Raw genomic sequence first — 288,358 nt, forward strand, 5'->3', positions numbered from 1 at the left:
CTGACAATGTATATTTAAAAAATGCATCTTAAAAACCAATAAAAGGTGATCGGGACTTAAGTGGGTTAAATCGTCCTTAAGATAAATTTAAAAATGTTTTTATTAAACAGCTTAAGATAGTTTTCCAGAATAATCGGTAGCTAGATTGCGCAAATTGCCCATACCTACACTATATTCAGAATATTAATTTTGAGCTTACTGAAAACTGACTGTAATCGATAAAGAGCACGCTGCGATTATTAATATATTTAATATCTACACAATACACACACGGTCGTCTGTTCCTAAAGTAAGTAACTTAATGCTTGTGTTATAGGTAATAGCCGGCTGGTATAGCTACATTTTTTTTCATAAACGTACTTATAAATAATAAATATATAAATAAATATTTATATTACACCCAAACTCGGGATGGGAATCGAACCCACAACCCTCGGAGCAGAAAGCAGGGTCACTACAAACTGCGCCAACGGGCTAGTCAATATATTATATTTATACATTTTGAATTGGCAAATATTTATTATACAGGCACGTATTACTAAGCTTACGTCAAGAAAAAAAGTCAAACTTTTATTTTTGAGAATAAATACATTTTCTATGTATTTAATGATGTGACATGTCAGACACAATAAATAGTTTTAATCAGTAGGGAATATGATAATTAATCTAATCATTAGCTATATTTAGAACAATTTTTTGAGAGATCAACACTTGATCCGAGCGGACTTAACTATATTATGTCATCGATCGCTGTTAAAAAACTTTTCACGCTAGCCGCTTGCGGTCGGCGCCCGCGTTACGTTACTCAATAAGTAAATTATTCATTAACAAAGTCTTTGTCACCTCTAACCTCGTGAGAAATAACTGTTACATGGCTACGAGAAAGGTATCAGTGGAACACTCACGGACCTTCTTTTGTCTATAACCCAGATATAAATATTGGGCAACGGGGCTATCAAATTATTACAGCACAGCCAGCTGAACAGGAAACAACTCAACATGAAAACAGCAATCAGCTTGTTATGTGTGGTGGTGTGTGCCTCGGCCGTCCAGGTCGGGTACGTGGCCCCGGCCTCCAGCTATATCTACAGAAGCGACAACGATGGACCAGCCAGCCTCATCCAGGTGGGAGCGCACAATTACCAGCAACCCCCAGCATTTGCGGCTTCCTTGCCTCTTCTACAGCCTTTGAAAGCTGCCGAGGCTTACGACTTGGCCCCGATACCTTTACCCTACGTAGCCGCGAAACCTATCATTGTAGAAGATGCTGAAGAAGATGATGAGGGCTCTGACGAATCCGAAGAAAGTGAGGAGGGAGGATTAGTAGAACATGGTGTCGCACACGATGTAGGCGGCGGTAGTGCTTATGATGAGGAGCATCATGCCGCTCATGGTGAAAAGGGTTCCAAGGGGTACCATAGTCAGGACCATCATGCCAAGGGTGCCGCTGGCCAATACGGTAAGACACACAAGGAAGGATACTTCCATGGCGCTAAGGGAGAAAAAGGTGAACATCACGACGAAGCCGACGCTCACGGAAAACATTACGAAGCCGGCAAAGGCTACAAGGGTGGTGACCACGGCCACAAGAAGCACTTCAGCAAGGGTGAGGAAGTGACCGGGTACCATAAGGTGTTCCACAAGGACGAGTTCAAGAAGGACCACGATTTCTATGACGTCGCTGACAAGAGAGGTAACTTCAAGAAGCACGGATCTCAAGAAGCTCACCACGCTTCCGAAGCTGGCGCACACAAGAAGGGTGGTCACAGCGATTCAGGCTACAACAAGGGTGGTTTCGGAAAATCTGGATACCATGCAAAAGGGGTAGTGGACGAATCCGATGAGGGTCACTCTGCTGAAGAGGGAGCCGACAGCCACTATAAGCAACATGAAGACTATGGTAAGAAGGGAGCCAGCAGCCAGGAGAAGGAGTACGCCTATGGTGATGCTGATGGCGAATACTATGTAGACGAGGATTGAAATTCAAAAAAATTTAGATAAATGTTGATTAATTTAATATTTGATTATTTTGTTATGTTTGATACTCGACGAAGCTGTAAATATTTTTGTATCGCGGTAAATGTAAATAAAAAAATAAAAAAAAAACTGAATAAACATAGCTTATTTTATTTTCTACTAAATATTTAGTTTTAAAATGATATATTAGTACCTAAAAGATATTTTGAATTTAATAAATAACATTAAGTTTAAAATGTAAACCATTTCTTTTATGACAATGAAGACGAATAATAAAATAGTGAAATTTGAATGATAATAATATTTGAAAAAAAAAATCTTTAAAAAAAGACATCAATTCATTTAATTTATGCTTTTTTTCGAACAAAAAAGTAAATACTTTTTATAAAACTAATACAAGTAATTATTTGAAAAAAAAAATGGTAAATATTGACATTTTTTTTTTTTTTTTTTTTTTTGTAAAAATAATTCTTTCCCATGTAGCAAGCTTCTTTGAGTTTTGTGATTTAAGCATCGAAATAAAATTAATCTTCTTTAGAAGTAAAAAGAAATTATGATATGACATTAAAAAAAATTAGAGTAGATACTTGAAGGTATTCACCACTAGTCTACGAAACTGTGTTTTTATTACACGTTTTATAGACGTTTACTCGTGGCGAGAAACATATTTTGAAAACCGTATTTATCTAAAATTACTAGTATTTATACAATAAAGTCTCACTAATTAATTTTTACACTTCAAGTGGCAATGCTTAGAGTCGGCCTTGACATTGAAAATCGATTAACACTCTTATGAGTTCATTAAAATAAATTAATTTAATATCAAATATTATATCTAATTTTAATTTAGTTTAATGACTACTAGTACGTAATAAAGCTTTTTTAATTACAAGTTAATTCAAGAAGGTGTCTAATTACTTTTTGAGCTAACGCAATTGATTAAATCGGAATGTTTTAGAAGTGTAATAAAATTAGTATATAAGGCTAAGATTTTTTACCTAAGAATTTAAAATTATGTCAACAGAAAAAAATAAGTAATAAAACTACTAGTTTTTATTTGATTTTTACTATTTTTTAACCGACTTCCAAAAAAGGAGGAGGTTCTCAATTCGACTGTATTTTTTTTTTTTTTTTTTATGTATGTTACATCAGAACTTTTGACCGGGTAAACCGATTTCGACAAATTTTGTTTTAATCGAAAGGTGGTGTGTGCCAATTGGTCCCATTTAAATTTATTTGAGATCTAACAACTACTTTTCGAGTTATATCTAATAATGCGTTTTTACATGACGCTTTTTTCGTCGACCTACGTTGTATTATACTGCATAACTTTCTACTGGATGTACCGATTTTGATAATTCTTTTTTTGTTGGAAAGGGGATATCCCTAGTTTAGTACCATGATAAGAAAACCAGGATCTGATGATGGAATCCCAAAGAAATCGAGAGAAATTCTTGAAAATCCGCAATAACTTTTTACTGGGTGTACCGATTTTGATAATCCTTTTTTTGTTGGAAAGAAGATATCTTAGTTTAGTACTATGATAAGGAAACCAGGATCTGATGATGGGATCCCAGAGAAATCGAGGGAAACTCTCGAAAATCCGCAATAACTTTTTACTGGGTATATCGATTTTGATAATTTTTAATTTAATCAAAAGCTGATGTTTATCATTTGGTCACATACAAATTTTATCGAGATCTGATAACTACTTTTTGAGTAATCTTTGATAACGCGTAATTGCTTGACTATTTTTTCGTCGATCTACGTTGTATTACTTGTCGATGTAATTGAAGTCGGTTTTTTTTTTCGTTTGCGAGCAAACACAATTATTTAGCACTAAATTTACTCATTTTGATCCAAATTTTTAACCGACTTCCAAAAAAGGAGGAGGTTCTCAATTCGACTGTATTTTTTTTAATTTTTTTTTTTATGTATGTTACTTCAGAACTTTTGACTGGGTGGACCGACATCGACAATTTTTTTTTTAAATCGAAAGTTGGTGTATGTCATTTGGTCCCACTTAAATTTATTTGAGATCTAACAACTGCTTTTCGAGCTACATACAATAATACGTTTTTACTTGACTATTTTTTCGTCGACCTATGTTGTATTATACCGCATAACTTTTTCTGGGTGTACCGATTTTGATGATTTTTAATTGAATCGAAAGCTGATGTTTATCATGTGGTCACATTTAAATTTCATTGAGATCTGATAAGAACTTTTTAAGTAATCTTTGATAACGCGTATTTACTTGACTATTTTTTCGTCTACCTACGTTGTATTACTTGTCGATATAATTGAAGTCGGTTTTTTTCGTTTGCGAGCAAATACAATTATTATTAAAGTTTATTATTTTAAAAGTCCTAGCCATGTATAGAAATATATTAAAAAGACGCATTTTTCCAGATGTTATCTTGTATTTTTTTTTCTCTATTCGAAAATGAAACTACCAAATCTTAATAATTACTATGCTACAATCACATGATACTTACATAAATTCTCGTTCTAACTGCAATAAGTAGAACTCGTTCCAACTCTCGATGAAGAGATTCCAAGCCACTATACCTATAATAGGGCTTAATAGCCTTTTATTCTACAAATATATTAGTTAAGATTTTAAAAAGAAAACATTTTAATTTCAAGCAGTCATTATTTGTTTTATAGTCATACATATTCTGTGAATATTTTAAGATCATATGTATGTAATAGATATGTTATTACATAATACATTAGTTAAAAATCAAAATCGATGTTTTTATCTTCAAGGAGGCTCAAAAGCACCATTTAATAATATTTTTTATAATACCCTAGCTGACCCGGCGAACTTCGTATCGCCTAACACAAACTTTATCGTATGGTATTAAAGTTCAAATTGACTTTTAAGTATTATCACAAATCTTTTGTATGGGAGTATAGAAAAGTGTTGTTTATAGACTTTTTCAGGAAATTTAATTTTTTTTTTTTTTTTTAGAATTTTTCTCTCCGTAAGAACCATCCTCGTACTTCAAGGAATATTTTAAAAAAAGAATTAGCGAAATCGGTCCAACCGTTCTCGAGTTTTGCGCTTAGCAACACATTCAGCGACTCATTTTTATATTATAGATAGATGTAACACTTTACTTAATAGTTACTATAGTTGATATGAAATTACCACTGTTCCAGTAAATACATCCTGCTGAGAAGAATCGGCAGGAAACTCAGAGGCTTAGAGTATACATTACACGGTAATTGTATACCATTTGTATACTTTAAGCTCAGAGGTTATTTTTTGAAAATCAGAGGTGTTCAGTATAAAGTAGTAGGGATTTAGTAGTAGGTGATTTTGAACGTTTTGTCACCTCTGAATACAAATACCCAAAATACAAAAAAAAAAGAAACAGTACTTACAGGTGTTAAATAAAACAATGAATACTTAACTGGGTAAGTAAATAATAAATAAATAAACGCAACACACTCAACGGCCCCCAGTAGGATTTTCTCCTGAGTCGGCCAATACAAATATCTGTCGTGAGCGGGGATCGAACCCGCGACCGCCAGCGCAACAGTCAGTACAGTGACCGCTGCGCCAACGCGTCGTCTAACCAATAAGCATATAATATAATAATAATATAATATGTATAATATAATATGCATGATATAATATGTATAATATAATATGTATAATATAATATGCATGATATAATATGTATAATATATATATTGTAGGTATAGCTATTTCATTAGTGGTACAAAAAATTGTCGCAAATCGTAATTATTACAGATCAGCACAGAGATATCGTAGATATTTATTTAATAATAATATCTATTACCCGCTGTCTAGCCGGTATAGCCTTGGCAGATCCATGCCCGAGAATAAGTCATGTCAAATAAGACGCAACCGCGTGGAACAAGAGATGAAGATTTTTTCACGAAAAACCTTATCCTTGTCCACTAATTAGCAACAAAGGCTATATAAAGTAAACTGATCTCATGTATGTCAGTGTCGTAACCTCATTCGATTGCGTACGATCTGAGAAAAAAATTAGAACATGACAATAAATCGATTATTATTAGTACTGTCTTTGACATCGTTTTTATGCTGGACTGAATCGTTACCGGCCGATTATTCGCTGGGCTTCGATAATCTCGATACGGATTTATCAGACCTCAAGTACGAGTCCGAAGGTACTTTGGACGACTTCTTTAAAACTGATCATAAAGGAGAACAGAGTGGAGCAAAATCCAAAGCTTCAGTTACGGGAACTAAGAAGAAGACTTCAAACAAAAAAGGATTGAATATCAAATATGATATTCAAGATCTGAAGAAGTTTCTTAAGTTTCTTGGGTTACGTGATGCTGAATCTTACGATGACGCTGGTATTTATGCTGTAGCAAAAGGCGTAGCTGCGTCCGGTGTAGGGGTCACTGGTAATGAGGAGAGAAAGTACAAAAAGGGTGCAAAATCGAAAGGATTCCATAGAATTTCACACAAAGATGAATATAATGATGATAAGGAATATTACGCTGATGATGAAATTAGTGGTGTGATAAAGAAAATTGGAGCGAAGGGTTTGGGATTTGAGTCTGGTGCAGGAGCAGGCTTTCAAAAGGGGCATTATCATCACGATCATGACAAAGCTCTATTTGGAAAAGAAGGTTTTTCTGATAATGGAAAACTGAATAAAGAATCTGAAGGATTTACGGATAATCAAGGATTTGATGCGTATTTCAAAGTAAACAATAAATAATGAGATTCATAATAATTGCCCATTTTAGGGTAGTTTCGTACATATTTTTTTTCGATTTGATAGCTTAGCAATGTGTTGCAAAAAATATTAAATAGTTAGTTACCTTTTTTGATGTTTTATTCATCCTCACCAGGGTAGATAAGAAACTGAATGTATAGGTACTTTTTAATTGAAATAATAGACAGTTGCCAACGTGAAAATATAAAAAAAAATTAATCATCGTAATAAACAACTCAAAGCTGAACGGCGTTAATAATTTAATGCGATACACTTTAATCTTAACATCCGTGTTAAAGTCCTCCTCAGAAAATAATGTATTTAAAGAAATCAGTGCAGTTTAAGTAGGTTTCTGTTCACTAACTTGAACTTTTAAACAAAAATAAAATTATGAATCTTTTTACTAATATTATATATTGTAATGGTAAGTTAATATTTAAGTATTGCCTTAAATATATTAAATATTTTAAAATTTATAAAAAATATATTAAAATTTTATTGCGAATACTTACGATTTTTTTCAGCGTTACCAGTACTACTAATTATAAACAATATGAATTGTTTCAATTTATTACCTTTCAATTTAAGTCCTTTTGCAGACTTTTTGCCTAGTAATATTCCATATAATTCATTTACAATAACCCCAGAAGTTGATCCTTATACAAATGGACAGAAAATTTTCGGTTCGATGCCTCCGCCTTTTTTTAATGTAGATGACACGAAGATTGAAGCAATCAAAGCTTACAGTTGCTCATTAATGCCATGTTATGATAATGATAAAATAGTCGTTTGCGCCTGTAATTTTAGGACAGGCAATGTTGTCACTTTTAAAAATAAATGTGATGTCCTTAAACATAATTGCAGGTTTGATACAGGTAAGAACAAATATGGTTCTATAGAAAAATAGTAACTAAAATTGCTAGTCAGATTCCACTCAGATTTTTCCCTTTATTTAATACGCTCTTGAAATTTCAAAAAAAAAGCTGTCTTGTCTTCGACTGCTTTGTAAAGATATGGTAATTTTCAATTCCTGCTTTGAAATTACCCTGCTGAAAATTACAAATAAAAAACAATGATTGGTATGGGAAGTTATTGAGATAGATCTATCTGGATCCAGATAGCCTAGATAAAAACAGATAAAAATTGTATTAAAATTTTATGAAAATTTTGGAATCCCTGTTTCAAACACACAATAGCTTACAATAAATTTTCCATACAAATCATCGTTTTTTATTTGGAATTTTCAGCACGATATAATCTCCTTAGGTATATCTTGTCAAATGTTCAATTCTTGATAAAATATTTTAATTTCCTCAATTTGAAAGACATTTTTTATATTTATTGGCGCGCAGGCCATTGATTTTATATTTATGACTAAACGAAAACCTGTGTGTTGCGTTTCGACACTAGATGGCGCAAATAAAAATCGAATAATCAAGTTTAATTAGTTTTCGTTTACCTAATTAGGTTTGGTTTAATTGGTTTAATCATTATTTTTTTTTTTTTAATTATTATATGGGGGAAACTAGATATAGTATTCTATAGTATTGAACAAACTTTTATTTGAATAATATTTGGCACTAAATTACTTTGCATTATCATGTAAACTTATTTTTTTCTTTTCAGAGTTTCGGATAATTTTAAATGAAATATGCCCTTGGGAGTTCCAATCTCGACGTACTAATAAAGAACTTAAAATCGATTACAGTGATCCTAAGTACTACAACTGATAATTTAAATTATTATTTAAGTGATTAATAAATGAATTGAAAAAAGGGTTTGTTTTTTTATTGCGTTGGCGTGAACTCATGTGTGTTGCCCATAGTCACGACGCTGGGCTGGTGACCGCAAGGCTGACTTTGTCGCACCGAAGACGTTACTGCCCGTCTTTGGCCTGTGTATTTCAAAGCCAGCAGTAGAATGGTTATCCCGAGATCGGTCGGTCTTATAAGCTCCAAGGTGGTAGTGGAACTGTGTTATCTCTTAGTCACCCCTTACGACACCCATGGAAAGAGAGGGGACGCTACATTCTTTAATGCCGTAGCCACACAGCTAAATTATAATAATTATAAAGATATCAAACAAATGTTATAATATTACATAAAGGCATTGTCATTTGTGGTACATAAATTTATGTAAATATGTATATTTATATGATTATTTATAACTATATAAATAAAAAATTGAATTGTAAATATGCATAATGTTTAATAAAAAAAAAAAAAATGAATGTTGCTTAGCGCATAACTCGAGAATAATTCGACCAATTCGGCTAATATATTCTTTGTATGTTCCTTTTAAGGCTCACGGAAGATTTTATTACAATTAAAATTAAAAACAAAAAAAAACTTTTTTGATTAACTTTTGACAGAACAAAGTCTGTCCAGGCAGTTAGTATTTAATTAAAAAAATGCTAGTTCTATTCTTATTTTTATAAATATTTACTAATAGTTTATACCCAAGTAGTTAATTAACTAAAAATTTAAGTACAACTTGCCTTGTATAATGTACAACGGAATACACAGTGGTATCTCTAAAAATGTTTATAGTCTATGCTTTTGAATTTGATCAAGTTTGTCACTTCTGTCAATACTTGCAGTCTATAGTCTTTGTCCGTCTCGATGAAATGAAGTGTTTGTGTTAATGATTGTGAAACAAAGATTATTACAATACGAAATAGATGAGGCTCGGTAGAGATCAACTTTTTAACATTACTCATGAGTACGGAAGAGACTCTGTTGAATCTCGATTTCGACAAACCGAACACAGGTATTACGCCTCCCGATGACGGCGTGCTATCTCTGTCCAGTAGTACCGAAGACATTTGTTTAGTGCCAGAGGTCGGATTCGAAGGAAACGTGGATTCCCTTGGCGCGAACAGGGAGTCGCAGCCGCTGCTAGGCGGCCGCGGCGACCTGGATGTATCCTTTAATCATTTTCCAGGTAAAATATTATTTTGACTGTAACTTATCTCTTCCCGACTAATCTAATTTGTAGACACTTTTTTTACTGTTCCTACGTTCATCAACAATTTTCGTCGGTACGGTATCACATTTGAAACGCAGTTGTTTGACTTCTCTCCAACAGATATGGCTTCTTGGAACACATGAGTATGACAATACCAAATTGTTACAAAGAAATAAAAAAAAAATATAATATACATACAAAATTCAACATCTTTACCTTGAGACAAGTAATATTTTAATTATTTGTTATTGTTTGAGATCAAAATTTGCATCTTTTGTTACCAAACTTCATGCTAGTTGAAAAAAAAAATGTTTTTTTCTAAGTATCTTGAGTGAATGTAGGTGCAAATGTTATTTTCATGTCAGTTTTCAGTGAAGCGTAACAGTTGTAGTTTTCAGGCAACTGTTTCAGTGATTCATTTGTGATGGAGTTTCCATTCCTATGTAGTGAGTTATTTATTTCAATCATTACACATACAGTTATTACATTGTGTTAAAATTAATGTTAAAAAAAATGTTAAGTCATGCCAAAATAGTGTCCATATGGTGATACTCAATGTAGAAAAACATTGATATAGTTAAACAGTATAAAAATGATATATTTATGCTGTAATTGTTAAATGTAATGAAGTAAGCCTATATTTACTTAATAAACTCCCTTATTATACCTTTTTTGCTATTGAAAAGAGAATTTTTTTGATTTAAGGAAATAAAAAGGGACAGTTTTAATAAAACTAGTAAAATATCTACTATATTTATCTTATACTTATAAAGAAGTAAATTATGAATCTAAACGCTAGAAGAATTGTGTATATATATATATATTAACTATAATATATGTTATTATGGTTAAAAGAATCTCAATTATATACGGCAAAAACTGTTTGCAAATAATTGATCTACAATGTAATACAATACCAATATTCCAAATTTAAAAAATCTTATTTGAATTAAAATCGTCTTGACATGAATCTATAAACTATCCATCTAAGGAACTAGAGATGTATTTAAATTAACTAATGGTCGCACAGTGGTCAAAATTCGACTATAATTTAATCACAGACCTTAACAATAAACAATAGAGTAGTATATATGCGGGTGTGTGTCAAATAATATGGTAGTGTGTGTAATGTATTTTTTGTGCATTATTTTAAAAAAATATTAGCATTTTGCGCTCCTCTATATAAACTATAAGTGTGCGAAATTTCATAATACTCCATCTGCGCAATTTTCGTAAAAATGGGTACAATTTTTTTGCTTCACTATTAATATATTAATTTAATTATTAAATAAAATAATATAAAATTAAAGAATATAGCCACCCCCTCCCTTCCCGTGGGTGTCGTAAAAGGCGACTAAAGGATAGCGCAGTTCCACTACCACCTTGGAACTTAAAAAGCCAAACAATGGCGTGATAATCATCTGACCGCTGGCTTTGAAATACACAGGCCGAAGACGGGCAGTGGTGCGACAAAGCCAGCCCTGCGGTCACCAACCCGCCTGCCCAGCATGGTGACTATGGGTAGCACATATGAGCTCACGCCATTTTTAGCCCGAACTTGTGGTGGCCTATGTCCAACAGTGGACTGCAATAAGCTGAAGTGATGATGATGATGATGACGAAATCATGAAAAAATTTTGATTTGTACATCATAGCAATATTAACAACAAAAAGAAGAGACAAACAAGACCCCTCACATCTTTTGTGGAAACTGTGGCAAAAAAATTGTTCAGGGGTTAAATATGCAAGTACAGAAATGTAACAGAATAAGATGTAATTTTAAAGAAAGCAAACCAGCAAATTTTACCTTTAAACTACTGGCTCTTTTTCACACATGGATACTATGTAATATATCTATCTCTTTCCATCTTTACCTGCTATGATGTGATTATAGGTAGAAATGCCAAACTATACTTGCTATAGTTTGAATATTGGTAGAAAGATTTTTTTTTTTTTTTTTTTTTTTATGTGATAACAATAAGAGATCTATTTGTATCAGAAATAAAACATGACAGTGAATTGTGCAAAAATGTTTACATTACTGACCCTATTTTAAATTCACAAATTGAATAATAGAATGAACTTTTTCATCAAATTACCTTTTTTTTACCAAGTTTCTGATTTTAGACTTTCTAGTATTTTAAGTGAGGCTATTTTAAAGACAATTCACTATTTTCAAAGTGAAGCAAAATGAAATTTAAAAAAAAAAGCAATTTGTTAAAAAACGCTTTAACGACCGCTCCGGCGTAATGGTGCGTGTGCCGTGTCGGCGGCGCCTAAACACCGACGGTCGCGTGTTCGATTCCCGCTTGGAGTGGATATTTATTTTATACAAATATTTTTATTTCCGGTGTGGTTGCTAGTCCGTGTGGGTCTCCCCACCGTGCCTCGGAGAGCACGTCAAACTGTCGATCCCGGTTGTTATCATGTACACTCATAGTAGGGAATATTTACGCGGACGCGTATTGGAGCAGCGGCTCTGATCCTTCTCCTACTTGGGGACAGAGGTCTATGCTCAGCAGAGGGATATTACAGACTGAAGCGATTTGGTAAAAAAAATAGTCTTCTTTCATTTTATATTAATAAATATCTTATAACAAACACACGGTCGTCTGTACCACGCTAAGTAACTTATTGCTTGTGTTGTAGATAATAGCCGTTTGTTAAAGCTGAATTTCTTTTTGATAAATTTACATAGAAATAATACGTATATAAATACACATTAATCCCAGACTCGACGGGACTCGAACCCGCAACCCGCGGAACAGAAAGCAGGGCACTACAAACTGCGCCAACGGGCTAGTCAAATAAGAAATATTTCTTACTATATTTCTTTTTTCGTGTTTTGATTGATTTTTTTTATTTTTATTGACATTTTCTTGTGTAGTGTTTTAATTTTTAATTTTATCAAGATTTATTATATCACTAGCTGACCCGACAAACGTTGTTTTGCCATATATATTATTAACCCCCTCTTATAGCTTAGGGGTACGAAAAATAGATGTTGGCCCATTATCAGACCTACCCAATATGCACACAAAATTTCATAAAAATCGATCAAGCCGTTTCGGAGGATTATGCTAACTGAAATTGTGACACGAGAATTTTATATATAAGATATTGTTATGCTTCATACGTATTACATACTATGCAACTCAATACGTATACATTTAGTTGAACATTGATCGCATTTCAATCAGGCCGTCAATTCTCACATCTGCATCTGTTTCATTACTTTTGAGTATTAAATAGCTAAACTAGTAATTATATATAAAAACGCACGGCAATGATAAAACAAACATTTTGTGCAGTAGTTAATATAAGTAAAAAAAAATCTTATCAGTAAACTTAACTAAGGTAGGGCACAGCAGGAAATTTCTTGCTCAAAATATGGAGCAGCCCGACTGGAGTAGCTCGATCTAACAGAAGATCACAGCTAAAGAATACTGCTTTCAAGCTGTGTTGCGTTTCTGTTGGTAAGGTGACCAGCAGGCCTAGCATGCGCGCCACGACAAAATTTTGTCTACCCCTTTTCTCGTATTATCTCTCTATGTCTGTAGCTAACATGCGTGCACGCGATACTCTTCTCGTTACGTCAAGAAGAGATAATCATTAAATTTTAGTGATCTGTGATATTTATGTCTACGGAAGCTAACATGACATCGTCATTTTGTCGAATTTTGTCGTTTTAGGAAGAGAAACTTCTCGTCTTCAATATTATCGACGAGAAAGACGATAAATAAAAAATAAATAAAACCGGGTGCCTATTTTTTGTATACCATGGCGTTTCCCTATTATAATTATATAATTTCGGTATACGAAGAGCGGGAAATGCGAAAAGTCGAGTGAAGTGTGCCATATAATGACACAAAAAACGTATTTGCGCCCTGTTGCTTCTTATTCTAAATAATAATAATACTTTATTTCAGACCAAAGTATAAGTCCATATTGGGTTAGTACAACAAGACAAGACAACATTCAGAATAAAAAACAAAACAAAATGATATTAAATAATTGTGTTTGCTCGCAAACGAAAAAAAAACCGACTTCAATTACATCGACAAGTAATATAACGTAGATCGACGAAAAAATAGTCAAGCAACTACGCGTTATCGAAGATTACTCAAAAAGTAGTTATCAGATCTCAGTAAAATTTATATGTGACCACATGATAAACATCAGCTTTCGATTAAATTAAAAATTATCAAAATCGGTACACCCAGTAAAAAGTTATTACGGATTTTCGAGAGTTTCCCTCGATTTCTCTGGGATCCTATCATCAGATCCTGGTTTCCTTATCATGGTACCAAGCTAGGGATATCCCCTTTCTAACAAAAAAAGAATTATCAAAATCGGTACGTCCAATAGAAAGTTATGCGGTATAATACAACGTAGGTCAACGAAAAAAGCGTCAAGTAAAAACGCATTATTAGATATAACTCGAAAAGTGGTTGTTAGACCTCAAATAAATTTAAATGGGACCAATTGGCACACACCACCTTTCGATTAAAACTAAATTTGTCGAAATCGGTCTACCCGGTCAAAAGTTCTGATGTAACATACATAAAAAAAAAAAAAAAAAATACAGTCGAATTGAGAACCTCCTCCTTTTTTGGAAGTCGGTTAAAAAATCAATAAGTAAAAATAAAATTAAATAGAATAAAAGTAAAATCAATAATCAAAAAAAAAAATTCAAAAATTCAAAAAAATTAAAAAAAAAAAAAAAAAAAAAAAACAATGCGTGATAGAATTACAATTATCTAATGTGCGACAAGATATAAAGCACAACACGAGCATATTGTTTTACATATATAATTAAATTCATTTACTTACGCCGTTTTATTTTCCATATTAGATTTTTTAAATTAGATATACACTTTTTATCTTAGCCAAAAGGCCGAGAACATTGTTAAATAAAACATGTGTCACTCGTTTGAAATTATACAAACTTTGGCTCATCCCGGTTTGGCACGATTGGTCAATAACCTTGTAAATTCAACTTTACGACATAAGAAATAAGAATGATATTCAGTTGTGATTATGGTTGATAATGTTTCTCTACTCGACAAGGCGAAGTCTTCGGAAGAGAATTTTGTCTCTCGTAGTGCGCATGTTAGGGTAATCGAGAAAATACTCGATGTAGACATTATCTCTCTCTCTCGTCAAGAGATATCTCGTTGTATGCATGCTAGGCCGGCAGAGCTCCCGGGGGGAATTGAGGATAGGGTCGCCAACGCGCATGCGATGCTTCTGGTATAGCTGGCGTATATACGCTACCATCAGGTGATCCGTATACATGTTTGCCGACCTAGTTATGTTTAAAAAAAACTAAAATATTTATTATTATTTATTGTATCATATTCAATGACAGTACATTTTGATTATAATCACAGAGAAAATATCATACAAATAAAAAGATTTTACATCATAAAGCTTAATTATTCATATATTTTAATGTATCCAAAAAACCATTGATTAATATACATATCATTCTCGTTTTTGGCCTTGCGGCTTTGACCGCGTGGATTACACGTTTTCGGCTGCTCCATTCACTCTTATAAAATATAGTACCATGCACGAGATTTTAAATTATTTTAATATGCCTTACTAACTTTAATGTTTGTGTTGTTCTAGGCGAAGAGATATTTTATTTTATACTAACTACTGCTATTTCCTATATACTTTTAAATAAATTAACGAAGCTTGTAATCTCGACCGCACCGATCAATCTCCTCCGTGTATTCTCCATTCTACGTGACATTGGCGAAATCATCTGTGCTCATTTGGCACTATCGAAAGCCATTTTAACCCGAAGAAGAGGAATAGATTTTAAAATTGATTCAGTAGTTTTAAATAAATATAAAAAATAATTAAACTTTTTCTTGGACAATGGATCCTTAAAAGATGTTTTAAAAAAAAAAACTTATATCTAGGAAAATATGATGTAGGTATACCTATATTTCGTCAGAAAATACACATCTTTCTTCTTTCTCATCTATCATTAGGTTTTATTTCTGTTATAAGTTATATTCTAACAAAATATTGTTCAAAGTTAAATCTAAAATATATCGTTAGGAACAAGTTAAATTAAATCTATCAATAAATTAGGTAGGTTAGTATTGTAAACTTACGAAATACATCGTAACCAAAAATTAACAATTGATAATATTTAGGGGCAGCTGTCTTAAAGGAATACAGGTGGTATGTGTATCGGGTTTGAGACTTTGTGTGTTTAGTGAAAGCCGACATCTGTTTCTTGATGATGACTTGCAATTTGTCGGGTAACGGAAACATCTGTACACTGTGTATGTTTTTTAAACAAAAGTTTGGGAAATCTTCCAAATACCGCTAAGTGTAGTGAAGATATAATTAATTTAGGTTTTTTTTTTCTTAATACACCTAGCCGACACCGCGTTGGCGCAACGGTAACAGCCAATTGTACCTGTTGCGCTTGCGGTTGCGGGTTCGATTTGTATTGGCCATACAGGTGTTTGCTGTGGTCTGGGTGCTTGTGCAGTCCTTGTGGGTCTTCCCACCGTGCCTCGGGGAGCACGTTAAGCCGTCGGTCCCGGTTGTTATCATGTACACCTGATAGCGATCGTTATTCATAGTACGGAATATATCCGCCAACCCGCATTGGAGCAGCGTGGTGGATTAAGCTCTGATTCTTCTCCTACATGGGGAAAGAGGCCTATGCCCACTTGTGGGACATTACAGGCTGAAGCGTAATACACCGAGGTCGTCAAACAAGCGTACGGCTTACCTGATCGTAAGCGATTACCGTAGCCTATAGACGCCTGCAACCCAAATTACCCCAGGAGCTCTGGTCACTTTAACTACCACAGGAATGCAACACTGTTTGAAAGCTTGCTGCTCATAAAGTCATGGATACCGAGTTATGATAGGCAATAAGATTATGATAATTTGGTCTGCATTTGTCTACGTTTTTATGAGGTTATATTTGTAAATACATCACAATAATTCTGGTCATGTCGCCTTTACAAAATATGTAAAATTGAACTTTATGTCCTAACTTATACTAATAGATACTAAATTTGCAAATCAGTAGCTATTCATAGTCTATCTATACAAATAACGTTTTGAGTCATTCATATTAATGTAAATATATTTATCATTATTTCTTGTAGATAACAAGTCTTCGGTTTGAAACATCGATGGATACTTTATTTAATTATAAAGATTATTCATGTGTTTTATTTTTGCCTAAAATTTGTTATTCTCTATATACTGCCACATTTCATCTGTAGACAACGTCTGTTATCGTAATTTCTAAATGTCTATCGTAAATTCTAATTTTTTATAAATATCGATAAACTCATTAGTTCTTATCAATAGCGTAAATAAATATTTTTCATATTTAATTATAACATAACCTCTCATTAACGATGACAATTAAGCGACACGAAGAAATGGTTTTGTACAAATATTTCATTCTGGTTTGTCTGATTTGACTTATCCTTCAATTTCATGCCTCCGACTGCATATTGTGTACTGTACTTACAGGACAATTTAAGATGAACTACCCTCAGTTGGTATACGCATTCCATCGGTATATCTTCTATTTATTTTATTTTAATACTTTGTTGTATAGCGTATTTAATTGCACAAAATTCAGTTTTAATTTTGCAAGCATTCTCTACTAGCTAACCTTAGTTTAAAGGAACCTGCGGAAGGGGAAATTGTACAAAGATTAAATTATTTTCAAAGGCAAAAATAAACAATAAAATAGTTAATAATCATTATGATAAATACACAAGCCATATATTATACATATATGTACGTATTAAATTCTTATAATGAATTCAACTAGACATATAACTATACATATCCTTTCTGTCCTACTAATATTATAAATGCCAAAGTTTGTGAGGGTGGGTGTTTATATGGATGTATTGTATGTTTGTTAGTTACTCTTTCACACAAAAACTACTGGACCGATTTTAATGAAATTATTACACAGATAGTTGGCGATCTAGAATAATACATAGGCAACTTTTTATCCCGATATTCCCAAGGGATCGGAAATTACGCAGGTGAAACCGTGTCGCGTAGCTAATACTACATACATAAATTACAAACCTCTAAACTCTTAAATTCAGATAGTTAAACGTACACACTATGTTGTCCGCTGCATCTCCAATTTTAGGTCCATTAAATGGTCATAATGAGGTAATAATTATGCAATTTACGTCAATTATGACGAAAAAATTGCGCCTCTGATACCTAAAGCATTACCAAATATCAAGAAATTTGAATTATAAAACCTACTTGTAAACCTGATCTATGGTTATGGCAAAGAATTCTTGTTTTATTATTGAATTATTTATAACGATTGTTTTATAAAAACCTGCTTTCCGCTCGCAGATTCGCCGGTTTGGATTGGCACGATTTGGTTCGTCTTGGTATTCTTCTGATGACCAAATTTTCTAAATAGATCCAGTAGTTTTAAAGTTAATCCCGAATTGGTATAAATGTTATCATGTCACGCGGTAACATGCCACAGATATCTGGAAAGTATTTTAACAGCAAGGTGTCAACTTTAACTAACCGAGTGATAGTGCTTCAGAAACTATACAGCTCGAAGATTAAACTTGCTCCGTTATTTCTAAACAGTAAACCAATTTCTGTGCTAATCTTCATCCAGACCTGTTTAGTCATTCTCTTGTGACTAAGTAATAAACACGCAATTCGAATTTCTAATAGTCGTAGGATTAAGACCCTGTTTAACCTGCTGATATAGTCTCTGATAGACTATCTAAGTCACTATCCGATAAAACTGGCCCTATAATATTGATTAAAGTATTGGAAAAAAAAACGCTTAAATTATAATTTGACTATAACGATTCAATTCAATCTAGTTTTGCTGGCCCCTATCAATATAATCATTCTTGCATCCCAATATTAATATTACGAAGACTGCCCGTGACCCCGTTACATTATAATTACATGTAGGTATTGATTATATTGCCGGGTAAATAAACTCGAACTGTGACGTCATAGCCACATATATATGTGATACATATGTTCAACATATAGACTTAAACAATCTTGTGTAATATGGCTATCTTTACGCACATGTACAAATGGGTGGGAACTTCAAAGTGTTTGCAATCGAAACAAAGATGAAACACTGACTAACCGACTTAAAAATAAGATATTTTGTTATTCATTCAATTCTTAAATAAAATCATTACTTAAAAGTTAAGCGCAATTTTCTTACAAATGAAAGGGAAAATGATCAAGGTGAGTCATCTTTGCCATTTTATTCTGAATTTTTCCTCGAATGTCTCTTATTTTGAAGCTTCTATAACACTTTCATTTAAACGGGATTTTCCACGATTATTATTTTGAGATTCCCGATATTTTAAAAACAATGTGACAAACGCCATGGTCACGGGACTCTGTATCATACTAAGCCTATGTAATCATAACAAAGATATTATACCGTAATGAAAATAGGTCAAGAACAGACTGACAGAAATACACCAATATTCGCAATATATATTGAAAGCAAGTAGTTTTGATCTTTGAATATGTACCAAAATTTAAGAAAAACTGTGAAAAGGATCAATTTTATTAAAATCTAAATGTATAAAAGGATGAGTTATCTTGACTATTAATCGTTTTCCAAATTTACATGCAGAGACAAGGTGGTTTTATTAACTTCTTCTACTAAACTACTATATAAATTAAACGTAGCTAAAACGTGCCAAGGACACCGTCGCCGAAGGTCCGTGGAGATACAATTTCATATTAGTAATAAGAAACGTACGAAATCTCAAATTTATTTTGATTACTACTTATGATTATTTATCTGAATGGAACCTTCGAGTGAGTTTTGAATTATAAAGTAAATATGTTCTTTAACATAAATTTCTACATAAGTTGTAGAGAAGAAAGATTCGTTTTTCGTAAATTGATATATGTATATATAAATATAAACTGTCATATTAGATTAGATTATCAAGTTATTCAGACGTAACATACGTTAAACGCGCCGCCGCGTGACGCCGCGTTGGCGCAACGGTTACAGCCATGGATTGTACCTGTTGCGCTGGCGGTGGCGGGTTCGATCCCCGCACATGACAAACATTTGTATTGGCCATACAGGTGTTTGCCGTGGTCTGGGTGTTTGTGCAGTCCTTTTGGGTCTCCCCACCGTGCCTAGGAGAGCATGTTAAGCCGTCGGTCACGGTTGTTATCATGTACACCTGATAGCGATCATCACTCATAGTAGGGAATATATCTGCCAACCCGCATTGGAGCAGCGTGGTGGATTAAGCTCTGATCCTTCGCCTACATGGGGAAAGAGGCCTATGCCCAGTAGTGGGATAATACAGGCTGAAGCGAATACGTTAAACATCAAGCTCAATTAAACTGGTGACAAAAAGGGTTAAATCGTGTTGTATTGATAGTTTTTTTTATGTCATGGTGTTCTTTTCAGATGACCCACAGTTCACGGAACTCGTGTGGCAGGCTGAGGTGGCCATCGACAATGGTATATTCCCAGAGCGGATATACCAGGGATCCAGCGGATCATATTTCGTCAAGAATCCCGGAGGGGTGAGCAATTCACTTTTTATTATTTTCGAAATAAACTGTTGAACCTTGTCTTTATTATTGTAGACAGATAGAGGAGGTTATGACACATTCTGCAAAAAGATGCCTCTATCAAAAAAAACGTTAATATCAAAGGCAAAAGTACCAGATCAATATAATACTGGAAACTTGAAGATTGGCTAATTATAAGTAAAAGTTAATCGGGGAATACTAATAATTGGAGTAGGATTTTCAATTTTGAAGCTAATAACAAGTCGTCGTGATTTGGACGTCTGAACTTTATATTAAAATTTTTGTGAGTGCTTTATCGTTAAGTGCCTCGTAAATATGTTTCATTTAAACGTAATCTCTTGGGAACATTTTCACCAACCAAATAATATCATTATGTAAGCAATAAGGCTATAGTTTGGATAGCTATTTATTTCATAAAAATACACTACGTTTTCTAAATTCTTTGTAATATTTACATACAAAAATACATACATAAACAGACCAACAAAAGTTTTTATATGTTTCCAATATAGCTCCTAAAATTCAATTTAAACTGCTGTCTAGTCTTCAACAGTTTAAAAAGTGATACAAACATCACTGGAGCAAGATAAAAAACATCCTTTGCGGGGTTAAGGGAACCATGAGATTGGTTTTCTTATTTGGTGTAAAGGAGACATTTTACTTGTGATTACTTAGAACTTAGATTTCATAAGTTTTAAAATTTAAATACAAAAAAATTAAGGTCGTGCTAGATTAAAAATAATGCCATTAATTACGCATGGAAAAAAGCCTCTCATATCGAGGCTTTTGTTAAGATTAAATTCTTTTCAAAGGCTTTCTCGAGACATGCTGATTTCTTCTCGATGTTTTCCATCGATGTTATACACGGTATATCGGATCATTTAAAAACCAAAAAAAATTATTTATCAATAAACTAAACTCGTAAAATTTAAACCCATAATTATTGGACACAACTCACAAGTGTCTGAGCCATAATTGGAAAATTCCAGAAAATAATCGGCGTGTTCAAGCCGAAGGATGAGGAACCTTACGGGCGACTGAACCCCAAGTGGACGAAATGGATGCACAAGCTGTGCTGCCCGTGTTGTTTCGGTCGCTCTTGCCTCATCCCCAACCAAGGCTACCTGTCGGAGGCGGGTGCTAGCCTTGTCGACGCCAAGATCGGCCTCCGGGTTGTTCCTAAGACTAGGGTGAGTTCACTATTTCTAGTAGATAGGATTTTTTTCTAGCTGTGTCGGTGGCTTCACCTTTGGATGTGTATAAAAACAAATACATTATGGTTTCTCTACATTTTGATTTATACGTCATTGGGGGTATCCGCCAACCCGCAGTGGAGCAGCGAGTTGGATTACGCTCCAATCCTTCTCCTTAATGGAGAAAAAGACCTATACCCAGCAGTGGGACGTTACAGGCTGAATCGTGATATTATGGGGATTAACCATATCTGTAGTGGTAAGTTCAGGTTAAGGTTCAGCCTGTAATATCCCACTACTGGACATAGGCCTCTTCCCCGTGTAGGAGAAAGATCAGAGCTTAATCCTACACGCTGCTCCAATGCGGGTAGGCGGATTCATGGCAATTCAGCCTATAACGTCCCATTTATATATTATATTTGAGGAAGTCCCCAGATGGGCTCGCTCAGATAAGAACAGGCTATCCCCTGCTATGCCGCAACAGTCAACAGCCAGCCGTGCGCAGGTGGTGAAGCTGGTGTCGGAGACGTTCAACTACCTGCGCATCGACCGCGAGCGCTCGCGCCTCAAGCGCGCCATCACCGAGCAGTTCCCCAACCTGCGCTTCAACCGCATGGGCCTGCCGCCCAAGGTGCGTCCACGTCGCTGTCATAGCATATTATCGAATCGTTCATGTAATATACGCGAAGACCTATCATTAGCCAAATGTTGTTTAGTTCAAATGCTATGTGTTCAAACACACACACACAGACACACACACAGACACACACACACACACACAGACACACACACACACACACACACACACGCACACAGACACACACACACACACGCACACAGACACACACACACACGCACACACACACAGATACAGACACACAAAGACACACACGGACAGACACACACGGACAGACACACACAGACAGACACACACACACACAGACACACACACACACAGACACACACACACACACATTTTTTGCTTTTGGGGGGGGGGGGAATAAAGAAAATAATACTATTATTATTTGGCTTGAGATTCTAGGTCAAGTGTAGATCGCTGTCTGATCTTAGCAGATCTTAAGAACGAGATATTAAATTTAAAATGATAACGTAGATTCTGCTAAAAGAAACTTCGTGTTTAATATTTTAATTAGTTCAATACTTCATTTTCGAATTTAGATTACATAAATGTACAAACCAAGTTCAAAAATGGTAGGCGACAATCAACGGCTTCGACTAAATTAATACGACAGCCACTGTACTGTCCTCCAAACAGACAAACGCGTGTATTTAAAATATTCTTTAAAATTAACAAATGTTTCAATTTACTGTCCAATTTTTCCAACTTTTCATTATACCCTAACACAAGAACCTTTAACACAGTATTAAAAACTTCAGAAAATAATTGTGTTTGCTCGCAAACGAAAAAAAAACCGACTTCAATTACATCGAAGAGTAATACAACGTAGATCGACGAAAAAATAGTAATACTTTGTTCGTATTCCATATAACGCGACATTCTAAAATTGTAGAATTATATAATGTTCTACTGTTACTTCTAACATTTTGTTAGCGATTGTAGGCAGAAATTTCATAAAAGGCCCGTCGTCGATTCGCGCGAAGCGCTGACATCGCTTATTACGGCGGGTTTTTTAGTTGAAGCGGATTTATATTGAATTACGGTTTATGTCTTTTTTATTAAAAATATGTAATGTTCATGTTTTCACACAGCTCCGATGCACGACTGGAGTTTACCCCTTCAGATCAACTGTCTAAATAGGCACAAAAAGGCTTACTAGTCTAAGAAATATATTATTACTATATCAAATTGTAAATAAATGAATGCAATAACGCCATCTATCGGAACCTAATTGCGTTAATAGAAAACGTCTGAACGCCATCTCTAACAAGGTCATTCGTTCAGTAGATTTTACTGTTCAATTTTTTCATTCCGGGGCCTTAAATGAAAATCGATTCTTAAGGAGAAAACTCCAAAAACAGTCAAGTAAATACGCCATATCAGATATAGCTCAAAAAGTTCGACTCAAATCTCAATTATATTTAAATGGGACCACATGACAAGCACCACCTATCGATTAAAAAAAGAATCATCGATATCGGTCCACCCAGTAAAATAGTAATGAGGTTAATATAACGCTGGTCGACGTAAAATAGCCAAGTAAATACCCAGTATTAGCGATAACTCAAAAATTAAAAGCTCAAATATATTTATAACGAATAAACTGCTACTCTCTACTCTAGTGGAATATTGTAATTTGATCGATAGTGAACGAAGTAATTTCATTACATTTTGATAGATGGCGTTGTGGCAAAGTATTGAACATGACCACAGTCGTCTTAACATCGTCATGTAAATACGTGTCATCAAAGATTACTCAAAAATTGCTCATTATATCTCAATCATATTTAAAACGGACGACATGACAAGTATTAGCTTTTGATTTATACAAAAAAGATCAAAATCAGTGCACCCAGTAAAAAGATATAACGTATAATACAACGTAGGGTGACGAAAAAACCGTCAAGTAAATACGCAATATTAGATATAACTCACAAATTACTAATCAAATCTCAATTAAATTTGAATGGGACCACGTGACGAATAGTAGCTTTTAATTTATATAAGAAACGTCAAAATCGGTGCACCCAGTAAAAAGTTATGAGGTATAATACAACGTAAGGTGACGAAAATAATGTCAAGTAAATACGCATTATCAAAGATTAATCAAAAAGTAGTTATCAGATCTCGATAAAATTTATATGTGACCACATGATAAACATCAGCTTTCGATTAAAGTAAAAATTATCAAAATCGATACACCCAGTAAAAAGTTATTGCGGATTTTCAAGAGTTTCTCTCGATTTCTCTGGGATCCCATCATCAGATCCTGGTTTCCTTATCATGGTACCAAACTAGGGATATCCCCTTTCCAACAAAAAAAGAATTATCAAAATCGGTACACCCAGTAGAAAGTTATGTGGTATAATACAACGTAGGTCGACGAAAAAAGCGTCAAGTAAAAACGCATTATTAGATATAATTCGAAAAGTAGTTGTTAGATCTCAAATAAATTTAAATGGGACCAATCGGCACACACCACCTTTCGATTAAAACAAAATTTGTCGAAATCGGTCTACCTGGTCAAAAGTTCTGATGTAACATACATAAAAAAAAAAAAAAAAAAAAAAAAAAAAAAAAAAAAAAAATACAGTCGAATTGAGAACCTCCTCCTTTTTTGGAAGTCGGTTAAAAAAACTAGCTAGAATTGGTCCAATAGTTATCGAATACAACGCTTAGCAAAACACTTAGCGATATATTTTATTTATATAATAATACTAGCTGACTCGGCAAACGTTTATTGCCACTAAACGCTATTTAAAAATAGAGGGTGGTGGTAGAAGTGTGAAATTTTAGCTGTATGTATTTTTCAACGCCAAATCATAATAAAATAAAAAATAAATAATTTATCTTAAAATAAAAAATAAATTTAGGGGTGGACTACCCTTAACATTTAGGGGGATGAATAATACATGTTGTTCGATTCTCAGACCTACCCAATATGCACACAAAATTTCATGAGAATCGGTCAAGCTGTTTCGGAGGAGTTTAACTACAAACACTGCGACACGAGAATTTTATATATTAGATACCTGTCGCAAATTTGATCGCGATTGATTTCCATTTCATTCAGCCTCTAAGTTAAAATATGTTCGTCCAATTAATATGAGCCGTACCTTCAAAAGAGTCGGTGCATTTCGCGTTTCGAACTAAGTTAGTTAAGGACCTAATACCGAAAGCTATAATACCCGTTTCGTATCAGTACATTTAGAGGACCAATGTACTAACAAAATATAGAAAACTAGCTACTGTTCGCGACTTCGTCCGCATTGAATAGTACCTTAAAAAAATCCCGATTTTGAAACATTCTTCATTAGTGCTCTGCTCCTATTGATCCTAGCGTGATGATATATAGCCTATAGTCTTCCTCGATAAATGGTCTAACGCTGAAAGAATTTTTCAAATCGGACCAGTAGTTCCTGAGATTAGCGCGTTCAACCAAACAAACAAACTCTATCTCTATAGTATAGATATATAAATCTCGTGTCACAATGTTTGTCCTCAATGGACTCCTAAACCACTTAACCGATTTTAATAAAATTCGCACACCATGTGCAGTTCGATCCAACTTGAAAGATAGGCTATATTTTATTTTGATATATTAATTATTATATTTAAGAAAAAAATAAAGAAGGCGGTACAAAGTTCGCCAGGTCAGCTAGTTAATATAGATTAATGAAATGCGTTAATTAGCTACATTTTTTTCTGCCTAGGGAACAGTCAACTCTGTTATACTCGTAAAAAGTATATTATGTATTTATACTCAAACCGTGCCCCGTTTTATTTACCACTCATTACACACATACCCAGTATTTCATAGCGTCTGTTATGTATATGAAAGTTTGTTACGGCTTGCTGTGTGGTTACGGCAGAAAAGAATATACCACCCCCTCTCTTCTCGTACGTGTCATAAGAGGCGACTAAGGGATAACACAGTTCCACTACCACCTCAGTTCCACTATCACCTTGGAGCTTAAAAAGCCGATAGATGGCGGGATAACCATCCAACTTCTGGCTTTGAAATACACAGGCCGAAGACGGGCAGCAGCGTCTTCGGTGCGACAAAGCCAGTCCTACGCTCACCAACCCGCCTGCCCAGCGTGGTGACTATGGGCAACACACATGAGTTCACGTCATTTTCGACGCGAACTTGTGGAGGCCTATGTCCAGTAGTGGACTGTATTAGGCTGAAGTGAGTGAGTGATATGAAAGTTTGACACAAACAGCACAGTTCGCCAAGATAACTTTAAAAAAAAAAAGGTTTTATTAGATAAATCTCTTGTCTCTTGCCGTATTAAGCTGTTTTTCATGCAAGACCTAACTAAGTGTATAATAAAAAGAGTAACTGCGAAGTTCACTACGGATTCTTCTCAGCAGATTCTACATTTCGAAGCAGTGATAGCCTCATATCAAAAATAATTAATCTTTTGAAGATTAATTGAATTATATGATTGTGAAGTGACGATTGAAAAGTGCTTTCCAAGCTTACATAAATAAAGAGGTTATTGATTTTGCTAATTATAAGTGCGGGTGCAGATGGGGTCGTTCCAGGTATTCGTCGAGGGCTACAAGGACGCGGACTACTGGCTGAGGCGTTTCGAGCAGGATCCACCGCCGGAGAGAATCATGGACAAGTGAGTGGACCGATTGATTTAGCCTATAACTCCCTACTGCTAAGACGGGCAGCAGCGTCTTCGGTGCGACAAAGCCAGCCCTGCGGTCACCGACCCGCCTGCCCAGCGTGGTGACTATGGGCAAAACACATGAGTTCACGTTAATTTTGGCGTAAACTTGTGGAGGCCTATGTCCAACAGTGGACTGTATAGGCTGTAATGATGATGATAATGATGACCCTACTGCTGGGCAAAGGCCTCCATGTAGGAGAAAAATTCGAGCTTAATCCACTACGCTGCTCCATGGTTTGGCGAATATATTTCTTTCTATGAGTTGTGATCACTATCAGGTGTAAATCTAGCAACTTAAAGCAATTTAAAGTTTTTATTTAAAAAAAAAATTAAAAGATAAGACTTATTATTCGGTGCAGGATTACATAGTTGATAAAGATGTGTGGACTTAGTGACGCTGTTTTTTATGCAACATGTTACTAATTTTGTACTAAAACACAGTTTATATATTATTTTCCAAAAGAGTAACTGCGAAGTTTCTTGCGGATTCTTCTCTGCAGAATCTACATTCCGAATCGGTGGTAGCTTTACTTTTACAAAAGTAATAATAATTTTTAAAGTTTTAATTTGAATTCAATTGAGGCCGATTTGTAATAAAGCAGTTTTTTTTTTTGATTTAGTATAGATGAAAGCGGTCCTAATATGGATCCTTGGGAAACGCAAAATGTTATATTTTTAAGGTTGCTTTGAGCATTTCCGATTGCTTAACGCTTATTGAGATACGATTAAACATTTTGATATGTTATTCCTGTTATACAAGTTAATAAAACAATTTATCTTAACTTGCTGTGTCAAAAGCTTTTTATAAGTCAAGGTGAGGTATTTTCATTTTTTTGGGATTTTAATTTTGGGCTCAATTATTAAGGTCGGCAAACAAGCGTACGGCTCACCTGATGGTAAGCGATTACCGTAGCTTATAGACACCTGCAACACCAGAAGCATCGCAAGCGCGTTGCCGACCCAATCCCCAATCCCCCAGGAGCTCTGGTCACCTTACTCACCAACAGGAAAACAATACTGCTTGAAAACAGTATTATTTTGCTGTGATCTATTAGTATAAAGTATATAGTTATAAAGTAGTTAATATTCAGATTCGCATAAAACAGAATACACCGAGTATAAGAGACGTGTTTGTTAAGGTTCCAGCTGCAGTTCGAGCGGCTGGTGGTACTGGACTACATCATCCGCAACACGGACCGCGGGAACGACAACTGGCTCATTAAATACGACGCTCCTTCGAGAGCCATGAGCGACCCCTCCGTGAGTACACACACATTATGTTTACTGTCATGCGAGGTGGGGCGGCAGGGAATGTCGTATTCGATGTCTAAAGCAGGCCAGCCGGGGACAGAGATAACCTTACGGAAGATTACAGCCCAATAAAGCTTAGCAAGGAAGTTAGAATGTTAAAATAAGGCAATTCAATAAAATACTTTAATTTTCTCTGATTTATTCCAGCAACAGTTCCATTGTGACCAATTTTTCATCCATCTTTTTTGAAATGAAATCAATAAAGCAATTATTCGTGTATCAGGAGTGGTCGGGCGAGTCGGAGGTGCGCATCGCGGCCATCGACAACGGGCTCGCCTTCCCGTTCAAGCACCCGGACTCGTGGCGCGCCTACCCCTACCACTGGGCCTGGCTGCCGCAGGCCAAGAAGCCCTTCAGTCAAGAGACCAAGTGAGTGTTCGCCCCCCACAACATGTCCCTTTAGAAAGTGAGTAAACTCCCCTTTCCTCCGCTCCCAATCCACAAACAACCACTTGACTTCACTTCTTGTTAACCCAAAAGACATTGTCGATATTTAAATAATACCATATTTTTAAATAACTAAACCAGCAGTTTTAAATGAGTACGGTACATTGTATCTAGAAGAACCTTTTTTTTTAAACCCTTCACGCCTTCAACACAGACTATGCAGGTGTAATATGTAATTTTGGTTTCCAGGGAGCTGGTGCTGCCGCTGTTATCCGATATGAACTTCGTACAGGAGTTGTGTGATGAGCTACACGTGTTATTCAAGGTGAGCCCCCTCCATCTGACACCACCCACGTCTTCAATGCTAGACTAGCCTGTTGGTGCAGTGACCCCGCTTTCTGCTCTGGGGGTTGTGGGTTCGATTCCCGAGATTCCTTGAGTCTAGTTGTGATATATGTATTTATTTATATATGGATTTATCAAAAATATATATATATATATAACTATATCAGTCGGTTGTTGCCTATAAAACAGGTATTAAGTTTCATACAAAGAATTTCATCAAAGATATTATGATCACGATTACGATTCAGCTCCTTCCTCCTTTTTCTCCATGTTGGAGAAGGATCAGAGCTTAAGCCACGCCGCTCCGCTGCGGGTTTGCGGGTAGATAATAAGAGGTAGCAGGGAAATTAAAGATATTTAATGATGATGTCCGCATCGTTCTCTGTTGCAGCAAGACAAAGGCTTCGATCGAAGTCTATTCGAAAGGCAGATGTCCGTGATGCGCGGCCAGCTGTTGAACCTCACGCAGGCGCTGAAGGACGGCAAGAGCCCCGTGCAGCTGGTGCAGATGCCGGCCGTCGTGGTGGAGAGGTGACGGCACACACACCGCACACACAGACAGACACATACACACATACTACACACAGACAGACACATACACACATACTACACACAGACACAACCTCACGCAGGCGCTGAAGGACGGCAAGAGCCCCGTGCAGCTGGTGCAGATGCCGGCCGTCGTGGTGGAGAGGTGACGGCACACAGCACACACAGACAGACACATACACATACACACATACTACACACAGACACAACCTCACGCAGGCGCTGAAGGACGGCAAGAGCCCCGTGCAGCTGGTGCAGATGCCGGCCGTCGTGGTGGAGAGGTGACGGCACACACACCGCACACACAGACAGACACATACACACATACTACACACAGACAGACACATACACACATACTACACACAGACACAACCTCACGCAGGCGCTGAAGGACGGCAAGAGCCCCGTGCAGCTGGTGCAGATGCCGGCCGTCGTGGTGGAGAGGTGACGGCACACAGCACACACAGACAGACACATACACATACACACATACTACACACAGACACAACCTCACGCAGGCGCTGAAGGACGGCAAGAGCCCCGTGCAGCTGGTGCAGATGCCGGCCGTCGTGGTGGAGAGGTGACGGCACACACACCGCACACACAGACAGACACATACACACATACTACACACAGACAGACACATACACACATACTACACACAGACACAACCTCACGCAGGCGCTGAAGGACGGCAAGAGCCCCGTGCAGCTGGTGCAGATGCCGGCCGTCGTGGTGGAGAGGTGACGGCACACACACCGCACACACAGACAGACACATACACACATACTACACACAGACAGACACATACACACATACTACACACAGACACAACCTCACGCAGGCGCTGAAGGACGGCAAGAGCCCCGTGCAGCTGGTGCAGATGCCGGCCGTCGTGGTGGAGAGGTGACGGCACACACACCGCACACACAGACAGACACATACACACATACTACACACAGACAGACACATACACACATACTACACACAGACAGACACATACACACATACTACACACAGACACAACCTCACGCAGGCGCTGAAGGACGGCAAGAGCCCCGTGCAGCTGGTGCAGATGCCGGCCGTCGTGGTGGAGAGGTGACGGCACACACACCGCACACACAGACAGACACATACACACATACTACACACAGACAGACACATACACACATACTACACACAGACACAACCTCACGCAGGCGCTGAAGGACGGCAAGAGCCCCGTGCAGCTGGTGCAGATGCCGGCCGTCGTGGTGGAGAGGTGACGGCACACACACCGCACACACAGACAGACACATACACACATACTACACACAGACAGACACATACACACACATACACACATACTACACACAGACACAACCTCACGCAGGCGCTGAAGGACGGCAAGAGCCCCGTGCAGCTGGTGCAGATGCCGGCCGTCGTGGTGGAGAGGTGACGGCACACACACCGCACACACAGACAGACACATACACACAGACACAACCTCACGCAGGCGCTGAAGGACGGCAAGAGCCCCGTGCAGCTGGTGCAGATGCCGGCCGTCGTGGTGGAGAGGTGACGGCACACACACCGCACACACAGACAGACACATACACACATACTACACACAGACACAACCTCACGCAGGCGCTGAAGGACGGCAAGAGCCCCGTGCAGCTGGTGCAGATGCCGGCCGTCGTGGTGGAGAGGTGACGGCACACACACCGCACACACAGACAGACACATACACACATACTACACACAGACAGACACATACACACATACTACACACAGACACAACCTCACGCAGGCGCTGAAGGACGGCAAGAGCCCCGTGCAGCTGGTGCAGATGCCGGCCGTCGTGGTGGAGAGGTGACGGCACACACACCGCACACACAGACAGACACATACACACATACTACACACAGACAGACACATACACACATACTACACACAGACACAACCTCACGCAGGCGCTGAAGGACGGCAAGAGCCCCGTGCAGCTGGTGCAGATGCCGGCCGTCGTGGTGGAGAGGTGACGGCACACACACCGCACACACAGACAGACACATACACACATACTACACACAGACACAACCTCACGCAGGCGCTGAAGGACGGCAAGAGCCCCGTGCAGCTGGTGCAGATGCCGGCCGTCGTGGTGGAGAGGTGACGGCACACAGCACACACAGACAGACACATACACACATACTACACACAGACAGACACATACACACATACTACACACAGACACAACCTCACGCAGGCGCTGAAGGACGGCAAGAGCCCCGTGCAGCTGGTGCAGATGCCGGCCGTCGTGGTGGAGAGGTGACGGCACACACACCGCACACACAGACAGACACATACACACATACTACACACAGACACAACCTCACGCAGGCGCTGAAGGACGGCAAGAGCCCCGTGCAGCTGGTGCAGATGCCGGCCGTCGTGGTGGAGAGGTGACGGCACACACACCGCACACACAGACAGACACATACACACATACTACACACAGACAGACACATACACACATACTACACACAGACACAACCTCACGCAGGCGCTGAAGGACGGCAAGAGCCCCGTGCAGCTGGTGCAGATGCCGGCCGTCGTGGTGGAGAGGTGACGGCACACAGCACACACAGACAGACACATACACATACACACATACTACACACAGACACAACCTCACGCAGGCGCTGAAGGACGGCAAGAGCCCCGTGCAGCTGGTGCAGATGCCGGCCGTCGTGGTGGAGAGGTGACGGCACACACACCGCACACACAGACAGACACATACACACATACTACACACAGACACAACCAAACACAGACACACACGCACACACACACACACACCACACACAGACACACAGACACGGCTCCCACGCGTCCTGGCGTAATAGCTTCAGGAATAGATCAAGCAATTCAAAAAACATGCCGGGAGCCCGTACCCGTGCTCCTTAGCCTGTTTAAAACACCTACACGCAACCCCATACACACGTATGCACTGATACGCTTTTATCACGATACACGCCGGCTGTACAGTGTACATACATATACACGTTCATCCACTCTCATACAACATACAAACAACAAGTTTAACTTTTTCTACCAATGTACTTTAGTCTAAGTAGATGACACAACACGTGTTATGCACTATATTCATATAACCGAGAAGTAAACCGGTTTGTCCGCAGGTCGAAGGGCAGCGGCGCGACGCGTTTCTTCGACTCGTTCCAGCAGCGCTTCCAGCACAAGTCGCCCTTCTTCTCCTGGTGGTGACGGTGAGTGGCGACCAGGGGTTGGACAGTCTGCGGCCCGATTGGTGGGATCCGGACACCGCAGCCTACGCCTGCAATACTAAAGGCATCGCAAGCGTGTTCCCGACTACCCCCATCCCCCTTAGGAGCTCTGCTCACGTCACTCACTACAGGAACACAGCGCTGCTTGAGACCGGTATTATTATTAGCTGTGAGCTTCTGTAACATGGAACTACTTCCCCAGACGGCCTGCCCCAGATTATGAGCAGGTTATTTCTTGCTGTTCCCTACCTCGGTAAAAATTGATTATTATTTTTGCTGCCTACGCTATATTATAATGATGTTTTTACATCGAAGTCGGCTTTTTTTTTTTTCGTTTTCGCTGCGTTGGAGAGACGAATTTCACCCATCTGCTTAATGGATGAAAATAATTTTATATTTAATTTGGTATATTAGAAAAATAATTGCAAAAGGACTGCCCAAAAAATTCCTGACCTGACTTTATATAATTCAAATTTGAAAAATTTATTTTTATTTTAAATGCACAAAAAAAATGTCCCCTAAATGTCAAATTTCATACATTTGTTAATCCTTTTCAGAAACCAACGAAACACGGGAACGGTGCGGCTGTTATATATAGATAACCACTTGTATGTATGTACGTAGCGCATTAACTATTTGTATGAACCGTTGCAGTTGAGGCGACCTCCAGAACGCATCGCTCGGCATTCCATTTGTACATAGTTTTAAGTAACTAAATGATTTTAATAGTGAAACAAAACTTATATGTGATATATTTATTCCGTGGAGTGTGAAAACTGGAATGGACTAATTATTATTTATCATTAAATTAAAAAAAAAAAACTATTATTGTGATCGCTTCCTTATTTATGTGAAAATTACCATTTTTCGTAGTGCTAATGACTAACCAGTGGTTCACCATAGAATGTCATTGTGGGTTGGCATTTTGTTGTAAATAGTGAAAAAGCTTGATGAGTTTTCGAAATACCCTCATAAATAAATGTTTTGGTTGAGATTAAAAATTAATTCGTCCTCTCCGGTTTTCACTTCATACATTTAGTTTATTGAAAAATCGTTTTCAACTTCAGCAAGGAAGGTCGCGGACCGCTAGTCGAACGCTTCTCTCAGATGTTAAACTATTTATTTAATATAAGTTGTATCGAAAACAGACGAGCTTAGTTGGGACGGAACATGCGGACAGCATTCCTTTATTACTGGTGGGAGTCGACGCCGTGTGACGGCTCGAGTGAGAGAAATTAATTAAAAAATCCAAACAAGGATCATTAATGCAATTTTTCATAAGTTTTTGTATGTTATTGCGCAGTAAATCCAGTTATGTTGTATCTACTAATAGGAACTCAAACATCAGGCGACAGGAATGAAGCTATCTGGATTGGTTGAATTTTTCCCGCTAAATATTATGTAAGCGAAAGTTAAAAGCGACAAATTTCACATTAAAATATGGAGTCTTATATAAATAAGCGATTTGTGTTCTGTGCATGAAGAAAAATTTTAAGTCATCATCTTTCTGTGCGCTATTTTTCATTAATCAAAACTTCAAGCACTGAGGTTTACGTATAGAAATGTCAAAAAAATTAACTAAATATGTCAAAAAGGTTCCCTATACCATAGACACACATTTATGGCAATTTTTTATGAACTATCTATTACATATACCATAGATATGTATGTCATAAACTATATAAAAATATCAAAATATCGTTGAAAAAAACTAAGGGTTATTCAAAATGGCCGTAAAGATCAGTCATTCTAAAAAATGCGGTTCACTTATTACTTATAGTTTGTATAAGAAGAAAAAAAGCTTATTATTAGTACAATTATTTTAATGTCGCTAACTTTAATACAAGAAAAAACCATAGTCACGCGTTTGCAACACTTGTTTATTTTTAAGATCTGTGGTAAAATGGCTGTCGTTTATTTGGTAATTTCTAAAAATCATAATTATCTTTTTTGTATAGTCAAGTAAAAAAAATTCTACAGTAAACTCGTATGAGTGTAAATATATACTTGCCGCTTTTATTTTAGGATTCCATTTTAGAATGTTATAATAAATAAGTTTATGTTAGCAAGGGCAAAAATTGTAAAATATAATTTTATAATAATTGGTTTTGTAATTAAATCATATAAATAATAAAATTATCATTTCACCCGAACAGACAGAAAGACAAATTAATTATGATAGACATTATTCAATATATAAAAAAAAACTTGATATCTAAATATTTGTAACCAAAATGACCATAAAATAATTTAAAAAAAGTTTTCATAAGCACGTTGCATGCATAATGTGGTTTTGATAAATAAAAAAATAGAAATATTGAAATTTAGAAGTCAAACTTAAGGTCTGAAGTTACTATATTCTATTTTTCATTTTTCTTGGTTATTCTTCTCTGGGGCAGTTCGAATGACAATAGGGTTATTTAAATAAAAAAAGTATAGTTGTACTTCGTCCAAGTTGTGTTTGAACGAATTATTTTATTTATTTCATTTATATATCCGTTTCGTTGATAGTAATAAAGCATTTAATCAATTCAGAGAAAGTACAATTTTTTTACAAAAATCTAAGTCTATTGCTTTGCGGAATTTCTAAATCGATCTTATAAATTTCACCATCGATGCTTTAGTGATATTAAAATGATTATAGCTTAAAAATCGTTTGAAACAAAAAGAAAATTATAATAGGAAATAGAATTAATCATCGTGTCTGTACAGAGTTGTAGAGATAGACAAAATGTGTTTATTTTGAAATATTTATGGACTTTAATTTGAAATGTGAAGATTCCACTTCGAATCTGTATCATTTTCGTACAATATTTCAAATATTCTTTATATTAATTGTCAAAGCGATAGGCACGTTGAAAAAGATGAAATAATTTAGTAATTGTTGAACTAATTCGTCTGAAAATCATAATGTACCAAAATTATATACATTTCAGTGATTTTTTTTCCATATACTTTAAAAAAAATCAATTGCTACAATTATAATTTAGTCTGTTCGCAGAATAAAATACTTTAATTAATATTTTAATTTGTAAAACTTTGCTGTGAGTGAAATTACCCAAATTATCGATATCGATAAAACTAGACGTATTAAATAATGAGATACTATAAGTTACTCAAAATATTAAAAATAACAATGTTATAATAGTTTCCAAGATATATTGGATTTTAAATAATTTTATTTGTAGGGAATTTGTAAAAAAAAAAAAATCTGTAATATCTATATGTATCGTATCGTATGTATCGTATGTTGTATTTAATATTTAACCATTAATTAATTTGTATATCTTAGATCAGAATGAATAGAGAATTTTTATTTACAATTATTCAAATCTAGATAGTAAGACTTAGGTAACGAATACTTTTTTTATATATTTTTTTAACAATACAATTCCAAGTTTTCATGTTTTAAATTGTTACTGTTCGAGAAATCTTGTTGACAAAATAAAACGACTGAAGCGAAGGCTGTAAGATGCGGTTTGAGAATCTTTAGTAGTGTCGTCTCTAGGTGTATCAAGTGCCTAACGCTGTCATAGTTCTCTACAAGCTCGATATAGTACAACCTACTTGTTTTCAATTCGTATTCATCAGAATCATAGTCGTCTGTGAGGATAACTAATAGTATGTTTCGAGAAATAACTGATTTTCGAATGGAAAGTAAATATCGTCATTTGTATAGTTAGTATTTAATCTCTGATCTTCATTTATAATATACTACTAACATTAACAAAAATAACTTTTCTTATTGTCTGTTTAGATTACGATAGTCGATAGAATATCGATAGTTTTCCTTGCTCAACAACACTATGATTTTATTTTTTATTCATAGTTATTCAACATTGACTGCGATGCTTTTTTCTGAATGTCAGTTTTTTCTCGTAACTTGTATAAATAATTCAACGTTTGTAAATAGTTTTAAACTGTTCTGTTTGTTGGTAACTAATTCATGTTTATATATGCATTATTTAATTTTTTGAGAAAAATATAATCCACCATTGCATTTTTCACTCGTTTTATTTTATTTTCCAAACCTCATTTTTTATTGTCTTATGCAACGCAGCACTGCCCGTGCAGGAGCCGGCGAAACCTTATTATTGTTTGAGTTCAATCATTTTTTAAGTTTAAGGACGCTATCACATTTTTCACTCGCTCAAGTTTAGGTATTTAAATCGCAACACAATAACATTACGCGTACGCACACATTGATACCGCTATCTGCTCGATTTTGTACCGACGTAACTAATCTTGGTACTTGAAAGTATTAATTTTTAATTTTACTGGTATTGATTAGTAAATTTAGTTGTAAGTTTAAAGTCGAACTTGGTAACTGTTACTAAGTACCTACTATTCACGGAACCTCTCCCCTACTCTGTTTATGACGATGTCTTAAGGCGTCAGGGTATCTACTACTCGTTCGTCGTACTATACAATAAAATATAATAGATAATAATACGCTTATTTTTATAATTCAAAATCACATACAATTTTAAGTTATATTATTATAGTTTTAACATTATAATAATATAAACATAACATATTTTACGTAAACAATCTATACAAATAAATAAAATTGGAGTGTCCTTTAGTTATATTAAAATACTGCTTTTTACTAAATGCGTACGGATGTATACACGGTCCATATACCAAAATAACATTTTTCCAATTTTTGTCTGTCTGTCTGTCGGTATATTCCGGCTAATCTCTGAAACGGGTGGACCGATTTTGACGGTACTTTCACTGGGATATATATCCCAGTGAAAGTACCGTCAAAATCGGTCTACTCCTACCGTTAAAAGTACTGGGAGGATACTGGAAGTAACATAGGCTGCTTCTATTTTAGAAATTTATTTATTTTATAACTCTGCAAACGGAACAATGATGATGATGATGAATGTAAATTTAAAATAAAATAATTTTTAACAAAAAAAACCGACTTCAAACAGGAAACTTCTTCAATATTATAAAATATTTATTTAATCATTTCTGATTAACTAAATCAAAATACGAATTACTTTGTACTAAGTAAGTTTATTTTTCACTTTTTAGTTTCCTGTTAGAAGTCGGTTTTTTTTTTTGTTAAAAATTATTTTATTTTACAATTTTTAGTGATGGGTAGACCTAACAAGGATGCTTTTTCTCTTGTGTCGGGGGTCCGGAAACATACACAATACACAAGCACAAACACCCAGATCATGACAAACATCTTATATGGCCAATACAAATGTCTGTCCTGCGCGGAGATTGAACCCACTAACGCCAGCGCAACAGCCAGTGCTGTGACCGCTGCGCTAACGCGTCGACATACTATGAGTAAAGTTCGCTATCAGGTGCACGTAATAACAACCGGGACTGACAGCCTAGCGTGTTCTCCGAGGCTAGGTTGGGAGAACCACAAGGATTAACAACTAAACTGAAAATAAATATTTGTATAAACATAAATATCCACTCCAAGCGGGAATTGAACCCGCGACCGTCAGTGTTTAGGCGCCGCCGACGCGGCACATGCACCATTATATCAAAGCGGTCGTCAAACAGCAAAAGGTCAACTCCTGTAAATTGTTGAGAAATTCCCTCGAGTGTTTATGGGCTCCATCATCAAACCTGGTCCTGTGACACAGATGACCACACAGCAGGTAATTCCTCGAATATCTTTCGTCTCCATCATTAGACTGTAATGGCACTTGTAACTCATATAGGTGCAAAGTTCTCATCGATAGAAACGAATTAAGTTCAAACAGCAGATAATTGCTATAAATCGTTAAAGAGTTCCCTCGACTATCTTTTGTCTCCATTATCAGACTGTAATGGCACTTATAACTAATACAGGTGCAAAGTCCTCATCAATAGAAACGAATTAAGATCAAAAAGCAGGTAATTGCTATAAATTGTTGAAGAGTTCCCTCGACTATCTTTCTTCTCCATCATCAATCAGATCGACTCCAGACCTTTATTAAATAGTAGTGCTTTATAGTACTTAATGAAAACATGATTAAATTCACTAGTCACCCGTACGATTTTTGAAAGTTTTCCTCGATTTCTCTGGGATCCCATCATCAGATCCTAGTTTCCTTATCATAGTACCAAACTAGGGATATCTCCTTTCCAACAAAAAAAGAATTATCAAAATCAGTTCATAAACGAAAAAGTTATCTCCGAACATACATTAAAAAAAAATATATATATATATATATATATATACGGTCGAATTGAGTAACCTCCTCCTTTTTTTGAAGTCGGTTGAAAAGAAGACAAATTGTAAAGATTACTTATTATTATTGATTATTATATATAAACCAGATGCATAGCAAAGACAATCGATTGTGAAGTATCAATTTCGTCCAAGCACAGTACACACAAAAAACTCATTTTTTACGTAATTATTACTTGCGCTGAAGCGATACAGCCGTGCTTCCATGAGCGCGTTTCGGCGCGGAATAACGAACGACGATGGTTCATTTGTAAAAAATGTATGAAAAAATTTGAGAGCGTTTCTTATTTTTCTCATAAATGGAAATATTATTTATTTTTTTATATAAAATATCTAGCGCTACGCATAGAGGACTAAATAAGCAACAATTTCTTAGTGTATTTATTTTTCTTAGTGCAGTGTATTTAGGCTATAATGGTTCCAATTCAGACCCATCTTTTTTTAATTTTTTGCGATTTCTGTGATGGTTAAACTGTATTTGTGTGAAAAGTTTGTATGGGGCTATAGAATTTTTATGGTCTCACTCGGAGATGAATATATTATCTTTCATTTGAAACCAAGATATCCTCTCAGGGTGACTCCTAATTAATTAAAATGGTACGTGAAAAACACTGATATTTGTAGAAAAATGTGATAGCGTCCTTAATAGAGCATCATAAAAAAAAATCTACGTAATGTTATTTTGATGTGATATCAAGATAATATTAATATTGTTATAATGTAATATTAGTTTAATGAATTTCAAGATATTAAACTTTCACCCATAAATAAATATTATTTAAATTTATCTTTTATACATACAGTTTAAGAGTAACTATTAAAATGACAGATAATAAATTGTGTCTACCAGTCAAAAAAATTATAGACTATTAATAACTTGGAATAATATATAAATAAAAACACAATTTAATTTAATAATTTTATTCAACAAAGTCATACGATGCCGTTGTGCGAGAGTACACAGGTCGGTGCGCCGAGCGGAACCACGCGGCAATGTATCGAGGAATGTTAACATTCGACTAGATCGCTACTGGGTGCTACATTTGTATTTATTTAAAAGCAATATTTGTGTTAATAAATAATCATCACAACATGCATTTCATAACAAAATAAAAGCCATAATTTTAAATTTTTAAAAAGAATTCCATTTTTTGCAGCCAGTGCTTATATTTTTTTTCACAAAATAAAATATAATAATAATTAACGTACTTTTTATTCAATATTTTTCTGTTAATTATATCGACAATTTTAAATATTAATTTTGGTAATATCATACTATTAAGAATCACATACTCGTAATTAGGACTAAAAAATAATATTCGAAATATTTAAAAGTTCATCATTATTAAAATTAAATTCGTCAAAATTAAAACGTTGAGTGACTAATAGCGACCATTTTGGACAACTCATGTTGTCATAAATAAATACTTTTGCGATTTACTTCGTTACTAACTTCACCTTTTGGGAAGTTCGGAAGGTGATAGATAGAAGAGTGCGAAACAATTTTATGAAAAAGATTCTACTTTTCTTCTCTTCTCAATCAATACACAAATTTAGCGCAAAACTGTTACCTGATTCGAGTTTTGAACAACACGATAATACGTTAACTTAATCAAAATATCTAAAGCATATATTTATGTATTTTGCACCATTTTATATATTATCTATATTCTATACTAATCAAATAAATAGCAATTCATTTGGTACGATCGACTGGGCACATACTATGTAACAAATGCAATTTTTGAATCTTATTACCTTAAAGAGTTAACGACTTTAAAAATAAGCTAATAATATCCTAAATACATAATTGTAATCGATAGCAGCCATAAGTACTAATTGTCTTGACTAAATTTTTTGACTTGAAAATATAATTTCTAATTGAATGAAAATAATTTTTAAAATAGTCTTATTAAGGTCGCTAACTCTTAGATTCGATTACATTTTAGGTCATCCAAAATCGCATAACTTTAATTTATTGAAAGGAAATTCTTTAATATTGCATATAATTTTCCAGCTGCTAAGGCTAAAGTTATGGCTTTACACAGTATAACTTGGGAGGAGTTGTTTAACTTGGGTAATTTGATTTAATTCAACCGGTAACACCCCACAGCTGGGCATAGGCATTTTTTAATTGTGTCTATATAAAAATCCATTTTAATCTCAGGACACTGGCATTTTTTTTTTTTTTGTTAGAGATTAACAGGAAAAGCAGATCATAGTATTTTTAAACGTCATCCAGCGCTATTGACCATTTGTTATATTTTCTAGGCGTTGTGGGGTGGTTTATTGGGACATCTGTAGCTGGTGTTGATGTTTAACGAAAGCGATGGCGGCGAGCTCCTTACAAAATTCTTCCAACACGATCAGGCTCTCAACTAACTGGTTATGAGATCCGCTGGAAAACAGAACAACGGTCATTTAAAAGATTTTTTTTTTGCCATAATTTGGGACATGTATTGGATACATTTAGACCATTTAGCGAAGTTTATAGCTTTTGCAAGACGAAAAGAGAGGAAGAAAAAAATCTATTGACATGACGACATTTTTATTCTACTGTTTAAACTTCAAGTGAAACAGTTTTTACTACATCATTTCTAGAACGCTGATTTCGTCTAGAACGATTTCTGGAACTCTCTCCTATTAAACTTGAAATGATGGATTTTTATAACTTTTTTCCCTCTCTAATTGAAGTCGCAAACACAATAATTATCTCTGACAGCAAATGACACTTACATTTCATCATAGCTGGGGTCCTCACTCATCAACTGTTGCCTCGTAGTTTCTATAACCTTCTTGTAGTTCTTGATCCTGGGCACCTCCATAGTGAGTCTCCGAGCGAGCTCCTGGAGCGTCTTGAACAGCGTGGGGGTGTTCCTGGAGGTCGGCAGGTCGGGGTTCAGGAGATACTCGTGGAGGTATGGATGGGGTAACAGCGCCAACTTGGAGATAATGGATGTTAGATGAAGATTAACTTGGTAGGGCTGGTCTGGCATTGAAGACAAAAGCTTAAAGATCATCCTCAAGAATGGACCCTCGTCGAAGTCCTCCTCAGATCCCGCCGGGGCGTCCCCGTTCCGGAGGACTAGAGTCTGACTAAATGGGCACTTTTCTGACTTTCCAGTATTATCATTTTTCTTGCAGTTAGGGAATGTCGGTGTCTTGTCTGATTTTCTATAATCGTAAATGGTTCCAAAGGCCTCATCTAAATGTAGATCGGCCTCGGGCCGGCTGTCGTAGCTGTGGGTGGAGCTGGCCCCGACGTCGCCCGACAGTTCGGTCGGCCAGTTGTACGTCGACGTTATGTCGAGCCACAGCTGAAATGTAGCGACGGGGTGAAAATGCGTATATGCTGAAAATCAGCACATTAAAAACCTTTGTGAAAAAGTGAAAACAAATATTTGGTTTGAAACATTTGAAAAATTCTGACAGTATTTTCACGTTACCTGGTAGTATCTCAGCGCGGACGACCACTCGGGTGTAATGGTGCGCGTGCCGTGTCGGCGGCGTCTAAACACAGACGATCGCGTGTTCGATTCCCGCTCGGATTGGATGTTTGTGTGTATACAAATATTTATTTCTGGTCTGGTTGTTAGTCCTTAAGCGGCTCCCTACCGTGCCTCGGAGCGTTAAGCTGTCGGCCCAGGTTGTTATCATGTACACCTGATAGCGATCGTTACTCATAGTAGGAAATATATCCGCCAACCAGCGTACCAATGCTGGTTGGCGGATAAGCATGGTGGATTAAGCTCTGATTAGCCTACATGGAGAAAGTGGTCTATCCCACCAATGGGATGTTACAGAAGCGTCTCAGCTCGTGTAGTGCACGTCATCTGGTAGTGTCTCAGCGCGAGTAGTGCACGTTACCTGGTAGTGTCTAAGCACGGGTAGTGCACAGTACCTGGTAGTCTCTCAGCGTGGGTAGTGCACAGTACCTGGTAGCGTCTCAGCTCGTGTAGCGCACGTCATTTGGTAGTGTCTCAGCGCGAGTAGTGCACGTTACCTGGTAGTGTCTCAGCACGGGTAGTGCACAGTACCTGGTAGTCTCTCAGCGTGGGTAGTACACAGTACCTGGTAGTGTCTCAGCGCGGGTAGCGCACAGTACCTGGTAGTGTCACAGCGCGGGTAGTGCACAGTACCTGGTAGTGTCTCAGCACGGGTAGCGCACAGTACCTGGTAGTGTCTCAGCGCGGGTAGCGCACAGTACCTGGTAGTGTCTCAGCGCGGGTAGTGCACAGTACCTGGTAGTGTCTCAGCACGGGTAGCGCACAGTACCTGGTAGTGTCTCAGCGCGGGTAGCGCACAGTACCTGGTAGTGTCACAGCGCGGGTAGTGCACAGTACCTGGTAGTGTCTCAGCACGGGTAGCGCACAGTACCTGGTAGTGTCTCAGCGCGGGTAGCGCACAGTACCTGGTAGTGTCTCTGCGCGTCGAGTACGTAGTGTTCGCAGTCCGCGAGCGGCTGCGACTGGATGCCTCGGGGCAGGAGCAACAGGAAACTGTCGGGCGAAATGAAACACGTGATTTAAATTTTAAATCTTTAATTGCACAATCTTACTTTAAGATATTACAAACAATCTAAATATTAAATTATTGTATAAAATTCTAAAATATGTACTTAACAATACACTTCAACAATTTACAAAACATCAGCAATCACGAAATATATAAAGCCAAAATTATAGTTTTCATAACTGTACATGATGATATAATTAGAATGGCTTAACATGCTTGGCTAGGATTTTAATTTTAAACATAAATACTACTATTTACATATTATTACATCTTTACTTAATACGTTATATTAAATTATCTAATTACACTAATTATGCTTTGTACAGAAATGGCTGAGCAATTTACTCATTTAAACATTTTTATTAACAATTTTTATCAAGGCTTTATACATTGTATTACTTAATTGCTATTAAAACGCTATTTTTAATATAATTTATGCCCTGTGCTGGATATTTACAGCTGATAATTTAAGAGTAAAACATGATAAAACAATTAAATATGTGAGATGTCGAATGCGAATTTACATTTTGACACAATAATAGTTCATCAACAATATACACAGTCCAAAGGTGCCCAGGTTTGGTTTCTTGTAAATTTATTTTGCGTCAGTTACAATTAATGCTCAATTAAAGGCTTACATATCTTTATTATTAGGCTTTTAATCATAAGTTTAAGTAAATGTGATAATTATAAAGTCCTACAAGTGGTATCAGGTAATTTGTAACAGAAAAAAAAATTGGGGCAGTTCGTGAAAACTCAATAATGAAATAGCCCCATGCTTGAGGGATTTATAATAATTATCGAGCCGTTAAATGTGAGTCGTTTATTCCTTTATTTATTAATTATGTAATAATGAAACATTAAATGTAACCTGGGGCAACTTGTGCTAAATATAATTGCTCAATTAATAAAATTATTTGAGACATAAAATAGTATCCAAATATAGTGTACAGGATCCTATATCGAAATTTGCGTCAAAATAAATATACATTTTATGTTAATAATAACAAATATAATCAATATAAGATCATTTTTATTAAAAATTCTTTTATACTAAACTATGTACAAAAATAATAATCTTCAAATATGACAGATCAAAAAATATAAAACATTCGTTTTCGTATTAGATCGAAACATTTTATTTACAAGATTGCATTTTGTCCCTATTAAAAATACAAAAATAAATTTATATCTCGCTAAGCCATTGTTATTAAAAAGCAGCACTATGTTAACCATTAGGAACATTACGTTTACTGTTACAAGTTAATATAATATGATATGTATATATAAAATGCTAAGGAAACTTAATCTAGTTAGTATTTATTTTCGGTTATGAATTTTCAGTCGCCATTATTTCCTCGATACGCTCTTTGAGCCGCTCTAAACGCCTAGAAGTTTAAGTAAGCCTGATAAAGCTGATATTTGAAATTCATGAATATTATTATTTCAGAATAAATTGTATAACTATTATATCTCAAATGCGGCACGTAATTATTTCATATTAACGTGTTTTAAAATAAATGATTTTTTTTAAAGGTAACTGTCGTAAATAAGAGTGAACTCATTATTTATTCACCTTTTTGTCACTTGTAATGTAAGTCAAATATAGATTGGAGTGTAATCTATAAAGTGTAAAACAGTTTAGCTTTTACGTGGTATACGAAAGAGGATTCCTTTTAAAAATTCAGGAATATTAGTAGATAATAGTGCTTGGGAACGACCGTATTTACGGTTTTTTTAAAAAAACGCTGTCACATTTAGTTTAAAACCAAGACAAATTATAGCAAAAAAAAAAAAGTTATACTCGTTATTCTGAAATATTTGTATAAAAGATTTTAATAATGGATGTTAAAATGAAAAATGATTAACAAATACCTAATATAATGTTGGGGCATGATGTGTCTTGAATAGTTTTTTTTTTTTTTTTTTTCTTATTTCATATTGGTACATATATTTAATTTAGATTAACATTTAAAACAGTTTGTTTGATGTAACCCGAAATTTGTTATTCATAATTATTTTTTCTCTTTTTATTTTATTTTTTTGTTTCTCAGATTTTCGAACACACTATGGGGCAGATAGTATTCAACCATTTTTAGTATAAAATTAAAAATGGTTTTATATACAACTTAAGATGAAAGCAGAAAAAAATTATAAACAAAGATTCAGGAGGGCTGCAATTAGGTAAGCGTGGTGATGGGGTACTTTGAAACACAAAATGAGTAACAGACCTGTTAACAACGCGATGTATGTTGTCGTCGGCGTGCGCCAGAAGGCCCCCCGCTCGGTCGTCTGAGGTGTGCGACTCCCTACAAGGGTTTTGATGAAACATATTTGAAATCATCTCATAAAAGGTCCTAACATTTATTAATTAAATAAATAAATAACTAATGCAACTATTTTTATGTGAAATAAAGTTATTTTATTTTTATTATAACATTAAAAGATGTAAAACGGTAGTCATGTTTTAAGGTATCCCTCCATTCATTACGATAGTCTTGCGGGTAACTCTTTAGATTAATAGGCATCGAATTATGGGATTTTGGGGGGACGGGGTGAGAGAGAAGGTACCACTGTCACCCTTCGGAACCCCATAGTTATGGAGATATCCATGGTTAAAGTTTTGAGATTAGAAGAAGAATTTCGCAGCTTTCACACGTTATTATAACATTTTGAACGTTATTTTCACATTTCACACGTTATTTTCGAACAGGGGTACTTAAAAACGATTTCGACTGCAAGATCAACGTAAAATAACGTGTGAAATGTGAAAATAACGTGTGAAAGTTACGGAACAGACCATGGGTAACGTAAGTTGTATCGTTTGTTGATCTTGCAGTCGATATCGTTTTTACGCACTCCTGTTAGAAAATAACTTGTTAAAGCTGCGGAACAGAGCATGAGTGGCACTTCCCGCAGCACCGTAGCTAAGGTGGAGTCAGACGCGGAGTTCGAAGGGATTATAATAGCTTTAAAGTCTTCTTTTAATCTTAAAACTTTAACCATGGATATCTCCATTTCCGAAGGGCGGCAGTGTTACCTAGTGTAGCTTCTCCTCCACCCTCCGCCCTCTACCCCCAAAACCCCATAATTCGATGGTTCTTAATCTAAAGCCTAGCCGTCTTGTGTCCTTGTATTCATACAACCATATAATAATCACATATTACCGGATTTTATATTTACTAGACCCCTTAACTACTCAGTTTTTCCACTTCGTTTCTTACTTTAGGTCTCTATGTTACCACTCGCTACTCCCCAACCACTGCCCCCTCAATGAGAGCACGCCCCACCTGGCCCGCTCCCGCTCGCGCTCGTGGCTCAGGTCGTTGAGGCGGTCGCGCTCGTCCTGCAGCGCGGCGCGCGGCGGGTCGCCGGGCAGGCGGTAGGCGCGGCCCGACACGCGCGACAGCACCAGCCGGTCGATACTGTGCTCCGTGCCCTTCTCTATGACGGCCTGCACGGACGTACAGGAGGATTTGTGAACACTGAGGCTTCAATTATTTTATTATATAGTGATTCAATGTGTACAAAATATCGACAGGCGATGTCTCGCCATGCTTCTGGTATTGCAGGCATCTATGATCTACCTAGCCATATTTAGGAGACGGACTGAAACTTAATCCACCACGCTGCACCATTCCAGAATGGCAGATATAATCCTTACTATGAGTAACGATCGCTACCAAGTATTTACGGTAACAACCGGGAACGACTGCTTAACTAGATATATAAAAGAAATACGAAAATAAGCAGAGGGGACCTCAAAGAAGCGCAGCGTCTCTAGCGTGAGGTCGTGGTCGCCCTCCAGACAGCGCGCCGCCAGCGCCCGCAGCGGCGCCCACTCCGCCTCGCCCGCGCCCTCGCCCGCGCCCTCGCCCGCCAGCCACTCCGAGAACTCTGGGGCGAACAAGATAGGGCTAAAGTTTTATTATGGCCTTTCTCGTGTTTGTGGACAACGCTTTGGAGGGTGGCAGTATCCAGCAGATAAAATAAAATCAATTATTCTTTTCACCATCAAATTTTACCATGTTTGTGAGATATTTCTATTTGCAAATGTAAATCTAAAAGTTTTAGTTTATTGATTGAGGAGAAACGGGACCTACGTCTATTGTAATTTATGTGCACGATAAAATTAATCCACGATCGGTAAAACTGATCCTTAATGATTTCATTAAAATTACCGTAGCGACAGTATTATAATTCAAGGCTCAATATTAATCACTCAAGCAGTTGGTAAAAAATGAATAGTTCGTAATTCCAAGCACCTATCGTTACTTTATAAGACCGACATGTACAAGCGGTAGACACTTGGCCAGCACGGCGGTGGCGACCTCCCTCAAGGTATGAGTGTTGTCGCTCACCGTGCACAAGGTGGTGCGAGTCCAGAGCGCGGAGACACTTGGCCAGCACGGCGGTGGCCCGCAGCGCGGCGGCCGGCGACAGCAGCGCGTCGGCGGCGGCCTCCAGGAACTGCGTGCGGAAGGCGCGCGAAAGGTGCGCCGCGATCAGCGGGTGGCACTCCTTGAGATAAAGCACAATTTAAAGTTAAACTTTTACTCCATAGCCCCAAAACCTTTCGTTCGTCTATCGCATGTTGCACCGTGTCGCGTTACAGCTGACCGCGGAGTGGAGATAAAATGAAAGGCGAATGGCAGAGCAGCCAAGGCTAATATGGCGGCGCACATTAGCTCGCATCAGCTGATCATGTAGCATTTACTTAACTTATTCTATTTATACAGGGTTACTTGTAAAACACCAGCATCCTTGCAGGACAAGATAGCTAACATCATAAGTAACAACATTTGTTCTACGACTTTTGATAATTTGTTAGATTTTATTTTCATACAAAAAAAAAAATATTAATTAAATTTTCCGTTTGAATGTTATAAACAGTAAATAAATAAAAATAAAATATATTTAAGTAAAAAACATAACATGAAATAAGGCTGTATGGTCGGGAACCAACGACGGAGTGTCATCACTGCGACGTCGGCGCCGAGGACACGGCGGAGCACACGCGCGCGGACTGTCCAGCGTGGAGTAAAGAGCGTGCCGCCTTATCGGCAGTTGTTGGGCTGGATCTCTCGCTGTCGGCTTTAATCAGGGCTATGGTCGACAGTGAGGAAAAATGGATAGCAGTTTCCTCCTTCTGCAATTCCATTATGCTGCAGAAGGAAGCGGCAGAACGGGAGCGAGAACAAGATCCAAACTCGCTCCTGATTCGTCGCGGAAGGCGCGGTCGGCGACGCCGGGCCTACTTGGCCAATCTGCCGCCGTAACGCCGGACCAGTGGGCGATAGATCGGGGTATATATCGTCCTCATTGCACGGTCCTGAGGAGGGAGGCGACCTTAGTGTTCGAGGGAGCCTCTCAGGAGTTACGAATCGCGTCGAGCTTGAAAGGCAACCGCTAGCGGTATCGCGGAAGTGCAACTGTGTCCCTGTGATTCCGTCCAGGCGTGTCGAAGGAACACCCCAGAGGTTTTAGTCCGTGCGACTCGGACATACCCTCCAGCTCCCCCGGGCTGTAGGCATCCGTTAGGGATTTCCTCTGGGTAAAAAAAAAAAAAAAAAAAGGCTGTATGGTCTTAGACCTTTGCCTTTGCAGTTATTTAAACAAAAACAATGAATTTATGCTTACATTGCTTTGGAGCGAAACGATAAGTGGCTCGTCATTTTTTATTAAAACATCTATCTCTCAGTTGTTAAAAATCAGTTGTATCGTTTGTTAAAAAACCGTGTGAAAACGTTAAATTAACGTGTGAAATGTTAAAATCATGTGCGAAATGTGAAAATAATATGTGAAAACTACGGAACGGAGCATGAGTAACGTAAGTTGTATCGATTGTTGATCTTGGAGTCGAGATCGTTTTTACGCACTCCTGTTTGAAAATAACTTACGAAACGTGAAAATAATGTGTGAAATGTGAAAATAGCGTGTGATATGTGAAAAAAACGCTTGTGAAATGTGAAAATAACGTGTGAAAGCTGCGAAATTCTTCTTCTAACCTCAAAACTTTAACCATGGATATCTCCATAACCATAGGGTTTCGAAGTGTGACAGTGGTACCACGGGTAGCTTCCCCCTCTTCCCCCCACGATCCCGAAATTCAGTTTTTCCTAATTTAAAGCTTTACCATTGTAAATACGCTGATTCCACTTTTTAAATACGCCTGCATTAAACAATGAAAAGTGAATAATACCTAGCTACCAATATTTGATATTAAATTGGTTTAATTAAACTTCAGTAAACTTTACAGAATAATAATTAGCTACGTTAATAATTTTCACATATTTTGGATGTTCAGAATTCAGATAGCTAATCTACATACACATTTACTCAAGTCACTGCGACATACATACTATAATACTGCCTACAAACCCACCAAGCAATTTATATTATTAACTAGAATTATCGGGCAGAGAAAGTGTTATTTATTATTATTATTAGCAGTGCAAGCGCGCGCGAGCGTCGCTTCGTCCTTTCGATAATGAATGAAACATAGACTTACAAATGTCAGGACAGTACAATAAAAGCTCAAAAAATCATTTTTAATTAATATATTGAGTTATGTCAAAAGTTGTAGAAAAAGTGTTGTTACTTATGATGTTAGCTATCTTGTCCTGGAAGGATGCTGGTGTTTTACAAGTAATCCTGTATATCTGTGTATTAATGTAAATTTTTTTATTCTTTAAAGTTTCACTTGCATTACGGTTTCATTAAACCACACAATTCTTTTTTTTTTTTACAGTATCTGCGGATTTTCTTGCTTATTCTTCATCTGACCCGAATATTCAGACTGTGTGACCGGATCAGTGTTTGAATGCAAACAACCGGTCAAAATTCCCGTGTATATTGACTGAATAATGTCTACTACTGTAAGCCACTAAAAAACAAATGAAGAACTCAATGTTGGCAGCTATTTGATGGCGACTTAGACTGTACGAGTATATCACTCGATCGATATTCCTATCATATAGAAATCGCAAATATTATAATTTCGTCTATGAATACTATACTAGTGGTATGACCATGTAAGGTTTTCCTAATGTTTATAAGTAAACGTTAGAAATTCATTTATATGATGGCTTTAAAATAAAACTTTATGCGTATCTAAATTTCAATTTGAAAGGTTTTATTTTGTTTATGTTTGATAAAGATAATTTGTTTTGAAAAATATTAACAATTTTTGCTACACGACATAAAAATTCTTCAAATGGATTTAAATAACAAAATCGAAAAGACATAAAATTTGTAAACGAAACATTATTTCCACCCACAATTAAACAGTCAGATAAGAAGTATTAACCGAAGTATTTTCTGCTTATCGGTATTTAGATAAAAGAGCTACATAAACACAGTTTATACTTTCATAGTTTTTTTTTTAATAAAAATTTACTTTTCAGACATACATTTTGAAATTTAAATAATAGGTATTAACTATAGAACTAGTAACAGTTAGTTGCCATTTTTAGGGTTCTGTAGCCAAATGGCAAAAAACGGAACCCTTATGGATTCGTCATGTCTGTCTGTCTGTCCGTCCGTATGTCACAGCCACTTTTAATTAATTGAATTACGCTTGTGTATAGACATAATTTACCGAACAAAAAAATTTGAAATCTTTTAACTAACTAAATCGGCTTTAAATTTTTGCTCTACTATTTCCATATCCTGGACAAGTTCAACGCCTCCAAGACCCAGGCGTGTCTCTTTTCGGCAAAGCGGAGTCCTTTCCATCTGATTCCCTTTTTTCTTCTTGGCATTAGTTTGTCATCCAAATTTAATTTTGCTCATACATAGTGGCAAAAGCTCAAACAGCTGTCAAAAAACTGGGTGTCCTCTCAAAGGTTAGACAGTACTCCACTTCGGAACAGCTTCTAAATTTATATCAAGCGCAAGTTCGATCATGCATAGAGTACTGCTCTCATCTTTGGGATGGCTCAGCCAAATACCAGCTGGAGCTTCTTGAGTCAATTAAGAGACGAGCCAGGAGGCTAAGCGGTGATGATGCACTGGTCACCGCAAAGCTGCGAAGCTTGCATCATCGGCGTAGGGTGGCCGGCCTGTCGGTTTTTTATCGGATACACTTCGGAGAGTGTGTGCAGGAACTCCATGACCTGTTTCCCCCCTACCCCTTCCATCATCGTACAACCAGACGTTCTGCGTTACGTCACCCTTATATGGTTGACATTCCCCCTATACACACGATTCGCTAGTACATTCTTGATCCGTACGGAAATGAATGGAATGGAGGAATGGAACTCTCTCACAGCTCTGTATTTCCGGAAAACTATAACCTGGGGATCTTTAAGTCGTGAGTGAATAGATTACTTCAAGGTAAGAGTGCTCCATCTTAGACCGCATTTTCACTTATCATCAGGTGAATTAGTGGTCAAACGCAAGCCTATCATTGAAAAAATATATATATAAAAACACACACAAATTAACTAAATAAGTGTCATTAAACATTAGTGTTACCTTCATAAGCGTATCGATATAGTCCAGCCATGAGAAAAACGCGGTCAACTCCCGATAGCCATAAAAGTTGTTGTAGTTCTTGTCACCGAAATCTTGAGCCACGTAACTGAAACAAGCATTTTTATCTTGTACGATTCTATAAATGATATACAGACAAACATTCATTTATATACATATATATGTACATATAGGTGCGAATCTGCGATTGCGAGTTTTAAATATTTCTTAAAGCAAAATCTTTTAGCTGATTATATTAAATCACATCCAAATTTAGAAAGATTGATGGGTGTATTTTCGACGGAAAATAAAGAACTTTTCTGATGAAAATTTAATTTCTAGTGATGTAGGGTCTTGTTTTGTAATGTATTAGAATCGAATCGTATATGGTAATTATGAATGGAAGTGGTCTCTAGCAGTGTGTTGTGGCAGTGTTTGGAATGTGTCGGTAAGAGATTATGTGTGAAGGTGTTCTTTTTTTCGGAATATCCTGACCTGCCTTGACAGCGTCACCAGGTGTGGTGGCCGGGTACTGATACCCAGTAGTGAAAGAAAAAGGGGAGCCCTTTAGGAAGGCTCGGAATGTCTGTTCGTCCTAAGGGTGTCACCTAGCGAGATCGCACCTCAGCTTAGAACGAAGTCGGTGTGCAGAGCGCTGTGTCGGGCCACGGGGAAGTGTTTGTCAGTGTATAGCGGAATATGACAGTGTGTAGCGGAATATGACAGTGTGTAGCAGAATATGACAGTGTGTGATGAAGTTTGGATGTGTGGGTCACTCACGCCCAGGTGATGCTGAGAGTGTCGACGGCGGCGGGGTCGAGGTCTGGCGGTAGCGCGCGGTACAGCCCTAGAAGGCGGGCCGCGAGTCGCTCACAAGCAGGGCTCGCACCCGTCAGTAGCGCCGCTATGTCATCTTCAGCTAGCGACGATACGATAAGAATACCTTCACACGCTCGCAGGACCACCTGGTTATCCTGTGCGACAATGATCTCTCATGCAATACCGCATCATCGAAACGTATCAGGGAAATAAGATCCTCGCAAAAACGAACAGTATCACTAGCGACTTGCGCCTAATATTATTTGATGCTTGTATTTAATTGAAACACAAATGAACAGAAATAAAATACGAAATTACATATTATTACAACAGGTAAACACTTCCAGTTTTTGACAGAAAATCATTCACAGCGATAAAGTGTTAGTCACTAAGACTAAATAATACAGAATTTACCACCAGTCTCAGGCTAAACATGATATTTTAGCCTATTTTCTGCCTCGTTGAAAAAAGAGATTGCCATAATGTCGTTATAATTTCTGTGCCCCATATGTAATGGGGCATTTTGTGTTAAAAGAAATTATTTATACAAGAATAATTCCAAAGTAATCATAAATGAATAAACCCATTCAATGTTTTTTTAACGTCTTGCATATCAGTATTAACATTTTGCAATGCAATTTCCTGATAGCAACAAAATAACATGAAATCAAGATCTGAACTATATGGATAGCCCATTAAGATAAAAATTTACTACTTTTACAAAATTTTATTTAAAATAACTTGATTTGATTGTAATCAAAAGCATAATTAAAGTAAAATAAATATAATAATGACACATCTATACAAATATTACGAAGGGAATCAAATTTATTTCTTTGTTATAAGGGGCCAAGCATAAATCACGTTACATGAATTTCACGATTTTTGGACCCCTCCCTCCCCTAGAGCGACGTCACATATTTTGCAAATTTTCACAAATAAATTCTTATTTATTAACTGAAAACATGATTTTTTACAGTAATTTAACTAAACAATTAAAAATATATTTTGGATAATGATGTCACAAAAGTTTGGACCCCTGCCCACCCCTTGTCACACAATGTCACACTTCATCGACCCCGACACCCCTTAACGTGTCACATAATTTATGGATGGCCACTAAACAAACTCTATAATTACTGAAATGGTTAATAGAAACTGTAGAAGTAACACTGGCTATAAAACAATAAGCTATGGCTCAAAATACCTAAACAGTAACCAAGAATGGGAGACCTGTTACCAAGGACAATCTGTTACCAAGACTGTTACCAAGAAGATCTACAACCAGGATAAGTATACACTTACCGCACTCTCCAAGTAAGACAGCAACAAATCAATCAACAGAAACTTATCGTTATCATCATACACAGTTTTATGACTTTTGGATGAAGCGTTGTCATCCACAGAGCTGCCAGTTTGTATGCAATTTTCATCCTTATTGACTCTTACAATAGAGACTGTTTTCAAAGGATTTGGTACCATATCTACTTCGAATAGTGGATTCTTTTTAGGGGTTTGCGCTTTACTCTTAATCGGTATTAATGTTTGGATATCTTCTGGTATTTTTAGGAGGCTGTTGGTGTCTTCTAAGAATGGTGTGGTAAATATATTTGCTAAGCACGGTTCTTTTCGTACTAAACCACATAGAGTTAGAAGGAGTTCAACCTCTTCTTTTTCCGTCGGTGAGGCAGGACTTTCATTGCATATTACTAGCATACGCTGGAAAAATATTATTGAACTATTTACTATATTACAAGTTACTCTACATTTATCTTACATTTTTGAAAAAGTTAAAATATTTCATTAGTGTTTGTAATTAACAATTACAGTCTAGACGTTATAGATTTTTTTTTATTTTTTTAGACTCTATACTGTCTGAAACATCTTGCCACGACAGACATACTGAGGTAGGGCACAGCAGGAAATTTCCTGCTCAGAATACGGAGTAGCAATAAAAATAACACCGTTTTCAAGCAGTGTTGTGTTCCTCTTGGTGAGTAAGGTGACCAGAACTCCTGGGGGAATTGAGGGCGGGGTCGGCAACGCGTTTACGATGCCACTGGTGTTGCAGATATCTATAAGCTACGGTAATTGCTAACCATCAGGTGAGTCGTATGCTTGTTTGCTGATCTAGTTATATAAAATTTTTTTTTAAAAAAAACTTAAAATGTTATTAAAATGACTATAAGAAAAAATAAAGGATGGTCATACCTGCAAAGGCCTATAGACATGTGGGCTATTGAGACAAGGGCTCTTAGTGCGACGTAGCAGAGAAGTGGCAAGGGTCAGGGCTGTGGCACGGGCCCCAGGCGGCCGGTCCGCTGCTACTAGCAACGCTAATGCATCTAGCAACCCTATGGATCGCTTTATAATGGCCTCTAAGCATGGTCCCACTGTGCCACCTTGTTGTTCATTTTCTTCGTCTACTATTAACTGAATTACAATTTTAAATTATCACAATTTCTTTAAGCTTTAAAATTAAATCGTAATATTATAAAGTGTTTGTGTGTATGTATAAATAAAATTCCTTAATCTACCAATTTGATTTTAACACAATTTACATGATTTAACACAACTAATATGTTTTTTTTTTTTATAAATATGCATATAAATAATAATTATATATAAATAGATACATAATTATATAACATGCAGACTCGGGTTGGCAATCACACCTTCCAACCTTGAACCAGAAAGCAGCAGCATTAAACACTGTGTCAAACTTTTACTTGCATTAAAAATTAGTAATAAGTTTCAAAAATGTAATCTTTCAATGTGAGAAACATTGCAGTTTCCTTATAATTTATAATGCAGAATTATCAGCTACTATCTTCTCACTCATAACAATAGAATTTCTACTTGACACAGTTATCATCAACAGTATAATTATTCAAATCTCACAGAAACATTTATGTAGTCTTTAAGAATATTTAACATGCATTGAGATCACATTCGTGTTTATTAGTGCAGAAACAATAAACTTACTGGGTAGAAACTCAAAATATAAATTTAATTTTTTTTTTAAAAGTAATTTTCCATTCTTTTTTTTTTTAAGATTTAAAAAAAGAATGAAAGATGACTAAATGGAAGTAAAGCCATCGGTTTTTGTCCCATATTTGGACAAAGGATGTTTTTTTTGTACAGCTAAGAATGGTTAGAACTTAATACTCCAGTTTGCTTAACTAGATTAATGATAGATGTGTGAAAGTTCTCATATACTTTATGTAATGCTTTGTATACAGTTTTGATTATAAAACCTAATTTTAATAATTAAACATTAAAAAGAAAGTAAAAGTATTAACCTTTTTACCCGACTGCCAAGGAAGGGTTATGTTTTTCGCGCGTATCTTGTATGTATGTATATTTGTATGTAATATTCTTTACTACCTCATATTTCCAGAACCACTGAACGGATTTACATAATTGAGGTATCGTTAGGTTCGTCTTAGCTGCTCAAGTGTTCTTAGATAGGTGACATTAAAAAAAAATCAAACATGGCGGCTGCGCGAAGCCATTGTAGTGAATGAAAAAAAAATTTATTACATTTTTTTTTACTTAAATTATTTTTGTACGAAGTCACTGTAGGCACAGTAGGGTTGCACCTACCGTTAATTGAGTGCTATAGGAATATAATTTTTTTTTGTGCACATTGACATATAAAATCACTCTACTTTAACAAGGTCACAGGTGAATTATATATGCAATATATTTATGCAACTTACACTAATGACTTTACAACTCTAAGAAGGACCTTTTTCTATAAATGGTCTTATTAAAATGCCCACATTTGGCCTACAGCAATGTAAATGTAACGGTGCTATAAACAAATTTTTATAAACACATTTCAATATTTTTAATATGTTCCGATTATGAGAAATTTACATTGTAGAGTCTAAGACTGATTTTGGAACTCCTACCTGAAGCATCTGGTGCAAATGATGGGGAATCCTAGTATCTTCAATTTGTACTTTTGAGCTTTCATCGTAGTTCTGGTAGAAATGAACTACTTGTTTCCAGTGATACTCGAAATCCTCTAGCCTTGTAGCTGGCGGCGCCAACTACAGTAATGATATTTTAATAAAGTTAACATTATGTTGTTACTATTGATTTTGACTAGTTATTATAATATAATAATAAAGAATTATATCCTTAATTGTTGGACTTTTGGTTCTAATTAAATATAATTGTTAATAAAAGATCTATAATACTTACTACATCCGCAGCGCTTTGTAAGACATCTGAAAATCTACTTAACATATTAAATGCACACTAAAACACTACCATCACACTCGCTGCTAGCACATTGAGTTTTTAGTGTAATATACTATATACAAATTTTAATGTTGGTTAAACATTTTAATATAAACTAACAAGACTTCTAAACTCTAAGCACCGAAATATTTACTTTTAAAATGTCAGTGTCAATTTTCCATTTTCTTATGATAGATGTCAAATGAAAATTGACACAGATTGTCGTGTCATAAGAAAATCGATCTGCTTATTTATTTAAGTTTGTTTCCTGTTACAAAAAAAAAAAAAAAACATTTTAATTTGGATTACATACATCAGTCTTTAGAATCCAGTGCTGGACGTAAGCCTCCCCTAATGTGCACCACTCTGTCCGGTCATGCGCCCTCTGAACCTGGTTGGAGAGCTGCCTGTGCTCCTTTTGCCGCGACGTGGTCGCCATTCGAGGATCTGTCTTCCTCATTTTTTCTTGGTCCTCCTTACAATATGGTCATTACCACTTTCGCTTGCAAATTTTGCGAGCTATATCAGTTCGTCTACATATTTCATCGTGTCGGATTTTATTACGTAGACAAGACGAGAAGATACTTTGTGATTTCTCGAAGGCTGCCCAATCGAGGTGTATTCTACGACTTACCTCACACTCGAAGCTGGACTTACCCACTCTGATCAACTTTCCCAGCTAAATGTACTAATCGACCACTGCTAGAGTACTGTCTGGTACCGTCATTAAGGCTGGGTACGTTTGTAACATGGAAATTAGACATCTTTGTCATGGATTGTTGTTAAAGATCTTTGTCTTCCCTAGTGGAAATAATTGTTTGAAAAAATATTGATAAATCTTTTAAAGTTTCCATAACTCTGCAAAAAATCTTAAAAAAAATTCATAAGCCTTAAATAAGACTTTGAAAATAATTAATCTTTATAACTCTGTAAAACCGAAGTTCTTTTAAAAGTGTCAGACCTATGAAGATTTTTCATTGTACATAATCATTTTAAGACTCACTTGTTGTGAGGCGCTATAGAAGTTGCCAAGAATAGTGTTAAGTCCTTTCGAAATCTTCCAAATCGAAGGTGTTTGAGGTGTTCGCCATTGATGTTTATACCTTGCCCTTCCCACTCCATCAGCTTAAACAAAACATCAACTTAAAATTAAAGAGAGAGTTCATCATGAAAAACTTCTCCTTTTTTGAGAAGTTACGAGCAAGTGGCTTCAGTGGTTTTGTTGTCCGAACCCATCGTGAACTTTCTGCTCGTCGCCATCGCGCCTTCTCAGTCTTGCAATGAAATAACATTAATATTTATACTAGAATATACCTATAAATTGAAACCTAATACCTATTTGAATTAATAAATACATTTTGTTAGCATAAGAAATGATTAACCCTTTATAATAAATACTGAAGAAGTGAAGAAGAATTGTTATAATAATTATTATACATACACATGATATAGGTACATAATTATTTACGTTTATATTTTCTATACAGCTCCAGCAGCAGGTGAAAAATATTTTTAAAATTCTCACCTCAGGCCTCAGGCTCAAGCTATTACTAGCATTCCACCCCGGCTTTGCACGGGTATTTAACAAAAATTTCAAAACATTTTTTTCTTTTTGAAAATATAGCCTATGTCACCCGCGGATAGTGTAGCTTCCCAACAGTGAAAGAATTTTTCAAATCAGTTCAGTAGTTTCGGTGCCTGTTTATTGCAAACAAACTAATCAAAAAAATCAAATCTTTAGTAAGAACTAAAGATCATTGGTCTAGTCTCTAGTCACCAGACTCTAGGGTCCTGTCTGTGTTATCTGTGATTCTGTGTACAGCAATCAAAGAGTATATGACATTATGACAGCAATTAAAGCAGCGACATGAAATTGGAAATTCATAACAAAATACGTCTTTAGCATTATTTTGTATTAAATATACGACAGGGCTAAGTAATAATTAGTCTTATACGCCTAAAAAATGTCTGACGACGAGGTTATACGGTTTGAAATTACCGACTATGATTTGGATAATGAATTCAACCCTAACAGAAATCGGAGAGCTAAGAAAGAACAACAGATATATGGTTTGTGATTATTTCCATTATTTGTTGCTATTTATTTAATGTATATTTTGTAATGTACTACGTTATGGGCTACAAGAAATCTTAGTTACCACACAAGTTGTTGATGTATTTATTTGTAGTTTCTATACTTTTTCAGTAATACGTTTTTAAAAAATATACTAATAGAAGTTTTATTTATATATCAAAATATTTCACTAGACTTCATAATCTAAACAATTTGTTTGTAAAAGATATTCCATGCAGTTTATATTGTTTTCAGGTGTATGGGCAAAAGACAGCGATGAGGAAGATAATGAAGACAATATCAGGCAGAGAACTCGGAAACCGAAAGACTTCTCTGCACCAATTGGTTTTGTTGCTGGCGGTGTCCAACAAGCAGGAAAGAAAAAAGAGAAGGAAAATAAAGGTAATCTATACACATAGGAAACATGCCCATTATTCCATTTTTTTTTTTTTTTTTTTTATGTCACTAGGTCGGCAAACAAGCGTACGGCTCACCTGATGGTAAGCGGTTACCGTAGCTTATAGACACCTGCAACACCAGAAACATCGCAAGCGTGTTGCCGACCCAATCCCCAATCCCCCCAGGAGCTCTGGTCACCTTACTCACCAACAGGAACACAATACTGCCTGAAAACAGTATTATTTTGCTGTGATCTTCTGTAAGGTCGAGGTACTACCCCAGTCGGGCTGCTCCATATTTTGAGCAGGAAATTCCTGCTGTGCCCTACCTCAGTTAAAGTTTATTGAAAAATGTTATATATAAGTTATTAAAGTTTATACTGTAACTTGCTTTATATATTGTATCGGTGACTACTTTTATTTTCTATTTTTCCTTCAACTAATAATATTTCAATATCTGCATGTAAAAGTAATCATTTTATTAAACTGATTTAAAATTTCAGAATTATTAGAAAAATCAGAAGCATCTACATCTCGTCTTAATTATGTGGACAGCTCTGATGAAGAAGGGCAGGCTGTTAATCCGGATGAAAGAGAGACTGCTGGCATCCGACGTGCGGGGCAAGGTTTGAAAGGGATTAACCTGGGAGGGAGTGTTGGGGCGTGGGAAAAACATACCAAAGGCATTGGTGCTAAGTTGTTGTTGCAGGTAATTTATTTCTAAAACTAAAAAATAGAAATTTTGTTTTAAAAGCAGTTGCAAAAAACTTAAAACTGTTTTGATAACATTTGTTAAAAGAAACAAAGAATATTTATGAACAAAAAATCTCTCAGCTTTTTTTTTTGTCAGTAGTGTGTAAAAGCTAAACATAATAATAAGTAATGATAGCTAAAATTATCTTTCTCCTACACGCGAAAAGAGGCCTATGCCCAGCTGTGGGATATTACAGATTGAAGCGCAGTGTAAGCGTAAACGTAACTAAAATTACGAAGCACATCTGCATGTGCTGTAAAAAGTTATTAGTAAACAAGAAATAAACATTAGTTGTTTGTTCTAGATGGGGTACCAACCTGGCAAAGGTTTAGGTAAAGACCTTCAAGGTATATCGGCTCCTGTGGAGGCTACTGTCAGAAAAGGCAGGGGTGCGATTGGAGCTTATGGACCAGAGAAAGCTGCGGTAAGTTTTATAGAGGCTTTATTAATTACTGATTTTCATGCACGTTTGCATAATATTTCATTTTGAGCTTGATAGTAAAAAAAAAAATCCATACTTATATTTCACAATATTTTCTAATTATATCTTACTTAATTTAAAGGTAATGTTTAATTTTTAGCAAAAAGCAAAGAAGGAAGAGGAACGTCGTTTGAAAGAGAAAGAAGAAGATGAGAAAGGGACAAAAGACAAGACATGTAATTGGAAAAAGTCACATAAAGGTCGTTACTTCTATAAGGATGCTGCAGATGTCATACAAGAGGGTAAACCCACCATGCATACTATTAGCAGGTATTGGTTTGATACACACACATTTTCAGGAAAAAAAACATTGGAAATGAGAGATATGTTTTGATTAGATCCTTTCTACAACAAGTAGTACAAAGTATAATATAATATAACTTTCTATCTAAAATTTTTGCAAAATTTTCCATAATAGAGGTCTGTTTCATCAGTGGCTGATAAAAATGTTGTATGTTGTACGTAACTACCCTTTTTTCTTTGGGTTTCTGGAAAAGCCTAGCTAGATATTTACTCAACGTTACAGAAGATCTCAGCTAAATAACACTGCTCTCAAGTAAAGAGCGCATGCGGAGGGTCGACAACATTATTGTAATTCTTCTGGTGTTGCAGGCGTTTATAAGTTACGGGGACTGCTTAATGCATCAAACGGACCCTAGGCTTTCAGTTAAACAACCCTAAAATTATATCTTACATCATCAAATATACAACTCCTAATATATTTTATCAATCTATATGCCATTTCTGTTTTTGCAGTAACGAGCTGTCTCGCGTGCCCGTGATCGACCTCACGGGTCGCGAGAAGAAGGTCCTCAGCGGGTACCACGCGCTGCGGGCTGCCGCGCCGCGCTACGAGCACGAGCCGCGCCGGGACTGCACGCGCTTCGCCGCGCCCGAGCTGTCGCACAACCTGCAGCTCATGGTGGACTGCTGCGAGCAGGTACTGCGCCCACTACCACTACCACTACCACTACCGCTACCACGCTACGAGCACGAGCCGCGCCGGGACTGCACGCGCTTCGCCGCGCCCGAGCTGTCGCACAACCTGCAGCTCATGGTGGACTGCTGCGAGCAGGTACTGCGCCCACTACCACTACCACTACCACTACCGCTACCACGCTACGAGCACGAGCCGCGCCGGGACTGCACGCGCTTCGCCGCGCCCGAGCTGTCGCACAACCTGCAGCTCATGGTGGACTGCTGCGAGCAGGTACTGCGCCCACTACCACTACCACTACCACTACCGCTACCACGCTACGAGCACGAGCCGCGCCGGGACTGCACGCGCTTCGCCGCGCCCGAGCTGTCGCACAACCTGCAGCTCATGGTGGACTGCTGCGAGCAGGTACTGCGCCCACTACCACTACCACTACCACTACCGCTACCACGCTACGAGCACGAGCCGCGCCGGGACTGCACGCGCTTCGCCGCGCCCGAGCTGTCGCACAACCTGCAGCTCATGGTGGACTGCTGCGAGCAGGTACTGCGCCCACTACCACTACCACTACCACTACCGCTACCACGCTACGAGCACGAGCCGCGCCGGGACTGCACGCGCTTCGCCGCGCCCGAGCTGTCGCACAACCTGCAGCTCATGGTGGACTGCTGCGAGCAGGTACTGCGCCCACTACCACTACCACTACCACTACCGCTACCACGCTACGAGCACGAGCCGCGCCGGGACTGCACGCGCTTCGCCGCGCCCGAGCTGTCGCACAACCTGCAGCTCATGGTGGACTGCTGCGAGCAGGTACTGCGCCCACTACCACTACCACTACCACTACCGCTACCACGCTACGAGCACGAGCCGCGCCGGGACTGCACGCGCTTCGCCGCGCCCGAGCTGTCGCACAACCTGCAGCTCATGGTGGACTGCTGCGAGCAGGTACTGCGCCCACTACCACTACCACTACCACTACCGCTACCACGCTACGAGCACGAGCCGCGCCGGGACTGCACGCGCTTCGCCGCGCCCGAGCTGTCGCACAACCTGCAGCTCATGGTGGACTGCTGCGAGCAGGTACTGCGCCCACTACCACTACCACTACCACTACCGCTACCACGCTACGAGCACGAGCCGCGCCGGGACTGCACGCGCTTCGCCGCGCCCGAGCTGTCGCACAACCTGCAGCTCATGGTGGACTGCTGCGAGCAGGTACTGCGCCCACTACCACTACCACTACCACTACCGCTACCACGCTACGAGCACGAGCCGCGCCGGGACTGCACGCGCTTCGCCGCGCCCGAGCTGTCGCACAACCTGCAGCTCATGGTGGACTGCTGCGAGCAGGTACTGCGCCCACTACCACTACCACTACCACTACCGCTACCACGCTACGAGCACGAGCCGCGCCGGGACTGCACGCGCTTCGCCGCGCCCGAGCTGTCGCACAACCTGCAGCTCATGGTGGACTGCTGCGAGCAGGTACTGCGCCCACTACCACTACCACTACCACTACCGCTACCACGCTACGAGCACGAGCCGCGCCGGGACTGCACGCGCTTCGCCGCGCCCGAGCTGTCGCACAACCTGCAGCTCATGGTGGACTGCTGCGAGCAGGTACTGCGCCCACTACCACTACCACTACCACTACCGCTACCACGCTACGAGCACGAGCCGCGCCGGGACTGCACGCGCTTCGCCGCGCCCGAGCTGTCGCACAACCTGCAGCTCATGGTGGACTGCTGCGAGCAGGTACTGCGCCCACTACCACTACCACTACCACTACCGCTACCACGCTACGAGCACGAGCCGCGCCGGGACTGCACGCGCTTCGCCGCGCCCGAGCTGTCGCACAACCTGCAGCTCATGGTGGACTGCTGCGAGCAGGTACTGCGCCCACTACCACTACCACTACCACTACCGCTACCACGCTACGAGCACGAGCCGCGCCGGGACTGCACGCGCTTCGCCGCGCCCGAGCTGTCGCACAACCTGCAGCTCATGGTGGACTGCTGCGAGCAGGTACTGCGCCCACTACCACTACCACTACCACTACCGCTACCACGCTACGAGCACGAGCCGCGCCGGGACTGCACGCGCTTCGCCGCGCCCGAGCTGTCGCACAACCTGCAGCTCATGGTGGACTGCTGCGAGCAGGTACTGCGCCCACTACCACTACCACTACCACTACCGCTACCACGCTACGAGCACGAGCCGCGCCGGGACTGCACGCGCTTCGCCGCGCCCGAGCTGTCGCACAACCTGCAGCTCATGGTGGACTGCTGCGAGCAGGTACTGCGCCCACTACCACTACCACTACCACTACCGCTACCACGCTACGAGCACGAGCCGCGCCGGGACTGCACGCGCTTCGCCGCGCCCGAGCTGTCGCACAACCTGCAGCTCATGGTGGACTGCTGCGAGCAGGTACTGCGCCCACTACCACTACCACTACCACTACCGCTACCACGCTACGAGCACGAGCCGCGCCGGGACTGCACGCGCTTCGCCGCGCCCGAGCTGTCGCACAACCTGCAGCTCATGGTGGACTGCTGCGAGCAGGTACTGCGCCCACTACCACTACCACTACCACTACCGCTACCACGCTACGAGCACGAGCCGCGCCGGGACTGCACGCGCTTCGCCGCGCCCGAGCTGTCGCACAACCTGCAGCTCATGGTGGACTGCTGCGAGCAGGTACTGCGCCCACTACCACTACCACTACCACTACCGCTACCACGCTACGAGCACGAGCCGCGCCGGGACTGCACGCGCTTCGCCGCGCCCGAGCTGTCGCACAACCTGCAGCTCATGGTGGACTGCTGCGAGCAGGTACTGCGCCCACTACCACTACCACTACCACTACCGCTACCACGCTACGAGCACGAGCCGCGCCGGGACTGCACGCGCTTCGCCGCGCCCGAGCTGTCGCACAACCTGCAGCTCATGGTGGACTGCTGCGAGCAGGTACTGCGCCCACTACCACTACCACTACCACTACCGCTACCACGCTACGAGCACGAGCCGCGCCGGGACTGCACGCGCTTCGCCGCGCCCGAGCTGTCGCACAACCTGCAGCTCATGGTGGACTGCTGCGAGCAGGTACTGCGCCCACTACCACTACCACTACCACTACCGCTACCACGCTACGAGCACGAGCCGCGCCGGGACTGCACGCGCTTCGCCGCGCCCGAGCTGTCGCACAACCTGCAGCTCATGGTGGACTGCTGCGAGCAGGTACTGCGCCCACTACCACTACCACTACCACTACCGCTACCACGCTACGAGCACGAGCCGCGCCGGGACTGCACGCGCTTCGCCGCGCCCGAGCTGTCGCACAACCTGCAGCTCATGGTGGACTGCTGCGAGCAGGTACTGCGCCCACTACCACTACCACTACCACTACCGCTACCACGCTACGAGCACGAGCCGCGCCGGGACTGCACGCGCTTCGCCGCGCCCGAGCTGTCGCACAACCTGCAGCTCATGGTGGACTGCTGCGAGCAGGTACTGCGCCCACTACCACTACCGCCAAACGATATTCAGATCACTGTAGGGCTTAACCATTATAAATAGACTTCCACTGGTTATCACATATATCATGAATAATTATTACTTTTTAGGATATCATCCAAAACGCTCGTGAACTACAGCAAGCGGAAGACGAGATAGTAGTTCTGGAGAGGGACTTCGAGGAGTACCAAAAGAAGTTACGTGAAGAAGACCAGGTTATTGAGAAGGTGCAGGCTATAATATCGCGTGTCGAAACTCTAAACAAGCCTGACGTGTCATTGGAAACCGCTTTTGAAGTGCTGTCAGATTTGAAGGTATGTCGAATTGATAACTTTTAGAATGTGTACCAGTTAAATACTTTTATGTGTTAAAAAAGCATACGTCTACTTTCATTAGGTTTTTAGGATCATAAAATTTATTTATTACACACTTCAGCCTAGTACTAGCCTAATGGTTGGTGACCACAGGGCTGGCTTTGTCGCGCCAAAGACGCTGCTGTGTCCTTGGTCCTTATTGTTTTTATTATTTTCTTTACAGGAAACATTCCCTCTAGAATACGAAATGTTCGGTCTCGGTACGATCGGTGGTAACATAGTGAGTCCGCTATTCAGTGCGATGATGGCCAACTGGAACCCGCTCCAAAACCCCGATCTACCGGTGCCTACCTTCCTCAAGTGGAGGCCGCTGCTGGCCGAGGAGTCCTACAACACGCTGCTATGGCAACACTTCGTGCCTCACATCGCGACCGCTGCTGAGTAAGATTTTTGACTGAAACTCTTAGCCCATTTTTAAATTTGACTTCGAGAGCTACTTTAATAGATTCGTTCTGCATCTTACTATTTATGAGTGCGTAAGCTCAGCTATAATTTAAAATGAAAATGTTTTATGAGAAAAATATTTTTTTTTCCATGTGCGGTTCTTTAGTTTTATGCGGCAGTTAGTGTTAATATCTTATCTTTATCGGCGTTTTTAGGGCTGAGAAAAATAGTATTGGACGGATATGTCGAAATACGTTGCCAAAGTAGCTCGTATATTGTAACAAAGTAAAATTGAAAAAAGCGGTAGGATTTTTATTTTCTGGTGGAACCTGATCAGTAACACTTGCAGAACTCCCCATCGGAAGGAACGCAGCTAGATTTTATAAATAAAAATGAGACTCCAAATGTGTTGTGACAAAGCGTATCACTCGAGAACACCTGGTTCGATTCGGGAAATTATAGGATTTCAAGTCTTTCATTATCATCATCATCATCATCATCATCATTCCAGCCTATTGCAGTCCACTGCTGGACATAGGCCTCCATAAGTTCGCGCCGAAAATGCGTGAACTCGTGTGATTTGTCCATAGTCACCACCCTGGGCAGGCGGGTTGGTCACCGCAGGGCTGGCTTTGTCGCACCGAAGACGCTGCTGCCCGTCTTCGGTCTGTATATTTCAAAGCCAGCGGTTAGATGGTTATCCCGCCACCGGTCGGCTTCTTAAGTTCCAAGGTGGTAGCGGAACTGTGTTATCCCTTAGTCGCCTCTTACGACACCCACGGCAAGAGAGGGGGTGGCCATATTGTTGATGACGCAGGTCGTGGGAGCCGCGCGCGCCGGGCGGGCTGCTGGCGGCGCTGCAGGCGTGGCGCGGCGCGGCGCCCGCCTGGCTGCTGCGCGCCGCCGCCGCGCGCCACGCCGCGCCCGCGCTGCTGGCCGCCGTGCGCGCCTGGGACCCCACGCGCGACACGCTGCCGCTGCACCGCTGGGTGCTGCCGTGGCACGCGCTGGCGCCCGAGGCGCTGGCGGCCGCCGTGTACCCGCTCATCCGCTCGCGGCTGGCGGCGGCGCTGGCGGCCTGGCACCCGGCCGACCAGTCGGCGCGCCCGCTGCTGGCCGCCTGGCGCGCCGCCTGGGGGCCGGCGCTGGCGCCGCTGCTGCACCACCACGTGCTGCCCAAGCTGGAGCACTGCCTGCGCACCGCGCCCGTCGAGCTGGTCGGCCGGGAGAACGGTGAGCGCTCCGCTGGAGTAAAGCTGTAGATTAAGAACCATCGAGTTTCGGGACTTTGGGGCAAAGGGGGGAGAGAGGGTGGGGGACGCTACCCCCGGTACCACTCCCACACTTCGGAACCCCATCGTTATGAAGATATCCATGGTTAAAGTTTTGAGATTAGATGAACTATTTCGAAGCTTTCATAGGTTATTTTTACATTTCCCAAGCATTTTTTACACATTTCACACGTTATTTTCACAAGTTATTTTTTAAACAGGAGTACGTAAAAACGATCTCGACTGCTAGATCAACAAACGATACAACTTACGTTACTCAAGCTCCGTTCCGTAACTTTCACATGTTATTTTCACATTTCACACGTTATTTTCACAAGTTAATTTTGAACAGAAGTACGTAAAAACGATCTTAACTGCAAGATCAACAAACGATACAACTTACGTTACTCATGCTCCGTTCCGTAGCTTCCACGTGTTATTTTCACATTTTGCACGTTATTTTCACATTTCACACGTTAATTTAACGTTTTCACACGGTTTTGTAACAAACGATACAACTGATGTTTAAAGACAGAGATAGAAGCTTTAAAAAAAAATGACGCGCCATTTATCGTTTCGCTCCAAAGCGATGTAAGCATAAATTTATTGTTTTTGTCTAAATAACTGTAAAAAGCAAAGGTCTAAGACCATACAGCCTTATTTTATATTATGTTTCTAACTTAAATATATTTTATTTTTACCTATTTACGATATATACGAAAAATATTCAATATTCAGTTCATTTTTAATAATTGTTACTAAACATATAACAATAAATAAGGTAAAATAAAAATATATTATAGTGAAAAACATGACGCGAATTAAATTAAAAGTCACAGTCCCCCCCCCCCCTCCCCCTTCCTTGATCAATCATGATTATTTTCCGAATCCCTTCCCTTTTTAGCCTGACGTAATTGACGGATGACCCCTTGTGTCTTGTGTAAAAATAAAGTTAAATACACAGTGAGTACTTGACACACAAAAACAAATTTAAACCCCCCCCCCCCCCAGCGGCGTGGCAGTGGTGCGTGCAGTGGCTGGATCTGCTGGGCGCGCCCACGCTGGCGGCGCTGGCGGGCCGCGCGCTGCTGCCGCGCTGGCTGGGCGCGCTGGCCGCCTGGCTCAACACGCAGCCGCCGCACGCCACCGTGCTGGCGTCCTACGCGGACTTCCGGGTACGTGCAGGGCGCTGCGGGCCGGGATACTGAGGGCCGGGATACTGAGAGCCAGGATACTGCGGGTCAGGATACTGAAGGCCAGGATACTGAGGGCCGGGATACTGCGGGTCAGGATACTGAAGGCCAGGATACTGAGGGCCGGGATACTGCGGGTCAGGATACTGAAGGCCAGGATACTGAGGGTCAGGATACTGAGGGCCGGGATACTGAGGTTGTGCACAGCACGATACAGCTGTGCATTTGGGAAAGCGCCTCAATCTCACAGAAGAAAAACACAGCAAAATACACTGCTTTCAAGTCGTGCTATGTTGCTGCTCTACTTTCTTGTGTAACCACTTACCATCAAATGGACAGTACACTTATTTGCCGACCTATTCGAGTAAAACAACGTCTCTCCCACTTCGTTCTCCATCTTTACCATCCAATCTATTAGTAGAGATGACACGTGAAAGAGTACCCCTACTATCGAGAAATTTTTCTTACTGTACCTACTATCATTAATTTTTTTTTCTGTTAAAAAATAGTGATTAATGATATTGTAATGTGTGAATGTGAATAAGTAAAAGTGTTTGCTGTGTGGTTACGGCATCAAAGAATATAGCCACCCCCTCTCTTCCCGTGGATGTCGTAAGAGGCGTCTAAGGGACAACACAGTTCCGCTACCACCTTGGAACTTAAAACGCCGATCGATGGCGGGATAACCATCCAACTGCTGGCTTTGAAATACACAGGCCGAAGACGGGCAGCAGCGTCTTCAGTGCGACAAAGCCAGCCCTGCGATCACCAACCCGCCTGCCCAGCGTGGTGACTATGGGCAAAACACATGAGTTCACGCCATTTTTGGCGCGATTAGCGATAGGCTGATGTGATGATGAAATAGAGTAAAAAGCATTCTACAAGAAAATTAATTCGTTTCCATTTGCGGTTCTTTAATGGTATGCGGTAGTTAGTATTAATATTTCACTTTATAGACTTTTTAGGGCTAAGACATAGTATTGGACGATTATGCCAGAAGTACGTAGCTCGTACGTAGCTCGTATATTAAGACGAAGTGAAATTAAAATAGCGCTAGAATTTTATTTTCACCTGGAATGTGATCTATATCACCTACAAAACATCCCATTTGAAGGAATGCAATTATGATTCAAACACCTACACAAAATTGGTGTTATTAAAATATAGTCAGTCATAGTCACTCTCCCTATAAAGTTACTTCCCTAAAGTGACATAAAAAACTCAATAAATATCTTTACTTCATTAAGAAATTATCGCCACAAGAAGTTATATTTGTATGTAATCTGTTAACTTTCCATTATTGCAGAAAATGTTCCCAGAAGAGATCCTCAAAGAGCCAGTGGTGCGTGACGCTTTCAGAAAAGCTTTGGATATGATGAACAGAAGCACAGACATCGATTCCGTAGAACCGCCCCCTCCGCCGCGTTTCACACCCATAGAATCTAAAGAGACCTCCAAAATCGATATCCTGACTTCGATAGCTTCTCAGAAGAGCTTCTCAGAACTTCTAGAATCTAGATGTATAGAAAAGGGAATAACATTTGTCCCCATCGCAGGGAAGTATAGGGAAGGTCGACCTTTGTACAAGATTGGGGATCTGCAGTGCTATGTTATCAGAAATGTGATTATGTATTCCAATGACGTGGGTAGGACATTTGCTCCGATAGCTTTGGACAGGTTACTGAGTTTAGTTGAAGAATGACTTATCGATAAGAATAAATTATTTTAATATATCTGTGTTTTATTTATTTTTCTGCCTCATACTTTATTTATTCAATGTAAATTGTTCAAACAAATCAAGTGTTACCTCAATTATAGGCACATGCAGGTTACTATTACTTAAAATCAATGCAATTATTCTCTCCTACTTATTTGTATTAATTGGGATTGACGAAAATTCTGAAATCTTAATTACTTTTCAGTGTACCACAATATACCTTATCTAGATTATTTTTATATTATGTTGAAAATGAATATTTTGTTGTATTTGACCAGTTCGTCATGCTATGGTTACTTTCCTATTTTAGGCAATAAAAGCAATAAAATGTATAAGGGATAGGCTTCAGAATCGATTCGCACATCGCGCAGATGTGGCAAGAATACAAACTAAAATGTTATTCATGTACGGTACACATGAAATTGATGATTTTATGAGAATAATGGTTATATCAACGATTAACAAAAAAAAAAATTAAAAAAATGGCATCTATAGAGACTGCCGATAGAAGTGAAAACACCGAATTTTTAGTATTAAAATTTGAAATTTCATAATATTTGAATTAAAATTATGTGTGTAATGTCGCACAATACGTCAGCTGTATAGCTACAGATATACTGCTATAAGCATGTCGGTAACGCGAAGGCGAACGTACGAGATGTCACCATCCAACAAGCGTCTAACGCGCTCAGCACATGTCCAGTCGGCCACTAAGCGTGAGCGTGAGTCATCAGATGAGCATGTCGGTAATGCGAACCCATAAGATTTTCCCGTACCACAAAAATACCCAACGCAGCTAAAGAAATTTTCACTTCAATATAAAAGAAAATAGTCTTGTATGTACAGTAAAGAGTAAAATAACTTGCTTATACAGATGTACAACTACATGCGTCAACTCAATCATCAAAGAGTAAAATAACTTGCTTATACAGTCAATCATAAAGCACTAAATAAATTCAGTGCTTACCTTTTTACGCAGATTTGGTAAGTACAGGTACATTCTATTGTCATTGAGTATCCTTATCTATTTACTTCAAGAGAATATCAAGAATTATCTAAAAACTACTGGTACTATAAAGAAAAAAATCACACATCTCGAAAGTGTCTTGATAACAATATGTACTCATATCATCTAAGTTTATTATTTGTATTTACTTTTGTTATGACATAGTATTATTTGCATTTTTAATCCCTTAGTTACATTCACAGACACATTGAAGGCCTATGCTATATGCAGAAATTTTACTTCAGTCGTGTGGTCTGAATCACAGCCGTTTTTCAGTACTATTAGGTACTTTTTTACAAATAAAAAAAAACACTCGAAAGATAAATTAATTGCGTTTATTCAATAATAAATCAATACATATATTAAAAACGCAGTTAGCCTAATTTGTACTTATGAACATTTTTTATATATTATAAATTGTTAACTGTATAGGTACTTAAACTATTTTGCCCAAAACAATAATTTTGTATGTACATTGTAAGGAAGTGCGAACCTCGAATCGGGTTGGATTTAAAATCGTTTGGCACGAATTTATGGGTAAAAAGGGGATGGGGATTTTGGTTTTGATAGATTTTGTCTATTTGATATCCCAGTAATGAAGCAATGTATTTTTTTATTATAAGATACCCCATATAGCATGACTCATAACAAAAAATTACATAGGTATTACGTAGTACATATTATATATATTATAACTAATGTAAATAAATGTTGTAACCCTATGGAAAAAATCTCACGAAACATGGACAAATGCAGACCAAATTTTCATACCGAGTTATGAGAGCAGAAGAGATCTCGTAGACTCTCTCTCGATTTTCTATATAAAATACAAAGATACTTTTTGCATAATATTATTGCTTGACTAACTGAATATAGAACAAAAGTTTATCAAATATATTACAAAACAAGATTTGAAACTAAAACATTTAAATTTCATTTAACTTGTTTTATGTTGATTAATTATTATTATATAACGCCTTATTTATAAAACCTATTTTAATTGAAATAGCTCCAACTCCAACAGCTCTTATTAAAAAGTTCGTTATCCTTATTCGATTTCGATTAATTTATTATTTTTGTTTTTTTTTTTAATAGTGGAATTATATTCGTGGTATTAAAAATATTCGACTTAAAAATCTAAAACATGCCTTTTAATTTATTTTTAACATTTTAAAATATAAAATTAAACAACAATATATTTAATAAAAAACAATTCTATATAAAAGTGGAGTAATTTAATAGTAGATACTAACTAAAATAATTCGTTACAAAATATATTATATAAAATATTAACTAAATCTATTTTTGTTAGTATTTGGCACACAAAATGGCAAGTACAGTCCCAAATGAATATTACACATTAAGATTTTAGTCAAAAAAGTAAAAGACCAAACAGCCCAAAGAGCCGCGAACTTGTAACTTTCGTTTCACACTTTTTTTTTCGCGTACGCGTACAAATTAGATTAACGATATTTGAGTGATACTCGACTAGATTCAACTGCGTAGACGCGTAGAGCAGAGCGACTCTACTTTGGCACAAGATATTTATAAACTTTCTGTAACAGCTGTGAAGATCTGTTAGAATTGGCTTTTTATAAAACAATGACAATGAGGCAATATAAAAAAGTCCTGTGGTCTACAAATGTAATTAAATTTAGGCCTAACAATATGCTCTAATAAAAACAAAGCGATGATTAAAAATACGACGAATTAAACTTAAGTAATAATGGTACTGCTAACGATGCAGAGTTTAATTGCTCAAGATTATTATGGTATTATCTGATTTTGAGGTTTGTTGCCTAAATTTACAGACTAGATAAAATCTCTACGTTGTCCCTGTATGAGAATTATAAAGCCGAAAATTGATGATTATTACCTTGTGTACTCGTATCTCGATGTGTAATATTTCCTGCGTACTGTATGTTAGTTGGTGAATATTTTATTTTAGACTAGTATGATTTTGGTACTATTTAATATTTGGATAGATATAACACAATATTTAAGTATTAAATTCGATTTATTTTTAACACATTAGTTTCAATGTTTCATAAAGTAATTATTAGATTAATATCTCTCGTTCATTATATTTGAGAATGATACTCTGCAATGAAATATAAATATTTAATGGTGTAAAAATAGTGGCGGGCTAAAAGCCGAAACTTTTATATTTACTTACGAATTTATAGTCACGAAGATATCTATTGTAATACGAATTATATAGCTGTTGAAAGTTTAGACTTTGAAGTCATAAAATGCCTCAGTCCCAAAAGATTTCATTTTATCCTATTAACTAGTCCGTAGCGCAGTTTGTAGTGACCAGCTTCCTTGCTCCAAGTGTTGTGGGTATGATATAAATATATTTATTTTTATGTATTATATGTATGTATGTATATCGAAAACAAAAATGTAGCTATATCAGTCGACTGTTTCCGATAACAAGCATTAAGTTGCTAAATTTAGGAACAGACGACCGTGTGTATGTTGTACATATATGTAGATACATATATTATATTTATCTGTATTTTTTTCAGATAATGTAACATGTAGGGAAAATAATCCGCGACGCTATTTTTGTGACGATAAATTCGTAAACGAAATTTCAGCTATAGGTACCTACTGTAAAATTATATTGTGTACTCGTACATATCCGAAATTTACTATAATACCGGCGTTATTAATACTATGTACATAATGATTTTACTTCTAATTTATTAATAACGTGTAGTAGTGTGTGAGTATATTATTAACTATAACTATAGTATGTAGTGGAGTATATAATTATTTAGTTGCTAAATTGACTTTTATATGACAGCTAAAGCAGGGTCAAATTTAAAAAAGTATATGTGTGCAATTCGCATTCGCCAGAAGTGAAACATCTGAAAAGTCGTAATAAGGTAGGCCGTTGCGATTTGTTCTATCGACGATGATCAAATTGATAATTTATCTCACTCTCTTTTATACGTTTATTTCTTCGTGACGCATTTTCGTTTCATCGAGTTTCAAATCACAACGATTCTAAAGAAATTTCACTTCAAAAACAGTTGCTTAAAGCTGCTTTAAGCGATGCTGAAATTTATAGGCCCTGAAGCATTGGATGCCATTCGCCATACCAAGAGCAAAGTTGCAAAGTGATAGAGAATAGTTTATAGGACGAATGACAAGGCAGTAACGCGTCCAAATAATTCCAGTAGCAGCTAGTGTTGCAGACTGCGTCGGCGATACTTTTTCTAGAGGACGTCGATATTCATCAATTGACGTTATCACTAAAGCCTGTAATAATTTTAAGAAAAAGATGATTAGTTAGTTATACGCATCTTTGCTTAAGATTTAATTTTAAAAAGGCAACATCGGTTATCTACCTTTTTTGGATTTATAATTACGAGCTTTTGTTTATTGAACCATATCAAAAAGATTAAATTTAAGTAAAGAAGTATCGTATTGTCTTTGGTTCTATTTTTCATTAATTTTATTTCACCTTGTTCTATACTTTTTGATCCGGTATTTTTATTTCATCTTTGTTGCGGTTTGGATCTAAATTTCTATACGTACGTTTTGTTTTAACTGAAAGATTGTTTGTTTTAGTGACAATTCATAATTTTATATCATCGATCGCATTAATTAAGAAAACTTTTCGAAACAATAATATTGTATCTTTCAGAAAAAATCACTGACTTTTACCCTCGCCCAAACGCGGATAATGGAATATAACGAAAGAGGTCGAAAATGATTTCGAGCGACGGAATAATAATAGAAAGATTACAGGATTACTAGGGCTTAATTTAAAACTCGATTTTCTTGTCGAACTAATGAAATTAATATCCCAATTCAAAATACATAAAACACTTTCAATAATTTTCATGCTCTGGTTATATATTTTAATCTTTAGTATAATTATAGGTCTAAGACGTCTGATCTACTTGGCAGCAGGTACACAAAGTCAAGGCATCACCTAGTATCGATCAAGGTCAACGTTAGCGGTATTAGATGACCTTTCAATATTTTTTTATGGGATACCTAAAACTAATAAGGCCTTTATTCAATGCTAGTTTAAAATCACTATCGATACTTTATAAAGCCTATTTTACTTTTGAATGGCATTACATTTTAAGGTTAAAAATAATTATAAGATATTAAATATGTGTCGAGTTTTTTCGTGTCACGTGAGCAGTCACGTCACATCGTCTCGCTGGTTAGTCACGGAACGTTATGTTGGGTGCCATGACGTCATGTCACGTCGAGTCATTCATCTCAGCTCAGATCAGGTCAGGTCGAGTCATGTCATGTCAGGTCAGGACGAGTCATGTCAAGTCATTCACGTCAGGGCAGGTCAAATCATATCACATTAAATTACATTTGATGTATGATGTGGTATCGGTTCATAATGCTCATCGTTCTTCATAAATAATTTGAAAAAAATTTAAATAATTGTATCATAACTGAAATTGTACTGTAACGAATAATCATGTTAAATAAAATTAAAGATGTTTTATCTGCCACAAACAATTACTCATCATAAAAGAATAATAGTTTAATTACATTTAAATATTAATCTATAATAAATACATACATATAATATGACCAGAGTTAAGTGTACAACTTTTAGAGTTTAGGCTTTAACATTTTTTCTATTTGTCGTTAGTGATAGTAAGTTTACAATTATGGAAAAAATAGAATAAAAAGAAAAGAAATAAATGAAACAAAAATATATATTTTTCTAATCGACAAGAAAGTTTGTTACAAAAATAGTCAATATAATTTCGAGGAGATACGATATTTTAACATACCTATAATTTCTACATTTGCTTTTGCTAGTATGCGTATAATTGTTTATTTTCTTTAAAAAAAACCTGTTCAAACTACTACGAACTATTCAGAACAATTACTCTTGTGGAAGTCAAATACAAACTAATATTCAATTAATTAGGAAAGTTCCATTTATCATAAGAGTAAAAATAATCACATAAAACTGAAATAGTCCAGTTAAAACGTGTAGACATCTAAAAATATCACGGTTTTAAAATCCATTCCATAATCGCTAGTTATGTCATAATTTAAATTATTTGAAGATTCATCTAGATTTTGAAGAAATCCGCAAACATTAAGTATTATATCAATTTAATTACTTTTTGTTAGTTATAGATTTAAAAAAAATTAATCCTCCAGAACTTCCAGAAAGCTAACCTCACTTGTCATATCGGTCATTTTTACAAAAGGAAGTCATTCAAAGTAACTCTATATTATACGAGTTTTGCTCCATTAGTAAAAAGAGCGTATAGAAATAGCTCCGAATACAGAACAGTTTGTTCTGTATTCTGGGAGAAATAGTTATCAACGGTAATAAAATGTATTTAATTAAAATACGACCTCGTAATGAGATAAATAAACGTTTACCTACTGTGTAACAATTACACCGCATAATTTATTTTAGAATTATTGTCGTAATATGTCACTGGTAGCAATAAAGCGCGGTGAAATATGAATGTCCGCCATTTTAAAAAAAACCGTTTTTTTTTTTAATAAAATAAATGGAACCTTCCTATCTAAAAGTATCTATTTATACAATTTTCGTAATTCGTTGACCATGGTTTTATACCCAACCTTACTTGGCTTTGTCTGATAAAAATATTTTGCACAATTTATATTTATCACAGACTAATACCCATATATATGCTTTTCAACACAATTACCTTAAAATTCAATTACTTATATACAAGTAATATAATACAAGTTTCAACATTGAATAACAAAATTAACTTACAACAATAGACCATATAATAAAATATTTAATTCATTGAAAAATATTAATGAACCTGTCCAACTTTACGTAGTGATCTTTTGTATTATATATTTAGAACTATAGAAAAATAAATAAATACCCTTTGAGATTGTTATCTGTATATCTATCTAAATATGTAAGACTAACTATGAAATGTCATTTTTATAGAGGTATTACAGAAATGATTGTAACATTTATTTGTTTTCTTTATTTTTGTTCTGTTGGAATTTAATAGCCCTGCCTATCTGATATAAGCTTGTCATGGCTACAAATACGTTAACAGCAAATAAGCTGTAGTTTTTTGGTATGATTACAAGTGAGTAACGAGACCAAATGACACCCGTAGCCGCTAGTGATACAGATTGAGGAATGGACAATGTCTCCACAGGCCGACTCAAGTCACCTAACCCAGCCAACACCAAACCCTGAAATGATTATTATGATGTAGTTTTACAGTACAAAATTCAAATGATATGAAAAAATGCACTTTTAGAAACATAACATAAAAATGTTTTTAAAATATTGTTATCTATTTTTTTAGTTTACAGAACTTCAAAGTGTGGAAAGTTCTTTACTTTTTTATATACTAATTTTTTTACCTTAGCAAACACATGCAGTGTTCATTAGTTCGGAATTTGATTTCTAATAAAATAGTTTGTTTTTAAAGTTAACTTTCTATAATGAATTCAGTGCATGAATTATTTACTATAATGGAAGAAAAACCAATTTGAAATAAAGTTTATTAATATGAGAGATGAAAGTAAGTTTTGTCAACCAAATGGAAATTAAGAAATATGAAACATTTAAACGTAAAATACCCATCATCCAAAACGAAAATCATTTACAATCAATATATTATGTACAACTTAACACATTAATATTTATTTGTTACTTTCGTCGTGCATTTTATGAGATAATATAGTAATATATATTATATATGCATGTTATTATGATAGAGTCATTTATGCTTTTAAAACAAACGACTTTGTCATTATAATAATTAATAAGGTCACAGTGAAAAATCGACCTTGAACATCAACTTACCCATTTAAACGCTGGAGCCCAGAAGAATATCGTTTTAGGACCTATGAGTAAAATTTCCAATTAACTTTAAACGTAATTTACTTGCGTAACATTTAATATATTCGTAAGAATTTAATTTTTTTCTCACCAGCTTCGTGTTCCCATAAAGGACGCAATTTTGACGGGACAAATTTATCAGCGACTAGAATTACCGCTCTGTAGATTTTAGACATTTTTGTGTTTTATAGGTTTGTTGATGTATATTTAATATTTCTATAAAATGTAACCAACTATGCTCTGAACATAACGACCCGAATCGGCCGTGATAAGACCTTGAGCTAATGTTGACGTTTTACGTGATAATGATAAGACATTTGACGTTCACGGTTCAGCTTACCATTGCAATATTTTTGTTTCTAGTGTTTCTACAACATTTAGATACTAAATTGTAAATTCTATTCAAATTAAAAGAAATAAATGTTATTGTTAATATTTTTTATTATAATTTTATTTTCAGCTATAATTTTGTTGTTACATAAGTACTTATCACTTAAAAGAGTTTAAAGTGTTGTTTTCAACTTTTCACTAAGTTTTCACTTGTTAAATAAAAAGTAACGTTAGGAAGCGTTCAAGATTCAAGAAGATAAAAAAAATATTAATGATTCATTCTATTATTTTAATATTAAACGAAGTTTTTATGTTATTATTAATTACTAAATATTCGTTGATATACGCAGCCAATTTATGAAGTTGTAGTTTTAATTTTATACTACAGTGTAGGAAATTAGGAATACTGTAATTTAAAATTTTAAACTCGAACGCGATTTTGATCAGATCATAAACATGGGTGCGGGCTTAAGCGTGTGAATGTGTCAGTGTTGAATTATTTAATAATTTCTTTGTTTATTTTACTTTAATTTACATTTTGTTCAGTTTCTTCAATTGTTAACGGTTTAATTTTTTCGGACTTATGTTGTTTGTTTCATTTTCAACATTTTGAATATGGGTACGAGCACAATGGGAAGCGATTTACATTCCGATAAGCAGGACAAACTGCTTAAATTACAAGCTCGAAAAAAGGAACTAGAGCAAATGCTGGCCTCGAAAAATGAGGAACTTTACAAATTATGCGTGCAAGAAGTACAATTGACGGGTATTATGCCCCTCGAAGCGCCCCTAAGTCCTGAAGTTCCGCAAAGAGAAAGACTAGGCAGTGTCCGTAGCGTTGACAGGTCGACTGATGGAACGGACGTTCAAGACGGGTCTGATAACTCCTCGAGACGTCTTAGAAACGCTTCCGACCGTATTCACGATTCAGACCCCAATCTACGTAAGAATCTTACTCACAGGTTATCGACACCGTCCATATCAGGTATATCAACAAAAAGTGGTCATCCTAGGCATGTCCGCCGACCTGAGACTAGTTGCTCAAACTTCTTTCCATCGCCACCTCAGGAACGAAATCCGGAAACATTTTCTATACACACCTCACACACGTACCCCGCTCTGGCTGGCCGTCACGAGTCTGTACCTCATGATAATCTCCACAGTGAACTACAACAAGCTCCTGTGTACCGTCATCACACTTTAACAACTGAATACTCGAATAAGATTTATTATAACCATACACCGGAAGCACATAATGTATCACGCATGAGAGAGACACATTTTAGCTCCAGTCATCCTGATATCACCACTCATTATACCCACGGCTCTGTTGCGCCGCAACCTGTGCCTGCACATAACGGCATGCGCAACACTCCACTGCTATACCAGTATGCTTCACATTTAAAATCACAGAACCAACATCTCGGAGTCTTGAACCATCACCACCAAATGCAAATGCAAACTAAACGGAGACAGGATGGTGTTCGACGTAATACACTACAGCGTACACAGACATACCATCTTACGTCGCACAGTGACTACAATCAACATTTAGAGAATATGACTGATGCGTACCGACCACCAGCCCCAGTATATCAACATAGATCTCAGACCGACATTCAAGAACAGCCAATAGAAAGACGACAGAATCCAATTGAACGGACAATTCAAGTTCCTAACACCCTCCCGCTCCGTGAACGCAACATGATCAGAAACCCTCTTCACTTGCAGCTGCAAGTGTCTACAGATGATTATATTATGGATGACAGACGACTTTACCCAGATGCTTTAAGTCCAGTCAGTCAAATGTCAGGTTACTCACAAAGTAACTTTGACTCTGTCAGTATGAATAAATTTTCACCACTATCACAGGATACTAAAATAAAAGAGAAACATTGGTACGAGACGTCTTTAGACTCACCAACGAAAGCAGAGGCTCCTCTGTTAAAGACAAGTGCAAGTTTGAAACGTACCCCTAGTATAGGTAACTCTCAAACATATGAAATTATGATATCATCAGGCCGACACTCTGCCATGCAAAGTCCGAACCATGTGCCTCATAGCCCACCAGTCTTATCTCCGAGTGCTGTGTCTCTCGAGTCACCTAAAAACATGACAGTTATCGAGCAAGGTAAATGTATACCATATAGAGAGGAAACCAAGCCATTTGAGATGTCTGATTTCTATAAATACTCAACAAAATTCAGGCAGGCTAATGTTCAAAAAGCACCTATGCCTAATCCTGCCCATAGTTCTAGTATGTATAATAAAATGCCCATGGAACTGCCACAGTATAGCCAAGACAATTGGAATGGACACAGCAATTGATAATGTAAATTGTGAGTAAGTTTTCATTTTGTAATTTAAGTAGGTTACCTTCACGGTAAATTAAATGTTGCTTAATCTGTTGGATTAATTATTATTTATATTTGAAGTTAATTTTAGTTGTAGGTACTTAAAATTGTAAAATAATGAATGAGATCTCTAGATTATATAGGTTTTTTTTTTTAATTTAATGAATACTTTACATTATACGGTACGAAATAACTACCAATTTCTCGAAGTATGCGCCAAGAAACTGAAGTGTACTTCACACTTATTTTGTTGAAATATAATGCCATAAAAATAAGAAGTCAATTATTAACAAAAAAGGTACATCTTGTTTAAGATGTGATACTGTGATAATTTTTGTGCAAAAGTTTTCAATCATAATTTCTCCAATAGTAAACATGTATAGCCTAATTCAAGATTTAAGGAACCAGAATTCCTTGGCAACTTTTAATTACAGCTAAATATTACTACTATATGTACAAATTAGTGAAAGAATTTTATATGGTGCCAACAATTTGATATACAAATAAGGTTTTATTGTAAAACAAAAATATAATGTACAAATATTTAATATTAATTAATAACTAAATTTAAAATTGAATGATTGAACAAAAATATTGTATAATGTGAAATAAAACGTGTTTCATTAAGAGAAGATAATGATTTTTTTTTGTTACATAATATTTTTGATAAAAAATATCTAATTTAATCTAATTGTTATATAATTACGTAATATTGTTAGAATGATTTTTGTGAAAAATGACTAAGAAAAATTACATCATTGTATATTTGTTGAAAGTTATTCAATTGTTCTTAAAAAAAAACTTTCCTTGCCCAGAGTCCCACCATATAACTACGGTTATAATTGTTATTAAATAGATAAAGTTCTCTCTAAAGAAATGTTGTCGAACAATAATAATGTCTGTGACATTAAAATGAAATAACACAACTAGAAAAAAGTTCTTGTTTTTGGTATACCTACATATCAAAAGTCAATTTAATGTTAGATAATATATCTAACAAAAATGCTTACATTTTCCATGACAGACTTGAAGTATATATTAAGCATAGTAAGTTGGGTGACTTTTCAATTTTTTTAATGATTCACAACATTTATGTCATGTTTTTGGACTGAGTTTTGAGTTTTCCCACTGTAAAGCAGTAAAAAAATTAATGGTCCAATATAATAAAAATATGAAAACAATAAACTCAAGTGTAATTCTAAGCTTAACAATTTTTGGTAGTTTTTTTTTTCGTTCAAATAGTACAAAATAATAAGTTAATTAATGGTAATTAATAAATAGTTTATGTTATAAGATGTAATCTAGTATACTGAGAAAAATTTTCACCACAAAGTAATGTTAGAAAGTACAAGTAAAACATAGTTTGACAAATTGTTCTTAAGTTTTGTAAATACTAGCTAGTAGAATAGCAAATTTTGTTGTACCTTAATTAAATACTCCACATTGTACCTTGCTACTTTTGTTATCTCACTCAAAATTTTACTAAAAAGTATCATTGGATAGTAATTAAATAGGAAACAGAGCTCCATGGCTATAAGTAGGCATGTGTAGGCAGTGTGTATGTGTGTGTATTCAGTATAGAAATATATTTTTGCCAAAACGTTCTTGTGGTATATGGCAATATCATTATTACTTAAACTAACGAATTACTAGCAAAGTGCAAAACTTGACGATAACGAGTAGGTTAAACATTTATTCACATCGAGCCAGGGCCGACATATTGGATTAACACATAATACCTACTTGGCTCTACCTAGTTATCCAAATAGTGATGCTTTTTCGCGGCATGTTAATTTTGGCGCATTACTTCAACGCTTTTAAGATTTTAGTATGTCTATTTTGTAATAGTTTACAACGTAATATAAAATATGGAACAATATTACTGAGTGTTTTGTACCGATTCTTATAATTTTTAAAAGAAATGTTCTCTTAATAAAATAATTTGAATGTAATCAATTTGTAATTCCCGATATTTCGGCAACGTTGCTGACGTGACCATGGATGGCGTGGCGTGTGGAACGTCGCCGAAATATCGGAAATTTCCATGTGACCGTGAAATTTTAAAAACTTATATCACATAACAGTAAGTAATTAAACTTGGACTGAGTAATCTTTGTTAAATAATTCATTTCTTCTATTTATCTACTTTCACCTTAGTTATGATCAATGTAAATATTGCCCTTTGAGGTCTTAACAAGCTGGCATAAAGTTTTATCTTTTTCCTATGTCTTTAACATTGACCAGTATACTAGATTATATTTTAAAACTATACTTCTTGAATATTTTGAATCTATTAGTATACTAACTAACTAGTATAAAAATAATTGAAATACAATTTCGTAAAAGTAAAAATCAGCCTAATGATGTACTTGCCAAGTAATTTCATTACAATAAAATGATGTGATTTCCCTTCGATTGTCGTCCATTTGATAAATAATAAAATGATATTGTTTAACTGTATATATAATACTTATATTATTAATTATTGTAATAGTGTGTTTTTAGACTCCAAGTTGCAATTTAAAATTGTATTTATATCAAAATTTAAAAGAAATGATATTTTTGTATCTTGTTTATTATTAGTCAATTGTGCGGATGCATATTTTCTAGTTATAATAAAGTTTTAAAAGTATGAATTTTGTTTTTCTTTTTTATTGAATTAAAATTGCGACAATCTCCTTATCTTAACGCATTATATTTATTATAATCAAATAACAAGTTTTTTTGACTGAGGACGTTTTGGATACTTTATTTTGATCTCGGGAGGACTGGCCATGGTATTAAAGTATCCGAAACGTCAGGCATCTAGAAAACTTAATAAAGCGCGATAAAATCCGAAAAAGTTATTTCATTATAATGAGTGGAATTCGTCTAAAACATTAGAAAACCATTATATTTAAATAAAAGCAATAAATTAGTTAAACACTACACAATTCCTACTATAATAATATTATAAATATGAATGTAAGTTTGTTTGTTACGCTTTCATACGAAAACTACTTAGTCGATCTCTCGGTCGGCTGATGCGGAGTCGTTTCCCGCACATGATAAACATTTGTATTGGCCATACAGATGTTTGCCATCTCAGTTTGCCATGGTCTGGGTGTTTGTGCAGTCCTTGTGGGTCTCCCCTCCCTGCCTTGGAAAGCACGTTAATGATAATAATAATAATACTTTATTTCAGACTAAACTTTAAGTCCATATTGGGTTAGTACAACAAAACAAAATTTAAGCTGTCGGTCCCGGTTGTTGTCATGTACACCTTATAACGATCGTTACTCATAGTACGGAATATATTCGCCAAGCTGCATTGGAGCAGCGTGGTGGATTAAGTTCCGATCCTTCTCCTACATGGTGAAAGAGGCCTATGCCCACAAGTGGGATATTACAGGCTGAAGCGCATGAAACTGTACACATAAACTTGAAGGTATTAAAAGTAACATAGGATACTTTTTATTTTAAAAAAAATTCAATGCCAGCTAAGCCGTGGGTAAAAGTTAGTATAATAATAATAAAATGACTAATTTTAAAAGTTTCGTCTCATGTCCCGTCATTAATAACGGGTAAGTAGTTCAAATTTTCGTACGAGCTGTGTTTCGAAACTATATTTTAATTATAAACTGTTATTTTTATATATTCCTAATATTGCAATATAATCAGATTAAGGAATTAAACACGGAGACGTTTTTTTTTTTTAATTTTTATTAATTAAACTATTTTCAGTTATTGTGCCAAAGATCGTTGACAGCTTAAGAGAAAAAGGACAAAACACATTTAAAAATTATTTTGAAGTAAATATATAAAAAATAGTTGCTTGCGGTAGCAAATGTCGATAGCTTTATTGATGTTTGTTTTTATACAGGCCAAACTGTTTGCGATACCCCCCTAAAGTTCCTTCTGAAAAACAAATAAATTTAATTAATCAATAATTTTAAATATGGCAATCTTAAGTAGTATTTAAAAATGTCATTACTTGAACTGCCCAGCCAGCCACTGTTACATCCACCTAAAGTATCAAGACATCGCTTTCCAGGACTAAATCCACCGTTGACGTAGTCGTCATCAAGACCTGCAAAAATAACAGGGTTATTTTTATGGTCATCAAATTCCGATCAAATTGTAACTTCGACCACATCGACAATTCCAAATCGAAAATTCGCAAATCTGAAAGTTATTGTTTATTCGTTGAGGAGAAAAAGGTCCTGATGGCCAATTTTACTTTAAAGTTTTAAAGTCAATTGGTAAATTACGTGCAGGATAAACTTTTATGTACAACTGGTAAAACTGGCTCTTAAGTGTCTTCCATTTTATGTGACATTGACGAAATACGAATTGTGACGAAATGTGCATTATCTGTGCTGTTTGGCGTCTTCGATAACCATAATTAAATTAAACGAATAAAGAAGCTACGCGATAATATTTAAATCTATATAACAATAAAAAATTTAAATTTTATTAATGAAACTAAAAAAAAATATTAATCTATTGGCTAACCTGCTCCCGGAAGCTGCCCGTTTGTGCAGCCTTCGTCCCACATGTTGATACACCGCTTTCCAGGGTTGAAACCACCGTTTACATAATCATCGTCACGTCCTGCACAAAAAAAAAAAAAAAAACATTTTACTAAAAATTGCGCGTACAGTAGTAGTATAAAATTTCGCTCACTTATAGTTTATATAGAGAAGGAGTGCGGAATGCTAATATTTTTTCTAATACATTATGCATTAAAATACATTAAATCGATAAAAAAACTTTACACACATTCCCATGTATATGACACACGCATATATAGTTTATTATTATAGAAATCTTTGAAATCAGAACACTTTCAAACTTATAATTTAAATGAATATGGTCGAGTTTCGACCACTGGGTGACCACTAGTAACATTAAATATATAAAGAGACAAAAGTTTAGATGAAAATATATACGTACCTACTTAAATATAATTTTTCGACTAACCTGAACCTGGAAGTTGTCCATTCGTGCACCCTTCATCCCAAACGTTGATGCATCGCTTACCGGGGCTGAAGCTGCCTCCTACATAATCATCATCGCGACCTACAATATAATTATGATATCCAGTCACAAACGTAAAAAGATAATATGTAAATTAAAAATTTCAGGACATTAGCGCTGGGTCTGAGTGTAGCGCATGATAAATTTTTAGTCAAGTTATTCGTTACATGGTTTTTAAAATTGATTTTATAAGTATTATCAAGTGATATGTAGGATCATCATCATCATCATCATTTCAGCCTATTGCAGTCCATTGCTGGACATAGGCCTCCACAAGTTCGCGCCAAAAATGGCGTGAAATTATGTGTGTTGTCCATAGTCACCACGCTGTGCAAGCGGGTTGGTGACCGCAGGGCTGGCTTTGTCGCATCGAAGACGCTGCGGCCCGTCTTCGGCCTGTGTATTTCAAAGCCAGCAGTTGGATGGTTATCCCGCCATCGGTCGGCTTTATAAGTTCCAAGGTGGTAGTGAAACTGTGTTATCCCTTAGTCGCCTCTTACGACACCCACGGAAGAGAGGGGGTGGCTATATTCTGTAATACCGTAGCCACACAGTCAAGATATATAGGGTAAACACAAAAAAAAACAGTTATAGAACACATACCTTTTATATAGGTAGACAATCTAAAGAAAAACTATTTAATAAAAAATAAAAAACTAACGATATACCTGCTCCCGGAAGTTGACCATTGATGCATCCTTCGTCCCACATATTGACACAACGACTGATACCTGCAACTAAGTTAAAAGAAATGATTAGCCATAAGTTTTATATTAAATTTGTTTATTTATGAATCACTTTGTCACGTTCTACTGCTGAGGATGGGTCAGAGCCTAGCACACACAGAGCTTAACACCACGCTACTACTCTGGCAGTAAGCATATAATTTCCTTGTCACGATTAACGATTCCTATCATTTGATGTACCCTATGGAAAAAAAATCATAAAACATGGACAAATGCAGACCAAATTCTCATACCGAGTTATAAGAATCTATCAGATCTCATAGACTCTCATAACCCTGTATGAGAATTTGGTCTGCATTTGTCCATGTTTTATGAGATTTTTTCCATAGGGTAACGCCAATCCAATAGAGCATATAATTCGACAGTGATCAGATGCATGTTCACTTAAACGGCACCTACAGCAATCTTGAGATCTTCTATATTTCTGCGGACACCATTGTCAAGGGATGGTACTCACTCACTGAGTCGCCCTGTGATCATGGGCGTAGCGTCACCGACGCTACGTGTCTCGAAAAATGAGAATTGTTATAAGATAAATACGGGACAACATCAAAAGTTCTATGCGAAATCAAAAATAATTTAATATCATAACATACACTAGCGATCTCTATCTTTACATACTTTTTTAAAAGATAAGTAATCACCAAAATAATTATCTTAATTATATTAAAACCTTCTCCGAAACACGCTCCATTTTATGGTATTAGGATTATTCCGATCGATTATATTATATTCGAAACTTAAAAAAAAATCGGCTGAGATTTATTGTGATGTATATACATTAATAAAAGCTATAACTAAAGGAAGCGAGATTATTTGATTGAATATTCAAGAACAGATGAAAAATACATTAACAATTCAGAATGTAATTTTCAAAAGTGATCAAAAATTGTTAAAACCTATTTATTCACATGCTTTTTTCAATTTGATTTCTTGCAAACAAAATTGAAATTAATTTAAATTCCTAAAAAATATTATTTATTTTCGACAAACGGGTAACAAACGGTTTTATTTGAAATTTCTTTAATGATAGAATTTTGTAAAAGTGGACTTGACAAGTTTTGAAAACTTTCCGAATTAAAACTATCGTTGTCAATGTACGAATATGCTTGTTACATTGTTTTAATTTTATTTACCTACCTGCTTCATGATATCTCCCAAACACGGTTGTAAGGGAGATTGAAAAAATCAACGCAAAAAATATAACGATTTTCATTTTGACCAAATATTGGAATTATTTTACTGTTTTTACTGCGGATGGCGTAAAATATTTGATACATTCATAATAAACTGTTGAGCTTTTATAGTAAAAATTCGATTATTTTAATTTACCCCTATATTTTTATCTTCCACTTCAGATTTCGTATCAATGACCACTCTGGTGGCTAATGAAAATATGAGATAATTCTGATTAAATCTCTATATTCTCATTAATTAGATTAGGCACGTTATTTACTCTTAAATTGATAAAATATATGATTTTCAGTCATATTGTTTAGGTAAATGTCACCTTGTAGAAATGTAGTAGAGTTGTCGAGGTGGACATTTTATTTATGGAGAATAGCTAAAGGTGTTTGCAACAAAACTTCACTGAGGCATAGCAGGATATAAGCCTGCTCAAAATTTGGAGCAGCCCGACTGAGTACCCTTGACCTTACACATCACAGCTAAATAATACTACTGTCAAGCAGTGTGTTCATGTGGTGAGTAAGGTGACCAGAGCTCCTGGGGAATAGGGGATAGGGTCGGCAACACACTTGCAATGCTGTTGCAAACGTCTATAGGTTACGATAATCACTTACATCAGGTGAGCGGTACCATTGTTTGCCGACCCAGTAGTATAAAAAATAAATTAATAATTGTGTTTGCTCGCAAACGAAAAAAAACCGACTTCAATTACATCGACGAGTAATACAACGTAGATCGACGAAAAAATAATCAAGTAACTACGCGTTATCAAAGATTACTCAAAAAGTAGTTATCAGATCTCAATAAAATTTATATGTGACCACATGACAAACATCAGCTTTCGATTAAATTAAAAATTATCAAAATCGGTACACCCAGTAAAAAGTTATTGCGGATTTTCAAGAGTTTCCCTCGATTTCTCTGGGATCCCGTCATCAGATCCTGGTTTCCTTATCATGGTACTAAACTAGGGATATCTCCTTTCCAACAAAAAAAGAATTATCAAAATCGGTACATCCAGTAGAAAGTTATTTTATTATTTTTATTTATTTATTTTATTTTGTTTTATTAGGAAAGCATACAGTGATACATTTTAACAATTGCTTTAAAAAAAGGAAATGTCTAAGCACCATTTAGTTGCTTTCGCAAGTACAAATCTATTATTTTGAATGCTTTTAAAATTTAAAAATTTACGACAATTAAAAATTTAAAAAAAAAAAATTAAAAAAACCAGCATGAAATTAACTACATACACTTTAATGTTTTTTTTTTTTTTTTTTTTTTTTAATGAACTTTAAATAAGGAAAAGAGGTTTATGATACCATATCGAACCAGTGTCTTGCCAGTTTCGTTCTAATTGTTTTTACAGAAGTGTTGAATAGGTCAAAGTCGGGGAAGTCATTCAGCTTATTGATTTGATCTGCGGACCTCAAAAGAAAGGAGTTTTGCCTATAGTTTGCCGAGCAACTAGGGACATGTAAATAGTTGAGGGGATGTCTTAATGATCTTTTAGGTAGTTTTAGGTAAATTTTGCTAAGAAAATCGGGAGAATCTAATTCACTTTGCGCTATCCTGGTTAACGATGTAATGTCTGCTATTTTACGCCTTTCATGCAACGGTAATATATGATGTCTTGTCTTATGCGATATAATACAACGTAGGTCGACGAAAAACGCGTCAAGTAAAAACGCATTATTAGATATAACTCGAAAAGTAGTTGTTAGATCTCAAATAAATTTAAATGTGATTAATTGGCACACACCACCTTTCGATTAAAAAAAATTGTCGAAATCGGTCCACACGGTCAAAAGTTCTGATGTAACATACATAAAAAAAACACAGTCGAATTGAGGACCTCCTCTAAAGGATATATATTGTACGATTCATAAAAGTGCTTTTGAAGCCTTCTTGAAGGAAGAAATTTTGAATTTTTTCATAAATTACTAGAAGGGAAAAACCTGTTATTGTATGATACAGATTTTGCTAGTTCGGATAACACTTTTCGTTAAGTACATTAATTTGCACTGTTTTATTTGTATGGTTAGGGTACATCCATTAATTACGTGAGCTATTTTTCGATCAGTTTAGACCCCTGCCCTCCTTAGCTGAGATTTACTTGGACCCCCCTCCTCCCCTTACGTGAGATTGACGTGAATATGATAGAGATTGATGGTTAATTATCTGTAATATTTTATATTTTATAAAGTTGAGAAGAAGTAGAGTTTTTGTGTGTGTTGTTGATTTTCGATTATCCCCCCTCAGTTTAAATGAGATTTGGTGAGATTACATTGGACCTCTCCCCCCCATTCTGAGCTCAATTAATAGATGTCCCTTTATGTAAATTTTATATCTTTCTTACGCAAAGGATACGAAGGAAAAACAATGAAAGTTAATAAAATATTTAATAATGGTTAAATGTTTTAAAAATGAAACTACTGCTACTAATTACTAACTAAAATTTTATCACACGACCTTAAAGTTAACAAATAATTAAGAAGAACTTTAGTTAAATTTACAGAAATTACTTTTCAGTAGAAAATAAACTCTCGGTAAAAAAATCTGTATTTTTTTCCTGGCGTATAAAACGTCACATTCAATCCAAATAAAATGTTCGTTCACTCCAAGAAAATCAAGTACTATTTAGTATTGTGGTAATAAAACAAGCCTGAACCTCACTAGAAACCTTTTAAAGTCCATGACACTGTCATATTTATCTGCACTAATGGCCAAGCAATTTTCATAAGGAGAACACGATTAACTATTGTATTCTGATTAAGTTTTGTTTGTGTCCTTAAATGCAGATCTCCTGTGACCCATTATATGCTTTGATGTAAAATAAACCTCGTCTGTTCCAGTACAATCATTATGTCTCCTTGACATTGAAAGATAACTTATTAATATAATAATGATCCCAATGATCATTATGGCTGAGAACAATATAATAATAATTCATATCATTTGAAAAGTTAATGGTAATGTTATTACTTCGTCTTTTCCCAATTCAATAGGAAGAAAAGGCTAGAAGTCTTTGGTGAATTAGTTGTAAAAGGTTATACCAATGTAAAAGAACGTGGGTAGTTAGGTACATCTCACACTCGTCACTCAAAACGTCAGCGTTAATGAGCATCAGCGTTAATTGTTTCACTCTCATTTCCCAAATTTTTTTATACCATTGGGCTTACGAATACATTGTTTCTTAAGAAGCACATATCAAAAATATCGAGGATTAAAAAGAGAAGAATAAAAGCCTTGGTAATTTTTGTATTTATATAAAAGTAGTGATCGAAATTCGACCATAATTTAAAATTAAAATTAAAAAAAATATGAAAGTAAAGAACTTTAAAAAAAAAATTCAGTAAGTTGCTATCACAAAAGTTAGATAAAATCCAATACAAAAGCCTACGGATTATTCTAGGTGCCGTGAAATCGTCGCCCACTAATGCCCTACAGGTTGAGTGTGTTGACCCTCCTTTGCAAATCAGAAGACAATTTTTAAGCGATCGTTTCGTCATAAAATCATTACATCTGTCTTCCCATCCTCTTTGGCCTAAACTCAACAAGCTCTCCCAACTCAGCAACCCAAACCGGCCACGTTCCTACATTTTAATAAGCTACACCAAATTTTCAAACCTCCCAAATCCTTTTGTATCAATCCATTATTCTCTACTTCCTTCAAAGCTCTTACCTACAATGTTCCTATTGTCACAGATTTAGGTCTAAAGAAAGGAGATCCTGATATAGAGTTTAAATTTCAAGAAATTCTTCATCAAAATTGGTTAAATCATCATCATATATATATTGATGCATCAAAACTTTTCCCGTCCAGCTGTGTTGGTGCTTGTAATAGTTTAGTTACTAACAGCGGTTGTCTTAGTTTAACATTAAATGTTTGTGTTGTTTTAGGTAAAGGTGTAACAATGAAAGTCTTACTATTTTGCCTGTTTTTAACCGACTTCCAAAAAAGGAGGAGGTTCTCAATTCGACTGTATTTTTTTTATGTATGTTACATCAGAACTTTTGACCGTGTGGTCCGATTTCGACAATTTTCTTTTAATCGAAAGGTGGTGTGTGCCAATTGGTCCCATTTAAATTTATTTGATATCTAACAACTACTTTTCGAGTTATATCTAATAATGGGTTTTTACTTGACGCTTTTTTCGTCGACCTACGTTGTATTATACTGCATAACTTTCTACTGGATGTACCGATTTTGATTATTCTTTTTTTGTTGGAAAGTGGATATCCCTAATTTGGTACCATGATAAGGAAACCAGGATCTGATGATGGGATCCCAGAGAAATCGAGGGAAACTCTCAAAAATCCGCAATAACTTTTTACTGGGTGTATCGATTTTGATAATTTTTAATTTAATCAAAAGCTGATGTTTATCAAGTGGTCACATATAAATTTTATCGAGATCTGATAACTACTTTTTGAGTAATCTTTGATAACGCGTAGTTACTTGACTATTTTTTCGTCGATCTACGTCTCGTCGATGTAATTGAAGTCAGTTTTTTTTTCGTTTGCGAGCAAACACAATAATCAAAATTAAATTGAGACTGTTATCTCAACTGCACCGATCAATCAATCTCTTACGTGTGTTCTCCACTCAACGTGACATTGGCGGAATCAATAGTGCTTCTCGGGCACAACTCAAAGCCATTAAACCAATCAATCAATCAATCTAAATTAACTCACCTGTTAAGGCGGATGAACTTGTTTATTATTTTTTTTAATACTTTTTTCAGACTAACATTTTAAATTAAGATAATTTATTTTAACGCCGCGTTGGCGCAACGGCTACAGCCATGGATGGACCTCTCGCGCTGGCGGTTGCGGGTTCGATCCCCGCACATGACAAACATTTGTATTGGCCATACAGGTGTTTGCCGTGGTCTGGGTGTTTGGCAGTCCTTGTGGGTCTCCCCACCGTGCCTCGGAAAGCACGTTAAGCCGTCGGTCCCGGTTGTTATCATCTACACCTGATAGCGATCGTTACTTATAGGGAATATATCCGCTAACCCGCATTGGAGCAGCGTGGTGGATTAAGCTCTGATCCTTCTCCTACATGGGGAAAGAGGCCTATTGCCCACTAGTGGGATATTATAGGCTGAAGCGTAAACCAAAGCAGGTATTTTCATATTAAATTAATTACAAAATACATATGTTTACACTTTTTATTGTTCCGACATTTTGTGTTTATGTAAAAATTATAACTAAGTCACTTCACAATAACTTAACATACGTACAATAGAAATTTCTAAAGGATGATTTAATTTATAGCTTAGACATATTTATTACTGCTCAATATTAAATACTTAAGTAATATCTTTTTTTTATAGTTCCAGGGTTTTCTTACATCTGGAGACTTCCAAAAAGCAAACGGAAGGAACCCTTATAAGATCCGTCCGTCTGTCAAAAAGAATATATAGTATATTATATCATTATATCGATATCATTTATATTATACAGCACTATTAGTAGATTTTATTTCATCACCTTTGATTTCACAAGTGTCTTTTACATTGCTTTCATTACCATTATTGACAACATCCTTTGTTCCAACTACATCGTTATTTTCATCACCTTTGATTTCACAAGTGTCTTTTACATTGGTTTTATCACCTTCATCGACAACATCTTTTGTTTCAACTACATCATTATTTTCAATACCTTTGACTTCAATAGTAGCTTCTGTATCACTTGCTTCCACTTTTGACGTATCAATGACCATTTCGTTTTCATCATCATCGTCATCATCAGCGCCGGTGATTTCATTCTTATCTTCAATTACTTCATCGCTAGGTTCAAAAGAATGTCCTTTAACCTTTTCGAGCCATAGTCCCATTGAATTCTCTTCGATTTCACCTTTGACGATGTTTGGAAATATTTGCTCCCTCTTAAATCTCTCCACCGCTTCGTCTTCTTCATCCCAGGATAAGCTTTCGTGGCTGTCCTTGAATTTTGCATCATATCTTTCGTAATGTACCTGCAAACAATTTACATAAAGTTAGAAAACCATAGGATCTTTCAGTAGTGAGTAGTGACCATCACAGATAATCCATCAAATATTATAAAGATGATAGATTTCATATTTTTGTTTATTTGCAATGGAACTGAATTGTTGGACCAACTTTAGAATTTTTTCACCAGGTGACATGGATTATATTTTAACGGGAGAAAATGGAAAAGCTAAGGTCTTGTAATCCTGAACAATAAAGTTTTATGTGTAAACTACAGTCTTAGTGACCTTGAAAGGTTGAAAACTTGGACAAAACATAAAAAATCAGTCTAAGCTTAAGAAAATAAATATGCATACAGCTCATAATATCCCACTGGTGGGCTTATCTCCATGTAGGAAAAGCGTTGGAGTCCAAATAATGAAATAAGTAACTCCAAATACCTTATCCAGGACTAGTCCCAGGCCGGGCGCGGTCGGGATTATCACCTTTTCCTTGCCAAATGCCTTTTCCAACATCCCGATGTCAGTCTGACCCCGAACAACTATTATCATGAGACCGACCATTTTCCTTATTTGGTGCAGCATGAAACTTTGGCCCTGGAAAAGAAAACATGTCATGAAAACATGTAAGAAGCTGTCAGCCTCGGACCATCCTAGCGATTCTAGTCTTAGAACTGCTGGTCTGAAGTTAAATTATCGTAGAAAAGCGAACGGCGATAGTTAAAGCAAATATTTTATGTCGTACAAATGGCATGGGCAAGAGCCCGTGGATGTTGTAAAAATAATAAAAAAAAGGTAATAGAACTATTTTTTTTTTCGTTTATAACAATAACCAATTAATTACTATTTTAGGAACCTTCCCGTGATTAACATAAAATTCAATTAGTATAAAAATGTGAAATAATAGCATTATTTATTTAACCTTTGACGTGACAACGTCTAATAAATCGATGAACGCCGGCTGCATGCACGAAAAAGGATGACCCATTGTTTCGTTGCGCTCATTGTCCCGTTACGCTATTGGCTCGTTGGCCTATGCGTCCGAGGAGATGTTTTGTTATGACGTTATCACGTTAAGCTATCGTCCGTAAACCAACTTTACAGACAACCAATTTTTTTTAAAACAATCACTGTTCAGTATTGTATCAGTTATCGCTTCAGCCTGTAATATCCCACTACTGGGCACAGGCCTCTTTCCCCATGTAGGAGAAAGATCAGAGCTTAATCCACCACGCTGCTCCAATGCAGGTTGGTGGCATATTCCCTACTATGAGTAACGATCGCTATCAGGTGTACATGATAACAACCGGGACCGATGGCTTAACGTGCTCTCCGAGGCACGGTGGGGAGACCCACAAGGACTGCACAAACACCACCGGACACAACAGTATCAGTTATACATATATATATACTATAACACAATATTGTACATTGCAGTTTCAAAGTATAATTAAAGTTTAGAATAAAATAAAAATTGACCTTGTTAAGCAGGTACCAAGACGCTATACCCTTACCTTAACCAATAGTTCAGCGAACTCCATTTCACACTCATGAAACAATCTCTCCAGTTTGAAGCTCATCATATACCTTAAGGAGGATGGATCTTGATAATGTCTGAAACGGTATTATAAAACTTTACAACTTTACGATTCTATTTGTATAAATAATACTATGTCGGATGAACAGATGTCACTTTTTGCCAAATCATGTAGTTATCCAATGGAAAAAAGCTGCCAGAATCAGTGATTGGTGCACCATCAGTAAACACTTTTAAAAACAGATTGGATGAACATTTAAAAACTAAAGTAGAGAGAACATAAGTGCAGTAATATGCCTGCAACAGCTCCAAGAGCTGCTAGTGCATTATAAAATAAAAATAATAATAATAATAATAATAGACACCTCTCACTCAATAGCCTAAGGAGGGTGTAAGTCCTGTGCCGGGATTTGGAAACATGGTTATGACCTGGCTTATACTAAGATTAGCTTGATCACTGCATTTTAAAACTAGACACTTGACATGAGGTCGATATAAGAAATAAAATTCACAAAAAAAATTATCATTACGTAAAAAAATCTATGGTGCAAAAATACAAATTGAAATATTTATATATTTTGAGTGTGTTTGAAATTCCTATTCACAAGGCACTTTTATTATTATAAATATTTACGTTCTAGGCCTTACTCTAGGGCTTATTATTATTTGTGGAAAGTAAAAGCGTTTTTACCGGTAGTAATAATTAGAACTTATACCAATAAAAAATTGGCCATATATAACATCAACTGTATGTAACCAGTCCGCTCTTTTAATGAAAAAGGAAAATTAATGACTTACTTCTTTTCAGTAAAGTTGTGATAACTCTTCGTGCCTTTATAAAAAGCGAGTACTTCATTAACTTTTGTCATTTTCTCAGCTGATATCCTGTAAGTCTTCCTCTCTTGCTCCGTACTCAAGCTCGGTTCAAACACATATGTGGGAAGAGTGTAGCTGTACGTTCTGGCGTTGCATTTTGATTTCGAGTTGAACTTGTTTGTGGCACGTTTGATGGTAAATACCTTTATACATGGCGGTAACCTGCTGTTTATTTCGTCTATATTTACTTCTAGAGCTGAAACAATTATTATTGCCATTAAATTATAATTTAATATATAATACTAGCAGCATATATAGTCCTGCTCGGAATACAGCTACCAAATTTGATCACTGACATCCCGATAGCAGCGCCACCTATCGGGTCCGATTGTGGTTTCAAGCCGTCCATAAACCTACAGACATATACGTAACAAACACACACCCAGAAGAAATACATATATGTATTAAGATTAATATATAATATATTTATAATATTCGTGCCAAATTTGAAGTAAATCCATGCAATACTTTTTGAGTTTGTCCCGGACATACATACAGACAAAAGACAAAAATTCTAAAAACCATATTTTTGGCTTCGGTATCGATTGTAGATCACACCCCAAGTATTCTTTAAAAAAATATTCTATATACAGTTTTGACTTTCCTACCATTTTATTATATGTATAGATAATACTTCATAATCCAGACCGCAGTCATACCAGACATACACCATATATTATTGAGGTGGGGCACAGTATGATATATTTTGCTCAAAATCTGGAGAACTGAGGGAGACAATCAGGATCAAAGCCTTACAAAAGATCAGAACTAAATATTACTGCTCTTAAGTATTGTTGTGATCCAGGGGCAAGTAAGGTGGAGAACTCCTGGGGAGGGTCGGGGTAGGATCGGCAACACCCTTGCTGCACTTCTGGTGTTGCAGGAGTCTATAGGCTACAGTAACCGCTTACCATCAAGTGTGCCGTAACCTTGTCTGCTGACCTAGTTATAATTATACAAAAATAAACTTAACGCAGTTATGTTACATAGTAATCTATTTTGTAGTGCGTTCGCTGAAGGTGTAGGCTTGTTAATGTAATTGCAATTGCAAAGGGTTGCTGGCATCCACAGGCTACACTATCCACTTACTACTATTGCCACCTTTATGGTATAAAAATAATAATAATCTTATACATAAAAAACAAGATGTAGTTTGAAACTAGCGCAGAGTTTAATTTCTACGACAATATGCTAAGGAATCATTATGCAAAAAAAAAAAATAGTAATCATGCAACAAAATCCAAAAAGCCACTATAATTAACCATTCAATACTAACGTAGTTTTAGTGACACAACCTGCCTCGCAGCCGACACTCCCTTGTCTGTACGTGAACTTCTTTGGAAGTGCGCATTTTGTTGATTTTTAAAATCATCTTCAGTTATATACTTTGCATCATATAGTGCCTTGAGAAGCTCCTCTTCAATGGTCGGGACGCCAGGATTTCTAATGAATTAGTGCTATAAATACATGGCTTAGGTATCATAGTACGTGTATACTTGTGTATATAGAAATGGCTTAGTTGATTTTTGTATACAGTATTATGTATAGTATAAATAACTTTTTGGATGACTGTTCAGACAAGAAAGGCTAAAGTGTAAACTCTGTTAGAGTCAAAATACTAATAAAACTTATTAGACAGACTTTATTTTGGAATTTGTACAATTAAATAACAATAATATAAAAATCAAGAATGAAAATCAAAAAACATACGCCTCAAAAGCACTCAAATTGTCATTTTAAAAATAATAATTAAAAAGTGATTATTATTTTTAAAAGTAAAGCTACCCCAATTTGGGATATAGATTTTGCAGAAAGGTTTAGCAAGAAACTCCTTGGTTACTCTTTTAAAAATAATATATAAACTGTGTTTTAAAGAACCACAATACAAAGGCAACCAATAAGTTGAGACAGGTTTAACTAAAAATCCCTTAGATATCATAGTAAGATAGTATAACTGTAAATTTTATTTCATTACCTCATTTATCACGTAAATATACAATTAAGATTGTTACTGTACAATATTATTTACCTCTGCATGCCATAGTAATCAACACCACAGTATCCTAATAGCATTGCCATTTTTTTCCTCTTGATCCTCTCAAATGGTTTGTCACATACTTTTTTCTCATCACTTTCACCATCTTCAGATTTTTTACCGCCAGATTCCCACTGACGCTTTAGAAAACGTTTTTTGTACCGTGTATGATTTTTATTTTGAACTAAATCATCATTTTTGGTTTCTAACTGTTCCGTCGCACTCATTATTGATGTAAATCTTAGTTGTCGACCTGTATTATGAATTGTCAATACAAATTTTTTAAGTATTCTGTATACACATAATACACAGTAACATTGAAATTTGATCTGAAGTAAATTTGACTACACAAAAAATAAACACAATTACAAAGTGAACGTAACTAAAAAGCACGGCACATCCTTTTTTTATTAAAATTAACTAAGAACTCAAAAAAATACAATAACACGTGAATATTTTAACAAATAATTGTACCTGATCTTACTATATTTGACGGTCTGGGTAGATTTTGTCTCAATGAACTAACAAATAATTGAAGAAATCGAACTGACATACCTACAGATTATAATAATTATTTAAATATTTTTAAAATTTGCCGATAATGATCCAAAATCAGAATGTATGTTACTTGAATTTGAATAATATATCTCGTAACATTTTGAAATAACATACAATTTTGAGGTTAACATTGGCGTGTCACAGTCATGTCACAAAAATATTGTAAATTTGTAATTGTGACATAGAAAAAACTGTATTGCTGCCTGGAAAATTATGTAATGTAATATAGGTATTTCATTAAAAAAATATTATATGAAATAAGGAAAATTAATAAAATAATAGTGAATACCTATAGTAATCTTTATATTAACAAATTGTATCGGTTTGAATGATTTATGTCTTCTGTTTAAGTATTTATTTGTGTTGTTATAGAAAGACATATCCGAACCGTTATACCACTTTGCGCATGTGTTAATTTAGCGCATGCTGCTTGAAGAATTTCAGTAACAGTATTTAGGACAAGGATTTTATAGCAGCATGGGTTGACGCAGTGTTAATAAAATGCGAGGTGGAAGTTCAGAACGCTTGGTGGTGCGATCCTCGCGCCGTAAAGGCGATACGCGCGCAAGACTCACTCGATACATAACTGTTATGCTCGCGGCTCTCCTCGCAGGTGGTGGATCAGCTCTTCTCTTCCTCGTGCCACTATACGCTGACCCCGCTTTAAGTGCCCTAGCGGCTGACTTTGATCCAATACCAGCGGAATGTGTGACGGAAAGACGCGACGATAGACTAGGTCTGGACAACTGTACCTGGGCATCTTGCAGGGAAGGCTGCACTAGCGACGCTTACAAGTGTATTCAATTACACGTGAAATACAAAGCGCAAGCTGAGGATTGGAGACCCGCTGTACTGTATGTAAACATCAAGGGATGCGGATACCCACCCGCTGTAAACTGTGAGAACTTTACGCTGAGCTATGGATACGTCGGAGCGAGGTACCCATGTTTCTGGTCGCGGGCTGATACTACGGTAGTCGTACCGAGGTGGTCACGTGGGGAGCAAGTGGCGACTGTTACGAGGACCCTGGCTATTCCTTTGTTCCTGTCGGGCTGTGCTGGTATTGGTCTTTGTGCGCTACACTGCGAGTGTCGACCGAGACGCCGCAGACGACCTCCACGCAGACCACCGCGCCTACCGACCCTCACTCTCGACGACACAGCAGTCTACCGACTCGCCTAGGTGTGACATATCCATTATTGAATTACACCTATGTTTGTTTCCGTTTTACTATCAGATTACTAACAGATTGGGTTGGATTTTACCGAAAATAAAAATATTTACAACTATACTATGTGGGAAGTAAATTAAGTACAATAATGTTAAAAAAAAAAGATAAAATGTTGAATTGGTGACTAATTAAATTTATGGTATGTTTTATTAGTATCTTAATAACCTAATTATAAGTTAAAAAAAAAAACAGATAATGAATAAGTATAATTTTATGTAAAAATAACAAAAGATATAGTTACCTATTATTATATTGTGATTTTATCAAAGAAAAGAAAAGGAACAAAAATAATAAATATATCTATATATATTTTGTGTTAGCTTTTTTCCGCCAGTACTGCATGGTAATATTATGTTCACAACCCCTGCGTATTTAATAATTCATTTTGACACAACATCAACACGAAACAGAGGGGCTGATATATGTGATCGAAACGACTTCATTCCGATTATACTTCAAATATTTACAATGTAATAGCTACACATTTAGATGGTACTTCAAAATGAAACGTTCAGATATTAAGTTATACTTACAAGAGAACGCACTCGAAAACACTGTACAATTTCTAGCAGCATACTGTTTGATTACCTCATACCTTCAAACATTCAGATAGACACATAAACTGTTTTTTTTAATATAAGCCTAAAGGCTATTTCACTCACATAAAAACTTCTAATATAAGTGTATTTGTATCACTTCTAACATACAAATATGAGCCAGTAGTATAATCATGAAAATGTCTACGAAAATAATATTATTAGAAAAAAAAAAATAGTTATTTAGTTTAGAAAAATATTCCTTTTATGTCGTTATTTTATGTGTATATGCATTATTTTTTTAAAAGTCATTTAGGCAACAGAGTTGAATAAAACACACATATACGTGTACCTCAATGATATAATAATCTCACCTCAATGCGTGTGACTACAGAGACACAATATATTTATTCTGTAGCAGTCGGAATAACAATAAGATGATAAGATAAAAGTAATTTCTTATAAAGAAAATTAATTTTCTAAAAAGAATACAATTGTTTACATAAGATACCTATATTTTATCGTTTTTTTTTTGTATTTCTTGTATCATAAATACAGAGCTATTATATAATTCTTATATAGCTTGTTATTATTATATAATAGTTATTCAATAGATTCAAGCTAAAAATCACGGTCACTAGAAATTGAAAAGGCGACCTTCACCTTATTCGCTATAACTCTTTTGTTCGGCGTTGTAATTTGAATTCTACATATACTAGCAGATTGCTGTAGTTTTGACACTTTTACTTCAATAATTAAATGTTTAACCATGAACACGTAGCAATACAGAAAAATATACACACGATGAGTATGAGTTGTTTGTTACTATTATTAAATTTTTGAAAGTACCCTCACTATAGATACCTATTTAAAGAAAATAGCTTACAAAATAATTACTTTTTTTGTGGTCGTTTTGACGTTGGTCTTTGCGTTGGTGTACAGCAGCAAGGTTTATCTAATACTCATATTTAGTTTTGTATTCCATGGTACAGATTATAAAATACGGTAGGTTCTCAATTTTCGCTTGCAACTAATTATAATATTTTGATAACTACTAAACATTGGAAAGAATTTGAAAGATTATCCTATAATTTTGTTTGTTCGCAACCGACAAAAAAACCGACTTCAACTACATCGACAAGTAACACAACGTGGGTGGACGAAAAATAGTCAAGTAAATACGCGTTATCAAAGATTACTCTGCTGAAGCGAAAGATTACTCAACAAGTAGCAATCAGATCTCGATCAAATTTAAATCGAACCATAAGACAAGCATCAGCCTTCTATTAAAATAAGAATCATCAAAATCGGTACACTCAGTGAAAAGTTGAAAAGTACTTCGCTTCAGCCTGTAATATCCCACAAATAGGCCTCTTTCCCTAAGTAGGAGAAGGATCAGAGCTTAATCCACCACGTTGTTCCCATGCGGGTTGGTGGATATATTTCCTACTATGAGTAACGATCGCTATCAGGTGTACATGATAACAACCGTAACTGACGGTTTAATGTACTCTTCGAGGCACGGTGGGGACACCCACAAGGACTGTACAAACACCCAGACCACGGCAAACATGTACGGGAAATACAAATGTTTGTCATGTGCGGGATCGAACCCGCAACCGCCAGCGCAACAGCCATATGCCAGTGCTGTGACCGTTGCGCCAACGCGTCAATTAAGTTTAAATGGGACCACACGACACACCACCTTTCGGTTAGAAAAAAAATAATCGAAATCGGTCCACCCAGCCAAGTTCTGAGGTAACATACATTTAAAAAAAATACAATCGAAATGAGAACACCCTCTTTTTTGGATGTCGGTTAAAAAGTGTATATACCAAGATGTTTCAGAGGATGATCCACTTATGATATTATTTTTTTGTTAGAAGTAAAAAAATTATCGGAAACTGAATATAATAAATATTTCGTGCGTTTCTTACAAACTGAACAACAGGTACTTGATGACACTTTTGTAAGCTTGTCTCAAGCACGATTGTCTTTAAAGGCGTCTTAAGCGTTTTTTTTTACCAATGCTTTGGATAGCACTTATAAGGAAATTTGAAAATCAAAAATGCTTTATACTATACGACCTTGATTGGTCTGGAATTTTGTAATGGTAGATAAGTGAATGAAGATCTTAAAAACTCAGACAACGCAACGTAACTACAAATGTGCAACTAAAATAAAAGTGTTATTAGTATTTATTGTGCGCTTTCTAATTAAAATAAATTATTTTATGAGGATTATACATATAGCTACAAAAGCAAAATTATTTTTAATTTTTTTTTTCTGAGATAGGGCAGTACGAATTAATTTGCTTAATATCTGGATCAGCCGTATGGCCTGACTTTCTGCACCTCATCCTTACAGAAGATCACAGCCAAATAACGTTGGTCTCAAGTATTGTTGTGTTGCTGTGGTGAATAAGGGAGCCAGAGTTCTTAGACGTGCTGTATTGGCTATAGTGAAGGGTCGGTAGCCCGCTTATAACGCTTATGGTGGTTGCAGGTGTCCAAATATCTGTGGCGACATCTATCGCGCTAAATACGAACGACTACAAACTACGTAATTAGAGAAAACTGACGTATGCTACATCGCGCTATCAGAGTTTTCAAAGTGATTAAGTATATATACAAGATCCCGACAACAACCGTTGGGGCGTTAGCCCGCCTGGCATAACATCCGTCTGGTCGGAGGATCCTCCCTTTTCGATGGCGGAGATGATTCTTCACACCATGTTTCTCCGCACTTCCAAATATCCATAGGCTACTAAACGCTACACTCTAGAGCTATACACAAAAAAAACCTACGTTTTCTAGGATTTTAGTATAAGATTATCAACTGTTCTGATTGGGGATTTTTTTTAATTCAATAATAGGCTTGCGTTTGACCATTGTTTCACTTGATGATAAGTGAAAATGCGGTCTAAGATGGAGCACGCTTATCTAGAAGTAACCTATTCACTCGTGACTTAAAGATCCCTGGGTTATAGTTTTCCGGAAACACAGACGCTGGTAGAGTTCCATTCTTTTCATTTTAATTCTGGCTTCCAAGTTTTTGGTTATTCTTATTAATATTAGTACGTACATACTGCGTACGTATATCAACTGCACGATTGATTTATTTTGAGTCTGTACTCGTTCTCCAAGTTAGTACATAATCTTGTTGATGTGAGTTTAATTTTATTATTAAGTTAATTTGCAAGTTTTATTTAATGTAGTTTCTCTTTCATAGTCTGGTTAAAACTGTTTTGGGTATTATATGAACAAATCTTTGAGTAAAGTAACGAGTACTAAGACTTAGTGCAGTTAAAATAGTTATATCGTAAAATATTAGTTTTTAAAGTAACTTCTGAAGCAAGCTTTACCTACCTATATTAAGTGCATATAAATAGTTTGGTATGGATTTAGGGTTAAAAAAAAACAATTATTATAAAAAATCTTCTCAACTTTACTCCCAAAATCACATGTGAATTTTCGACTAAATATAAAAGTTTCAACATTCGTCGGAAGCACATTAAAATTTCATAGTCAGCCAAAAACAGTGTTTAAATAAACAAAAACCAGTTTCAGTTCAATATGTAGAGAATTTTTCTTTGACTGGCTGTAATTTTTTAAATTTTAACATGCTTTACAATCGTGTGTGTAATAAATACGTTCAATAAACATTTTTTTTTTTATCTTTAAAATTTTAACAATGGTAACTTTGAGAACTTTTGGTTCGGAAACAAAATTTTTGGGGCGAATAGAAACTCATTTCAAAGACTGCTTATAACAGCTCTAGAATATTGCACGTGTAACTAACTGGCTGAATTTTTACGGAGAATTTATATTTATTTAAAATTAACAAATAACTTGAAAGTAAAAACAATACGCTATTTACCCCAAAACAAAGAAAACAATGCAACATAAGTAATATTCGAAATATATTTTGAATCACTTGTTTAAATTACATTTTTATGAAAAAAAAAAATATAAGGTCCAACTATTCACAACCTCGCCATCGTAAACGTCTCTTACAAAAATAAATTAATGTATTTTCAAATACAATTTTTACTAAGTATTATATCGCACGAGGGTTTAGTGTTATGTTTATCACGATTTTATAATTTTTTACCTTTCAGAATATACATCGAGCATTCCCAATAAGACTTAATAATTTTAATATCAGTCGAAATAGTTTAAGATTTTACACAGTCCATACAATCCTAAGTATGTTATAGTAATCACGATACAGTTGTGCAACACATCACACATTGACATCCAAAGTGGAGTTTGATGATGATGATAAAGAAAGATATATCTTAAAAAATCTGTTGGAAACCGTTATACGACAGATACCAACCATACCTTAAACCAGGTAAAACAGATAAGAAAACCTAATTCTTCTCTATTAGTCAATGATATCACTTCAAACGTCTCGTGCAATATTTACAACATTTCTTAAAAAAACGCTAAAATAATAAATAAAAACTATAATTAACTAACGAACTTAGTGATAGTTTCTATTAAGGTGATGTTTTTAAAATTATACTACTTGAAAACAAAAAAAAAAAGAATTATACTTCTTAATTCGACTGGCAACTTTATTTTCAACCACAAAAAAAAAAAAAACCTAAACAAATCTAGGAAATACTATGAACCAATCTTTTTGATTTTGTAACTGACATATTATTAATATATCAATATTATATTGTTCATTTTAAAGTTTATTCTGTTTGTCCGTATCTTTTTTTAAGTACATACAATTTATATAAACGGTATTGTTATATAAATCAAAATATAAAAAAAAATCACCTTAACATTGAGTAGTAAAGAAAATTAACTAATTACATAAAATATAGGAAACAAAATAAACCTCAAGCTATTGCTTTGGCAGATATTTTCAATAGCATTCTCTAACTCATCTATCCATACTAATGTTATTCGATACTCATCTTGTAGTATAAGGGTAAACAAAAAGTAATTATAAAGTCTATGTAGCTTAGAAATTTTATGCAGTTGTATCCATCTTGTAATTAAAAAATTTTGAACATAAAAAAAAAATCAAGTGCCTAAACATATTTAAAAAAGTTCCAAGATCATACGAATTAGCTATAGAGCTGATACAGAGAGGGATTTTAAGTTAATATAAATAATAACGAATTTATTGTAAAAAATGTATTAAAAAGTTTTGTTTACCCCTATTTTAAATAAAATTCTCGAGTAATACATATTCACGTTCTTATTAGTTATCTTGTCTAATAGATTCTTAAGGAAGCGTTCAAGCATTATATAATTTAAATTTCATTATGTATCAAATAATTGAAATAATGTAAATTATGTGTTAGAGGTCCGGAAATACACTATTCAAAAGCAAAAACACCTGTATGGCCCATACAGACATTTGTCAAGTACCGATTCAAGTAGTCTTAGTAGAATTACTGAAACGCTCCCTAATAACATTATTACTTATATCAAAATATGTATTTATCATTATTGCGTTTTATATAAGAATACTCATTATGTTTGCTATAGGACTCTATATATGGGCAGTATTTATTTATAACTATAGCTATAATTATGCAGTTATATGCATACATCGTGATAGATAGATAGGTCATAGAAGTAAAAAAAATACGTTTACATTATGACGTACCGAGTGTATGACTAAACAAAATATAAAAATAATATTAATATTAACTATTTATATTAATAAATATTAATATTATTATTTTTATATTTATTTCGTTAAGAGGTTTTGTAAACGGAGTGTTTTTTAAATACTGCTTCTGACAGTTTTTTGTACAGCTTAGAAATGAAAGTATATGTGATTTAATTTAATGCCTGTTGTTTGTATTAATCCCTGTATAAGTTACAGGCTTTACGACTATCTAGGCCGTTTTTAAAGAATGTGAAAGTGAAGAATGAAGAAGGGATGCAATAAAGCACAGTAAATAATCCTTTGTACATATAAATCTTAGTGGAAGTGACCATAAAAATCATATTTTTTAAATTAAAATGTGGTTTCTAAATAGTTTACAATAAAAATCTCGGTCCGTCACAATGTAAAGGTTTCGACGACAAACGGACACCGACAAAACATTCGAATTTATTTTCGTTTAAAGCTCAATACAGTCGATGTCCGTCCTTCGACACCATTGTCGAGTCCACAACCTTACGTTACTACGTCGCTTGTACGTATTAAGTTTAGAATTATTGCTTTACGATATTGTGTAAACGGAGTCAATTTTTCGTTGTTACGTATTTTTCATATTTATTTCGTTACGAGGTATTGTAAACGGTTTTCTTTTAAATAAGTTTATGTACACATATATTTACTAAGAAATTAGTGACTGTTTTACGGAGAACTACACATAAATAAAAGAAATTTGTTTTGGTACTTACTAAACGTTGAGTATCTAGGCGACTATTCTCAACAAAGTCTATATTCCTTACCAGCGCGAGCTTTACATTAAATGTGACAAATTAATTGAATATGTCATTTACTTTGTAACACGACGATTTAAGTGCTTTTAATGCCTAATTTAAAGAAAGTCTGATCTGATGACATTTCCGAAAATATTTCAATCAGAAGAAAAAAAACGATGAATGTGGATATTATACTTCATTTCATTTAGCATTAATAATATTTATCATTATGACACCTTTCTGCTTAATAATCTTCATGACCTTCGTTTGAACATTGTCTGAGTGATCGCTCTTTAAGTGATAAGCCTGACTTAATTTTTTTTTTTCATGTATAATAAAAAGTTGTTGTTGACGTCCGTTCATTACGTATAGATTTTTTTTTTTCAATGCAAGGTTGTGTAAACGACTCAAATTTGTTTCTAGCTAATACTAAATCTAAATATATCGTACAAAATGTATCGATAGGTTAACGTTTATTAAAGTCTTTTAATAAATATCGATGCAGGCGAAGCCTCCGCTACAACACTAGCATTTTAAGTATACACATAACAGTCACAGTATTATGCCCTTTCACGATTATTCGGCGTTTTTTAAAAATAAGTTTATAGATAACCGACTTCAAAGTAAATTAATTTTGAAACAGATTTTGTTACGAAAAATGTCACCCCTTAAGAGGAGGTATTTTTTTTTCTTTAAACTTAAAGTATTATAGGAATCGGTAATTTAGCTTAAAGTATTATAGAAACCGGTAAAGGGTATTATAATAACATATATATCTGACGTCCAAAACAGAATTGGGAAAAACTTTTCTTTTTAGTCGCTTTACAAATACCTTCCTTTGTGATAATCGCAAAAGTCTTCTCTGATTCGAGTCTAAGACTAAAAGTTCAGGCACGCATTTTATTACTATTACTAGAAAATTATAATTATTAGAATTTTCACGATTATCACTCGAAAATGGTTGTATCTATTCTTTACTTTTTCTATACATTTTTTTTATGCTAGCGTTTTTTTTTTTTCAAATAAAAACTCAACCTATTTGGTATAGATCATCACACAGATACCGAATAATCGCTACTCGAATCGATATAAAAATTAATTTCGAATACATACATAATCGAACGTTTGCTTTGTACTGCGAAATCGAAATAAGGACGCATAAATGCATAAATCGAAAAAAAATAATTAAACAATCAACTAAAAATCAAAGAACAACTTGAGACATTTGAGAGAGGCGATACCTCTTAGCGTCATACTCGTGACCGGGGTCTAGACTACGCTTTATACCCATACTAGTTGTAGCCACCGGATTCAAACTAGCTTCGATCAACCGACTAGACCTACAGAAACTATAATCAGTCGGGTTACCGACCCTCTGACATGTCATGTCGATTGGTAGCCTGCGGTAATCTAGGTTACGTTGCACTTCTGAGCCTTCCGGTACTTCCGAGTCTTCTAAATCTAAAACCGTGTAATCATCTGACCTGGTCGGATGTTGACGATATGATTCATTGTTCTGGAAGCTCCTAGAAGTACTGCAGGTGCTCGACGCTGGAGAGTTTTCGTATTGCGGTGATGTACAGGGTGTTATGTTTGGTGATGTCCGGGCACTACTGTAGCCTTGGTCGACATCAGTATCGGCTGCCTCACGAGACTTCAGTATTTGCATCATCCTGTAATTAAAAAGGTTATTTTAGATTGATTATTATAGATATTTTATTGAGTTTTGAAGATGGTTTCGTCAGTTTTACGCTTCGTTTTTATAACCATAAAGGAAAGGACTTCGACCTTACGGGATATCAACTTTCCAAGACTTTTCGGCCTTTGATCATCATATAATTTATTTAAATATATATGTATATATATATTAAAGCTCTTGCAAGTCAATTTAACAGGGTAGACTACAATGAGATTACTATTTTGATTACGGCATAGAGTTTATAAAATACATGTCTCAGCCTTATACAAATACACCTGTTCGTATATTTAATTTGATGTTCACAAAATTTGTGAGTTAAATATTTTTAGGGAAATCTTCATGTTTTGAAATTTTTTTTTATACACAGTAGTTTTGATACAAACTGAGGTCAACTGCGATCTTAATTTTAATAAAATATATGTACACATGTTTTTGTCGTCATGTACTAATTGTTATTGTGTTCCATTGCGTGCGAGTGCTTATATGTTTAATGAATATATACGTGTGTATATGTGTAAAGTATTTGTGTACGTGAACAGTCATGTGCGCATATTTAAATGCGTACGGGGGTCCATATGTGTACAATTGTGCGTCACTTTATATACTAAATATGATTAAATAATAATAATGATTATATATTAAATTACGGTCTCGCATGCGTGCTTGGGTGAGTATACTAATACGTCTACTTGTTTATTAGGTTGAGGTCACGCGTGCTTGTGCGTATGTGGTCGCGTGTGCGTGTGTTCGCGCGTGTGGTTGTGTGCAGCGTGCAGTTGTGTGTCGTCCATGTGTGCAACGAATGCGTATGCACATGTGTATGCGTGTGTGTATAGTGTGTGTGTATATAGTGAGTGTGCGTCCGTGTGTCTATAGTGTGTGCGCGTGTGTGTGTGTGTGTATAGTGTGTGTGCGGGTGTGTGTATAGTGTGTGTGCGCGTGTGTGTATAGTGAGTGTGCGTCGGTGTGTGTGTGTGTGTAGTGTGTGTGCGGCTCACTGACCGCTGCAGCAGGCGCGCGACGGGCGCCACGGCGGCGGGCGGGCGGCCGGCGCGCGTGTGTGTATAGTGTGTGTGTAGTGTGTGTGTAGTGTGTGTAGTGTGTGTGCGGCTCACTGACCGCTGCAGCAGGCGCGCGACGGGCGCCACGGCGGCGGGCGGGCGGCCGGCGCGCGTGTGTGTATAGTGTGTGTGTAGTGTGTGTAGTGTGTGTGCGGCTCACTGACCGCTGCAGCAGGCGCGCGACGGGCGCCACGGCGGCGGGCGGGCGGCCGGCGCGCGTGTGTGTATAGTGTGTGTGTAGTGTGTGTAGTGTGTGTGCGGCTCACTGACCGCTGCAGCAGGCGCGCGACGGGCGCCACGGCGGCGGGCGGGCGGCCGGCGCGCGTGTGTGTATAGTGTGTGTGTAGTGTGTGTAGTGTGTGTGCGGCTCACTGACCGCTGCAGCAGGCGCGCGACGGGCGCCACGGCGGCGGGCGGGCGGCCGGCGCGCGTGTGTGTATAGTGTGTGTGTAGTGTGTGTAGTGTGTGTGCGGCTCACTGACCGCTGCAGCAGGCGCGCGACGGGCGCCACGGCGGCGGGCGGGCGGCCGGCGCGCGTGTGTGTATAGTGTGTGTGTAGTGTGTGTAGTGTGTGTGCGGCTCACTGACCGCTGCAGCAGGCGCGCGACGGGCGCCACGGCGGCGGGCGGGCGGCCGGCGCGCGTGTGTGTATAGTGTGTGTGTAGTGTGTGTAGTGTGTGTGCGGCTCACTGACCGCTGCAGCAGGCGCGCGACGGGCGCCACGGCGGCGGGCGGGCGGCCGGCGCGCGCCGCCAGCCAGGCGGGCCAGGCGCTGAGGCCCAGCGCGGCGCGCGCGCACGCCACACACGCGCACCCCACGTCGGCGCTCTCCACCACCTTCAGTCGCACGTCTGCGGGGAGAAAGACTCAGTAAGCGCGTATATTATGTACAAATACACTGTCCTTTTCAGTACTGTTCGTTGTGAACAGTGCTAATGTGGTCTTCGGTATGACAAAGTCAGCCCTGCGGTCACAAACCCGCATGCCCAACGTGGTGACTATGGGCAATACACATGAGTTCACACCATTTTTGGTGGGAACTTGTGGAGACCTAAGTCCAGCAGTGGACTGTATTAGGCTGAAGTATGTATATATTGCACTCAAAAATACATATAGAAACATATGTACAACAATAATAAGGTTTATGGCAAAGGTGGACTTATTTCTGAAAGAGACTTCTTCCAGTCAACCCATGGTCAAAAAGAAATGTTTCATAAAGCGAGGCGAGCAGTGTAAGAAGTATTTATTTAAGAGAAAAATCATAATAATAAATTTATATATATTTAAAAATGTAACATACTACATACTACGTTTAGAGTATATACATACATACTCTGTACATTCAATTTATATTTTTGTTATTTTGTCTACTAAGCGTTTCACATAAATTGTGTATTAACGTGTATTAACATGAATAAACCAGTGTAAAAACAGCACTCGTGGAGTAAAGTCTTTTCGCACCTTAACTCCTATATTATTGTACGTGTACAAACAGTTCCATGCAATATTTTTTTGGTCCTTCGAGCCGGATATGAACCTATGGATAAAGTAGTAGTAGATAGCATAAAGATATATATACCATAATACAAATACTGTACGGTGTTCCACACAACTTTAAATGATACAGGAAATGATATGTAAAAATGTTTATTGATAAAATAAATAATAGTTAAAAAATGATAAAATTGCTATTGAGTCCACGCGCCCGCGAGGTTATATGTGAACTGAACTTATTGCTTAACATACAAAAAAAATAATAAATTTAATTATAATATAAAATGCCGAGTTGGCGCAAATGTACGGTCATTCACCGTACATGCTCCGGGTCAGGAGATGAAGGGATGATGCTACAGGGTTGACAATAATTAAAGATAAAATAACCTACTAACTAAATGCTATAAAACGCTTATATATCAATCAAGAATGATAAAAATTAAAAATTAAAATGATAAAAATGAATCTTAAATAACACATGTAACTTAGAAATATTGAAAATTGATAAAATAAAAAATTAACACAGCATATTATTTTGTAAAATGATTAATAAAACTCGGAGAAGTCGCCTTATGGGCGATCTGTGAATATCTCAAAAATCGTTCATTTCGATATGTTCATGTGACGAGTTGCTCGATGATGATGGGGATTTCTTAATTACTAATAGGTAACGTTGATAATTTTACGACTGGCCTCTGGATGGTGCCATTCTTCGTCTTGATAGTTACGACCCGTACGTGTCCATCCTTTCCAGGGTGTAGATCAACGACTCTGCCAAGGGGCCATTTGCCGGGCGGTAAGTTTGTGTCATGAATGATGACTACATCGCCTATTTTCTGATTTTGCTGGGGCTGTTGCCACTTGCTGCGAGCTGATAATTGGCACAGATATTCGTTTTGCCAACGCTTCCATAAATCATTGAAGATTTTTTGAGTTAGCTGCCATCTTGTTCTTTCATCTCGTTCGGTTTCTAGGATGCTGAGTGTCGGGCCACTTGCCAAGAAATGAGACGGTGTGAGGAAATTTATGTCATCAGGATCTTCCGTGATAGCGCACAGCGGTCTGGTGTTTAAACACGCTTCTATTTGTGCTAATAATGTAGCATATTCCTCGTAGGTCAGTTTTTGCTCTCCAAGAACTCTCCGAAGGTGATGCTTTAGGCTCTTGACAGCTGCTTCCCAGAGCCCACCGGCACTGGGCCAAGATGGTGCGTTAAAATGAAATTCTATGTTCATGTCAGTGATTTGGCGATAAAATTGTTCATCTAATAATTGTTGCAAGTTGAGGTATTCTTTTTGTAAGACGCGACCGGCGCCTACAAAGTTGGTCCCATTATCGCAGTATATATGGCGCGGTGCTCCACGTCTAGCTGCCATCCGCCGAAGTGCTGATATAAATGCTGACGATGATAAATCGGAGACGAGCTCGAGATGCACTGCTTTAGTGACCATACAAACGAATACGGCGATGTACCCTTTGGTAATCTTGGCTCCTCTACCTTTGTTGTACTTGACGTCAACGTAGCCAGTGAAGTCGACGCCGCAGTTGTAAAACGGCCGAGTTGGATTGCAGCGGGCAGCTGGTAAATCACCCATGAGTTGGTTTTGCTTATCAGGGTTATGCTTTCTGCAGATAACGCACTTGCGGATGTACTTCTTAACTGCTCTGTTCCCTCCTATCACCCAGTAGTGCTGTCTAAGGCGTGATAGCGTTAACCTCGCGCCACCATGAAATGTGTTTCTATGCGCTTGGTCTATAAGCAAGTTTGTTAAATGACTTTCGTGAGGTATGATTAAAGGAGTCTTCATATCATCTTCAATCTGTGCATGCTTGATTCTACTTCCTACTCGTAACAATCCTTCTTTATCTAAGAAAGGATTTAAGTTAAGAATTTTACTTTTCGAACTGATTTTTTCTTGATTAAAAATACAGTTAATTTCCTCCGTAAACTCGATGTTTTGATAAAATTTTATGATCATATGTTTTGCTCGTAATAATTCATTAATTGATAAATAAAACTGTTTATTTGATAAGTCTCGGTTACGTGACACCACACGTAGTATCCAAGCGAGTACTCTGGTTGCATGAATGAAATTGCTGTATCTGCTTATTATATCGTTAATTATATAATGTTGGTTTGTAATAGCAACAGCTGTTTGATGTTTAGTTAATTGTTTTGTTTCTTGATCTGTGTAGTAAATCGGGCATTCTTCTTGATAATTTGAATTGAATGAGGTTAACCATGATGGTCCAGTCCACCATAAGGGATGCTGCTGTAGTTGTTTTACAGTGATTCCTCTACTAGCACAGTCCGCTGGGTTATCTTGTGATTTTATATAGCGCCAGCATTCTGAAGGCATAATTGTTTTGATCTGTTCAACCCTGTTTGCTACAAATGCCTTCCATCGATTAGAGTCACCTTGGATCCATCCTAATGCTGCGGTGGAGTCCGTCCATCCAAACACTTTGATGTTATAGTTAGTTAATGTGCGTGAAATAACATCCATTAACTTTGATAGTAAAAGGCACGCCATTAATTCGAGTCGTGGCAATGTGATTTTTTTCTTTACAGGTACTAGTCTTGCTTTCGCCGTTCCGATGACAACAAATGAATGATTGGTACTCTTTTGATCTTGATGATTATATATTTTGTAGTAAACAACACAGGCGTACGCTTTAGTTGATGCGTCACAAAACCCATGTAGCTCGATCGTGTCGTATTCGTGACTTTTTAACCACCTCTGTACCTTTATCTCGTTGATAGATTCCAAATCTTCCCGGATTATATTCCACTCCCTTTTCAATTCTTCTGGTAGTTCGTTATTCCATTGGATGTCGTGTAGCCACACTGTTTGAAATAAAAGTTTCAGCTTAGTTGTAACGGGAGACAGCCATCCTAACGGGTCGAATATTTTGGATATTTCCGACAAAAGTACCCGCTTAGTTAGCGATTTAGATGGAGTGCTTAAATTGAGTTGAAACGATAAAACGTCTTCCTGAGGGATCCATTTTAATCCCAGAGCCTTTGTTGATTCATAATGCTTGAAGTCGAATGATGTTTGATTTGAGACAGGGTCCGTCAATAATTTGCTGTTGGACGACCACTTGCGGAGGTTAAATCCACCTGAACTGAGAAGTGCTATTAGTTCACTTTTCAGTTTGAAAGCAGAGTTGATGTCATCACTCCCAAACAACAGGTCATCCATGTAGAACTGTTCTTCTAGTGCTTGCTTAGCTCTGATCGAGTATTTATGACCTTCATCTTTCGCTAGTTGTTTCAGCGTCATCATAGCAAGAAAAGGAGCAGCCTTAGTACCGTAAGTAACGGTTGATAATTTATATTGAAGTAGAGGGCTATTATCGCTGTAGTATCGAGTTTGTTGTTTGATCGGTTCTCTCCAGATAATTTTGTGTAAATTTTGATCTTCAGGATGTAATTTGATCTGTCTGAACATTTTTTCAATATCTGCCGTAAATGCGATCTCGTACAATCTCCATTTTAAAATCAAAGATAATAAATCTTTCTGCAAGTTGGGGCCGCTATACATTAAGTCGTTAAGACTGAGTCCTGATGACGTGGGTGATGACGCATTGAAAACGACTCGCAACGTTGTAGTAGCGGAGTCGGGGCGAATGACACAATGGTGCGGTAAATAATACGACGGTTTCGGATTACCGTCAATTTTGTTTACCTTTTGCATATGACCCAATGTAATGTACTCGTCAATGAAGGCTGAGTAATCGTGTGATAATTTTTCGTTTCTTGTAAGCTTTTTTTCTAACTGAAGAAACTGTGCTGTTGCTCTCTGCTTAGACTCTCCTAATTTCTCCATGGCGTCTGGTTTCATAGGGAGTCTTACGATGTATCGACCGTCTGATTGACGTGTCGTTTGTTCATTATACTGCTTAACACAATGATGGGCTTCTAATGAAGTGTTTTCAGAAGTATCCGCGATGTCTTCGATTGACCAGAATCTTTGTATATCTTCTGTGTTAATTGATATCACGTTACATTGATAGGTTTTAACGTTACCGCATAATAACCAACCAAGTTGCGTTTGTTGCGCAATGGGCTGGGATTCGTTATCTCCCTTAATAATTCCTCCCATCATGATAAGGGAATAAATGTCAGCACCTAGTAACAGATCTACCGGTTTACTGATATAAAACTCGGGGTCCGATAATTGAATGTGCTCTATATGCGGCCACGTTGGTTTAGGGAATGATTGATTCGGAAGATTACTGATAAGACTATTCATTATTATTACTTTCGTATTGAACGTGAATTCGCTGTTTATTGCTGATGCTGTTATTTGTATAGAACCCTTGCTATTATTTCCTTGAGAACCTAGTCCAAATACTACGCCTTTGCAACGACGACGGGGCAATCGCAGTCGCTGCGCTGCATTCTCAGTGATGAGAGATATCTGAGATCCTTGGTCAATAAGCGCTCGCATGGTGTGCTGCGTACCATCTGCAGCTGTTACTTTTATTAGTGCTGTTGCAAGAAGAATTTCCGCTGCTTTCTGCTGTGATACGTTAACTCTGTCCGAGTGGCTGGCTTCTGTGTGTGAAGAATAACTGAATGCGTCATGCAGTAAGGTGTTATGCATTTCTGTACATTTATTACATGTCTTTGTTGAGATGCATTTGTTTCCCTTGTGATCATATAAACAGTTAGTGCATAGTCGTAGGCCATAGACAGTCTTTAACTTCATGTCATTTGACATTTCTAAAAATTCTTTACAGTTGAAAATGCCGTGTTTCCCTTTGCATTGGGGGCATTGTAATGCTGATGAAACAAGTAACGATTTAGAAATATGTTTGTTCGGTTGATATGCGTTGTTAGTTGAATATTTATTGTAATTATAATTATTTTGCTGATTCGGTTTCTTTGTATTAAATGAAGAATACTGCGAGGTTGATTTTTGCGCAATACTATCTTGTTTTCGTTTCGAAGCTTCTAGTGAGGTAAATTTCATTTCTAAGAACTCGAAAAATTCGGCCAATGTAGGTAATTCTCTCGGGTTTTTTAAAGACTCTATGTAATCCTTATGTGTCTCTTGGTCAAGTTTTTGAGAGAGTATATGAACCACTAGCGGGTCCCACGTAGTGATGTCGACTCCAAGCGACTTTATGGCATTCAAGCATTCATTTGCAGTATCGTGAATTTTCTTTATAATTGCTGCAGTTTGAAGTGACATTGTTGGTAAATTCAATAACATGTTGATATGAGAGCTGAATATTAACTTTTTGTTGTTATATCTGTGATTCAGAATATCCCAACAAATTTGATAGTTCTCTGTACTGACGTTTAAATGCTGTATGAGTTTTTCAGCTTCCCCTTTGACCTTGCTCTTTAAGAACTGCATTTTCTGCGCATTGGACATGGAACGGTTTTTATGAATCGTTTCTAAAAATAGATCTTTAAATGAATTCCATTTATGATAATCTCCATGGAAGAATGGTATGTCCATAGTTGGTGTTGATTGTGTTCTAAAAGATGCTGACCACATTTTTTGATTTAAAACTTTCTTGATTTCGATATATTCCCGCTCGTAAATGTTAAAGGAACGCTCGTATTCTTTATCTTCTTCGTACAGTTCACTGTCGATCTCCCAATGCAAATTGTCAATATTTGACCAGCGTGACTCTATGTGCTTTAAAATGTCTTCGAATTCCCATTTTTCAGAGATGTTGTTGAAGTCGATGTTAGTGATCGTTCGTGAAAAAGCCTTAAAATTGCTTTTTTGTTTGCGAAGCATTTCATCTAATTTGCTACAGGTTCTGCTGTTCTTCATTTCTTTTGAATGAGAGCTCTGATGTGGTCTAGCTTGCGGTACTGGTATCGCAGGAGCATCTACATGGGCGTCGTTGTCCGATGAGGCGGTAGCTGGTGTTGGCGACGCTTTGATACCACCTCTCCTAGCAGGTGACGCTGATGGCTTTAACATAAGAGTTTCAAATATTTGTAACTTGCCAAGCTGCGGTTTCTCAGGCATTTGGTGAACAGAAGGATTTTCAGTAAATAAAGAGTACAGATGCAGGTACTGTACCAGTTCTTGATAATAATCATTAGTTTTCTGATAGCAGTTATGCTTGAAGTATTCATGATCAACGTTTTGATAGTCAATAAGCTGCATATGATTGCCATTAAACTCGTTCCAGTAGGCTTCTAGAGTTGATATACGTCTCTGGATGTTAGAGTATGTCTTCCTTTCAGCACCATCTTTCTTAAAGTTGGTGTAAATATTTTCAATACTTTGCATAAGCTGGTACTGCGTGGTAATGATATCTTCCATTTTTGATTCACGGTATTATGTTGTTAACTGATACACCCGGAAAACAGTTGATAAAAAACACTGATTGTTTGATAATGATGATATGTTTTTAGAAAAAAAATTGTAAATGATTTTGAGTGTCACTGTAAGTTCCACGTTTCACTTATTGTTCGCCTCACAAGTCGCAGTAAAACGATTGTCCACGTAATCAACACGCACTCGCGAGGTCCATAGATCGAAGGACCATAAAGTTGTACGGTGTTCCACACAACTTTAAATGATACAGGAAATGATATGTAAAAATGTTTATTGATAAAATAAATAATAGTTAAAAAATGATAAAATTGCTATTGAGTCCACGCGCCCGCGAGGTTATATGTGAACTGAACTTATTGCTTAACATACAAAAAAAATAATAAATTTAATTATAATATAAAATGCCGAGTTGGCGCAAATGTACGGTCATTCACCGTACAAATACACTTATACATATACATAAACAAATACATACTCAATAAAATATATAAGTAAAGACATACATATTCTCTATACAGATGATTACACATTAGCTAGTGAAAGCAAGTGTTTCTGTAATTTATATTTAAAGGAAACAATTAATTGAAAAATGTTCTCAGGAAAGAACAACTTTTTGATTGATGTATTTGATCATAAATTTATGATGCACTTGTTTGTTTATAGGTATATAAGATGATGAGCTGTCATATCAAATCAGTTCGCACATCACAAACCCTCGATTGGCATTGGCAAATAAATCAAGATACTCACCCGACAACGTCAGATCCAGATAAGCCTCGAGCAGCTTTGCCCCATCCCTCCTGAAGCGTCTCACAAACTTGGGGTGCCTGGTAGAGAGGTCGCAGTCGGCCACCACGTAGGGCGCCAGTAGGGCTGCGAAGGTGGCCGGTGTGGGAGCCAGGAGCCTCCAGCGCACGTGCTGCCCCACCATCCACTCCAGCTGTCTGAACATTTTACTGCATAGCTGGACGCCAGACGTCTTCGATAGCGTTTTGAGTGTTGGTGCCCGGCTGAATTTTTCTTCGCTTTTTGCTGTAATTTAAACAAAAAAAAAAAAATTCACACGTGGATAATAACGCAAAGTACGAACGAAACACACGACATAAAACACAGATACTCAGACCAGAACAAACTAGTTGTAATAAACACATACATATTTGTACGACTGTGGTAGAATTAAGAGTAATTATTGTGACATTTCTATAGAAATATGTATTTGAAAAAAGAGAAAAAAAAAACATCAAAAAGTCTGGTCCAGAAAGGTTCACCAAATGCTTGAATTTTGTTGGCACAATAGGCCAATATTTGTGCATATCAATGAAAGTAATTTTCAGGTTTACAAGTAAAATGTGTTTAAAAAATATATAATACAATATTATTGTCTATATTTCGGCCATCTTGAACGACTCAAATAATGAACAAGTGAAAAATTAAAATAGTTTATGAATTATATAGAAAAAAAAACAGGGTAGCAAAACTTTTGCACCCCACTGTACTTTCAGACCAGAGACAAATATTTGTAATAAATATTTATAATCTAATAACCGCCGCAGCTAAAATTTTCCACTGTGCATTACAGCAGATTCTGCTGAATAGCTGACAAAGCATATGTACTATAGCAAAATGGTTGATATGTATTTCTCTTTCCAATAACTTCCAACTAAATTAAATAAATAAATATCTTATAACATACACACATGGTTGTCTGTTCTTAAGGTAAGCAACTTAATGCTTGTGTTATAGGTAACAGCCAACTAATATACTTTCAAATATTACATATATAAATACAAATATTACACCCAGACTCAGGCGGGTATCGAAATCGCAACCCGCGGAGCAGAAAGCAGGGTCAATACAAACTGCATCAACGAGCTAGTCAATAATGAACACAGTTACTCACCAGCAAGACTCAGGCAAGCCAGAGCTACGTGTGTCAGTCTATCAGCTCTCAGTCTGTGTGCGTCCATGAACAAATCTAGCTGAGCCACCGCCGAGTGCAGTGTCGCTAATGTTAGCCCTAGCTTCTTTGTAACGTCTCGTAGTTGCTGAACTAAGGCACCACGGAACTCCAACTGTGAAAGATATGTTATTATAAACCCGTGAAAGATGTTATTATAAACCTTTGACAAAAAATTGACTGATAAATAAATTAAAAATAATATTATTAATTAATTATATTATTAATAATTTAATAATATAATTAATTAATAATATTTTGCTTACAAAATGAAGAAAAACCAATCTCAATTTATATCAACAAGTAATAAAATATAGACAATTGAAAAATTAGTCAATGATATACCATATTGACAAGAACCACATTTCGATAAAAATAATAATTATCAAAATCAATAAAACCACTAATAACTGTGTTTGCAGGCAAACGAAGAAAAACCGACTTCAATTATATCGACAAGTAATACAAACATTAAAGATGTGCTGTGTGGCTACGGCACTAAAGAATTTAGCCACCCCCCTCTCTTCCCGTGGGTGTCGTAAGAGGCGACTAAGGGATAACAAGGTTCCACAACCACCTTGGAACTTAAGAAGCCGATCGATGGCGGGATAATCATCCAACTGCTGGCTTTGAAATACACAGGCCGAAGACGGGCAGCAGCGTCTTCGGTGCGACAAAGCCAGTACTGCTGTCACCAACCCGTCTGCCCAGCGTGGTGACTATGGGCAAAACACATGAGTTCACGTTATTTTTGGCGTAAACTTGTGGAGGCCTGTGTCCAGCAGTGGACTGTATAGGCTGTAATGATGATCAAAGATTACTCCAAAAGTTGTAATCAGATCTTGATGAAATTTAAATGTGACCCCATGATAAACATCGGCTTTCGATTAAATTAATAATTACCAAAATCGGTACACCCAGTAAATAGTTATGCGGATTTTCGAGAGTTTCTCTCGATTTCTCTGGGATCCTATCATCAGATCCTAGTTTCCTTATCATGGTACCAAACTACGGATATCTCCTTGCCAACAAAAAAAGATTTATCGAAATCGGTTCATAAACGACGGAGTTATCCCTGAACATACATAAAAAAAACATATATACGGTCGAATTGAGTAACTTCCTCCTTTTTTTGAAGTCGGTTAAAAAGTCATGGAGAGAACCTCATCCTTTTTCTGAGGTAGGTTAAAAACAGAAATTTGTCCTGCTATTAATTATTAGTAATTATTATGTGTAATGACCATTATTGGCCATAAAACATTGCGTTATCACTACATAGTATAAAACAAAGTCGCTTTTTCTGTCCCTGCACATGTATGTACGCTTAAATCTTTAAAACTACGCAACGGATTTTGATGCGATTTTTTTTAATAGATAGATTGATTCAAGAGGAAGGTTTATATGTATAATAACATCCAATAAATAGTGGAGAAATACTGTTATTTTTGAGTTTTCTAATGTTATGTCGTAAATAATAATTTTTTTTTCGCTTAAATTGCAAACGCAGACTGACCCCTACGAGATTTATCAAAATAATGTACTAAGTATTGTACACATTAAAAAGGTCTACAGAAAACTCCGCTATGATGTATGTCTATCTCTTATGGATATCCCACAATAACAATTTTTTGTCATTTACTTTTTACGACAAATAATGGCTAATTTTCAAAACGATTTTAACCAATACAGCATTAATCCTTATCTAATTAAATACCTTAAGTACATTGTTGATTTAATATAGATCTATATGTCCCTTTACAGCATATGATTTAAATGAATATTTTCGAAGATATTACAGATTTAAAAATTGCGGTACGTAGCGTTTGCGGCGGTTCCGGCCGGCTTTTACTCTAAAGTTAACGCGAGCGGGCCACGGGCAGTAATGAATAAATCAAAATTACTGGATCGATTTTAATCATTTTTTCAGTGAATGATATAGGCTATTATATTTTATACCCGTGCGAAGCCGGAGCGGGTCGCTAGTGTACCATAAAATGGAGATACAAGCTAGCGAATTTTGGTAAGCCCATTGTTTAGTAAATACCTAAATACACGAAAAAATAAGAATAATCATTTTAAGATAAAATATCATATTATATGTATTTATATAATGGAATATACATTCTCTACTGCATCTTTATTTATTTTCTCTACCTAAACATACGTGGAATAGCCACCTTTAATAATTAAAGCGATTATTCCAATTCTTTTGGATATCTTCTTTCAAGTTATTTATTTGTCCACAAATCCTAGGTGGTGTACAATATGTAATACTAGCTGTGATCAGCGTTTTTACCCGCGTTAATTTGTGGAAAAACTTATTAAAATACTATATAGCCTTCTTTTGTTAATTGAACTATCCAAAACAAAGAGAATTTTTCAATCGATCATACTTCATCTTTTTAATATTACTATAGATATAATGTTATTAACTAGATAATATTGAGTGTTACTTATTTGATGGCCAAGGCCAAACATAAAACGCTTCAGGTTCAGATAATTATGCAACATAGCAGTTATCAGTGAAGCACTTCTTATTAAAAGATTTAAAGGAATTCCCCTAAAGGATATAAGTAATGACAACGCATTACACTGTAAATAAACATATATAAACAAAAATGATTCAATTCAATGTATACTACATGCATGATGTTTAATGCCGTGTTGGCGCAACGGTCACAGTCATGGATTGTACCTGTTGCGCTGGCGGTTCCGGGTTCGATCCCCGAACAAGACAAACATTTGTATTGGCCATACGGGTGTTTGTCATGGTCTGGGTATTTGTGCAGTCCCAGTTGTTATCATGTACATCACATACTGGCTAAATGTAACATGAAACTTTGTACGCTTATTCTTGGAGGTATAAGAAGTAACATAGGATATTTTTTATTTTAAAAAAATTCCATGCCAGCTAAGCCGCGGGTAAAAGTTAGTAAAATAATAAAATGAAAATTTTTAAGTTTCGTCTCATGTCCAGCCATTTTTAACGTAAGGTAGTACGGTACGGTAAGTAGTTCAAATATTCGTACGAGCTGATCTTACTTCAGGAAAGAGGACTATGCCCAGCAGTGGGATATTACAGACAAAGCGTATGCCTTACTATGCTCTACCCCAGTTACATTAAATATTATACAAACTTTAAAATTTATACATCATTCATCATCTGAAATTATTGTGCAACAGATGCAATGCAGTGTAGGGTGTATTATTATTGCACGACTATTGCATGGCCATTGCACAACCCTTATGAGACAATAGAAAATATGTTAATAAATGTAAACGCACTAGCCCCGCCCCAGTCTCACTTGTGTTAATTTGAGGAAAATATAGCCTATAGCCTTCCTCGGTAATCAGCTATCAAACACAAAGATTTCTTCAATTTGAGCCAGTAGTTTTTAAATATTAGTGTATTTAAACAAACAAACAAACTTTTCAGTTTTATAATATTAGTAAAGATGTAAATATAACTTATTATAGAGAAATCAAAAAAACATATGAATCATATTTATTACTGTTATTATGTAAATAAATATACTTTTAAACGTTTAATATATATATTATGTAACTCAAAGAAATTATGTTATCACAATCGTAATATTAATTAAATATTTTGCAATTCATGTTAAACTGAATTAATTATTAATATTTACAGTATACATTGTAATTATTTTTTATAATAAATTTGACATACCTTCATTTGTTATTATTACACTTTTTTAGAGTTTTGATTAGTTGTAAAAAGTATTTTATGTACAATATTGTACCTTAAGTTACCATTCATTCATTAACTAACTCATTTCAATGTAATTTAACTTTCATTTTGTTTTATTCAGATTCTTGTATGGGGCAGGTCTTTGCTTGATCTTTTTTAATGGCTAAATTCAAAAGTAGTGTTTGACCTACCTGTGGTGACTGAAGGTGTATTGGTGGTTTCTGGGCATCTTGTTCTAGCAAATTCTTCCAAATATCCTCTCGGTATTCACAGTTGTAGTCATCGTCTGGGTCCATTAGTATCTGAAATAATAATATTTTATTATTGAAGTATATTAATTTTGAGTCTCTTTTAGACAACTTAGTCTGACATTGTGGGGAGGATTAAGCTCTGATCCTTCTCCTACGTGGAGAAAGAGGCCTTACCCAGGAGTGGGATATTACAGGCTAAAGCGTATACTTATTGTGACAATCTATGAATTGCAAAAAAAAAATTGTTGAAAAGAAAAATTATGTTAAGCTTTTTGATGTGTGTATTTTTTTCGTAATTGTATGCTGTATGAAAGCACAAACTTTAAGTAAATCTCGTTAAAAAACATTTCAAATAACCACAATACCATCGTCCAACAATTTTTGTAATTACATGTCAAGTAATTTTTTTCTTTATGCATGTTACTTTCAAGGTTAAGATCACAATATGGACAATGTCTTTTAATCTATCTCCCAAATTTCCTCTTCCGCCATTATCAGAACATTATAGCAAAAAAATATTTTTATTTCTATACAAAAACTCAATTAAGTTCTGTCTAAATATAAAAATAAATCAAAATTTTAAAACGAAACTCACAAGGGTCTCAAATTTGGGCTCTAAAACGTCTTGTTTTGAGGCATTGTCAGCAGCCACGGTGCTCCGGACGCTGGAGAGGTTCAACTTCGACATATTTAACGTCTCCATATCTTTATTCGAATGCTTCTGATAACAAAATCACAGTATAAACGACGAGATTGCTAACACGTAGACCAAATGTGACAATCACCACGTGGAAACAAACGTCAATTAAATTCACATTTAAAATATCACAGCTTGGCTAAAATCACGTTTATTCGTCTCCGTAACACTATTTCATTGTTTAACACCACAAAAATGCAAAGTAAACGAGACGATTGAGCAAATTTTTAATGCTCATTCATGATGCAATGGTCACTGTCTGACGAGCAGACGAGCCATTCTTGAAGAATTGACAATTTGACATAGCGTGAAAAAGTTCAATGAATTCCACGAAGCGGGTGAACGCGAAGTCAAGTTGACAATGACAATGTCATTATATTTCTAAAATGTGTTTTATTTTATTTTTATTTTAATACGGGGCGTGGGCTGTCTAATCGCCTTAAAATTTATTTATATTTTTATTATAAACACTACTTACATAAACTTTATGCAATATAAATATAAAAAAAAACACTCAAAATTAAAAATAATTAAGTTTGAAAATTTTAGTTAAATAAAGATTTTTTTGCGATAAATATCGCTTATGTTCATACTTACATATTATTCGATATATGAAATAAAAAAAAAACAAAACAATTAAGTGTCTATTATGTACTATAACAATCAAAATATAAAAATAATTTCATTCTCGTTTTATTATGATATACCTACCTATTTATTAAATGATGATGAATGAAAAATAAATAGTTTTAATATATAGATACATACTTCCATTATTTAAAGGTGTCAAACAATTATCGCTATTAACAGAAAAGTTTGATGTCAAAAAAAGAAGGAAAGCTATTCTGTGAAAATTTTCCTATGAAGTGCTCTTCTGTGAAGTTTTGGTTTCTTTAGTATGATATAGTACAGTTTGTTTATTTTTCCAAAACTATGAAGGAAATTCCTGTCTTAAAATGAGGAAAAGGCGGTTAATATCTTTCGTAATAAACTATATTAATGACATAGAATGACATTATAAGATTAAAATAGCTTAAAAGATTTTGATAGGGTTTTATTTTTTATTTTACATATTTGATTTATTGCATAATGACATTTAAATAGAATAAGAAAATACCTTATGGCTTTAATTTAATTTTTATATCCATCAGAGTCACTCAGAGTATAATATGGCAAGACTAGTAAATTATACTGTTTCGCCAAATAAGGGAATTCTTGAAATATTACAGTGCTACCAATATAATAATACCGATAAATTGACAATAGTGCTGTTAAAAGAAATTAATAATTATGAATCGATTACTAAAATATATCGACTTTTATTAAACTAATAATAAGTAAATATTTTAATAGCTAACTGTCATTTATTAAGTAGTAATTTTACACAGCAATCTAATATTCTTGTCACTTTGCTTAAACGTGAATTCTTGATAAATGTGTATTTCACACAAAATGATTTATTTTGTTCATAATTGTAGATCATCATCATCTTCCTGCCCTTATCCCACTTATGTAGGGTCGGCACAACATGTTTTTCTCTTCCATTCCTCTCTATTATTCGTCACTTCAGTGCTTACTCCTTTCTTTCTCATATCCTCACTCACACAATCCATCCATCGCTTTTTCGGTCTGCCGATCGCTCTTCGTCCTTCGACATTCATCCCTAACATTCTTTTACCGACATAGCGGTCATCCCTCCACATTACATGCCCATACCACGCTAACCTTGCTAACTTGTTCATAATTGTAGATAATTTTGTTTAATTTGTAAAAAATCTAACAAGAGGGGTTATGTTAGGCTGAAAAGATTTTAAAAAATCAAAATCAAAAACAACTTTATTTAAATAGTCCTCAAGAGCATTTTCGAACCGTCAAAAAATGAAACTTTTAAAAATAATTATTATTTATGCAAAAGTAATGCTACCTCTGATTCGGAATATAGATTCTGCAAAGAAGAATTGTCAAGAAACTCCGCAGTCACTCTTTTGAAAAATAATTTTGTGTAATTAAAAAAATTACGTCTCTCAAAATACTTCAAGTAAAGTAAGAAGATTGAATAAACTCCTCACACTTAAAGGCCAACAAAACTTACTAGGCGTGAATTGGGAGTTGGAAGTATGGGGAGTGTCACAAATACCTAAACTATGGCAAACATCTGTATGCTCAATTCAAATCCTATCTATATAATCCTAGCTTGTTGTAGTGGTCGCTTATAATTAGGTTTGAATGTAATGAAAATTAAGCCGAGTTCAATTTACATTGACAAGTACATAACGTATGTAGTCAAATAAATAATCAATTAAATACGCATCATTTGGGGATATTTCATAATCTACTCATAAAATATCAATTCAGTTTAAATGGAACCACTTGGTAGACAATTTGAGCACTTCTAATGCTAACCAGAAAATAACCCAATAAGAATACGGAATGTGATTGTTATTCTGATTGTATCCTGGAGAGAATTAAGTCTAAAAGTTTATGTAAGAGTATTTTAGGATATTGAATAATTAAATTATATTTATTTCTACCAAAACAGTCTTTTTCTTCATAATTAAATCGATCAAAAGAAGAATGACTCTTATTAAGTTATCACATTCATTCAACGTCTTATCAGCCATTGCACGTCACTACATCCATACGTCACGTCATTTTTTTGGGAGGCTATGGAAAGTAGCGGCTGATTTTGTTTTTCTATTTTAACTTAAAAGTACTGAATAAAACTTATTTATTGTATTTAAAGTTTAAGGGATAGTTTATTAGATATATATAATTAAAATGTCGTATTCAAACAGTAAGTAGATTTTCGTGTATTCTGGTGATTCATGGTGCGGTGGACCGCGACTGGATTTCTGCGAGAATTTTGTGGTTTACTGGTGGTTCTTTTCGCAGAGTATACTTTCGCGGCTTTGCCGAGGACCCAGCGGGGAACGCCGTTAGTGTTGGGTGGTGATCCAAAGGGGAAAAACTTCCTGTATACTAACGGAAACTCAGTAATAATAAGGGATATAGAGAATCCTGCGATATCGGACGTGTATACAGAACACTCATGTCAAGTTAATGTCGCGAAGTATTCGCCCAGCGGATTTTATATCGCATCTGGAGGTAAGTCTCATTTTCAGGTACATTTTTATTTCTGACTGAATAAAAAAAAAAAAAAAAGAATTAAAAAAAAATAAAAAAAAGCTTTAGATTAGGTAAAACCGAATTTCGGGACCGTGGGGGGATGGGGGGGGGAGAGGGTGGGGAACGCTACCCCTGGTACCACTGTCACACCTCGGAACCCCATGGTTATGGAGATATCCATGGTTAAAGTTTTGAGGTTAGAAGAAGAATTTCGAAAGTTAGAGGAACGCTTGGCTCCGGCGCTGCGGGAAGTGCAGCCCTTCCGCCCTTGCGTGCGAAAGCACGCTCACTCATGCTCCGTTCCGCAGCGGAGGCTGGTCGCCGGCGGGCGAGGGCTGCCCTCCCTTCGCGCCTCCGCGGCACAAAAAAAACACTCTAGGGGTAGGACAGACCAAGACCACGTGGACAGTGGGGTGCTCAGATTCGGTTTTGGGTATTTTTCGAATTTCTAAACCTATATTCTAGCACGCAATATTACTAATTTTATTAGAATATTATGTCTGACGCGTTATTTTGTTTAAAAGTGTCGATTTGTCACACAATGCAAACAGTACGAGCTCAAAGGTATTATAATAGCTTTAAATTCTTCTTCTAACCTCAAAACTTTAACCATGGATATCTCCATAACCATGGGGTTTTGAGGTATGACAATGTTACCTTGTATAGATTCCCCTACACCCTCCACACCCAAAAACCCCATAATTCGGTTTTTTTTGTACGGAGCATGAGTGAGCGTGCTTTCGCACGCAAGGGCTGCACTTCTCGTAGCGCCGGAGCCAAGCGTTCCTCTAACTTTCGAAATTCTTCTTCTAACCTCTAAACTTTAACCATGGATATCTCCATAACCATGGGGTTCCGAGGTGTCACAGTGGTACCAGGGGTAACGTTTCCCACCCTCTCCCCCCCCATCCCCCCACGGTCCCGAAATTCGGTTTTACCTAATCTAGATCTTAGCCAAAATTAATTGCTCCTTCAAAATTGAAGTTTGAATAAAATGTGTTACTAAATATTATAGACCTTAAAAGTATTCTGGAACTAAACATTTTTGTACTGTTTATAAATTTATGGTAAAATTATTCTATTTATTAAATTCAAAAGAAGAATAAATAAGTCATAAAAACTAAACTTTAATAATTATAATTTTTTTGTAGTAATTAAGAAAAGATTTACAGCATGAGATTGAAATCTTGGTTTTTTTTCATGGCTTAATAATGACACTTCTTATATTACTCCTTCTATACAATTCTAACAGGAAATCACTATATGTACCTATTTACTTTAAAATTTAGTAACTAATAGAATTACAACTGTAATCTTTAAAAATAGTTATTGGGATAAAATTTTATAAAAATCAAGATTGAAATGATTTGTGTTTTAATGTTATATTTTTATTAGCATTATCTCAAAATATAGCTAAAACGAACCTTTATAAACCATTAAAGCATGACTGTCTTAATATTCATTTTAAACAATAATTTTTATTTAAAACTGGATATTTGCTATGTTTATTGTTGATCATTTTGAGTTCAAGATTATTTGGCACTAATTGTAATTACCATTGTACGAGCACTGCATAATTAAAAAAAAAAAAAAAAAAAAAATTGAAATATTTATTTTAAAAAATGAAGCAAAGAAAGTTAAAACTAGTAACTATTTTGAAATAAAATTCTTTACGCACGCTTGACTTGGGGAGTAAGTTGGTAAATGCGTCACGAGAGCGTTACGAAAAGTGTGATGATCGGAAGCGAACGGAAGTTGTGAGAAGGATATAAGTTAGTTAAGATAGAAAGAGTTACATTTCGTAAGTTTTACTTCAGTTGTGTTGTCTAAAGCACACTCGTCTTTTTCTAATATACAAAATTCTCGTGTCGCGGTGTTTGTAGTTAAACTCCTCTGACACGGCTTGACCGATTCTCATGAAATTTTGTGTGCGTATTGGGAAGGTCTGAGAATCGAGCAACATCTATTTTTCATCCCCTTAAATGTTAAGGGTAGTCCACTCCAATTTTTTTTGAATTTTTTGATAATTTATTTATTTATATTTCTTTATCATACAAAATTAAAAAATACATACAACCCAAAATTTTCAACCCTCTACTATCAACCCCTATTTTTAAATAGCGATTAGCGGCAAGACAACGTTTGCCGATCATTATCACCATATATGGTTTTAAACAAGCGCTTGTGTGATTCATAGTTGCTACCTTATCAGAGTTACTTTAAAAGGATGTATTTTATTACGCTAAAAACATTCAGATTGCGAGATAGATATCTTGTTTGTGATTGTTCATTTGTTTATATCTAACTTTGTCAGCAGTCAGTCAGTTCAGCCTCGTTTTCATAGAAATTTTTATATTATTCCATATATATTGCTATCAAAACAAGGATAGCCTGTTTCACATCATATTTCAATGTTGCTCTGCTTCTATTAGTCATTGTGTGATGCTATACAGCCTTCCTTCACAAAGAAAACTTTATTTTGCAACAGTAATTCCTGAGATAAATGCGTTCAATCAAATTCATCAGCTTGATTATATTGGTATTAATGTATATTGTTTATTACTGCTCAAATTTATTATGAATTTCTTGTTTATGGCTAATAGATAAAAATAAACAATTGTATAAATTTTTTCCTTGATAATTGATTTGCTAATCTGATAAGTATTACTAGTATGTTACATTTGATAAGATTATCTTGTTATATTTCTGTTAAAGAATGCTATTAAAATTTTATTAGAGAATAGCAAAATCCGTAAATAAATAATTTTAAATAATATTACAGAAATTTAGAAGACTATTTTTAACTTTTTTTTTTACACCTTGATTTGACACCGCGTTGGCGCAAAGGTCACAGCACTGGTTTGTGGCTGTTGCGCTGGCGACATTTGTATTGGCCATACAGATGTTTACCGTGGTCTGGATGTTTGAGTACTTGTGGGTACCGTGCCTCGGAGAGCATGTTAAGCCGTCGGTTCCGGTTGTTATGTGCACCTGATAGAGATTGTTAATCATAGTAGGGAATATATTTGCCAACCCGTACTGGAGCAGCGTGGTGGATTAAGCTCTGATCCTTCTCCTACATGGGGAAAGAGGCCTATGCCTAGTAGTGGGATATTACAGGCTGAAGCGATGGTCACGGGAGGAAAGTTGTTTTATTATAATTAGTCTACCTAATTAGGACCGGACCTATGTAGGTCTGGAGCTGGAGCAGAAGAAATTTAAGAATGCTTAGGTATTTCGGCCCTGATGTTTTTAGCATAATCTTTTACTACGTCGCTCTCATCCAACACAAGATAAATAGTTTGTTTTAAATACTTCGACGGGTGCAAAGTAAAAAAATTTAACTATAATTTTGAGATTTTTTTTTCATTGCAGTAACTAACTAAAAACTTTATATTCTACAACATGGCAAAATAAAAAATACAAATATCGCCTCATTTCTTGTCCTTTTGTCAAGTAAAAGAAGACAACTACTGCTGTTTTGTAAAATTACACGACGTACATGCGTTCAACTACCGCCTGGCCGCTTTTACGCGGTCCGCGCGGAGGGGTGCACGTTCATTCCTATTGTGTCATCAGTCAGATGTCATGTGCTTCGCCGGCCGGCAACAATGTTTGTTTGTTTTGGCTTTTTACGTATTAAGGTTTGTTTAAAGTGTTATCATAATAATAAACCATTTGAATACATCACAATAGACATGGAAAGACGTTTTTGCTAATTTTTGGAATTGGAAAAGTCATACTTATAAATATATGAAACATCTTTATTAAAGCCAGATTTATTAATTCCTATGTAGAAACGACCAAGTGGTAGTTAAGTCAGTTGTCATATTTTTAAGCTCAATGTAGAGGCAGACAACTGCAATATCTCGTAAATTAAACATCATCATTACAGCCTATACAGTCCACTGCTGGACATAGGCCTCCACAAGTTTACGCCAAAAATAGCGTGAACTCATGTGTTTTGCCCATAGTCACCACGCTGGGCAGGCGGGTTGGTGACCGCCGTACTGGCTTTGTCGCGCCGAAGACGCTGCTGCCCGTCTTCGGCCTGTGTATTTCAAAGCCAGCAGTTGGATGGTTATCCCGCCATCGGTCGGTTTCTTAAGTTCCAAGGTGGTTGTGGAACCTTGTTATCCCTTAGTCGCCTCTTACGACACCCACGGGAACTTGGCTAAATTCTTTAGTGCCGTAGCCACTAAAGAATTAAACATAATTAGAAGAAATGAAATATACAATTGTTTGTCTTTCTAAAAAATATAGCAGTGATGAAAATTTCAACAAATTTGGTTTGAAATTGATAAAATGGGAGCACTTTTTCCTATTTTGCGCTCTCCTGAAAAGTTGCTGTTTTGTATATAACTCTTTTTACTTTGCACTGTCCTGTACATAAGTTACTAATAGGCTTTCACAGCAGAAGATAAAATTGATCATTAGAATCAGTTTCTCCTCAGTTAACCTTTTTAACGCCCAAGTCCCCTATACTTGACAACTGACAAGCACTTGTGAGCCCTGTGCGCCAACGACGTCTCATCATCATCATCATCACAGCAGCCTTTCGCAGTCCACTACTGGACATAGGCCTCCACAAGTTCTCTCAAGAATTCATGTGTTTTGCCCATAGCCACCACGCTGGGCAGGCGGGTTGGTGACCGCGACGACGTCTTTAGACGACAAAAAACGCGTCCCACAAAAATATTACATAAAATTATTAAGAAAACATTTCTAGTATTTTAATTCAACATTTCTCAAAATAGAATATCCCAGCAACATTTGAGTATGAAAAACAAGTCTTTTAGAGCTACACGTCCTGAGAAACATTGAAATGAAAACATGCATTCTTATTCCACGTAAATGATATGTCCAGAACGCCGAAGTCGTCTATAGTTGACTGCTGTGACGCAAGAGGCACACATATTTTAAGCTATTCAAAATTCAAACTCAAACCTGTTATATTTTTTATGAATAATTTGATATTTGAATAAAACAAAAGGTAAAAAACATAAAACTATCATCAGCTAACTACATTAATAGAAAATGAATAGAAAATCAAATGAACTAAAATCAATCAAATCGCCATTATAAATCAGATATCTCAAATTTGGCGCATCCCTAGTAATCAGTTCACTACACGCCGTTGTCAAGGATAGACTCTAAGGCAGTTCAAAACCGTAGGTCAGCTGCGCCGTAGTCGTCCAGTCGTGACAGTGACGTCATGACGATAGAGAATAGTGTTGTGCTTTACTAAGATTTTTTTTTTGTAATTTTTGTTTTTTTTATTAATATTATTGTAATTATATATAACGAGTACAAGATAACATAAGAAAAATATTAAAAGAATAAACCTTCCTAGATTATATAATAAGGAGTCATTTATTGCATAAAAACCAACAAAAACAAGTCACCGTGTGGTACTCGATAACGACTCTTGGCAACACTATTTTCTTCCTAGGCATTTTCGTTTAATTTATGCCTTGGCGTACAGGGCACGGGAATGGCTTTCAGGCGTGGCGCTCAAAAGGTTAAAAAACGAGTCTGCTTTAGACCACACGACTGAAGTAAAACTTCTTTAGCTCCATCTAGCTTATATCTCTCTCTTAACTTCCGTTCGCCTCGCCCAATAACACTTTTCGTAACGCTCTTGTCACACATTCGCCAGCCTACTCCACTTTGATAAACTGTGACTTAGATTCACAATTGCGAACAGAAATATTCCATAAATAAATTGGAATTCGATGGCAAAAAAGAGAAATATATAATGAAATTTTTACCTGTTAGATACGTCATAAGTCAGATAACTTTTACGGTAAGCGGTGGAACAGGCCCTTAGTATTTAGGTATAGTGTAAGCGTAAACCTAACCACAATTATCTGGAGCACTCGACCGCAGTAAAGTTCGCAAGCTCAGACTTGCGGTTAATTTGATCTTATTACGATTTCATAATTATGATATTTTCGCGCTGTGCTTTATTCGAGCGTGACATACATGTTTATGGCTGTGTTATGTTTATTATCTTATGTGTTATGTGATATTATTTTTTTTTTACACTCAACGGCTTTTGCCACGTTCTTTTGTCCATAGTTTGTTTTGAAGAGATCGTTCTTCTATCGACAATACCGTCTTTGTAGATCTTTCTATATTTGTGACCATTCTGTGTCCCGTGTCCTGACGCGATGGTAACCATAATCTAAGTGTATCCTGACGATAGCTAAGTTTTCCAACGTCGTCCAAAATTACAAAGAAAGTTATTATTTCATTTGGTCTTTTATTTATTACAGTGTTGTTTCAAGAGTTTCTTAATTTATCCCACAATTTTTACGTCCATAAACTTTTTTGTCCAGCGTCAACTAATATTGCATTTAATGCTACTTTCTTTGTCTAAAATGTTAAATCTAGTATAAACTTTGGTCAAGACTATATACTACGTCGTAGGAATACATTGTAGTTAGCGCATTCAATTATTAGGTTTTACTTTGTATGATTAATCCAATTATTGTGAAATTAAATTATTCTATTTGTGTATTTGTCACCGCCCAAAGTAGACTCGAGGTTAAGCTGTGACCAACGTGAGAATAAAATAGTTTGGTTTTGTCGTAAATTCTAGAACATGTATCGCCAATATGTTATGTATCAACGTGGTGAATTAAGCTTAAATTCTTATAAATAAAGGAGTCGTTGCTTCTTAGTGAGGCTGGGCAAGCTGTTGCCGTAAAGAAATGGTTTTTAGATCATAAAAATTAATTATTAGACAACTCAGTTTAGCTAGATAAAATGTCATGAGATTACATAAAAATGTCAAATTGTCAATCACGTGAAATATTCACTTGCATCTGATCATATAAGGAGGGGGCAATGACCACATGTCGAAAAAATCGAACAAAAGCCAGACAGGTTAGACGCCGACTAATTAGTCCGACTACGTATCCAAAAAGCGTATTTATATCCGGTTTTTACCCAGACGCTTGGCAACATTAAGTACAAAACTAAATACACTTACAGGCAAAAAAGGTTTTGTTAGGCAGAGGTTAAGACTATGACGAGATCAGAGATAATCGAGGGTTTACTAATGCTGGCTCATGCAGGACATATGAATACACTTCTAAATATTAAAATGTTAAAAATACCACAAATATTGTTGCCTTTTGGTTTTTTTCAGCTCTACACTCCGAATTCAGTGCCAAAGTGTGTAATCTAATGTTAAAATGTGTCCATTTTGTAAATTGTTAATTGGTTTTACTCCTAATTTTTAAGTGTAGATATTTTTTTACCGTTCCTTAAGTTTGTTTACTTCATATATATTCATAGATTCATATTTGCAAATACATATATCTCATAAACTAGCTGACCCGTGCCCAATTCGGGGCGTTAATTATTATTTTTGTGATGCAAATATATACTAAAGTTTTCATCTCACTCGCATTTCTCCGACTTGATTTACATATACTATTATTTTTCACGTGACGAATACATGAGTTCACGCCATTTTTGGCGCGAAATTTTGGAGTCCTATGTCTACCAGTGGACTGTAATAGGCTGAAATGATGATGATGATGATGATTATTTTTTTTTCACTGAATTTTTTATTCAGTAACAATAAAGTATAGCTTATATCACTCCTGAATAGTGTTGCTTTCTGTTAGTGAAAGAATTTTCATGATCGGATCAGTATTTGCTAAGATTAATTACCCCTATTTACCCCTACAAACAAAGTTACCACGTGGATTTAAAAAAAAATATTGTTCAGTCCGAGAGCTACAAAATAAACACATTTCTAAAATGAAAGTAGCCTAAGTTACCCCTTATTAAATCAAAATCGGTCCAGCCGATTACAAGATTAGTCGGAACAAACAGACAGACAGACAAGAATTAATTTATAATTATATTTTATTTTGGTAAATGTACCGTGTACAGATCCATATGCATATAGTAAAAAGCGGTTATTTTAATATTACAAATAGACACTCCAATATTATATATTTCTATAAATATAGTTTCCATGGTGAAAGAATAGCTCCTGGGAGGGATTGGGGGTAGTATTGGCAACACCAAGCGTTGCTTCTGGTGCTGGCGTCTATAAGCTACGGTAATCGTTCACTATCAGGAGAGCCGTACACTTGTTTGCCAAACTAGTTGCTTAAAAAATGCTTTGTCTACTCAAATCAATTTAGACTGTATCTCTTAAAACTAAATCATTAGCATTATACGTTACCGCAAAGGTTACCGTAACTAAAAGGATTTAGATAATTTTCGTGATTTTATTTTTTACCGACGAGTATGCGCAGTTATTGGTCTAACGGTCGTTGACCGTTTGTGCTTGAATTGATGCAGTTCTCTTCTGGATCAAAATTCAACGAACTTTGCAGTTTTATAATATTAAAAGTATATAATGAAATAATAAACGACCGATGTATGTATATTAGGGATATTTAGGTCAAACTAATTTTAGGGGTGTTTAGGGGAGGGCAAAACGATCATTTTTAGAATTTTTGCCTCTGTTGTTGCGGCATCACGCAATACCTGGTGTGTGAAATTTGCTGCTGATAAGGGGGCCAGTCGTTTACTTGCAAACAAAAAAAAAAGCCGACTTAAATTACATGAACCAGTAGAACAACGTAGATCAAGGAGAAAATAGCCAAGTAAAAGCGCGTCATTAGAGATATGAGTTATATATCATTAAAGGTACTCGTCAGATCTCAATTAAATTTAAATAGAACCTTTTACTTTTTCGATTATTATTTTTTTATTGAGAAATCATAATAGGTAACACACAAAAAAGATTCAATCGAATTGAGAATTTCTTCCTATATATTTATTAATTATGATATATGCGATTTATATATGATATTTATTTATTTATATTATTTCAATATAATTTATTTCCTAGAGTTGACTTCATTGGCAAATAACCAACGTGTATTATTTACTGCTAACAACTGGCGGTTCCATATGTAACTAGGCAAGACACACGGTTTCATCTGCGTTTAAGGTTCTCTATGTACCGTAAACGTTGTAAGAAAACATAACATATGGCCAATATTATACACTCAGGTTCCGTATTTAAAGACTTTTTATTTGAATTGTGTTCGACTTCTATTAATTATTTTTAAACATTTCTTTGGTCTGATGGTCTAAACTTGTCGGTTTCCTCACCGCGCTAAAGCACGTAAATACAATCCTTAGTCTTGGTAGGGTATTTTGGGTAGTTACTTTATTTGGGATATGGTTTTATGATGTTATCTGTCTGCATTGCCGGTCAAGAGATGTATTAAAAAATACTTAAAAAGTTCTGCAATGTGTATTGTGCCAATACGACACGGTTTTGAACCACGCTTACCTACGCTTCATATAGATGTCAATTCATCTCAATATCGATAGCATAAAAAAAATTCTATGTCACCTGAATTTTTAGTTTTTTATGTTTTAAGTGACAACCACTCATAAATGTCTTAATATTGTATTCCATACTATTAATCTGAACTGCTAAACCTTTAAACTAAAACTGCTTTAGTAATGTAACAATCATCGAGTTTTAATCGAGGTAGGGTACGGCAGAAAATTTCCTGCTCAAAATATGGAGCAGCCCCATTGGGGTAGTACGTCGACCTTACAGAAGATCACAGCAAAATAATACTGTTTTCAAGCAGTATTGTGTTCCTGTTGGTGAGTAAGGTGACCAGAGCTCCTGGGGGGATTGGGGATTGGGTCGGCAACGCGCTTGCGATGCTTCTGGTGTTGCAGGCGTCTATAAGCTACGGTAATCGCTTACCATCAGGTGAGCCGTACGCTTGTTTGCCGACCCAGTTAGTATAAAAAAAAAAAAAAAAAAATATTAGAAGCTCTACGGTAAATCGATTTACCGTATTTCTCCGAGGTGTAATATTAAAATGTAAGGGACTAAGGGATTGCTGAGTACAGTGTCAACCGAGATATGATCTCGTAGCACGCTCGCTGGAAGCAAGCCAAGTGGAAGCGCTCTCATATCAAACTATGTTTAGACCGCCCGAGCGAATCACACATACATTAACAAGTGTATTTTTAAACTAGAACCAAAACTATTAATATTCTTGTGTTATATTATTTGTAATATTAATAAATATTTTATTTGGGTTAGAGAGGTGATATGGTACAGCCGGTGTTTGGAATTTTTTGTTTGTCACCTCATAATTGTTTACTGTGTATACTGATTTTGATGATTCTTTTTTTTTATTATGTTATGGGCTTACTCTTGACCTCAGTCTAGCTCTAGAGCACAGTTAGTTCTTCTAATGTTCGAAGGCTGGTGCTTACATGTGATTCGATTAGAATCCCTAATAACGCGTATTTAATAGGCTTCGATACATGTTATTACTTGTCAGTGTAAATTGTAGGTATAAGGTGTATGAAGAGGAAGTAGGACTGGATCTTGAATAAGGGCAAGTCGGAACAATCGCCCCGGGTGCTTTTCCGTGTCACGCAAATCTTTCTATAATGTGGTTACAAAAAAAAACTTGATAACATATTCTACTGTTTTCCTTAAAAATAGCAAAGATCGGGCTCCACTATTAAGTTTCAGCTTCACTTTGAGAATATTATTGCTCCGGGGTTGAACACATAAAATCTTAACGTTTTGGAAGGAATTCCATAATTAGTAAATTACTCCTATAATAATAACTAAATAATACAAACGTAACACCAGTTACGTGTCGGAGGTGACACACACACACAATGAATATAAAGATATATCGATAATCAATATTAAAAGTGTGTGTGTACTTATGTACACACGTAACAAGTTATACTTCTTTGCCTAGCTAACTTCACGTTGCTAACTTCTTCTTTGTTGACTAGCTAACTTCAGGGAGTCTTCAGGAGAGTTTTGGATGTTGGTGTGCGCGCGCATCTTAAAAATTCACTTTCATCATTTTTCCCAAAAGCGCGCCAAAAGAACTATATAAAAATGTTCGTTTTGTATAATATTTGTGTTAAGGATAACTCGTTCATGTTAATTTTATTCGTAAAAGGATGTTGACATCGCGCCCATTTACCGATACATGTGAAAATGCGCCTTATTCCTTATAGTATTACAGTTCATAAAACCATAAACCTTTATGATATCTTATGATATTCTTGTCAATTAAAAGGGGAATTAATAGAGTTGTATACATAATACATGGAGATTTTATTTTTCTCCAGTATGAATGAAATATTAATGAAATTTCTAGAAGTCTAATATTTTAGCGGTGTAAAAAAGAACTATGACGGAAACTTACATATGGTATTAAAATGTAGATGGTGTAATCTATCGGCACTTATTTAATTGAAGAGGAAAGTTTGGATTTTTTGTCGGTCTTTGTCTGTCTGGTTGTTTCGCTAATAATGATGATCAACCCGCCTGCCCAGCGTGGTTACTATGGGCAAAACACACGAGTACACGCCATTTTTGGCTGGATCTTGTGAAGGCCTATGTCCAGTAGTGGACTGCGATAGGCTTATGTGTGATGTGTGATGACTGATTAATCTTCCAAAAATTCTAGATACAGTACGTACATCCATCAACTCTAAGGTTTGTTTTGCGTTAAACAGGAATGGCAAAGACTATAACTTTATAGTTTGCCAAAATTTGTCCTCAAATTTGAGAAAACTTCAACATAGGCAAAATCGCGTAGGATGCCTAGCTTCTACATATTTATAAAAGCGTAAGGTCATTGTCTCATTTACTGACTCAGTTTTACGAAATCTCAAAAATTACTCGACCTATCAAGTTGAAATTTGTTACGGAGGTAGATTTTATGGGTTAGGAGGAGACGTTAGCTCAAGGGAATTTTAAAAACACATTTTTGAAAAAGGTAGATTAGGGGATTGCAAGTTTATTCATTTATTTATACTTTTGGACACCAATACATAATTGACAAAATGAAGAACTACACTTGTAAGGAACGCAGTTGCATCAGTTGCAACAGACGGTCGTAGTAGTAAAGTGTAGTTGTAAAATTAATATGGAACTTTGTTATTTCTGGACTTAGAAATCGAAAATTATTGATCAGTCGATTGATAACTATTAAAAATGATATATTTAGACATATATGGAATTACATGCTTTGAGGGCTAAAATAGGGTTAGAAGTTTTAATTATTGCCTATGCTTATTTTGGTCTCTGTTTGATAGAGTATTTTGAACTAAAACTATGATCACCAAATTATCAGACTACGTTTTGGCGCAATATTCACAGCAACTGATTTCACAAATGTTTGTATAGGCCAAACAGATTTTTGTCGTGGTCTGGGCGTTTGTGATTGTGTTGTGTGTCCAAACCTCCTACATAGGACTTACATCCCACTGGAGACTTGGGAAGCTATTGAGCGCGACTGCAAGATTGTTTAAATAAAAGGTTATTACAATTGAATTATTTCTCTACAGATGTATCAGGCAAGATTCGTATCTGGGACACAGTGAACAAGGAACATATCCTGAAGAACGAGTTCCAGCCCATCGGTGGACCGATCAAGGATATCGCATGGAGTGCTGACAGCCAGCGTATGGTGGTCGTGGGGGAAGGCAGAGAGAGGTGAGGTTTATATATATACTAGCTGACTCGGCAAACGTTGTCTAGTCGCTAAACGCTATTTAAAAATAGGAGTTGGTGGTAGAAGGGTGAAAATTTAGGGTTGTATGTATTTTTCAACGCCAAATCATACTAAAATAAAAAATATCTAAATATTAAAAAAAAATATATTAGGGGTGGACTACCCTTAACATTTAGGGGGATGAAAAATAGATGTTGTTTGATTCTCAGACCTACCCGATATGCACACAAAATTCATGAGAATCGGTCAAGCCGTTTCGGAGGAGTTTAACTACAAACACCGCGACACGAGAATTTTATATATTAGGAGATGTAGAGCTTGAATTTTACTAAAGTTCACACTCTCGAAAAAAGCGTAATGTCGTGTGGCTAGTGAGTGGATGATTGGAAATCATAGGCTTGACATTTTGGAGTTCTGTTTTACTTACTAAATTTTGAATACTATATATCGTCGTTGCATCGCATTTCATGGCGGTTTTAATTTTGATACCATTAAAAAATATTCATATTTTAGCTAAATAGAAACAAGTACCGTCCGATAAATTGTTTGTTTCTAACTTTGTCATTAGTATTTAAAAAATGTAATAACAAATAAGATTTGTAAACAATCCATAACCTCTTTTGTAAATAGCCAATCATGGACAGTTATCAGAAATTGTCGAATCCACATCTTAACAACAGCTTAAAAGTATTACAAAACATTGCAGTATTTTTCTAGTATTAGAGACAAGAGAAATATCATTATTTTTCCAGATTCGGTCATGTGTTCATGGCGGAAACTGGTACCTCTGTGGGGGAGATAAGCGGTCAGTCGAAACCCATCAATTCGGTCGACTTCCGCCCTACCAGACCCTTCCGTATCGTGACCGCCTCTGAGGACAATACCCTTGCGGTCTTCGAGGGTCCCCCCTTCAAGTTCAAGTGCACGAAACAGGTTTGTAGAAGATCCAAAGTGAGATTACCTACCCGCCTTAAAGGCCTTAATAAATTGAATAATAAAAGCAAAATATATATAAATAAAAAAAGCAAAATGTAGATTCATCCAAAGATCAAATTACAATTTCTGTATGAAAATTGCTGGTATTTACATTATGAAACAGACCAGAAAGGTCAATGTCAATGTATTTTGATGTTCACATACTGTTTCCGTTTGTTGCAGGACATTTTATGTGTTAATTTTTTTTTCGTTCTATAGTAAAAAACACTTCTGTAAAAAATATTTGTATGTATTTATTTGTTTGTTTGTGTATTTATTTGTCCGCAATCTTTCGTACAGAAGTAAATTTCTCTTTCCAGAGCAACAATTTTATTTTTTGTTTCAATAAACAACATATTATATATCTATACATATAAAAAAATTGGAGTGTCTGTTTGTAATATTAAAATAACCGCTGTTTACTATATGCACACGGCACATATACCAAAATAACATTTTTTACAATTTTTTTCTCTGTCTGTCTGTCTACTTGTCTGTTTGTTCCCGTTAAACTCTAAAATGGCTGGACCGATTTTGACGGGACTTTCACTGGCAGATAGGTGATATAGTAAGGAGTAACTTAGGCTACTTTTATTTTGGAAATTTTATTTATTTTATAACTCTGCGAACTGAACAATAACTTTTTGTGAAATTCCACGCGAACGAAGTGGCGGGCACAGCCAGTATTATATTAAACTGACTAACCCGTTGGCACAGTTTGTAGTGACCCTGCTTTCTGCTCTGGGGGTTGTGGGTTCGATTTCCGCCCCGACTCTGAGTGTAATATATATATTTATTTATATATGTATTATTTATATATGTATTATTTATATATGTATTATTTATATATGTATTATTTATATATGTATTATTTATATGTGAACTGTTACCTATAACACAAGCATTAAATTGCTTACTTTAGAAATAGACGACTGTGTGTGTATTGTGTAGATATTTATTAATTATTAAAAAAATAAAATTTGTTTTTATACTCCAGGAACACACACGCTATGCTCAAGCGATCCGCTACAGCCCGAACGGTAGTCTGTTCGCATCCGCTGGATTCGATGGAAAGATTTTCCTGTTTGATGGAGCTACGTCGGAGTTGAAGGGCGAGGTATGTATTCATTTTTGAAGTTTTACTTCAGTCAGTTTTTTTTTTAATCCAAAAAGTTCATATCGTTGACTAAAAATTCAGTAATTTTTTTTTAATTAACATCTACGCTTCAGGCTGTAATATCCCACTGCTGGGCATAGGCCTCTCTTTCCATGCAAGAGAAGGATTGGAGCTTAATCTACTACGCTCCACTGCGGGTTGGTGGATTTTTTTTTCTTTAAGCCATTATAATAATTTAAATTTTTATCCCACAGATAGGCTCCCCGGCTCACAAGGGTGGTGTGTACGGTATATCCTGGTCTCCAGACGGCAAACAATTGCTATCTTGTTCCGGAGACAAAACATGTGCGATATGGGACGTGGAGACCATGCAACGGACTGTTACTTTCAATATGGGTACTGCGGTGGAGAATCAACAAGTTTGTATAACAATCGTAGTATTATACAAAACTATCTTTTGTCCCGTCTGTTACGCTTTTACGCCCATAAAATTGCATGGATTTTGATGAAATTCTGTACAAAGATAGAGTAAAAGTTTAATTTTTCATCGACAAGTGATATAACGTGGGTAGACAAAAAATGGAAAAGGAAATATGCGTTTTCAATGATAAATTAAGAAGTAGTCATCAAATCTCAGATCAGAACCACATGTCGAGCAATAGCTTTTTAAAACTTAAAAATCAGAACCAATACACCTGAACTAACAACAAGTACAGAATATAAATTGAATTAGCGACTGCGATTGTTTTAAACTCCTTTACATCTTAATTGTTATAAGTTAAGTTACATAATTATTTTATATACGGCTCGAAGGACCAAAAAATAACTTATGGTAGAGTCTACGGTTGAGTGAAAGACGACATATGAAGGAAAGTCGTGAGATAAACCAAACCCAACGAAAGTCGATCTAACACTAAGTTTATTAAGATTATTTTGAGTATATATAGGCAGAAGTATAGACGTCATCCGCTCCAACCTAAAGTCTATTATTGATTCGTATGATTTAAATAAATAATAAATAAATAAATAAATAAATATCTAGACAAGTTTACGGGAGCGCGAAAGGGCTTTTTTAAAAAAATATTACATTAATTAAACTAAAACTATTTAATTAAAAAATATTTAAAATTACAGTGGACACGTCCGAACAGAATTACATGCTCTGGATTAATCGCCGATTTAATTCTAATAAAACTTTCTCAAGACATATGATCCCAAAGCATGAGACAACGTGAGAAACCATTTGTTATTCCTATTCCGCTGATTAAGCATTTACTTCTATTGTTCTCATGCTTTGGTCCAACATAACTATCTACACAATACACACACGGTCGCCTGTTCCTAAAGTAAGCAATTTAATGATTTATTTTTGTGTTACCCACACATGAGGAAATTCTAAACAATTTTTAATATCATATCAAAAATCGACCGTTCCAGCGGGGATCGAACCTGCATCTCCGACGGTGTCGGTGCTCTAGCCAATTAAGCTATGGAACGATGTACTCGTTAGATCGAAATTTTTTATATGATGATTTTATATTCGGTCTAAAGTCTATTAGTTTGCAAAGACAATCACTTTGCTGAATGTGCAGTAGCATGTATATTCACATCAACCTTTATCTAATCCGAAGGTATCATGCCTCTGGCAAGGCAAACACCTGCTGTCTGTCTCGCTGTCGGGTGACATTAACTACCTGGACGTGGAAAATCCGGACAAGCCTCTCAGAATACTAACAGGTCACAACAAGCCGATCACCTGCCTGGCGCTGGAGGACCAGAGCCTGTTCACCGCCAGCCATGATGGAGCTGTTACTTTGTGGAACGTTCAGACAGGTCAATATTATTTGTCATTATAAAGTACATTGCTAGACATATTATTATGTACCCTCTTTGAAGTGTTCCTATAGTTAGGAGTCTCCCTCTTACTAATTATAAATATTTTAATGAATTGTGGTTCTAAACTATTTTTTTTATACATCTACCTGATGGTAAGCGATTGCCGTAGCTTGTAGACGCCTGCAAACATCAGAAGCATCGCAAGCTCGTTGCTTACCCTACCCCCCAATCCGCCCTAGAGCTTTAGACAAAAGTAAAAAAAGGGGCCTAGAATTTGTCCATTTAAAGATTCTTTTTTAAAAACAATGCTGGCTTCCAATAAGAATGTCTGACTTTAGTTTATAAATGTACCCACCAAAATAGTAACCTATAAAGTGTGCTGTGTGGCTACGGCACCAAAGAATTTAGCCACCCCCTCTCTTCCCGTGGGTGTCGTAAGAGGCGACTAAGGGATAACAAGGTTCCACAACCACCTTGGAACTTGAGAAGCCGACCGGTGGCGGGATAACCATCTAACCGCTGGCTTTGAAATAAACAGACCGAAGACGGGCAGCAGCGTCTTCGGTGGGACAGAGCCAGTACTGCGGTCACCAACCCGCCTGCCCTGCGTGGTGACTATGGGCAAAACACATGAGTTCACGTTATTTTTGGCGTAAGCTTGTGGAGGCCTATGTCCAGCAGTGGACTGTATAGGCTGTAATGATTGATGATGATTGATAATGATTGAAAGCTTGATTATTTCCATTGTTAACGTAATATTGTGATTTTTCCAGGCGAAGGTCGCCACGTCCCCGGGCAGGGTCACGGGAACCAGGTGAACGGCATGAGGGTCGGCCGGGGCGGCAGCCTGCTGACCTGCGGCATCGACGACACCCTGAGGAAGGCTGTTCCTACGGCTGAAGGTGACTTACATGTATACATCTTATTACTGCAACAGTCGTGTCATTACCATTCATTTATCATCATTATCATTCATCATTACAGCCTATACAGTCCACTGCTGGACATAGGCCTCCACAAGTTTACGCTACAAATAACGCTGGGCAGGCAGGTTGGTGACCGCAGTACTGGCTTTGTCGCACCGAAGACGCTGCTGCCCGTCTTCGGCCTGTGTATTTCAAAGCCAGCAGTTGGATAGTGATCCCGCCATCGGTCGGCTTCTTAAGTTCCAAGGTGGTAGTGGAACCTTGTTATCCCTTAGTCGCCTCTTACGACACCCACGGGAAGAGATGGGGTGGCTAAATTCTTTAGTGCCGTAGCCACACAGCACCATTCATTTATATATTAGATTTATATGAGGTTGCGTGCTTGAGGTTGCCTGAAAGAGATCTCTCTTTCAGCGATAAGACTGTCTTTTGTACATTTTTAACCGACTTCAAAAAAAGGAGGAGGTTACTCAATTTGACCGTATATATATTTTATGTTCGGGGATAACTCCATCGTTTATGAACCGATTTTGATAATTCTTTTTTCGTTGGAAAGGAGATATTCCTCGTTTGGTACCATGATAAGGAAATCAGGATCTGATGATGGGATCCCAGAGAAATTGAGGGAAACTTTCGAAAATCCGCATAACTTTTTACTGGGTGTACCGATTTTAATAATTTTTAGTTTAATCGAAAGCCGATGTTTATCATGTGGTCACATTTAAATTTCATCGAGATCTAATTACAACTTTTGGAGTAATCTTTGATAATGCGTATTTACTTGACTTTTTTTCGTCTACCTGCTTTGTATTACTTGTCGATATAATCGAAGTCGGTTTTTCTTCGTTGGTTGTGTTTTCATTTTTGATATAAAAATTTCCTCTTTTAGTATACAATAAAGTCTATTTGTATTGTATAATTTTAATTGAGTGCATACAGGTGCATACAGGTCCATACAGGGTACAATCACCAATAATAACGAGGATACCGTCTTCCAGGTGAAGTCCCGTCCTATACAGACGAGGCAGTTACTCTAGGGTCTCAGCCTCGGGCCCTGGACCACTGGCCCGATGAGGATCTGACCGTCGTAGCCACCGTCAAGGAGGTTAGTACTTAATATGTACATAACATTTTATTAATATATCATCATGATATGACATTACGAGCTTGGACTCTGATGTGTGGGGGTTATACCTTCCAGTTCAAACTGTGCAGTATTGTTGCATTCTCCTTGGGTAAAAGGTATGTTTGTGCCTTTTGAAGTAAAACTTCTTTACGTACGCTCGACTTGGGGAGTGAGCTGGTGAATGCGTGACGAGAGCGTTACGAAAAGTGTGATCGGGCGAGGCGAACGGAAGTTGAGAGGGAGATGTAAGATGGAGTTAAATAAGTGTTACTTCAGTCGTATGGCTTAAAGCACACTCGTTTATTTTTTTTCCTGTTATGTTTCTGAAACATTATCTAAATTTACGCCTGTCCATAAATAAAAAACACTTTTACATACAAGGAAAATGTTCTAGTATTAAATTAGTCGCGCTACCATATATGAAGTAAATATAGACAGATCTATAGTCAGTCATAGTAGTTCAGCCAATCGCAGTCCACTGCTGGACATAGGCCTCCCCAAGTTCCAGACATCCCGGTTTTGCGCAATCCTCATCCAGCCTGCACCGGCAATCTTACGTAGATCGTCGGACCAGCAGTCTGAACTAAATCTATACTGATTGTATTCATATTGCTTATAATTAAATAACTTTCATTATAGTTGGTGGTGATCGTGGGAGGCGGCAAGAAATCCTCTCTACCCATAGACTACGAGCCGAGCTGTGTCACCATCGACTCCAAAAACAATCACGTTGCCGTTGGTGGTGAGTGGATACATTCCTAAGTGTGTTATGTATATTTCTAAACTAAATACAAAAAATCAGTCCAATAGTAACAATGTCCAATGGTCTGGTGAACTGACTCTGACTGACTGACTGGACTGACCTGTATAGCTTTAAATGAGATTCAGTGGAGTCGTACTCCATGGTTTAAATTTTAAACCTACAAAAGCTAATTACTTAGGATTGTAAATGTTGTTTAATATTTTTTTGCAACATGTAATAATGGTACACTATTGCATGTTCAGTAAAAAACTATTATAAATCTAATTTTTTGGTATATAATGGCGGTTTAACTAAACAAAATTATTAAGCTAAAATTTAAAGCCATTTATTTTCTTTCCTAAATCACTTAAAAGAAATATCAAAACTTGATATTTTTTATAATTTGAAATCCTTAACAGTTTTTTAATATTATATCAAAAATTGACTGCTCCAGCGGGGATCGAACCTGCATCTCCGACTGACCAACTAAGCTATGGATGGACGGCCAATTAAGTAAGCTATGGAACGATGTACCCGCTAGATTGAAATTTTCGATATGATGATTTTATATTCAGTTCTAAGCGACCTTTAGTGATATGATATGATATCGATATGATATTAAAAAATTATTTAGAAGTTTCTAATGTGTGGGTAGCACAAAAATAAATCGTATGAATTTGATATCCCCTTTTTTCAGGTGGGGACAGTAAAGTCCACATATACACTCTCCAAGGAACCTCCCTATCTCCGTTCAAAGAATTAACTCATTTGGGACCTGTGACCGATGCCCGTTACAGTCCAGACTCCACTCATCTGGTAGCCTGCGATGCTAACAGGAAACTTATTCTTTACACCACTGATGAGTACAAGGTGATTTCACATTTATTTATTTATTTATTAGGGATGGTACATAGCACAGAAAAAGTTATAAAGAATGAAATATAATAATAAAGGCCCATTACGACCATTCATCCGTTTAAAATTAAATTAACAAACGTGAAAATAAGAAAAGAACAAAATGATCAAAACGATAAAACCGAATACGGTCACGTATTGACCAGCTCACTCCCCAAGTTAAGTGTGCATAAAGAAGTTTTACTACAAAAAAAGAAAAAAAAAAAAAAATATATATATATATATATATATACAAAAGTGTAAAAATATAAATAAAGTTTTATCTCCGAGCTGATGTGAACATAGATTAATGCGATACTATTCCAGTTTGCTTATGGTGTATATCTTCTAAATATTAATATGTGAAGCAGAAAATTTTGTACCCCCTTTTACGAAAATTCAGCGGACGGAGTTATATAGAGAAGGAGTGCAGAATGCTAATATTTTTTTTAATAATTCATAAAAAATACATTAAATCAATAAAAAAACATTGCACTCACTACCATGCATTTGACACCCACAGCCATAATATACTCTTTTATTTATTAGTCTGTGGTCAAATTGAGAATAGATACCACTTGAGGCCACTTATCGAAAAAAAAAAAATGCTCTATTAGTCTGCTGTTACCTATAAAACATACCTTATTTAATATTTTAAAGATATATTTATTTATTTATAGCTGGCACATAACAAGGAGTGGGGCTTCCATTCAGCCCGAGTTAACTGCGTGGCCTGGAGTCCAGACGGAACCCGAGTGGCTTCGGGATCACTCGATACCACTGTGATTGTGTGGAATGTTCAAACCCCGGCTAAGCACACGCTTATTAAGAGTACGTATATCTGCTTGCTCACTACGGCCCATATATTACTTGCATTCAGCCTGTAACATCCCACTGCTGGGCATAGGCCTTTTTCCCCATTTAGGAGAAGGATCAGAGCTTAATCCACCACGCTGCTCCAATGCGGGTTGGCGGATATATTCCCTACTATGAGTAAGGATCGCTATCAGGTGTACATGATAACAACTGGGTCAGGGGGGGACACGCAAACCGTCGGTATTTTAGGCGACTACTCGCACCATTACACCAGAGCGGCTGTAAATATATTACTACTATTTCTGCTCATCATCATCATCATTCCAGCCTATTGCACTCCACTGCTGGACACAGGCCTCCACAAGTTCACGCCAAAAATGCGTGACCTAATGTGTGTTGCCCATAGTCACCACGCTGGGCAGGCGGGTCGGTGACCGCAGGGCTGGCTTTGTCGCACCGAAGACGCTGCTGCCCGTCTTTGGTCTATGTGTTTCAAAGCCAGCGGTTAGATGGTTATCCCGCCACCGGTCGGCTTCTCAAGTTCCAAGGTGGTTGTGGAACCTTGTTATCCCTTAGTCGCCTCTTACGACACCCACGGGAAGATGCGGCTATATTCTTTGGTACCGTAGCCACACAGCACAATACTGCTCAATTCAATTTCTGCTCAATACTGCTCATTTATATTTTTGTTCTGCTTACTTTCTTTTATTATTGCTCATATTCTGCTCACTATTGTTTAAAAAAAAAAAACGAACCACTTTTGATGAAAGAAAAATTTGTATACCTTTTTTAACCGACTTCAAAAAAAGGAGGAGGTTACTCAATTCGACCGTATATATTTTTTTTTTTTTTTTTATGTATGTTCGGAGATAACTTCTTCGTTTATGAACCGATTTTGATAATTCTTTTTTTGTTGGAAAGGAGATATTCATAGTTTGGTACCATGATAAGGAAACCAGGATCTGATGATGGGATCCCAGAGAAATCGAGGGAAACTTTCAAAAATCGTAAGGGTGACTAGTAAATTTAATCATGTTTTCATTAAGTACTATAAAGCACTACTATTTAATAAAGGTCTGGAGTCGATCTGATGATGGAGAAGAGAGATAGTCGAGGGAACTCTTCAACGACTTATAGTAATTACCTGCTGTTTGAACTTAATTCGTTTCTAATGATGAGAACTTTGCATATATATGAGTTATAAGTACCATTTCAGTCTGATGATGGAGACGAAAGATAGTCGAGGGAACTCTTCAACGACTTATAGCAATTACCTGCTGTTTGAACTTAATTCGTTTCTAATGATGAGAACTTTGCATATATATGAGTTATAAGTGCCATTTCAGTCTGATGATGGAGACGAAAGATAGTCGAGGGTACTCTTCGACGACTTATAGCAATTACCTGCTGTTTGAACTTAATTCGTTTCTATTGATGAGAACTTTGCACCTGTATGAGTTACAAGTGCCATTAAAGTCTGATGATGGAGACGAAAGATAGTCGAGGGAACTTTTCAACGATTTATAGCAATTACCTGCGATGTGATCATCTGTCTCGCAGGACCAGGTTTGATGATAGAGCCCATAAACACTCGAGGGAATTTCTCAACAATTTACAGCAGTTACCTTTTGCTGTTTGACGACCGCTTTGATATAATGGTGCATGTGCCGTGTCGGCGGCGCCTAAACACCGACGGTCGCGGGTTCTATTCCAGCTCGGAGTGGATATTTATGTTTATATAAATATTTATTTTTGGTCTAGTTGTTAATCCTTGTGGTTCTCCCAACCTAGACTCAGAGAACACGCTAGGCTGTCAGTCCCGGTTGTTATTACGTACACCTGATAGCGAACTTTACTCATAGTATGTCGACGCGTTAGCGCAGCGGTCACAGCGCCGGCTGTTGCGCTGGCGTTAGTGGGTTCAATCCCCGCGCACGACAGACATTTGTATTGGTCGTATAGATGTTTGTCATGATCTGGGTGTTTGTGCTTGTGTATTGTGTATGTTTCCGAACTCCCGACATAAGAGAAAAAGCATCCTTGTTAGGTCTACCCATCACTAAAAATTGTAAAATAAAATAATTTTTAACAAAAAAAACCGACTTAAAAAAGGAAACTAAAAAGTGAAAAATAAATTTACTTAGTACAAAGTAATTCGTATTTTGATGTAGTTAATCAGAAATGATTAAATAAATATTTTATAATTTTGAAGTTGGTGCCAAGTAAATACTACAACAACCTGGCTACAATAACAAATACAAACAGCACACACACAACAAACAAGTACAAAAAATATTATAAGATATGTCAAAACAATAACAGAATAATAACAGTATTCAACCTAATAGTCAATGAAACAAATTATGAAAGAAAACTGAATACAACTTATGAGTAGATACTAGAGTAGTTATTGTTTTACTTGGCACCGACTTCAAAATTATAAAATATTTTTTTGAGCATTATCAAAGAGCAAAAGTGTACTTAATTTACTTATTTTTGTTATTTGATTACTTAAAAATTTTGAATCTCCTATTTAGTCTTTTAAAGAGAACAAAAAAAAACTTATTTATCTGTGTATAAGTTACTAACTGCGCAACGCGGTTTCACTCCCGTGAAAATGTCGCCACCTACGTATCAAGTTTCATTAAAATCTATGACTAGCCCGTTGGCGCAGTTTGTAGTGACCCTGCTTTCTGCTCCGAGGGTTGTGGGTTCGATTCCCACCCCGAGTCTGGGTGTAATATAAATATTTATTTATATATTTATATATGTATTATTTATAAGTATGTTTATCGAAAAAAAAATATGTAGCTATATACCAGTCGGCTGTTACCTATAACACAAGCATTAAGTTGCTTACTTTAGGAACAGACGACCGTGTGTAAAAAAAAAAAAAAAAAATACACACATAGATCCATATTAAAAGGGTTTTCTCGTACTTTTACTGCCAAAGTACATTTACTAAAATTGGAATCTTATTTTCCAGACGCACACCCACAAAGCCAGATCACCGGGCTAGCTTGGTTAGACAATGTCACGTTGGCCACGGTGGGCCAGGACGCCAACACTCGTATCTGGGACATCCCTGCATAAATTTTTCCTTCGATTGGGGCCCGTTTCACGAGGTGTGGACAAATTATCCTGCAAATAAGTTACTAAAAGACTTTAACGGAGATAGTATAGGCCATTGAGACTTCACCTCGATAAACCTTTGTAATCTATTTGCAAATATATCTTATAAATATAGTTTCGATGATGAAAAAAATAGCTCCGGGAGATTAGGGATAGGGTCGGCAACGCGCTTGCAATGCTTCTGGTGTTGCAGGGGTCTATAAGCTACGGTAATTGATTACCATCAAGTGAGCCATATGCTTGTTTGCTGATCTAGTTGTATAAATAAAAAAGAATAATATTATATAAACTTTAATCTGTTGGATACCGTCGTCTGTCAAATAGCAATCCACAGTGAAACAGGCCCTTACTATACAGTGTATGATTACTAGTTGAAAACCATCTCGGTATGATTTGAGTGATTTGTGATATTTAATTCAAATGTATGCGCTGAACTGTGCTCTGTTGTAACTACTATATATTTTTATTAGAAGTAAGAGGAATACCTCTGAAAACATCAAATGCCATCGATTTTGATGGAAAAACGTATACTGAAAAGAGGTAAACGGAGTTAGGTTTCATATATGGCATGATATGTTTTGCCCATATTTACCAGCGTTTCAATGTTAAACTTTATCAAATGTTAGTTTTTGAAATTTCTTTCTCTTTATTTATATAATAACTTCAGTATTAGAATTATCTATTTAGCCCGACTGGAATAGTACCTCGACCTTACAGGAGATACTAATCCACAGCTAAATAATACTAAAGGTTTTCAAACAGTATTGTGTTCCTGTTGGTGAGTAAGGTGACCAGAGCTCGTGCGGGGGTTGGGGATTGGGTCGGCAACGCGCTTGCGATGCTTCTGGTGTTGCAGGCGTCTATAAGCTACGGTATCGCTTACTATCAGGTGAGCTGTACGCTTGTTAGAACTAGTTGTATATATATAAAAAAAATATCTAAAGTATAATAGAGCACAGAAGAGCACAATAAAGCAAGACAGAGCTAGTAATAACTAAATTGTATGGTAAACATCCTAAACCTATCTCGTGATTAAACATAGCTTATACGACTAATATATTTATTTATAAACTAATAAGAAATTTTGTATGTTTCTAAAGTTGCATTTTTATATATTTTTGAACGCTCAGAGATTAAACGATCTCATATTTTTTTCATTGCAAGTTGTATGACAATTAAAAATATATTTTACATAAGTGTAGTTAATATTAAAAAAGGTAGAAAATTGATTTCTCTCTGTGTCACCTCGTTTCTATATTCAAGAACGATTAGTTTTGTCAATGATGCATCATTTGTAAAATCTTAAACGCAAGTAAAAAATTTTATAATCTTTAAGTAACTTCTTAACTTATTAATATTTATGTGAAATATATATAAAGTATATAATAAAGCTTGCTTCAATACAATCACATTATATATTGACGCTTGAATGATTAATATATTTTTTTATTTTCCATTGGTTCTTTTTATTTAATTACATTTTGTCCAACTTGTAATGAAATTTACGAGTTCTACTCATCATAAATATTTCATTTTACTAATAAATAATGTACATTAAAATAAAATTTTAATATTTCTAAAATACTGAGATTTGACAGAGTGGTAATAGTCCTTTTTACTGTTATTATATTTGTTTATTTTACTAAATGATCAATTCTTTTTACTATACAATAATCCTTCTGCTACATGGAGAAAGAGGCCCATATCCAGCAGTTGGATAAAAAAACCTAAATCATCATCAATTGTAACCAAAATAGAAAAATGTAGTAAGGCGGTCTTATTGCTAAGAAAGCTATTTCGGTCAGACAACCTTATAGAGATACATAATAATCAATTATTGAACTTTGATCATTAAACGATTAACACTGAAGTTATTTATTTATTTATTTAATACTTTATCGCACTTTTAAAATAACATTAGAGAAAAAATCATTTTCGTAACATAAAAACGTGAAAAGGCGGTCTTATCACTAACAGTGAGATCTTATATACAAAACTGTAATGTACGAAATACCTACAATATACATATTTTTTATATATTTTGAATAATATGATGATAGAATTCTTTTAATAGAAGTTTAAAATGGTTTATCGTTTAATTATTGTTTATTAATTTAAAAATATATAAGCTACTGACTGAGCGACGCGGTTTCACCTGTGTGATATCCCATCCAGTTGTCTACGTACCAGGTTTTTTAGGTATATAAATATTAGGTATATGTTAGTAAAACGACCAGTTTTGATATATCACGAAACGAATCAAGAAGATCACAGCTAAATAATACTGCTTTCAAGCAGTGGTGTTCCTGTAGTATTTATTTTTCTATCGTCGTTTCAGCCTATGTTTGAATTTTAATTTAAAAAGTACCTATGTTAATAATACAAAGCTATTTCGTAATAATATATATTAATATATGTAGTTTTCACTTATGTATAATATGCATAATTACATAAAAGGCTTGATATAAGCGATAAATCATTTCATAGACATGTTTCTAGATAGTGTAAAACGCATTTAAGCTTGTCCTAAAGAGTTTTAACTCACTAAGAACGAAATTAAATTTTTCGATCAGTATTTTTATACTAACTCTCGTTTTTTTACATGATTTCTACTAAAACTAGTTATATAAGTGATAAATAAATTGTGTACACTTGTTATTGTGTTTTATTTAAAGATAACTTAAGTCATTATGATAATTGAAATAATTGGATCATCAGAACCATGGAGCTTGGCTTCAAGCTTGGCTCCAAGATCCATGATCAGATCTACAAAGAGTATATAAGTACAGAACTATGGAAGGTAGAGGGGAGGAGAATCATTTCATATGGGAGAAAAGTTGAAAAAGTCCAGCTGTATGTTGTAAATAACAGTTTAAAAACCCTTCAAAATGGCGCTGGTGGAGACAAAGAGTATGGTATGAATGTAGCAATTGCAGATTAATTTTATTGAAGTATGTCTAGTTAAAAAATTTAATACCATTGTCGACTAAATTAGTTAATTATCGAAAATTTCAAGAACTTACCTTGTACAAAATAATGTAAACATAACCATAAAAAATTATCATAAGAAAACCTGCATCTAAAATGATTTTACTTCGTAAGCTGTGAACAGTACGTTTACTGATTTATTTAGAAAACCAACTCTAATAATGTTTGGCGCTTCCTTTAAGATTTACCCTGATGCTTATGTGCCGCCAGCCTAATTTGATGCGTTTCGACGGACACTTTCTGACTTTCTTTTTTTTTTTTTTTTTTAATTTAATTTATTTCAAAAATAATTACAATGGTCTTACAGCTTGATTGTCCTCGCCAAACTTTGCTGTTTGATGGCGAGACACGCTCTTATTTAACACATAACGACATTGTAAATAGGCAAAATATGACATTCTCTTAACTTAATCCAACTATAAACTATGCTTAAAACATAAGAAAAATGAAAAATAATTTTTGAAAACGAAATATTATTTTTTTTTATACAATGACAGGTTTTTTAACTTTTTTTTTTTTTTTTACCTTTCCAAAATATATTGTTTAAGTTTTTTCTTAAGTGAGCCAATACTAATTCCCAAATCTTGTCTTAAAAAATCCATTTTATTAAATACTTTAGGAACCAGATATCGAGATGTTCTTGGCCCATAGTAATTATGTATCTTTGGTTTAATTAATTTATTTTCTCTAGCCCTACGGGTGTTGTACTTATTTTTAACATTAATTTTATATGTATCTTTGTAATAATACTGTAAGCCTATTAAATAATCTACTTTTTTATCTACTGGTATTATTTTACAGATGGGAAACAATTTATCATAATCTTTATTACACTGCCTTTTAATATTTTTATTAACTAGGAACTTTATCAGTCTTATTTGGAGATCTTTAACGTCTTTTAAGTAAGTTACAAAGGTTCGGCCGTATATAAGCAGACCATAACTAATGAGCGAGTTGGCAAGCGCGTAATATACAACTCGTATAGTAGATTTGCTTAAAACATTTTTTAGCTGGTAAAACTTTCCTAATATGGACCTTAGCTTATTACAAGTCTCATTTATATGTGACCTCCAATTAAAATTTTTATCAATGGTGAGACCTAAATATCTAAATTTATCGACATAGTTTAATTTGTTACAATTACAGTTTGATTTATCCTTATGTAAGCAGTCGTATGTATGTCCCATTATAGTAAGGTCATTTTCACTTACAGATTTGGCATTTTGATTGTATGGAGAGTGTATATGTATACATTTCGTTTTTGACAAATTCAAAATAATGCCGTTGTCATGTGCCTGCAAATCTTCCTGTATACCTTGTTGCACTTCGGTTATGTTTTTAGAAGCAAAAGCTAGACACATGTCATCAGCATACATAAACATTTTACAGTTCTTTACAACATTGGACACACTGTTAACGTGCATTATAAGCATATATTGCATATAAAGCTTATTCTCCTCACCTCCACCCTCCATACCTACCATAGTTAGAACAACTGATTTTGAAAATAGAATGGATTGATACAAAAGTTGGAAATTCTCCCATTTTCTTAATATTACTATAACTGCCAGGTACATACAGGATAGACATTGATTTAAATATCCAGTGCTATTTGATACATTTTCTAAGAATTGCCAATCGTAAATTACAAAAGATGATTAACAGAGTTCACAAAAGATAAATTATCCTTATTTTGTTTCCTTAATGTCGACAACACTAAATATAGAGAATATTTTGGGAAATCATTTTTTTAAGCGACCAAGTTAAACTATTGAGATATTTGAAATCCACTGTTCGGCACATTAATCCTAGTCCTCACTTGTTTATTTGTTTGTAAATGCATAAATGAAACAATAAATGGTAAAAAATTATATTTATTGATATAATTATTGTCTTTTATAGTAATTCTTATCATAACAGTGACTAGAACAAATACATTGAATTGTCAATGTAAGGTTTAATTAAACTATTTCATTAAAATATACAACTTGCCAAAGCATAAAACAATTTAAGTGATATTTAATATCGTGTATTAATTAAGAATTATTGAAATATAATTCTGAAATAATATAATATAAGAGCTTAATCCACCACGCTGCTGCAATGCGGGTTGGCGGATATATTCCCTACTACGAGTAACGGCCGGTATCAGGTGTACATGATAACAACCGGGACCGACGGCTTAACATGCTCTCCGAGGCACGGTGGGGAGACCCACAAGTACTGCACAAACAACCAGACCACTGCAAACACCTGTATGGCCAATACAAATGTTTGTCATGTGCGGGGATCGAACCCGCAACCGCCAGCGCAAAAGGTACAATCCATGGCTGTAACCGTTGCGCCAACGCGGCAACGATAAGTATAAAATAATGAAAATAGGTAACCTAAGGAGATTTTGATTTAAAGTTAAAACAATTAGAGTAAATCTAGTATGTTTAAATTATAATAAATTAAGTCGGTTGTATTGTCTTCAACCACGTTATACCTACTGTAAAAAATATTTTTATAAACACCTCGTACACCTCAGTCATAAGAAATAATAATATAATTTTAGGCTATCACATTTATAAAGAAATCGGTTAAATAACATTATGAAGTTTTTTTTTAAATTAAACTAAAATATGCTGGGAAAGCAGACAAAACTTTTCAGAACTCATTTTTTTTTAATTCTGTGGCAAACAAAAACATGTAATAATTATATCATATTATATTACATTATTTTAGGTATTGGTTCAGAATAATTTATGTTAATAATTCATATATTCAGCACAGTTATATTTTTGTAAAAAAAAAACTTAAGTACCGTGCGCTGACCAATTGCGCTCAAAGATTGTGCTACTGGAGCTTTAAAAAAGGCGGGATTTTTGACAGTTTTGTAATGTCATCCAGAAATTACAGTTACTAACGCTGTTTGATACATGAAAATTTTTATAAAATCAAAAATAGCACGAGACGTATGATGGATAATACATAAAGGAATAGTTTTAAATGTTTACGGTCACTATAAACACTTTTGATTCTATTCAGAAACTTCCGATATTTCGGTGTCGTTGCAGGCGTAGGGTCTCGCACGGATGACTGAAGAGTTATTTTGTGGGTAGGCTACAAAACCAGCCTGTGAAGCACGCTTGTAGCTTTGGGGCGATAGCTTGTGGACGCACGCGTATGCGCGACGCGATACGATATGTGTGTGCGTGTGTGTGCGCGCGCGTGACTGCGTGTAGTGTCACTCCCGCAGCGTGACAAGCGTGGGTACGCAGTAAGCAACCAAATCATAAATATTTCAGTATGAAGTCTTTTAAAAAACCTCTTATAGAGTTAATATGACGTCTTAAGTAGTTCATTATTGTCAATATATATATATTTTTTATTTCTTTGATATGTATTATTTCTGTTTTTGGTGTACAATAAAGTGTATTATTATTATTATTTTTATAAGCTCAGAATTCAGAGTTTATAACGAACTCATAAATGGGAAGTAAATTTTTTAGGTCGAACTGAATATATTTTAATCTCTTTATATTTTCCTTTTGCAAGTTCACAAAAAAGACTCATTGCGAGCACTTTGATGAGATCTGAAAGTTTAAGATAGGTGGCTCGTTCAACTTCTTGGGGAGGTTTTAAAAACGCAATTCAGACATAGGATCTAAAGTCCAAATCATAAATCTGAGTTCGTATGAGCTCAGATTTATGATTTGTCCGTATGACTAGCCCGTTGGCGCAGTTTGTAGTGACCCTGCTTTCTGCTTCGAGGGTTGTGGGTTCGATTCCCACCCCGAGTCTGGGTGTAATATAAATATTTATTTATATATTTATATATGTATTATTTATAAGTATGTTTATCGAAAAAAAAATATGTAGCTATATACCAGTCGGCTGTTACCTATAACACAAGCATTAAGTTGCTTACTTTAGGAACAGACGACCGTGTGTGTATTGTGTAAATATTTATTTATTTATTTATGAACACACCTAAAATGTCATTTTGCTATCTGGATATGAGACACTAGGGTAGTGTCACTTCGCGAAAGGCGGAAGTGTGTGTGTGTGTGTGTGTCGCGGCGAGGCGCCGCCAGAGCGTCAGGCGCGGCGGCCCCGGAGCGCGGGCGCGTGGCGGTAGGCGACGTGCTTGCGGAGCGCGTCCCGCGAGCGCGACACGTGGCTGCAGGCGCGGCACGCGTGCCGCCGCCCCGCGTGCGTCTCCATGTGCACGCGCAGGTTGTACTGGTTGCTGAGGCGCTTGTCGCATATCGTGCACACTGAGCTGTTCGACCGCCATTTCCTTTCGAAGTCCGATGTTTCTGGACAATGTGTTATTATTTTAAGTACCTCATGGTGTAGTGGTACGAGTATCTAAAACACCGACGGTTTGCGGGTTAGATTCCCGCTCGGAATGGATATTTTTATTTGTGCTATATTTCTTTTCGGTTTGGATTTCTGTCCTTGTGGGTCTTCCCAGCGTGCCTCAGAGAACACGTAAAGCCGTCGGTTCCAGTAGTTATTATAAATACCTGAAAGCGATCGTTACTCATAGTAGGGAATATGTCCACTATAAAGTGATCCTATGTCAGGGGTCCCTAAACACATATAACACAAAAATTCGCCTAAGCCCCGACCAACGTTTATAAGTACCATCCATTCAAATTGTACAGAGTATATACATACATACTCTGTACATTCAATTGATTTCGATATATTTTTTTTAATGTTATTTTGTCTACACAGCGTTTCTTATACATCGTGTATTTAATTTGTATGACCATGAATAAACCAGTGTAAAAACAGCACTCATAGAGTAAAGTCATTTCGCACCTTAACTCCTCCTATATTATTGTACGTGTACAAACAGTTCCGTACAATATTTTTTGGTCCTTCGAGCCGGGTAATTGTCACAAGGGGGATCAAGTGTGTGACCGTTGGCGTATCAGCCAGTTAATGCTTTTATTTATGTTACAGTTGCCATGATTATCTCTTTAACTGAAAGGTTGACAAATAAGGAATGCTAACATGCCACATGTGCTGTGTGGTTACGGCAGTAAAGAATATAGCCACCCCCTCTCTTCCCGTGGGCTTTGTAAGAGGCGACTAAGGGATAACAGTTCTGCTAGCACATTGGAATTTAAAAAGCCGACCGATGGCGGGATAATCATCTAACGCCTGGCTTTGAAATACACAGGCCGAAGACAGGCAGCAGCGTCTTCAGTATGACAAAGCCAGCCCTGCGGTCACCAACCGCCGCGCCTGCCCGGCGTGGTGACTATGGGAAAAACACATGAGTTCATTTCGTTTTGGCCTGAACTTGGGGAGGCCTATGTCCAGCAGTGGATTGAATAGGCTGAAATGATGATGACGATGAACAGGCCACATAATTTTTTTTTTAAAGACTCAACTTAAACCATCAGTTCCGACTTGTTAAGCCGCTAAACTAGTGATGTACAATAAGAACTCGCTTTCATAGGTTTTTTTACAGGTTTATCAAATTAGTCAGTACTCGACTAACTTCCCCCATACATACCTCCTAAAATGGATATCGGTGGTGTTGTCACTTCAGGTACAAAGCTGCCGACTCGATGGGTACTGTATAAATTCTTTACAATCTGATCCAGTTTACTGATTTTGTCCTTATTTCTATCCGTTTCATTGCTATCTTGTCCTTTTCTAATGTCAAGCGTCCTTATTGTGTCAGCTTGGTCCTCGTGTGTGATGAAATCCGGCGAGTCAGACTTTTCAAGATTTATTGGGGATGTCGGTTCGTTTGTCACTTCTTGTGGTTGGTTTAGATGTGGATTCTGAAATTAGGGATGTATGCGATCGGTTTTTATACCATTGTCTATAATTATTAAAATTAGTTAATTTATCAAATTATTTGATATTTAGTTTTGGAATTAAGATCTTAAATCTGATAAATAAATATCTCACACTGAACACCTCTTGTTGGATATAATCATGTATCTGGAATAATTATGCAACTTATTTTCCCGCTTACTTCTGCTTCCATTTGCCGCTTAATTTTTAAATTGATCAATTATTATTTTTTTTAATTTTTTAAAGTGAAACTTCTTTAGAATCGTTGTGATTTGAAACTCTATGAAACGAAAATGAGTTATGTTAAAGAAACAATCATATAAATGAATAGAAATAAGTCGGTGAGAGAATAAGATAGAACACAGTATTATTTACTTTTTTTTTTTAATATTTATTTATAGAATTTTTTCACCGAGAAAAATAATTTGCTTAGGCTACTTTTCAGAAGTTTCACTTCTGCCGTGTGTGCATTGCACACACACACTATTTTTTTGTTTAGAACTATTTCTACTTACATTATCAGCATCAGTCAGTCCAGAAACTTGCAGCGTGTGCGCTAACCGCAGTAGAGCAGGTAGGCAGCGTCTTGAAGCTGTCACTTCTCCCGTGTACATAAACGTCAGAAGTAGTCTCAGTTCAGCTGCCTCACAACCCAGTACCACAACAAGACTGTTGTTTTCCGCATCTACTTCCTATAAGATAGAATAATTTAACATTTATTGATTGTTGAGTTGTGATTGTGGAAGGTTTTTGAACTGTTATTTATACATGTATGGACACTTTTTAACTTTTCTCCCATATGAGATGATTCTTCTCCCTCTACCCTCCATAATTTTGAAATTTGAAGCGTTGGTAGCTTCACAATAAACTATGAAACTATGAATATAGTTTTTAATTTGACTCAGAGTAAAGCTACAAAAAAAAAAACATTCAAAACTAAAAGAAATTAAAACAGCTTAATGAAACCACTTGATTGAATGTTAAAATTATAATTAATCTATTCTATTCGATTTCTACTTAGTATCTACATTTGGTTTCTCGTATGTATACACTTTTATAACTTTCAATTATTTAAAAAAAAAGTCTACGTTAGTTCTCGTTAATTTGCTTAAATCCACATTGTATTAATTTATAATTGAAGTGAATAATAAATATGAATGTAATTGAAGTGAATAAAAAATAAACAAAATATTATTGTATGTGAAGGTATTGTCTGTCGAGACTGCAATTGTGATGACAATGTGTTAAATACACATTGTCATCATTCAGACAATAATGTTTTGTGTGATAATTCGCATCAGATTCTGCGCCATATTGTGGCGAGCTAGTTGTTTGTAGCGGCTTTTTATGTAAAAATCTATACAAAATTTTTAATTGTGGATTAGAAGACATTATTTACTTCTTAAAGTATGTCAAATTGTACCTAAACATATTAAGTGCTAAACGTCATCATCATCATCGTCATTTCAGCCTATTGCAGTCCCCTGCTGGACATAGGCCTCCACAAGTCCGCGCCATAGTCACCACGCTGGGCAGGCGGGTTGGTGACCGCAGGGCTGGCTTTGTCGCACCGAAGACACTACAGCCCGTCTTCGGCCTGTGTATTTCAAAGCCAGCAGTTGGATAGTTATCCCACCATCGGTCGGCTTTATAAATTCCAAGGTGGTAGTGGAACTGTGTTATCCTTTAGTCGCCTCATACGACACCCACAGGAAGAGAGGGGATGGCTATATTCTTTAATGCCGTAGCCACACAGCTTAACGCCTCACACATAAAAACCACCCATTAAGATGAAATTCTTTATATGGGGTCCGAAATATCCACACACAAATAAAAAACTTAGTCAAGGTAGCCTGTAAACTATATCCAACATAAGAAATTCTGTAAATTACAGATATTTTAAAATTATTTTGGAGAATTTTCTATAATTGATAGCGGCTATAGTCTCAACTTAATTTCAGTGTAGATATATGAACATCACGTATTTGTCTGTTTTGGTATTGCATCACGTCCAAACGACTAAATTTATAGATTTGAACGAAATGTTTTGACTATTTTGGTCAAAATTACGAGCGAGAGGACACTGGATACTTTTTGTTCTGAAACCCGGTAAATTTTTATTGGAAAAATGGCGGATGAGCCTAGTGAAGTAGAAGGTTTAACTGAGGTAGGGCATAGCAGGAAATTCAGAAGATTTCAGAAGATCACAGATAAATAATACTATTTTCAATCGGTGTTGTGTTCTTGTTGGTGAGTAAGGTAACCAGAGCTCCTGCGGGGAATTGGGGATAGGGTCGGCAACGGGTTTGCGTTGCTTCTGGTGATGCAGGCGACTATAAGCTACGGTAATCACTTCCCATAGGTTAAACTGTACGCTTGTTTGTCGGCCTAGTTACATAAAAAAAAGGTACAGCTTGTGTGCCGTATAAATAGTAAAAATAGTACATACTTTAAACAATTGTGCGAAATACTGGCTGCAAGCAGCTAGAACCAGCTTATGTGCTCGCAGCAGGGCTCCGCTGGCGCTCAGCGTCACGTCACTCAGGGCTCCTGTCGTCAGCATGCGCCCTAAGGCGCCAACCACGCTCGTCTGTCGATTTAAAGATTTTATGAAGTTATTTGAGATTGTATTTTAATTTGTTTTTTGAATAAAATTGGTATGTTATTTTAACTCATACTCTAGCATAAATTTATAAATATATAATAATATGTAAAAAATAGTATAAATAAAGAAAAATATAGAAATAAACTAGCTAATCCAGCGACGCATTGCTGTGGCCTAGTAATTATAATTTATTAAAATATATGTAAATTATATGTTCAAACGCGCCATCTATAATCTAGAAATAGAAATACGGCGCCGTCTACCGGATATCTGTGCAGCTTAGATGCGAAACCGCCATCTAATAGGATTTTATAGAACTAACGTACTATGACTAGTAACTATCGTAACTAAACATTTAATTTGCAATAACAAATATTGAGTTCAATAATTTATTGAGATATAAACAACCTTATCTCTCAAGTTGGATCAAATTGCAGATGCTTACAAAATTCGATAAAAATTGGTGTAGTAATTTCGGAGTTTATCGCTAACATAAATCGTGACACGAAATTTATATATATATATATATATATATATATATATTATAGATTTAACATATAGCCGCTATCTCCGGATAAAACTATTTGTCGTATAACAGTATCCGACAGACAAAATTTTTTCATTCATTTTAGATAAAAAAAAAAAAAACGACGGTGTTGTAGCGTTCAAATTGATATGAAGTAGGTACAAGTGGCCTGTTTTTCTTCCTGCTGTTAAAATCTATCCGTAACTTACATACGTGACTACCTACCGTGACAGAGTAAAGTTTAATATTAAGCAAATTATCAAATGACAATTTGAATATAAATCAATAAGACAGTAAATAATGTTAGATTCTTTAATTGCTTTATCTTATTATTTAAACAATCGATTTATTTATCTTCAATACATGTTTATTAATACTAGGTACCTGTATCTCGTTGTTTTATGAATATCGGAATAAAAATTAGTTAGGTACCGAGTTTGAGTGCATTTGTTTCAATAGTCTTTGCGTTAAAGAGTAACAAAAATGTACCTCTCAAGAACAAAAAGTGTAATTGTTAAAATTATTTTTTTATTAGTTATTACCAATATTATTTCTTTCATTGCTACTTTAATTAATTAACAGTATATTAAATAAAATAATATCTGTTTATTAAATTACTTGCACTAATAAAATGTATAATTTAGATAATAAGTTTCCTTTTTATGTTAGGGTTGTCTGGAAGAAAAGGCTTATTAGCCATAAATCCGCCCATTGTACTTCACTGTCTGTAACTGTCTTTTTGGTTTTTATATTTGTGGTGTACCATAAAGTATTAAATAAATAAATATAATATTAAAAAAAAATTATTAGATTATAAAAATTGTTAATAATCATTAATGTATATTATCAGCTAACTCTTAATAGAGCTGCGTGGTGGATTAAGTTCTGACCCTTGATGAAGAGAAAGATCAGTGGAATGTTACAAGCTGAATCTATCAATAAATCAAATGTATATTATTAAATTAATAATACATTCATCATTCTTGAAGAGTGACGGAACGGGTTCTCATGGAATAGTTTATTACATGAACGAAACTGCGCTAACACCCAGTAGGTACTTACTCTTAATAAAATATACTAGAAGTGCGATTCGACTAGTACTAACTTTTTTATTTTTTCAAGTGAAAAGTGTTAATCAATAAGTATAAAATTTATTTCGACAATTTAGATTCAATAAGCGTATAGAATCTTTGAATTTTTAGAAATAGCAGTTTGTTAGAATAGTAGTATCACTAATATGTTTTTAAAAAAATAATAAAGTTATACCAAAAAAAAAAATAACCTTTTGCTTGCCTATAATTTTTATTTTATTTTAATTATGCGTCTGTGCCAATATTATAAATCTGTATCAACAGATGGCATGGCATTCGAATGTCAATTAATCGAAAGCGGATTACAATAATAATAAACGGAGGATACGGTCATTTATTTTTAATTAAATGTTCGATTTAAAACGTAAAAATATTATATTTGTAAACATATTTACGCATTATATTAAATGTAATGACACGTATGTGAAATATGTTTTGGTGTTATTATTATAATTATTTACCATTTTAATAAATTACACATGCATTTAATCGTGTTATTAAAAAAATAAAATAGTGTAAACAGAAATAAGGCTAAAACCTTAAAGCGTTCAGCCAAAAAGCTATTTAAAAGCTTAAAATAATAAAAAGGTGGCGCTTCACACGCTAGTACCATCTGTATCGTGTCCGATAAGAAACAGTGCTTCAGATAACACGGTCCTCAGTGTATCTGTAATTATTAAGAAATATTTTTAATTATCAGTATAAAAAAAAACAAAACATACCTTCAAATTAAACACAAAAAATCAAAAACATAATCCAATTTTTAATTAACATTTTAGCCACGTGCTGACATAGTAAACAAAAAAAAAATTAAAAATAAACAAAGAGGTTATGATGACATAAAACCTGTGTAGTGTAAAAATTAAAAAAGAAATATATGTTTATGTACCTATATACGTATGTGTAACCTTACTTACCCACCTCGTGATTATGCCACCGCAAAGAAAACTGTTGCGAATCGTCGTCCATCTTGTGGCCGTGCGTTTGATAGTCCCACAATGACTGGACGAACGGCGCGAACAATATTATTGTTTAACGAATCCAGGCTGCTTTATTTTAGTCGGTACGCCTGGAAAACCTGTAGCCACCTATTTCTGGAGCTGATCTTATTTATAAATACAATGACATTCAGTGACGCGGCATACCAAAACTCATCCAAAAGCAGATTTAGTTCGCTCGACACGATGATTGGCATTGTTCTCTTTACTGATTTATTTGTAACATTTTTTTTTTAAATTGAGAATCGAAATGCTCCGTAATTGATCGTGTCGATTGACCTGTTTCGTTAAATAGCGTTTTCGATAGTTCTATTATTTTTACCTATTTTTTGTAAATGAATTTGATTGATGTTAAACGATTTTTCTTTATAATAGGTAAACTCCATTTATTTATAAAAAAAGAAAAAAAAAATAGGGCTGAATCGTTTTAGATTTGTGCCGTATTCGAAATTAAAAAAAAAAAAAAATAGTTACTACGCGGGAAATAAGTTAACAAAATATTTAATATAGTAAAAAAGAAACTACTAAAATGATTAATTTATCAGAGTTTATGGATGATCCCGATTTTTTTGATATCGCTAAAATGGAAATAGAGGCAGAAATATCAAATTTAAAGAAGATAATTGATCAAGTTAGTCAAATGAGAGGTATTTGTACAATTTATTACATATGACCACATGACACGCACCACCTCTTGATTAAAAAAAAATCATCGAAATCGGTCCACCCAGTAAAAAGTTCCGAGGTAACATACATAATAAATTACAGTCGAATTGAGAATCTCCTCTTTTTTAAGACGGTTAAAAAACAAACGAAGGTAACAATAACAAATTACCAATCATTAATTTACATATATATGATAGATGCATGAATACATACATACAAAATCATGTTCATACAATTCGGAACACTCTGTGATTGTCAAAACGTCTGTTTGTCTGCAACATTTGACCTATACACATGTCGAGTTAAAAATATATTCACGTTGGAACGATATCGGAATACGATCCATTAGTTAATTGCGCGGTGTTTTTCATGCGTTTTATTTATATACTGTTGCTTTTTGAGCGATTTATTTACGTTTTCAATGAGGGATAAACCTGCCCTTACATTGGATTACAGTGGGTGATGTAATTTGAATGCCTTTACAATTCTGGTCATTCAGTAACTCTGACGTTGTAAAAGAGAAAATTGTACTTTATATTAAAAATATTTATGAAAACTTAAAAATTAAAATCTTAGTTAAAATTTCTATTAAAACATATGGAAATTAAATTTGATATCTTTCATTAAAATGTCATAAAAATATTGATAAAAAACCTCAAAATATCCTTATATTCAATTGTGTTGCGACACTTCAGCCTATCGCAGTCCACTGCTGGACATAGGCCTCCCCAAGTTCGCGCCACACATCCCGGTCTTCCGCAATCCTCATCCAGCCTACACCGGCAATTTTACGTAGATCGTCGGTCCAACGGGCCGGAGGACGTCCCACACTGCGTTTGCCAAGACGCGGTCTCCACTCTAGGACCCGTCTACTCCAATGGCCATCGGTCCTGCGACACAGATGACCAGCCCACTGCCACTTCAACTTGCTAATTCTGTGGGCTATGTCGGTTACTTTCGTTCTCTCGCGGATAGTCTCATTTCTAATCCTGTCTTTGGGAGAGACCCCAAGCATAGCCCGTTCCATTGCACGTTGTGCGACTTTAAACTTGTGGACCAGTCCCTTGGTCAGTGTCCACGTCTCGGCTCCGTATGTTAACACAGGCAGGACGCATTGCTCGAAAACTTTTGTCTTCAAGCATTGCGGAATCTTCGAAGTGAAGACTCGACGGAGTCTGCCAAACGCCGCCCAGCCCAACCGAATCCTCCTATCGGCCTCCTTCTCGAAGTTGTTGCGGCCTAGTTGGATAGTATGGCCTAGGTAAATATAATCCTGAACAACTTCGAGAAGGGTACCATCGACCGATACCGGTATCGGTATGACTTGGTTGTGTTGCGAGGTTGCTAATAATCATATATAATAAGCAGAAACGACCAAAAAAAACGAAACGACGAATTGTCGCCGCGTTGGCGCAACGGTCACAGCACTGGTTTGTGCCTGTTGCGATGGCGGTTGCGGGTTCGATCCCCGCACATAACAAACATTTGTATTGGCCATACAGGTGTTTGCCGTGGTCTGGGTGTTTGTGCAGTCCTTGTGGGTCTCCCCACCGTGCCTCGGAGAGCACGTTAAGCCGTCGGTCCCGGTTGTTATCATGTACACCTGATAGCGATCGTTACTTATAGTAGGGAATATATCCGCCAACCCGCATTGGAGCAGCGTGGTGGATTAAGCTCTGATCCTTCTCCTACATGGGGAAAGAGGCCTATGCCCAGTAGTGGGATATTACAGGCTGAAGCGACATAACAAACATTTGTATTGGACATACAGATGTTTGTAGTGGTCTGGGCGTTTGTGGAGTCCTTGTGGGTAGAGACCCACAAGGACTTGTGTGAGACACCCTGTGTCTCGGAGAGCACATTAAGCCGTCGGTCACGATTTTTATCATATACATCTGATAGCGATCGTTACTCATAGTAGGGAATATATCCGCCAACCCGCATTGGAGCAGCGTGTTGGATTAAGCACTGATCCTTCTACTGCATGGGGAAAGAGGCCTATGCCCAGCAGTGGGATATTATTTTAGTTAGGCTGAAGCGTATTAGCACGAATGCCCAAGCCGTTATCTACTATCACGTCAAATTCTACCACGTAGCGGATATAGCGGAATGACCACTGCCAATCGATGGGGACACTGTGGAAAAATACTTGGTTCTTGGAATTGTAGTACAAAAAAATCTTAAAGTATCGATCCCACGACTCATAACCTCCACTGGTGGCAAGACAGATTACTCATTTGTCCAGAGACGAGTGACCCAGCAATGTTGTCACAATTTCACGTGCAAATGATTTTTAACACTATTATCTTTCATTTAGTTTTGCTTCGTAAACATGTATTAGGCCTGTTTTAACAGTTTTTGCTAATCTATCTGACGTATATCTGTATCCAAAAGATAAATGTTTTGAAATATTTTTCCTTGTCAATCAGATACTTTTATTCTCAATTTGTAAACTCAAAAGTTTGTTAGTTGAGGTGAAAGTCCTAAGGCTTTGTTTTACTTCCAGCTGATAAAATCTATAATACTTATTTGTGACACACGCTTTATTAACAACCAGTCAAAAATATCCATTTATTTTATCAAATTATTAATTAAAACATATCTTATTGTTAAGTGCAAGCGTCCCTGATAACATCAGATATGATGTTAACAATAGATTCGAACACCTGGCAAGACATATCAGCTCTGATAGGCCTGACCAAGACTAACTTAAGCAACGAACACGAAGATGCTAATTAGAAAAATAGAAATAAATTGACTTTTTTTTATTTTGTGGTTTTTTATTACATTCCTTATAAGTAAGCGTATTTTTTGTAACTAAATGCCTTCTGTAATAGGTCCTAAGCCTTTCTACTCGATACAGACCTTTTTGTGCTACACTTTAAATCAATATTTAATAATCCTGTAAATATTTCAAGGTATTTCGCTAGGTTAGTTCAAAAATTACAAAGTACGATGACAAAATAAGGCAGTCGTGAACGAATGCGGGTAGTTTAAAATAATAATTTTAACGTTATGTATAGTATAGAGACAGATTAACGGAATCATAAAAACAATGATGAATAAACGGTTCGCTTAAACCGAATATAAAATCATCATATCAAAAATTTCGACCTAACGGGTACACCGTTCCATAGGAGATGCAGGTTCGATCCCCGCTGGTACGGTCGATTTTTGATATTATATTAAAAAATGTTCAGATTAACGGACTTAATTCGCGAAGGCTGCGTCCATTTTCATCCAGGTTTCCTTTATGAGGTGGGGTAAAGCAGGAAACGTGCTTAATATATGGGGCCGTACAGAAGATCAAATCTAATAAATATGTTTTCAAGTTGTTTTACGTTCATGTGCTGAGTAAGTTAGCCAAAGCTTTTTAGTGTCGTGTTACAAGGCGAGCAGCACGCTTGTGATACCCCCGGCTGTCCATAAACGATATTTAATATGCCATAAACTTGTTTGCCCCTTCGTGGTGTAATCACGTCTCTTGATGTCATCAAGACTAAATACTGTGGGCCAAACTAGAGCAAGAAAGTCGATGGAGGCATGAGTTCCTTTAATTGGCCTCAAGATCAGAGCGGAATTTCTAATAATGTCTTTCGGAATTGTAAGAAATCTCTTCGTGCATTGTAAGAAATGCTCTGCAATGTGCAGTTAGGCTTAATGGGAATACTAGTAAACTGGAACAAAGCGCCACGGATGATGGAACGAAACCTTATTATGTTAAAAATAAAAAATTAAGAAAATTAAATAAAAATAATTTATTTCGGACAACTAGGATTCAAATTCTAAGTTTTTTTTTATACAATGGCAAACGGCAGGTCGGCAAACAAGCGTACGACTCACCTGTTGGTAAGCGATTGCCGTAGCTTATTGACACCTGCAACACTAGAAGCATAACAAAAGGGTTGTTGACCCTACTCCCAATTCCCACAGAAGCTCAGGTCATTTTACTCACCAACAGAAACGCAACACTGCTTGAAAACAGTATTATTTAGCTGTATTATTCTGTAGGCTTTGCAAAAGCATAATCTTAACATTATCAGTGCAGCGTCCAAATCTATGTACCAGCAAGTTTGCTCTGTTGCAGTGCCCTACATTCTCTCTATGTCTTCATCGTTTTTAGGGCTGTCAGAAACGACGTATCCTAGGTGTTTAAAATTGTACACTCTATCTAAAGGGACATAAAGTTTTATAGGGGGAACAACATTAGGACATGTACTGTCAGTAGGGTTGCCAACTTTTTTTGACAAAAAAAACGTATATAATGGCTTGGATAGGAAAAAATAAAGTATTTGGAAGAAAAAAAAAAGTATTTTTCAAATTTTATGTTTTTATTGCTTTAAAAACGTAATTTTGTGTACCTTTAGCACATGCTAACAATTTTTTGTTATGTTTAAATGTTTCAAACTTGTTTAACAATCAATATTTAAATTTATATAAATAAAAATTCGTTTCTAATTGAATTTATTGACGCTATATTTCTCTCTTCTCGCTACTTTAGATTCATTACTAAAAAAAACCCTTTCAGTGAAAGCTTATGTAGTGGGAACAGAGAGTAAGATTTTTTTTTATATTTGGTAAGCTATCAGGTGCATTTTTAAGTATATATTGCCATTTTTTAACTGTACTTTTCACTGAAAATTCTTTATCATCATTAGCGATTTTTTTTTGGATCTCTTTAAGTCTTATACATTCGGAATATATATCCTGCATCTTAATATTTAATCCGTCTTGTAATTTAGTTTTTATAATTATCATTTCAAAATGTTCACATTTAACCGCATTTTTTAAGGACACGTTAGGAAGTATTGAAGTCAGCCATCTTCACTAAGGTCAAACCATTTTTCCAACCATTGATTCCTTAACTACATATAAACAAAGCCAACGGTCAATTTTTCTATAATATCGTTGATAGTGAGTAGTGACATCTATGACAAATGTCAGATTGTCACCTGTCCTGTCACATTCAAAACACCACATCTGACATTTAACATTTCGTTCAGTAATTTTAAATCCTTTCCATCATCCGTTTTACCTTATGTGTACCGTTAAATAGTTAAGTACCCATAATGAGTATTTTGTTTCACGATCACAGTAAAGATTGAAAATAAAGTATTTTTATATACTTTATTTGTATGCAAAAGTATAAAGTATATTTACTAAAAATAAAGTAGAATACTTTATTATAAAGTATGGTTGGCAACCCTAACTGTCAGCCTTAATACCATGAATTGCAATTTTTTGGTATTATCGACGTCCGCTTCAGAATTTTATTACCACTTCAAATTTTCAATGGTATACTTTTCTACAAGCTTTTAGCCGCGGCTTCGCTCGCATTGATATTTTTTTTAAATAAAATTATCATATGTTACTTGTAATACCTTCAAAAATATGTGTACAAAGTTTCATGACGATCGGTTAAGCAGTTTTCGCGTGAAAGCGTAACAAACAAATTTACATTCGCATTTATAATATTAGTAGGGATTGTATTAATTATTAGAAAGCTTTAAATAAGATTGTATTTTTTTCCTTTCTTCATAACTTTATTTTTGGATATATCGATTTTGATATTATTAGTTTGAATGTAATCTGGTGAGTAGTTTTTGAGTTATATCTCATAGTGCGTATTTAACGTTGATTTTTTGTTTCATAATAAAGAATTATTTATTATTTAATTGATATTTAGTGACACATTGGCGCAAAGGTCACTGGCTGATACGCTTGTACCACTGCTCGCCACTTAAGCAAAATGAACATGTCAAGACTGACTTAATACATTTTCTCGAAGATAGTCAATCTTCTATTATAATGCTGGTTAACTAAAGTGAGCAGATAAAGACTAAACTATATGACGCATCTTCATAAAACTGCTTCTAAAGCCGGCTAAGCGTGACTTGGATTTGCAACATAAGGGGTCTCTGCCATAGTAGGTACCTATATAATTGTGGTTTATTTTTGAGGTCAAATTCAAAACACTGATACACATACGTACATGTTTTTTGTAGTGATATATTTTTTAATGTTATTAACATGTTCATTACTTTATAGTAAATAAAAAATAGAGATGCACAAGAAGCAGGTTCTTCGCTTAGATAGCAGTTGTACCAGAAAACCTTATAGAGAATAGATTAATAAAAATTTATTATTAAAAAACAAAAAAAAACAAGTGTTTTTTAGACCACACGACTGAAGTAAAACTTCCTTAACTCCATCTAACTTATGTTTCGCTCTCAACTTCCGTTCGTTTCGCCGGATCACACTTTTCGTAACACTCTCGTAACGCATTACTCCCCAAGTCAAGCGTGTGTAAATAAGTTTTATTTCAAAAAGCCGACTGCGACAATTTACCACTAAAAGGGGAAAAATAAGCTTTACAATTTAGTGTAAGGTATACCCTGTATTATATTCCATTCGAAACATTCACAAACTACAGATATTTTGATGCATTAGTAATATAATCATATAGTTTAAAATTATTGCTCGTGGGGACAAAAAAGCTCAACAAAACAGTGATTATACTATCAATCGACTGCAAAACATAAGTAAATTACAATAAATTGAATTTATTTAGGTTATTAGTTTGTTCCCGCCTGTAGTCTAGTTAAAACGGATTTAGTAACGGTTTTTAGTGCTTTAAAGAAAGTAAGAAAATAATTTACTTCACATCACATCTTCACATCTTTGACACACACACATGACCATCAGATCAGCATTAAGCTGCCCAAAAAGTTTAGTATGGAACCCTAAAAATTACTAATAAATTTAACGTACCAAGCTCGCCGATTCTTTCTAAAAAGATTTTCATTGTTGCCGTTTTCGAGTTGATATTTGCAATGTTCTAATAAGAATGCCAAGTCAAAAGGACCCGTATTACTGTGGTATAAAGTTGAAGATAAATGAAAACTTAATTTAGTTGAGGAGCTTCGTAAATTATTCGGTTCAAAGCGCTTTGTAGTATTGGAAACGCTCGGCAGACGGCGCGACAATCTTTTATAGGGTAGATATGCGGGAAGGTAACGCTAGGATAATATAATAATAACCTTATATATTTTAATTTTTATTGACATATTTTATCGTTCAATCAATAAATTATAAAATGTTTTCTACATTATCATCAATAAAGACAAAAATATTCCTTCAAATCCCATAAGGAACTATGGCTTTACCAACTCCAACTGACATGTTATTTTGTAAAATATTCAATCTTCAAATAAATCGAACCAATTGAGATTACTAGAATATTTTAAAATTGACTGTTATTATTGTTTTTTTTTTTTATTAAAATGTTGCGTATTTCCATATTATTTAGATTACAAACCAAGATAAATTTTAAATACAGATTAATTTATTAATTTATTTATTAAGGATCGTGCACTACACAGTAAAATTTATAAAAAAACTCAATGTATTATAATATATTATAAAAGCCAATTAGGATAGGATAGAAATTAGGACCATCCATCCATTTAAAATTAAAGGTAATCAGCGTGGTTCACTCACGTTAAGATACAACGCAGGTTGACGAAATAATAATGAAGTAAATACGCATCATTAGATATAGCTCAAAAAGTACATGTCAGAGATCAATTAAATTTAACATATTTACATGACAAGCATCACCTTTTGATTTAAAAAAAAAAGTCAACAGAATTGGTCCACCCAGTCAAAAGTTTTGAAAAAAATACAATTGAATTTTAACTGAGGTAGGGCACAGCAGGAATTTCCTGCTCAAAATATGGAGCAGCCCGACTGGGGTAGTACCTCGACCTTACAGAAGATCACAGCAAAATAATACTGTTTTCAAGCAGTATTGTGTTCCTGTTGGTGAGTAAGGTGACCAGAGCTCCTGGGGGGATTGGGGATTGGGTCGGCAACGCGCTTGCGATGCTTCTGGCATTGTAGGCGTCTATAAGCTACGGTAATCGCTTACCATCAGGTGAGCCGTACGCTTGTTTGCCGATCTAGTGACATAAAAAAAAAAAAAAAAAAGAAAAGTCCCAAAATATCCCTATCGCGTGTGGTCTCTAGTCGCTAGGTATTTTATGAAGCTAGGCAACGGAATTTTCTTCGATTTGAAAGGACTAAAATCGAATCACTCCAATCGATAGAGGGTAGTTCATTATTTCCTGATTTTTCTTGTGTTCAACTCTTTTCAGCCAAATCGTAAGCTTCGTTGCTCAAGTACAGACTGCAGTATTGTGGAAATATAAATAATATAACGCAATGTTGCTTCTGTCCATTTAAGTTGTGTACAAAATTTTTAAACATTATTTTTCTATAAGTATTACTGTTTTTGGTAAATATTTAACCGACTTCAAAAAAGGAGAAGGTTACTCCATTCGACCGTATATATAGATATATTTTTTATGTATGTTCGGGGATAACTCCGTCGTTTATGAACCGATTTTGATAATTTTTTTTGTTGGAAAGGAGATATCCCTAGTTTGGTACCACGGTAAGGAAACCAGGATCTGATGAAGGGATCCCAGAGAAATCGAGGGAAACTCTCGAAAATCTGCATAACTTTTTACTGGGTGTACCGATTTTGATGATTATTAATTTAATCGAAAGCCGATGTTTATCATGTGGTCACATTTAAATTTCATCGAGATCTGATTACAACTTTTAGAGTAATCTTTGATAATGCGTATTTACTTGACTATTTTTTCGATATCATTGAAGTCGGTTTTTCTTCGTTTGCCTGAAAACACACTTATTTTTTAAATGTTTGCTACTTGAAATATACTATCTACCCTTTTTCCACAATAATGAATGTGTTAATAAAAAACCTACATAAGTTTACTGAGGTGGGGACAGTAGGAAATATCCTGCTTAAAATCGTGAACAACCCGACTGGGTAAATACTGCCTTCAAGCAGTGTTGTGTCCCTATGATGATCTTGTGATGACCTAGTTGTATATAGTTTTGTTAACAACTAGGTCAGCAAACAAGCGTACCGCTCACCTGATGGTAAGCGATTACCGTAGCTTATAGACGCCTGCAACACTAGATGCATCGCAAGTGCCTTGCCAACCTTACCCCCAATCCCCCAGGATCTCTGGTCATCTTACTCAACATAGGAACACGACACTGATTGAAAGAAGTGTTATTTAGCTGTGATCTTCTGTAAGGTCGAGCTACTTCCCCAGTTGGCAGCTGCAGATTTCGAGTAGGATATTTCCTGATGTGCCCTAACCTCATTTAAATTATAAACATACGATGTCCAAATAAACAATTTTAGCTTAAAAAATTATCATGATCGGGAATCAAACTCAGTTAGCTCCAACGAGATACTTATAACCTGTTAATTTCTCAAAATGACAAATGTCAAAAAAACGTAGTGACGATTAAAAAACATTTCACAAAATGTAATTCAAAACATTGTAAGAAATAAAAAAGAAGGCGCTGCGTGAGTGACGCGTCATTTGCGCTATCTCTTAAAGCTGCTAACATTACTTCACCCTATTTTGAACTTACTACCCCAACTTATGCGAGTAGGGCAGCTACTTCACTTTGCAAAAGGTAATTTTAATTATTGTATTTTAAAAGCCATTGAATAAGACATTTTTTTTTAACTGACTTCGAAAAAGGACGCTAAAAGGAAGGCTATCGATTAGACAGTATTTTTTATGTGCTATCTCAGAACTTTTGGGTGGACCGATTTTGATGATCCCTTTTTTAATAGAAAGTTGATACTTGGCATATCATTCTATTTAAATTTGATAAATATCTGACGAGTATTTCTTGAGTTATTTCTAATAATCCGTTTTTACTTGACTATTTTATAGTCGTTCGACGATTTATTATACCGCATAACTTTTACACTTTCACACTCATTCAACAAACATTAAAAAATACAATCGAATTTAGAAACTCTTTCTATTTGGAAGTCGGTCAAAAAATCACATTATTAAAATATGGTAAGGCTGCGTCAAGTCTGTGTCGCCTTGGTTCGTAAGGAAAGAAGCGTGATAATAAACATCACAAAGGCGTATTCGAGTTTTGAGAAAACGTGTTCCTCCTGCGAATTGTATTTGAACAGCCTCTCAGGAGTTTTTGTAGTTTCGAGTTCGGCCTAAATTCTAAAACTTGCTTAACTTTAAGATTTCTTTGTCATACGTGCGACGTGAATATATTGTTTGAGTTTTTACTGAAAGCACAACTTCTAAATGTTTAATGATTGAAAAGTTATATTGCGGATGTTTGATTGGAAAACGAGTATTTATCGACTTTTAACATATTATTATTAATATAAAACGGACACAAATACTATTGAATCAAAGCCTTACTTTCTAATAAATACGCTTCCATAGCACATAGCTACTACTTATGCTCAAATGGTGACCTTTACACCTAACCCGAGAGGTTTGTTTTAACAGGCATCAAATTTTTTTATGTGTTACTTACCTCATACTTGTTACTAGGTGTGCCAATTTTAATGATTCTTAATTTAATCGAAAGCTGGTACTTGTTATGTGGTCCCATTTTAATGAAATCGAGATCCGACAAGTAATCTTCTAGGTCGGCATACACGCGTACGGCTCCTGATGATAAGTTCATTACCGTAGTTTATGTACAGACGCTTACAACGTAAGAGGCATCGCAATCACACCATCGATGATATCCCCAATCTCACAGAGGAGCTGGTCATCTTACTCACCACAGGAACACAACACTGCTTGACAGCAGTATTAGCTGTGATCTTCTGTAAGGTTGAGGTACTTTATCAGTAAGAGTGCTCCAGATTTTGAGGAGTATATTCCCTGCTGTAACTTACTTCAATTAGGTTCAGTTTGGTGAATTTGTAAAGAATAATATGTAATGATCTACAATTCTATACTATTATTATAAAGTAAAGTTTCTAACTTTGTTTGTTTGTAGGGGGTAATCTTAGCAAATACTGATCCGATCATAAAAATTCTTTCACTAACAGAAAGCTACACTATTCAGGAATGATATAGGCTATACTTTATTGTTATTGAACAAAAAATTCAGTGAAAAATAATAGTATATGTAAATCAAGTCAAAAACAAAGAAAAAAAAGTTGTAAACTTCAATCTCCTCAAAGGACAGAAGCAGATTGCACGTATTGTGTTCTCTACGCCATTCTTAGGATGGTATTTCATTTGAACTGGTGATTGAAATTCTTGCTTCTCAGGAACATTGAAGTTAATGTCGTAGCGTTTTCAGAGACAAGGTTATCATTGTTGGAATATAGTGCCTACTGTACCTTTGTTACTATTGTACGAATATAATATGTAACATGGCGATTTGAAAGTGTATTGAAGCCTACATGAAAAAATACTTTTTTGTAATTTAAATTTTGAAAATAGTAATTAACGCAGTATAAACGCGAGTTGGAATGATAAAATTGTAATCCCAATTTTCCGACTGCACAATGTAATCCCCTTTTTAATAGATTCCGATATTCCGCGTATAAATTAAATTCTGCACAAGATTTGTATAAATGAACTTCTTGCCGATTCTTCTCTGTGGAATGTATATTCCGTATCAGCGGTAGTTTTATATTTACCATTATTAATTTATTTAAGATAATGATTACTAAGATCATGATCATTCACTGTGGCCTGTAACACAGCTTTTTTAAGCTAGCACGGGTCGCAGGGCTTCTTGATAATGTAAACTACATAATTTGAGCAAATAAAAACTATTTATTATTATTTATTATTATTATTTATTAATTTGTAAAATGGCAAATTTAAAGTACCCTTGAATTCGATTCTCGTGTGATGCCAGAGCTAGCAGTTCGAAATAGTTCAGTGATAATAATTCAATTCAATTCAAAAAAGTATGCAATTTATCATTAATTTTCCTTTATTATTTTATATCTAAAACTATTGTCCGTAAACCGACTTTACAGACAACTAATTTTTATTTGATTTTGATTTAAATAGTACTTCAATTGAATATTCCAAAACCTAGTTAAATAAAGGAATTTCTGATTTTTTATTTTGTTGTATACTTGACATATGTATAGATATGAAAAAAAGTCTTATTTACCAAATGTTGAAAAAGAGATATGTAATAAAAAAGTGTTAGCAAAGTTTCTCAAAGAAATGTGAAGAGCAAATTGTGAGGACGCGCAGCTATTGTTGAGAGTAACTTCGTGTTAGCTTTCAGCGTTAGACAATTTACGAAATTGCGTGGAATTGTGACAATAAAATAACACATAAAGATGTTATAAAATAAACTATTTTTTTGACATTATACGTACTATAAATTACGAATGATTACTACCTCAACGATATAAAAAAATAAACAGAATTCAAATGATTGTGTTTGTTCGCAAACGAAAAATAACCGACTTCAGTTACACACATAGGTACACGTAAATACGTGTTATCAAAGATTACTCAAAAAGTATTCGTTATGTCTGGATCAAATTTAAATGGGACCACATCTGAAGCATAAGCTTTCGATTAAAACAAGAATAATCAAAATCGGTACACACAGTGAAAAATTATATGGCATAACACAACGTAGGTCGACGAATAGTCAAGTAAATACGTTTTTTTTTTTTTTTTTTTTTTTTTTTTTTTTTTTTTTTTTTTATAATTCTTACCCTCCGATATAGGGGTCGGAGACTTTGTTTGCTATCTACTCTTTCATACCAGTTCTCGCTTTTATGCCTCTCGTACTTTCATGCCTCATACTTGATCTTTCTTACATCCATACGTCCTAATTGTCTACTTTGGCTACCTTAACTTAGCTTATGTGATATAAGGGGGTAAATAAATTTGCACATTTGGGATTATGGCTTTTTGTTTTACAGGTTTTGTTTTTTCCTTATTTCTAATACTTATTGCTAATTATTAATAATGATATTTACTATCATTACGACAATTTTCCATTTTATTTTAATACAACTTTTGTGTCGTAGTTACTACTATGAAAGGGTCTTAATCTACTTTGACATGGTTTGATTCTTAATTACTAACACTAGGTTTACTGTATGGTTGACATGGTTTTATTCTTATTTTCTTACATAAATAGGTTCATTATTCTATATTTACTTGCTAACAATTTAGACGTATTTTATCTTTAACATGTTCCTTACAACTTAATATTTCTTCCAATTCTCTCTTATATTTACTATTTAACATTCGATCTTAATTGTATATCCTTAGCCTATCCTTATCCTATACTTATCTTATGCTATTATTTTATATACATATGATATAAAAATAACATATTTGCCTGCCTCTCTGATTGAAGACCGTTCGCTTACTTGCCGCCTCGTCAAGGAATGTAAGGATACAATCGATCCGCCTAAGACCCTTTGTAGCCTACAGCTGCCCCGTGTCCCAAAATGCAGAGGTCCTCTGCAGGAGTCGGCGGTCGCGCGCTCCCCTCTTGCTCCGCTGGAGTCTTGTCTTGCAACAAACATACAAGTTTCTTCCGAAGCCAAGAAGCAGAGTGTCTCGCGCGTGTGTCGCCAGGGAATGGAGACTTCTTGCTAGCACGCCACCGCGCCGACCACCGCACCTTCAGGAGTACGCGACTGTTGACCGCGCTAACTCGTCCCACTTACTCCTAACTGGGCATTCACTGCTGAAGGCGTTATGGTCAAGCTTGTCCAGTTTCGCCCTTCGGCAGTTCCTGCAGGAGGGCGGGACGGCCTGCGCCCAGTCCGTGCACTCCGTCTTCAGGTGCGGGCCGCCGCAGTGGCTGCACACGTCGACCGACTCCAAACAGAATTTCCTGCTGTGCCCGTAGCCTAGGCATCGGGAGCACTGCACCAACGGGGACTGGTCCTCTGCCCTCACCCTCTGGAGATCAATGTGGACATACCCTTTACGGGTTATCCTATCCCACAGGGCGGGCGAGGTCTCCAAGACCACGTGAGCCGCGTGCGGGTTCCGAGCCCGTCGTCTGTATCGGACCCTAGCCCTGCCGGTCTCCTCGTCGAGGCCGTCAAACAATTCCAGATTCTGGTTCCTCAGGGCCTTCAACACGTCCTCGTCGGTGTTAACTGACGAGACGCCCCTTAGAACCAAAAGCGGGTCCCTGTTGCTGACCTCCTCGACCAGGAGCCCCTTACCTTTCTCTTCGACTTTCAGTCTCGCTTTCATTCTTTCTTCCTTGCTGCTAAAGGCCATTACCACCTTTCGGTCCTTGGCCTTGCGCACTTTTTCCACCCTGATCCACCCTTCTTTGGCCTCCATCGTCTCACGCAGCTGGGTGAGGACCTCCTCACCCGTCATTTGCTCATCGGTCGACGAGACCACAAGCGAGTGCGAAGCGACCGGTCTCCTCAGCGGAGATCCAGCCGCCACAATACTCGCATAAGTCCCCCGATCGACCGCCGCTCCTTCCTGTCTCGCGAGCCTGTCTTGCAGGTCTTTAAGACGTTGTCCATTTTCTACGAGGAGGCGGGTTTGCTCATCTAGTTTTTCGCTCAGGAGGGAGTCGAGGATCACTACAGGCTCAGCGCCAGCAACCGAGGTCGTCAGCAAAGGCCCGCGTGGTGAGTGCTCTCCGCTAGGGCTCAGCGACTTCTCCTTCGTCACCCTCCTCATGGCCTCGAGCTCCGCCTCACTCGCCTCGAGCATCTCATACAACCCGTCTATGGCTTCACAGATCATTTTTTTATATTCGCGTTTTAGATTTTTTGAGCTTGTAGTTGCTATTGAGCAGCGGTGGACCAACTCGTCAGCGGCTTCGAGTCTTGTAGTTTTCCGCGTTTCCTCAATGGACTGGCGGGACAGACGGTGAGGACTACAGGTCTCGGCCGTTTGTGGCGACCCTGGACTCCCCACCGCCAGAGCCTTGTCCTTGCTTGAATTGGGGGAGGGTACTTTCAGGGGGCTCGTCCGCCATGGAGGTCTCATCTGTACCCCGTCCGTCGATTTTCTCTTCGCTCCTGCGGGCCGGGCCCCTCCGATCCTGTCTTTGGTGGGTGTGCGTATGCCGAACATCGTGAGGGTGCGTCAGAGAATAAAATTTTAGAATTTTGATGTAAAAGTCAAAAGAGTCTTAATTCAAATTCAAATTCAAATTCAAAATATTTTATTCAGCATAAAATTATTACAATTTCTTACTGAACGTCATGAGTCTACTACCAGTTCGGAAAGAAGAAGCCTCTGACCTGAGAAGAACTGGCGGAAGAAACTCAGCGGGACTAATATCATATTTTTTTTTTTTTACAGTAATGTTTTTTTTTTTTTTTTCCCCAAAGCAAATCGAATTGAACAATAATTTTATAAGTTGAAATAGCCTGGAAGCGATCACATCATTCCCAAGGCGTACTGTCTTCTAGAAAATCATTAATCGAATAATATCCTTTACTACACAATCGTTTTTTCACAATTTTTTTAAATTTAGCAATAGAAGCTTTTTGAACGTTTTCTGGGAGCCTGTTGTATAAGCGTATACATTGTCCATAAAAGGAATTACTGACTCGGCGTAAGCGAGTTACAGGCACTGCAAGTTTATGTTTGTTCCTAGTATTAATGCTATGCATGTCGCAATTCCTGGGAAATTCGTGTATATTTTTATGAACATACATAACATTTTCGTACACATATTGAGAAGCAACAGTCAATATTTTTATTTCTTTAAACTTATCTCTTAATGATACTCTAGGGCCTAAACTATAAATTGCACGAATAGCTCTTTTCTGCAGGACAAAAATAGTATTGACAGTAGCTGCATTTCCCCATAATAAGATTCCATATGACATAATGCTATGGAAATAACTAAAATATACTACGCGAGCTGTATCTACGTCAGTAATAAGTCTAATTTTTTTAACCGCGAACGCTGCAGAGCTGAGCCTATTCGCTATCCCCTCAATATGAAGATCCCACCGCAATTTCGAATCTATAGTGATGCCTAGGAATTTAGTGGACTCCACCGGTTTTAACATCTCTCCTCCCAATTCTACACCATTATCAACAAGTTTAACATTAGGTGTCGTGAATTTTATTAATTTTGTTTTTTTTTTATTTAATAATAAATTATTTGAATCAAACCAGTAGACAACCTTTGAGAGAGCATCGTTTACATCGTCGTATATAAGTAAATTACGTTTCACCTTAAAAATAAGTGAAGTGTCATCAGCGAACAATACTATCTCATGCTTGTCCTGTACAAAAAATGGCAAATCATTTATGTAAATAAGGAAGAGAAATGGGCCAAGGATAGAGCCCTGTGGAACCCCCATATCCAGAGGAGCCCCAGGAGATCTCTTACCATTTATATCAACCCTCTGTATTCTATTATTCAAATAGGAATTCAGGAGGTCGAGTGCCTTATCTCTAATCCCATAATGATGCAGTTTCCTGATCAACGTCTCATGGTGCACACAATCAAAGGCCTTGGATAAGTCACAGAATATCCCAAGAGCATCCTGCGACCTCTCCCATGCCTCAAAAATATTTTTAATTAGCTCAACACTAGCATCTGTTGTGGAGCGACCTTTTGTAAAACCAAACTGTTTCTTATGTAGTAGATTGTGTGCATTAAAATGCGATAACATTTGCCCGAGGATGATTTTTTCAAAAATTTTACTAAATGTTGGGAGTACTGAAATTGGTCTGAAATTATTAGGATCTAGGGTACTGCCTGATTTAAAAATAGGAATTACTTTACTGTGTTTCATTAGATCAGGAAACACACCATGTTCTATACAGCCATTAAATATAGTAGCTAGATGAGGTGCGACAACATCAATTATCGAACTAACGACTTTTACAGATAAACCCCATAGATCAGCTGTTTTCTTGACGTCCAGGCTTCTGAAGGCTATTATTATATCTTTGGGGTTTACAGGTTTAAATGTAAATATTACATTACATTCTTTAACGTTTTTCTTTAGCAAAAATTCGGCAATGCCTGGAGACGAATTAAGTGATTGCGTTGTAGAAAGCGGAATGTCAGTGAAAAATTTTTCAAACTCAGATGCAACTTCTCGGTCTGAGGTAACAAATTTATCATTGACATTTAACTTAAAATCGAAGCTGCGATCTGTGACTCTTCCACTTTCACAAGCAATTATGTTCCATGTCATTTTAATTTTATTATGCGCATTTCTTATTTTGTCTTTAATATACAAGGATTTTGCCATGGAACATACTCTTCTAAACATTTTTGAGTAGGCACTTACAAAAGAAGCAAACGATACACTATGATTATAGGCTTTTTCACTGTACAATTCATAAAGCCTTTGCCTGCTCTTATATATGCCAGTAGTTGCCCATTCACCAAATGTCAAGAGACCCCCTGAATTGACTGTTTTTGAAGTGAATATTGTAGAAAATTCAGTTTTTACTAATTTAAATAAAGAGTTATATAAGTAGTTAGGGTCATTAATGTATGATAAATAAGGAAGTTTTGCCACAATACTACCTCTAAACTTCTCCACACGTGTAGCACTTATAGGTACAAAGGTCTTTTTTAAAATATTTTTGTTGACATTTAAAGAATAAGAAAAGGAAGCTAACTGGCCACAATGGTCTGAGCTTAACTTATTAATAATAGCTTTAGAATAAGGTTTACAGTTTGTAAATATGTTGTCAATACATGTAGCACTAGTAGCAGTGATTCTAGTGGGTTCAGTAAATAAGTTATGTAGGTTATATGATAGAAGCATAGACTTAAATCTCAGACTTATATTAGAATTATCTAATAAATCAATATTAAAATCCCCACATACAACAATAGCCTTATTAGAATTATTTGATTTTAACAAAACTTCTTCCAATACTTTCTCAAAGTACTCATATAACCCACTAGGAGGTCTGTATACGCATACAACAATGAAGTGCTCAAGCTCTACGCAGGCTAATTCAATAGTTTGCTCAACAGAGAGGCTCACAATGTCTTTACGTTCTTTATATTTAAAAAGTTTACTTACAATTATTAAAGAGCCACCGCGTATAGCTTTTTCTCTGTTGAACATACTAGCTACCTGGTGACCGCTGAAGTTAAATATGGACTGGGAAATAGAGAGCCAGTGTTCTGTTAAACATAAAATATTGATATTTTCACCATTCATAAATAACTCCAGTTCAAGATCTTTACCTAGCATGCCCTGTATATTTTGGTGCACCAGGTTTACAGTATATAAATTTTTACAACTGTGGGCTTTCCTTACCAAATTATTATGACATTTATCTGATTTAATGTCATGGATTATTAATATGCTAGAGGTTTCCTCTGTTGTCTTAATAATTAATTTAAATTATTATTTGGAACGGATTCCACGTCAGAAAATGTCATATTACAGTTTTGCTCAATATGAGCAGATATCAAAGTAACCAGATTATTGGCTATGTCTGTTTGTATATAATATGATAGCACAGATGCTATCTGTCGTTTAAAGAAAAATGGTAGGCTCAGCCTACTATATGTCAACATATAATTATTATTGTTCCATAAATTATTTATGTCAATAACATCAATTTTGTTACTTTTTTTAATATTTACATTTAAATACTTACAAGTAGTTATTGTGTGCATTAGATTATTAATGTCATATCTTAACCTATTTTCCTGTGGCAATTTAGCTAAATAAGGTAGTGTAAACAATAAAATTTTATTTATATTTAACTGATTCAATCTATTTAAAATGTTTTCCATTAGGTGTTTGTTTACATTACCCCTTCTCCCAATTAATAAAATAATAGTTGTGTTGGGACAGTGAGCCTCACTCAAAATGCTATTTACTATTTGATTATAAGTGGCTCCGGGCATGCAATGATTGATTACTCGCTGGCCCACACAAAAATCACTCAATAATACTCCCATACCTTTTCCTAACTCATCACTGTAAATTTTTATTTTATTTTTTTCCTCAGGAATAGATATGGAATGTACAGGTAGTTGTACATTATAATATTTGGGGTCGGTGTGAGTCCCCGCAGGCCGAGTAAGGGATTCACTAGTTAAGCTAGTATCTATCTGCCCTGTTGGACCGGAGGCTGAAATGTGGCATTCGCAATTATGATAATTAATAAAAGAGTCAAAACGCTCGAGGTTATTGTTGCCAAGTTTCACCAGGTCATCCATGGCAGATATGTGTTCAGCAATTTCTTTCTGAGCAGTACTGTATTTAGATGTTAATATTTCTAAACTATGCTTTAAATTTCCAATCTCAGACTGCAGTGAGCTAACATCCGCCTCATAGTCTTTTTTTAATATATTAATTTCTTGACAGTATGATATCATTTTTGTTTTAATTTCTATTTTCTCTTTACAAATATTATTATACTTTTTATAAATATTTTTTGTTTTTAAGAATTTGTGACATTTTTTGATGAGTTTATTAATTTTGATATATTTTTTTAATTTATTTTTACTTGGCATAGGGATGGTAGTGTTCGAGTCATCACTGGTTAAATCTATTACACTAATATTATTTTTCAAGTTTGAGACAGAAGACACTAAGTTTGGTGCGTTTTCAACCAATTCATTGTATAGACACTGGGTTTGAGAGGCTGTTAGACTATGGTTTATATTTTTAAGCTGAATAACTTGTTTATTTGCCTCATGCAGCTGATGTTTCAATTCACTGTTGAATTTGAGGGTTTCCTCATACTCATCTCTGCACTGGTCAAACCCATTGACTATTTTGAGAAGATTTTCATTTTCATTTTTTACATTAGTATATTCAGTATACATTTGTGACATTTGTTTTTTTAATTCTGTATTTTTTTTGAAAATCTTCTCCAACTCCTTCTCATTTTCGTCTCTCTCCCTTAGTAATTGCTCACACTGTACCCTGTATGTCTTTAGCTCCTGGAGCGCCAGCTGGAGTTGTTCCTCCGCCTGGCGCGCCTTGGATCCACGAGTCATCATTTTTATTTTTTATGTTTAAGAATTTAGATAAATGTAACAATCTCTAACGTATGTACAGGTTGTGTGGACAATGTATTATACTCAACAATCTATGAAAAGATCAAGGAAAGAAATTACAATGACAAAGATACAATTTAAATCTCGAGTTCGTTACCTGTACGATGACAGCCGACGAACACAATTTATCTTTTGGGTATTCCTTTTATGAATACTTATTACAAATTTGGCACTTCGAGTAAATTACTACTTATTTAAACTAAGCTAGTTATTTTAAATATACAAAATTTATCAAAAATAAATAAAATAATTGGGAGAAGTTATTATGACGAATATAATATATATGAATATAAAAGTATATAAAATATATTTTGAAAAACCTTTAAATTTTTCTAGAAGAACGGCTGTAAACGACCGTTCCCTGATCAGATAGACAGGCAAATATGCCCCGGTACATAAACAACTTAAATCTAACTTAAAAACTAACAAAAAGTGAGAAAACTCTACTTTTTGGTCAATGACTCTACGTAGAGTCGTCAAATTTGGTTAGGTTAATAGCCCTCAATGAGGGAAGGTCGGTATCGAAAACCGCGTCTCGCTACGAGCAGCGGTTGCCGAGATATTGCGCTTTAAAGTTTTCCAATATGGCGTCCGCGTAGTTGGTCTAAATCTAGACTGATTTTCAAAAATTTATAACTCGGGAACCGCCGATCGCAGGATCGCGTGCGTGGGTTCCCCGTAGTGGGCCCAGTCTTCTCTACCCTCTCCCGGTCCAAAAAATGGGATCGGGGGGTCAACTCTACGTAGAGTCGTTATGTGCTTAAACACACAGTTCCTTAAACTACAAGATATATACAAGAAGCCCCAGCTCTCTACGATAAAAAATGGCCGAGATATGGCTTGTTTAAATTTTTACAAATGGCCGCCAATATGGCCGCCACGAGATCTTAAATATCTAGAATCGGCCCTGGTCACTCTAAATTACCCGTTCTTGGGCTCGTTCGATTCGTCTCGGCTAGAGCTGTTTAATTATATCTACAGAAAATTTTTAGGATGAACCCCCGATTTTTGGGGTTGAAAAAATACGTAAATACGTATTATACAGCCATTCTTCGATTAAAAAAATATCGGAATCGGTCTACTCAGTCAAAAGTTCTGATACAGATTTAAAAAATATATAATACAATCGAATTGATAACCTTCTCTTTTTTTAGAAGTCAGTTAAAACGAGAGAAAATTATCAAGAATAATTCAAGATAGCTAACTCAGATTTGAATTCGCGTCTGACCTGTTTAAGATACACGTGATTTACCTACTGGGAGTCACTACGTCTCACTAAATTCTATGCGGTAACAACTTATTCCCTCGACAAACATTAAGGATATTTTATACCGGGAAATGAAAGGGTCCCCGCGGTATTCTATTAGTTTATTTTTCGGGCGAGAAAAGTACATACTTTTCCGGTAATTAAAGGTAAGGTTATGTAGCTCTAAATACTTTAAATTTTCCAAAAAATATAATTACTATAAAAAAAATATTCTTTATCGCACACCATTAATCACTAAAGATACAAACAAAAGTAGTAAAATTAGAGGAAGATGTATAAAGGCGGTCCTATCGCTAAAAGAGCGATTTCTTCCAGACAACCTTTGGGTATAGGACAGGGCATAGAAAAGCGGTTTGGAAGTGTACAAATAATTGTTGTAGATATTAGAATAAATTACAATAGAATATAAAATTATATATACATACACACACAAAAATTATTATGTATTAAACGTAGTGAAAGATAAAAATTTATGATAGCAACTAATAATAACTAAATTTATAATAAGTCAAACATGCGTGCGGTCCACCAGACCACTTAAAGGTAACTTGTTCCCGTAGCTACGGACACCTGTAACACGTCAACGGTATTCCAACTTTTTCCAACTCTATTTACCCTTCCATGGGATTTCTATAGTACTTGAGACCAACATTTGGCTGTGATTTCCTATAATTAAGGTATTCCCCAATCAGGCTGCTTCAGATTTTGACCATGATGTTTCTGCTGAGCCCTACACAAAAACATACATACCCAGTTCTAAGTACGACTTAGTAATAGATAATTTCAGTTAGTTCCAGGTTCATAATGCGAATTGAAATCCCTATTAGACTTAACACGATTTATACTAATATCAGTTTTATTTCACCTAGCGACGATATCTCATAAATTCCAACCGCGTCTAAATCCACCAATTACAGGGCGAAACAGATGGAGTTCGTGACCTATCGCTGGGAAGATCGACCTTCGTCACGATCGTATAAGAGATAATCTAAATAGGTTGATGAAAGCTTACCGACTGTAAGGGGAAACGCACGCTATAGATTTTGTTACCCATTTGTTGGGTTGTAATATGTGTAATGTGAGGACTGGTTTACTAAACTTAGCGTCTAATAAAAAACATTAATCCCACCAAAAACATTTTCATGTAAAATGTTGCCAAGACGAGATCATATGGCTCGCACTGTCAAAAAGTTATCAAATCTCATGTAGAGCCAAGCTTCTAACTCTACACGCCCTAACTCTACAAGCCCTAACTTCACAAACTCTACACCTTAGTCAAAATATGTGGCTTGGCCGCCTTGTACCCCCAGATTTTATACCATTGTTATAACATTAATTAGTCACTTTGCCGTGTGGTGTCGGCCGAGTAGAATAGCACCACCCCCTTTCTTCCCGTGGGGGTCGTAAAAGGCGACCGAGGGATAAACCTGGCTTAAAATCATCAGGGTCCTGGAGAAGGAAAACTTCATTTAAAACCCGGAATGGGGTCTCCGTCAAGCATTCGTGGCATAGCTCTAAAATGCGAAAGACTCCTGCAGCCGAACTGGCTCCACACGTATTGACTCGTCGTTCCTTTGGGCCTAGCCAGTAAGATCGAGAGGGTGGCGCAGAGCTTAGGCAACTCTGCGTTTTCCTGAAGAGTGTCCTAGGCGACACAGTGTCTGTCTGACCCTGTCTAAATCGTCTGCAATAGACGGACTAAGGCCAATGATGATAGTCACTAAAAATTTGTCTAGACCACGTCCACTTCAGTGGCGTTACTGCGATGCGACATTAAACTGATGCGACCTCAACTTGCTGAATCACGGTCAAAGTTGAATATTTTCTTTCTTTCGCGGAAAATCTCGTTTATAATTGTATTAACCGATTTCAAAAAAGTAACAAATACACACAAGTAACTACGCGTTATCAAAGATTACTCAAAAAGTAGTTATCAGATCTCGATAAAATTTATATGTGACCATATGATAAACATCAACTTTCGATTAAATTAAAAATTATCAAAATCGGTATATCCAGTAAAAAGTTATTGCGGATTTTCAAGAGTGTCCCTCGATTTCTCTGGGATTCCATCATCAGATCCAGGTTTTCTTATCATGGTATCAAACTAGGGATATTTTCTTTCCAACAAAAAAAGAATTATTAAAATCGGTACATCCAGTAGAAAGTTATGCGGTATAATACAACGTAGGTCAACGAAAAAAGCGTCAAGTAAAAACGCATTATTAGATATAACTCGAAAAGTAGTTGTTAGATCTCAAATAAATTTAAATGGGACCAAATAACACACACCACCTTTCGATTAAAAGAAAATTTGTCGAAATCGCTCCACCCAGTCAAAAGTTCTGAAGTAACATATAAATAAAAAAAAAAACAAAATAGTCGAATTAAGAACCTCCTCCTTTTTTGGAAGTCGGTTAAAAATATATTAAAAAAGTATATAATAGCAAGATATTAGAAAAAACTAAGTGATTTGGTAATTTAACGTTCACATTTTCGTGAATTTGTCCACTTTCCCGCCGAGTGACTCATAATTCGTCCTTATAAAGTTTTATTGTAACTGTTATAGCTTCAACAATGGCCGAAACATAAGTGCTCTGGCGATTTTCCTTCGATAGAAATATAATTATATAACTTAAAAAAGATGTAATTTCTAAAAATCTGGAGCAGTCCGGGAAATTGCGTTTTCACGTCAAGTAGTATTGTGTTCTTATGGTAAGTAAGGTGGAGCTCCTGGGGAGGCCCAGGGATAATTTTTTTGAACATACTTGTTATGTGTCTAATATTCCAGGTGTAGGCTACGATAATCGCTTACTATCAGGTGGACCCTTGCTTGCCACTCCTGTGGTATAAAAAAATAGATAGTTGTTGATCATTTTGAATCCAAATATTTGATCCAAAAGTGTCTTTGATCACCGTTTTCTTTGCTTATGACAAATGTTTATACAGGTCATACAGATGTTTGTCGTGGTCTGTGCTTTTGTATTTGTGCTGTGTTTTCAGGTACCCGACATGATCCTTAGAACTTACAATACTGAGAGTCGTTTGGTGTGGGGCGTTTATTTGTTCAAAAAAGCAGGTTATTTCTTTATGACGTAGTGCTACACACAATTAAAATTTTTTGAAATCATATTCTTAAACGAGTACAAAATAATCAAAAATAAATATTTACTTTAGCGTTTAATGAATTATAAAATTGATTATAGATATTATTCAATATGTAAGTCTTAACAAAACAAAATCGCTGTCTGGCAATAAAAGCGTTGATGTATAATACAAACAATGTTTGCGAAATTTCTTTAAGCGCTTTAAGATCAACAAACTTTAAAATTCAATTGTGACAAAATATACAGAATCTCAAGTTTTTTTATTCTTAAGCTGGACAAAGAACAGCGCTAAACATCAATTTTATCGAGTGTTTGATTATTTTGTCGATAATTCCATCGAACGCTGAACGGTCGTTGAAAACATTTTTCTGTTAACAATGAAAATTGCTTGCAGACATTTTGTAAGTAATTATTTTGACGTGATAATATGTGTGTGAAGTGACATATGGATTTCATAGTAACGAAACAGTTTCTTATTTAAGGTCTGTTTTTTTGGAATTGTCCTAATTGGTAAACAAATATGGCGTACTTATGACCACAGACAATTAGAGTATAGTGTAGCTTAGTGAAGTGACACAAAGAGCAAATGAATGAACAATATCAATAAGCCATAGACAAAGTAAAATTAATTTTACATCGAAATATTTAATGATACCATATTGCTAAAATTATTTCAAAACCTAATAATATATTGAATATTTTTGCTAAGAATTAGTAGAGGTACAGAATTACGAAAAAAAATATTAATCGAGCATCGAGCATAAAAGGCAACAAAGGGGACTGTCCATTTTGGCCCAAGGTGAACAGAATTCATACAAAAAAAAACAAATATACCAATAATTTTCATAAATTAAATCATGTTTATTCGTGAATTGCAGTTTTATCAATATAAACTGATGAAAAGTTTATTTAATAAGTATTTTAATTCATTAATTATATACTTCTAGTTTATTTTCGGTTGGTGATTTGATTACAACACGTTGCCAGTCTTAAACAAACAATTATTATTAACGAACAATCGATTTTAAAATATTTTTAAATCAATTATTTGTTAAAATCGATTAAAAGTATTGTTAAATCGAATTAATAAGAAAAAAGTCTAAAAAAAGTCTATAAAAGTGTATTAAGTAAAAAAACATTTAACTTTGGTGAAAAAGAAACTATTTTAGAAACATTGTTATTGACTAAATAAAAAGCAAGCAATTAATTATATTAAATTCGATTATCGATTTAATCGATTTATTTGTTTATTGAAAATATTATTTATTATGGCCACCCTAAACTACAGACTTTTGCTTCATACATTCATTTGACTTCGATGTTGCTTTCATGGTGATATAGCAACCTACTGTAAGGTTTTCCGTCAACCGAGAATTCATCACTACTGCGACGTAAAATACACAGTAGGCATATTCATAAGTAGGAAAATATATTTTGTATTTATTTTATATGTAAACAATAAAGGTCAGGCAGAGAAGCCATAAAAAAATATTATTGCAACTGCATGGTTGGTCGACGGACAGTAGGTTGTTGTGGCCATGTCATGAAATTATTTGGTTTTTGGGCTGAAAAAGGTTTCAAGATTTTATAAATCTACCTGCCTAGTTTTTAGATAACATTCTGTTAACGTACGAATCCGATTAGTAAAACAAAAATAACAAAACAATGATTTTTTATTTCAGAAACCTTCTTGTAATTATCCACAAAAAAACAAAAAATGAAACACCTGGATACAAAACTATATCATTTTTCTAATTCATACTTGTTAGTACTACTAACTTAATATATAATTATTATTCTCAGTGACTGTCCACTCGGGGCCGAAACCCCCATACAAAGTGGACAGTCCCCTATATATTTCGTTTATGTGATATGGTCGGTAAAAAAAAAGCCAAAAACAAAATTTACAACAAAATAAAGGGGCCGCCTGTGTCTAAAAAAAGTCGACCCTATTAATATTATTGTCACATTATTTGTATTTACTATGAATAAAAAACCTTGCGCCGGCGGCACACTCTCTCTAACATCTAAAAAAAGGACTAATAACATTGTACTCCACGAAGCTCTCATTGGGTAATCTTAAGTCTCATCCTAAAGTCTCAAAATTTTTTCCTGTGAACTACAGTAAACGTTTATGCCGTTGCTATGTGGTATACTTTAATATTATATGGGATAGCATTAAAAATGTTCAGGATGAAATTGATATTCAGAAATATTCATAATATAAAATAAAACCTTTACAATGAACACTTTACCATAAATGATTGACATTTGCAATATTTTGTAAGCATTTTTTTGTGCGCTCAACATAAAAAAAAAAAAAAAAAAAAAAAAAAAACAATTAATAACAAAATACAAATAAATAACAAATCGCTTTACTGTAATATTATTTAACAAGTTATAATTCGTGAAATTTTAAAATATAGTTAAAGAACATGGCCTATTTTATCGCTCATGCTGTTCATTCACTTATACTCATTCACTTCCAAAAATATTATGACCACATCCCTATTTGCCTTATAAAAAAAGATATTGAAATGTCATATTCGAAAATATTAGTTATCTGTACTCTCGGAATTCGTATTTTGTAGTTTTTATGTGTTTAAAATGATAAATTGATATTTGTTTTTAGTGAAATAAATAGTAAATGGAGTTTTACAAATGTCCGTAAGCTAATATGTTGTGAAAGTGAGTGATAAATGAGGAAAAAACGTGAATTACGATTGACAGCGGTTTGTTTACCAATTAGGACTCTTCCAAAAAAACAAGATATAATTGTTTATATTTATTAGGAGTTATTTCATCACATCAAAATGAAATAGGTTTTAAAAGCACTTTGAAATCGTCATTTGAAAATTAAATTTTAATATTTGTTTCATTAATAATATAGTTTAAGGTGAAGCTAATATCAATTCGGATTATAGATTATGCAAAGAAGAATCGGTAACAAATTTCGCAGTAACTCTTTGAAAATATCCATTGCATATATAATCACAGAAACTACTTATTAGAACATCTTTATTACCTGTTAAGGTAACTACCGCGATAAAAATTTCGTTCGAGTTCGCCATAAAAGTATTTAAACTTTATTGGCCATTAACACTTTATTATTGGCTAGGATATTCTAATTTTCCAATATTTCGGCTAATGGCGTTGTGACGGGTAAATTTATATCAGGTTCTTAGAATAATCAGCAACATTCCCGTTAAATAAAACATTTAATGTTTTGTTCATTTGGCAAATGTCAAGTAGTTAAGAGATCCATGTAAGAGATGTATTCTCGAAGAAGAAGTAAAAAGAAGATATTGTTTATGGTAATGTTCAGTTTATCTATGGCCAACTTCTCTACTGACAGAGGTTATCTGTAGAAATAACAATTAGCAATAAGCGGTCTTATTTTTGCATATGTTTACGTTAGAATATTTAATTTTTAAGCCGCGATGAAATCCGAACAAGTTGTTTCATTATAATGAGAGAAATTCGCGGAAACATTAGAAAACAATATAGGAACAGATAATAATAATATTTTAGTTATTAATGTATAATTTGAAGCAAAACAAACATATTAATTTGAAATATATTACACAATTTTATTTTACTGTCTCAATATGTACTTACTACTTAATTGTATTTCATTTCATATCATTACATGAAACATTAAATACAAAAAGGACTAAACACAAGCATCAACAGAAATTAAATATTCACAGGGTGGATAAAGTACACGGATGTATATGTTTTAGACAGTTAAAAAAGGATAGCCCGTATTTCATGCAAGATATTAACCAATCCCTAATCCTTACTAATATTATAAATATGAATGTAAGTTTGTTTTCTACGCTTTCACGCGAAAATTATTTAACCGATCATTGTGAAACTTTGTACACATATTTTTGGAGGTATTAAAAGTAACATAGGATACTTTTTATTAAAAAAAAAAATTCAATGTGAGCGAAGCCGCGGGTAAAATCTAGTCTTATATATAAAATTCTCGTGTCTCAATGTTAGTTAATATACTCGTCCAAAACGGGTGGACAGATTTTTATGAAATTTTGTGTGCACATCGGGTAGGTCTAAGAATCACCCAACATCTATTTTTCATACCGCTAAGCTATAGGGGAAGGTGAGGGGGGGGGATTAAGGGTGTTAATAACATATATGACAAAACATAGTATGCGGGGTTAGCTAGTCATATTATAAATATGGATGTAGCTTTGTTTGTTACGCTTTCACGCGAAAACTGCTTAGCCGATCATCATGAAACTTTGTACACATATTCTTGGAGGTATGAGAGGTAACTTGGGATATTTTTTTGTTAAAAAAATTCCATACGAGTAAAGCCGCGGGTAAAAGCTAGTAAATACGGATGTTTATGCTGATTATTCTCTGCAGAATGTAAGTAAATTCCGAATCATCGGTACCTTCACTTAATTATAATTAGTCAATTAAGACACAAATAATTAATTTTAATTTGTAAAGCGACGATTCGAAGGTGCTTTTGAAGCCAACTTGAATAAACTGCACAGCAGGAAATATCCTGCTCAAAATCTGAAGCAGTCCTACCGGGTACCTGGACCTACCGGGTACCTGGACCTACCCGACAGCTAAATAATACTGCTTTCAAATAGTGTTGTGTTCCCTTGGTGAGTAAGGTGACCAGAGCCGCTGGAATAAAAAAAATTGGAATAATTTTTATTTTTTAATTCTGATTTTGATGGGATCGGCGCCTTAAAGAAGTGATAAATCATTAAAATCTTTCTTCTTTTAAAGATCAATTTTTCGAGGACACTTTATAAAGAGACTGTTGGATTTTTTAAACCATATAACCCATTGAAGTAACCTATGGACGCTTGTAACACTAGCAGCGCAAGCGCTACGCCAACTTTTAGTGTTGCCCAAATGCAAGAACAAGACGAGACTTAGCCAGTCTTGGTCTTGGTCTTGCGCCAATACACCTGGTCTTGGTCTTGGTCTTGGTCTTGCGCTCCCAGTCTTGGTCTTGGTCTTGGTCTTGCAGCAAGAGTCTTGCAAGTCTTGCAATTACCTATTAGTCTATTACTATTTATTAAAGTTTACTTTAAATCTTAGAAAAACGTATTAGAATTGGAACATTGTGAGCTTGAATTAACATAGCCATAGTAAAGATCAAGCAGATTAATAAATAACTGAAGATTTGATAAGAAATTCGAAAAATCAACTGACCTATATGTCGTTTTCCATGGAAGTAACTGTTTCTTAATAAACATTTATGATTTATAAGCTTACATTTGCTAAAACATGTAAAAAAACAAATTAATTACAATAACTTGACTGTATTTTAAAGAACAATACTTATCTGTCTAGGCTTTTTATTTTATTAGTAGGTAAGTACCTACGCTTTTTATATTATTTTATTAGTTTTGTAGAATTTTTTTACACGTTTCAAGTATATTTAAAAGTGGCTACAATATTTATTAAACGGGTGATATTTGAACACTTTTTGCTATTTTTTCTTGTAAAAACTTAAGAAATATAATGACTAAATGTACAATAATAGTACCTAAGTAATTAGTTTAAAACCATATAAGTAATCAATATTATAATATATACTTACTAGAATGAATTAATATGACATCTACTACCTATCCTTACCATTTTATCCTAATCATAATACTACTTCCGTGATCAGTATAATGTATTCATTTTCATTCTAAGCACTCTGAAACTTATTTATTCTTTGGAACACCTGTAGGTACTCTTAAAATTCGAAATTATTTTGCATGAGTATACCTACGCCCTATGGCGGCAATCAAATAGTGTCAAATGTTATGATTTCGGCGTGGCGGCAACGATTGTTTTAGATTTCAAAAGAAGCCGCCGGCGCGTGTATCATAACCATGTACTTCCGAAAAGCGGCAAATTTCTTTGAGAAGTAAGTACAAAACCTTTGATGCCGCATTATCAAAGTGCCGATGGTTAAAACATAACTATGCATGCACTCAGTTTGATTTTAATAGATATTTTTTTATTCGCTATGTTTATGGTATTAGTCGTAATGCGCATAGGTCCAGTTTTTCATATTCTTTGATACAGTTTTTTGCGTCTCATAGAATTCCTAAGCGTACCTACCTATACACCGAACTGTTACACCTAACTACTCAGTGAAATAGCGCTAAGTCCTAGCTGCAAGACGCAAGAGTCTTGCAGGCTATGTCTTGTTCTTGCTCAAGTCTTGCACGGTCAGTCTTGGTCTTGGTCTTGCTAAAAATACGCGGTCTTGTTCTTGGTCTTGGTCTTGCAAAAACGCAAGAACAAGACCAAGACTGCAAGACCAAGACTGAATTTGGGCAACACTACCAACTTTCTTCTGTTGTCCCACCTCTAGGAGATTAGGCTACCAGTTACTTACCACAAGACTGCAAATTATTTCAGAGTATATTACTTAGTAATCTTCTGTAAAGTTGAGGTACTTACCCAACATGACTCTACCAGATTTCAAGCAAGTTATTTCAAAGTGTACCCTACCGCAACATGTTTGGAACTTCTGGTCTACTCGGTCTGGGCAAGGTTCATATGAAATATATATTTTAAAAGCAAATATGGTCAGCTACTTTAGACAAACAATCATGTAATTAGCAACTAATTATTTTATCAAAATCAAACTACCCACATTCCCATATAAAGTTTAATTAGATTACCTTTAGCCAAACTTTCTAGTTTATTCTTAAACGAGTAGTTTAGAGACAGATTACAATTCAGGGTCTTTACTATTTGTGAATCGAAATAAACCGATCGCAAAAATAATAATTTCATTCTTATTTAATAGTTGAATAAAGTCCATTTTCTCTTAACAAACTTAGAGGGCGACTTCTAAACTTATTTCCATTTTAAACCCTCGAGTGATCTTAGGAAAAGTTACATCTGAGTCGCCTACACCTGTTGGAAAAAGATAGATAGGTGTGAAATTTACTACATCAGACAGAGATGGATATATTTCGTGAAGATGTATGTAGATAGAGATTAAGTGCAACAGAAATATGTTCGTTGAGTTAATTTAACTTGAACGTGAGTGTAGTGTTCAATGGAAAAGTGGAAAAAGTGGGGATTTTTCTTTGAGTTCTCTCGAAATTATCGAGTATTGAGGAGAATTGACGTCTCGAAGAGCGGAATGTATGATTTGATTGGATTACGTTCTAAATTCAAAACGTTTGACGTACAAACGAATCAACATACTTTGTTACGATGTTGTTATTACAATTGTGTGACAAGGTAGATCAATTGTTGACCAGTGACTTTTTAACGATTGTTTTTTAAAGTTTTAGTATAGTTTCGATTGTTTTATCACGGTGTAATAACATGTTCATAATTTTTACCAGTGAAAGTATTATCGAAAAAAATATTGAGTTGAAATTATTACGGTCTTCAAAGTTATCGATTAAGCTCTGCCGCACCAATTTATCTCTTTCATTTCTTCCCACTCAACGTGGCGTTGAAGAATCATCCGTATTGTTTTGGAACTATTGGCAGACATTTATTTATACTAGTGGTCGCCGAGAGGTCGAAATTCAACCATAGTAAAAACAATAATTAAAGAAAACAAAAAAATTATGAAAATAAAGTACTTTAAAAAAAAAATCAATTTAACTACAAATTTTGACAATCAACAAAATAGATATGCGTGTTGTGTCAAATACAGGGTAGTGTGTGTAATGTTTTTTTTTATTGATCTAATATATTTTTATGCATGATTAAAAAAATATTAGCATTTTGCACTCCTTCTCTATATAAACTATAAGTGTGCGAAATTTCATACTCCTCCGTCCGCTCAATTTTCTAAGTATTAATAAATAGATAAACAAATACAATATTAAAATGAAGAAATTTAGTTTTATTTCTTTTCCAAAACCACAAATGCAAAAGTAATTTTTTAATATTGTAATATCGTAAAGATTGACTTTAATATATTAGTCATCGATTTGAAGTTACCATCGATTCGGAATTTAGATTCTAAAGAGAAGAATAGGCAAGAAACTCCACAGTTAATCTTTTAAAGAAACTACAGTAATAAAAAATCCAATTGTAGCAAAGTAGAAATGGTTAAAGGTTCACTCGTTGTTTTAAATCTGTTCAGAAAATACAAAAATAACACAGTCGACCGCGGCTTGACTCGTAATAAAGGAAGGTATTTCCTTGATGAACGAACAACGACATGCTTTCAAAGTTTCAACGCTTGTATCCTGTTTTTCTTGTTTAGAGTTATTTTATAATTATTTTAAATTAAATACGTGAAGACATGTACTTGTTTACAATTTTTTAAATGACTTTTAATTACTTGTAAGTTATCTTTTCAACCTAATGTTGATGCTTTTGTTTCATACCGTCATGAGGTCAGCTTTAGCGGTAACCGGTTAAGGCCCTTAAAAGAGTATAAGTGGCTATTTCAGCTGCTGCTAAAGTTGGAGTTTGCAAGTGATAGATAATAATAACTATACATAATTATACCATAAACACTTTTAGTTATCTTTGATTATTTTATTGAATTCTAGTTAGGTTTGATTGTATTATAACCTTTTGACTTTCTTATAGATTAATGATTTTTTTTAATGAATTTTATTGTCAATTGGTAGGAAATTTACTTTTGAATTTCGTTGTACAATTTTTGAATATATGTACTTATATATATGTACTTATATATATGTACTTATATATATGTGATGTAATAATTTTAAAGATACTTGCTTCATGACATTGATATATTGTAGACTATTATGTACTACATGACACAACACATGCGTTCATGCCATTTTTAGCGCGAACTTGTGGAGGCCTATGTCCAGCAGTGGACTGTGGTAGGCTGAAATGATGATGATAATGATGATTGTGTACTATGTAATGGGATATATATTATATAATGATTTAAAAATGATTCAATGTAATATTTTATATATGTATTTTGTGTACCTATATAATAAATAAACATCAATCGATTGACATACACTTAATATATGAGTAGCTAGGAATGTAGTTCTTTCAATTGCTATATATTTCAATTTATATATTGTTATTGAGTTTTTTAACCGACTTCGAAAAAGGAGGAGGTTCTCAATTCGACTGTATTTTTTTTTAATGTATGTTACATCAGAACTTTTGACTGGGTGGAGTGATTTCGACAAATTTTCTTTTAATCGAAAGGTTTTGTGTGCCAATTGGTCCCATTTAAATTTATTTGAGATCTAACAACTACTTTTCGAGCTATACCTAATAATGCGTTTTTACTTGACGCTTTTTTCGTCGACCTACGTTGTATTATACCACATAACTTTCTACTGCATGTACCGATTTTGATAATTCTTTTTTTGTTAGAAAGGAGATATCCCAAGTTTAGTATCATGATAAGGAAACTGGGATCTGATGATGGGTCCCAGAGAAATTGATGGAAATTCTTGAAAATCCGCAATAACTTTTTACTGGGTGTACCGATTTTGATAATTCTTTTTTTGTTGGAAAGGGGATATCCCTAGTTTGGTACTATGATAAGGAAACCAGAATCTGATGATGGGATCCCAGAGAAATCGAGGGAACTTCTTGAAAATCCGCAATAACTTTTTACTGGGTGTACCGATTTTAATAATTTTTAATTTAATCGAAAGCTGATGTTTGTCATGTGGTCACATATAAATTTTATTGAGATCTGATAACTACCTTTTGAGTAATCTTTCATAACGCGTAGTTACTTGACTATTTTTTCGTCGATATACGTTGTATTATTCGTCGATGTAATTGAAGTCGGTTTTTTTTCGTTTGCAAGCAAACAATTATTATTAATTGGGAGTGATAAGAAATAATGATCTTTAATCAAATATACACACGCATACAAAGCTTTTACTACATTATACCAGTTCTTTTGTATTGTGTGTGTGTGTGTGTGTTTGTATTTCCAGACTTTTGGCATAAGTGAAAAAAATTACTGAATGCCGTTGAGTTAAAGTTGTTTTTAATATTATTATTATTATCATCATAGCGTTCATGGTATATGATATTGAAGAGTACGTTTGTTTGTTTGCTTAAACGCGCTAATCTCAGGAACTACTCGTTTGATAAATTCTTTTCAGTGTTATATAGTCCATTTATAGAGGAAGGTTAGGTTAGGTTAGGTTAGGTTAGGTTAGGCTATATAATATCTTAGTTCCTCTTTTTTCTTAAATTAACGTGGTTGAAACCGGGGGGTACATCTATTACGAACATAAAACTGTACACTAATAAAATGTAACAATCAATTTACTTACCACATCAATTGAAAAGTTTATAAAGCTCTAAAGATTGAATTTAATCTCGCCACCGACTGATTAACTTGTATCCATAGGAACATCCCGACTCCATTTATTTACATCTAAGACTAAGTACTGCCGACCGATGGCGGGATAACCATCCAACTGCTGGCTTTAAAATACACAGGCCGAAGACGGGCAGCAGCGTCTTCGGTGCGACAAAGCCAGTACTGCGGTCACCAACCCGCCTGCCCAGCGTGGTGACTATGGGCAAAACACATGAGTTCACGTTATTTTTGGCGTAAACTTGTGGAGGCCTATGTCCAGCAGTGGACTGTATAGGCTGTAATGATGATGACTAAGTACTTGTTTACTTGTAGACGTCTAGTGATGAACGGATATTTGCAAGCGGTCTTAACTTGTACCGAGTTATATTTGCTTGGTAAACAAACGACTTATTTGACAGCTTTCTACATAAGATGACATTTATTGCTGTTTAAGGATAAATCTTTCAAGTGTATATAGCTTAATTAGGCACGTATCAGTCTGTAATATCCCACTGCTGGGCATAGCCTTTCCCTATGTAGGAGAAGGAGCAGAGCAGGTGATCGAACACGCAACCGCCAGCGCAACAGCCACAAACCAGTGCTGTGACCGTTGCGCTAACGCCGACCTAATTAGGTTAAGCAATTTTTATCGATTGTTCGTTTTATATGTCGCTTACGACCATTTTTACAAGACCGCGATCATCGTCGATAGAACAACACGCAACAGCTTACCGTCCTATGACTTTCAGAAGTTTAACTTCTGCCGTGTTCTTTTTTTTTCGTATGTATGTCAGTTATATACGTACAAGCAACTATGTATATTACAACTTCGATAAAAACTAATATTGAGGATAAAGATCAACATATAACGAAGGTTTAATATATATGTATAAAAAAAGTCTGAGGTATAACATATATTTAAATAATTGTGTTTGCAGGCAAACGAAGAAAAACCGACTTCAATTATATCGACAAGTAATACAACGTAGGTAGACGAAAAAATAGTCAAGTAAATACGCATTATCAAAGTTTAGTCCAAAAGTTGTAATCAGATCTCGATGAAATTTAAATGTTACCATATGATAAACATCGGCTTTCGATTAAATTAAAAATCATCAAAATCGGTACACCAAGTTATGGGGATTTTCGAGAGTTTCCCTCGATTTCTCTGGATCCCATCATTAGATCCTGGTTTCCTTATCATGGTACTAAGCTAGAGATATCTCCTTTCTAACAAAAAAAGAATTATCAAAATCGGGTCATAAACGACGGAATTATCCCCGAACATACATTTAAAAAAAAAAGTATATACGGTCGAATTGAGTACCCTCCTTCTTTTTTTGAAGTCAGTTAAAAATTCAATCGAATGGAAAACCTCTTTTTTTTGAAAAAAATGCAATTGATGGCTTAAACTGAGGCCCGGGGCGAGGTGGCGAATGCTAGCGCGACCCCCTCTCGCCCCACCCAGGCGGACGACTGCTCACACGTGGTGGTTTTTTTAGTCAGTAGGAGTCTGACATATCCCATCATGGATACCCATGATGGAATTTCCCACGAAAAAAAAAGTGTTAAGTTGCTGTACTGAGTAAGGTGGCCAGAGCTCGTGGGAACGGTCAGATGTACTAGGGTCGGCGCTTGTGATGCTTCTGATGTTGCAGGTGTCTATTAGCTACGGTAACCACGTACCACCAGGTGTGCCTTACGTACGTGTAAGTGACTTACTACTTGAATCGTAAAAATAATCTTTTATTATTGTCAATTGTTGTCCTTGGCGTACAATAATTTATATAAAAAAATGATAACAAACGTCTAGACTTTTACAACATTTGCATAAGCGGAGGCTCCTTAGGTAGCCTATCACGATCATAGCGCTATCACGTTAGAGTACCAGCTAACAAGAGCTTGTTACAACAACAAAATGTTTAAGTAACTTAAAACAAGATATACTTAATGTATAAACTTTTATATTATAATAATAAAAAAATATATATTAAATGTTATTTAACGTAGCAACTTTTTGTTTATCATAAACAACAGTGTATGTACAACTTTTCTAGTTGTATAACTTTACTGTAGCGAACTTTACCTCTTAACACAATTAGCGAGTAAAAATTCTGATTTAAGTAACGTCGGGCGTTTTAGAGGTCCCCTGAGATGGGGGCCTGGTTCTGAAACTTCTCAGTCACGGACCAACAGTTTATATCTGCTTTTGAGAAGCGTATTTTTTCTTTTTTTCATATCAACATTAACAAAAGATAAATATATATTAATTCTAATATATATCCGCCAGCTAAATAGCACTGCTTTAATCCTCAAGAGGGTTGGGGTCAGGATTGGGAACACGCTCGCGATGCCTTTGTTTTGCAGTCATCAGTCTATAAGAAACGGTAATCGCATAAGGTGAATGTTTGCCGAACTATGTAGATGTATAAAGAAAAATCGTTTGAATTACGTTCTCTTCAAAAAAAGGAGGAGGTTCTCAATTCGACTGTATGATGGACTGTGTATGGTGCACCGATTTCGACAAAAAAAATTTTAATCGAAAGGTGGTGTGTGTCATTTGGTCCTATTTAATTTTGTTTGAGATCTAACAACTAATTTTCGAGCAATATCTAATAATACGTTTTTACTTGACTATTTTTTCGTCGACCTACGTTGTATTATACCGCATAACTTTTTATTGGATGTACCAATTTTCATGATTTTTAATTTAATCGAAAGCTGATGTTTATTATATGGTCACATTTAAATTTCATCTAATTTGATAACAACTTTTTGAGTAATTTTTGATAATGCGTAAATGCATATTTATTTTACTATTTTTTCGTCTACTTACATTGTATTACTTGTTGATGAAATTGAAGTCGGTTTTTTTTTTCGTTTGCGAGCAAATACAATTATTGTAAAACTAAATAGTGCGGATAAGACCACATGTCTAGTATGAACCCGTTAGGACAACTTCTATTGTCGGTATTATGCGTTTGAAATAAAATCAATTGTTTAGCACTTCCAGCGAGCAGGCGTATAAATACATTATTACAGGCGAAAACTTTCCTCCGAACATGGTCTATTGTTCGCTAATTCTTCGGTTTGTGGTGCGAGGATATGGGTTTAGCGATTTGTATCACAATTCATAATAAAAACAAAGTTATTCTTCTAATATATATAAATAAAAATGAATTACCTGTATGTATGTTTGAGCATGAATTTCGTTGTATTGCACTGAATTTAATAATATTAAAATTAAAAATTATAATCAATAATAAAATTCAATCAAACTTACAATTAAATTAAAAATAAAATTAATTCAATAATTTAATCTAGATTACAATTAAAATTACAATCAGTGCCAAAATTCAATCAAAATTACAATTGAAATCAAAATTAAAACTAAAATCAGTACTAAAATTCAATTAAAGTTAAAATCTAAATCCAATCTCTACTAAAATAAAATTAAAATTGCAATTTAATCAAAACTAAAATTCAACCAATTAAAAGTTTAACATAATGACTTATTTAATTCAAATTTAAATCCACAATTTTAAGATTTCAAATATTTGAAATGGCATACAGTATAATGTGATCCACAATTCCTCCAACGGTAGATACAATGGTCGCCACCAATCTATAAAAAGAGTTCTTACCTCATTAAGAAAATATACTTTACTATAAGCCATTTCACCCCGACCAAGTGTCTTTAAATACTACTATATTAACAAAAAAAAAAAAAAAAAAAATCGATTATCTACCTAAAATTGTCACCCAGTGTCATTAATTGTTGGGACCGTAAATATCAGCGATTAACTTCAAGTCATTTATTGAAAAAAAAAATAACAAAACGCTCGAGTTTCTTTCTTGCGGCATAAGCAATAAATCGTGGAGTCAGCGTAGCAGTCCCACAAACTCCGTCGGTTCCCGGCAAATTTCGGCCAATTCCGGCGGATCCGTGCGAGTTCCGCCAATCAGACAGTGTCCCGGAGGACTACGGGTTTTAAAGTTTATTTTTAAAACTACGTAATGGATGTTTTGGAGTTTCCAGCTGGAAGCCTGACCCGTTCTTCTTTTCTAAAGTTAGTTGAAATGATTCGGTCGTGTTGTGTATTTTTGAGGATGTTACATCCAGGTTGCTAGACTAGAAGTTTATAGATAAAAGAGCATAAACTTCGAATGACAGGAAAAACTGGCGTTTGATATATGGAGATCGTTCTCAGCTGGACTAAATATTTTGTGCAGGATCAAGGCAGTGGTTTTCACAATTTTATGGGATTTGATCAATGAAGCCGTTTTTTAAATTACTTTAGTTTTGTTGTTCTAAAATATAAACGGAAGGCATTGTTGATATGTAACTGGTAGTTTGCAGTTTTCTGCCAGTCTGACAATTTGTTTTACCAATATTAACCTAAGATATTCTGGATTTCTAAACATCGGCAATTTTTAGTAGTTGAAAAATCAACATCAAAAATCAAAATCAAAAATAACTTTATTCAAACAGGCCCATGAGCACCTTCGAATCGTTTTTTTTACAAATTTAAATTTTATGGGGTTGAAATTGGGTAATTGTGTGTTTGAATTGCGAGTATAGTCTAACATGCAAATAGGTTGGTCTGAATATTTTATAAAATTGCCTTCTTATCGTTAATTTCTCGAAACCCTGTTATCAGGTACTTCGATCTATATGACTATCTATATCTATATTTTATTCTTTTTGGAATATTTGACCTTACAGCCGCTTACCAACAGGTGGATCGCGCGCATGTTTGTTATCCTAGCAATATTAATTCTGTGGTAACAAATGTATCTGACATATTATATCTGACATATTGGCCTTTGTTATATGTTAACCTATTTTCATATTTTTGGCTAGGCTATTGGCGCAGATTGCAGGTCCTGCTTTCAGATCCGGGAGTTGTGAGAGCGATTCGATAATTTATATGAACATTTTATGAAAAAATATACATATATGTATTTATATCAGCCGACTGTTACATAAGCACAGGCCTTAATTAGTTAGCTAATTTGCCTACCTTAGGAATAGTAAGCCCATCTTGTGTTTTTGATGTGAAACATCTATAGGCGAGGGTAAATTTGGTTGTTGGCGTAGCGAATCATTGTCCCGCTATATGATATAATATATGTACTATACTGTACTATATAATAATTGAGTTGTCCCAATTTTAGAGAAAAATTTGAATTAAAAATTTTTATTTATAAAGAATTAAATATTTATTAAATGTTTTTGTTGCCAGGCACATATTTTTTTAAACAATTAGGCTAGCAAACTAGTATGGTCAACCCGATGGTAAGCGGTTACCATATCCTTGAGATGCCCGAAAACTTCTGCACTGTAAGCGCGTGGCCGACCCATCTTCTGACCCTCCCCATGAGCTCTGGCTACCAGATTAACCACAGAAACGCAACGCTATTCGAGAGAAGTATTATTTGGCTGTGATCTTCTGTAAGGATGAGGTACTTCCCCAACCGGGGTGCTTCGAATTTATAAGCAGAATATTTCATGCCTGTAAAGAACTCACTACAGGCGGCGCCGCGGTCGCTTAAGAGCGAATAAAAATACATCATATCAAAGATTACTACCCGGGCATCCTGGATATCACCCGTAAATGAGTTCTCCTCATCATCATTACAGCCTATACAGTCCACTGCTGGACATAGGCCTCCACAAGTTTACGCCAAAAATAACGTGAACTCATGTGTTTTGCCCATAGTCACCACGCTGGACAGGCGGGTTGGTGACCGCAGTACTGGCTTTGTCGCACCAAAGACGCTGCTGCCCGTCTTCGGCCTGTGTATTTCAAAAAATGAGTTCTCCGGTGACACCAAAAAAAAATCAAAGATTACGACCGGACGAGTAAATCGTCCCATAACTTAATGGGCTAAAAGCGCCGACACGGTGAGTCGGAGGTGCGGGTTCGATTCGGTGGAATGGTCGGTATTTTTGATCACAGCAGCCTTTCGCAGTCCACTACTGGACTTAGGCCTCCACAAGTTCACGCAAAAAATGGCGTGAACTCATGTGTTCTACCCATAGTCACCACGCTGGGCAGGCGGGTTGGTGACCGCAGTACTGGCTTTGTCGCACCGAAGACGCTGCTGCCCGTCTTCGGCCTGTGTATTTCAAAGTCAGCATTTGGATGGTTATCCCTCCATCGGTCTGCTTTTTAAGTTCCAAGGTAGTAGTGCAACTGTGTTATCCCTTAGTCGCCTCTTACGACACCCACGGGAACAGAGGGGGTGGTTATATTCTTTGATGCCGTGACCACACAGCATTATTAGTATTTTTGATATGATATTAAAAATGTTTATAAGTACTCTGTTTATTTGATTGCGAATATTAGTTATATATTCTTATAGCTGTGGTCTTATGTTATTATTAGTTATAATCGTATTAAGTAGATTAGAGTTACATTAATGTTGTGGCACAAAAGTTACAGAAATAAAAAAGACAAAATAAAACCAATTCCCGCTTTTCCTGTCCGATCGTAGTTTTCCTATCGATTCGATTTGATTAAAATTTTTCGTTTCTGTTCCGAACTTTATTGCTCCTTTTCATATATTTTTTCGTTCACTGTTAGTTCATCGTGAAATTCATTTGTTCCAATACGAGATTTGCGAGTTTGAAAGAGTTAGCTTGAGTTCGAGACATAATCATAATTGAAATAATTTCATTTTTATATTTATTTTTATGTTCATTTCATAATTTTCATTTATTGAATTTCTTAAGAAACTTTATAAAAAAAAACCGTCCGCGGTATAACGGTTATACTTCATTGGCTAGCTAGCTTCGGGGTTTCTGTTTTTTGTGACGGTGTGCGCACGCATCGCATGTTTACTCTCATCATTTTCCCCTAGGGTAGTGAAATCGTGTGAAACAACTGTCACTAAGACTTAGTGACGCTGATGCTTAGTGTGTTTTTCAGTGATTTTAGTTGTTAAACAAGATATGGATATAACGGTATACAAGCATTTTCTGTAGATGAAGATTAGCAAGCGACTTAACTTTTGATTTTAGAGTTGTGTTGTTTTAATTAATTATAATTTGTTGTATTTAATGTAAGATTATATTTTTAAGGCCACGGTAATCATTTTTAATAGTAGGTTCTAGATACACATGTTTTAATTTAAATTAAGATACAACAGAGCATATAATTAAACAATTATCTAGTAATGGTAGTGATTTTATTAATTATACATATTTACAATTCACAACTTGAGAACTAAATATTTACAGATACTTTTGGCATAACTCGTGTCCGCGAGGAACGGTGCAAAGAGTGCTGGTAGCATTTCCCCGTTGAACCGCTATACCGATTCTCTGGGCAAAAAATGACCAGTCCTCTTGTCACCAGTGGTAGGTAATAATACACTTGTTCTATGACTAATCACTGCTTTGATTATAAACAAAATTCCAGTTTTTGAGACAGCGACTTTTAGGATATTAAATATTTAGATTAAAGAAAAAAACATCGAAGAAAATGGAAAAAAAACTTAAGTTAATGATAAAGTTTTAAGATAAAGATAAAGATTACTATCTTAAGATGGAGACGATTAAGTGTAATATGGTACAGTTTCTCTTCTTTTTTTTTTTGTTTATAATATTATCTATTATATAGTTATCTTCAATTTACGTTCATTGCTTACATACTTTATTAGTTTGTGATAGAATATATATTATATTTTTATTCTTCTTTTTATTTATTTATGTATTTTCTATAAGTATTAGAATGTAGACATTTGTATGTAAGTTTATTATACATAACTACACCAACTACCCAATTTTGATAATAAGTTTCCTTTTATGTCTGGGTTGTCTGGAAGAAATCGCTAATTAGCCATAAGTCCGCCCATCGTACTTCACTGTCTGTAACTATCTTTATGCTTTGTTTGTAATATATTTGTGATGTACAATAAGTATAAAATAAATAAATAAAATAAAGTTTTTAAAATTATTATTATAAATAAATCTGTACAAATAAATAAAATTGGAGTATCTGTTTGTTATATTAAAATAACTAACGAAAAAGTTGTTTCATTACAATGAGTGGAATTCGCACAAACATTAGAAAACAATTATGCTTAAGTTTATTGTTTATTGGCAAAATTTGTATGTTAATAAATTACGACGAGAAATTTTATAATATTGACTAAGTAATAAACATTAAATTAATAAATGAGGTAGGGCACAGCAGGAATTTCCTGCTCAAAATATAGAGCAGCCCGACTGGGGAAGTACCTCGACCTTACAGAAGATCACAGCAAAAGAATACTGTTTTCAACCAGTATTGTGTTTCTGTTGGTGAGTAAGGTGACCAGAGCTCCTGGGGGGATTGGGGATTGGGTCGGTAACGCGCTTGCGATGCTTCTGGTGTTGCAGGCGTCTATAAGCTACGGTAATCGCTTACCGTCAGGTGAGCCGTACGCTTGTTTGCCGACTTAGTGACATAAAAAAAAATATCTTATAACATACACACACGTTCGTCTGTTCCTATGGTAAGCAACTTCATGCTTGTGTTATAGATAACAGTTTGATACATATAAATAAATTTTGCTAAAAAAATAAATGAAAATAATATATATAAATACAAATATTACACCCAGACTCAGGCGGGAATCGAACCCATAACCCGCGGAGCAGAAAGCAGGTCACTACAAACTTCGTCAACGGGCTAGTCAAATATAATATTTCTTTTTCCCCTACATCACTTACTCTTCGTTTTACTTCATGTTTATGGTTATCGGTCCAGTTTTATGCATCGTAGCAAAACATTGCTCATATCAAGTAAAGCATAAATGGATGACTTTTGAGATTAGAGTGTCAAAGGAATGAGACAATTTTAACTTATGTTTATCTGCGTCCTTTATTGTTAAGTTTTAGAAAAAATAATCTTTTCCCGTTCTAGCAGCTAGCAATAAGCCTGGTTCCGTATTCCAGAGTCATGGGTTAGAATCCCGCACCCTTGGGTGTAATATTATTGTATGTTCGTAAAGTAAAGTAAAATCTACTCAACGAATGACCTCGTTACGTTTTTGTTAACTCCATCTAATAACCCAATAGCGTTCCGATGGATGGTGTTATTTGATTCTTTTTTTTACCATTTGATATGGTATTAATCCTTTTCTTAGACTAGTAAGCCTTTTTTGTGTATATTTAGTCAGTCAATCTGAAGGAGTAAACTCCAGTCGTGCATCGGAGCTGACACACACACACTTTTTTATACGTTTTTGTTTTTATTATTTTGAGATTATATTTATCTAAATCCTTTAAATACAATTTCGATAATATTACATAAGAACTAAAAGCAAAACGAGATTCACAACAGTGGTACGGTAAACCACAATATTTGTTTGAAATAAGTTAGCCGGCAAATTGTTTTGTTATAATACCCTAAACAAATAGGGTTGCCTCCATCACTCCTATTATCGCTGTGTTAATAACACATTTGCTATCGGTCAATGGTACGAATTGTTTCCTCTATGAGATTTGCGGAATGAATTGCGTGATTGTTGCTTTGCGTCACAATTTTGATAGATATTTTGATTTGAATTTGCAACTTGTGTTACTCCATGTGTTATAGGCATCCATGTCATAGGCTATGGTGATTTACCATTAAGTCATCGTATTCTTGTTTCTTTTTATTCAACTAGGTCGGCAAAGCTCGTGAAAGAAAAGTGTGGGAGCAACTAGGGGAGGTCTATGTCGAAGGACAACCTGACAAGAGAACCGGTTACCAAAATAGTAAAAAAACTGAAATTGTGTAGTGCTTGTTGGTCAGTGAATAAAGGCTTTATTTATTTATTTATTTTAGGTCGGCAAACAAGCGTTCGGCTCACCTGATGGTAAGCGTTTATCGTAGCTTATGGACGCCTGCAACACCAGAAGTATCGCAAGAGCGTTGCCAATCCTACCCCCAATCCACATCAGGAGCTCTGGTCAGCTTACTCACCACAGGAACAACTCTGCTTGATAGCAGTAGTATTTAGTTGTGATCTTCTGTAAGGTCGAGGTACTTCTTCAGTCGGGCTGCTCCAAATTTTGAGCAGGATATTTCCTGCTGTACCATTCCTCAGTTTTATACTAAATAATTAGCCCAAAAAATGACTATCATATGATCAGAATATGAAAAGGGAAGGAGTAATGGTAGCTTCTGACTCCTGTAAGAGTCCAGAATTAGGCAATCAGTAAGGCACCAGGTAAAAAGCCGACCGGTAGCGGGATAACCATCCAACTGCTGGCTTTGAAATACACAGGTCGAAGACGGGCAGCAGCGTCTTCGGTACGACAAAGCCAGCCCTGCGGTCACCAACCCGCCTGCCCAGCGCGGTGACTATGGGCAAAACACATGAGTTCACGTTATTTTTGGTGTAAACTTGTGGAGGCCTATGTCCAGCAGTGGACTGTATAGGCGGTAATGATAAGGCACCAATTTATGTCAGCTAACAACCCATTACTAACACAACCGTAAAAATGGATTTCTGTAATTTTGAGAGATTTCACTCACGCATCAAGTAATTACCCATTACAGAACAAAGGTAAGTGACTGCGGCTATAAAATGTAATTAACTACATCGTTGCTAGGTTAGGTTAGGTTGCTTTCTTTCGTTTTGATAAAATATTTTCACTTAGTTCTTGATTTACGTAGTAATATTAAGAACATTTTTTTTGTGTATTATCTTGTTTATTACGGAAATGAGAAGCGTGGAGAAGCGTGGTGGACAAAGCTCCGACCCTTCTGCTACATGGGGAAAGAGGCGTATGTCCAGCAATGGGATGTTACAGGCTGAATGCGTCAATAAAAAAAAGTATATAATATGGTATTCATTATTCGAAAAATCGAGAAATTTGAATAATGAATTCTAGTACATTATATACATTTATATATAATATTTATTGATTTCGTTACGAGGGTAGCTCCAAAAAACAATAATAATAAGAAGTCTAAGCCTATTATAGTGCGGTTTTTGTGCCGGTGGAAGAAGGACGATTTTTTATCACTCGCGCGTAAGCGTAAGTTAAATTGCAATGACCTGGGTTTCAATTCTGACAATCCTATTTATTTAAATGATCATCTCACAAGTTCGAATAAATCACTCTTGCACTCAGTTAAGAAAATGGCTAAAGAAAAATGTTATCAATATGTATGGGTTAAAAAATGCTGTATTATGGTTCGTCGCACAAATTCCAGCCCGGTCATGCATATAACTTCGCTTACTGATTTAAAAAAGATGGTTTAAGAACTACTTTTATGTTTAAAGGAACTGTAGTCTGTTTTTTGTTAAGGTTATTGATTTTGAATTTGAATTTGATTTTTATCGTATTCTTGATTTTAATATTAATATTACTTTTGGTTTTTAATTGTGATTGCGATTTTTATCTTTATCATATTTTGGATTTTATTTTGCATTTGATTACGATTTTTACTTTAATTTTTATTTTGATAACGAATTTGATTTTAATTGATATAATGATTTTGAATTGTGTCTTTATTGTGAACATGGTTTTAATTGTGATTTTAAATGTTTTTTTACATATTAATTTGATTGTTATTTCCAATTTAAATTTCACTTTATTAATTTTGAATGTATTGATTATTGTTCGATGTTTATTATTTTTTATTGTTTTATTATTGACTATTTTTTACTTTTTAAATAATTATGTTATTATGAATGGGCACATTATAATAATCTTTACTAGTTTTAGCTCATTGGGTATCGGTGAATTTTATGTTATGGTTAGACTTTGGTATTTCAGGCTAATTAAGGATAATCTGAGAATATTTTATGTAATTGTTATCGTTGTTTTCCATCATGATTAATTCGCTCAATGTATATTACCAGAATGTTCGCGGACTTAGAACTAAAACGAACGCCGTGTTTAGAAATTTGTTGCAACAGGATAATGATATAGTTTGTTTTACTGAGACCTGGTTGCATAAGGGTATTTTTGATACTGAAATATTCGATTCCCGTTACACCGTATACAGAAGTGACAGGTGCTATGATTTGCGAGGTGATAGTATGGGTGGAGGAGTTTTAATTGCTGTTAACTCCAACCTCTCTGTTTATTCTTCCTCGCAAATTATGTTAACTAATAAGGCGGCTGAAGTTTTAAAAGTTTCAATAAGGACTACTTCTTCTTCCGTTTTAAGACTCCTACATGTATTTTGTTGTTATTTTCCACATTGCAGGTCTCAGTACGAAGTCCAATGTGAATTATACGAAATCATTTCACAGGAGTGTCTCTGTCGGGTTGACGATATATTTTTGTTGGTGGGTGATTTTAATATCTCTGAAGCGACATGGTCAGAAGAATATGGACATATGAAAATTTGTAATTATCGCTCTGGAAGTGATTTGGTTAACTGCTTGTACAATTTTCTTCAATTTAATGATTTGAAACAATTTAACTCAATTTCTAATAAAAATGGTCGGGTTCTAGATCTTGTTATTGGTAATTGTGACTGTACGGTCGATAAATGTATTGTTCCCCTGACGATCGAGGATGCGCACCATCCAGCTTTGCAGGTTAAGTTAGCGATACCTACGCAAAAACGAGGTAAAACAGTCTCACGTTCAATACGTTTATTCCGTCAAGCTAACTATGTTGATATTAACGGTGCTCTGGGAAGTGTTGATTGGTATGACATTCTTAATGATCATGACATATCCCGGGCAGTTGATGTTTTCTATCAGACCGTGGATTCAATTATCTCTGATATGGTTCCCACTAAGATTGTAAAGTCTGTTGGAAACTATCCGTCTTGGTATACCCCAGCCTTAAAAAAAATTATAGCAGAAAAGTTAAAATACCATAAAAAATGGAAGATTTATAATAGGATATCTGATTACCACACATTTGTCCTTTTACGAGAGCGACAAAAATTAGTTCAAGTACAGTGCTATGATGATTATATTCATATGACGGAGGTCAGGATACGCAACAACAGTAAACTCTTTTGGTCCTTTGTTAAGAGTAAAAGAACATCCTCTGGCCTTCCTGACAGTCTGTTTTGGTTAGACAAAACTGCTAGTGACGATGAGGAGGTATGTTCATTGTTTAATGACTATTTTAAATCAGTTTACAGCGATGGATCCATAAATGTAACATTTAAGAAACAAATTCATAGCTGTGGTGGTTTGGATATCGGCCATATAGATTTGTCAGTATCTACTGTTAAAAGTTATTTGAAATCACTGAATGTCAATAAGGGATATGGTCCCGATTATATACCACCTATATTTTTAAAGAATTGTTATAACTCATTAGCCTACCCTATTTTTCTCCTTTTTAATAAGTCATTAAGGTCTGGCTCTGTGCCTATTGCTTGGAAGCGCTCGTTCGTGGTACCAGTATTCAAATCAGGCGATAAACATAACGTTCAGAACTATAGGCCGATATCTAAATTATGTACCATAGCTAAAATGTTCGAAAAAATTATCTACGATAACATCTATCCATTTGTACGGGGTATTCTGATTGATGAACAACATGGTTTCGTCGATAGAAGATCCGTTGAAACTAATGTGTGTGAGCTGATTCATCGTGTACTTAAAGCTATGGATGGTGGTGGCCAGGTGGACGTCGTGTATACCGACTTCTCGAAGGCTTTCGATAAAATATCCCATAACATACTTTTAAATAAACTGGAGCAAGTTGGTATACACAGTGACCTACTTAGGTGGTTATCGTCTTATCTTCGGGACAGAAGTCAGGCAGTGACAATAAGAGGCTTTTGTTCATCTTTTACTCCTGTTTCTTCGGGTGTACCACAGGGCTCTCACCTTGGTCCGTTGCTCTTTAATATCTTTATAAACGATATTTGTAAAGTTTTCGAGCACTCTTCGATATTATTATTTGCAGATGACTTGAAAGTTTTTAGAAGGGTATCTGTGCTGACAGATTGTTTGCTGTTACAAGAAGACTTAAATAAATTATGCAAGTATTGTGAGGATAATCAGCTTTCTCTAAATGTTAAAAAATGCAGCGTCATCTCATTTACACGTAAAAAAAACGCCGATTTCTTTTAACTACCATCTAAACGACAAAATTATTGACCGCGTTACGGGGGTGAGAGACCTGGGTATTTACTTGGATAATAAGTTAACATTTGGGAGCCATATAGATCAAATTGTTGCTAAGTCTTATCGGATGCTTGGCTTTATACTGAGGGTTGGTAAGGATTTTAAAGACTACTATACTCTTATTATTCTTTACAATGGCCTGGTGCGCTCTTTGTTGGAATTTGGGTCTACTATCTGGAACCCTCAATATAAGATATATGTTGAGTCCGTTGAAAAAATACAAGCTAAATTCCTTAAACATTTGAATTATAGGTTTTGTCGCTCTTATCATGACTTGCCTAGTTTCAATTCACTGGAAGTTCGCCGTACATTGAAAGATCAAATCTTTGTGTATAAGCTAGTCAATAATGTTGTTGATAGTCCTTATTTACTAAGTTGTTTGAACTTTAATCTCCTTAAATTTTTTAAACGTAAAAATGATCTTTTTTATTTGCCCAATACTAGAACTAAATATGCCCAAAATGATTTTATTCGTCGTTCCTGCAATATATATAATAAAAAATTGTATAACGCTGATATATTCTCATGTTCGTTATTAAGTTTTAGACGTAACATTAATCAATTAATGAACCAATGAATTTAATTATTTTATGTTTTATTTGCTTTTTATTATTTTTTTTTTTTGATTTTCATTTTATTTATTAATATTTTCAATTGTTAAGTTACTCAATTTTGTGTTTTAATTCTAATTTAATTTATTTTTATTTAAATTATAATTTGATCTTAATTTGATTTTAATTTTAATTTTATTTTGATTTTAATTTAATTTTGATTTTGTATTTGTATTTTATTTCTTGTTTTGGATATTTTATTTCTAATTATAAATTTTTTTGCGCTCTGCTTACTATGTGTTAGTTGTTAGTGGAAACTTAACTGGTATATGCGCTATCTTGTTGCTGTTCTTTTTTACTTTGTGTTATATTTTACTGTTTGTTTCCCAAATAAAAATAAATAAAATAAAATAAAATAAAATAAAATATTTTTAAACATGAAATAAATCAATAACCACACACCACAGGCGACAATAACTTTAAATCACCCGTTGCCTAGACAATGAATATTGCGATTCAACAACAAAATGCTTGCATTTTTAAATACTATTATGTGCCGATTTTGAACACACATAATTGTGTTTGCTCGCAAACTAAAAAAAACCGACTTCAATTACATCGACGAGTAATAAACGTAGATCGACGAAAAAATAGTCAAGTAACTACGCGTTATCAAAGATTACTCAAAAAAAAGTTATCAGATCTCAATAAAATTTATATGTGACCACATGACAAACATCAGCTTTCGATTAAATTAAAAATTATTAAAATCGGTACACCCAGTAAAAAGTTATTGCGGATTTTCAAGAGTTTCCCTCGACTTATCTGGGATCCTATCATCAGATCCTGGTTTCCTTATCATGTTACTAAACTAGGGATATCTTCTTTACAACAAAAAAAGAATTATCAAAATCGGTACACCCAGTAAAAAGTTATTGTGGATTTTCAAGAGTTTCCCTCGATTACTCTAGGATCCCATCATCAGATCCTGGTTTTTTTATCATAGTACTAAACTAGGGATATCTCCTTTTCAACAAAAAAAGAATTATCAAAATCGGTACATCCAGTAGAAAGTTATGCGGTATAATACAACGTAAGTCGACGAAAAAAGCGTCAAGTAAAAACGCATTATTAGATATAACTCGAAAAGTAGTTGTTAGATCTCAAATAAATTTAAATGGGACTAATTGACACACACTACATTTCGATTAAAAAAAATTATCGAAATCGGTCCACACGGTCAAAAGTTCTGATGTAACATACATAAAAAAAAACAGTCGAAATGAGAACCTCCTCCTTTTTTGGAAGTCGGTTAAAAAACATTGTCGTTAATGTTAGAGTCTGTTTTTAGTTCCCCGGTAGCTCCTTTTCAAATTTAAAATTTTATTTAAGATCTTTTTACTAAAAACAGTAGAATCAGATACAATTTAATTTTAATTTTCATAACATTTGGATTGAAATACCACAACTTTGAACTTTATTTAATCCTGAAAAAATATTTAATAAAGCTACAAAAATAGTTAAAATAATAACAGACGATCTTACAAACATACAAATAGACAACACAAAAGGGAAGTTTAAAAATGTGATTGTATAAAAATACAATGAAAAATATTTAAACGAATAGTTAATCTGAGCAACGGAAAAAATGCAACGAAAACATCGGAGAAAACAATCTTGATTATAATACATTTCAAAGAAAGGATTACTTTAGTTTTAATATTTAAAATGTTTTAGATTTCATAGTTTTACAATGGAAATATTACAAATTTTGGATTCAACTTGTAACGTCCCATTTAGGAGAAGGACTGGAGCTTAATCTACCAAGCTACTCCACTGCGGGATGGCGTGTGTAATCACTACAATGAGTAACGATCGCTATCGACAAGACGTCAAAACCGCAAAGATATATTTTTACAAATACAAGTTTCTACTCCGAGCGGGAATCGAACTAGCAAACCGTGCGTGTTTTATGACTACACATAGCGCAAAAACACACACGGAGCGGTTGTTTACATTGAACTAAAGCAGTTGGATTATATGTAAAACGCTTTTCAAAGTTTGATAATCATCAGTCTGATCACAAAGCTCCTACTATAGTTATCACTAATGCTAATTATACTACCACTTCTGTTACTGACATTGCTACAGTTACTGCTAGTACCACTGCTACTGTTTGTTCTAGTGACTTTGTTAATGTGACTGCTACTGCTCCTGATACTGATTGAAAGTGCCGACTCCTACGTAAATTTTACGTTTTTTTTTTTTAATTTATATATAAATTTTGATCCACGGGCTGAAAATGCCCGTGCCTTTTGTTAATCACGCATGCATTATAATAATACCACAGGCGATTTTTCTACTTATTATACTACAGATGAACAGTCCTGTGACTGCCTAGTAAAACTAGGACGTAAACGTGGTCCGACGCTGACGGTTTTTTTTTTTGTTTTTTTTTTCCTTACTAAATACTGTTTATGGAGAAGTATACACATAATTGCTTTCTGATTTCTAACATTATTATTTTTCTAAAAAATAATAATTTTACGGGGTTCATTTCATTCTGTAATCGATACTTAAGTCTAAACCGTATTTTGTTTTGTATATTTGATTTTTTTGTCTTCATGTCTGTGTCTTTGTCACGCGCCACTCCAAAAGTACACTTATATTATGGTTTTCTGGGGACGACAGCGTCTTACATTATGGATTTTTTTATTCCGAAGATATTATGGACGATAAAATGGACGAAGGCTAAAATGTGCTGCAGCCGAAAATAAAAAGCTTCAAGATTACTTTCCAATTGTAAACTTTCGAACATAGCGTCTGATGCCGGTCATATTTTCTCGTATACATAATTGATATTGGTGGACTGTAATTAGAAAATTCGTTGCGATTCGCAAAATTAACGGAATTAAGAGGAAGGATAGCTCCGTTTCAATTAATTAATAACTCGCTGGCTCAGGGCGGGCGAGTTTAAGCCACTCGTGTGGGGAATGTTTTTTAATTTTTATGGCGATTTTTTTTTGTTTGGTGTCGTTGAACTTTGCGAAATTGAGGTGTATTAAATTAAATCAACATTAACTTTAGTAGTACCACTACTACTACTCAGTACTTATATATTATTATTTTTTATTCAAAGTCACATTAACAGTTGTATCAAACACAGCCGGAATTTCATCATTGAAGCTTATCATGTAGTGTGAAAAATTACTGCAATGATTTCATTGCAATTATTTTCCGAGATGTCTAAATTGTACTTCGAGAGAGTAAACTGAAATTCACATTGTATATTAATTTAAAGTTAAATTAAATCATATTTTAAGTTACACCTCAAAATTGTACAAATTCTAGCAAATTTTGTGTAGCAGATTTTCGAATTACTGCAACAAATTTACACACATGCAAAATATCTTCTTCCATTTCTTTTGTTGCTGCTTTGGGCCAAATTATGTTATACAGTAGAAACGATAGATAATTTGGCTTAAGAAGGCATTTCTGGAACTAAAAATATAATCTTTCTAAAATAATCAGTAACAGTAACTCGCAATGAAAATCCGTGCACTGTTAAAATAATCTTTAACTTGTGAAAGTTTAAAATAACAGATCGTAAAGTTAATTAAAACCTAGATCTTTGTATAGATTTGTATTTCTTCCGTAATAGACTTAATTAGCTACGGAATATTCCAGAAAGTTGAAGGTACGGTGAGTTGAGTTTTAGTTTAAGATAGATATACACAAAACGATAGTTTCTTAAGCATTAACTAGTTCATTTATTTTAATAATTTATATTTTTCGAGTAAAACTTCTTAACGCACGTTAGACTTGGGGATTAAGCTGGTTAATGCGTGACGTGGGCGTTACGAATAATGTGATCGGACGAGGTGAACGGAGCAAGAGAGAGAGGTGCGGGCACACATTTTCTTTTCCTCTTTCTCTCACAGTCAGTTACGTTTCGTATATCTAAGACACAGTGCTGGCCTATTGCTAAAGAAGTCTAATATCAGTCGTGTAGTCTAAAGCACGCTCGTTTTTTTTGAAGTTATGACTTTTTATTGGAGAGGTAAACCGCCTCGTAGCATAACGCGATACGGCTCCAGTCTGTTTGGTTCCCCTTTCTCTCACGCATACGATAGCAGTAGGCAGGCTTCTTCTTTCTTATTCTAACCCACAGCATTAGCCATATTTCGGACAGACGCTTCCTACTTTCTCAACTCAGTGCTTAGTGTGCGATAGACATTTGGGGATGTGTGTGAGGAACAGGGTGTGAAGTTCTTCGTCCGCCATCGCTCCAGGGAGACTCTATCCTCCGACCTCCTCCGACCAGACGGGTATTAAGTCTGGAGGGCTAACGCCCCCCATCGGTTGTTGTCGGGTTCTTGTACATATACTCTATACTCAACTCTTGTACATGTACTATATACTCAATCACTCTGATAACTTTGATAGCGCGATGTAGGATACGTCAGTTTTCTCTAGTTTATATGTCGCGAGATAGATGTCGCTACTGACATATACTGTTGACAGTGAGCATTTAGTTTATGTTATCACTTCCTTCGAGCGTCCCGAGACGCACACGTTTGTTTTTTTTTTTAATTTTTTTTATTATTTAGAATTTAATGTATTTTCTTAGCTTTCACTTTATATTTATATATTTATATTAAGTACTAAATGTAGTAAGTTTGAGGGATTCACTTTGCAAATGAAATCTACTAATCCGTTTCTTATATCATATTATTAGATAATCTAATAGGATTTTAAATGCCTAAATAATAAGTCAGAAATAAATACATACTAGACCCAGACTCAGGAAAGGAAGCGGACCCAGAATCCCCGTAGCAGAAAGCAGGGCACTGCAAACTGTACCATCAGTAACAAACGAAAGTAAATTTATACTTCTTGAAACTTTTATCAAAATGAAAGAAATGAAAAATCTTGTATTCGACATAAGACTATACCTATATGTTGAAGTTATTAAAGGTCAAACGAGGTCAAATAATATGCAAATCACGTCCGTTAAACAACAAGTATTGTTCCAGAACTTATTCTCTTAATAATTTAGGTTTTGGAGTTCATAAGAGGCCAAGACCCAAAACACGAAGTAACCCAAACATCAAGTTCTCTAACTAAAAGCTTTAAGTAAAGCAGTGTCAAAGGTGATTTACATATTTCCCCGATTACGTATGTTTTGTAATATTTCGTATGTATGTACGAACGTTATGTGTATATTTTTGTATTTCATTTTGTTAGTATGTTATATAAAACTTTATATAACATTCAGCCCTGGAGTACGCTATTCTCGAACCGGTAGATACTTGATAATATCATCTCCTTTCCTACGCTTGAATAAATATGTAAAAAAAAACACAAAGAAATGTGTGGCATGTTTCTGTTATAGGACTGTAAGAATACTTATTGTTTGACCACTGTAGCAAATGAGCTATTATTATTTTTCATTTTTAAATATGAGGTCAGGGTCGTATGAGGTCAAATAACGTGTCAAACTATGTCCATCATATAAAAAAGGAGGTATCGTTACGTAAATCGATAAGGAGAATCGATTAAACTAAAATAGAGTACAATTTAACGTGCACCAACTTCCAGATTGATGGGCGTCTCGCGTAGTTAACTCACGGAGTAATTACAGCGAACTTGCTACCGCCCTGAATGGCTCCAAGTTTACCAAGTTTCCATTTGGTCACAGTAATGTCGAGAACTTCGGGCTCCCGGAAATATGTATAACGATATAATCAAAATTACAATTAGACGTGAATCAGAGACTAGAGTTAATTTTTCAAAAGACGTGACTAAAAAATATGTTATCTGTATGTTTTGCGATTGTTGCTTTATTTCGCGGCACATCGCTATATTATTTATAAATTTAATAAAAATAATTAAGCGATTTTATTTATTAATTTTATTTAATGTTCACAAGTGAATATTGTATTCTTTATGAACAAAATATCTTTAACCTCAAAAAGCGTGACTAAGCTAAACTACAGCGATGAGTCACTAATTCCTTAAATAGTTTGTTTGTGTTACTTACTGTCTTGAATAAATTAAAAAAATATAAATACTATTATTACTGGAATATCACTAATATTAATAAAGTAACAACAATTGTGAGTTAAATCAGGCGAAACCGAGAGGAACGTCTAGTATTCAACTAGATTCGGATAAAAATTTCATACAACAAAAAGCAACACGAAACACGTTCAAACAACCTCTAGGGCTGCACATGACCGTCATTTACTAACAAAGCGAACTTTGCCTACAAGTAATCAGATGGCGAATGATCTGATGCCCTCCCCTGGGCCGGCCAGCAGTTCAATCCCTTTACGCGGATTGCTGTTGCGGACACACGGACAAAAAAAAAATTTTTATATTGTTCATTATTTAATTGTTATTATCACGATATATGTAAGATTGCCGGTGTAGGCTGGATGAGGATTGCGGAAAACCGGGATGTCTGGCGCGAACTGGGGGAGGCCTATGTCCAGCAGTGGACTGCAATAGGCTGAACTAACTAATATTTAATTAAGATTTTATATTTTTTATCAGATTTATTATTATTTTAAAGACGTTGTCATACATGCAGTTAAAAAAACCTTTTCTTCCCTCAGGCGAAGGTACAGGAGAGGAAAGGAGAAGAAGATATGGGAATTATATGCATTTCGAATCATAGATAAAAATAATTGTATTTGCTCGCAAACGAAAAAAAACCGAATTCAATTACATCGACAAGTAATACAACATAAGTAGGCGAAACAATAGTCAAGTAAATACGCGTTATTAAAGATTACTCAAAAAGTTGTTATCACATCCCGATGAAATTTAATGATGAGTGATTGACATGATAAATATCAGCTTTCGATTAATTTAAAAATCATCAAAATCGGTACACCCAGTAAAAAGTTATGCGGTATAATACAGCGAAGGTCGAATAAAAATTGGTCAAGTAAAAACGAATTAGATATATCTCGAAAAGTAGTTGTTAGATCTCAAATAAATTTAAATAGGACCAAATGACACACACATTTTTCGATTAATAAAAAATTCGTCGAAATCGGCTCGCCCAGTCAAAAGTTCTGAAGTAACATATATAAAAAATATACAGTCGAATTGAGAACCTCCTCCTTTTTTGGAAGTCGATTGAAAAAGAATTTATGCGTTTGGCGCCAACAGTTCCTGGTATTTCGTTTCAATTTAATCTTAAACTATAACTTTATTTATTCTTTTATTTTAACCTACGAATTATTAATAACATGTACATATATTTTAAATATAACCGAAATAATTACCCACAATTGTAACATATTAGCGCTATTGCATGTGGTTTCTGTACGTATAATTAATACAATATACTAATCTCGTGAATTGATTCTGTAAACGTATTATTTGCGAAGCGTTCATAATTTCAATATCACTGGATTCAATTGAAATGTCTCGTATTGATTGATTTTGGTGTTTGTAATGAAATTTAATATGAAATTTTGGTCATAGCTAACGAGATAATTAATTGTTGAGGTGAAGCCGCGTTAGTTGGTTTTTTTTTATCCATTCCTCCGACATGGGAGTCGGAGCACGTTTTTTGCTATTTACTCTTTTATACCAGTGCCTCTCGTACTTTCATACCGCATACTTATTCTTTCTGCCATTCATCTCTTTCTCACACGGGGTGGGTTCCCCACTACTATTAGGCCTACGTTTTGCTTGGCTACTCTACTTTTTCATTTCTAAATACAAGGTAAGTAATTAAACACAATTTATTTTGCGGGTTAGTTGTTTAGTGCTAGTTTTGGGGACCCATTTTACTATTCAATCTTGTAAGAGACTGCTCTTGTTTGGTTTCATGCTTTCTAACTGACGTAATGCACAGCAGGAAATTTCCTGCTCAAAATATGGAGCAGCCCGACTGGGGATATCGCGACCTTACCGAAAATCACATCTAAATAATACTGTTTTCAAACAGTATTGTGTTCCTGTTGGTAAGTAAGGTGACCAGAGCTTCTGGGGGGTTTGGGGATTGGCAACGCGACTTGCGATTCTTCTGGTGTTGCAGGCGTCTATAAGTTACGGTAATCGCTTACCATCAGGAGAGCCGTACGTTTTTTGCCGACCTAGTTATATAAAAAGAATGCTGTAGGTAATTTTGACAGTTTTGGTATTCTAGTATCTGCTTTCTATTGACATTTTGTGTAATTCTCTAAAAATGTTCGGTCAGTTTTTCTTCGTGAAATTGTGTAAAAATTACGATTTGTCTCTCTTTAGGAAAATAATTGTTGTCATCTAAATTTGTAATTCTAAAAATTATTAAATATTGGATTTTGTATCGATATTACTTTATATTGAAACTAAGGGTTCGATATAACCGAAATTTTGAAAAAGCATTAGATTATAAGGTCTGTGATGTTTACAATATTATTATATACTAGCGATCCGCCCCGGCTTCGCACGGGTGCAATGCTGATACTAAATATACTACAGAATGTATTTATTTATAGTATGAAGCTAGCTTATATAGCATGGTTATTAACCCAATAACAACATTCAAATATGCGTCGTTAGATTACACGTTGTTACAGAATACGTTGAAGAAATAAAGGTTCACTGCTCGTTCCGCGTAGGTGATAGCGTGATAATATGTAGCCTATATGTGTACCCGACTTCTTAATAATATTCGTGCCAAATTTAAAGTAAATCCATGCAGTACTTTTTGAGTTTATCTCGGACATACATACAGACAAACAGACAAACAGACAAAAATTCTAAAAACTATATTTTTGGTTTCGGTATCGATTGTAGATCTCACCCCAAGTATTCTTTTAAAAAAATATTCAATGTACAGTATTGACTTTCCTACCATATTATTATATGTATAGATATGTTATGATGTTGTATCAAAATGTACAGTATCCAAGGCATGAATAAATATTTGTAGTCTGTTGCGAACCAACTACGTGTCTCGCATTTGTTAACTGTTACAAGTCTTCAGTGCAGTGTGTCCACCAAAATAGCCCACGATAAGAACTTGAAGAAATTGAAGTAATACACTCGGTTACTTGTTTGCGGCAAACATAAGCTCAATCTCCGTGATGGACCGCCTAATCTACTCGATGTTGCTCTCGGGAGTTTATTTGCTACGAAAAATATGCTATTTATCAAAATGTACTCATTATCTCATCATTGATGGAATAAAAACAGATTTCTAGAGATTAATTATGAATTCTGTTCTATTTTTGTTTATTTTCATGCCTCATATTATATTTATCTTTATATGCTCCAAGCGAACAGGCAAAGGTGATTAAACACATACACTTTTTTCTTTTCCTCTAATAATTATACACAAAAAACTTTATGCTTCAGTCTTTAATATCCCACTGCTGGGCATAGGGTGTCATGTAGACGGAATGAACATCAATAACATTAGTTATGCAGATGATATGGTGTTGCTGAGCCCATCGGTCAGTGCATTAAGACGATTACTGTCTATATGTGAAGTATATGCTGAGGCTCAGGGACTCAAGTACAATGTCAAGAAAAGCGAAATTATGGTTTTTAAGGCGGGTGCAAAAGGCTATAAAACCATACCTGAGGTATCGCTCTGCGGATCACCGCTACTTAGGGTAACCAGCTTTAAGTACTTGGGTCATTGTCGAAAACTTAGGCGATAGTAAGGATATAGACAGGGAGCGAAGGTCACTGACAGTTCGCTGCAACATGCTGGCTCGCAGATTTGCACGTTGTACAGAAGATGTCAAAATAACTCTTTTTAAAGCCTTCTGCCAATCATTTTATACGTGCAGTCTGTGGACTAGCTATAGCTTGCGTGCTTACAGTGACCTCTGCGTACAATACAATAATGCGTTCAGGATACTGTTGGGGCTGCCGTGGCGCTGTAGTGCCTCACTGATGTTCGCGGAAAGGCGCGTCGATAACTTTAAAGCCATCATGCGCAAGAGGTGCGCGTCATTACTTAAGCGTTTCCGCGGCAGCCACAATAGTATTCTGAAAGTGTTTGTAGATCGATGGGAGAGTCCTATGCTGCGACATTGGATAAAGCTCCATGTAATATGAATGTATAATAATGTAATAGCATGTAAATATAAAAATGTTATAAACTTTCAATTTTAAATTTCCTGTACTAACACTAGGTTATAAGAAACATTGTTACTAACACTATATCGGCTAGTCCTGAAATAAATGTTATTATTATTATTATTATTATATTATAAGCCTCTTTCCCCATGTAGGAGAAGGATCAGAGCTTAATCCACCACGCTGCTCCAATGCGGGTTGGCGGATATATTCCCTTCTATGAGTAACGATCGCTAGCAGGTGTGCATGATGACAACTGGGATCGACGGCTTAACTTGCTCTCCGAGGCATGGTGGGGAAACCGACAAGGACTGCATAAACACCCAGATTACGGCAAATATCTGTATAACCAATACAAATGTTTTTCATGTGTGGGGATCAAACCCGCAACCGCCAGCGCATTAGCCACAAATCAGTGCTGTGACTGTTTCGCCAACGGGGCGCAGATAACGCATCAATATCTAGTTGACATATTTTTATCCCAAAAAATTTACAGCAAAATGCAAATTAAATGAAAACTTTCGTAAACAACAAAAGTCAGGGAATATCCTAAAGTATAATAATCATACTACAGTAAATATAAAGCAAATGTACCAAAAAGATTAAAAACTTAAAAATTCGAACAAATACACAAAAATAAAAGTTTACTTTTTCTCTTTCAAAAACAAATTCAAATTGATAACTTCCTATACACACCCGCCCCCCCAAAACAACATTTCGTGACGCGTAATTTAAATATATTAAGATTATTATATAATTCCGAGATTGTAACGAACAGTACAACAGAATGTCATGAAATAATTAAAAAATTAGATCTTTCATAGTAAATGCTATCCTTTTATATAGAGATTATCCGTAAAGGCTTCAACGGTTATCATTAAAAGTCGGTTCTGATCGTCAGTCCCTGTCAGCTTAATTAATTCATGTAAACATGTCGGACGGGCACTAATGAGATGGAATCACACGACTGAGCGTTTGGTTGACGGATTATATGTACATATATATATGTCATTATATATGTCGTTTGAACAATCACATAAACGGAATAGTTATTATAAATTTTAAATTTAAATGCCACCCGCAATGTATGAAATAGAATCAGAAATCAAAAATATGAAAAAATACAAAATAATCATATTAAAAAATAAACGTAAAATATAAACTAATGGATAATATGCCCACCAAGAGTTTTAATTACTAGGTTTTAAAATTTCTATGAAAAGTGCTAGAATATATATTTATCTAGTAATATATAAAATTCTCGTGTCGCGGTGTTTGTAGTTAAACTCCTCCGAAACGGCTTGACCGATTCTCGTGAATTTTCATGACCTTTTTTGTTAAATTCTACGCTGACGAAGTCGCGGGCATAGCTAGTTAAATAATAAATTTAGTTCAGCTTGAAAGACTGACATTCGGGTAATAAAGAACGAATAGTACTTATTTGAGGATTGTTACAAATAAGTGTAACCATTTTCCGTGCTCATTGTAGCAGCAGATATTTCGTCAAGGATAGGACTCGACGGCTGAAGTAGATTCAACTTCAGGATTCTTTATGATACGAGTGTAATTATGCTCCAGTGTTCAAATTAAAATAAGTAATAATAGCAATAAAAAAACAAAATGTTTATGTGCAATCACATATTAAATCTATAAATAATTGATTCTTAAGTTGAATTATAAATATGTATAATTTTGTAAAATTTCAAATTAACTTTGTGATTCCTATATATTGGATTTTTAGCTTCATTGATTTTATCTTGATTGATTGAATGAAAATTGATTTCACAAAGATTCTATATCCAGATTAAAAAAATAGCCTTATGTCTGTTTTTAACCCGTCTCTGTATGACATTGTATATTTGGAATTCTCACATCTTTCAAATTAAATATATTTGACTGAATGAAATACCAAACTTCTCTTGAAAATATTATATAATGACAAACGGAAGAAACCTGAAAATTGCACAGATTAGGAATAGTATATATTCGAAATTTTGGTCCTGAAAATGATGTACGAATAATATATAAATACACCGACTTCGGATACGGTTGTGTTTATGATAATATTTTGGTTTATTTTCTAGCTTGGGATATACAACGGTTCTAAAAAACTGCTAAGAATCAGAAATAAGAAATTAAAAAAAAAACGCATGGCTTACATGTCACCTAGATCCAACAAAAAAAACCTGTCACATTTTATAAGTTCAACCCTTACTCAAAATTATTCAGTGTATCGTTTGCGGTTATGGTAAGATTTTTATTTCAAATATCCTTTAATTTCAGTTACAGTTGCACCAATAATATCTTCAGATCCAATACTTGAAGACAAAACGTTGCACAAAAAGTTTCCGATTGCAAAAAAAAATTCACAAAATCATTTAAGCCAGACTTTCAACTAAAGTTCTTTAACTAAGTTCACTGAATCGAGGACAAAACGAACTTGCTCGCTGATGGGATCTTTAAAGACTAATTACACTATCTTATAATGGATACGAACTTTATTTTCTCGTAGAAATAAGTCGAGAAACGTTTGTTCTCAACTTTTCAATACACCAAACTTTGAAATCTAGTTTAGAAATTTTAGATTGAATGCTATTTGATTTATTGTCTTTTAGATTTGAGGTTGAGTTAGACAGAGTTATCTTAAATGACACAAGACAAGAGAACCAAATTAGGGCTGGGACGCTTAAAATCAAAAATTTTAGATACGATAACATTATCTTCTGTAGCGATGAAATAAAACACAGAGAGAGTAACCGAACATTCAAAGATATTTATATTCGCGATGGAGAGACGTGGGGAATTAACATACAAATATTTATTTGACGATGAATTACCACAGCTATTATATTCTACAACTATTACGCTAGCGAACTTGGGTTCTATACCCGCTTATGATACACTAGCGATCTGTCTGTCCATATTTTTTTATACGATAAGTCACCAACGTACTAAAACCTTTTCCGAAACACGCTGTATTTTATGGTATGTTATACCGACCTGTTCAGTAGTTTTTCCAGTATAATTGAACGGAAAAAAAAACCGGCTTTCCATTTATTAGTATAATATATAAGATGAGATATTTAATAGGCTGTCTAGATTTCTGTATATTTTGGGAGTTTGTGTGTCTATTATGAGCGTTTCTAGAGCTCTTGACACAGAATTCATTGTACTGGCGACCGACGAGTCAGAGATGTTTATTTATTTGTATTATTACGAGTAACAGGAGGTAAGATGATAAAGTGCACATAGATATGAGGTATTATGAGTACTGTTTTTGCGTGTTCGGTAGGGTCCTCTAAATTCCCTTTTGCGAGGATGTCATGTCTCTAAAGGTGCCGCGGTGCGACAACTCGCGGCCGCTCACACTGATCCACCTTGACTGGCTACGCAGGAGACGATCACTAGGAAGGAGATGCCAATATGCGCTTCTACACCATTCGCAATAGAGTGGTAGGAGGCCACCTTTCCTCCCACTCGCCACCGTGGTAATGGAGCACTCGCACAGGCAGGCCAACCGTCAGAGTGTCACGGTAGCATACAAAAGCGATCCAGTGGCGCCCCCTTATGATGATGCATGGGCACCAGCACGCTAGATTTTAGTGGATATTCTGGATCGTTCTGTCCGTGACGGGAGCCTAACACGGAAGGGTGGGTAACTTAAAAGCATTTTTAGCTTAAAAAATTATTCTTTAAATAGGTTTTGGTTAACTTTTAATTTTGGTAAAGCATCCAGACTCATAACTTAGATTTCGGCTCTTATTACAACTTCAAACATTGAAAACTTTATCTACTAAGCTTTCAAAGAAATTCTATATGCATTGGAAAACGCTAAAACCAACGAAAGTAAAGGGTACAAATTAATTTGCTGAATTACATTGTTTTTTTTAAAAGAACAAAGAAAGAGAATTGAAAGTAGCTACACAGCACGATTAGTATTCGAGTGCCTTGGGAATTAAAAGAGAGTTGGTCTGTTTATTAAGGATTTAATTAATTGTAATGTTGTTGTACTCTTAATATATGTATTTATGTATGTATGTGTGTATGTAGTTAAGTATGTATGTATTTTATATTACTAATTTGAATGTATATAGTTATATCACAGAATAAGTTTATAGCTTTATTATTATTATTAACCTTTTGTTACTTTATCACTCTTGCGCTACTGTGTCCTGCAGTAACATCGTTTCTTGGGTAGACGGGTAGAGATTTATAATTATGCTTTTAAAGTGCAATAAAGAGTATGTATAATGGTGACGAATTCGACCATGTTTTCTGGTAACATTTACACAGACGCACATACTTTTCTGTGACGACTTTTAGACTTCCCACTACTGGGCGTGGGCTTGCTCTCCTGTAAAAGAAGGTCAGTGTTATAATATTGAGTGTTTTCTGTATTGTGTTACTAGCTGTGACCTGTTTCTCTCGTGTCAATCTTACATATATAAAAATGAATGTTTGTCTGTATGTCCTTCATAGAATTGTTAATTATGCATTTAATCATGTCACGATCTTCAGAAGTGTTGTGCATGAGCCCACAAAGGTTTTTGAGTTGGTACGACCAAAAAAATATAATAAAATAAAACGTAGAAACGCGCGCAGGGTTTTTTTTTTTATATCAGTAGAAGCGTACAACGGCAAACAAGCGTACGGCTCACCTGATGGTAAGAGATTACCGTAGCTTATAGACGCCTGCAACACCAGAGGCATCGCAAGCGCGTTGCCGACTCTATCCCCAATCCCCCCCAGGAGCTCTGGTCACCTTACTCACCAACATGAACACAATACTGCTTGAAAGCAGTATTATTTAGCTGTGATCTTCTGTAAGGTACTACTCCAGTCGGGCTGCTCCATAATTTGAGCAGGAAATTCCTGCTGTGCTCTAGGTACAGCTAGTTTAAAATAAAAACGTACTGAAAGCCTATATATAACCTTCCTCGGTGAATGGGTTGTCCAACACAATTTTTTTTTTATTTGAATCGAAATATTACCACAGATTTATACTATATATATATTAAATCAATAATAGATAAAGTTGGCTAGCTTTTTTTTTAAATTTTTAACTAGGTCGGCAAACAAGCGTACGGCTCACCTGATGGCAAGTGATTACCGTAGCTTATAGACGTCTGCAACACGATCGATAATTCATAGCTATAATATTATAAAACTGTGCTCTGATAGTACATGCGTAAGCTCCATAGGAACACCATCGTAAAGACGGTGTCGATATGTGATGAGTAAGGGATCGAGCGAAATGTATCGAGAATTACGTTTCGTGATCTTTGTAGTAATGGCACGTAGACAACCCTTTTTATTGATAGTAATATATCTAAGGTATTATATCGTGACTCAGAACTATAGCAAATTTGATTCTGTACATTGCTTATGAATTAAAACGCAATTATATACGCTTTTCTTGTGAGATATAAGGTACATGGAGCTGAAGAAGTTTCACTTCAGTCGTGTGGTCTAAAGCACATTATTTTTTTAGTGTAGTTTGTATTCGATAGGGAAGACTATATTTTGTGTTTGTTCGGAATCGATAAAAAAAAAAACAATTTCAATTGACATCGACAAGTAATACAATGTGGGTAGTCGAAAAAATTATCAAATAAATACGAATTATCACAACGTAGTATAAAACAAAGTCGCTTTCTCTGTCCCTATGTCCCTATGTTCCTATGTCCCTATGTATGCTTAAATCTTTAAAACTACGCAACGGATTTTGATGCGGGTTTTTTTTAATAGATAGAGTGATTGAAGAGGAAGGGCTATATGTATAATACATGCGTAATATAATAGAGGAACATTGATAGTTTTTGCAACTGTGTGAAGCCGGGGCGGGTCGCTAGTTAGAGATAATTCAAAAAGTACTCGTCGGATCGCAATGAAACTTAAATGGGATCGCATGTTATGCATCAGTTTTCGATTAAAAAAAGAAACATCTCAAATTGGTTCACAAAATTTATAAGATGCTACACAAAAAGTAAGCATTTAACTGTAAATTAAGAACCTGCTCCTTTTTTTGAAGTCAATTAAAAATATATTTTCTTCATTTTTATCCATCTGTATCTTGGTAATGAATCATATCTACTTCGATGAATAGAAACTAATGACTAAATGTTGTAGGATTTTTAAACGGTGCAGAAGTTGCGAGGGAAGTCACAGATAATACGAATAACGGTACGAAAAAAAATTCTTTTAATCTTTTGTTAAATGAAAAGAATAATCTTTGAACTTGGCTTCTTATCTTTATATCATCAAACAAAAACACGAGGAAGTTAAAATATAACTTACAGAACCGGATTTATCCGGTTAGATACGTTAACGTTTTCAAAAATTAGTTTTCCAAAGTATTGTCCGAAGTCTTCGACTGATAAATGCCTTCAAAGGTGAACTTCGGGAGATAATAGAGAAGTTTATATCGCGACGCCCGAGGTCTTATTCTGATTCAGATGATTTTGTTCGAATATAATTTTCTTTTATTAAAATTATTTCACCGCCAAAAATTCAAAATTCGGTCACCAACCCGCCTGCCCGACGTGGTGACTATGGGCAAAACACGACTATGGACAAACCTACGCGCCATTTTAAAGCAACTTGTGGAGGCCTTTGTCCAGCAGTAGACTGAGATAGGCTGAAGTGATGATGATGATAGTGATGAGTGATGAAAATTGTTTCGGTTATTTCGTATGTTTGTGACGGGTTTTAACCAATTTTGAAAAGGTAGATATTCTTAATTCGACTGTATTTCTATGTGTGCTATTTACTCACAACTTTTTACTGGGAGTATCGATTTTGATGATTCTAATGTATTCGAAAGCTGGTGCTTGTCGAGTGGTCCTATTCAAATTTGAGTGAGATCTGTCTAGTAGTGTTGTAGTTGTAACTAATAACCATGCAACTGCTGGCATACAAACACAGAAATAAACAGGTCGAAGACGAGCAGCAGCATCTTCGGTGCGACAAAGCTAGCCATGCGGTCATCAACCCGCCTGCCCAGTATCATAGTGTCTGGCGTGAACTTAGGGAAGTCTATGTCCCGCAGTGGACTGCGATAAGCTGAAGTGATAATGCGTATTTCATTAAGTATTTTTTCGACTACCTGCGTTGACGATGTTCTCATATTATTATTTGTTTATATAGTTTGAAGTCGTTTCTTTTGTTTTATAACAAACACAATTATTAAATAATTGTGTTTGCTGGCAAACGAAAAAAACCGACTTCAATTACATCGACAAGTAATACAACGTAGGTAGACGCAAAAAATAGTCAAGTAACTACGAGTTAGCAAAGATTACTCAAAAAGTAGTTATCAGATCAAAATCATCAAAATCGGTACACCCAGTAAAAAGATATGCGGATTTTCGAGGGTTTCCCTCGATTTCTTGGGGATTTCATCATCTAGATCCTAGTTTCTTTATCATGATACCACACTTAGGATATTTCTTTTCCAATAAAAAAAGAATTATCAAAATCGGTTCATAAACGACGAAGTTATCCCCGAACATACTTAAAATATATAATTGAATGATATATTTTTATTTGTTTTTTTGTTGTATTATTAAAAAAAAACTGTTTGTTTATTTGTAATGTCAAAATTTATTTTTAATCTGTTTTGTTTTATTTTTTTTAATTTGTATTTTTTTTTAATTTGGGTATTTGTCCTCTAATTCCAGCAATCGTATATTTTTCCAAAATCATCGGTAAGTTATTTAATGTATATTACTTAAGCAAAAAATAAAGACTGCTACTCGTAGTTTAAAATTTAATCCCCACTTATAGGTCAACGATCATCCATTTATAAGTCAACGACCAAGCTTTAAAACGCATTTAGACAACAAACAACAAGACCTATTCTCTATTATTATAACCATATATTCTATAAAAATCGTTACATCCATAATTATCAGTTCGAACCGGGTAAAACCGGATAAAACCCGCATGGTCCTACAATACGGTAATTAATCCGGTTACACAAAGACTCGAGACGTCTGAGAAACTTCGACAAGTGCATCGCCTTAAGATAAACGTTAATTTAACTTCGCCCTTTGTGGGCCCTTTGATCTGGAAGCGTTGATAACATCTTGGCTGGTCTTTTGTCTTCAATAATATGCTGGGTAAGTTTGAGTTTAAAATATTTTCTATCATCTTTAATATAAAGTTACGAGTTCTGTTCGTTTGTAGTTTTTGTTACTAATGATTGGTTTAAAAGTTCACGTTTCAAATATATTATGTATAAGTAACGCGAAACATTATATTTATCGATAACAGCGTTATTTGAAATATCGTCAGACATCATATGGGCGAATAGTGGGATAATCAAGCAAAGAAACTATGTCATTAATGCCATAACCTTCGATTTAATGATTTATATAAATTTCTTCTTAATGTGTGCGACGCGTTGATCGGACTGCTCGACAGTGCTGCCAGCCTAAGGATGCCGCGCTAAACTTCCTTTTTCATTCTGTATTAATTACCTTCTCTGAAATACTCGTATGAATGCAAAACAGAGATAAATATGTAGAATTAGCTGAATCGATAGATTTACTTATTTACGGCTAAAGAATGGAACTCTCTACAAGCGTCTGTGTTTCTGGAAAACTATAAGCTGGGGATCTTTAAGTCGCGAGCGAATAGGTTACTTCTAGGTAAGCGTGCTCCATCTTAGACCGCATTTTCACTTAACATCAGGTGAAATAGTGGTCAAACACAAGCCTATCTAATTATAAAAAAAAACTTTCTTATAAATTTTCAATCGCATGCAGATTTAATAATAATAGTCGTTAAGTCTTCAACTTTCTTAATTTTTCATTGCGTAAAAATCTTGTAAAAAGTATTTATTATCAATGAATAAAATAGGTAAATACGTTCTCACAACATAACCATGTGAAGAAGTTATTTAATATATTATATATTACAAAGATACATAAACAAAATTTTTTGATATGGTCTGTTTTAAAATTCATTCCATCCAGCACAGAAACTGTTGTCAATAACATTTAATTTTCAAACATACACCCAAAACCTTGACATCAGGATCCAATCGTTCTCAGATAGGGGTTATTTCAAACCTTTGCAGTAGTCTGGAGATCTCTTCGTAAATTAATGCAGATATCTCGTTGCGAGTGTTTTGGCTCTTGACCGTGTTTTTCCGTCAAATCTGTGTCACAGATGTCGGTGAGTTTTATTTTCACACGTACGCTGATAAACTGCAGTTACGTATTTCACATTTCGGCATTAATTGGTTATGCTTTGTGTAATAGTGATTAAATGAATAAGTGTTTGTAAGAATTAATAAAAAAAAAAAAAATCTATCGCTATGAAATTGAAAAGGTCAGAATATTATGTAGTGATGTTATAGTTTTGAAAAATTCTTTGGTTTGGCTGTAGGGATGTGTGGAATCTACAATAATAAAACCTACAAGCATCCTCATTTCACGTCTAATGTATAATTTTACAAGGTCTTATAATTATGTTCTTTACTGTTCCAAGGACGCTAGGAAGTTGTTTTCTTTGAATTTGTCGAGAGAATTGACTTGTTGTAACAAATACGCTCTGTTTATGAGACAGAAAATTATTATACCAAGCTTCTAAAACTCTAAATTCAAATTCAATAAATTAACTATGTATTTAATTAGGTTTTAAAACTTCTTCTGGATTTTAATTTTTCAAACGTTTGTGATTTTTATCGAAAATACATTGTTTTAATCCTACCAAGGCTCAATTATTGACGGTAAAAAAATATATACTTACGATGTATTTAGTGATAAAAAGTTTTTCGTCAACACAGCGGGCCGGAGGACCAGGCAACCTTTGGTATATATAGGAAAACAAAAATGTGGTGGAATAGTGATTACAATAGTTATAATTATAATAAATTGCTGTTACAGTGTTACAGTAATAGTTTTCGTAAATTCAATCAGATCTGTTAATCCCGTTAACAGAATAATCTGAACGTAATTCGTTAACGTTTCTAATTAATATTTTCCACTCTCGTGACTGCGATAATAGTTTTCGTCCTTTGGTTCATCTTTATACGTATGTCAAAGTGTATGCGTTTTCAGTGTTACGTTTGAACGTCGAAATAATAATGTCTGAGAATAGAAAAATGATTATTTACGATAATAGTTTTCGTCCTTTGGTTCATCTTTATACGTATGTCAAAGTGTATGCGTTTTCAGTGTTGCGTTTGAACGTCGAAATAATAATGTCTGAGAATAGAAAAATGATTAATTATATTAATCGTCTTATTACCTCCACTGGTTACAAGAGGGCTGGTGCATTTTTTGCTCAGAGTATCGTCATAGCGATTCAACGGGGGAAATCCTGCCAGCAATCTTGGCACCATTCCGCGCCGATATATAAATCCGCTACTATCTGTAAATATTTAGTTCTTAAGTTGTGAATTGTAAATATGTTTAATAATGTCGAATAGTGTTTTGCAAAATGCAGCGTTATACACGATTTAATCGCTATCTTACGAGTGCCTTTGTATATGTCACTATGAATAATCCTGTTTTTGTTTCTTAGAGATATTAAACAACAAATACACATAATTATCTTAAATTACCGTGTACATGAAAATTAGGAACGCTGTAATCAAAGACAAGGCTTTTATTGTAGCACCAGCGCATAAGCTAGTACAGGTTATTTCGATACAGCCTGTAACATCCCACTGCTGGGCATAGGCTCCTTTCTCCATGTAGAATCAGGACCGGAACTTGATTGTTAAGAACGCACTCTGTTTGACCAAGGCATATGTAAGTTTCTAAAGTAACAATATAATCCCGCTAGGAGCAGGTCTTAAGCTTTTAAAGCTTTTCAGTAATATTTATGTATAATTCTTTGAATATCGACGCTCGAGAAAATATCTTGAAAGAAAAACATTTCTCAGAATTGATCTGCGCTGTGAATAATTTCTCTACATAATTGTGTTTGCTCGCAAATGAAAAAAAAAACCGACTTAAATTACATCGACAAGTAATACGACGTAAGTAGACGAAAAAAATTAACAAACGCACTAGTCGACACTACGATTTTCGAAGGTTTACACGATTTCCCTTGGATTCCATCAGTTCCTGGTTTCTTTATCATGGTACCATACTTGGGAAATCTCCTTTACAACAAAAAAAGAATGACCAAAATCGGTTCCTAAACGACGAAGTTATCCCCGAACATACATTTAAAATATATATGTACGGTCGAATTGAGTAACCTTATCCTTTTTTGAAGTCTGTTAAAAATACAATAATAATTATCATTTATGACAATATTTAAGGGTTTACTTTTCGTGCAAGGCAAGGTTTTTCCTATGTAGAAAAAGAGATATATGCCCAGCAGTGGGATGTTACAGGCTAAATCGTCAAGGCACGGTAAGAATCAAAACCAAATATTTGTGTTTATTTTCATTTTATAAAGAAGGGAACAAACGGGTAAACGGTACGACCTTATGTTAAGTGATTATTGCCACCTGGATATTGGCAGTATTGAAGGATTTGGGTTATAAGTCTTTAACTACAAAAAAATATCAAAATTGCTCATTCCAATAAAATGATATCAGTCAAAATTTTTGAGTGAGAAAGAACCTAAGATTAGCGGCGTTAAATGAACTCAGGTAGTTCACAGCAGGAAATTTCCTGCTCAAAATGTGGAGCAGCCCGACTGGGATAGCACCTCAGCCTTACAGAAGATCAAAGCTAAATAATACTGTTTTCAAGCAGTGTTGTATCTCAGTTGGTGAGTAAGGTGACCAGAGCTTCTGGGAGGAATTGGGGATTGGGTCGGCAACGCGCTTGCGATGCTTTTAATGTTGCAGACGTCTATAAGCTACGGTAATCGCTTACCACCAGGTGAGCCGTTACGCTTGTTTGTCGACCTAGTTATATATAAAAAAACTTAAGTCATCACTACACTAGCCATCCTCAAGCCTACACAAAATTGTATCTCAAGCCTATCCTTTATGTTTGTCCTATTCCTCCCTGATAGTATAGAACTAACCAAATAATGCTCTGGACTACCGATACGTAAAAAAATGGCTTGACAATAAATCTTTCCAAAAACCTTACGTTCGTCTGAAAAACTCGTAAAATGTCCTTTCAGTCATAAAACGGCCATTTTATCATCTAATATGATATATGAAATACTAAATTTCTAACATAGGATTATATATCCTCGAAATATTTTCGGATGGAAAAATTTACGCTTTTCTTTTCTCTTCGGATTTTCTGTTACTGATCGAATTTTCATTTCATTTTTCTTGCACCGATTTCATGTTGTTGATTGTTACATAATACAATTTTGTGTTTATTATCTTGGAGTTTTTTATTTATTAAAAAAGCTGTGTGTAATGATAAACTCCTGCAGCGTTCTGGGAATCATCAAAGAAGAGTCAGCGACTCCTGCTCCGTTAAATCGTGGCAATACGTAGTAGTGACTATTTTATGATCTAATTATAGTTTTAACCTGCCCCGTATTGAATCAAATCTATATAAAAGTTAAGTTACCAAACATACACAAATATATATATTCTAGAAAAATAAGACAAAATATATAATAAATATAACTATAAATTGCCGCGCTTTGTGGATTTAGAAGTCGTAGAAATAGAATAATAAACTAATTTTAAAGTTATAAAATTTTAGTAGCACGCGGTCAGAAAACGGGGTAGGTTCGGAATCAGGCGCGTTAGGCACCTGATTTTCAGCCTTTATTTCCTTAGCTGGCCCACGCCGCGACAACGTACCTTAGAAAGTAAAATGGAAGGACACTGGCCTGACTAATTCCCGGCGATGATGGTCTTCAGTTCCGTCTTCGTCCGATGACCGGCGGAGATCTCCACCGGTGTAAATGCCGGTAATCAGTCAGCCCGTTATTAATCGAGGGCAGTGACTCGATTTGTAGCAAAGTATGATTAAAGATATAAATCTAAAAATAAATCCTGGAACGAAGAAAGTTCCGAGTCAGGAAAAGAACAATTCAGAAACCAGTGTCACAATTAGCAAAATAATAAATAATTACAATTTTCTCGTTAAGTTAAGAACACCAGCAATATGTAATTATAATAGATATCATGAGAACTTACCCCAGCGGGATTTAAGCCGAGTTAGGGTCGAGGTTAGGTCTCGAGGTTCGGCGGCAACGAAGTGCAAAGAAAAAAGAGAAGCAAAGACACGCGAGCAAGGCGCTCCTTCCCGCGCTCGGGAATATTGACAAGCAAAAGTCTATGCGTTAAGCATAGTCTGTATTTTTATAAATTATTAAGTTTAAATTTAGATATTAAATTATTTTATAATTTAAGGAGTAGACAGGAATATTAAATTTAGAATTTCTAATTACAATTAAATTGATTTTATTAAAGAAAGATCAATAATTACCAAAAAACATCAGCGGCATCTATCAAGTCCGTTAGAGAAAAAACGCCGATATGAAACACCAATAGTCACGAATTGTTGAAGAATGCCGATAGATGGCGCTACAAGTAGAAGCATGATAAAAATAAAGTGAAAAAACTTAACCTTTACTACAAGATCTTATTTATTAGAGTAACGTTCCAGCACAACGTTACAAAATAAACAAACAAAGACGCCATAGATCAACCAATTTATGTTTATTTAGCTTGTGAATATAAATAAAAATGTTGTTAAAAACAACAGCGAAATAAAACATTAACTTGGAAAAATAGGAATTAAATTCGAAGTGGATACAGTATCTAACATTTTCTTAAAAGCTGAAAAGTGATTAAAAGATAGACTATATAGATATAGAGATAGATAGACTAGATGTTCTGAGATCTAGACTCACGCCACCTTCCGGTCTAGACGGGACTTAGTTCAAGCGTCTCATGGAAACCTAATAATTTTTCAAATTGTGATGCTGGCTTTCATGCAGGACATATAATAATTGTGTTTGCTCGCAAACGAAAAAAAAACCGACTTCAAATACATCGACAAGTAATACAACGTAGATCGACGAAAAAATAGTCAAGCAACTACGCGTTATCAAAGATTACTCAAAAAGTAGTTATCAGATCTCGATAAAATTTATATGTGACCACATGATAAACATCAGCTTTCGATTAAATTAAAAATTATCAAAATCGGTACACCCAGTAAAAAGTAATTGCGGATTTTCGAGAGTTTTCCTCGATTTCTCTAGGATCCCATCATCAGATCCTGGTTTCCTTATCATAGTACCAAGCTAGGGATATCTCCTTTCCAACAAAAAAAGAATTATCAAAATCGGTACATCCAGTAGAAAGTTATGCGGTATAATACAACGTAGGTCGACGAAAAAAGCGTCAAGTAAAAACGCATTATTAGATATAGCTCGAAAAGTAGTTGTTAGATCTCAAATAAATTTAAATGGGACCAATTGGCACACACCACCTTTCGATTAAAACAAAATTTGACGAAATCGGTCTACCCGGTCAAAAGTTCTGATGTAACATACATAAAAAAAAAAAATACAGTCGAATTGAGAACCTCCTCCTTTTTTGGAAGTCGGTTAAAAATATATTTATTTATTTTTATATGAGTAGAGTAGCAAACAAGCGTACGGCTCACCTGATGGTAAGGGGTTACCGTAGCCTATATACGCCTGCAACATCACAAATGTATGCTGACTATTCTCTCAATCCTATACAAGGGTCCTGACTAGTTTACTCAACATTATTTGAGAGCTGACGAGAGTTAGAGTAACGGTCACCGTCTTGGTTTATGATCGTTGCGCTGGCGATTGGCACATGGCGTGGATTTGTAAAGGGCATACAGATCTTTACGCAGTCTGGGCCTTTCTACTTGTGCATCTTGCGTTTTTCTGGACCGCCAACATAGAAAATCTTAGTAAGGGCTGTTGAATGTGAGGCGTTTATTATCCTTAATTGCCTGTGATCTGCCACAGATTTTGGGCAGAATATTAAAACCTGAACACTGTAATTTATTCACACTACATTCGCTTTTATTATTACAATAAGTTGCCAACAGATATGACGAGATGTTTCATAACTCGTAAACTCTAAATTAACACGATTTTAATATGAGGACTGTTAGTAGGGTTGAGGGTTCGAGTAATATTTGTATTTATATATGTATTATTTCTTTGTATATTTATCAAAAAAAAAAATACTTATAACAGTCAGCCGTTACCTGTAACACAAGCATTAAGTTGCTTAACATAGGAACAGACGTCTATGTGTGCGTATAAGATATTATTATTTATTTTAATAGAATTGCTGAGAAAACTTATACTGTAAATGTATAGACAGAAGATTTAATTATTATAATATATAGATATCTTATATTTCTATAAAGGTAGGAGCGCTGTAAAACAACACTCTCAGAGCTACTAAACGTTAGCGTCACTTGCTTAATACGTTTTCAGTCCCCATATTGTTTTATATTGTTTCATAAGGAGATCACTCCGAAGTCGAGTTATAATAAAAAATATTTATCTGTAATTTAAAAAAAACCTTTATTTTAAAAATCGAAATAAAATATAGCTTTCGGAATTCCATCAAATGAAAGGAGAGATCTTCGATAACGCCTTTGCCTTTACGTGACTTTTCCGCCATCTTGTTTTCAAGAATTATTGAACAGACTTGTATTTCCTAGAATTACTTATTTAAGATACCATAGCAAATATTGTTTGTTTAATTATCTGTTTAATTTTTAATGAAAAAGTAATTTATTTAATTTATAATACTAACTGTACATTAAAAATACTGTAAAAATATTTTTCTTGCATTTTCTTTCCTTCTCTACCTGTCTTTATCCAGGTCGCGCATTCAGCAAAACTGATAAAATAAAAATATTTGAAATTAATGTCAGTGAAGTGATTTGAGTATTTTATGTATAATATTTGGGTTACTCCGAACACTTTCGGTTTTGTAGTGTATTCGAATCGGATTATTTCGGTCAATATAATAAACTGTAGTGCGTTCATATATATCGTGTATTGATTAGTTAGGGAAACATTGTTAAAGAAGATGGGGACTTTTGGACCAAAATGTAATGAGTAGAGATATTGTTTAAAAAATTGGTCATATTTTTTTATTTTAAAACATAAAATATCAGCTCAATTCTGAATCTAGAAGCGGAGAAAATTGAGAAACATAGTTTTCATCCAATTATTTGGGTATCAATTTCACTATAATCGATTACAGAATTAAAAAAAAAAATGTTTGCACTAGTTAATTAACTCAAGATATTTAGATGCATAATTAAAGCTGTAAACAATAAAGAACATTTAAATAAAGTTACATTAATATCGAAAATATCAATTAATATTTGATAAACCAAAATGATTATCGATTTAAAATAAATCATATTTTTAATGACAGCTTTGAGAGCTTACTAACAGTAATACTGTGTCCGAGACTCGTTTCGTGTTTACTGTTTTCCGATGCATTCTGAGTCCATTCCTGATATCTATTTATGGTTTCAAGTGTATATCAATATTTGTAATGAGTTTTCAAACAGTCTTTACTAAATATAACAAACATTAATGCTACAAGAACTTAGTGATCGGGTTTTTTATAGACATTGTAACATAACCTCACTTTTACAAAAATACTAATAACTCCACTCTCATATAGCCAAAATATAGATAATTTTCAGCGAGGGATCAATGTTTAGCCTAAATGCATTAATTGATACTATTTTCATTTCATTACATTTTGGCCCAAGAATGTATGGAATCGCATACATCTCCTTTATAAACACGTTCTTCGATACATAGTATAAAACAAAGTTGCTTTCTCTGTCCCTATGTCCTTATGTTCCTATGTCCCTATGTCTCTATGTATGCTTAAATCTTTAAAACTACGCAACGGATTTTGATGCGGTTTTTTAAATAGATAGAGTGATTGAAGAGGAAGGTTTATATGTATAATACATGCATAATATAGTAGAGGAATACTGGTAGTTTTTGCAACCGTGCGAAGCCGGGGCGGGTCGCTAGTAATAAATAAATCACACACGGTCGTCTGTTCCTAAGGTAAGCAACTTATGCTTGTGCTATAGCTAACAGCTGACTGCTATACCTATGTACGTATTTTTTTGATAGATATATAGAAAAAGTACTTATACACAAATAAATCCCAGATACCGCTGCGACAGTGAGCATACAGTCTGAGCGCGAACTGCGTCAACAGGCTAGTTAACTATTTACATTATTTTTTATATATATATAGTAGGTGCAATTAAAGTTCTTCACTAGTAATACGTAAAATATATAGTCCTTTGACTAGCCTGTAGGCACAGTTTGTAGTGACCCAGCGTTCTGCTCCGAGGGTTGTGGGTTCGATTCCCACCCCAAGTCTGGGTGTGATATAAATATTTAAAGATGTATTACTTATAAGTATGTTTATCGAAAAAAAATTATTTAGCTATACCAGTCGGCTGTTACCTACGAGTATAACACAAACATTAATTTGCTTACTTTGGAGCAGACGACCGTGTGTCATTCAGTCAGTCAGTTCAGCCTATTGCAGTTCAATGCTGGACATAGGCCTCCCCTAGCTCGCGCCAGACGTCCCGGCTTTCCGCAATCCTCATCCAGCCTACACCGGCAATCTTACGTAGATCGTCCGTCCAACGGGCCGGAGGACGTCCCACACTGCGTTTGCCAAGACGCGGTCTCACTCTAGGACCCGTCTGCTCCAACGGCCATCGGTCCTGTAACACAAATGACCAGCCCACTGTCTCTTCGTATAGTGTATATACTTATTATATTATATTATCCTTTACATAAATTCGAAAAAACTCATTATAGCTCCTTTTACAGTTGGTAAAAAAAAACAACTATGAAAAAAATGAAAAAAAAAAATTAAAACTCGAAATATAGCTCGATGCTTTTGAAATCCTAAGTTCTCGAGAAGTGCTCGTACTTGGAGCCTTTGTCTCGAAAAGTAAAAATTTCTGGCTACGCTCGCGAGAGCTTTACACCGAATTGCAACCTTTATTAGAACGAAGTGAGTACTCCATTACGGTAGAATTAACAAATTTTTATTAAGCTCGTTGTGAAAATACAACTATTTGAGGACTAAAATTCTATCGACTATGTTCGGTGATAACTTTGTCGTTTATGAACCGATTTTGATAATTCTTTTTTTGTTGGAAAGAGGATATCCCCGGTATGGTATCATGATAAGGAAACCAGAGTCTGATGAAGGGATCCCAGATAAATCGAGGAAAACTCTCTAAAAGCCGCATAACTTTTTAGTGGGTGTACCGATTTTGATGATTTTTAATTTAATCGAAAGCCTATATTTATCATGTGGTCAAATTTAAATTTCATCGAGATCTGATTACAACTTTTGGAGTAATCTTTGGTAATGCGTATTTACTTGATTTTTCATCTAAGTTGTATTACTTATCGATATAATTGAGGTCGGTTTTATTTTCGTTTGCCTGCAAACACAATTATTATACAACTAGGTCGGCAAACAAGCGTACGCCTCACCTGATGGTAAGCCGGTGCACGGCGGTTACCGTAAGTTTTAGATGCCTGCACCACCAGAAGCATCGCAAGCGCGTTAGCGACCCTACCCCAAATCCTCCCCAGGAGCTCTGGTCACCTTACTCACCAACAGGAACACTGCATGAAAACAGTATTATTTAGCTGTGGTCTTCTGTAAGGTCGAGGTACTACCCCAGTCGGGCTGCTCCATATTTTGAGCAGGTAAATTTCCTGCTGTGCCCTACCTCAGTCAAAACATATAGATACTAAGAAATTTCGTTTCATAATAATAAATGTAACCTAACGATGTTTGTGTGTTAAGCTCGTGCGAAATTGAAAAAGTTTTCAACACTGAACTGCCTGTCACAGGGTAATGCCTTCGTGATTCTCATTAGATTTTCATTTCATAATATTATGTTAAATTCACGTTTATATATATTTAAAAAGAGTGTTTGTTTGTTTGATTAACCGAGCAATAAGAAATAAATAAATAATAAATGAACTCCTCACACTCTACGGCCCTCAGTAGGTTTTTGCTTTGTCGGGGGTCCGGAATCTCACATAATACACTAAAGCCAAGATCACAATTATAGAATATAAATAAATAATATTTAATAAATTCTTTGTTTTGACCAAATACATACAATATAAATTTGACCAATTTCTTAACCCACCACACTAGGTGGCAGTTTATCGGCGGAAATTATGAAATTATAAAAACAAAGTAATATATTAAATAGAATAATACTATCTAAATATAGAATATAAACAATAAACACAATATTAGAATATAAACACCATCTATAATATAAAAATGAGTCGCTGAATGTGTTGCTAAGCGCAAAACTCGAGAACGGTTGGACCGATTTCGCTAATTCTTTTTTTAAAATATTCCTTGAAGTACGAGGATGGTTCTTACAGAGAGAAAAATTCTAAAAAAAAAAAATATAAATTTCCTGAAAAAGTCTAAAAACAACACTTTTCTATACTCCCATACAAAAGATTTGTGATAATACTTAAAAGTCAATTTGAACTTTAATACCATACGATAAAGTTTGTGTTAGGCGATACGAAGTTCGCCGGGTCAGCTAGTTTTTAATAAAATATTATCGAAATATCCAATTTAGATAATATTTTTATTAATTTTATAAATCACTACTTGAACACAACAGTTTTACAGTAAAACTCGTATCATTAACCGACTACAGTTTCCAAAGAGTTGACCGAGACCGGTCAATGGCCGCGGTCTGAACAGTACGTACAAAATATAAAATTATTTACCCGTGCGTATCCATACGAATCATTTGTATAAATTAACTTATATTAAATCCTTTACTTTCTAAAGCTCATTATACGTTAATCGGATTAATGTTTTGAAGCGTCATTGAAATAAAAATAAAGTGATTAAATATTTCCTTAGTAGGTTATTATTTGAAAAATATATAATATATTTTTTTATATTACTCATAAACGCTTGTTGCGTTTGGTCCGTGGTATGCGGTTACCATAGCTAACTATCGGTTACAACTGCAGGGGTATTACAAGCGTGTAGTCAATCCTACCTCAGCTGTCAACACAGGAGTTCTTGCTTCCTTACATAGGAACACAAAACTTGAGAGCAAGGTTATTTGACTGTGATGTGATAGCACTTGCCTCGTAGGTCGATTTAACTGAGGTAGGGCACAGCAGGAATTTCCTGCTCAAAATATGGAGCAGCCCGACTGGGGTAGTACCTCGACCTTACAGAAGATCACAGCAAAATAATACTGTTTTCAAGCAGTATTGTGTTCCTGTTGGTTAGTAAGGTGACCAGAGCTCCTGGGGGGGATTGGGGATTGGGTCGGTAACGCGCTTGCGATGCTTCTGGTGTTGCAGGCGTCTATAAACTACGGTAATCGCTTACCATCAGGTGAGCTGTACGCTTGTTTGCCGACCTATTGACATAAAAAAAAGGACTTAACCAAGATATTTCCTGCTATGAATTATTTTAATCCGTTTGTGCCACACCTTAATAGGGAAAGGTTATTGACACTGGCCGAAAGGTAGTGACAGTGAAACCCAATAACATAATACTTTTGAAATCTTAAAGGAACCGGTCCCGTTTAATATTTGAGAAACTTCGAAAGAAAATCAAATCCTTACAGGTTCTATGCTGGTAATCCACATAATGCTATTTTGTTTAATGATGGCGTTGATGCATTACCGTGGTAGCTAATTTTGCTCGTATAAGAGTTATAGGATACGTAGTAGTGACTTCCAGATTTTGTGTAAATTCAAAGTATTGCTATAGGCGTTATTACACAAAGTAATAGAAATAAATTCAAGTTTAAAACTCAAGCAAACCAATCAATGTATTCTTTGATGTTTCTAAGTTCGAAAATAAGACGGTCTAACAAACTAATATTACGTATATCTTGTATGTATGTATGTAATATTCTTTACTACCTCATATTTCCAGAACCACTGAACGGATTTACATAATTGAGGTATCGTTAGGTTCGTCTTAGCTGCCCAAGTGTTCTTAGATAGGTGACATTAAAAAAAATCAAACATGGCGGCTGCGCGAAGCCATTGTATTTAATGAAAAAAAAATTTTTTTTTCTCGAATACTACAATATGGGTATCAAATTGAAGGGCACAATACAAGGATTTTAAAAAGGTATATCATGATTATTATTCATATTAGTACATAGGATTAGTATGTTGATTCATATAACATTTCCATTCCTAGTACAAATGTGTAATTGAAAGGAAAATGTAGAGAGAGCGACATCCATTCCATTTCCGCGATTTCCATGTTGTGCTGGCAAACTTTTAGTTGGCGAATGTTATAATTAGTCAAACTCCATGTTTGGCGTCCATCATCATCATCATCAGCTCAGCCTATTGCAGTCCACTGCTGGACAAATGCCTCCCTAAGTTCGCGCCAGACATCCCGGTTTTCCGTCATCCTCATCCAGCCTACACCGGCAATTTTACGAAGATCTTCGTACTTCACCGATGCCTATGATGTCCCAATTCACGGTTTTCAGTGCATTTTCTAGTTCCAATAGAGAGTCTTCTGTTTTTAAAGATCTTGTATTAATAGTATGTAGCTATATTTATGTTATTTTAATAAAATGAAGAAATGGGTTTGTTAAGACATCTAGGATATGGGTTATTTGCTTTTAGTAATAATTCTGGGTAAATTTGATCGCACCAAAGAGGCAGCAGATTTTATGGTTATCCCGTCATCTGTGCGTTTATTAAAACTTTTATTCTCACTATAAAAATTTATAATCATAGCTTCTTGTAACCGTCGCTCGTAAGTGGAAAACCGGCACAGCGATAATAGCAGGTAGTATCAGATCGATCACCGGCGACCCGCTATCTGTAATAAGATCATATTCAGCTTCCGACCACACAATGACTCCAGCTCTTTGTGCATGGGTATGCTCGGGCGGCTAGGATAACGCTGCGGTCATAGAACGCTATTAAAATATTTGTTTATCTTCTATATGTTAATACGTGAAGTAAAACTTTGTACCCCTTTTTACGAAAATTGTGCGGACGGAGGAGTATGAAATTTTGCACACTTGATAAAGGAAGGAGTGCTGAATGCTAATATTATTTTAAAATTATACATAAAAATATATTAAATCTTAAAAAAAAAAACATGACACACACTACCATCATATAAAATATTTCGTTTAATTTTCAAATTTATAATTTAAATTAATTATGGTCGAATTTCGACCGAGACATTAGAATTTTGTATTAGTTAAATATAGTTAAGGTTGTTGCATATTCCTATGTATATTACATAAGTTTGTAATGTACCTATGACCAGCAGTGGACTATATAGGCTGTGATCATGATACATCAATGTGCTCGGTGACTTAGGTTTAAAAATTAAATAGTAAATTCTCGAGCGCGATCTTACCGCTGCAATTCTTTAGACAGACGGCGCTCATTAGCAATTTTACGTTTTCATAATAAAGCTTTTACGTCACTTGAACGTAACGCCAGTTAATGAGGCGTGTCCTTATTGAAGCGTTCATTCATTACGACGTTCCTTTTTGTTGTTACAACTTTTGTTCTCATATCAATTAGTGAATTTAATTAAATGGGGTTTTCTTTTTTATCAATTGAGTTTTTTTTTCTCGAAAGACTTAAAAAGGAGGTTGTTAATTCGTCTGTTCGACTGTGTTTTTTTAATGTGTGCTACTTCAGAACTCTTTGGGGTGTCTGTCGATTTCGATGATTATTTTTTTTTAATCGAAAGCTTACACTTGTCATACGGACTACATTAAATTTAATTGTGATCTGATGAGTTATTTTCGAACTATATAAATATATATATATTTTTATTGCACTTAAAAAAAGAAACAAGTAAAAATCATATTTACAAAGAAAGTTGGCAAGAGCGAACTTATCTCTATAAGAGATCTCTACCTGTCTGTCCCACGGTGGTGAGAGATGATGTTACCGCGGGGCACAGATGTGCAAGAGTGATTAATAATTATAAATCTATAAACTTATTCAGAATTAATAATATAAAATACATGTATACTTGACTACATACACACTTACATGAACATGTACATACATACATAAACAAATACATACATATGATATATATATATATAAATGTAATGTGATAATGTAATGCGCATTGAACAAAAAAAAAAGGATTTTCTCAATTCGAATGTTTTTTAGATTGTTCTATTCAAAACAAAATTCGATTTTTGTTTTTAATTTTAGAAATATATTTAAATTTTTCTCTGTCTACTTGTTTTTGCATTTTAAACATAATTTTTTAATAGAGACACATGTATATGTGATGTAATCGATATTCTAGATTGTTAAGGCCCTACAGATGTTGGTTGTGGTAGAGGCGTTAACTTTTATTTGTTTTTTTCTTATCTGTGAGGTGTATATTTATTTAATACGAATAATAATAATATAATAATAATAATATTGACTTAATTCAAATATTTGGTACATAGCAAAAACAATTTGTAATGATAATAACTACATTAGCATAAAACTGTGTCGCAGTCATTAACAAATAAGCCGTAAGCCGATTATACGCCTAAGACAGCGTTCTTCTATCTCTAGATATTATGTGGGCGAATGGTGGGATAATCGAGCAAAGAAACTACATTGTAAATTTCAAAATCTTTCTTTTAATGATTCTCATCACAATCCTGCGTCGTATTGACATCTTGTCAACGACAATGCTGCCAACCTCAGGACGCCGAGCCATACTTACTATCATTTTCGTTCCGTATTAATGACTATCTTCGACATACATATATTCCGTCCGCATGTACGCTGTAATAAAAATAATAATAAAAAGCAGTATTAGTGCTCATTGCTGAATCTCACAGGATACGTAGCTCGTACGAGTGCATGTTTTAGTGGCATAGAAATACTCAGTAGATATGAGATTTTAGTTATTTCAGTTATTGTAGGGTGGCTATAATGAATATAGTTTTCAGCAAATGCAAAGATGTTACATTATTTACTTGGTTTATTGTTCTATTAATATCGAAAATCTATGAAATTTTATTTAGACTTGCCACGCAGCTACATGTGCACTATCCCAGCACTTCCAGGGGAAAGTGTTCAGCTTTACAGTCAATATTCTGAGGAGGTTGTTGGAGCCGTTCAGTCATCTGCTGCATTGATTTTTTGATTTATTAATGTTTGTTTATTATATTTACAGCGATGTGCCCTAACGTATGAAGTATATAATTTTGGATTATAAGTTGTCAATTACTTTTTTTAAGTTTTGCTTCTTCAGCTTACAATTAAAATATTTATAGTCTTAATTCAAATTTAAAAAAACAACAACAATATACTATTAATAAATTAGTTAAGTTAAAAAGATCGCAGCCAAATGGTACTTATCTCAAGAAGAATTGCGTTCCTGTGGTAAGGTAGCCAGAATTGTTTAAGATGCTTTACGTTGACAAAGGGATAGGTTCGGTAACGCTTTTACCACACTAGTGTTCTTCTACCTGTTCTAGCTTACATAGACTACAAAAATTGCTTACCATAACTCAGACCAAAACCAAACCAAATAAATTACAAAGTGAAAGTGATTTTATCTAATTTAATTCATCTATTTTCAAAGAAATTATTACCAAAACCGTAGAGCAATTTATAGTAAAATCACGAGTCCATTCTAGTAATGGCTAAGGTTAAGACGTTTGCCTCCCTTTTTAGAAAAAACCACACAATTATTCCACATAAATTATATATTATTTTATAGATAATTGCTTGATCTACCGGTATCTACAGCTAAAAAAATTGTTATTGCATTTGGTTTTGTAAATTAGTTACTTATTAAAATTATATATATATGGCTTTGATTTTGAAATGACGTCAACATGGTAGTCGGTCGGTAATTTTTTTACTTATTTAGTGCGAAACTGCGAATTATTCGCACACGTATTGCTAGTACACAATAATTTATTTATTTATTTATTTAATAATTATTTATTTATTAAATATTTATTTAATTTTTAATAGCATAATTGTCGTTGTCATTTTCATGTTAGATTTAAATAATTTTCTCACACATTTTATTGAATGGTATTAAATAAATTAAAATCTTTAGTTAACAGTTTAATTACGTTGAATGTAATTAATACGATAATTATAATTATAATCATTATGTTATTAATAAATTGTTTTTTACGTAATTATGTTCTTATGTGTATGTTTGTTATATTGTTTTATCTATATTTTATTATAATACAGTTATATCTCATGTATAAATTCACCTTTTTTACAATTTTGTTTTTACATTCTTCTTAAATTTTGAATAAATAATGAACAGTATTTGTGTACATGATTGCAAACGAAGAAAATCGACTCCAATTACATCGACAAGTAACTTAAGTAGACGAAAAAGTAGTCAATCATATACGCGTCATTAGATATTACTCAAAAAGTACTAGTCAGATCTCGATTAAATTTAAATGGGACCACATGACACGTAACACTTTTCAAGACAAAATGAATCATCAAAATCGGTCAACCCAGTTAAAAGTTATGAGGTAATACACGTAAAAAAATCACGGAACACTGTACCTCAGTTATCTTGTTATTTAAAGGCGCTTACCCACCGGCGGTTGCGGGTTCGACTCCCGCTTACAAATATTATCCCGTTTGTTATCATGTACACCTGATAGCGATCGTTACTCATAGTATATATATCCGCCAACCCGCAGTAGAGCAGCGTTGTGGATAAAGCTGCAATCCTTCTCCAAAATGGAAAAAGAGGCCTATGCCTAGCAATGGGATGTTACAGCTGAAGCGCATATTTTCTTATCTTTGTATTAATGTGTAAAAAGTGGTAAAACTAAATAAAAATCAAACTTAATACTTGTTGACGTGTATCCGTAATGGTCGCCCTACTCTGTATAGCAGTTAGGGCAAATTCTCATTATTGCCGGCGTTATGGTGAGCAGTGTAGGCATCTTACAGTCACGGTTCCGCCAATTTCTACTGTTCTTAGGAAAATATACGGGATTTCATTTTAACATTGAACGGTGCGTTTTAAATTAAGTTTTTATGAAAACCGATATTAAAAAGGTTATTAATACAGATAATTGTTTTTGCATACAAGCACGGAGTTTGAAATTAGTGAGATTTATTTATTTTATAACTCTACGAACTGAACAATAACATTTTTGTTACATTACACGTGCACGAAGTCGTGGGCACAGCGAGTATAACAATAGTACTACGAGTATGTAAAGAAAAATACTTTTTATATGAAAAATAAATATATTTGTCAGCTCGACTCAAAATAACTTATCTTAACTTTTCGACAACACTGGTAATCGAAATTGGTACTACTGGTAATCGAATTGTCGAAAACCGGGATGTCTGGGGCGAATTTGGGGAGGCCTATGTCAAGCAATGGACTGCAATAGGCTGAAATGACTGACTGATGCCTTCCACTGCGCCAGTGTCTGCCACTGTGTTAGTCACACAATTATATAATTTTGCCTCTTTGAATAAAGTAAATTTAAATTTGATTATTTATAAGAAAAAATAATCTTAGAGCGCAGCTGTTTCGAACGTAATAATAACATGTATGTTTTCACTTAGTCGCCAACAGTTACGACTATTTTGAACACTGAATATTATCCACTATGGACACCAAACTAATTTACTAATTACACTTAACTTCTAAGTTAGTGTTCGGCTAACGATATGATTATAACGAAAATTGTTTTTACATAAGTAAAAATAATAATTTTCAACTCTACAGGGCCATGAACCGGGAGTCGTCCACAGTCATGGCGACGCGACCGAAATATCGAAATAGTAATCGCGGTAATTCCCGTAGATTCTAGAATAAAAAAAGTGTTTATAGTCGCTCTATATAATTGCATATCTTGAAAAATTTTTACTCAATTCAGCCTGTAATATCTCACTGCTGGACAAAGGCCTCTTTCTCCGTGTATGAGAAGAATTGTAGCTTAATGCGCCACGCTGCTCCGTTGCGGAGTTGCAGATATATATCCTACTATGAGTAACGGTCGCTATCAGATATTTATGGTAACAACCAGGACCGACAGTTTAATGTGCTCTCCGAGGCACGGTGGGGAGACCCACTACGAGAGACATCCAAATCGAAAACAAATGTTGGTGCTATACCTTCTCCAGGTACGAATTGAAGACGCCGAGACGTCTACGCGCACCACTACACCAGAGCGGTTATTTCAATATATAATCCAAAAAAATATGTATATACGAGCACAAGGAAAAAATAACAAAATATTTAAAAGAAATCATCCAAGTAAAGCCGCGTCTACAGTTCATGTAATTACCTTTTATCATACATGAATTCCAGTCATGGTTTAGCAATTCGATAAATACTAATAGTTAATTGTGCCGCGTCTAAGCTACGTGAGCGAGATACACAACCGTGTATGGAACTGCTGAACTCTCGGTGTTTATGCTGCCCTGGTACTTGACGTGAAATTTACTGTGTTGTAAACTACAGATTTTGGTTAAATTTTAGGGAGTATTCAACAATAAATATACGAATAAAACGTCTTAGGACTCTACTAATATTGTAAGCAGGTTATTCTATTTGTCTGTCTGTATGTGTCTGTAATGTCACACTCTTACGTCCAAGTCACTAAGCCGATTTTGACGGTCTTTGGTGCATAATTCCATAAATTGAGTTTTTGGCTTTTTGGGCAAAATCATATCTGAATTTGCTCGGAAATTAATCATTGTCGAAGATAAAGTCATGAATCTTCGTTTTTGAAGCAAATGAACAACCAATAATAACACAATAATAAACTTTGTATTAAAAAACTGTCTATTTTTTAAAATTGTAATTGCGGAGTTTCTAGCCGGTTGTTCTCTGCAGAATGTATATTCAGAAATGGTGGTAACTTCACTTTTAACGATAGTAAAAAAATAAATTTGTCAAATGACGATTCGAAGGTGCTTTTGAAGCCTATTTTAATAAAGTAATTTTGATTTTAATTTAATTGTATTCAGTTATCGAAGCTTATCGACGTCTGCAACACCAGAAGTATGACAAACGATTTGACGACCGTACCCCTAACACAGTAACCGCTTACCATCGGGTGGAAAATGCGGATATTTGCCAATCTTGTAGTATAAAAATATTAAGTATTAAGTATTTGTTGTGTGGTTACGGTAGTAAAGAATATAACCTTGTCTTTCCGTGGATGTCGTAAGTGGCGACTAAGGGATCACACAGTTCCACTACCACCTTGGAACTTAAAAAGTCGACCGATGGCGGGATAACCATCCAGCTGCTGACTTAGAAATATACAGGCCGAAGAAGGGCAGCAGCGTCTTTGGCGCGACAAAACCAGAGCTGCGGTCGCCAGCCAGCCTGCCCAGCGTGGTGACTATGGGCAAAACACATGAGTTCACGCCGTTTTTGGCGTGAATTTGGGGAGGCCTATGTTCAGCAGTGGACTGTGATAGGCTGAAGTGATGAAGTATTAATAAGTAGTTACAACAAAAACGCCTAATTGATATCTTCTGTATGTTACTAGTATAACTTAATGCTCTGCGATCAAAACTTATGATTACGTGCGGTTGATCAAAAAACTTTTCTCATTACTCGGTCGCTCATTTGACAAGTTAGATCTGTCGAGAACTTTATATAAAACCCGGTTCTAATTTCAGAAATTTTCAAGTCTATGTATAAAGTTTTTATGTGCGACGTTGTGTGTATGTGGCTTTTTAATGATACTGTTTAACAATTTTCATTTTTAATTTTTAATTGATTTTATCATGAAAATAATGAAAGATAGTTAAGCTTTAATTCTTCGTAGCTTTCTCTCTATATTGAGGTGCTATTCATAAATTACGTCAAACACATTCCACGATTTTTTGATCCTTCCTCGTCCTTGTCACAGCTGGTCACATTTATGAGACACTATGTGACGTCACATATTTTAAAATTGTACATCTATAAACTATTTTTTATCAAATTAAAACATCAGTTTCGACATTATTTTATGACTATATTTTAAAATGTGATTCCAGAAAATTTTGGACCACTCCTCATCCCTTGTTATACATGGTCACACTTCGTAGACTCCCTATCTCCCCTTAACAACCCTACTTAATTTATGTATAGCCCTATTATGAGAATTTACCATATTAAGTCAAAGAATTTTTGATATACATATGTCACTCAATACTGAAGTATCGTTGTTGTGCTACGTATTTTCTTCATAACTCAGTAAATAAATAATTAATAAAAATATCAATAAACTTTTATTGTATTGATTACAATTGCACTACACTTTATAGTAAAAGATAGCTATATCCCGTGATTTTACTCGAGTTAATTTGAGAATAATATATACTTACTAAAATATTATACGGCCTATTATAGCCTTATTCAGTAAATATACCTACTATTGAATGGAAAATTAATTTTTCGATACGCACCATTAGTTCCTGAAATTAGCGCGTTCAAACAAACTTTTCAGCTTTATAATATTAGTACATATAATACGATGATTTACGACGACGCGTTGGCGCAGCGGTCATAGCACTGGCTGTTGCGCTTGGCGGTCGCGGGTTCGATCCCCTCTCACGACAGATATTTGTATCGGCCATATAGATGTTTGTCGTAGTCTGGGCGTTGTGCTTGTGTACTGTGTGTCCAACACAGGAGAAAATCCTACTGGGGCCGTTAAGTGTGAAGCGTTTATAAATTAATTAATTAAAATTAATATCTTTTCTATGTTTTGAGTGTAACAGATAGTGTCCAATTGAAATGATGAATGATTTGATGAACGATGAATTGAATGATTTGATGAGTTTATCACCGTGCATGAAAATATTTCAACTTGGAAATCAGACAAGTTAACGATTTACATACTCGTAGACAAGTGACAGCGAGAATCGTGCAGTTATTGCTAACAAATTACTATTCAAAAGTTCAAGCAGTCGATAAATTAAAATATTAGTGTCATTTGTCCCTTATTCCTTATGTTTAGAAATTTTCGTTAAATTTTCAATTAAAAAAAAATATATTTGACAGCAAGCAATTATGACTGACATGTGTATTTATACATATATTAGCCTCGGGCCTGAGTGCATGTTCTTGATTTTTAAGAGATGGATTAGGGTGAGAAGGCTTTGCCCGGGCCTACCGCCGGGGCGAGGTGGCGAATGCTAGCGCGACCCCATCTCGCCCCACTCAGGCGGACGACTGCTCACACGTGGTGGTATTTTAGTCAGTAGGAGTCTGACATAACCCTCTGTCGCCCCCGCGCAGGCTATCCATGATATATTTCCCCACGTAAAAAAAGAGTGAGATCCCATCCTCCCAAGGAGGGCAGGGCAAGTCGTAAATTTCAATAACTCATAATCTATAATGCAAAATTATGCAGTGGAGCAGTCGACCCTTCTCCCACATGAAGATGAGGTATTAGGCCAAGAATAGGACCTTTCAATTCAATTAAAGATTAAGACCAATGAAAAACAATAAATAAAAAAAATATTTTAACAAACACACGGTCGTCTATTCCTATGTTATGCAACTTAATTCCTGTTTTATAACTAACAGCCGGCTGTATAGATACATAATTTTGATAAACGTACATTAAAAGAAATACATATATTACACTCAGACTCGGGCCGAGACTCGAACCCATAACAACTGTATCAGAAAGTACGCTCACTGCAAACTGTACCAACGATAAGTCAAACAAAACCAGGCGTTAAAACATGTTTTGTTCCTGACAAAATATTTCAAATTGAACTTTATTAAAGTTTTCTATTATTCATGGCGCTCCTGTCACCGCGCCAGATCTGACTCGACAGCATCCTCTGAATCTTTAAGTACGTTACAGGGAAATGACGGGGATTCTCCGTTTTAAAAAATATTGCACTCTCATAAATAAATATAAATATGAAAATGGCTTGAACTGTTGAACCGTCCAGCCATTTCCGAGTTTTGTTCTGATTAACGCATTTAGAGTTGCATTTTTTATACACGTGGCGACATCTATCGCGCGAAATACGAACGACTACAAAACTATGTAATTGGAGAAAACTGACGTATGCTCATCGCGCTATCAGAGTTTTCAAAGTGATTAAGTATATATACAAGATCCCGACAACAACCGTCGGGGCGTTAGCCCACCAGACATAACTCCCGTCTGGTCGGAGGATCCTCCCTTTTCTTCACACATCCTAAATACAGATGAAAGTAATATTTTGTAACATTACTATGACCGGACAAAATTTTTTAAGGTAAAATATATTACCTTGAGGCCTGACGTTTCGGCCAGGTTACACCAGCCGTGGTCGCAGGCAGACTCAGGCAGAGTCTGCCTGCGACCACGGCTGGTGTAACCTGGCCGAAACGTCAGGCCTCAAGGTAATATATTTTACCTTAAAAAATTTTGTTCGCGTTAATCCCCGTATGAACATTAAAATATAATAATGAAACGCGAAAGTTTAAAAGTTGTTATTACTATGACCGATCAATAACCAAATAGCACTGATCCCAAATAATGTTATGTTCCCTTGGTGCATAAAAACATCAGTCTATCAGTCAGTTCAGCCTATAGTCCACTGGACATAGGGCTACCCAAGTTTACGCCAGACATCCCGGTCTTCCGCAATCCCCACCCAGCCTACACCGGCATTTTACGTGTATCGTCGGTTGTATAAACAGCTTATAAATTATATGAAGTATTTGGTATTATAGATTGGTTTAATTTACTGCCTCGCGTATGTATAATATGACTAATATTCGGTAACAATAGCTAATCATAAACTCAATATGAACGCAAATTGTCTAATTACGTAGTAACTAATGATATGTGTTTTGTATTGCGGCGTGTAATGTCAATAGTTAATACTCTGTTATAATCTAAATATGTACTATTACTAAGATGAAATGTACGTTTGTTTGTTTTACGTAATTTTTAATCAAATTTTGTTACGCTTCAGCCTGTAATATCTCACTACTGGGCATACGCCTCTTCCCCATGTAACAGAAGGATCAGAGCTTAATCCACCACGCTGCTCCAATGCGGATATATTCCTTACTATGAGTAACGATCGCTATCAGGTGTACATGATAACAACCGGAACCGACGGCTTAACGTGCTCTCCAAGGCACTGTGGGGGGACCCACATGGACTGCACAAACACCCAGACCACGGCAAACACCCGTATGGCCAATACAAATGTTTGTCATGTGTGGAGATCGAACCCGCAACCGCCAGCGCAACAGGCACAATCCATGGCTGTGACCGTTGTTAAATTTTGTTAGTTAGGCTATAATACATCAAGCGGAATGGTAGGCATCGAAATAATCAATATATCGTCAATACCAGTGGCTCAATATTAATGTATTCGTCGGGATCCATAGTGAAAGCTAAAACTTTTTAGATTATATTTATTTTCACAGAAAAAATGCTTATCATTTAAGTGTTCGATACAAGAAAACCTTATAAACCCTCTTACACATTTATTACAGAAATGGTTTAATACATAAAATAATTCCTAAGGCGATGTGAAACTACCATCGGATCTCTTGGAATGTAAATTTTGTTAAGAAAAATCAAGAAGTTATTTTGTAGATCATATTCAGTTCTTCACATATTTTAATTAATTAACTATAATAATATTTTGTTAGCTGTTTGATGTAAGTAATTTTAAATACACAAATGTGTTTAATACCCGAGTACACACACGGCCATCTGTTCCTAAAGTAAGCAAATTAATTCCTGTGATTTACATCAACAGTAACAGCAGAATAATTATCATATTTATAGTAAAAAGTTTCAAAAATACATAAATATATAAATACTACATACAGATACGGGGTAAGTATCGAAGCTACGACATTAGAGCAAAAAAACAGTATCACCTCCAACTGCGCTAACGGCCAGCTTTACAAAGAGTACTACTTACAAAGTATTTACAAAGTAACACTTTTTCTCTACAACTTTTCTAAACCGACAGCTTATAATATAAATAACAAAATCACATTAGACGCCAGCATTTAAAATAAATAAATAAACTTGCGTTGGTATACGCATAAAATAAAAATAAAATTATTACGTTTTATTAACAATAAAAAATAATCAAAGTAAAACGCTCTTTGGCTGCAACTGCAAATATGGTGAAATATTAGGATTCCGTAGAAGTAAAAATATGTTTAAAATTTTGTAACGTGAAGTGAGCAAATTTATTTTATACATCCCATCTCATCTCGGATTGGACTAATTTTGATCTTGAAATATTTCTGGAAGTTCAGGGAAGGTTTAAACGGTCAGAAAAATAAATAATAAGTAATGTAAAATAGTAAAAACGACAATTTAATTTTCAAATACAAAACGTTACGACCCGTTGAACTAAAGCCATTGTTCCAAATAATCACTATTATATTGTAAATCGTTCCAGGCAAAGACGGAACCCTACGAACGTTTCTGTAGACGAACTTATCTGTTTTTTATTTTATCTTAAGGTAAGAATATTTTTTAATTAAGCGATAAATAATTCTAGTTAATTATCGTTATAGAATGGTTACGTCTGCGTGCTTCGGATGTGATCGTAAAAAACTATATGACGTTTCATTAGGGTTGGAGGAGTTATACTTTTGTTATAGCAAAACTGTAACAATTTCAATTTTCTACATTAAAGCCTAGCTGTGCTATGGTTTGACTCGCGATCATTTGAGAAAAAAAAACAATAGCCCCCAATAACAAAAAAAAAAAACAAAAATTGCCCTTAGCCTAGATAAACTGGCTATCCAACACAAAAATAATTTTTCAATTCGAAACTAGCGACTAAACACCAGCGGGTTGCTGGTTCGATTCCCGCTCGGGATGGATTTTTGTATTTCTACAAATATTTTTTTTCGGTGTGGATGTTTATCCTCGTGGGTCTCCTGTGGTCCCGGAGTACACTATAGAGACTATTTCTCAAATTAAAACATCAGTTTCGACATTTTTTTATTTCCATTCAACTAAGAATTAGATATATAATGTTTTGAAATGTGATGCCAAAAAATTTTGGACCCCTCCCCACAGCTTCACATTTCATCGACCCCGTGACCGACGTGTGACGAAAATTATAAGCCCCTAAGATGGTTCTGTAACACTAACGTCTGTATATCTGATAACAATAAATTAATAAATATATAATTAAAATAAACCCTCTCAACAACCCTATCCTTTACTCCATAAACAGAACACAATCCTGTGGGATAAGACCATAAATTATGATTCCCGATTAGCTATCCAGTAAACCGGTTCAACTTAATTACCAGTTAAAACTAGTTTCAACCAGTTCTAGACGAGTTAGCACATCGCTAAAAGTGTTTTGTTTATTTTTTTTTTAAAGTAATGCTTGCATTTTCTCATCGACAGTCTTGTACTGTGGAGGGGTCATTGTCATTTGATTACGTATATATCAGCTACTCTATAATCATATTTCATTTATATTTGATTTTAAATCACAAATACATATAATGAATATAGTTCTTTTACTTATTTTTGGAAATATCCTGCTCGAAATCTGAAGCAGCCCGAATGGGGAATTACCTCGACCTTACACACACACGGATAATAATACTGCTTTCAAGCTCCGGGGGCAGATTGGGGGTAGCGTTAGCAATGCGTCTGTGATGCTACTGGTGTTGCAGGCATGTATAAGCCCACCATCAGGTGAATCGTACGCTTGTATGTCGACCTAGTTGTACAAAAAATAGTACTTCCTTTCAGACAAACTTTTTTTATTGAGTGGAAGAATCCAAAATCTCAAAAATTAGTGTTTCGAATACTTAGACTCTTTAGCAAAGCTTAGAGAGTATTAAACGGTTCAACGTTATTAAGATTGCGTTATAAACCACGTGGTATGTGTGTGTGTTCACGAAACAATAAAATTGTCGTTATCTCCTCACGTACCAAGGCTGAGTCTATATCGAATACGTGATCTGATGTTACTTCCTGGGTTATCAAGCGCATCGTTCTGACTGATGTTCCGATTTACAATTCAATTTACAGAATTTATATGAACATTTCGACTTTGTGTGTGTGTGTGTGTGTGTGTTTATAGAGGAATGCTTTATATAATCGAAAGTAAAGGAGCGTGAAATATTGTTTTCTAATATTTACGCGAATCTCATTCATTATCATGAAATAAATTTTTTGACAACGTGAGGTCCTCCCGTGCCCACGGTTGCTGTAAAGTATCCGAAACGTCAGGCATCTAAAAAACTTAATAAACCGCGATAAAATCCAAAAAAGGTGTTACATTACAATGAATGTGCGATAATTTAAATCCTATCCTTATAATAACGATTGTAACGGTTTTATATTTTAATATCATTTTGATATCTATAGCCGACTCAAAAAGCTAAAAAAAATTTTTTCAGTCTGTTTCATGGCCGTATATAATTCAAAACAATGAATGAGTTTGTATGAAACTTGGCATTTAATTCACCCCACAGCTGGGCAAAGGCCTTTTTATACAAAAAGGTGAAGGACGAACCTTTCTCTGAAGCTTAATACTTATATACCTATTGCTTTACTGCAAATTGGCAGATATCTGTCAATAAGTCTCTCAATCAAGCTACGTTGCACATTAGGTGTCAATGATAACTACTGATTGACAGATTCAGGTGTTAATCAAGGCAGGGCTTACAAAGACCAAAATAAAACTTACAAGCCTCAAAATTTAACTCTGAATCTATCAAACGATATGCAAAAAAAAAAAATGAAACAAACGAAATGCAAAACAAACGAATTTGGTCCTCGATAAATATTCATATAATCAATTGTTTAAATGAACGTTTTTTAATTGTTTTCCTTAGTAATTGTTTACGGAACAATGATAAGTTCCTGCTACTTGCGACGCATTCTAACTGCCGGCCTTACTAATGGTTCAAAGCACCTGATTAGTTAGATGGAACGTGTAATATTTAAGCTAATTTATTTCTAACGTAAATAAATAATTGCGTTTTTTATCAAACAAACTGTATAATAACTCAGATCATCTGTATAATAACAGCATCATTAATGTAGGTAAGGGTCCGTCCATAAATTGCTTCAAGGGAATTTCACGATTTTTTGATCCTCCCGTCCTTGTCACACCTGGTCTCATTTATGAGGACCCCCTCTAACTAGTGTGGCCCCATATTTTGCAATTTTAAACCTATAAATTCTTATTAAATTAAAACATCAGTTTCTATAATATTTTTATCTTGAAATATGATGTCACAAATTCTTGGATCCCTCACCCCGTTTTCATGCAATGTCACACTTTGTCCACCCCCTACACCCCTTAACGTGTGACGTAATTCACTGATGGCCTCTAATCAAAAAATAATCAATGAAACACGCATTATCAGGGACAACTCAAACACTACTTGTCAAGGGACACGACGGGAATCAGCACCGAGTAAAAGTTAAGGTAGCACAAAAAATACTGTCAGCAACAAACTACGCCAACAAACATTTCATTCTACCGCTTTAATTGTATTTCAAAGATCGTTCATTGATACTCTTAACATCAACGAAATCAAATTAAACATTTTTTTATTCAAGTCGCCTTCAAAAGAAGAAACAATTTTGTAAAGTATCAATTTTTAATTAATTAATTAATGATGAATAATGTGAAGCTTTTTGATGCAGAACAGATTCTATTGAAAGCTGAATCTACCATTTATTTGGAATGTAGATCCTGCAAACCCCGCCCATATACGTACATTTTTTTATTTTCTACCTCACCGGGTTAATTAATTTAATAAATTTTTTTAGTTCATGGTACCCTGGTTTTATTTACATCTCTAATAGACCAGGGGAACCGTGACAGAAGGATCAGAGAAAAACTCATTTTTAAAGCCGCTATTACATTATTCGACCATTATAAATTTAAGCTTAAGTTATGTGTCTATCTTGCTTTACTCAGACCAAATATATTGGTCATTATATACAATCTAATATGTATGATATAAATTTATATTTTAATATCTAAGACTTTTTTTTTATTATGTGATATATCCACGGGCTTATTATGCCCGTGCTTTTGTTATTCCATATATTATTATTATTATTTTTTAACATGCATCGGTACTTCACCGCAACTTTAGAATCCTAGAAGTCTTAATAACTAGTCTTAAAATTTCAAATTTCTAAAAGTCGACGCGAGTCCACTGATCAAGACTATTCTACATATTGCTTTTTTATATTTTTATATAGTAATTATTTTTATTAATATCTAAGATTTTAAATGAATACTAGCTGACCCCGCAAACGTTGTTTTGCCATATATGTTTATTAACTTCCACAATCCTGTTATAACTTAGGGGGATGAAAAATAGATGTTGTTCGATTCTCAGACCTACCCACGCTATATGTACACAAAATTTCATGAGAATCGGTCAAGCCGTTTCGGAGGAGTTTAACTACAAACACCGCGACACGAGAATTTTATATATTAGATACAACTTAATTCATTTTCTATTCGAGGCAGGATGTAGATTTGTTTTAATGAAATTTTAATTTTCAGACGTAAATACAGTACAATTATTCTTAATATAATTTTTGATGACTAAAAATTAGTATGTTTGTGTTGTATAATATTTATATATATATGTATAATATTTTTGTATAGTATGACGACGCGTTGGCGCAATAGTCACAGCACCTGGTTTGTGGCTGTTGCGCTGGCGGTCCCCACACATGACAAACATTTGTATTGGCCATACAGATGTTTGCCGTGGTCTAGGCGTTTGTGCAGTTCTTGTGGGTCTCCTCACCGTGCCTCGGAGAGCACCGTTAAGCCATCAGTCCCGGTTGTTATCATGTACGCCTGATAGCGATCGTTACTCATAGTAGGGAATATATCCGCCAATCCGCATTAGAGCAGCGCGGTGGATTAAGCTCTGGTCCCTCTCCTACATGGGTAAAGAAGCCTATGCCCAGCAGTGGGTAACAGGCTAAAGCGTTATGTTACTAGTAGTTTGATATGAAAATGTAGTAGATACTTTATATGGACGATATATGAAAAAATAAATTTTGATTTACTTTGACATAATGTTTTATTCCATTGACAGAACTATGACGTCATAGTATGATGCTATTATAACATAACATAAAATAGTAGAACTCCGATGCGGTCAAAACTATAATAAAAACGTTTTCATACAATTTAAATACAAATTCCACCCTAATTAGTATTTTATGTATACCAACATTTACACAAAAATTTCAGGACTGGTAGAACAATTATGTAGTTTTCAATTCATTAAAATAAATATAATTGTAGTGCATTAATAAATTAAAGAGGAACGATTCAAATTGTTCCAAAGCCTCGGAATCTAGACTGCGCAAATAAAGTGATCAAATACACGTATGTGGTTCTTTATTAAATATCGTATGACGTTAAAGGTAGCTTTTTATACTAGCCTTGCTTTTGGCTTTCTACCGCGTTAATTTACGGAAAAAAACGTAGTAATAAAAATAATCATTCATTCATTCATTTCAGCCTATCACAGTCCACTGGACATATGCCTCCACAAGTTCGAGCCAAAAATGGTGCGAATGTCATGTATGTTGCCCATAGTCACCACGCTGGGCAGGCGGGTTGATGACCGCAGGGCTGGCTTTGTCGCACCGAAGATGCTACTGCCCGTCTTTGGCCTGCTTATTTTCAAGCCAGCAGTTGGATGGTTATCCCGCCATCGGGCGGCTTTTTAAGTTCGAAGGTGGTAGTGGGACTGTGTTATCCCTTAGTCGCCTCTTACGACACCTACGGAAAGAGAGGGAGTGGCTATATTCTAACCACCGTAACCACACCGTAAACACACAGCAGTATACATATAATACATATTATAAAGCGGAAAGATTGTTTGTTTGTTTAAATTCGCTCAGGAACTACTGATTCAAATCGAAAAATTATTTTTGTGTCAGATTATTATCGGTATCGGTAGTTAGTCATTTACCGAGGAAGACTATAGGGTATATTTTTCTTCAAATTAACACATATGAAACAGAGGAGCTCAGATAGTATTTTTAATAAGAATGTATGAAATCCTAAAAATTATTATTAGGTAACATATTTCTTATGTCCTATGTCCAGTAGTGGACTGCAAAAGGCTGCTGTGATGATGGTGATGGTGATATTATAAAAAGTATATCAAATTCTTTATGTTACTTTCTAAACACTTTCGAATATTTCACGTCATTTATTGTTTTGTCCAGAGATGAGATGTCCGCGTCGTTGGCCGAGACGCGCATACTAAGTGGACGGACAAAGAATCGCACCGCGGTACAGAGATGTGGACACATTTAATTTATTATTCCTTCCTGAAAAATATACCTTTTTTAAATAAAATACTGATTGGCATTTTTTTTATGTTTCCTGTTTTTTTCGTTTAGTGTTTATGTTTATACATTTTAGTTTTCTTAAACACAACAGTGTAAAAAATATATTGAGCAGAAATGACTATTATGACTAGCTCCTTGGCGCAGGTTGCAGTGGCATTGCTTTCCGCTTCGCGATCTAACAAGTACGTTTTGAGTTATCTTCAATTATGCCTATTTACTTGACTATTTTTTCGTCTACCTACGTTATATTACTAGTCGATGTAATTGAAGTCGTTTTTTTCCGTTTGCGAGCAAACACAATTATCTTCAAATGCACTGTTAATTGATTTTTATCTTCTATATGATTAACTTTTGAGTAAATACAAAATGTATTATAAAAAAAAGAGAGAAAGGAAAGGTAAGATAGAAAGGTAGATATTATATTTCTCTTTTAGTATATGGTTGATTTCATGGATGCAAACGATGGGACTTATTAATTTATTGACCTTATTTAATAAATTGAGGAAGAACAAGAAATGCTGCATTAGCAGATACAGCTCCAAATTTATTTTAATATACCGAATTGTAACAGCCATGTCATTAGGCACTTGGGGCAAGACCACGGAGAAGTTCCATATAGGGTGATGACTAAAAGTAGGCGGCTACAAGCTGATATTGATGGTTGCCAAATAATGATCAGCGTGACATTCATTTTGAATTAGGAAAAGAATTCGAAGGATATGATTTAGATTGTAACATACCGCTGCTGGGTATAAGCCTCTTTCTCTGCGTAGGAGAAGGCTCGAAGTTTAATCTACCATGCTGCTCCACTGCAAGTTGGCGGGTCCCTAGCTATGAGTAACGATCGCTATCAGGTATCTATGATAAAAACCGGGTAATTGCTTAACGTGCTTTCTGAGGCACCGTGGGAAGACCCATAATCACGGACAACCAGACCTGAAAGAAAATTTGTACAAATACAAATATCCATTCCGAGCAGGAATCGAGCCTGCTATCAGCCATACGTTGCACGCATCATTACACAAGAGCGATGTCGAAGACGACGAATAATAAAATGTAAATTCTATCAATTGTTCTTCATTTATATCAATGGCTATATTATAAAACAAGTTATGTATTGTAAGTGAATGTATGAGGATTCAGAGCGAATCGGTAGTTTCGATGTTTATCCGTTTGTTCCCATTTTAGTATAAATCTAGTTTACACTATCTAAGTGTATTATCGTTATATTTAATTGTTATTGTACATGTTATCTATTAAAATAGATATGTATCTAGTTTTATAATTTATTACGCATTTTTTAATGTATTTATCAATGTATGACATTAGTTTTTTCAGTAGATAGAGATTTGTATGTTAGTTTAGTTTGTTACATTTAAAAAATATTAACTAATTTTAATGATTCTAACGCCATTTGTAATATACGTTAACTGGATGTGAGTTTGCTGTAAATAAAATTATGTATCATTTATTTTTGATTAAATAAAAAAAAAGTCTAAATTTACGAGACAAAAAGAAATTCGAATTTATTTGTTATTTTTTTCCAAACAATTTCAATAGTTCTTTTTTTAATTCTAAGGCGGTCCTTGTCTATGGCATCATTTAAATTTATTCGAGATCTGACAGGTACTTTTTGAGTTATCTCTAATGAGACTTGACTATTATTTCGTCAATCTACATGATCGATGTAATTTAAGTTGCTTTTTTTTATTTCGTTTGCAAGAAAACGCCATTATTAGGTTTAGTTTGAAGTTTTAGACAGTATTATATTGAAAGTAAATAAAGTAAAGTTGTCACTCAATTACCGGTAATGGTTCTTTGATTGCTTATTTACAAAATGTCTTCTTGTTTGTTAAACGTTGTTTTTGGTGACGATACGATTATGTCCGTCTCAAAAATCTTTATACATTTTTTACTATATCATTATGACATTAATTTGATACCAATTCTGTCAGAATAGTCGTCTAAGTGTGAATTGTTGTTTATATTAAATGTACCGACGGTAACACGTTTGCTCTGACGGAACAGTCAAGGTGAAGTCACTTATAAAAAAATATTTGTACGTTATTAGTATTTCGTTGCGACAAAGCCAGCAATAGACGCTGCGTTGGCGCAACGGTCACAGCCATGGATTGTGCCGGTTGCGCTGGCGGTTGCGGGTTCGATCCCCGCACATGACAAACATTTGTATTGGCCATACAGGTGTTTGCCGTGGTCTGGGTGTTTGTGCAGTCCTTGTGGGTCTCCCCACCGTACCTCGGAGAGCACGTTAAGCCGTCGGTCCCGGTTGTTATCATGTACATCTGATAGCGATCGTTACTCAAAGTAGGAAATATATTCGCCGACCCGCATTGGAGGAGCGTGGTGGATTAAGCTCTGATCCTTCTCCTACATGGGGAAAGATTAGAGGCTGAAGCAAAAAAAAAAAGCCAGCAACCCGCTTACCCAGCGTGGTGACTATGGGCAACACACATGTGTTCACGGCATTTTCGGCGCGAACTTGTGGAAGCCTATGTCCAGTAGTGGACTGCAATAGGCTGAAGTGAAGTGTGAAGTGATTAGTACTTAGGTTTTATAATAGATACATATATGATTTTTCTTGTTAATATTAAGAGAAAAAAAGATAATACATATATAATAAATGTGCGAAAAAATGAAAAATATTTTATAAATGGTAATTAGTAAAAATAATGTAAATTATTTAATATCACAATAAAATGGAAATGATTTAAGTATTATATTTTAACGCAAGTTTTATTTCAAAACACAAAAAATTATATCTTTAGTGTCGCCACTATTTTTGTACCGTACAGCAACCCATTCGCGGATTCTATGCGCGTACGCAATACAAATGCGAGCCCTTGGGAGTGATTCAATGCAGTTTTCCTGGACACCATTGTGGTCATAGCTTTAGTATTGGCGGGTCTGCGCACGCGCAACGACACTAGGTGACTATTGTGTTTGTTGACTAAGTGTTACCGTACAGTAAGTTTAACTGTTATTTTTTAAAACGGTTAAATATATAACTATTCGTGTATTAAGTAGCATATCTTTTTGGGTTTTTAGTTTTAATTTTGACTTGAAAAGAGTTTTATTATATTGAAAAGAGTTAATAATAGGTGCGTTTTTATGATTAATCTTGATTACTTTCAATGATGTCCAAAGTTGTTGTTAAAACAATAGGCGACAATACATTTTGACAGTTATATGACAGGTGTCATTAACTGCATTTTGAATTATATTTTGCAAAATTTATTAGTGGAGTTTCTTATCCCGAACCTATTGATAATTTGTGCCGAAAAAATGTTGCTAACAGCAAAAATATAATTAGTACTATTGGCATCTTTTTTACATAATTAATTGTGACAAATTATACAATATGAAGCGGTTAATGTAGTTTATATTTGAATGTTGTTACTTAAAGAATATTTTGATTATTTTGTTAAAAGTTGGCCATATAATCAAGTTTCGATTGAGCATGGAAATATTCAAGTCTTAATAAGTGCGAAAGCTTGTAAGAATGGATGTATGTTTGTTACTTTTTCACGCAATAACTACTGGACTGATTTTAATGAAACTTATCTGAACTGATCCAGAATAACACACTGCTTTCTGTACCGCGGGTTGCGGCTTCGATTCTCGCCGGAGTATACGTGAAACTATTTCTATGTATATTTGTAAAAAAAATTAATATATTAGTCGGCTGTTACCTATAACACAAGAATTAAGTTGCTTACTTTAGGAACAGGCGATCGTGTGTGTGTGTTCTAAGATACTAGATTTACCCGCGGCTTCGCCCGCATGGATTTTTTTATAAAAAGTATCCTATGTTACTTCTAATACCACGGAAAACATGTGTACAAAGTTTCATGATGATCGGCTAAGTAGTTTTTTAGTGAAAGGGTAACAAAAAAACTTACATTCACATTTGTAATATTAGTAGGGATTTATTTATTTATTTATCCCGACATTCCCACGGAATCGAAAATTACGTGAGTGAAACCGCGTGTTGCTGCTAGTTAATGATATTCAAATAAGGCTATTAATTTAATTATTTATTACATAATAAAACCCAAGATAAGGACTGTTTTGAAAGTGTTAAATATCATCTCTCTTACCGTTTTGAATACAGTTATGCGTCCCTTCAATTTGAAGAACATGAATTTTCGGTTAATTAACATAATTCCATTTAAAATTGAACTCTATTTCAAAGGAATAAAGTGTTCATATGTTTTTGTTAAGTGTAAATAAGTTTGCAAAGTGCAACGCTTAGATACGGGTGCGTTGACCTCGTGTATTTTTATTCGTTTTATTTTACATAAAAAATGCATTCGTTAAGCGAGGTGACTGACCGATAGTGTTTACTTTAAAAGTTTTACGTTTCTTGTTATTGAGCAGATATATCCCGTGACTTCTTATTTGCTAAATATACAAATAATGTTATAGATATATGTAAAAATAAATGTTTGTCTGTAAGTACTTTATAGAATCGCAAACGATGCTTTTGATCATGTCATGGTCTTCAGCAAAATGTTGTGCATGAGCCCACAAAGGTTTCTGAGTTGGTACGACCAAAAAAAAAATATAAATAAATAAAAAAGCGTAGCAATGCGCTCAGGGTACTACAGCTAGTAGTTAAATAAAACGAGATGATTCGGTGAACCTAATACCACCATACTTATTTATACTAACATTATAAAGCGTAAAAGTTTAAATAAACGCACTTATCTCAGGAATTACTATTTCGACTTGAAAAATTCTTTTCTGTTAAAAAAAGAATTTTAGCCCAATGTCACAGTTTTTGTCCAGTTGTTGTGGTTGTTTGTCCCAGTTGTTGTTTCGATTCTAACCTGAATCTCGGTATACTATTAGTATTTATGTATATATGATTATTTCTAAGTACACTTATCCAAAAAATATTATAGCAGTCGGCTGTTACCTATAAGATAAGCATTAAGCTGCTTATCGCAGAAACAGACGACCGTGTGTGATTTTTGAAGATATTTATATTTATCTATGTAGATATTTTTGTATCTATTAGATAACCGTTTTAGTAAAATGATGTCAGTTGTTATCACAAACATCTGATAGCCATCGTTACTCATTGATAGGAAAATTATCAACCATTCTACGACTGTAATGAAACAGCGTGATCGATTAAGCTCCAAATCTTTTCCTGTTTGGATTATTTTAAATATACTACTAGGTCGGTAAACAAGCGTACGGCTCACCTGATGGTTAGCGATTACCGTAGCTTATAGACGCCTGCAACACCAAAAGCATTGCAAGCGCATTGCCGAACCTATCTCTAATCCCCTACAGGAGCTTTGATCACCTTACTCACCAACAGGAACACAATACTGCTTGAAAACAGTATTATTTAGCTGTGATCTTCTGTAAGGTCGAGGTACTACCCCAGTCCAGCTCCATATTTTGAGCAGGTACTACCCTACAGCTAAATAATACTGTTTTTAAGCAGTATTGTGTCCTGTTGGTGAGTAAGGTGACCAGAGCTCCTGGGGGAGGGGGGATTGGGGATAGGATAGGATCTATAAGTTACGGTATTCGCTTACCATCAGGTGAATTATACGCGTTTGACGACCTAGTTATATATATTAAAAAAACCGAGAGACGACTAGGGACGTTATAATAACGTTTTTAAATGTCTAACAGTATTTCACTCTATAATGCTATAGCCTTTGTACATAATTTTCAAGCTCTGATCCTTCTCCTACATGGAGAAAGAGGCCTATGCCCAGCGGTGGGATTTTACAGGCTGAATTGTGTGTGTTTTTTTTATATGTATGTAAATTACTTTGTCATTAGTGCTTACAGTAATCGATGTGACCCAAATTTAGTTTTCATATTTATATTTACTAGTGATCGCCCAGTGGCCGAAATCCGACCATAATTATAATAAACAAAAGAGTATATATGCGTGTGTTTGTTAAATACATGGTTGTGTGGATTTTTTTTATTGATTTATTGTAGTTTTATGCAAAATTTAAAAAAATATTAGCATTCTGCACTCTTTCTCTATATAAGCTATAAGTGTGCGTAATTTCATACTCCTCCGACCGCGCAATTTTCGTAAAAAGGGGTAAAAAGTTTTTGCTTCACGTATTAATATATACTTCCGACCTAGAGATAATTTCACGTTATGTTAATATATCATCACTGCTTATACAGTCCACTGCTGGACATAGGCCTACACAAGTTTACGCCAAAAATAACGTGAACTCATGTGTTTTGCCCGTAGTCACCACGCTGGGCAGGCGGGTTGGTGACCGCAGAGCTGGCTTTGTCGCATCTAAGACGCTGCTGCCCGTCTTCGGCCTGTGTATTTCAAAGCCAGCAGTTGGATGGTTATCCCGCAACCGGTCGGCTTTTTAAGTTCCAAGGTGGTAGCGGAACCGTGTTATCCCTTAGTCGCCTCTTACAACACCCACGGGAAGAGAGGGGGTGGCCATATTCTTTAGTACCGTAGCCACACAGTACAGTATGTTAATATGTTCAACAAAATGACAATTTGAAATTATTAAGTGACACTCAAATAGAGTACACTTGATATGACAATAACAGAGGAAAAATACTAATGATATAATTGTTACTTTAATACTTGTAAATATTTTAAAGTGTAATTAATTACTTCGCATAACTGTTTTTGCGTATATTAAAGTTTTTGTCGTCGAACTTTGATGGAATATGTTTAATACTTATACACGTTTATGACTGGCTTTACCAAAAAATATCTAGTCAAAAGTATCTACCAAAAAATATAAAGTCTCTATAGAATAAATCCCATAATCCTCATAAAAATGTGGACCAATATAGACTAATTTAGGTTAGGTTTATGAGTTTTTTTCATAGGTCGTTGACAGCAGAGGTAGATTAACGAGCTGACGATGCTCCTAGTGGGCGTCCTAGCTCGTCCTCGTCCAGAGGTTACGAGAGACTTTGCCTACTTATTTGTTTTGTACCTAACGTTTCTAAACTGTATCGAATGCAATACAGTTTTAATCTATACAAATAAATAAAATTGGTGTGTCTGTTTGTAAAAATGAAATTACCGCTTTTTACTAAATGCAAATGGACGAATACACGGTACATATACCAATCTAACATTATTACAATTTTTGTCTGTCTGTCTGTTTGTACCGGCTAATATCTGAAACTGCCGGACCGATTTTCACGGGACTTTTGCTCGCAGATAGCTGATATAATAAGGAGTAACAAAGGATACTTTTATTTTTGAAATTTATTTATTTTATAACTCCAAACTGAAAAATAGCTATTTTGTCAAATTTCACGCGGACGAAGCCGCGGGCACAGCTAGTAAATAAATAAAAATGAAAATCAGCTCCAAATGGGAATCGAACTGAAGATTCAGTCATAAGTAAGGCCCTTCAACATCCTGTTATGATGATATAAACCAGCTACTACTAAAAGCATAGGTATATCATGCGTCAGCTGAGTCATTTTAAACATTCCTAGTTTTATTTGACCTATATCAAGTTCCTTATCACGAGTAAACAAACAGATTAAAGTTATATTTGTATTTAAATATATGTCATTTTATCATTGATGTAATTATTTGATAATAGATTAAAAACGGTACAAAAAAAATCGATATGTTTTTTTTAGGTAATACGGTAACGGTAATAGGTAATCATTAGTTGTTTACAGGTAATAACAATGTTGATTGTTAGTTATAACATTTTTGTGTTGTTAGTAATTCTATACCATTGAGTTTTTTATGCTAGTTACTATTTTATTATTTAATTTACCGACAACTATTATATTGATTGACTATTATTATTGATTGACTGATCATCCTTAACACAGATTATATCTATGATCCATATAGGATGATCAGTCTGAACTCAAACATTTTGTGTATTTAACCTTATGCATAAGTGAATTTTTGTAATTATTACCATTTGTTTAAAATATTTATTTTTAAATAAAGCTATTAATTAATTAATTAATTATTGCGAAGTATAAGGCAAAGGTTAACATTTTTCAGAAGAAAGGGTTTTAGTTCACCAGTAAAAGATATTTTCAAATACATAACAATCTAGTTTTGCAAGTTGGTTAAATATTTCAACTAAGTTGTTAATATAACACAAAACAAATTGAAAGTGCAGAAGACGTTGTGTATTTTATAAAATAAATATATTCAAAGCAGGTTTAGTGTTGTTGAGATCTCGAACGCTTTGAATGTCAAGTACATGCATACACATGTTCGCTTGTTCTAACATTTTTGTTTATGATTTTATCACATATATAAAATTCTCGTGTCAGGATGTTAGTAACAATACTCCTCCGAAACGGCTGGACGGATTTTTATGAAATTTTATGTGCATATCAGGAAGGTCTGAAAATCGGTCAACATCTTTCGATTAAATCATATTGTATGACATTTTCGAGTGTGCGTTTAATTTCGTGTACGAGGACGATGTTCTTATAAAATGGCTATCACTTTAAAATGTAATAACTTACTATATTTTAAGCAATACAGTAATCATAATTACTAAAATAGATTTAAAATGTATCGTCTACCGAATATGTGGTTGCGTGAGATCTGCCTTCAATCAAACATCTATTCTCTGTCATTTTCATACCGTACCACCTGGTCCAGTATTCGATGTTCGTTACGGACTTTGATGATGGTCAAGGCAACTTATAGCTTGTGTTTTACGTAGCAGCTGACTGATATATAAACAATTTTTGTAATGAAAATGAATGTTATAATACAACCAGACTTGGGGTGGAAAACGAACAACCCTTAGAGCAGAAAGCAGAAAAAAAGCGCCGACGAGCTAGTCGAAATAATGGTAGACTTATATACCTTTTATTTGTATAGATGTTTTTAATTCATGGCAATCTGATTGTTATCATCTGGCGCACGACATCGCTCTCAATACGGGACATTAGTGCAGGATGATATCCATTAACAGTTAGCGATGGTCCAACGGTTGTTTGGAACTGGATCGGCTTTGAGACGTGTTCATATTGTTTTAATATTTATTGCTTCTTATAATATTAAATAAACTTAAAATTAATCCAGTCAAAGCTTCTAGACGTACTTTTAAGCCGTCATATAACACAATAGATAATATTTTTATAAACACTTAATGATATTGCTTAAAAACTAACTGAGTCAAATATTTGTTTATTTAAAAGTAGATTTGAACAAATCAAACAAACAAAATTGTTATAAAAATATGTAGACTATCAGAAACATTTTAAAATATTTATCGGACAGAATATACAATATTCTGAAAATAATTATTAGCAGTTAAAATAAATCTACCACGAATTCGGATTGTAGATATTGCTAAGTTCTGTCAACATCTTGGAAAGTGTTAATCATTATAGATTTAGCCAAATATCCTGCATTAAATGCAGTCCCTCTGAACCCACTCAGGACGTTATGACTTCCTCACTAAATAGATTTTTTTAACGAAAACACTTTATTTATAATCGTGAAACGATAGAAATCCTGAGACCGGTGCGTTTAAATGAACAAATTCGTTACTTAAATTTTATTATTCCTGATAGTACTCTGAATTAATTACTTAATGAAATTATATTATTCGTGCGTTCCAAAATGTCTCATACTTAAAATCAGTGCTTCTCAATCTCCTGAGATGGAATCCCTTGAAAATATTCAAATTATAAATAAAATTTTGGGTCGGAATAATATAAAATAGATTATATGAAGGATAAATAAATGTGGAACGTGGATATGTTGAATTTATCGCGGGAACTGGTAGTATTTGCAATGAAAGTTTATCGTTTCTTCGTAATTTTAAAGTTGCGTAATTTAGATCGGGTGGTGGTTTCTTCGAGTGTTGCTATGATAGACCTGTAAAGTAATTTATAAATTTGCTTTTAAATGAGAAAATTTGACACCGCTAAGTTCATAATTTCGGTTAAAATAAAAACAAGACAATTAAGAAAAATTAGAAAATTTGATGAATGTCCGTGTAACTGTTGTTCTTAAAGCTTAGAATTTTTTAGATGTTTAATTTTGTATGGCTTGCGAAGCCATTTTCATAATTAACATAATCGTAATAAATCATATATTAAAAATTTATGCATTTTAAAAATATTAATTAAAAAAATTTAATTTTTATTTTATTTTGGGGGAGTTCGAATAAAATTTGAGGAACGCGGATTTTAGCTAAACGGAGCTTGTCAGTTAATTAATCTACGAAACTATTAACACAGAACAATGCTTTACGAAAGGTCGGATAATCCTCGACATTACGTGACATTTGTACTTCGATAATAAATTATTTGTCAATATCATTGGAATCACGACGCGTAAATTTTGCTCGGAGACAAATACCATTCTTGCGATTAGCGATGCGTTTTGTTGCGGAGTTTCTTACCGATTCCTCTCTGCAGAATGTACATTAAGAATCGATAGTGGCTTAAATTTAACTAAAATTAATTAATCAAAACAAACATAATTTTAATTTGTAAAATGATGATTTGAAAGTACCTTTAAAGCCTACTTGGAAGTAATTTTTGATTTTGATTTTTGATATATTTATGTCTAATAATTTTTATGTACCTATATTTGATAATTTCAATTAGCAATTTTTTATTTATTTTTTATTTTGAAGTTAAATTTCTATTGGCGCGTTGGGTAAAAAAATTTAAGATGCGCGCGCACACCGTCACCAAAAACTGACACCCTGAAGTTAACTAGTCAAAAAAGAAGAAGTTAGCAACGTGAAGTTAGCTAGCCAATGAAGTATAACTTCCTACGTGCGTACATAAGTACAAACCCACTTTTTTGTCTCAGCGACCATGCTATGATCATGTGTAAGACGAATGAACCCATGACAATGCCTTTTTTTTGTTATCGCAGGGGAACCCATTTACGGGTGATATCCAGAATGCCCGGGTAGGCATTCCATTCAGCACTTGGGGGTGCAATACCGACCAAAATCCCTGCGGGAGCCTTCAGCCGCTTTAATTGAACCCATGACGATGCCTTGCAACAGTACCAAAATATCGAGAAATCTTAATTAGTAACAAAAGGCATAATTATTAAACCGCTATACGTATGAATCATAATTATTGTTATGTTTTAACGAGATTATCTTACTGTAGTTTTGTTTTTACCTTATCTTTGGATTAATTTTTTGTAACATGCCAATGCTCTTCATAAAAGTTCCTGTTATTTTTTAATTTAAAACAGTATGTCAAATTTTGGATCATGATCATGATCCAGCCTGTAATATCCCACTGCTGGGCATAGGCCTCTTTCTCCATGTAGGAGGAGGATCAGAGCTTAAGTTTTGGATAGTATTTCTAATATAGAAATACTGCAACTAAGGTACTATTTTAAACTTCCGTTCAAGTGATAATGATGGGTTTTATTGAATTAAAGAGTCAATCCTGCTGTGCCCTACCTCAGTTAAACTTACGCTTGTCATATAAAGCAAGGGTACAGTTAATTAATAATAGCTATAAATAATGTACTGTGTGGCTATAGCACTAAAGAATATAGCCACCCCGTGGTGTCGCAAGGGGCTATTAAGTGATAACACAGTTCCGCTACCACCTTGCAACTTAAAAAGCCGACTGGTTGCGGGATAACCATCCAACTGCTGGCTTTGAAATACACAGGCCGAAGACGGGCAGCAGCGTCTTCGGTGCGACAAAGCCAGCCCTGCGGTCACCAACCCGCCTGCCCAGCGTAGTGACTATGGGCAAAACACATGAGTTCACGTTATTTTTGGCGTAAAATTGTGCAGGCCTGTGTCCAGCAGTGGACTGTATAGGCTGTAATGATAATAAATATTTTGAAGATGAATTTCAAATATGTAAGAAAGAAGAATATAATGTATAATAAAAACTTTTTCAATAAGAGAATGAAATCAAATAATATTTAAATCAAATTAATTTCGTTTTGCGTTATTTGTAAAGTTTTAAGACAATGATTGTCAGTTCAATTTGAAGTGCTTTCGAAATGTAATATTATATTAAAACAAATAAATCCATTATTATATTTTATAAAACCAAATGCTAGGATTTCACCGTGGTTTCACTTGTATTTTCTTATTTGGCGACATACATTTAAAATGTACTTTTTTCGTGTTTGTTTAAGAATTTGCTATTGATTAGTTAATGATAGCAATAATTTTAATACGTTTAGATTCTAAAGTTATTCGGACGTCAAGCTGTGTCATGTTGTCGATATCTTCTCTCTAGTCAGGGTTTGTCTGTTAGAAAACATAATCAGTGATAATACCTCCTTTGCACTTTGTTCATTTTGGATATTGTAATTTACTTGAATTTTATTTAATATTCTACAATAATTATTTTTGCTCGTAAAAGAAATATATAATTGCAATCGACAAGTAAAAATGAGAACATCGTCAATGTAGGTAGTTGAAAAAAATAGTCAATGAAATACGTAATATTAGGGATAGATCAAAAATTACTTGTCAAATTACGCTCATATTAAATAGGGTCTACACGACAAGTAACAGCGTCCTTAAAATCTAAAATCATCATCATCATCATCATCATTGGCCTTAATCCGTCTATTGCAGACGATTTAGTCAGTGTCAGACAGACACTGTGTCACCTAGGACACTCTTCAGGAAAACGCAGAGTTGCCTAAGCTCTGCACCATCCTCTCGATCTCACTGGCTAGGCCCACAGGAACGACGAGTCGATACGTGTGGAGCCAGTGCGGCTGCAGGAGTTTTTCGCATTTTAGAACTTTGCCACAAATGCTTGACGGACAACCCATTCCGGGTTTCAAATGAAGTTTTTCTTCTCCTCGATCGCCTTTTACGATCCCCACGGGAAGAAAGGAGGTGGTGCTTTTCTACTTGGCCAACACTACACGGCTCAAAAATCTAAAATAAAAAATCAATAATTTAAGAACCTCCTCCTTTTTAAAGTTGGTTAAAGTATAGTAAAAATAGTTCTCGAAACAGTATCAGAATGAACATAGAAACGTGGCCTAACTTTCCCTGCACTTTGTCACTCTCGTCCGGAGGTTATCGACCTGAACTTGAACATAACGCCCACCGTGCATTGTGTGCTAATGCAGGACAATACAACCTTAATATTCGTACCACAAACGTCGTTGTTAAAGAATTGATGTCAGATTAAGGCGTCGGTGATAGCTGTCGGTAAATGGCCCATCCATTACCGCTTTATTTTTGTCAACATATCTTTATTTTGTTTTTGGTAGCCTTGATCTTTGTTAATTATATTTTAAATTTAAAGAATTTTATTTCGTTCAAGAATCACATATGAGCTTAGTGTTATGCATAAAATCAAAATACAAAATACTTTACTCACATAGGCTTCAAAAGCATCTACGAAACATCATCTTACAAATTCAGTTTTTAACCATCGTTAAAAGTGAATCTACTACCGATTTGGAATGTAGATTCTGCAGAGAAGAATCGGCAAAAACTCCGCAGTTACTCTTTTGAAAAAATGTATTTTACAAGAAACTCCGCAGTTACTCTTTTGAAAAAATGTATTTTAAAACAAAATTGGTAATGCTAGTCATCATCTCTGAAGTAGCATAGAAGGAGCATGTATTACTGCTTCACTTCTAAAGTCATGGCGTTACGTTTTATAGCCTATCTACAATATCAAACAGAATTACTATTTTTATTATAAAAAAGAGTGGCAAATTAGCATATAAATAATAAATAATAAGATATAATAAGATAAATAGATAATAAGTTCCTGTCCAAATAACTGTAACATAAGAGGATTAGCGGGTTCGTTACCGGCCTTCATAATTATGTATTAAAAAAAAAATAAACCTTTATACTTTTTAATATTAGACAACAAAGAAAAAAAGTGTGTCAACAGTATAACTCGGGACGGGTTTTTGGTATTGAAATATGATTCATTTTTTGTTGTGGTTTGAGATGTTGGTCATCATTGTAACGAAACAAACACGTACGTGGGAATGTATGTGGGTATATAACAATCTATACTAACGTTATTAAGCTGAAGAAAAGAAGAGTTCGTTTGTTACATACTAATCTCAGAACTACTTGTTCGAATAAAAAAAAATTATTGTGCTGGATAGTCCATTTACCGAGAATGACTACATAACATTTTTTGCACGCTTTTTTCTTAAATTAACGCGCAGGAATTATTTTGACCGATTTTACAGTAGGTACCTATATCATGAGCCTATCCTTTTTTGAGTCACTTCCTATATAAATATCCAAGTTTGGACTATTTCTAGCATATCTTATTCAGTAAGTGGTGTAACCATAAAAAACGTGATGGGAGAGTAATTGAGTGGACTATATTTTTGTATTGATAGGCGGGAAGAAAAGAATAAAAGGAATTTTAACACACTTTTCACTGAGTTTTTAATTATTTAGAAATTATAAGGAAATTGGTACAAAATCAAACACACCGTAATACGTTAAATCAAAAAGGGAAGTAAAAAGGAACTAGACAGCTCGAGGTATTGCCAGTATTAATTCTTATTTTTATGTTGTTGCCAACAGTAAGTATCTATTATAGTATTTGATTAAGCGATTCTGCGATTGACTGAGAATAAATTTAAACATTTTATTAAAAAGAAATTAATAGCTAAAGCTTAATATTCGGTATAACATTACATAAATAATAAAGATGTGTGGACTTAGTAACGATGTATTTCATTCTAGCACGTGAAATTTCATACTGTTTACTCTGGATACGCTACGCCCAACGATTTTATATCTGTCCGATCGATCAGATTGATGAGAAGATTTGTGCGATCTGGTAGCTAGGACTTGACGAATTATTTTTTACCTTTTAGCACATAACATAACTATGTATTGAAATAAAACCGTTTAATATAAAAATATTTTTAGTTTATTTTATTTGTTGATTGTCAGTCTATTGTCACATTGTGAAATTAAAAAAAAGATTCTTTTTTTCATTAGTTTTTGGTTTTCTTTAATTTAAATCTTTAATTATGGTTGAATTTCGATCTCCGAGCGACCACTAGTTTTTGATTATTGCGTTTGCTCGCGAACGAAAAAAAACCGAATTTAATTACATCGACAAGTAATATAACGTAGTTAGACGAAAAATACTACGTACGTACGTACTGTGTGGCTACGGTACTAAAGAATATAACTTCCCGTGGGTGTCGTAAGAGGCGACTAAGGGATAACATAGTTCCGCTACCACCTTGGAACTTAAAAAGCCGACTGGTGGCGGGATAACTATCTAACTGCTGGCTTTGAAATACACAGGCCGAAGACGGGCAGCAGCGTCTTTGGTGCGACAAAGCCAGTACTGCGGTCACCAACCCGCATGCACAGCGTGGTGACTATGGGCAAAACACACGAGTTCACGTTATTTTTGGCGTAAACTTGTGGAGGCCTATGTCCAGCAGTGGACTGTATAGGCTGTAATGATGAGACGACAAATAGTCAAATAAACATGTATAGATCTTAATTAAATTTAAACTGAACCACATGATAGGCACCATCTTTTAATTAAAAATCATTGAAATTCCACACAGTCAAAGTTCTGAGGTAACATACATTAAAAAATACAGTCGAATTCAGAACCCCGTCTTTCTCTTGAAGTTGGTTAAAAACACGGATATATCCGTTTCCATAAATTGACATATATAAGCCGTGGCTTAAATATTAAATGTGTAGTGAAATTTCTCTTTTTTTAAGTACTTATTTAGGTAGGGCACAGTAGGAAATCAAATCAAAATCTGGAGCAGCCCGATTGGGGAAGTACTAACTTACAGCTAAATAATACTGCTTTCAAGCAGTGCTGTCTTCCTGCGGAGTAAAGACGGCGTCAAAAGACCGGCAACTGGCTTGTGATGCTTCTCTTGTTTCGAGCATCTGTAGGCTACGCACACGCTGCTCTGATTCAAATTACTTTTGATATGTTCCTAGTACTTTTTATCCCAATTTTGACCACATATTTTTGAAGTGAAACATCTTTAGGCGTGTGAGGGAAACATTTTTACAGATGAAACGGCAACGTTTTGATGAAACGGTAACGTTTTAATGTAACGGCAACGTTTTTGTCAAACTTAAAAATAAGTTTGCCAAAGAATAATATAATATAATTTTTATAATTTTTTCGATAATTTTTGTATATAAACTAATTTATAATTTTTTACAGAAACAAAACAGTACATAATAAATTGTAAAGATAGAATATATTATTAAATACGAATTAATTTTTATGATAGTTTTCAACGAATTCGATTAAGTTGTAAGAATCTGGTCAAGGACGTCGAATATTTCCGTTACGGTCTCGAGAATTAGATGTATCTATTAGAGCTTGTTTATCTTGTTGCTGATAAAGATATCTGACATATAACGCTATCTATAACGATAGATGAAAGTTTATTTATTTATTTAAACTATACATATAACACATAATACTCGAATACAAAATTTAACAATTTTTAAAATAGATTTACAATTGCGGCCTTATCGGAATTTTATGATCTAAGGACAAATATGTATTAATTATTGTACATTTTTCTCTCACACAACTACACTCCACTTTATCTAACAGATATTCCGATTGATTTAAAAATCTAAACGCTGCAGTTAATTAGTTGATGTAAATCAGGCCATTGTTATCTGTACTTCTTGCTGATAAAGCTTAAGAGTTAATTCATCAGTAACTGATAAAAGAGGCCCTTAGTAGTTGTGATGTTTGTATATACACACTTTTGTATTAAGGCTAAGTTTGTTTGTTTATTTAAACTTCCTAATTAGTGATATTTCGATTTTAAATATTTCTTTTTCTTAGAAAGAGTTTTATATTAAGGAAGTATGGACTATAAAAATGTCAGTGTCTGATAAAATAGATTGATACAGGTTCAAAAATATAAATTTTAAATATTTTTAATCTGTAGACATTTTTTACGTTACAAAATCTAAAAACATTACCAATAAAAAAATTAAACTAACAATAAACGCATGTTGAACTGTAAAAAAATTCGATTTTAAAAGCTTATTATTTACCATCTATTTGTTTTTATATCAATATGTTATATAACTTAAACAAAGTCGGAAATCATTTAATTTTCGTATTCTCTAGTCTTCGTTTCGCTACAGGCTGTAATATCCCACTGCTGGGCATATGCCTCTTTCCTCATGAAGGAGGAGAGAATCAAAGCTTAATTCACCACGTTGCTCCAATGCGGGTTGGTAGATATACCCTCTACTATGAGTAACGATCGCTATCAGGTGTACACGATAACAACCGGGACCGACGGCTTAGCGTGCTCTCCGAGGCACGGTGGGGTGATCCACAAGGACTTTAAAAACACAAAAAATGACAATCACGATAAACATCTGTATGGCCAATACAAATGTTTATCATGCGGGGATCGAACCCGCAAACGCAAGCGCAACAGCCAAAAATCAGTTCTGTGCTTGCGCCAACGCGTCGTCGATTTAGTAAGTTAGGAAAATAGAAAACGAGAGAAAATGAGTTTAAAAATGAATAAATTGAAAGAAAAATTGTATTTAAATGAAAGGAAATTTAATGAAATGATACGATTTCCTGTGATTATTATTTCCTAAAATATTTGAGACTTTTTGTAAAACAATATTCGTCAATACTTGAATCACAAAATCAAAGGGAAACCGGAAAAGACAAATAGATGTACGTGTGATTAATACTAAACACTTACAATTGATTCATACGATAATTGATGCGGAAGATTAAAAACTTCCTAAGTGACATATTGAAATAATAATGATTTTACTTATCCTATATTTAACATATAAAACAAAAGTTTTGAGGTATACAAAAATAATTATAAGTACAATCTAATCGAGAAAGAATAAAATAAGATGTGGTGTTTTTTTTTTAAGTCAGGTAATAAAGAAAACCCTTCGTTTAACATAAAAATTTACCTAAATTCGAATGGATCTTTGTCACTCGATAACATAAACATCAGTACGAAAATGAACAAATTTCGGCTTACATATAGATAATTTATAGCCAGGATTAGGCTAAATCAGTTTTATCTTGGAGTATTATACCGTTCCAAATTGTCAGGCGAACGAAGTCGTACGCGATAGTCGCGTCGAACTTAATGCTTGTGTTATATATAGGTAACAACCGACTGGTATAGTTACATATTTTATATAAATATACACGGAAATAATACATATATAAATATATAACAAATATTACACCCAGACTCAGGCGGGAATTGAACCCATCCCCGCGGAGTAGAAAGCAGGACCACTTCAAACTGCGCCAACGGGCTAGTCAAAAAAATTGAAATTTAATGAAAGGAACTTACGTTTAATTCATATAAACACAGTTTTCAAACACAACCGATACAATAATAATTATAATACGACAAAAGAATAGCAAAAAAAAAAACAACAACATGAATACATCTCTGGCTGTGTGGCTACGGCATTAAAGAATATAGCCACCCCATCTTTTCCCGTGGGTGTCGTAAGAGGCGACGACGGGATAACACAGTTCCACTATCACCTTGGAACTTGGAAAGCCGACCGGTGGTGGGATAACCATCCAACTGCTGGCTTTGAAATACACAGGCCGAAGACAGGCAGCAGCGTCTTCGGTGCGACAAACCCAGCCTTGCGGTCACCGACACGCCTGCCTAGCGTGGTGACTATGACAAGACACATGAGTTGTGGAGGCCTATGTCCAGCAGTGGACTGCAATAGGTTGAAATGATGATGATATTGATGATGATGAATACACATTTAGTGATAAGACCGACTTTGTACAATTTTACATAAAAGTAGTAACGGTATCGAAGTTTTGTTTCTTTTATTATTAGTTGTACAAGTATTAATATTTATTTATTTTTGTATTTATTTAAAGGTTAATATCACTTATGAGGTTTCCTCATTCAAACATTCAATACTCGAAATGGTCGTTTTATCTTATCAGCAAAGATAATAAATCAATCATTTCTCACTCTTTAGTAGTTATGTTATAAAGAGACTTATTTCGAATATTACAATATATTTACCGATACCTCCATTAGGTAATGATGTGATTAATATTTTAAGTGGTATTAATAATTGTTTTTAAAGTTTTATTTGAATTTTAGGTGAGTTTTTTGTTTATATTTTATACAAGCGTATATTTTTGCGTGATGCGTCTCTTATTATACTGTTAATATATTTTTGTTAATATTTTTTCTTTCGTTTTCTCATTAAATTAAAACGACTACTGTAAATTTAGTGATTAAGGGCCTGTTTCACACGTTATGGATAGCGCTATTTGACGTATGGTGGTATCCAATAGATATAAGTTTTTTGATGTATTATATGACCGACTTAAAAAAAGAGAAGTTTACTAAATTTGACCGTATATATAATATAATATATTTAATAATATATATATTTTATGTATGTGCGGGGATAACATTGTCGTTTATGAACCGATTTTAATAATTCTTTTTTTGTTGGAAAGGAGATATGGAAACCGGGATCTGATGATGGAATCCCAGAGAAATCGAGGGGAACCCTCGAAAATCGTAGTGACGACTAGTGCGTTTGTTAATTTTTTCGTCTACTTACGTTGTGTTACTTGTCGATGTAATTGAAGTCGGTTTTTTCGTTTGCGAGCAAATATAATTATTAATTTTTACCATCGAATTTAATAATATCTAATGAGATATTTCTATTCGCAAATATGAACCTAAAACTTAATGGTAAAAAGGCCCTATTGCTTTATTCTACATCCTACTTTTAAATTCTAATCATAACTTATATGGATTATAAATTTTAACCACAACTGATAATCGAAACAGGCCATAACGCTCCCAAATAAAACAAGATTTAACATTTCTTAGTAATACATATAGCTATACGTATATATTTATATTCACTAAACCAGTAACGCTGTTATGCGCATGCGTTAGTCGTTAAATTACGATTTAAAATGAAATAAACCGGTTTTACATCTATATAAAAACTTCCTAAATATCTTAAAACAACGTTTTGTTTAATTTTCGTGTAGAATGTAATATACATATTAATAATGTTTTGTATATCGATGTACAGTTCCAAACAGGATATACGATGGCTTTCTATTTCACACATCTTAGTCATAACGGGCTCGGCTAATTAACTCAGATAACGAAAAAACATTAGTTAAGACAATTAAAAACAATCTGTCGCCTTGAGCGTCCCACTAACTTGACCGGGAAAACGAAACTGTGTTAACGATTTTATTACACGTCTTAAAATCAGTATCTTAAAAGCAGGCGACTCCGTAGCGGTTGGCCTACAATACTCCCCATATATAAATGATACTTCGATGCAGCATGATCAGTACCGAACCGACTCTTAAATGTGTAGCGCAAGAAATTTTAAATAAATTATTTTCTTTTTAGAACCAGTCATGTGGCAGCCGGCGTTGACTTTCGTTCTTGCGGGCTTCTTCGCGATAGCGGAGTGCGGCCCCCCAGGAAGGCCCTCACTTGGATGGGGGGAGCGCAGCTTCGCGATAGTAGAAGTTAATCAAGCCGCAACAGCTTACAACCAGCTCGTGCATCGGAAGGATGCCGCTGATGTCTCCGTAACCTGGAACGTTTGGACTGGTGATGCTGCTGATAGTTCGAAAGTTCTACTCGATGGAAAACCAGTCTGGACTGGAGCAGGTTCAGCTACCTCAGCAACCTTCCCTATCAAGAAGGGTGGTAGATACCAGATGCAAGTGGAACTCTGCAATGCTGATGGATGCAGCTCTAGTGATACAACTGAGATCGTTGTAGCGGATACTGATGGAAGCCATCTTCCGCCCTTGGACTACACTATTGGAGAGAAGAACAAGCCCTTTAAGCAGACTTCTGGAAAAGTAGTTGGCGCTTACTTTGTGGAATGGGGCGTTTACCCGAGGAAGTTCCCCGTCGATCGCGTACCAATTCCCAATCTAACTCACCTTCTGTATGGTTTTATTCCAATTTGTGGTGGAGATGGAATTAACGACAGTTTAAAGGAAATCGAAGGAAGTTTCCAAGCGCTTCAACGTTCTTGCAGTGGTCGCGAGGACTTTAAAGTATCTATTCACGATCCCTGGGCAGCCTTACAGAAACCTCAGAAAGGTTTATCATCTTGGAATGAACCCTACAAAGGCAACTTTGGTCAACTGATGTCATTGAAACAAGCGAGACCTGAGCTGAAGATTCTTCCTTCTATTGGAGGATGGACATTGGCTGATCCGTTCTTTTTCTTTACTGACAAGACCAAGAGAACTCGCTTCGTTGACTCAGTCAAAGAGTTCCTTCAAACCTGGAAATTCTTCGATGGTGTTGACATTGATTGGGAGTTCCCAGGTGGTAAAGGCGCTAACCCTACCTTTGGAAGCCCAGAAGACGGTGATGTTTACGTCAACCTCATGAAGGAACTCCGTGAAATGCTTGACGAACTTTCTCACTCAACTGGTAGGAAATACGAATTGACATCAGCTATCAGCGCTGGTTGGGACAAAATCCAGGTAGTTGACTACAGCAAAGCCCAAAACTACATGGACCACATTTTCCTGATGAGTTATGACTTCAAGGGAGCTTGGTCTAACGACACTCTGGGCCACCAGACACCTTTATACGCCCCAGAATGGAATCCTAAAGAAACTTATACTACCGATTTTGGTGTAAAATACTTGTTAGCTCAAGGTGTGAACCCGAAGAAGATCATCGTCGGAGTGGCAATGTACGGACGTGGCTGGACTGGCGTCCACGGGTACGAGGACAACAATCCCTTCACTGGCAACGCAACAGGACCAGTCAAGGGAACCTGGCAAGACGGTGTAGTCGATTACAGAGAAATAGCGAACGAAATTGCCCAGGGAAAATGGGAATTCCATTACGATAACGTAGCACAAGCACCATACGTGTTCAGACCGTCCACTGGGGACCTTGTAACTTACGACAACGCTAGATCCGTCATCGAAAAAGGCAAATACGTGAGAAATAATAAACTCGGCGGTCTATTCGCCTGGGAAATAGACGCTGATAACGGAGATCTACTCAACGCAATGAACATGGGGCTAGGGAACAGTCCAGCTTGATTCGCTCTGTATAGTAAATGTGATTTTATAATAAGTTCGATTATAAGAAGGGTCTCAACTAGATTTTTAAATGTAATTTATATTAAAGACTGCTAAATTTAACATTGGAATTTTATTTCACTCATTTCTAATTAATTAAAATAATGTGATAAAACGTTTCAAAGCTGTTATATGGTCATTTAGTTGTTTTTTTGAATACAAGAGCAGTGCTGTCGAACTCGATCACCGCTTTGGACGAATATTTGTAAAGATCATAAAGAACTTAATCGTAAGGCCCAGCCCTTTTCTAAATATTATTTAGTAAACGTAAAATAAATGGTAAAGTAATGATTTGTTTATGCAAAGTATAGCATGTACATGTTTGAAGTGATTTTGTGCTTGTGTGTTAAGGCGTTTTTTTTTAAACGACATCGTTAAATATTGCTTACATTTTGTATGGATCGAGATATCAATGCGAGAGTGGAGTCACGAAAGTAGCGAGTGTAAATATTTTAATAAAACCATGCTATGTAGTTTTGTGTTGAAGAAATTATACATAATATATGAGTGTTTATATGTATTATCTAAGCATTTATTAGAAATGTAATATAAAAATTAATATTATATTAAAATTATTCTTAATTATTTTAATAATTGAAATTCGGTGGAATTTAGATTAAATTTTTTTTATGTCGTAACTTAGGATTTATTTGCTATGTTCGAATCTTAAAAGTCATATGCTAATATAATTCTTTCTTACGAATTTTTTTTAACTTTTTAATATTTTTTTTATAATATACTCACACGGCCGTCTCTTCCTATGATAAGCAAAATGCTTGTGTTACAGGTAACAGCCGACTGTTATAACTGTATATTTTTTATTTATTTATAAATATATACATACAAATATTACACCCAGACTCAAGCGGGAATCGAACCCGCAATCCTCGGAGCAGAACGCAGGGTTACTACAAACTGCGCCTACGGGCTAGTCAAATTAAAAGTCATGTACTAATGTAGTTTCTTCTCATGTCAGTTTTTATTAAAACTTCTTTTAAATAATAATTTTACAGTGTCACTATATCATATCAAATCTATAATCAAACTAGCTGACCTGGCGAACTTCGTATCACCTTATTTTTTTCTGAAATATAATAATAACATAATATATCAAAATAAAATATAGCCTATCTTTTAAGTTGGATCAAACTGCACACGGTGTGCAAATTTGACTAAAATCGGTTAAGTAGTTTAGGAGTCCATTGAGGACAAACATTGTGACACGAGATTTATATATATATTAAGATTTTTATTAGCTTGGAAGGGAAAAATTATCACACATGTCCGATTTTGGTGCCATTTTTTATTTTGTCTTTAACAAATCGAAATATCAACAATAACTTTGTAAAAATAAATTAAAATATCAAATTGTGACGTTACCATAATATAATTTCTTCAGTATTAATTTTTTTTATTTCATTGTAATATGTTTGGAAATATGTTTTGTAAACATTATTATTTTTAAGTAAATTATTGTTTTAGTTAATTATTAATAAAAAAAGTCAAGTATATATTATATTGAAATGTACACATGGCACATGACAATATTATTAATTATGTAAACAAATAATAATTATAATAATATAGCTTATGTTTAAGTAGCAATGCTGCAAAACACTTATTAATTTCCTTCAGTTCCTCTTCAGATAAAAACATACTTAACATCTCTTAGTAAATAATGTACTTCGTTAGTATATATATATAGTTTGATATTGTACACGTAATTTGAAATGCGTTGTAAGTGATATGTTTATTAATACTCCTTTGGAACTTTCAATATAAAGTTAATTTATTTTATCTATTTATTAAGATAAATAAGTATTACATGTAGTCCATATTAA

The 288,358-nt window shown here is 35.3% G+C and overlaps 14 protein-coding genes and 1 long non-coding RNA gene across 15 annotated transcripts; 9 read left to right on the forward strand and 6 right to left on the reverse strand.

The window, feature by feature from the left end:
* Positions 1–999: 999 nt before the first annotated feature.
* Positions 1,000–1,992, forward strand: LOC123664189 (histidine-rich protein PFHRP-II-like). The gene has a single exon (XM_045598785.1). The coding sequence runs from the start codon at positions 1,000–1,002 to the stop codon at positions 1,978–1,980; it is 981 nt and encodes a 326-aa protein (XP_045454741.1). The 3' UTR covers positions 1,981–1,992.
* Positions 1,993–7,255: 5,263 nt separating this feature from the next.
* LOC123663844 lies at positions 7,256–8,483 on the forward strand. Its single transcript, XM_045598479.1, has 2 exons — positions 7,256–7,582; positions 8,334–8,483. Exons 1-2 carry the CDS (start codon positions 7,261–7,263, stop codon positions 8,435–8,437), a joined length of 426 nt encoding a protein of 141 aa, XP_045454435.1. The 5' UTR covers positions 7,256–7,260; the 3' UTR covers positions 8,438–8,483.
* An 808-nt stretch (positions 8,484–9,291) lies between these two features.
* LOC123663911 (phosphatidylinositol 4-kinase type 2-beta) lies at positions 9,292–33,489 on the forward strand. The gene is given in 11 exon segments (XM_045598555.1): positions 9,292–9,650; positions 20,140–20,258; positions 21,257–21,457; positions 21,966–22,091; positions 26,637–26,734; positions 27,925–28,098; positions 28,154–28,465; positions 28,733–28,808; positions 29,220–29,359; positions 32,560–32,646; positions 33,222–33,489. Coding segments are annotated over 10 exon segments (1,557 nt in total). The 5' UTR covers positions 9,292–9,424; the 3' UTR covers positions 32,645–32,646; positions 33,222–33,489.
* A 7,538-nt stretch (positions 33,490–41,027) lies between these two features.
* On the reverse strand, positions 41,028–57,095 carry LOC123664009 (FHF complex subunit HOOK interacting protein 2A-like). The gene is made up of 13 exons (XM_045598640.1): positions 56,894–57,095; positions 56,599–56,739; positions 54,893–55,114; positions 53,987–54,400; positions 52,643–52,836; positions 51,866–51,971; positions 47,749–47,908; positions 47,148–47,284; positions 46,678–46,841; positions 45,619–45,696; positions 43,284–43,371; positions 41,609–42,189; positions 41,028–41,270 (listed from the first exon to the last, which is right to left on the reverse strand). The coding sequence occupies exons 1-13, from the start codon at positions 56,936–56,938 to the stop codon at positions 41,159–41,161; spliced, it is 2,442 nt and encodes an 813-aa protein (XP_045454596.1). The 5' UTR covers positions 56,939–57,095; the 3' UTR covers positions 41,028–41,158.
* Positions 47,767–50,467, forward strand: LOC123664010. The gene is made up of 2 exons (XR_006744737.1): positions 47,767–47,881; positions 50,139–50,467. It is a non-coding gene; the product is annotated as an uncharacterized LOC123664010 (long non-coding RNA).
* Positions 57,096–58,732: 1,637 nt separating the features above from the next.
* LOC123664166 (septin-interacting protein 1) lies at positions 58,733–70,050 on the forward strand. Its single transcript, XM_045598765.1, has 11 exons — positions 58,733–59,002; positions 59,262–59,408; positions 59,908–60,113; positions 60,463–60,582; positions 60,740–60,909; positions 61,396–61,579; positions 65,206–65,409; positions 65,633–65,850; positions 66,671–67,086; positions 68,136–68,299; positions 69,624–70,050. Exons 1-11 carry the CDS (start codon positions 58,897–58,899, stop codon positions 70,017–70,019), a joined length of 2,331 nt encoding a protein of 776 aa, XP_045454721.1. The 5' UTR covers positions 58,733–58,896; the 3' UTR covers positions 70,020–70,050.
* A 5,682-nt stretch (positions 70,051–75,732) lies between these two features.
* Positions 75,733–78,223, reverse strand: LOC123664074 (mitochondrial pyruvate carrier 2-like). The gene is made up of 3 exons (XM_045598691.1): positions 77,988–78,223; positions 77,861–77,901; positions 75,733–77,241 (listed from the first exon to the last, which is right to left on the reverse strand). The coding sequence occupies exons 1-3, from the start codon at positions 78,070–78,072 to the stop codon at positions 77,011–77,013; spliced, it is 357 nt and encodes a 118-aa protein (XP_045454647.1). The 5' UTR covers positions 78,073–78,223; the 3' UTR covers positions 75,733–77,010.
* A 496-nt stretch (positions 78,224–78,719) lies between these two features.
* Positions 78,720–81,516, forward strand: LOC123664070. Its single transcript, XM_045598688.1, has one exon. It carries the CDS (start codon positions 78,842–78,844, stop codon positions 80,552–80,554), a length of 1,713 nt encoding a protein of 570 aa, XP_045454644.1. The 5' UTR covers positions 78,720–78,841; the 3' UTR covers positions 80,555–81,516.
* Positions 81,517–84,260: 2,744 nt separating this feature from the next.
* Positions 84,261–86,349, reverse strand: LOC123664088. Its single transcript, XM_045598702.1, has 5 exons — positions 86,268–86,349; positions 85,543–85,641; positions 85,075–85,173; positions 84,554–84,649; positions 84,261–84,477 (listed from the first exon to the last, which is right to left on the reverse strand). The coding sequence occupies exons 1-5, from the start codon at positions 86,308–86,310 to the stop codon at positions 84,419–84,421; spliced, it is 396 nt and encodes a 131-aa protein (XP_045454658.1). The 5' UTR covers positions 86,311–86,349; the 3' UTR covers positions 84,261–84,418.
* A 6,347-nt stretch (positions 86,350–92,696) lies between these two features.
* LOC123663882 (tRNA pseudouridine synthase A) lies at positions 92,697–98,659 on the reverse strand. Its single transcript, XM_045598529.1, has 7 exons — positions 98,418–98,659; positions 97,938–98,196; positions 97,185–97,351; positions 95,831–96,104; positions 95,010–95,109; positions 93,937–94,092; positions 92,697–93,522 (listed from the first exon to the last, which is right to left on the reverse strand). The coding sequence occupies exons 1-7, from the start codon at positions 98,494–98,496 to the stop codon at positions 92,998–93,000; spliced, it is 1,560 nt and encodes a 519-aa protein (XP_045454485.1). The 5' UTR covers positions 98,497–98,659; the 3' UTR covers positions 92,697–92,997.
* A 290-nt stretch (positions 98,660–98,949) lies between these two features.
* LOC123664026 (protein tipE) lies at positions 98,950–99,954 on the forward strand. The gene has a single exon (XM_045598652.1). It carries the CDS (start codon positions 99,003–99,005, stop codon positions 99,681–99,683), a length of 681 nt encoding a protein of 226 aa, XP_045454608.1. The 5' UTR covers positions 98,950–99,002; the 3' UTR covers positions 99,684–99,954.
* A 7,315-nt stretch (positions 99,955–107,269) lies between these two features.
* Positions 107,270–124,148, reverse strand: LOC123664050. Its single transcript, XM_045598668.1, has 6 exons — positions 123,762–124,148; positions 123,107–123,217; positions 119,147–119,318; positions 117,997–118,278; positions 110,130–110,286; positions 107,270–108,348 (listed from the first exon to the last, which is right to left on the reverse strand). The coding sequence occupies exons 1-6, from the start codon at positions 123,867–123,869 to the stop codon at positions 107,880–107,882; spliced, it is 1,299 nt and encodes a 432-aa protein (XP_045454624.1). The 5' UTR covers positions 123,870–124,148; the 3' UTR covers positions 107,270–107,879.
* Positions 124,149–126,618: 2,470 nt separating this feature from the next.
* LOC123664089 (actin-interacting protein 1) lies at positions 126,619–151,205 on the forward strand. The gene is made up of 13 exons (XM_045598703.1): positions 126,619–126,657; positions 126,756–126,968; positions 139,386–139,533; positions 140,305–140,485; positions 141,525–141,644; positions 141,899–142,063; positions 143,276–143,477; positions 144,254–144,382; positions 145,405–145,511; positions 146,172–146,274; positions 146,972–147,144; positions 147,849–147,999; positions 150,971–151,205. Exons 1-13 carry the CDS (start codon positions 126,642–126,644, stop codon positions 151,075–151,077), a joined length of 1,815 nt encoding a protein of 604 aa, XP_045454659.1. The 5' UTR covers positions 126,619–126,641; the 3' UTR covers positions 151,078–151,205.
* Positions 151,206–158,187: 6,982 nt separating this feature from the next.
* On the reverse strand, positions 158,188–165,880 carry LOC123664190 (broad-complex core protein isoforms 1/2/3/4/5). Its single transcript, XM_045598786.1, has 5 exons — positions 165,056–165,880; positions 162,362–162,502; positions 160,428–160,604; positions 159,623–159,896; positions 158,188–158,408 (listed from the first exon to the last, which is right to left on the reverse strand). Exons 1-5 carry the CDS (start codon positions 165,101–165,103, stop codon positions 158,188–158,190), a joined length of 861 nt encoding a protein of 286 aa, XP_045454742.1. The 5' UTR covers positions 165,104–165,880.
* Positions 165,881–284,810: 118,930 nt separating this feature from the next.
* Positions 284,811–286,580, forward strand: LOC123663845 (chitinase A-like). Its single transcript, XM_045598480.1, has one exon. It carries the CDS (start codon positions 284,811–284,813, stop codon positions 286,476–286,478), a length of 1,668 nt encoding a protein of 555 aa, XP_045454436.1. The 3' UTR covers positions 286,479–286,580.
* The last annotated feature ends 1,778 nt before the right edge of the window (positions 286,581–288,358 follow it).

The sequence above is a fragment of the Melitaea cinxia genome, chromosome 21 (assembly GCF_905220565.1).
Source record: "Melitaea cinxia chromosome 21, ilMelCinx1.1, whole genome shotgun sequence".
Classification (NCBI taxonomy): domain Eukaryota; kingdom Metazoa; phylum Arthropoda; class Insecta; order Lepidoptera; family Nymphalidae; genus Melitaea; species Melitaea cinxia.

Coding starts and splice junctions, on each gene's coding strand:
- LOC123663882 (XM_045598529.1), bottom strand. CDS start 98,496: ATGTCAGTTCGATTTCTTCAATTATTTGTTAGTTCATTGAGACAAAAT. Junction 97,352..97,937: donor GATTACTATGGCATGCAGAG/GTAAATAATATT, acceptor CTAATTCATTAG/AAATCCTGGCGTCCCGACCA. Junction 93,523..93,936: donor TGGGACTAGTCCTGGATAAG/GTATTTGGAGTT, acceptor AATTGTTTGCAG/GTACATTACGAAAGATATGA.
- LOC123664026 (XM_045598652.1), top strand. CDS start 99,003: ATGCGAGGTGGAAGTTCAGAACGCTTGGTGGTGCGATCCTCGCGCCGT.
- LOC123664009 (XM_045598640.1), bottom strand. CDS start 56,938: ATGTTAAGTAGATTTTCAGATGTCTTACAAAGCGCTGCGGATGTA. Junction 47,285..47,748: donor CTCGCACCACCTTGTGCACG/GTGAGCGACAAC, acceptor TGTTCGCCCCAG/AGTTCTCGGAGTGGCTGGCG. Junction 43,372..45,618: donor ATACATCGCGTTGTTAACAG/GTCTGTTACTCA, acceptor TTCGCCCGACAG/TTTCCTGTTGCTCCTGCCCC.
- LOC123664070 (XM_045598688.1), top strand. CDS start 78,842: ATGGGTACGAGCACAATGGGAAGCGATTTACATTCCGATAAGCAGGAC.
- LOC123664166 (XM_045598765.1), top strand. CDS start 58,897: ATGTCTGACGACGAGGTTATACGGTTTGAAATTACCGACTATGATTTG. Junction 59,409..59,907: donor AAAAGAGAAGGAAAATAAAG/GTAATCTATACA, acceptor TTAAAATTTCAG/AATTATTAGAAAAATCAGAA. Junction 60,114..60,462: donor GTGCTAAGTTGTTGTTGCAG/GTAATTTATTTC, acceptor TGTTTGTTCTAG/ATGGGGTACCAACCTGGCAA.
- LOC123664050 (XM_045598668.1), bottom strand. CDS start 123,869: ATGGAGACGTTAAATATGTCGAAGTTGAACCTCTCCAGCGTCCGGAGC. Junction 123,218..123,761: donor AGCCCAAATTTGAGACCCTT/GTGAGTTTCGTT, acceptor TTATTATTTCAG/ATACTAATGGACCCAGACGA. Junction 119,319..123,106: donor TACACCTTCAGTCACCACAG/GTAGGTCAAACA, acceptor TATCTTTCACAG/TTGGAGTTCCGTGGTGCCTT.
- LOC123664190 (XM_045598786.1), bottom strand. CDS start 165,103: ATGGACGACGATTCGCAACAGTTTTCTTTGCGGTGGCATAATCACGAG. Junction 160,605..162,361: donor ATTTCGCACAATTGTTTAAA/GTATGTACTATT, acceptor TCTATCTTATAG/GAAGTAGATGCGGAAAACAA. Junction 158,409..159,622: donor ACCGATATCCATTTTAGGAG/GTATGTATGGGG, acceptor CACATTGTCCAG/AAACATCGGACTTCGAAAGG.
- LOC123663844 (XM_045598479.1), top strand. CDS start 7,261: ATGAATTGTTTCAATTTATTACCTTTCAATTTAAGTCCTTTTGCAGAC. Junction 7,583..8,333: donor TAATTGCAGGTTTGATACAG/GTAAGAACAAAT, acceptor TTTTCTTTTCAG/AGTTTCGGATAATTTTAAAT.
- LOC123664189 (XM_045598785.1), top strand. CDS start 1,000: ATGAAAACAGCAATCAGCTTGTTATGTGTGGTGGTGTGTGCCTCGGCC.
- LOC123664074 (XM_045598691.1), bottom strand. CDS start 78,072: ATGTCTAAAATCTACAGAGCGGTAATTCTAGTCGCTGATAAATTTGTC. Junction 77,902..77,987: donor TTTATGGGAACACGAAGCTG/GTGAGAAAAAAA, acceptor TTTTACTCATAG/GTCCTAAAACGATATTCTTC. Junction 77,242..77,860: donor GGGCTCCAGCGTTTAAATGG/GTAAGTTGATGT, acceptor TAATCATTTCAG/GGTTTGGTGTTGGCTGGGTT.
- LOC123663845 (XM_045598480.1), top strand. CDS start 284,811: ATGTGGCAGCCGGCGTTGACTTTCGTTCTTGCGGGCTTCTTCGCGATA.
- LOC123664088 (XM_045598702.1), bottom strand. CDS start 86,310: ATGTGGGACGAAGGATGCATCAATGGTCAACTTCCGGGAGCAG. Junction 85,642..86,267: donor TGGTCAACTTCCGGGAGCAG/GTATATCGTTAG, acceptor ATTATATTGTAG/GTCGCGATGATGATTATGTA. Junction 85,174..85,542: donor TGGACAACTTCCAGGTTCAG/GTTAGTCGAAAA, acceptor TTTTTTGTGCAG/GACGTGACGATGATTATGTA.
- LOC123664089 (XM_045598703.1), top strand. Junction 142,064..143,275: donor CTGCGGTGGAGAATCAACAA/GTTTGTATAACA, acceptor TCTAATCCGAAG/GTATCATGCCTCTGGCAAGG. Junction 147,145..147,848: donor ACACCACTGATGAGTACAAG/GTGATTTCACAT, acceptor ATTTATTTATAG/CTGGCACATAACAAGGAGTG.